Genomic DNA, 287,729 nt, shown 5'->3' on the forward strand with positions numbered 1-287,729 from the left:
AATTGAGCAGTTCCTTCAGGCTTGTTATTTTAAAAGAAAATCATAAACAATTATGAATTAATAAATAATAACATAACCTTAAGAAAAACTGTTTATATATTTTTAGTGCTTATAAACATAACAGATTCCAAGAATGTAAATGCTTGTGGAGGTGCTATTTTCTCAAATAAGGTAATTACTTTAAAATTTCTGATATAGTACATTTATATTTGCCCTCATACTAATTTTTTAAATATTGTAGATATATAAACTGAACAATTAGATACTAAACTCATGGAAAAATTAGAGCTTGAATTTCCAGCATTAGTACAACAATTATTATTTTTTAAAAATGAGAACAATGCTAAGTAGCCTTTTGGAAAATTTGGGTTTTAAGGGCAACTAAAAGACTCATCCTTTATTGGGCTGGGATGCAGAAAGTTCACTTTGACTGTCATGTCTTATGGGGACCAATATTACCACCTACAATTGTCTTGGATTGCCAGTTCACATGGGTGTGTATTTTGAATCCCTGAAAGATGTATCTGGGTCATTGTCTGTATGCATTGTCTGACTCATTGGTGAAATCATTTTCCTGTTTGTCCTGAAAGGGTAACTCCCCTCAGAGATATTGAGATGAGCCCTGTTTCATGTAGTTTTGTGCTAGACACCTTTGCTCCAGGAAGGTGTCGTGTTACCACCTAGCTTCCCTTGAATCCACAGATAACACACACACACACACACACACACACACACACACACACACAATTGTTCATTTTCAACTCAACTTCTTGGCACAATTGCTGAGCACTACTGTCTCCCACCTGGAAAATGTACCCTTAGCATTACTCTTAGCTTCACTCCTCCTACCTGCCCTAACTTAGTTCGTCAGTTGAATCTAGTCCCTGCTAAACCTTCCTATAGGAGCAGCCACAGCCCACTGCTTCTCCAGAGACCTCACATGGTAGCCTGGTTCTCCTCTCTCCAAAACATGGCAAACTCCTTTCTCTCCTTACTTGTGTCTCCCTTTTCCTCCTGGGGACCCAGAAGTCCTGCCTGTACCTTCCACCCAAAAATTGGCCCATGGCTTTCTTTAATGACATCAAGAACCAATTGGAGAACAGGACCACCCTACAGAACACAGTTGGACTTTGCAACTATCTGCTGTACAGCTACAAGATACAATGTTACTAAGCTTCAGTGATTAAGCTGAGATTATATTAGTGAAACACACTCTGGCTGTGTCTGCAAAAGCATTTCAAGCGATAAACATCATGAGGGATGGGATGGTGAAGGATGACCCTGAACATTGTGACATCATCCAATGAGCCTGGGCCAAGATGGGACTTCATCTAAGGGATGAAGAAGCCAACCGGCCATTACCCATGGGCATCAGCCTCTTGCCTTTTCACCTTTTCTATGTGGACTTGCCCAGCAACTCTTCCTGGAGCTTCCAGGCTTTAAGCCTCAAGACTTTAAGTTTGTACCATTGATCCCTCTTGCTCTGAGGCTTCCAATTTCTTAAGCTGAGTACCCATGGATCCTCTGGCTCTCCAACCTGCAGTCAGCCATTGAGGACTCTACGCAGCCTCTAATCATAGAAATCAATCCAATAGACCCTTTATGATTTCGTGTGTGTGTGTGTGTGTGTGTGTGTGTGTGTGTGTGTGTGTGTGTGTGTGCACATGTATATTATTGGCCTTTCCTCTACAGAGCCTTTGACTAATACAGCTATGTTAAGGGCCTTCTCTGGATCTCACCACACAGATTTTATAGTAGGAAAGACATTCCCTATCTTCACTGCTTCTCTTCCTATTCCCAAACTCAGAATATCATCTCTCCATTTATCTGTTATGCCAATTAACTAAATCTTCACAACTGTAAGCAGAGAAGCATCAATGTCTTCAAATGAGTAAAATGGCTTGATGCTTAGTATCTGGGGTAAATACAGAGATTTTTTCATTTATTTTTGTTTACTTTACTTACCTAAAATATTTTCTTACCTCATTAGATGAGCCTTTGTGTCTGTGAATCTCCTGGCTGACTGCAGTGCCTTACCCAGCTAATAAAGCATGGGGTGGCAGCTATCCTGTTCCTTAGTCATACCATTTAGTTATATTTAATTCACATAAATAAGTTTCTAGAGAAAATAAATAAAATGCCCAAACTTTTAAAAATTGTTGTACCGTTGACAGCCATAAGCCAGTAAGAAGTTTAAAAACAAATATATTCCATCTATCTAGCTCATTGGCACTCTTATGTAAATCAAAACACCAGCCAATTGGCTCTTCTGCTACATAGGATGCTGGGGTGCCCCCTTTGTAGACTTAGCTAGATTAGAACATTCAAGATACCTATTTCTATGTCTAGTGTTTAGTGGGGTGCTTGGAAGATGGCATTCAATGTATCCAATTTCCAATGGGTCCAATGGAAATTGGACAAAGTGACTCCCCAATATATTACAGATATAACAAAATGATTACCGATTGTTTTCCTATTCTAGACATTGATTGAAGTATTCATTACACCACAATAACCAAAGTAGAAAAATTTTTCTGTGCTGTGAGTTTGCTATAAGCAGGAGAAACATAAACTATAACTTTAGTTACAAATACTCTGAAGAATGATATATAATATATAACATAAATAACACACATTATCATAAGAAATGCTTCTTGAATTCATGAATGGATGAGTATTTCACATTAACATCTTAATTCAATTAACAACATATTTCAAATGAAGTATCTATGAATATAACAGTTCTTTCTAATTCACTGACTTGAGAATTGAAGTTGACAATAACTGTATTGGAAACAAATTTTATTACAGATGCTGGTTGAGTTTATTGGCATAAAACTACACATAAATCTTAGAAACAAATTGTATACATTATTATTTTTTACAATTTTGACACGACAAAATAATATAGTAGACATAGTTGATCAATTTTCATCAATGTAACATCATCTTAATCATTTTAAAACCTAACTTAACCTAAAAATTATAATAGCACTGAAGACCTCCAGCTCAATGGGAGAGCATTTGTCTAACTAGCCCTGTGTTCAATCAGTCCCTAGTACTGCTAAAGAGAGAGACAGAGACAGAGCGACTTTAGTTCTTTAGATAGCACTCCACTGAATTACTTACAGTGTGCGCTGGCAGAAAATAAATGGGATCTTTAAAAATTACAGAATCACAGTAACCTTAGTTCACCAATGTTCATTTTTCGTGGAGAAAACATATGTGTGAGCAAAAAGGCTGTCATGAACCAATAATAGACATAACCTTGAACCAGGTTCAAGACTCCAAAGCTGTGTTGAATCTTTGCTAACAACACTCATCCTAAACTCACACGATAAAACTTGACTTGCCAGCAGTTTTGTTCTAGTCCCACGCCTACTACTAGCTACTCTTGACAGTAGATAAGTCTCCTGAATGCAAAAGGAACATGGTAGCCTATCTAACTCACAAAATAGCATGAGAATCAGCTTGTTAGAGCAGAGGTCTTTAATATTAGGTAAGTATGTATTGTCATTATTAATAGTTTTTATTTATTTTATGTATATGAGTACACTGTCACTTTCTTCAGACACACCAGAAGAGGGCATTGGATCCCATTACAGATGGTTGTGAGCCACCATGTGGTTGCTGAAAATCCAACTCAGGACCTCTGGAAGAGCAATCAGTGTTCTTAACCACTGAGCCATCTCTCCAGCCCTTCCCTCTTTACTTTTTAAATTGTCATTATTAAGTATTATGTATAGAAGAACTTGAAATGACACTACTAGGAGAGCTGATTTTGGAATCATTTAAATTCAAAGTAATACAAAACCATAGAGACCCAGAAAAAGAAAGCAGATATTAAGAGCTCTACTACCTCTAGGCTAGTTCAAGCATTGTTTTTATAAAAAAACACTATGAAATAAACTTCTATGAAATTAATTAATAAATTCACATGTCCAGGCAATTGATGCGTGACATATCAATTACAAGGGTTCTTAGATGTAAAAAATTCTTGTTATAGGATCAATGGACTATGGTCATTATTTTCAAATTATAGTAATAAAATCTGTCTTGTATGAAAATTAGAAAATACTTGGCACTTGCAGAAATGTGACAGCAAATAAAAAAGTAGATACACTGAAAGGAAGTTTGAAGCTTAGGACGCATGACAGAAGAATTGATGGGAAAAAGACAAGAGATGGCAGATGGGGAAGAGGGCAGTGAAACACCATTCTCTGAATAGAACATGGACAGTGTGCCATGATTCACAGTATCTGTGACTACCTGAATAAGCTCTGAGAGCCTGCCAATAGTCTAGCATGCGTAGTGGAGGGGCTCCTTAGGCAGGACCTTAATGGCTGCTGGAGCAGGAGGTGTAGCCACTGGCAAGGGTTACTTCCTCCACATTTATGCTCGTGTAGGCATCTCGAAATGCAGTGGTTCACGCACAAACAGAGAAAAAATACAGGAAAGTAGGAGGGAGGATAAAGGGGTCCAGGGTCAACGGGAAGGGGCTAAGAGAGGGTAATAGAAGAGATGCCATCTAAATACAATATTCATGAGCAGAATAAAATTTATGTATAAACTTGTCAAGAGGTGGAGAAGAAAAGGGGGTTTGCATAACTGAAAATCTAGATGTTAGAGTTTAGTTGTAGGTGTCTTGCCTGCTCTTACTGCACCTCACTACCACCTAAATGTAACTGGTTACCTCACACCAGTTATATTTCTACTCTGCAGGGGACTTTTCATGTAGTATTCCAAAAAGAAACTCAAAACTTATCTCCCAACCAAGTATGGCAAAGTTGCCTCATGTAAGTGACACAGAGGTCTTTGTGCTCACGGACATGCTCTAGGGGAATCTGCAATGTTAAACACACAGGGTTGGTCCCTCAAGGGAAGGAATGCAAAAGGAGGCTGGAGGATATATGATTCCTAGCCTGGTGACCTTTGCACAACTTGTGTGGCCAAAGGCTTCTGTCACCGAAGCTTCCTCAGACTCATCTCAAAAGATTGTTTCTCTTAGTCAATCTATAGAGCCTATTTTTATGGAAGGACTTGCATAAACTTTACAAAGAATTTCAATGTAGTCACATCTAATCTGAATTTAGCTACTTTGTTCCTCGAAAAGATTTAGGTGTGTTTTGCTGTGCATCTGTGGGCGTATTAATCAACACAGAAATAGGGGGGTTTTTTTGTTTTATTTGCCAGATTGTGGCATGTCTAAATATGTTTAAAATAAACAACTCCGTGTCAAACTCCTAGAAGTTTGACCCTACATTGGCTACTGAGTCGCCAGTAGCACAAACTGCCCTCCTGGCTCCCTCTGCTAGTCACTTTACTGACCATGTACACCACAGAGACTCCTGTGGTCTCCGCTCGCCTGAACTGTAACTGTTAGTAAGAAAATGAACAATACGTACAAAAAGCACATGGACCACTGAGAGAAACTGAGAGTGGTGGCTGAGAGAGACTACTAGCAGAATTAAAACAAAGGGAAACAGGGTGCTTGAAACCTGCAAATTTTAACATTTATTTATTTATGTTTTTATTTTAAAATTCTCATACACTATATTTTGATCACATTGTTTCCCGTCCCTCAGTCCCTCCCAGATCCTTCCCACCTGTCTACCCATCCAACTTTATGTTCTATCGCTCTTTCTCTCTCTCTCTAAAACACAAATAACGAAACAGAAAAAATAACCAAGAAAAGTAAAAATGATCAAAACAGACAAATTATTTTAAAAATGAAAAGCCAAAACAAAACAAGAAAGAAAAAGAGGAAGAAAGAAAGGAAGAAAGAGAGAGAGAGAGAGAGAGAGAGAGAGAGAGAGAGAGGAAAGGAGGGGGAAGGAAAGGAAGGGAGCTAGCTGCAGGCTCTCCCTAGAGCTCCATTATCTGGCCTCTGCTCTGCTAGTCTCCATCAGGCCTGCCAAACAAGGAACATCCAGGCCAGCAGAAGAAGGAACAAGCAGGTTAGATTCCTTTCCCCCAAATGCCCTGCCCATCCCCTGGGACATGACCAGCTGCCCTGAGATAGCTGAGGTCTCTCCCTGCAGCTCCATTATCTGTCCACTGCTCTGTCAGCCTTCATCAGACATGGCAAACAAGAAACCTGCTACACCAAGAATATCCAGTCCAAGACTGCCCGCCAGAGACTTGCTGCACAGGAAACATCCAGGGACAACCAGATGGCTAAAGGCCACGATAACAAAGAACACGATCAACAAGAGCCAGAGCAACATGGCACCTTCAGAGCAAAGCTGTCCCACTACAGCGAGCCTTGGAAACCCTACACAATTGAAGCACAAGAAATGACCTTACATCCAACCTTACAGAGATGATCGATGCCTTTAAATAAGAAATAAATAAATCCCTCAAAGAAAAACAAGAAAACACAGTCAAACAAGTAGATGTCTTTAAAGAGGAAATTAATAAACCCCTTAAATAAAAACAGGAAAATAGAATTAAACAGGTAAAAGAAATGAATAAAACTGTTCAACCTGAAAATGGAAATAGAAGCAATAAAAAAAAAAAAACCACACACACAATCTGAGGGAATCTGGAGATGGAAAACCTAGGAAAGAGAATAGGAACAACACACACAATTATCACCAACAAAATACAAGAGATGAAAGAGAAAAATCTCAGAAGTAGAAGATAAAATAGAAACTAATATATCAGCCAAAGAAAATGTAAATCTAAAAAGTTCCTGACACAAAGCATTCAGGAAATCTGGGATACCATAAAGACACCTAATCTAAGAATAGAAATAGAACAAGGTGAAGAATCCCAGCTCCAAGAACCAGAAAATATTTTCAACAAAATCATAAAAGAAAATTTCTCCCAATCTAAAGAAAGAGATGCCTATAAACATACAAGAAGCTTACAGAACATCAATTAGATTGGACCAGAAAATAAAATTCTTTTGTCACATAATAATCAAAACACAAAATCTACAGAATGAATGTGAAACTTAAGGGTTCTTTGGGAAAGTTGGTTGGATGGTGTTTTGCTGGGGCAAACATGTGAAGAAATGTTTCCTTAAAGTAGACAGGAGTGTGGAAAAACTAAGGCAGACTTGTGAAGGAACATTTCTCTGAAGCAGACACAGGAAAGAGGATGTTCTGGTAAAATGGGCACATGAAAGAACACATGATGAAGGATTCTTTGCTAACAACATGCATGTATTGTTCTGCCTTACACTGCGTAGTTGAGCTGCATTTATTGGGACTCCATAGAGGGAAACACACCAAAAAACTTCTGGTGGTATACTGAAGGTTCTTGCTGCTTCCAAGGCAGATTGGTGAAGCATGTGGAGGACAAGTGATGTTTGGAGGTTATAAATAGGACTCCACTGAGTGATGGACACAGAGCTTGGCTTGCTTGTACAGCTGTGTGCAATGCTTGTGGGTCTCCTGTCTTCACTGATCTTCACTTCCCTGAGAGAGGCACAGTTGAGAACTTCTCCTGTTGTTTCTGTCAGTCCCTCTTGCTGACTTGAGCAAAGACTGAGGCCTGGCTGTCTCTGCCAGGACATGTCACCACGGTTGCTAACCTGATTCTGCTGAACTGGACTGCTGGTATATTCATAAGGTGTTTGTGAGTGGATCAAGCTGCTGCTGCCTGCTAACGTGTATACTGAACTGCTGATTTCCAGACAACACAGAAGGGAGTTGCTACAAAGAACCTTTCTAAACAGGTCCACTCCCTCCATCCCCCTGTATCCTTTCTTTTCCACTACCTCTGGTGGGTGGTGGGTTACAAGGGAGGTTGAAGTGTTTAAGAACCATCATTAAAAGTAAAATTTGAGTCTCTTTTCCTCTGGCGCGCCATCGACGATCCTAGTTGTCATCATGGGCCGCCGCCCCGCCCGGTGTTATCGCTATTGTAAGAACAAGCCATACCCAAAGTCTCGTTTCTGCCGTGGTGTCCCTGATGCTAAGATCCGCATCTTTGACTTGGGACGGAAGAAAGCAAAAGTGGATGAATTCCCACTTTGTGGCCACATGGTGTCAGATGAATATGAACAGCTCTCTTCTGAAGCAATGGAGGCTGCCCGTATTTGTGCCAACAAATACATGGTAAAGAGTTGTGGCAAGGATGGCTTTCATATCCAGGTGAGGCTCCGCCCTTTCCATGTCATGCGTATCAACAAGATGTTGTCCTGTGTTGGGGCTGACAGGCTCCAGACAGGTATGTGTGGTGCCTTTGGGAAGCCCCAGGGCACAGTAGCCAGAGTTCACCTTGGCCAAGTCATCATGTCTATCCGAACCAAACTGCAGAATAAGGAACATGTGATTGAGGCTCTGCGCAGGGCCAAGTTCAAGTTCCCTGGCCGCCAGAAGATCCACATCCCAAAGAAATGGGATTTCACCAAGTTCAATGCAGATGAATTTGAAGACATGGTTGCTGAGAAGCGGCTCATTCCTGATGGCTGTGGTGTCAAATATATCCCCAATCGTGGTCCTCTGGACAAGTGGAGAGCCCTGCTTTCCTGAGGCTTCCACAGTGCTCTCCTATACCCTATCAAATCATGTTCAATAATAAATCTCACATCAAATCTGAAAAAAAAATTTGAAAAAATTGAAGTTACAACAGAACAAAGAAAGAATATAAAAAGCTACAAGGGAAAAGAGCTAGGTAACATAAAAGGCAGACCTATTAGAATGACACCAACTTCTAAACAGAGACTATAAAAGCTAGAAGGGCCTGAACAGCCTCTAAGAAACCACAGGTGCCAACCAAGACTACTATACCCAGCAAAACTTTCAATCACCATAGATGGAGAAAACAAGGCATTCCCAAATGAAACCAAATTTAAACAATATCTATTCACAATCCTACAGAAAATACATGAAGGAAAACTCCAACCCAAGGAGGTTAACTACACACAGGAAAACATAGAAGGTTCTACACTAGTGAACACACACACACACACACACACACACACACACACACACACACAATTACCAGCAGCATTAAAATAAAAGGAATTAATAATCGCTGGTCATTAAGATCTCTCAACATCGATGCACTCAATTCCCCAATAAAAAGACATAAACTAACAGGATCTATCATTCTACTACATACAAGAAACACACCTCAGCAATAAAGGTAAATGCTACCTCACAGCAAAGGGCTAGAAAAAAAGTTTTACAAGCAAACAGACCCAAGAAGAAAGCTAGAGTGGCTATCATAATATTTAATAAATACTTTCAGCCAAAATTAATCAAAAAGGTAGGGAAGGATACTTCATACTTATCAAAGGAAAAATCCACCAAGATGACATCACAATTCTGGACAAATATGCCCTAAAGGCAAGGGCAACTGCATTCATAAAAGAAACATTACTAAACCTTTAACTGCACATCAAACCCCACACAGTAATAGTGAGAGACTTCAATACCCTACTGTCACCAATGAATAGGTCACCTAGACAAACAAAAAAGAGAAATAATGAAACTAACCAAGGTTATGCATCAAATAGACCTAATAAGTATCTACAGAACCTTTCGCCCAAACACAAAAGAATATACCTTCTTCTCAGCCCCTCAAAGAACCTTCTCTAAATTTGACCATATAGTTAGTCACAAAGTAAGCCTCAACAGATACAAGAAAATTGAAATTGAGATAACTCCTTGTATTTTATCAGACTGTATGGATTAAAGTTGGACTTCAGCAACAGAAACAACAGAAAGCCTACAAAGTCATGGAAGCAGAACAACTCTCTACTCAACGATGATGGGTCAGAGAAGAAATAAACTGAAGACTTTCTAGAATTCAATGAAAATGAAGACACAATACACCCAACCATATGGGACACAATGCTAAGAGGAAAAGTTCATAGCATTCAGTGCCTTCATAAAATAAATTACAGAGTTCTCATACTAGCCATTTTAAAGTACACCTGAAAGCTCTAGGGGAAAAAGAAGCAAACAGACCCAAGAGGAGTAGTTGGCAGGAAATAATCAAACTCAATTGAAATCAATCAATTGGAAACGAAGAGAACAATACAAAGAATCAACAAGACCAAGAACTGACCCTTTGAGAAAATCAACAAGACAGGCAAACCCTTAGCCAAACTAACTAAAAGACAGAAAGGTAGTACAAAGAAAAATTAGATCTTACTTCAAAAGCATATATTCTACAAAATCGGAAAATCTAATTGAAATGGACGATTTTCTAGTTAGATACCATATACCAAGGTTAAATCAAGATCAAGTAAGTTATTTAAACAGTTCTATAAACCCTATGGAAATACAATCAACCAGTCATTAAAAGTTTCTCAACCACAAAAAGCCCACGGTCAGATAGTTTTAGCACATAATTCTACCAGACTTTCAAAGAAGAGCTAATACCAATATTCTTCAAACTACTCCACAAAACAGAAACAAAAGAGCATTGCCAAACGCATGAGGCCACAGTCACCCTCATACCTAAACCACACAAAGGCTCAACAAGGAAAGAGAACTGCAAACCAATTTCCTTTGTGAACATTGGTGCAAGAATACACAATAAAATACTAAGCAAATCCAAGAACACATCAAAAACATCACCCATCATGATCAAATAGGCTTTATCTCAGGAATGCAGGAATGGTTCTATACATGAAAATCTATCAATGTAATCCACCATATAAAGAAACTGAAAGAAAAAAAATCACATGATCATCTCACTAGATACTGAAAATACCTTTGACAATAATCCAATACTCCTTCATGTTAAAAGTCTTGGTGTGGTCAGGAATATAAGGCACATGCATAAGTATAATAAAATCAATATAGGGCAAGCCAATAACCAACATTAAACTAAATGAAGAGAAACAAAACAATCCCACCAAATTCAGGAAAAATACAAAGCATCCCACTCTCTCCCTATCCAATATAGTACTTGAAGTTCTAGCCAGAGCAATAAGACAACTAAAGGAGATCAAGGAGATAAAAATGGAAAGGAAGAAGTCAAAGTATCAGGATTTGCAGATGATATGATAGTATACAGAGTGACCCAAAAAATACTACCATAGATAGTGTACAGAGTGACCCAAAATATACTACCATAGAAATCCTACATGTGATAAAACACTTTTAGCAAAGTGACTGCATACAAAATCAACTTAAAAAAATCAGTAGCCCTCCTTTAAATAAATATACAGGCTGAGAAATAAATTATGGAAACAGCACCTTTTACAATAGACACAAATAATATAAAATATCTTAGTGTAACTCTAGCCAAGCAAATAAAAGACCTATATGACAAAAACCTCAATTTCTGAAAAAAGGAAACTGAGAAAGGTATCAGAAGATGGAGAGATTTCCCATGCTGGCTGATTGGTAAGATTAATAGTAAAATTGGCCGTCTTACCAAAAGCAGTACACAGATCCAATGCAATTCCTATAACAATCCAACACGACTCTTTACAGACCTTGACAGGGAAAGCCTCAACTTCATATAGAAAAACAAAAAAACCCAAGAGAGCTGAAAACAATCCTGGACAATAAGAGAAGCTCTGGAGGAATCACCATCCCTGACCTCAAGCTGTACTACAGAGCAATAGTGATAAAAACAGCATAGTATTGGCATAAAGACAGACAAGTTGGTCAACGAAATAGAATGAAAAGACTCTGAAATAAATCTGCATACCTGTGGACACTTGGTATTTGACAAAGAATACAAAACCATACAGTGGAAGACTGAAACCATTGTCAACAAATGGTTCTTGTCTACCCGGATGTCTGCATGTAAAAGAATGCAAATAAACCCCTAGCTATCGGTGTGCACAAAATTCAAGTCCAAGTAGATCAAAGACCTCGAGATAAAACCCGACACACTAAGTCTAAGAGAAAGTAGGGATCTGTCTTGAGTTCGTTGGCACAGAAGACAACTTCCTGAACAAAACATCAATAGCTCAGGCCCTAGGACCAACAATTAAATGGGATCTCAGGAAACTGAAAAGCTTTTCACTGTTATAGACACCATCGGTAGGACAAACTGGCAACCGACAGAATAGCAAAAGATCGTCCCCAACCCTACATCTGACAGAGGATTAATATCCAAATCATATAGGGAACTCAAGAAATTAAGCACCAAGAAGCCAAATAACCCAATTTAAAATTGGGGTACAGAGCTAAACAGGGAAGTCTCAACAATTTGAATTTCAAATTTCAAGAAGCACTTAAAGAAATTTTCAACATCTTTAGGCACCAGGGAATTGCAAATCAGAATGACTCTGAGAGTCTATCCTACACCCCTCAGAACGGCACGTGCTGGTGAGAATTCAGAGCAAGGGGAGTACTCCTCCACGGCTGGGAGTGCAAACTTGGACAACTACCTTGGAAATCAATCTGGCAGCTTCTCTGAAAATTAGAAATAATTCTACCTCAAGACTCAGCTGTACCACTCCTGGGCAGACACACAAGAGATACCCCACTCTGCCACAGGGACACTTGCTCAACTCTGCTCATAGAAGTTTTATTTGTAATAGCCAGAAACTGGAAACAACCTAGATGTTCTTCAACCGAAGACAGGATACAGAAAATGTGGTGTATCCGTACAATGGAATACTATTCAGCTATTTAAAACAAAGACAACATGAAGTTTGCAGACAAATAGATGGAACTTGAGAGTCTCAACCGAGTGAGGCCACACAGTCCCAGAAAGACACACATGGTGTGTACTCATTTATAAGTGGACATTAGCCATAACGTGCAGGACAGCCATTATGCAATCCACAGACCCAAAAAAGACTGGGTAGTAAGGAGGGGCCAAGTGAGGATGTGTGAATCTCACGCAGAGGAGAAAATAAAATAATAATCAGAGGTGGCTGGAGAGAGGGAACTGGGTAGGAGAGGGGGTGAAGAGGGGTACGGGGATGTCAATCAGATGTGGGAGGAGGCCTAAGATGGCGGGCGACGCCAGAGAAAGAGCGTTTTCCAAACACAACATGCATGATGCACACATGAACTCACAGAGACTAACAGCAGTGCCGGACGTGAAGGGAGGGAAAACATTACATCCTTCAGGAAAGTTCATTTAAGCTGAGGAAGTAAACAGCTCAATTCCTCCGGGAAGACCTTCAAACTGACCAGATTCACTATCACTACATTCACTACAGAGTGGACTCCGTGTTCTCTCTCTCTCTCTCTCTCTCTCTCTCTCTCTCTCTCTCTCTCTCTCTCTCTGTGTGTGTGTGTGTGTGAGAGAGAGAGAGAGACAGAGAGAGACAGAGAGACAGAGAGACAGAGACAGAGAGACAGAGAGACAGAGAGACAGAGAGAGGGAGATATCCAAAATCCAACAAAAATGCAAGCTAAAAACTGGAAAGTATGAAAGACAGCATAGAGATCCCAGCAGTCCAAGAACGTTACCATTCTAAAATACTGCCTTCAGTCTCATTCATCTCTTTACTTCTTTCTTTATGCATAGAATATAGAGGAACTTGGGTTACCCAAATTGTATCATGCCAGATATGCAAGGTTCAAAACCCCGGGAGTCTTGTTCATGCCCCTTATACAGGAACGTGACTGTTTTTCTGAGTCTGTAAACTTTAGCATGATTTTTAGGCGCTAACACATACTCCATGATGCCGCCGAACTACAATCTGCCTGACTGTCGGCTTTGTCGGAGAGTTTTGATGGCTTCTCTCTAATTTTTAAATGCACTGCCCTCTCCTGGGGTTTGAGAAGCCAAGTAGGTGCCGTGTCTGCGATCTGAAGTCTCTGGAGGTCAGGGTCCCTCGCGCTGTACTTGGTTGCACCTGTGCAGCCTGCAGCTCGTTATTATTAATCAGCATGTCTCCAGCCTGGCCTGGACCCAGAATAAGTCTGACCTGGCATCAAAACTAACACTGACCCACGAAGACCCGCCCCCAGCAGGACCATCTTGGCGATAGCGATGCCCCTCTCTCTGAGTTGCTGCTGTAAACACGCTTCTCTCTTCAAGTAACCAATCAGTGTTGTGTCGTGACCGAATCTCTATCCTTAGAAGAAAATCAGCATACGCAATAAGGAGTTCTAAATGAGACTTCAGGGAATCTCCATAGGAACATATTCCATGCGTTCTGTAGTCACTTGTTTCCCGTCCTAATTAGGAGACAAAACTGCATGTGCACTCATAAGTAATGAGCAGAATAGATGGCTTGAAGGACAGGAAACACGGGCGGTGAGGCAATCAGGTCGGTATACCTCCAAAGCAGCGAGCTTGGAAATGTCAGGCAAGACTCCCCCCACCACAGGACTTGCCCTCCACCCTCTGTTCTTATTTCAGGGAGCCGAGCCAAATCCCCAGAGTCATACTTAGCAGCTGGATTTCCCAGAAGGCCAGGGGCTATTGTTTCTAATTATGTGACTCAGACTTAGAGGGAGAGAAACATTTTTTAAGTGGTAAAGGCAAGACCTCATCTGAGTGTGAAGCTTAGCGTACTATTTAAGTAGTGCTTTAAGTGGAGCATGTTTCCCTGGGATAGTCATGGTCTCCAGAAGCTTCTTTCAAGGCCGTCAGTTCGGGTATTCACATATGCTACATTTCCTCTCTTATAGCTTATGTTCCAAATTCCAAATAAAACTTATTTTTGCATTCTGGATTATAACTTGGGGATTAATCTTAATCTTTCTACCTCAATGCTGCAAGAGACACACAGAACTGCATCTATGATCTCCAATGTGTTCATTAGCTGAAGCAATAAGGTAAGTTTGTATTTTTTAAAAAATCTATGGTAGAAGTTGGCAAGGTGGTTCTGCTGAGAAAGTGCTTGTCATGTAATCCTGGTAACCCAAGTTCCATTTCTGAAGTCACGTAGGAGGGAAGGAGAGAACCAAGTCCATAAAGTTGGCTTCTAACTCCAACAGGAGCACCACGGCACACACACACACACACACAACATACACATACAACAATGGTAAATTTTTAAAAATTAAAGAAAATTAGCATTTTAAAGACTAATGGGAGAAGACAAAGCTGTATAAAGGGAGAAAGAAGAAACAATAATGAAATACACTACAAAGGCAGACTGGGTGGGGCAGGAACTGTTGGACAAGAGGAAGGGAACCAGAGAGTCTTTTACACCATCAACCCTCTCACACTTCTGGTGGCTAAACTTAGGAGGAGTTTCCATGCATTGAGAAGACTACAACTGTGCGTCCTCCAACTTAAGTCAGCTCTAACACTACTTGAAGGTAGCAGCATCAGGTCCCACAGGGCAAGGGCACAGTCTCAGGAGACTTTCTCCCACTTCAGATCCACTGCAAATAAGAGAAAAGTCTAATGATAAATATAGAAGGAACATCACGGCAAAACCATTTCTCTATATGCTAACCAAAAATTACTTTAAAATATGTGAACAATGATAGCTTGAAAACTTGATGACATACAAATGTCATGTGTGTGTATGTGTGTGTATCTGATATGCATATAGAAAAATTACTCATAACAAACTTATACTAAGGTCATTGTAGTAGGTAAATGCAACTGTTACGTTACTAAGAAATAATAAAATGCATCAAAGAAGATTTGATAGAAAAAGCACTCCCTGGGTTGATGATGTCCGAGTACCAAGTTGTAGTCTGACTACATATGTTCATGGCCTGTGCCATGGTCTGAGTCCATGTTCATGTCTATGGGCCAAGCCGTCCCTTGTGACCAATACTATTGTGAGTGCTCTGCACTGCCACCTGAGAGTGTAATGGTGACCAGATCAGGGCTGCCACCAAGGGCCATGTCTAGGTCCATGGCCTTTAAGTGTCTGGGTCTGTGTTGATGGCTATGGCCTGAGCCACCACCAAAGGCCACACAGATGTCTGTGGTCTGTGCTGCAGCTTCAGTCCATGCTGGAGTCCAAAGGCAATGCTGTTGTTGAGGACCTCATTGATGTCGGTGACCTGCACTTGGTCCTGCCTGTGCTGCCTCTGAGGGCCATGTCTGGGACTGTGGTCTATTCTAGACAGGCCTGTGTTGATGTCTGTGGCTATGTTGCCATCGAATGCCGGTTGGAGATCCGTGGTTCTGTTGCTGCTGGAAGCCACATTGATGTCTGTGATCCCAGCTGCATCGGAGGCCCTTGACCTGGTCCTTGGCTCTACTGCAACCAGGAGCCCTGTTTGTATTCTTCCTAAGACCAGAAACCATGTGGAAGTCCACAATTCATGCTCCTGTGAGGCATAAAGAAAAAATAAGCTACTCCACAGTGATATCAGTAACTGCAGACACACCGTTGAGAAAGAGGAAGACTTCTGCAACAACCCCTACCTCCACCACCACCTCCACCACCAAAACAGTAACAACGTAGACAGGAAGCAGTTGAAGAGAACTCTTAAAAACTGTGATAGGATACTGGGGTGTTGCCCTCCACCATAGATTACTTCTGGGAGGAATATAGGAGGGGAGGGACTCAGCTCTATTGAGGATGCAGACCACTAAGAGTTTGACTACCCCAGTGAGTATGCAGATAAGACAAACTGGATGTTATTTTCTAGGGAGAGTCATTAAGTGTGGAGAGAAGGGCTGGGAATCAAATATGATAGGGGTATAGGATGTGGAATCCCCAAAAGAATCAATAAAAATATTATGTTGAGGGAAAAAGCATAGAAAGGGAAAAATTCCAATCAAGACATTTATGTCCCTTTGTATGGATTCATCTGTTTAATCAGACTTATTTGGCATCTGTCATACCCAGGCAGAGCTCTGCATTCTATGATAGAACAGGGAGCACAATTACAGAAACCCTTGCAGCCTTTCCCTCTAGTGGAGTCACGGTTGAATGAAAAAAACTCCAATAAGGGAACAAACACAGCCGCTCGAGATAGTAAATGATAGCTGGTCCCATACACGACTTAAGAAATACCTTTTTTAAAGATTTACTTTATGGGCATTGGTGTTTTGCTTGCATGTATGTCTGGGGGGGGGGGGGGTAACCAGATTCCCTGGAACTGGAGTTACAGACAACAGTGAGCTGCCATGTGGGTCCTGGGAATTGAACCCAGCTCCTCTGGAAAAGTAACCAGTGCTCTTAACCACTGGGCCATCTCTCCAGCTTGAAATCCCAAATTTTAAATGACACACTTCTCATTATTTAATCACAAAACTGTATAAGTGGTTAAGAAAGGGATGGTATGAAACCCGAAACACTTGCCTGCAAGTCTCCTGCCCGCTGGTACCTAGTTAGCAGGAGATGGTGTGGGAGGACAACCCCTTTTCCTCCCTTACCCAGTCAATGCCCTCACATTTCTACTCCACAAAGTTCAGGATTGAGAGGAATTTCTCACACATTGAAAATCCCGATTTATGGTCATGGCTCAGTCTTTCTGGTCCCTCAAGCCATCCTCCAGAAAGATCAATGCATGTGTACCATCCAAGTCTGTTCTTCCCATTTGGAAATATCATCATCCTAGCTGGCCCCTCCCACTTCAGACCCCAACCTCAAAGCCAGGCCTCCAGATTGTCTGAACAACCATTATAAACTTGGAAAATAAGTTCCCCCCCCCCTTCTCTTTCCTGAGTTTGGCTGTTCTCTAAAATGGCTAAGAGAGTTTAGAAAAACAGTCTCCTTACAGTTATTCGTTCACTGTAAAGTCTACAAGTGAATAGCCAGATAGAAGTTGGGCACAGAACAAAATGCAGAGGAAGAGACTGAGAGGTTCCCCGCTCTCTCTGGATCAGCCACCATTTTAGTATTCCCGTTCACTCAGGTATTTTTATGGAGGCTCCACCACAAAGTCATAAACACAAATCCCTAACCCTTCTCTTGTTCCTGAAGATGGGGCTGTATGTCACTGAAAGTCCCATTTATGTCCATGGCTTGGTCTTTCTGTTTGTCTGTGCCATCCAGAGTCGCCTCACTAGAACAAGAGATGCTCCCGTCTTCCAAGGGATAGAAGCTCTGTGTTGATCACTGTGTGTCAAAGAGTCGATATTAACAAGTGACATTGGTGGCCTCACTCACTCCTCCCTATCACTGGGGAATTAGGAGGGTTTTGGGGGCTCTCTGCTGGGAGCCACGGGCAGAAACCAGGTGGACATTTGTAATCATATGGGATAAGGAATTGGAGAAAGTGTCGTCTTAGGGTTTCCATTGCTATGGAGACACACCATGGCCAAGGCAACTCTTATGAAGGACAATGTTTAATTTAATTTGGGGCCAGCTTACAGTTTCAGAGGTCTAGTCCATTCTCATCATGGTGGGAATCGTGGCAGCTCGCAGGACGACTGCTGCTGGAGGAGAGAGAGTTCTACATCTTGATCCAAAGGCAACCAGGCGGAAACCGGCTTCCACACTGAACATAGCCTGACCTCAATGACATGAGACCTCAAAGCCCACTTCCATAGTGACACACTTCCTCCAACAAGGCCACATCTACCCATCAAGGCCACACAGCCTAATGACACTTCCTATGGGCCAAGCATTCAAATACATGAGTCAATGGGGGCCTTTTCTATTCTAACAACCACACATGACATGGACTCGTAGTCACTCATGAGGACTGTTCTCAGGAACAAGTTCTCATGAGCTAGGGTATTTGGTGACTCCATTGAGATCCCTTTCGTGTGTGTGTGTGTGTGTGTGTGTGTGTGTGTGTGTGTGAAGCTTCTATAGTAGTAGGTTTCCGTATGATTTTTCAAGAGGGCCGTAGTATTAGTTGCCCCTCCCCATCCTCCCTCCTTCACCCTTCTCTTCCACTCCATCCCTACTGAGACCCTTCTGTTCTAGTTGTCCCTTTGTCTCTCCATAACAATGCATTCTACTTCCCCTTCCTTGCTAGATACTTGTGGTTATTCATATATTAGCACACATATGAAAGGCTTGCAAGCTAATAGCCTCATAGAAAAAACATGCAATATTTGTCACTTTTTATCTGAGTGACTTCATTCAAGATGATTTTATTGTCTAGCTTCATCCATTTACCTGTGAATTCACAGGTAACATTGTCATTTTTAATACCAGAACAGTATTCCATTGTGTAAATGAAGTAAAACATCTTCATTATCCATCCAACTATTGGTGGACATCTAGGCTGTTCCCAATCTCCAACTCTTATGAATAGAGCAACAACTTACATAAATGAGCAGGTGTCTCTGTGCTAGGATGTAGAGTTCCTTGGGTATATCCAAGAGTGGTCTAGTTAGACCTTGGGGTAGATCTATTCTCAGCCTCCTAAGGAACCACCACCCTGATGTCCACAGTGGCTGTACAAGTTTGCAAGTTTGAACTCCACCCCACAGCACCAGATTGGCATTCCCTTTCCCCAACATCCTTGCCAGCATGAAGTGTCATTTTGTTTGTTTGTTTATTGTTTGTTTGTTTGTTTGTTTGTTTTAGATCGTAGCCATTCTGACAGGTATAAGGCAAATCTCAAGTAGTTTTTCTTTGCATATCCCTGATTACTAAGGAGGTTGGAGTTTTCTTTAAGTATTTTTCAGCCATTTGTGTTCAGTTATTTGAGACTCTCTGTTTAGGTCTTACCCTATTTTTAATGGAATTATTTGCTTTCTTATGTTTAGGTTTTTTGTTATGTGTGTGTGTGTGTGTGTGTGTGTGTGTGTATCACTATATAGAGCTTATCACTATATAGAGCTTGGGCATTAATCAAAGAACTCCACACCCTACTACAGAGGCTTTTGCTCATATATGTTCATTGCTACTCTATTTATAGTAGTTGGAAATTGAAAATTCCAATTAGAAGTTGGAAATTGGAAATATATAAATATGTATGTACACACACACACACACACACACACACACACTTTCCCATTCTGTGGGCTGCAACTTTGTCTGAATGATGGTGAGTCCTTCACTGTACAGAAACCTTTCGTTAGATCCCATGTAGTAACTGCTGGTTTCAGTGCCTGCTACCAATGTCCTGTTCAGAAACTTGGTTTCTGAGCCAATGATTTGGAGCCTATCAGATTCAGAGTATCTGTTCTTATGTTGAAGTCCATGTTGATAAATCCATGAGCATAGGAGATCACTTCATCTTTTGAAATCTTCAACTTCTTGTTTCAATGTCTTACAGTTTTTACTATGCAAGCCTTTTACTTTCTTGGTTAGAGTTGCCCTAAGATACTTTGAATATTTGAGGCTATTATGAAGGGTATCACTTCCCTGATTTCTCTCTCAGTGCATCTGTCATCTATGTATAGGATTACATTTTGTGAGCTAACCTTGTACCCTACTACTTTGCTGAAAGTTTTTATCAGCTGACGTTTCCTAGTGGAGCTTTTAGGTCTTTTCTGTATAAAATAAACTCATCTACAAATAAAGATACTTTGAGTTCTTCCTTTCCTATTTGTGTCCCCTTGATCTCCTTCAGCTGTCTTATTCCCCTAGCTAAAACTTCAAGTACTGTACTAATCAGGTATGGAGAGAGTGAACATCCTTGTCTTGTTCCTGATTTTAGTGGAAGTTCTTTGAATTTCTCTCCTGTTAGGGTGACATTGACTGCAAAGTTGTTGCAAATTGCCTTTATTGTGTTGAGGTATGTCCCTTGTGTCTCTGGTCTTTCCAGGATTTCTATCACAAAGGGTGTCGGGTTTGTCAAAGGCCTTTTCTGCATCTAATGAAATAATCATGTGGGCAATCTTTCCGCCTGTTTATATGCTGAGTTTTATTTATCAACATGCATATGTCAGATCATCCCTCCATCTCTGGGATGAGGCCTACTTGACTATGCTGAATAATCTTTTTTATTATTATTATTTCCTACATGTACTCCAAACATAGTCTTTCACCACTGTGAGATTCTTCAATGAGTATGCCAGGAACTGTGGCTGTTAAAGGCTTTTCCACATGGTTGCACACGTAAAGCTGCTCTCCAGGGTGAGTTCTTTCATGAACATCCTGGCAACTGGAAGTGGTGAAGGCTTTTGCACAATGCTAACTCTGATAAGATTCCTCACCAGTGTGAGATCTTTTATGCTTGATAAAATGACAAGAACAAACAGTTTTCCAGTGTTTTACAAAGGAGAGGGGTCTCTGCAGTGTAAATGGTTTTCTCCCGATAGACTTTTATTAATTACTTGAGAATTTCACACAATGCACCCCAATCACATTCGATTCCCATTTTTCCCATGTCCACTCTCCCACTCTTGTGCTCCCCCACACCTCACCCCACACCCCACCAGAAGCCTAACTGTGAAGAGCTACCTTTACCACAGTTTCTTTACCACAGTTTTTAAGGATGCTCTTCAATAGCTTCCTGTCCTGATCCTTTTGTGTGTGTGGAGGGGGACTGAGGAGTTGTCACAGAAGCCTTCAATATCTCTCATTCTTGATTGTGAGTCTGGAGCCATCAAGAGCACTGCAAAAAAATGTTTCCTTGCCCGTAGCAACCTGTGGCTGCACAGATCATGGACTTCCACATGGTTTTAGGCCACAGCATGGTTTGCGTGTGGACTACAACATGGTTTCTGATAGCAGTTTGGATCACGGACATCAACACTGCTCCCGGAAGCAGCATGAAGCACAGAAGTCTTTCAAGGAGACCTTTTTGAAGTTGTTCCAGAGATACCGTGCCTCTGCAGGGTCATCCTCTGCAGCCGAGTCTCCCTGAGGAGCCTCATGTGTTTCTAAGACTCCTTGGAGTAGCCCCACTATCCCAAGAGTGCTGGCGGCCGCTGCCATCTTGAATTTCCGAGAATTAATCTTGTGCTAAGTGAAAGCTTTCCCACAGTGCTTAAACGCATTAGGCTACTGACTAGTGTGACACCTGCATCCAGTGGAGTGGCTGAGGCTTTTCCACAACGCTTACATGTATGAGGCTCCCCTTCTGAGTGAACTCTTTGATGCCTGGAAAGATCACTAGAGGGAATGAACAGTTTCCTGCATGTTTTACACACAAATCATTTCTCTCCCATATGAATTTTTTCCTGAAAGCTACGACAAGTGGAACTGGTGAAAGTTTTTCCAAGATGTTTGCATGCGTGAGGCTTCTTCTAGGTTTCCCAGTTTAGTGGAGTACAGATTTTTAAAGGCTGTCTGTATGATTCTCTGGATTTCCATTATGTCTAGGGTAATGTCCTAAGTTTCACCTCTAACCTTATTAGTTTGTCTAAGCATTTGTCAATCTTATTGATTTTCAAAGACCCATTCATTTCATTTATTCTTTCTGCTGTTTTTTATGTGTTTCTATTTCATTACTTCCAGCTGATTTGATTATTTCTTGCCATCTACTCGTTTGGTGGTGTTGTTCTGGTGTCCTAGAGCTTTCAGGAGGGTCACTCGCTCATTAAGATGAGTTCTCTCCAATTTTCTATGTAGCTACTTAGAACTGCCTTAACTGTGCCTCGTATATTAGGGTATGTAGTGCATTTATTTTCATTTAACTCTAAAAGGTTTTAATTTTCTGATTGACCCATTTCGCATTCAGCGGTGAATTGTTCAGTTTCCATGAGTTTGTATGCTTTCTGTGATGGCTGGTAGCCAGTTTTAACCTATGGCGCTCAGATAGGATGTAGGGGATTATTTCCATTGTCTTCTACCTCGTAAGGCTTGCTTTGTGTCCTTACATGTGGTCAATTTGGGGGACATTTCCACCAGCTGCTGAGAAGAAAGTATATTTTCCCTGTGTTTGGGTGAAATATTCTATGGATGTCTACTAGATCTGTTTGATTAATGATGTTATTTAACCCCAACATTCCTCTGTTTAGTTTTTGTCTCAATGACCCAGCTATGGGGAGAGTGGGGTACTGAAGGTACCCGTTATCTCTATGTGAAGGTCAGTCAAAATGCAAGTTTAGCTACAGTAATGTTTCTTTCATGAACATGGGTCCCTTGAGTTTAGTATATACCTTTAGAACTGCGATATCCTCTTAGTGTGATTTTTTTTCTTTAATGAGTATGTAGCGTCTTCCCCTCTCTTCTGATTAATTTTGATTTGAACTATATTTTGATATATATTAAAATAACTACACTCACTTTTTTAATCCATTTGTTTGTAATATGTTTTTCCATTCTCTTTACCCTGAGGTAATGTCTATTCTTGATAGTGACATGTGTTTCATGGATGCAACAGAAAGATGACTCCTGTTTTCTAATCCTGTTAGCCTCTGTCTTTTTATTGGGAAATTGAGACCACTGATAGGGAGTTATCAATAAGCAGTGTTTATTGATAGAGTGTGGATTTTCCCCATCTTGCAATTTACTGGGCTGAAATCATCTATTCCTTTTGTTTTCTGAAGTGTGATTAATCTCTTCAGACTGAAGTTCTCCTTCTAGTGCCTTCTGTGGAGCTGGAATGGTAGATGGAATGGCTTAAATTTGGTTTTCTTATGGAATGCGTTTCTTCCTCTGTCAATTGCAATTGTGCAATAGGTTCACAGACCTTAGCACCAATATCACCACGTTGGAGGCACCATTCTGACTTTAAAACACAGCATATAGACCCCCAACACCTACTAAAATGGAAATAAATACTGTAGTACTTTGAATAAGAATAGCCCACATCGGCTCATAGATCTGAGTGCTTGGTCATCAGGGAGTGGCTCTGTTTGAAGGGATTAGGAAGTGCGGCCTTGTTGGAGGAACTGTGTCACTGGGAGTGGGTTTAGAGGTTTCAAAGGCCCATGCCAAGCCCACAGTCTCTCCCTGCTGCCCGGGGATCCAGATGTAGAACTCTCATCTACTTCTCCAGCACCACATCTGCTTGCGTGCCTTACGCTTCCGCCGTGGACTAAACCTCTGAAACTGTAGCAAACCTCCAACTAAATGCTTTCTGTCATAGGAATTGCCTTGGTCATGGTGTCTGTTCACAGCAGAGAATACTAAGATAACGATCTAGTCCATCAAAGACTTCGCTGTTTTGAGATCCAGGAAAGACCTTAGATGCACAAACATTGCTTTTTGGCTTCTGTATTTTTGCTTCTCAGGAACTGTTCTTGCTGACTGAAGTGTGTCAACCAGGATGCAGTTTTTGTACATAAAAGAGAAAGAATGGTGAAGCTTTGGGTGCATGATTTGGACAAGTTCCCCATGCAGCCACCACCAGCAAGACAGACTTTCTCTTCGGCTTCAAGAGTGTGTGTTCTCTGGTGGATTAGCCCGGCAACGATTGATAGTTTTGACTGATGGAGTAGTCTGGGCTGACCGCTGTGGCTTCTCAATGTTTGCAGAACATCTGGCTAGGCTCTTTTATCTTTCAGAGTCTCCACTAAGAAGTCAGGTGTAGTCCTAATAGGTCTGCCTTCATATGTCACTGGGTCTTTTTCCCTTACAGCTTTTAATAGTCTTTCTTCTGTACATTTAGTGTTCTGATCATTTCGTGCTGAAGGGACTTTCTTTCCTGATCCAGTCTATTTGGCGTCCTGTTTACTTCTCATACCTTAATAGGCACCTCCTTCTTTAAGTTAGAGGCATTTTCTTCTATGATTTTGTCGAAACTATTTTCTGTGCCTTTGATCTGTTTTTTTTTTTCTCCTTCCTCTATTCTATTATTTATAGATTTGGTCTTTTCACAGTGTCACAGATTTCCTGGATGCTTTGTGACTAGATTTCTTTTTTGATTTAACATTTTCTTTGATGAAATTTTCTATTTCTTCTACCTTGGCTTTAAATGCCTGAGATCCTGTCTTCTATGTCTCCTATGTCCATTGGCGAGGCTTGCTGCTCAGGTTTTTCTCGGGGCCTGTTGCAATGGGGTTTCTGCTTCTGCTGAAGGCATCTTGTCTTGGCTGTTCATGTTTTTACAATGGGGGTCTAGTCATTTGGAGTTACGATATTTGAGGCGTTCCTTGGTTTCAATATCTACTTTTTATCTTTGTGAGGTGAGCATCATTCTTTGATGGCACTGCCCTCTCTGGATCTTAGGCACTCTATAGAGTTCCTGGTAGAGAGTGCTTCTATAGGTCAGTCCGTTACAGAAAGAAACAGAGATGAGCTAGTAGGAAAGACTGAGAGGAAAGTGCTAGTGGGCTAGGGTCTGCACTAAGAGGCAGCGTCCTCAGGGAATGGACTTAGGGTGGGAGGAGGGGCTCCTAAGCAGGCCGCAGCTGGACTGGGCATAAATCCATAGAGAGTATAACGGAGGAGAGGAATGGTTATGAAAATCACCTACCTGAGCTCCAGCCCAGTGTGACCAATGGAGGAACCTGGGAGAAAGCACTTTTGTGGATAACCAGGTAGCACAAAGGAATGAACGTGGGCTACAAGAGAAGGCTGAGAGGGTCAACCGGAAAGTCAGAGCTGGTTACCACAAGTGGTTAAGTCCCCAAAGACTCGCCCCCAAAGAGTGGCGGTGGGGTGTGAGGGAGAATCCTGAGGGCACACTGCTATAGTACACAGAAAAATCTGGAGAAACGGAAATAATAGGACTGGGGTGTCCTGGTCTGCACCAAAAGATGGAGTTCCTGGGAGATTTGTATGGAATATTTTTAAGGACAGCTGTTTTTAAAAGGACTATAGATTCAATTACTATAAAATACACACTTTTGGACTCTCCTGATTTTCAGATTTTTATTTATAGCACCTTCTAGATTTCTTCCTGGAATCCCTTAGGCACCTATGACTTAACGTGTCCTAAACTGAATTCCATATCTTGTTTAATGTCCCATTTCATCATATCCAGTTCCACTGTCCATTCAGACCGGCAAGATGCAGACCTGCAAATAACCGCGCGCACGCACGCGCGCACGCATGCGCGCTGCAGACCTCTGCTCTTCACGGTGCCACTGTTTGAAGTCAGGTCATTCTTAGGACTCTGTTCGTCCAGACTTTGCTCCTTACTGTTGAAGCCATCTTTCTGAAAGCAGGCCGGATCTTAGATACCTTTCCTCTAACACTGTCTTCTGTCTTTCAGGGTTTTTCGTTGTTGTTGTTTGTTTGTTTTGGGTTGGTTTTTTTGTTTTTTGTTTTTTGTTTTGCCTACATACTCCTTAGGTAAGACTTTTATCCCACACATATATGTTTTGTTTTGTTTTTTTTTATTAACTTGAGTATTTCTTATTTACATTTCGAGTGTTATTCCCTTTCCCGGTTTCCAGGCCAACATCTCCCAGCCCCTCCCCCTCCCCTTCTTTATGGGTGTTCCCCTCCCCATCCTCCCCCCATTGCCGCCCTACCCCCAACAATCACGTTCACTGGGGGTTCAGTCTTAGCAGGACCCAGGGCTTCCCCCTCCACTGGTGCCCTTACTAGGCTGTTCATTGCTACCTATGAGGTCAGAGTCCAGGGTCAGTCCATGTATAGTCTTTAGGTAGTGGCTTAGTCCCTGGAAGCTCTGGTTGCTTGGCATTGTTGTACATATGGGGTCTCGAGCCCCTTCAAGCTCTTCCAGTTCTTTCTCTGATTCCTTCAACGGGGGTCTTGTTCTCAGTTCAGTGGTTTGCTGCTGGCATTCGCCTCTGTATTTGCTGTATTCTGGCTGTGTCTCTCAGGAGCGATCTACATGCGGTTCCTGTCTGCCTGCACTTCTTTGCTTCATCCATCTTGTCTAATTGGGTGGCTGTATATGTATGGGCCACATGTGGGGCAGGCTCTGAATGGGTGTTCCTTCTGTCTCTGTTTTAATCTTTGCCTCTCTATTCCCTCAAAAGGGTATTCTTGTTCCCCTTTTAAAGAAGGAGTGAAGCATTCACATTTTGATCATCCGTCTTGAGTTTCATGTGTTCTGTGCATCTAGGGTAATTCAAGCATTTGGGCTAATAGCCACTTATCAATGAATGCATACCATGTGTGTTTTTCTGTGATTGGGTTACCTCACTCAGGATGATATTATCCAGTTCCATCCATTTGCCTATGAATTTCATAAAGGCATTGTTTTTGATAGCTGAGTAATATTCCACCACACATATATGTTGATTTGTAAATAATACAAACATGTAGAACAGTATAGTCACATATTATACACATAAAAATATCACAAAATCTAACATTGGATGCCCGAAATGGAAATGAAGTAAGTCCTGTTTTGTATGCTATTTCTTGGTGCAGAGATAAAATCTGCTGCTGTCACCTAAACATAGTTGGAGGAGAATAGTGTGGGTAAATACGTTTCACAGTTTTGTAAGTTCTTATTTCCTTGCTCGAGACAGTGTCTCCCTAAGCAGCTGACATCAAATTCATGACGTTGCCTCCAATTTGAGATTCTCCAGCCTCAGGCTCCTGAGGACTGGGGTGACAGGCGAGCTTCACCATGCATAGCTAATTTGGGAAATTTGTACTGTGATAAGGTCAGTTAACAAATATGAGTGAGTGTGCTTAATCTCAGCGCTTAGCGTGATGGCTCTGAGAACCAATAGGTGTGCTTCCCACGGAGCCAAGTCTGCAAAGGAAGGGAGGATGTGATTGGAAGAAATTATTAATTTTTTTCAGTTTTCAAAGATGCTCCCAGGACTCAAAGGACTTTTGTGAGAATTTTCTAATGTTCATACTGTTCCCAGCACCTTCAGTCAGTTTAAATTATCTATTTATTACAGGTTGAGTTGGTCAAACTAGACGATATAATGCATAGATCTATTTAAATGCATTTACCTAGCTGATGAATGGGAGCTTCTTTTAAGAATTAGCAGAGTATTAGGGACTCTCCCTTGATGCTGTGCGTCCCATCGCTCCCTTCAGAATTCCTTGAGCTTGGTAAGTAAGTTCCTCTGTGGATCTGCACACCAACCAAGTCAGGGCCAATGTCAGTATATGCTACTTACTGGTAACGCTTAAGTCCTCTCAACAAATCAACGGATTAGTCGAACCTCTGCCTTTAATGTGCACCATGATAAGACAGGTCTGGTAACTCATGTCTGGAGTCCCTGCTGCTCTGAAGGCTATGGTAGGAGGATTCTGAGTTCAAGGCCTGCTTGAGCCCCACGGGGGACTTAAAGCCAAATTGAGTGACTTAGCAAGACCTGTCTCAAAACAAGACAACCAAAAGGACAAGGACTGGGGTTGGATGGTAGACCAGTTGTCTGGCATGTGCAAAGTTCCAAATGTGATCCTAGATCTGGAAACAAAGTGGGGGCAGGGAAGGTAAAAGAAAAATCAAACAGAATAAATGGTTGCCTTTGGCTAAGTCTGTTCTACACAGCATTAAAAGTTATGTATCATCTTAATTCTTTGTATGCGAATTATTTCCAGCACATCAAAAATGATAAACACTTCTGTCACAGAATAACTTTGACCCATCGGTATACTATAAACAAAGCCTATGTTTCATAAACACATTATGTAATGAGCATGTTCCTCTTCCACCATGTGTTTATGGAGGCAGCAGGGTTGACTAATGAGTAAAGCTAGAAACTGGGGAGATGTTTAAACTGGACTTCATGACACTCTTTAGGCAACTCACAAATATCGCTCCCAGAGATCCACATGTGCTTTAGAGTTGGTGGATTTTTTATTGTAACTCTCAGGTGCTTCACACGGCACCAGGCAGTGGTCCCTGCATGCCATAACCATCTTGGCACTGATACTGTCCATCTTAATAAGCGCCATCATACCTTGGTAATGAACACTTTCACCTCAGGCTACTAGCCATAAGTAGTTCTTTGTCCAGGGACTAAGCCACTACCCAAAGACTATACATGGACTGACCCTGGACTCTGACCTCATAGGTAGCAATTAATAGCCTAGTAAGAGCACCAGTGGAAGGGGAAGCCTTTGGTTCTGCCAAGACTGAACCCCCAGTGACTGGGATTGTTGGGGGGAGGGTGGTAATGGGGGGAAGGATGGGGAGGGGAACACCCACAGAGAAGGGGAGGGGCAGGGGATAGGGGATGTTGGCCTGGAAACCAGGAAAGGGAATAACATTTGAAATGTAAATAATAAATACCCAATTTAATAAAGATGGGGGAAAAATAAGTAGTTCTCTGGCATTATCTCCTGAGATTACAAATCATATCTAAGGCAACAGTACAACTTAGCATAGACTCAAGGGGTTAGGGATCAGTCAGATGGGCTAGGCAAAAAGTTCACGACTTAATTAATAACTGTGTCTCCTTTTAGTCCCTCGTGTTAGATATTTGTAGAAATGCACATAGAAGCTGTCAATATCAGAATGATCATTTAAAAAAAAACAATTATGGGGAAAGAGTTTTATGGAGTGCAGTCACTGACATATGTGTTTAGAGATATCACAAGATTGAAATAAAAACCATGGCTCGGCAGCCATCACCAAATATTGTCTTCTAACTGCACTGTATTGTAGATTTTATAGCAGACATTAGTGGCTATCTCTTATGATGTATCAAGTCTGGAAAGATATATGGGGCTAATTTAGCTGATTTAATCTTAGCCCTTCAAAGTTTTCTGAAAACCATTCTATTTTTGCCACATTGTTACCATTCCTCATTTGTCAAAGGCTCTGGTAAAAAGCTCCATGAACATAACCAGAAAATCTTGGTCAAAGGCCTAGTTCAAACAATCATGTGGATGACTGGGGATAATTTTATCCTGATTATCCCCTTACCCCTTTTGTTTTAAGACTTCATTCTTTATACACATACACTCATCCATGTTTTAAAAAGAAATCATGAACATCATCAAAATTAGAGAACCATCTTGTGTTGCTGTGGCTTTGCACATTTACATGTTTAAGGTAGATATGCTATCTGGGGAATCACCATGACATTTTGTCACAGATGACCCCATGACCAGTGCCTGAAGTAGATGGATCTGATGGACCTCAATTAGACAAGTGGTTTTTTTTTTTTTTGCGAATATTGTATTGCAATAGCACTTTATTAGCAGCCTCCCCCAACCCCCGCCCCCAAAAAAGCCACACAGTACTACATTCACCCAACTGGGAATTCTTGTTAACTTCTGCCATCATAGCTAAACTGTTGTCAGTTTAATTTTATCCCTAACTTTCTCTAAGTAGACCACCGTGGGTGATATTACCCACAATCACAAACGATCCAGGCTCCTACTCCTTTGCGTACACAGTTCCTTAAAGCTTGAATTTAAGAGAATGTCCTTTAAGCAATGAAACATGAGAAAGACTTGTGTAGTTTGTAAGAGAAAGCACTGAAGTTTGCTGTGCAGTTCCTCCTGCTCCCTTTCCTGGGGTGTGCTCATGGAGATGGCAAAGGAATGAAGCAGGTTAGGAAGACAAGATTTTGTTACAGCAGCATAGCCTGTCCTACCCTGAAGGACACAGTCCCTCACCAGTTCTGTTCACGCTGATCCACCCCTTCGAAACACAGCTGCTCATGGGGCTATTACACCTATAAGTCACATTCACATGTGAGTTGTTGACGTCATTGTTGAAGACAAAATCTAGAGCAAATACCAAGGAACGGCTGGCAGATCGTTGAGATAAATCATGCTGTCTGGTCCACACGGTTGTCAGACCTCTAGACCACTAGTGGAGGGTTGCCCAACACAGGCAACCATCTTGATTTAAAACCTTTAGAAGGCATCCATTTTATGAGAGGAAGGAGATGAATTTAGAGCACACTAACGGCTCCTCAGAAATTCAGTGGAAACGCAGAGCAAGTGTTTGGAAATGCAAACAGAGACTTGGGAAGAGGTTAAGGATGTAACTCTGGATTTAGAAGCAACCTCCACGCATTTGAAAACTGAACTCAAACATGAATTGAACATGTGAAGCCATCAGTAGAGAGGGAAAGAGTTAATCTTAGAAACACCTCCATTCGGTGCACAGAGAGACAAAGACAGGCAAGGAATGGGAAGTCCGATGACATCCCCATTCATCCTGGGAGCCGAGAATATCGGATCTTCATTAATAAAGCCATTTACATTTAAATTTCAAGGTTTTTAATGAGGAGGCAAAATGTACATCTTCTTAACAATCCATTTACGTGCTCCAATATTAAAATAGATGACCCATCCAACAGGCAGCTGGGTATTATCTGTAATGAAAAGCAAAATGATTTTTTAATTCAATGTCTGAGAACCAATATATCATGCTTTAAAGCAGAAAATGAACTTTTGGAACAAGTATGATTTCCACTGCCCTGTGGCCAATTTTTGTTCATTTCACCAACATCTACTCGTCTTTATGTCTGGTGAACTGTGGGAATGGTCATTGTTTGTGGGGTGGCTACCTTGTTCTTACACCCCATTTGATACTACACCCCTCCTGCAAGCATACTGGGCTTCACATACTGAGCTGCACATACTGGCCTTCACATCTGCGAGGATGACCCCAGCAGCTAATTAGGCACTAGGATGGATTCTGGTTCATTCTCACTGGGCCTGCAATGAGCTAGCTGGTATGTCTGTTGTGGCGGTTAATATTGTCACCTTGACAAGATCGAGAATCACCTAGGAGACGTCTGTGAGTCAGAATTAACACAGGTAAGAAGATCCACCCTGAAGGTGGGCAGCACCATTCCCTGGTTGTGGCTCCAGGAGGAATAAAAAGGAGAGGGCACACTGGACAGCATTCTCTGCTCTCTGCCTCCCCACCAGCAACTTTACACTCCTGCAGCCTTTCTTTCCTTGTCGCTATGGGAAACAAACTCCTCCTCCCTTGAGCTGCGTTTGCCGGCATTTTCTCAAAGCAACAAGGAAAATGAGTAATAGCAGTCCCGAGGTGTAGCTTGAGGGCTGGGCAGCAAAGATGCGACAAGGGTTAGCCAGTGTCAAAGAGTGTGCGTAAACCTTGTACTTATATAAAGTGTGACCCTCGGGTTTGGGGATTTAGCTCAATGGTAGAGCACTTGCCTAGCAAAGCCCTGGGTTCGGTCCTCAGCTCCAGGGTTGGGGGGCGGAGGAGGGGGATGACAAAATAAAGTGTGAGCCTTAAACAAGCGTTTATATTACACAGGAGTTCACGCGCCACTCAGAATCTCAGCTCAATGCTGGATCCACTGAAAACAGAATTGGTTCCTAACAAGGTCACCAGCGAATCCTTCTGCGCAAGATGTTGGATGAGTGTTAAGTCAATCCCTACAAAGACTCCATTTGATGAACTCTGGGGGAGATGCATTCTTCCCCTAAGTTACCAGGGAAGGGTGGGGGCTGCAGGATAAGGCTGACCCTGCTCTTTGGGGACTAAAGGAAGGAGTCCCACAGTTTGTTTCCATGTCAGACACTTGCGAGTATTGTGAACAGCAGGGGTCGGGACCACTTCCAAAAGCAACAGATACTGAGCCTGGTATTGAGTCCAGAAAATGTCCTTAGTTCATTTTATTAAAAACAGCTGCTGCTGTTCCAGATGGACAAGGGCCCACACCAATCAGCTTCCGGAATGAGCTTCTCCAGTCCAGAATCTATTTTCCAGCTAGAACCCGAATATCAACAGAATCAAGAAGTAGATTTGGATCCTCAATGTAGTTACTAAGTCATTAATCGCGATAAGAGGCGCTTCTTTAGTTAATATTCGTGAAAAATACTAATAGTCTGCCCCTCATTATCCACCAGGTCCTAGGAATGAGTGCAAATAGTTTCGGGGTGCAGTGCAGACCCCAGGCGTGGGTACTTCAGGGTGAGGCATCACCTTTGAATGCTTTCTGCAAGCCTCGCCCTCCTTCCTGCCCCTGGCTAGATCCAGCCATCAGCTATTTCCATTTCTCCCCAGGCACTTTTCCCTGGTTCACTAGTTTAGTGGGTCTGACCCGGAGTTTCTCAGCGAACCACCTCGTCCCTGTGGGTCCCCTTCCCAGCTGGGGTCTCCACCTGCACCCTGCGCCCCGGGGAAGAGGCGGCGCCAAGGGGGCTCTCCGGAGTGGACTCTGACGGTGGCAGACGACGAGTCACGTGAGTCTGTGGAGGCGGAGCGTGGCCGGCTGAGTGGGTGGAGAAAACAAAGCCCCCAGCTGTCAGCAGAAGAAGGAGGCGACAACGCCGGAGCAGGTGAGTCAAGTACATTCAAAGCTGTACAACCCTGGCGCGCCCAGACACCCTTTGCCCTGGGTCCGTCCCTCCCAGGCCAGGCGTTGGCCGCGCCTCTCCCACCCCCGCCTTGGTCTGCTGTCTGCAGATCGCAGAGCAAGTGGATCCTGGGGTCTTCAAGCCCATCAAGAAGTTATCCAGCCTAGGGTGTGCGCGCAGTCGGGCTCCTACGGGTCGCCCCTCTCTTTGGGTGGGGGGCTAGAGCGGTACACGAGTGGAAGAGGAAGGGAGTGAGGGCTGCCACGCTGGCAGACACAAAGTGCACTGGCCGAAGGGTGAAGGCTGGGGACACCTAGGAGAAGGCGACTTGTAGGTGGGCGCCTGCAGTGCTCGGCCCCTTCTGCTGGAGGACTGGGATTACCACCCGGGATAAGAGCCTCCCGAGCTGCCAGAAACTGCGCACTTTGGGGCCAGATCTAGAAGTGCCGCGCGCGCCCACCATCTGGAGTGTATTCCCGAACCCCCAAACTCTGGGGCCGCCTCTGGTGTGCCCTGTGCAGAGACAGGGGTCTCACGGCTGGGACCGATCACTCCTGGACCCGGGGCTTGGGATCGGGTGTGTGGCGAGGACAGTGGGTTGCTTGTCTGCTCCTGAGTCGTTGGGCAGGCAGCACCCGCAGAAAGATAGAAGCGACCACTACACTGGTTTAGAGCAGCGTTCTTCAGTCTACCCTTCCAAGTGCTGCGCTGAAGCAAGGAGTGATGCTACAAAGGCCTGGAAAGAGGGGTGGACTCAAAAAGACCCTCTGCTCTGAACCTGAGCCTTAGGCAGCGCGGACTTCTGAAAGAGCGAAAGGGTCTGGGTCACCGCTAGAGTTACTTTGCCAAGCCAGTGTCAACGGCGCAGCTGCAGCCTCGGAGGAAAGGGGCAGCAGCCATTGGGCCAGGAGCCTTTGTCTTAACCTCCAGTCCCCTTCTGTTAGTCCTGGTTGGGCCAATGGCGCGCTGAGTAATTAATATTCCGAACATTAGTTGTCCCTTCACCTCGGCACAGACGGTCCTGCTGCCCTTCCTTTGCCCCCTACTCACAGCTGGTATTCACCACCTCCTCACCTCCAAGCCTTCCCTGGGGGAAAAAAAGAAAAGAAAAGAAAGGAAGTGATCTGGACCCACTAAGCAAAAAGATAATGCCAAAAGCACTCCAGAGGGGTCAGGGCAAGTGAATGCCCACACCGCGCATGCCCGCGTGCGAGGAGGGAAGGAGTAGCTGGAACTTTCTTGATTAGCATAAGTATCTGCCCCGGGGCCGCGCGGTGCGAGGCGGAGGCTCTGCCCAAGCTTAGGTGCAAGAGAAGTCCAGTCTTGAGTGAGGTCTGAGGGACCTGCTTCTAATCTGAGGGGACCGCGGGGTGCGACTTGGCGGAACAGGACGCTAGGATGAAACAGATCCGAGATCAACGGGTAATCAGAAAGGTAAAGTGGGGTGCTGCTTTTGGACGCTAGATTTTTAGCAAGCAAGGATAGGGGGTGGGTGCTCGCCCAGGCAGCGTCCCACTTGGAAGCAACTCGCCTCGCTGTCACTTTTGTCTACCAAGCTAAACATCCGTTGCTGTTGGTCTCTGAAACAGGGTGGTCTTTGGGTAAGCGTCACAAGAAAGCTTCCTTTCCCTGGGCAAACGATGCTGCTTCGAAGCTCTAGTTTCCAAACTTGGCTTCCTCCTGGAATCACCTGTGGAGATTTGGGGAATTCCTGGTCTCTACATCCCATACTAAACCATTTAAGTCGGATTGTCCTGGGGGTGGGTAGAGAACCCCGCATCACTGGTATTAAACGAAACTTCCAGGTGATTCCAACTGCATAGCCCGTCGAGAACCACTTTGTTAACAGCAGCATGGTTGTGAGACAAGAAGCTACTTTAACTTCTTGAGTGGGTGAGAGAGAGAGAGAAGACACTGAAACTGGGGTGCCGGTGACTCACACTGCAGGGCAGGTGACTGTCATCTGGAGGCCTGGCAGGTTGTGACATCTCCCTACAACAATATTTTCCCCTTCCCTGGCTCGGGTCTGGTTATTACTGGATATTTGGAAGTTCACTGCCCATGCCTAGTGTGTGCACTGTCGTTAAGGGAGACGGATAGAAACTTTCCTTCTGGCCATGACGCATGTGTAGCAGGCAGCAGGGAAACCCAGCAGAAATAAACCAGGAGCAGCCTGGTGAGTCAGCAGGCTGCGCTCCAACGCCAGCCCAGTGAATAGGAAGTCATTATGGCTTGTCCTTATTGGCTGGCACACACTCCACTCCTTTGGAAGCACATCTTAGTATCTGACCAGGATGTTTGCTTGTGAAAGCCTCTCCCTCTTCCAGCGCTCCATCCAACCTGCTTTGAATAATACTTGCTGCTGTAAGCAGGAATACCGGAGCCAACCAGACGGCCCATCCTTTCCTTTGTGGATGTCACGTTTTTAAAGGCTCTTGGGAAATTGTAAAGTAGTTTGGGTTATCTCAGATATAAGAAATAGAGAGAAGGAGTTTGCAGTGTGTACAATTTTTTTTAAAACAGTATACACTATTTGGTGCATTCGGGGCTAAATTCGATAAGCTGCTTACATAGAAATGGCTATATCCAACATTTCATATGAAATTTTGATTGCCTTTGAACAAACCTCTGTGTGTGTGTGTGTGTGTGTGTGTGTCACTCGAGGGCACCTGTACACATTGGGGGTTGAACCTAGAGTGTACTGAGCCACACACATTCCAAGCTCATAGGTGTTTAACCTATACAATTCAGACTTAGAAAGTCAAAAAAGACAAGTTTCACGTTTCTCTCATATACAGACCCTAAACTTTAACTTTTATATGTTTGTATGTATTTGGGGGGTCACCAAACTAGAAAGGTGATCATGAGAGTGTAAGAAAAGAGTGAAGAGAGGAAGAGAAAGTACAGTAGCCTCTGTGGACCATGAGGACAGGAGGGTCTTCGGGGGGTGTAGAGGATGCTATGGGAAGGAAGGATAGAGGTGAGAGAAGAGGACCAAAAAGAACAAGGTAGGTATGAAAATGCCACGAAGGAAACCCACTACTTTGTAGGCTAACTTTAATTAAAAACAAATCATATGCTAATTTTTTAAAGGATGACAAAAATAATCGTAAGCCAGGCTCACATCTGAAATCCTAGTACTCTGAAGGCTGATCTGGGAGGATTGCTCTGCAGTTTGAGACGAGCCTACACTTTTAGTGAGGGCCTGTCAGGAAATCATAAGCACTAGTTCCCAAAGGATGACTGTCAGATATTGTATTAAATATACTTATTTCCCTTCTTTCTGTTTCTATTCCTTTCCTTACTTCCCCTCTCAGCAGGTCACTCTGTGTCACACTGTCACAGACACTTTCTTCTCCCATTCTCCATTTCCTTCAGGCCAGCACTGCCTGCTATACAGCAGGCACCAGATACTGATAGGCTCTGTGCTTCCCTTGTACCTGTGTACAGCAGCCATATACACAGCTTGGGCTGTGCGTTTTCTGTAGACCTTCATGCCTACAGACCTAGAGTGCAGTCACAGGCTTTGCCTTAGACATACTGCTTGTTGGTTCTCACGACAATCAGAAGGTGACGAGGTCACTGGGAAATGATACCTTCTGGGTGCAGTCAGCTTCGTTAAGTTCCACGTTCTATATTCCAGATATGTAGGAGCCAAAATCCTCTCGCAGCTCTGCAATAGCTATGAAATAACAGCTAATGCCTTCGCTGAGCTGCTTTGAGCATAAACTATAACTGTTGTGGTGTTAGAATCACACTCGTGGATCAAAAGTTCATTTCACAGAAGTTCACTGTCATAGGAGCAGAGCGTGTCCAACTGTAAGTGCCTTCAGGAATTCATTAATCAACGAGTGGCTTCAGAATAGTGGGTTAATAGTTAACCTGCTTCTAGTCTCATTTGCCTACTGATCTTCTTAAAATAGAACATGAATGTAGCTTCCTGGTGAAACACTGCTTAGCATATTCAAGGACCTGGGCTCAATGACCAGTATATACGTATGAGAACAAGTGTGTTTCTGTGTATTTAAAAGTAGGAATTCTGATTTATTTTCACCGGTACTCTCCCCTCCCAAGTAAATAAAGGCTTATGGGATTTTCCAAAGGCCGATATAGTGCAAATAGATCCATTCGTGCTTTCTGAAATTTTGACTGACTTTTGGGGAGCTATAAGAAATTAGGGGGTTGCAGTGCTCAGGGATTAACACAGAAGATGGGGTAGAGAGATTATAAGGAATGGGAGACTGTTTAAGGAAACAGCATCTTCCAGACACAACAGGCTAGACGTACACATGAACTCAGAGAAACTGTGGCAGCGCCCACAAGACCACATAAGGTCAAACCAGACAAAAATCCCAGCATGAAGGAGAGGAGGTGGACACAGTCACAAAGCATTTGGAAATGACAACTGCTGGAAGGGAAAAATTCGATTTTCTTCGAGTGACACTGGATATACTAACCAGAGTCCAGGGCAGGCCTCCTGCTCAGGAGCAGTTGGCCAACACAAACGGACGCCATGTTCTTAGTTGCCTTTTTCTCTTGATTTTTGTTTGTTTGTTTGGTTTTCTTTTGTTTCCTTTCCTTTCCTTTTGGTTTGGTTCGTTTTTCAAAACAGGTTTTCTCTGTGTAGCCCTGACTGTCTGTAGCGCAGACTTGCCTTAAACTCAAGAGATGTGCCTGACTCTGCCTCGGGAGTGGTGGGAATAAAGGAGCGGGGCTCCACCACCAGGCTGATGCTTGTTTGTTTGTTTGTTTTTAAGAGTGAGAGATAACATGAAGTTGGATGGAGGGAATGGGGACCTGGGAGGAGATGGGAAATGGGAAAGAATAGGATAAAAATACATTGTGTGAAATTCTAAAAACACATAATTACTGCTGGCCAACTCTATGCCCTGGCATAAAACTAGAAATAAACTTAAATTCACAGCTTCATATCAGTCAGTGATCCACAGGCTATGGCCCACCATCTGATTTTGTAAGATTATTCTTTACAGCATCTCATAATTGAAAAACGTCTAAAGAAAAGCATCTAGAAAATACCATGAAACTCAAAACTTTGGGTCCAAAATCAAGTTTCATTGGACTGTCCCCTGCCTGTGTGTTTACATGTTCCCAGTGGCTTCTTTTGCACAACTCTACCACAGTGGGAGAGTTGTGTGAAGGATGTGTTGTTTCACAGAGCCTTGAACACTTGCTGAAAGTTGACATCAAAATTTTCAGGTGGACTTCTAGTTTGCTCCAATTCAATTTACTCCAAACTAAATAAGCACTTAACACTTAAACCCTTGGTGTTTAATTTTAAACAAAACCTACTGAACCTAGGTCAGATAATCACTAAAGACAGACGATAGTATTTTTTTCATATTTTCTTGTGTGTTTACTTTGTAAGAATAGTTTATTCCTGAATAATGTAGACTCTGCTAACACAGTTAAACATGGAAGCTCAAATGATATAAGCTCAGTAAGCCCAAATGATACAATATCAGCCTCTCACAAGCCCCCCAGTGACCCCCAGTAACTTGGTCTTCTCTTGCTGTGCAGTCCTGGCTGACCTAAACTCGCTGTGCAGCCAGCTTCTTACAACATGATTCTTTCTGGTCTCTGCCTCCCCGCTCTGAGATTCCAGGCGTGCACCATACCTTGACATATGTGCACTTACTGTTTCATTGTTTGAAGGCCTAATTTTGAGATTTCTGTTCAGTTATAGATATTTTTCATCAGTAATTTATGCACTTACTTAAAGTGTGGTGGGGAAGCTCGGGGGAAATGATTCGACTTTTCCGAAGTCAAAAATAAACAGACAATAATGTCTACACAGCATGATAACTCAGCTGAGGCTGGCATTGCATCATTAGGTCGTGCCATGTACAGTTGCTTTAGACTTTGCAAATTGGGAAGTAGACAATAGAGTGATGGTGTAGTGATCCAGAAGTTCCTGAGTCTCATAATACTGGGTCTCTTCTTTAGGAATCCAGAGGCTTCAGGTCATAAGTCCTACTCCTAGAAGGCCTGAGCCAAGACCATCTCCTCTAGGAAGCTCTTCAGAACCTGCCCACTGCACTCACTCGCCCTTTTCCACCAGATATTTTATGTGTTCACTTCTATAACAAGAAAGTATCTTAACTTTTCTTCCTCTATCTTTTGTCTCTCCATGCACTTTTCTCTGTAAATAGCTTGATCATCCTGAAAAACATTTGTGTGGGTAAACAAATAAGTACTAACTAAATGCCACAAGGGCATGTTAACTGTGATAAACACTGTCCATCCAGCCCTGCACTCAAAGAGCCTCACCTGGGGTTTCCTCTCCCTCTTCCTAGCTTGGCAGAAGTAATTTTACACCTGTGTTTCTAAGTACACATTAAATATGCTAACAGATAAAGCTGGGAGAGATGGCTCGGCAGTTAAGAGCACTCACTGCTCTCGAAGAGGACCCAGGTTTGGTTCCCAGCAACCACATCTGGTCGTTCACAACTGCCTGTAACTCCAGTTCCAGGAGATCCAATACTTTATTCCAGCCTCCAAAGGCACTGGTACATGTGCGATACACAAACTCAAACAGACAATACATGCACATACCCACATGCACAAGCACACATACACATGCATAAACTTTATAAAAATCACTAAGTGACGAAATAGCACTGTATGACTTGGCTTTTTGCTGTAGAATGAGCGTTCTGTGGACTTAGAGACAATTTGATGGGGCCAGGGATGATCAGCCCGTAGCCCCTGTTTTGAGTAGTGAGGGGCCAGTTAGGGCTTTGGAATCCGTGGCCAAACAAGAACCATCTGTTAGACAGAGCTATTGTTTATCTTATTGAAAGGAACTCGGGCCTCCTGGTACTACTTACCAACTTCCCTCACAATCAGCCACACAGACGAAAAGCAGTGTAATATATTCCAGTATCTGTGGCCTTTTCTCCTTCAGAGTCTATCACTATCCATGTCTATCACCATGGACACCAGCTGCTGCCCACTCCTGCACCTGAGTCCGGCTTCACCACCTCTGGAGAAGAGTGCATTAGGTTTTCTTTCTAGCCTCAACTTTATCCTCCCGGTGTGTGGTGACACTCTTCAGGGGAATTTGCTCAGACCCAGGGCCGTGGGTGGAGTTGGGAAGAGTCATCTTGACACCTTTCGAGTGTACCGTGTTAGGCAATCAGAAGCAGGCGAGCCAGCAGGTTGAGTAGAAGGATGATTGTGCGCTGTGTCTAGAAACCTCAAGCCGAGCTCACCTGAGTCATATTTTCCCATGGGGCTAAGAGCCCATCCCAAGGGAAGGAAATTCTTAACTGGCCTCTTCGCGGGGGATGGTTTTGTTGTGGAGTTTGCTGTTAATTTTCTACCTTCATTTCTCTGAAAATTATGTTTGTTGATCCTAAGTGGAGGTGCTAGAGATTTTTAAAATTAAAACAACAACTACTGACAACAAAGAGAATTAGAGAAGTGATCGCCAGCAAGAAAATGGAACATCTATTAGATCTAAGGCGTCCTAAAGAAAGCAGGAGTTAGGATCAGAAAGGATCATCCCTAACTCCCCATCTTTGCTCAAAAGTTAACTCTAAACAATGATCTTGATTCAGAACTTACTCGTCAGATAGAAGACCATTCCATCTCTTTTTCTTAGTCACTGTAAGGCAGTTTGAACTGGTGGTCAGCAAACATGGTTCTTTGTTTTAGCTGTGTATAACCTGCAACTCCAGACATCTCAGTGCAGCATTGTGGACTCCAGTCTTATCAGGAAATGACAGCATCATGCCTTTACTTCTCCTCTGTCCGCAAACTATCGCTGTACTCTAAAAGGTGGTTAGTAATTCATTTTTACAGTAAAATATAATAAGTAATATATTCTTTCCTTTGAAGAGTCCATAAATTAATTTCTAAGCTCAAGGAAAACAGGTACCTTTAATAATCTGCCAGTGTGTTGAATTATTTAGTTATACTGGAATATGAAGCAGTAGCAATAAGTTCAACTATCTAATAATTTAATGTATACAGAGTGCCAGGCCAGCTCCTCAAAAGCCTAAAGCAGTGTGATTTCTGGCAGAGCATATACATTAATCCTAAAATCATCCACTCACAGGCAGACATGGTGGCACACACCTTAACCCCAAATAGGGAGGATAGACGAATATTGTGTGGCCTAGGCTACATAGTACATTCCAGGTCAGCCTGGTTATACAATGAGACTCCATTTCTAAAAGGTAATTAATCAGCAATAAGGCAAAAACATCTTAGAAACTTCCCAGATGCTCACGAATTCCTGCCCAGGCAATTGGATCCCATGAATGGTTACCACTGGGTCCTCCCTCATCAATCAACTTAGAAATAAAGACACCATCTATAATAGCTTGCTGGAGGTGAGAGAAGATGAGGAAAAATCAGAGCTAGCGACCAGATCTAGCACAGTGCTGTGTCCCCTTCATCCCTCATGATACAGGGAAGGCAAGCAGGGTTGTGTCTCTTGGTCTCCTGTTACTGCTGAGTCCCTAGATACTAACATGCCACCTGCCAAAGGCACCAGAGCATGCAAGGACAAGAAGAGACTTTAAACCCAGGAGTAAACCAAGCTTGATAAAGCACTTCCTTTAATCCTTTCTCTTTTGAAGGCTGGAATTGAGTTGTCCTGAGTAGATAGAAGTCCCAAGTCAGCAGTTGTGATGAACAAGTGATTGACTTTTTTATCATCCAGAGACCTGAAAGTTAATGTCCAGTGGAGCTTCTCAGGGACATGGGACAAGCCATCCTTTCCTTCCCAGGGCCATGGTGTCACTGCACTCTATCAGCTTGCCCAGGACACTTCACCACTTCTGCTGGGCTCAATCAGAGCTGGTTGTGTTCATCTGTCTCAGATGAACAGCATCGCCAGTGTTTAGTGAAGGGTCTCAGGGTCAGCGCACAGCTCTGGGAATCATATGCTTTCATTGTTTGTGCTAAGTAGAAGGGTTTGGAAGCTGCAGGTGACTTAGGGGGATCATCTCATGTATCCTCCTTCCAGATAAAAACAGCAGTGGAGAACTTTCTACTATAGTCACCTAGAAGTGTCATGTTTTTGCATGGCACAAACGAATACCTCCAGCAAGCTATTATAGATTGTCTTTGTTTCTAAGTTGTTTAATGAGGGAAGACCCAGTGGCAAACACTCATGGGAACCAATTGCCTGGTCAAGAATGTGTGAAAGCTGGGAGTTTCTAAGAAGATTTTTTGCTTTATTGCTGATTAACTCATCCTAACTCCCCTAGTTCCTATGCACCTTGAGAAAAGCCAGTAAGGGTCCTTCTCCAGGGATTTATTAGGGTCCCTTCTGTCAAGCTGTTTTAGATCCCTTAAGATAGGATAGGGGCTAGCCATATAGCTTAGATCCCCTAGGCTGTGGAAAATTCAGGGCTCAATGTCCCCTGATGGAAAAGTTTTTAAAGGGCTTCCCTTGATCTGTTTCAGTCGTTTGGACTTTCCTACAGTTGCTTGTTATTGTCTGCTTCTGACTCTGCAGTACTCTCTCAGTGTTCAAAGACAGTATTCAAATTCAGGGGTGGGTGGGTGTTTGTGTGCACACATATGTGTACATGTATGCTTGCATGTGTGTGTGTGCGTGTGTGCATGCAGCGTGCCTGTATGCATAGGTGCATTTATGATGTCAGTTCATATTAGAGGCCAGAGGACAACCTGTCCTTCCTCAGGTGACATCCACTTTGTGGCTGTTGACTGGAGGGTTTGTTTGTTTGTTTGTTTGTTTGTTTAAAACAAGGTCAGTCTTAGTGGCCTTGAGGCTAGGCCAGCTGGCCAGCAAGCCTGGAGATGCAACTGTCTCCACCCCTTCAGCACTGGGATTACAGTCATGCAGCGACACAGCCAGCCTCCTATGTGGGTTCTGCAGATGGGTCTCAGCTCTTTAATCTTCCAAAGCAAGTTCTTTACCAACCGAGCTCTTTCCAGCATGTCAGTTGTCTAATAATGACCGTAAAGTTGTCTTCTCCACTTATGTAAATATTTATGGTAGCTAAGGACTTTTTATGTATAGCAGCAGATTTTTATGTAGACACACTTTATAGAAAAGTATAAACACAAAAGCCCAGAACATAAGTGGTATACCTAAAGTCAATAACTGGGGAAGAGTTGAAGCCAGGGCTCTTTACTGTGGTTCCAATGCTTCTGGGAGACGGGATTATCAATCATAGCTGGATTCTCGGGGATGCAGAAGTCCTCTTAATTCATAAACTTACTGAACTGTAATAGTGATCCAACCTCCAATGACCTCATCTTTCTCTCAGAAAGATCCATAGCATTTCACACTGAGGAGATGAGGATGGTTTGACAAAGTTCACCACAGATGGGGCCCTTTGACCTTCTGGAATTCACAGACACTTCTCTGCTTCCAATTCCCAGTGCATCAAAAGAGGGCGTGATTGGCTGTTCAGAATGTGTCTGAAAGTGCCGGCCATCTCAGGAGGTGTTGGAATGAGGTGCTGTGGGACAGACTGGTGGTACTGGCATGTCACCTCAGGGCAGACATGTGGACACCCTCGGTACAACTAGTTTGGAAACAACAGGGGCAAGACTTGGCTTTAGTTTATTGTGTGCTTCTGACAGAGCAGCAAATCACCTGACCATATTCCCATTTCTCAAGCACGGTGGATGTTTGTGTGGTGATCTCCATTGTCCACACAAATAAAAATAATAAGGCTAAAGAAATGACTCATTTGCAAGGGTTTGCCTCGCAAACATTAGGACCAGAGTTTAGATTCCCTCACCCTCAAACAAACAAACAAGCAAACACCTAGGACCCAGGACTACACATGCTGGTAAGCCTAGCACTGGGGTCGAACAGATGGGGGAGGCGAGGGGTGTCCTGGGGCTTATTGGCTAGCCAGTGTAAATAAATTAGTTCAATAATAAACCTTGTCTTAAGAATAAATAAACTAGGGCTGGAGAGATGGCTCAGCGGTTAAGAGCACTGACAGCTCTTCCAGATGTCCTGAGTTCAATTCCCAGCAACCACATGGTGGCTCACAACCATCTGTAATGGGATCTAGTACCGTCTTCTGGAGTGTCTGAAGACAGCTATAGTGTATTCATTAATAAAATAAATAAATCTTTAAAAAAAGAATAAATAAACTAAAGCATGGAGGAAGACACCCATGACAGCCTCTGTCCTCCACATATGTGTGCAATGAGCACACACGTGCATGCACACAGACATGCCCAGGAAAAATAACAATTACTTCACTTAAGGTACTCATATAATGAGATCCAGAGCTATCCATTCTGGTCAGCAGAGGGGAAATAATAAAAGTTTATTATAATCAACCTCGGTGCATTTGCAAAGTAATTAAGTAACTAATTGAGCTAATTAGAGAGAAGAGGACTTTTCCTAAGGACCTGAGAGCTGGACAAATCCATTATCCTGAAGGATTGGAGGTGTGACAGGACAAGGACAGTGACAAAACACTAATGCCCCAGGATGGACTTTCCACCTTAGCTTGACTTTGATCCATTGTAGAATCTGGACTATGAATGGATGAGCTTGAATATGGATCAGCGAGTGAATGGGCCATCTGGCTAAGTGTGTTAGGTTGCCATAGTAGCAGGTTTTCCAAAGAGCCCTGAGAGAAGTCAACTCGAACCTTCTAAGTCTAGGGGTGGTCCTCAGACCAACAGCATCAGAGTCATCTGAAAGCCTTTTAGAGGGGGATAAATACCAGCTTCCCACACCCACCCATTGCTACTGACTCACAATGTGCGTCTTTTAACAAGATTGCCAAGTGAATCATAAAGTCTGAATACCGCCTCAGCCGATATTGAGAGGCAAGACGCTCACAAATGCCTTACACACCCTGCACAGTAGTCAAGACAGGAGCAGTCACACCCTGCACACTAATCAAGACAATAGCAGTGATAAATCTTCCCCGTTAGTGTGCCCACTCTCCCTGTCAGGAGCAGTGCATTCAGAGGCCCTGGATTATAGCTGCATATTTCTGTGTTTGCCACCGAGCCAGCCTGTAAGTCTTCTGTGTAGATGCTCCTCATCTAGCACAGTGCCTGGCATATGACCGGCATGTATGGTGGCAGCAAAACTTGCAGTTGTACAGGCCGAAAAACATTGGCTCGGGCCTCAACCCTGCCACAGGGTTCTCTCAAGTTCATGCATCTGTAAGACGTGGAGAAGCACAGCCCTTCTGGGATTTGGCAAGAAAAGTACTTAACGATGTAATGTGCTAACAGAGCACCTGTGCCCAGCAGCCGTTCTTAAGTGGTGTTGACTCAAGTGTGCTCAGTGACTGCTGGACAAAAGGAAAACTAGGAACCTCCTATGAACAATGTAAAGCTGAGAGGGTGGCGTCCTGGAGCTGCTGCCATACATGAGGCTGAGTTTAAATTATTATGGACAAAGGGAACACAAGGAAAGGGAAAGGTGAGCAGGGCCAGGATGAACTTGCAGGAAGCCTGTGTGGTTGGGAACCTTTGCACAGCAGCATTTGTATCAGCTGTCGCCTCTGTCTGTGCCTTGGTTTCTCCTCCTAAGAATAATATCCACAAAGCCCTCTTTCATAGGGAGAAGCATTCTGCTGCTTGTGGTGTACAAAATCAGACCTTATTCATACCAGTCTCCCGACCAACTTCTTAACACAGTACCAAGCCCATAGGAGATGGCGGCAGTGCAGGACTGCCCGGTGACATTCAAGCCTGTGCTCTCTGTGGGGATGAAAACCTCACCCCTAACACACAAAATCATATTCCTTAGAGCAGTGGTTCTCAGCCTTCCTCATGCTGGACCCTTTAACACAGTTCCTCGTGTCGTGGTGACTTCAACTGTAAAACTATTTCGTTTCTGCTTCGTTACTATAATTGTGTTTCTGCTGTGAATGGTAATGTAAATATCTTATATGCAGGATACTGATATGTAAACCCCCCCCACACACACACACACCCAGGATCGAAACCTACTGGCTTCGCACAGTATCCTGGGGGTGCAAAAGAAATGGCCAGAGGGCTAGTGTCTAAAGGGTCTTCTTGAAGGTGTGGGCAGCGAGGGTGGGAGAGAAAATGATGGCGAAAGGGAGAAGATGCCGGGTCAGAAGTTTGTATCTACAAGTCAGAGTCCAAGGGAGTTCCCACAGGAAAGGAGAGAGAAAAACTCCTGCCAAAAGCCATCCAGGGGGACCTCCAAGGGGGCAGCAGGGAAGTTATGATTTGGAAGCTAATATTTAAAATTTTGCAAATTTTTACAGTAGCCAGATGTAGCACTTGCCTATAATCCCAACACTCAAGAGGCAGAGGCAGAAAGATCACTACAAGTTTGAAGGCAGCCTGGTCTATAAAGCAACTTCCAGGCCGACACAGGCCAAGCCTCCCGAAAGAGTAAACCATGTTTGGTTTCTGGCGCCCACATGGTGGATCACAACACCCACAACTCTAGTTCCAAAGGATCCAGTGCTTGCTTCTCACCTCCATAGGCACTGCTGTGCACATGATATGCACTTATACATGCAGACAACACACTCATACACATAAAAATATGAAGAAAAATATATAAAAACCACCAATAGATATAATGAGAGGAAGTTTCTTTAAAAAAAAAAAAAAAAAAAACTCCAAGTGGGGCTGGTGGACTGCTCAGTCACATATAGACCTGGATTCAGTCCCCCAGAAACTACCTAAGAACCCCAAGAATGGTAATGTTCAGGCTTTTAATCCCAGTATTGTGAGGCAGAGACCAGAGACTTTCTGGGGCTCATGGATACACTAGATTTACCCTACTCGGTGAATTTCAGATGTTGCCATCTCAAAGAAATAAGAGGGCTGGCACCTGAAATATGACAACACTTCAGGTTGGCTTCCATGTTCCAGCTATGCGTGTACACACACGTGCACCCACGTGTGAGCACACACACATGCAGATACTTACACATTTTGGTTGGACCCTCCTCCTTTAAACAGCACCTCCCTGAGTGTGATTGGAGCGTCACCTCTGGCACATCCTGGAGTATTTCCAGTCAGATAGAGCTCAGCGTGCACCTTCCATTCAAGGGTCTGAGATACTGGCGTAACTCAGACAGTTGGAAGTAGATTCCTCTGCAAGGGAAAGCCCACAGCAGAGGCTCTGAGAGCAGTCCTGGGCCCCTCACATGGGCTTGGACAGGGAACTTATGTCCAGACACTCTGCCAACGTTTCCACAGTTCCAGTCACTTACTAACATGTTTCATACTCTGAAAAAAAGATTTTCCCAAAGCACACAGCACAAGGTGAAGTCATCCATGTTTTAAGGAAGACCATGCCCGCTGAACACCAATGTCCTAACGTCTCTGTTAGCCTGTCAAAGCCCTGCAATACTTTTAATATGCTGCTTCCTCGGTGGGCCAGGAGAATAACGGATTACAAAGACGGGACACAAGGAAAACATGCCTTGAGTATCCACCATGTCTCGAACACTGTACCATAAACTGTGACAGAAAACAAGAAACTGAGGCTCTCCAGGCAACTTTCCCACTTTCCTATGTGTTGGTGTCCATCACACAGAGCAAAGGGCTGTTCTCCACTTACTGGTTTTCCAGTGACATGGTGAAAAATGGACAAAGGCTTGGCTTCAGTGATGCAATTATAAAAAGCATTTTGTGGGGTTACAATGCATGGATCCAATATTTCTTATGGGTGTAGCTTGCCTCGGTGTTTTGGGGTTTTTTGTTTGTTTTTGTTTTGGAGGGTGTTTTGTTTTTCAGAGAATTTTACTTTCACGTTACCACTCTTTTATAAAAAAAAAAAATCTAAAATAGAAAGGGCAGTCTTAAAAATTATTTTTGTTCTGGTTCACATGGGAAGCAACAGATGGAGAAGTGGGGGTTCCAAGAAGAGATGGTTACGCTGTGCTTGGAGGAAAAGGAGCCAAATTTGTAGCTATCGCTTGGGATTGTCCTTCCAGTGTATAGAAACCAAAGCCTGTAGCCCTGAGGAGTTTATACCACCATTATCACCTTCAGTATATGCCACCCAAATCCCTTTATCATCAAGCAAGATTTTCAAAGTCCTTAAGTATACAGCATGGATCATTTGCCAATTTGTCTTTCTTAAGGAGAATGAGTCATAGTAGACTTGATATCCAAGCCCCCGTGTAACCTGACCTCCTTTGCCAGCGCATACCCTCCGCCCTTGGGTTTTGGTTTCTCTGGTGCATGCTGAGCCCTGTGTTTCCCGTCAGTGAGCAGCCCTAGGCTGCCCCTGGAGAGGCCACAGTCCCAGCGCAAGACCACTAATTGATGTGCTTGCTGGAAGTTGGTATCAAGCAAGATCAGTCTCAGGATTAACAGCATGTGCCTCTCTGTTAATGTTTATAAGATGCCTGTTCCTAGAAAGTCGTGGACCTCCCACAGGATAGAGTATAATCGGCAGCTGGAGCCGTTCAGAATCTCAGAATGCAGTAGGGAGTTTGGAATCCAGGATACAACCCATTCTGAAGACCTGGGAAGGCTGAGTCAAACCCTGGGAGCAAACCAGGCCCAGGCCCCAGCCCTGACACCTTCTTAGAAAAGCTAGAGGCAACTCGGGAGGCCTGATGCTGTCTCTAAGAACAGAATGATCTGACCTCGTGTAGATCAGAGGATAAACTGGCCAGCTACAAAGCAGAAAGAATAGTAAATTATCCAGTGGCTTGCATGATTAGAGATACTTTTACATCCATGTTTCCTCCTGATGTTTCTCTTATGTTCCTAGCATTTTATGGCCAGGCATAAAGACAACGGTTGTTTGAGTTCAGGGGTAGAGAGATCGTCCTAGGTGAAACAGATATTCTGGTGGCATACCTTGGACATAAGATGCTGGAATTCTGGGTTTGTTGAAAGCAGAAGGATTGGAAACTTCTAGAGAGTAGACTTCTATGAAACAGAAAATGTGCTTTGCTTGATCCTGCCATGATTTGTATCCTAACAAATTTTGATTAAAATAAATCATAGAGAGAGGGGCTGGTTTCTTGATGCCTGTTTCTGAAGAAGAGCTACCTGGTGCTTAAAATGACAGAAGACCGCAGTCTGTAGGAGACGACAGAGTGAGAGACAGACCACCTGCCTTGTCCACAAAGTCCAGGAAAGAATAAAATTCTACTCCTATGCAGAGAGATGTGGAATTCAGAGGGATCCCTGCTCAGTGTGAACTTCAGAGAATAGAGATTCATTAAAATGCATGAGGTACCAAACTGGTGTTTAGAATTCACTTTCAGGGGCTGGGGATTTAGCTCAGTGGTAGAGCACTTACCTAGGAAGCGCAAGACCCTGGGTTCGGTCCCCAGCTCTGAAAAAAAAGAACCAAAAAAAAAAAAAAAAAAGAATTCACTTTCAGCTTTCACTGTATGCATTTGTATCAACGTTAGGAATTTTGATGGAGAATTGGACAGACTGGCGGCTAGAGAGATGACTTGGAGGTTAAGAGCACTTGCTGTTCTTACAGAGGACCTGGATTGGATTCCCAGGATCCTCACAGTGGCTCACTACTCCCTGTAACTCAAGTTCTGAGTCTGTTTTCTGACCCTCATGAGACCAGGCATTCCTATGCTATACAAACATCCATGCAGGCATAGCATTCACACACATAAGGAATGGAGAGTGGAAATGTAGGAGAATCACATCAGGGGATTTGTCTGCTTCACCTGGACAAAAATTTTTAATTTTGATAAACATCAGTTTATTTGCTTTTAACAGACTATAATTCTGATGTCAAAACTAAGAATATTTGCTAGGCTCTGGATCCCAAAGACTTCCTCCTTGCTTGCTTATGTCTTCTTTTTTCTAAGCAGATTCTAAGATGTATCAAAGGACTGGCTTTAAAAAAAAAGATTTATTTATATTTTATGTGCATGTGTGTTTTGCCTGTACGCATGTGCTGAGGCCCTGCAGAGATGTGAGATTTGCGGGAACCAGAGTTACGGTCAGTTGTGAGCTGCCATGTAGGTGCTAGGAACTGAACTGGATGCTCTCCAAAAGCAGGGAGAGCCTTTACCACTGAGCCATCTCTCCAGCCCCAGGGGACTGGTTTTTACAATTCAAAGTGTGAGGAAAGAGAGAACAGATAGATGGTAAGGTCTGTGAGGTACAGCCCTGCCCACTGTACATCTCGCCCCCATTACTCTGAGCCCCATTGCTCTGAGCCTCCGTTTTGTTTGTAAGATTGTTTTATCTAATAAAATTCAATTAAATTAGTGAACTGTCTAGCACATACAGGGCTCCATAGATGAGCTCACGATTCTCCAAGCTGCTCTGTCACAGCTGCCGAGAAATTAGCAACTGGCTGTTTTGAGTAAACAGAGAAAGGTCACTTGTGTGTAGATGAGACAGCATCTTCTAAGGGCTAATTATCTAGTTTGCAGATAAACTTGTGCTCCTGCCTCAGCGCTTGGTAGGCAACCTCTTGTTTGGTAACAAAGCTACTGAGAACTAGCTTAATAAAGAAGGCAAATGAAAATTTTATTCTAAGCTGTTAAGATTTCTGAAAAATTGGGAGACTTTAGGAGTCAAAAATTGTTGAGAACTAGGTTTTTTTAATCTGATTTTAAGTTTATGAAACTAGTATTAAATTATAAAAGCATGTAAAATATCCATGCAGACATAAATTCTGTTATAAAACATATATGGACATTTATTCTACCTGAGATGTGTGTGTGTGTGTGTGTGTGTGTGTGTGTGTGTGTGTGTATGAGTTTATCTAAATCTACTTCTTAAAAGCATTACTATGGATTTTTCTGCCTTTTAAATAAGGCAGAGAATTAAGTTTTTATCTGAACTTGGAACCCTACAGTTAAGTTTCTCTTATCTGAATGCTTGGCACCAGATATGAGATTTCAACAGAATTTCAACAAAATTCATTGTGTTTCATATATGCCTTGGGCATATAGCCTCAAGGTCATTTCATATAATATTTTAAATAGTTATCTACATAGAACAGCTTCAGGCTGTGACATCCTCTACTTGTGGCATCGTGTCACCATTCAACGAGACTCAGTTTTTGGAGACTCTGGGGTTTCAGCCTCCTGGACTAGGTAATGTGTTCCCTGTGTAACAACCTGGCTGTGTGGTCATGGCCCACGCCTTTGATCTCAGCACCCCAGAGACAGAGGTAGGCAAATCTCTGAGTTCAAGACCAGCGTGGGCTACAGGGTGAGTTCTAAGACAGTCAGGAAAAACAAAACCAAACAAAACAACAACAAAAACAAGACGGCAGCCATCTTTACCCATGCTTTTATTGTTCACCTGTTACCAGATTATTCTTTTCTCTTTCACTACCCTTGTACGGAAACTGTAAAAATCCTACCAATTCCCCATTTAAAAATCAGCAGTAGTAACTTCAGAGCTTTGTCCAGGATGAACCTCATTGTGTTAGATGTGTTGCAGATATGTTGATTTTTGTGTGGTTGGTTCTGGATAACGATCAGAAGCATCTCTGAGTTGGTTGTGGAAACACAGCAGATGAGTCTTCTCTCACTTGTTGCTGGGGGTGATGGGAAAGACATGTATAGCAGGTCACTTTTAGCAGTATCCAGTGGGACCATTAGTCTCTCCCCAGTAGCCACAGACGTCCCCATGGTGGGTCTTGAACCCAGGACCTGCCACATCACTCAGCCTCTAGAACTGGGTATACCAGTCATTGACTATAAGGTGCAGCCAAGTAGTGTGTTAGAGGGAGTAGTGAACTGATAGAAAACAAATGAGTGGGGCTGGGGATTTAGCTCAGTGGTAGAGCACTTGTTAGGCAAGCGCAAGGCCCTGGGTTCGGTCCCCAGCTCCGAAAAAAAGAAAAAAGAAAAAAAAGAAAGAAAGAAAACAAATGAGCATCTGTTGTGTGTATCTTTTCAAGTCTGGCTTATCATAAAATAAGTCATAAAATAAATTTTATGCAAGTTTGAGCTCTAACTGATAAGGCTCATAATGCCTCAGGAGGGGCCTGCTTCTGGGTTATCTGATGACACAGGACTTTTAGATTCCTTGAAGTTACAGACAGCGATAAGCTGCCATGTGGGTGCCAGGAATTGAACCCAGGACCTCTGGAAGAGCAACCAGTGCTCATAATCATTAAGCCATCATTCCAGTACAGACGCAGGGCTTTTTCTCTTCACACCATGCTAGGGAGGTTGGGGGATGAAAACAATTCTTTTTCTAGATCTGCCATTATACTAAAATTTCAAAATTTCCAAGCAAAATCAGTCAGTTTTGGGTATTTGTGGAATATGCTTTCTTTAAGTTCTTTTTCCATTGATCTACAGTGTTTTCATGACGTTACTTCACTCAATTCTTTTCCTTGTGTTTTGTCTTCTTCCAGGGTCCCATTTCCCAGAAGAACCACTCGCTTCAACAGCCAGGGAGAGTGCCTGGATGTTCAAAGTAAGGTTTCAATATGACTACCTTGTAGATTCCATTTGTGAATTAAATTGGCCTGGTATGGACTGCCTAAATGGCTGGCTTGTTTTTAAAAAGTCTATTGCATGGTTAAAGCCAGTGTTTGAGTAAATGTACTATGTAAAGAGTACTATGTACTCTTCAAATGATGCCCTCCCTCCCAAGTGTGCTTAGAGCTAGTGACTGCTAACAGAAAGTCCTCTGAAACATGGGCAAGCCAATTAAAGTTTAATTCGCGAGATCGTATTAGTGGTCGTTGGAGGAAGAAATATCAAGATATGGTCAAAATAATCCTGAGACATTTCTAGTTATTTTTAAATAAATGGAGTGTTATTTTTTATTGTTAAGAATACAAGGTGAACCTTAGGGGAGGAAGGAAGCAGAAAGAGAGGGAACAAGAGGAAGAAAGAGAAGGGGAGGGAGAGAAGAAGAGAGGATCATGAGATAAATACACGTATCAGGACAATGGCAAAGCCCCTGAGAGCCCCTCTGTGTTTACAGTTTCTAGTTTGTCTGAGACAGGATCATTTTGATCTTTAGCTGTTTCCCATGGGTACCCTAAATCTCTGCCTGATAATGCCTTCAAAGTGTACCGCCAGGGGCTCCCCTAGAACAAAAGAACAATTAACTAAAATTCCACCAGATGGCAATATTTGGAAAGCCATTCAGAGAGCTTTCAAAGCTCTGCGCTGTAATTGTTCATGTGGGGACGGGTCTCAGGAAGCATCAGGTCCTAGATTTCATCAAAAATGTTTTCCTCTATCAATTTTTTTAAAAATGTATAGAAAGATGTGTGTGCGATTGTATATTTTGTTTTCCCCCTTTTGTCTTAACCTCTGGAATGCTAAAATTAGAAACCTAGTCCTCAAACAGTTCTCTAGAAGGTGTTAAAGTCTCGGTTTTGTTAATAATTCTCCCAGAAGGCGTTGGTGCACTTTCAAGTCTCCAATCTGTGGGTGTGGCACGATGGCTTTCACCTGTTATTGTGAGAAATGCTAGGGGTGACAGATATCGTTAAGAGAAAAGAACCCTGAAGCTCCTCCCCTATGGATACTTGTTAGCAAGTCACCTTGATATGAAAGCAAGAGAAATGTGCACATACGGAATTGTCATTTGTATTGGCTTGGGATGGTTAAGGTTACCAGCGGGTACAAGCCAAGCCTTCCTGTTCACTGTAGTCAAGCAGACCCCTGGACTCTGTCTGTTGTTATCCTAGGGCCCAGAGCAGACTTCAGGGCAGAGAAGAATCAAAGAGTAAAAAGGCAGGTATAGACCAAGAAGAGAAGCCTACTCAACTTCCCCTGTAGCCATAGGACGCCATTGCTGCAAAGATGCAGGGATCCTTGTGGAAATGAATCCTCTGTCATTGGCCCCTCTGGTGGGAGCCCATCTGCTGGTTTGTCTGGGATAATCCTGATAATCTGGGCCCTATGTATGAACCAACTAGCCTATTTGCCTATAGAATGTCTCTATTGATGGTAAGTCTCATCATCAGCCGACATCCCTAACTGGCATGGCAGAAGAGGTAATATAGGAAAAGGGGAACCATTATCTAAGTGGACTACATCTCTTTATAAACCTTCTAACTGGAGCTATGGGACAAACACTTTTTCTTAAATGCACTTTATTTTCGTACAAGTGAGTTATGGAGATAGCTTGTTCAGGAATAGCTTGTGCAAGCATGAGGACTTGAGCTTGACCCCAGACCCAAGTTAAAAAAAAGCAGACGTGGGCAGCGGTGATGACTCAGCAGTTAAGAGTAGTTGTTGATCTTGCAGAGAATCCAGGTTTGGTTCCCAACGTCCACTAATTGGAATTCCAAGAGTTCCAATGCCCCCTTCTGACTGCAGACACCAGGCACACACACATTCAGTGCTCAAACATACAAACAGGCAAAATGCTCATACACAAAATAAAATAAATGGTTTTTTTAATTAAAAAAAAAGCTCATCAACCTCTTTTTAAAAATTAAGTGTGGTGATGCACACCCATCATCCCAGTACTGGGAAGGCAGGGACAGGTGGGTCCCTAGGATTCACAGTCAGCCTAGTCGACTTGGCAAGCTCTAGTCAATGAGAGACCCTGTCTGGAAGATGGACAGACGATGGAGAGCTTCTGAGGAATACTTTCTAAAGTTGACCTATGACCCCCAGTTGCAGACATAGCCCTACACACATGCACGCCCTCCTGCTGCCTGAGGAACATTATCTAAGGTTGCCTATGACCCCCAGTTGCAGGCATAGCCCTACACACATGCACACTCTCCTGCTGCACCCCACCCCACCCCCACCCCACCCCCCGTCTCCCATCTCTCCTGTTGCTCCGTTTTGTTCCCTTAAGTTTCATTTCTGTTTTTATGTCAGGCACACATAAATGATTCAATGTGGCCATATAAAATCTAGGAAGCACCAGTGATAGAAAAACATGGCATTTGGTTTGGGGCAATAGACCTAATTTGCTTAATATGATTACCTCTAGCCTCATTTATTTTCCTGCAAACTCCATAGCCTTGTCTTTCTTTACGGCTAAAAGAACTCCACTGTGTGTATAAACCACATCTCCTTTCTCAGTTCTGCTGTGACTGAACAACTGGTTTGGTCCCCTGTAGTGGACTCTGTTGCAGTAAGCACCGGGGTGCAGCCATCCCTGTGCTCTGTGGCCTTGAATCTCCATGCAGATGTCCAGGAGTAAGAACAACGCCGTCCTATGGTAGGTTTAAGGTTTAAGTTTGAGCAGCCTTCAGCTGGCGTGCACAGTAGCAGCTACACTAGTTTACCATCCAACCAGCACTGTGTAAGGGTTCCCGAGGTCCGCTCCTCAGCAGCAGCGTTTGCTATCGGTGATGTTAGTGACTGGGCATCCTGACTGGGTGAGATGGAACCTCCATGTAGTTGCATTTGCATTTCTCTGATGGCTAGTGATGTTGAAAGTGCTTTTCATATGTTTATCCGCCTATGGACTAAACCTCTGAAGCTGTAGGCCAGCCACAGTTAAATGTTTGAAATACACATGTATGTAGTTCATCTTTTAGTAACTGCTTGTTTTATTAGGTCACTGTTGGCGGTATTGTTTGCTTTCTTGTATTTTAGTTTTTCTGTGTGTGTGTGTGTGTGTGTGTGTGTGTGTGTGTGTGTGTGATTTCTCTTTGTTTTGACGTATTATCTCACTTAATCACCTGCCTAGGCTAAGCTGGCTAGTCAGAACCCAGGGATCCGCCTGTCTCCAAGAACTGAAATCCTAAGCATACACCGCCACAATGCTTTAGGTGGGTTCTAGGGATCACACTCAGGTCCTTACATTTCTGCAACAAGAATCTTACTGACTAAGCTCCCTCCCCGAACACAGAAATAAGCACAGATAGAATGGGGATTTTGAATGTGGATTCAAAATGTGCCAACCAAGGAAGCTCAGTCCAGACTGATGGTCGCACAAGTCTGGCCTGGCTCTACCATGAGCAAGAGACTAGTAGCAAAGGAATTCTGCTGGTATAAAAAGGAGTGTCCGGGATAGAGACAGATCTGAGAACCAGTAGCCACAGTGGGCACGTCTTCATTTCTGCCCAAATACCAGAGTCTTTTATACAAAGGACAGAACATAGAAGAACAAATTTCATTTGATGCCTACTGTGTCCCAGCATCCTGTTATCTATGCTGTCCCGTTGTTTCATTAACCCTTATATATGCTATATGAAACTTTTAAATACCTTTTAAGTATGGAAACTGAGCTTATAGGTTAGTGACTTTGCTGTTGAAGACTGGTCGTTTATGCAGTACATCCTATTCAAACCTCGACCAGAGCCCAAGCGGAGAGGGGTCCACACCTCGTTATCTCTAAATATACAGGCAGGCGGTGCAGTGTCCTCAGTACGACGCTGTCCTCTGATCTGCCTCCTCTCCCCCCATCTCCTCTGCCTCCTGTTCTCCCACCTTTCTCTACCACTCGTCAGCTCTTCTTTGCCGGAATAGTAGATGCACAACTTATCGTTTCATTAAGACTACTCAAGAAACAGACATATTCATCACCTTAATTTATATTTAGCTGCTTATATGTACTTATATATTATAATAAATATATGGTATCATCTGTAATCATTTAATGGAGTGTCAGAAGGGATCTGCTGGTTCCCATGTGCCTTCCCAGTGTCTCTTACATAGGAGTATTTTCTTCTACTTTTATAGCACTTTCAAAATGTTCACTAATAAAGATAATATGGAAATGGAGGGCTAGGGAGATGGCTCAGAGGTTAAAAGCACTGGCTGCTCTTCCGGAGGACCTGGGTTCTGTTCCCACCACCCACATGGCAGCCCATAACTCTGTAACTCCAGTTCCAAGGGGTCTGACACTCTTTCCTCTCTTCCAGGGACACCAGAGATGTTTGGTGTTTGTGATGCTTTGGATATGTGTGTGTGTATGTGTGTGTGTGTGTGTGTGTGTGTGTGTGTGTGTGTACACATATATGCAAAACACACACTAAAATAAAATAATGATGAGTTGGGTTTTTTGGTTTTGGTGGTAGGTTTTTGGTTGGTTGGTTGGTTTGGGGGAGGTTGGTTTTGGTTGGTTGATTGGTTGGTTGGTTGGTTGCTTTTGTTTGATTGGTTGATTGGTTGGTTGGTTGGTTGGTTTTGGTTGATTGGTTGGTTTGTTGGTTGGTTTTGGTTGGTTGGTTGGTTGGTTTTGGGGAGGTTGGTTTTGGTTGGTTGATTGGTTGGTTGGTTGATTGGTTGGTTGGTTGATTGGTTGGTTGGTTGGTTGGTTTTGGGTAGGTTGGTTTTGGTTGGTTAATTGGTTGGTTGATTGGTTGGTTGGTTTTGGTTGGTTGGTTGGTTTTGGGTAGGTTGGTTTTGGTTGGTTGGTTGGTTGGTTGGTTGGTTGGTTGTGAGACAGGATTTTTGTATGTAGCCCTGGGTGTCCTGGAACTCACTCTTAGACCAGACTGGCCTCAAACTCACAGAGATATGGGCTATGCCAGCCTCTGCCTCCCAAATGCTAGGGTTAAAGGCATGTGCCACCACACCCAGTTAATGATAGTTGTTTTGGATTTTTTTCTTGTTTTTTTTTCTAAAAGATACATCTATTATCTTAGAATTGGTTATTTGTTGCTCTTTTGTCAAAATAGCATGAAAGTCTACTTAGCATGACTTCCTACACCATACAATTGTATTCATGACACCTATTATAAATCACATTTCTAGAGCTTCCATCGCACGTGTCTGATATTGTGCATGACCTGTGTTGAGCCACCCATCCCATATGTCTACCTACTCAGCTGTACATCTCTAGAGCCCTCTACCCCTGTGTCTGGTCCTGTCATATACATCACAGCTCTAGAGCTGTCCCTCCTGTGTGTCGGGCACTGTCGTATATCACAGCTTTTGAGCCACTGTCTTCTTTGTCTCCTTCTTCTAGCCTCCATTGTATGTTTGTCTTTTCCTTTCAATCCTTGTTTGACTATTGTCAGACCTTATACACATTTGTTTTCTGTTATATCATGAGCAGTTTTGTGAACTGTGGTGCACATTGACGACTGTAGTTTTAAAGTTTCAAACATAGTTTATAGCATCACACACCGTCATTTATTAACATTTATTTGTATTGTAAGTGTATAGGTGTAAATAGTTATATGATACCCCTGAGCAAGTTCAGACCTGTCTGTCCCCACATCCCCTGTAAATTCCATGTTTATTATTCTATGGACTTCCTGATTGGATATCACCTCTGATTTTAGAAACTCTTCACATGCCTTATTTTTAGTTTTCAGATGTAATATTCTCCAAGGTAACAGATGACACATCCTAATCGTTCTGCAGACACTGGGTACTTGACACATGCTTTCTGTGTGCTGCAGTCTGTACACAGGCTCAGGGTCAGATTGCCTGGCGTGTGTACTGCAGATCACATAGACGGTCAGCGTCCCTTACCTCGTATAACACTCAGCTTCAAATGAGCACATTCATGCATTTGTCTGTGTTCTGACATTAGCTGTGTGTCTTTGTTAAGACTGTACTTCCAAAGACTTACAGACTGTCAGGTTAAGAACCAAGCTCTAGAGGACTTAAACCGTAAATGTTAAAAAAGAGCCTTGTGAGCAAACTGAGAAAGGCTTGATTCTCAGTGGTTGGGACTTGCTGTCAGCCAGCTGGATTCTAAACCCTGCTTTGAATGCTGGCTTAGTATTCTGTTATGACTCTGACTGTCCTTGTTAGCATTGTCTCATGAGATTCTGGTGTCTTTGCTGTTAGTTTTGTTCCAGGGGAGTGATACATCTCAGACCCATGTAGCATTTGGTTTATAAAATAGGCTGGACTATTAGCATGCCCTTTCATACTTGATCTAGAGAAGAGCTTCCCTCGGTTTGCATAAAGTATGAGTTGAGTGCTTACAACAATCTGTAATGACATTAGAACTTCCAGTGCGGAACCACAAATGTTTCTAATGGTATCTTGAAAAGAGACTATCCAATCACTTTGGGTTCCTACTTAAGGCAACATAGTCCACACATTAAAAAAAATAAAACTTACCAGATTTGGCGATATTGATTTATTTAAAAAAAAAAAAAGACCTCAAAAGTTGATGTTTTCATTGTGTATTAAGATAGCCAGATTTAAAGCATTAATTTACACTTTAATCCTATTAAGAAAAATTATGTTGGATTACATTGTCATAAAGGGAGAGAAGAAAATCGTGGTTGGGAAAATTGATGTGACTCGCAGAAAGAATGGAGTCGTTTGCCGAATGGTTGTTTTTAACTCTTAGGGAACCGGGTTACTTTATTATGGTCACAAAAATCTTTGCGGGTAGACTTTGAGTTCAGGCTGCCTTTGTAAAATGGCAGGTAACAAGGAGAAATGACATTCTAGTCATCTTACAAGATTGGAAAACCATGTAAATAATGCAGGACTAAGAGACAGAGAGAAGCTAGGCCAGGTCCAACTCTGTAGAACCCCAAACACCAGACTTCTAAAGTTTTTATTTCAGGGCATGGGGTAAATATCAAACAAAAAGCAAGTGCCCCGGTAAAGCCAACAGATCCCACTGTAGTTAGCCCAGTGCGGTGCCTCCGATGTGTAATACCAACACTCAGGAGGCAGCAGCAAGCCAAGCCCTCTAAGTCTGAAGCCAGCCTCGGCTACAGTATGATCCTGTCTTTAAAAGACCAAAACAAAGCCAATACCACAATGTTCCATTCAAATACAGGTTTCTGCCTTCTGTAGCGCTTCCATAGGTTTGATCTGGTCAAACTACTGGGTGCATGTATAGGAAGGCCACACGGATCCACATTAGTGGGTATAGCTTATGCATGTTAATAAATTTAAGGTAGTTACTGAAAAATAATGGGGCCAGGCATCATGGTGTACACACTATAAAGACAAAGAGACATAAGGAGTATGAACTTGAGACCAGCTACATAGCAAAACCCTGTCTCAAAACAACAAAATCATCCTGTAGAAACAGGAGCAAATCCATCATAGTTTTGAACATGGATGGGGACCAGTGATTGGCAAAGTTCTAGAAGGTGGAAAGCTACTGCATTTACTTCTGGGTAAATAAAAAGAGCACAGATCTGGGGAGAGGTCTCAAGGGATAGGAACACTTGCACTTCACTCGTGCAGAGGACTGGAATTAAGTTCCTACAACCCATATCAAGTAGCTGAGAATTTCCTATAACTTCAGTTCCAGGAAATCTGTTGATCTTTCTAGCCTTCATGAGTGCCATACTCACACAGTACACACATGCACACACAATAAAGCAAGAGCATGTATACACACACGCACATGCACACACACACACACACACACACACACACACACACACACACACATGTATGCATGCACTTGACACGAAAACTACCAAGTGGGGGAAGAGGAGACTAAAGGGAGGAAAGAAGGGGCTTTAAATGTTGCCACAGTACATGATATGTGTGAACTGAAATTGTCTGTTCTAAGTCCAGCGCTAGATACAATGAATACATACTAGCAGTACTTAAACATGAAAAGTAATTCTACCAATAACATTGAAAAGAGAAGCAAAAGTGGTAGATACATATTGAATTTATGTCAGCAGAAATAGAGACTCTGCTTGAGAAAACAGGAAGAGATGGTATGTGAAACTTTAGAGAGGCAGTTTGGTTGTTTGTTTGTTTGTTTGTTTCCAAGACAAGGTTTCTCTGTGTCTCCTGGCCATCTTGGAACTCACTCTAGACCAAGCTGACTTGTCCTCACACTTGGGGATCTGCCTGCCTCTGCCTCCTCTGAGTGCTGGAATTAAAGCCATGTGCCACCACCTGGCAGTTTTAACCACAGAGCAAGTAAGCACAGAAAGAATTAAAAACCTGTGAGTTCTTGAAAATGGGTCCAGGGTAAAAAGCAGTATGAGAGAAGTTTCCGATCACGTTTTAACCTGTGCACGCTACTTTTACAAGTCACGGAGGAAAGGTGCTTACACAGGGGAGCAGGTTGGAAGGAAGGGGAGCGTGCAGGCTTTTCGGATGTTTCATTTGTCTACATTGTGGGGAATGTGAAAGTGGTAGAAACCAAGAGGCCATTGGAAAAGAAATTGATAGAGTTGGCTGGGTAGATCTCTGAACTGGATACTTTTCTAAAGAGGGAACAGACAAAGGTGCATGATATCTTCAGACTTACTCAGGAGGACCTGGAGTCAGAGCTGTGGATAAAAGGATGCCACAGATAATAGACCTATCTTCTAATTCACTGATATCTCGCAGCTTCTTTACCAATAGTATTTCACTGGGATTACTGGGAAATCAAAATACAAACAATAAAGACTTTGTTAGGTAATATTTGTACCATGGGCAAACGTTTGTGACAGGAATGTGATAACCCAAATATGTCTTCCTTAAGTTACATATTACACTACTAGATAACATAGCAGTCATATCATATCAAAGGTCTACTGGAGGCCACAGTAAAGATTATGTTAAAGGGGTTGGGGATTTAGCTCAGTGGTAGAGCGCTTGCCTAGCAAGCACAAGGCCCTGGGTTCAGTCCCCAGCTCCGGAAAAAAAAAAAAAAAAAAAAAAAAAAAAAGAAAAGAAAAAAAAAGATTATGTTAAATAATATATTTGTTTTGGAGACAGTCTCATTATGCAGGCCAGGCTGTCCCTGAATTCACACCTCTCCTGCCTAACTCTTTGGAATGCTATGGTTACAGAGAAGTGCCACGCCCACTGGAGCATCGTTTTTTTTTTTTTTTTTTTAGTGAAAATCTTCCAGTAACAAAGCATTGGAACTTCACTCAGTCACGTAGCTTGCATTGACTTGTGATTTGGAACGGTACCCTATCTCCCTGGAGCACAGGCTGGCCTAGAATTGTGATAGCCCTCCTCGTCCGTCATCCTCCCTGGGATTGCAGAGACATGCTTCCATCCCTGGCTCTGGCTGTTTCTTGGGCTTGGTTCATTGTTACGTCTTCTTCCATGTTTTAAACATGGAAGTGGGACAGAATGAGAAGACAGAAGTAAATGACTCCTTCACTCGGAAGAAGGGAAGGGAAGCAGGGTGGTGCTGGGGGACACGCCCTTAATCCCAGCACTCGGAAGGCAGAGACAGGCAGATCTCTGTGAGTCTGGGGCCAGTCTGGTCTTCAGAAAGAGTTCCAGGACAGCTAGGGCTATGCCGTGAAACCTGTCTCAAAAAAGGAGGAGGAGGACGAGGAGGAGGGAAAAGTAAAAGTGGTGTGTCTTAGGGACACTGCATTTACATTTTTTTAGGTACGCTCCGCTTCTCACCTTGGCATTGTTAGCAAAGCTGTATTTCTTCTCGTAGTCGGAATGTGTTCTCTGTGGAGTATTTGTGCAGGGCATGACATAAGCACGGATCTGCAGCTGTTTCATAACCACTGTGGAGTTGGTTGGCTGCCCTCCACCGCACCCTGTCCAAACCTCAGCAACAGTCTTCAAGTGGAGCGAGTGTGGGCGGGGCCTGCAGTCTTCAAGCGGAGCGAGTGTGGGCGGGGCCTGCTCTGCAGCCGCTGCTCACCCAGAGTTGAGAGCATTGCGTGCAGAATGTGAGGCTGCTGTTCTGTTCGTCCAAAGTGACGGGCCAAGGCAACTTGTCTTGTTTTTTGTTCAACTTGTCATCTAGCCTCGGCACTCACTCTCTGTGGAACTCTTAAGTGTTCTAGCCATCAGCAGGAAATAGCAACGTTTTGAGTCCTCATTTCTCCCGATCGATAGTTCCCTGTGGATTTTAAAGCTGTTTGAAGCTGCTGAAAAACATCGTGATTCTGCCTTTAATAATATAATCTGATTATAGTCAAAGCATTTGTAAAGATGAGGCTGTGGTGGCTGAACAGTCCAGGTTCCCGCTTCCTCACTCAGGAGGAAACTGCTGATGTTCTGTTACTCTACGTCCTTGTAGTTCGTGTGACTAATTTCTTTCCTCTCCCTTGCCTCCTAATGAACCAACTAAAAGTTCTTTGCAAATGGTACTTAACAGACAGGGCTCATCAGAGAAATGAAGAACAATTTCTACCCAAGCACTGATGAGCGATTCAAACAGAGCCTTTGCTAATGCCAATGATACCCAAAAGTAGATCTAACTGTTGCCCTGCATTCAGAGGCCACCAAGTGCAACGCCGCTCTTTATCCTACATAGTTGGGCAGGAATAAACTCTAAGGTAGGGTCCTTGGGGCCAGAAGTACTAAGTTAAGACTTGGAAAGATGATCTTGAAGTGACAGACCGCTGAAGAGGTCTTTAAAAGGAGGGGAGGGATGTAGAGGTGACATGGAGTTTCACTGAGCAGAAAGGAAGCAGTTCTCCAGAAAGACTCAGGGGCTACAGGAGGAGGGGGTACAAAGTATCCTGTGAGGTGTGGGAGAGGGAAGGTGGCACGAAGGAACAGCCACAGTGGTGACTCAGAGAGACACAGGTGAGGGGAGCAGAAAGGGCCCAAGGGATCAAAACAGCACTGGCTGTGAGTCCGGCTCAGGTCTGGAAATAGCATTCTTGTTAATTAGAAACCAGCACTCCTCAGCTAACTCGGGCTTTTCCCTCTGTCTTAGTAAGTAGGAGGTGAGACTGGTTAGGAGTACAGAGGCTGTAGCACCGGGCCATGTTTGGGCAAGGTGCCTCTGGAAAGGCCAGGAGAGCCATGATTTCCCCCTTGACAGCAGAGGCCTGTTTTCTGCTGACTTTTCTCTCCTCACCACCAGAGCTTTTGGCAACATTGCAGGAAACCCAACATTGCCTGCAGCCCTTCACCTGAACCTGGGCCCTCTCATCCCCACGCTGAGATGGCTCAGCAAACCCCCAGGGCTCTGGCATCCAGACAGTAAGCAGAAAATAGTGTCTCTCTGATCTTAAATTCCAGACCTGTGAGGAGCGGCTAGAGAGGAGGAGAGGCAGAGCCAGGTGCCTCCTCACGGACATGACCACAATTAGCAGTCTCTGACCAGTCATGCTGAGGGGGGGTGGGGTGGCTTTCAAAGTATGTTAATGATTTTAAACTCTGGATACTTGAAAGTTAGACTTTTGAGGCTGACGGTGTTTCCTTCCACAGGTTATACTGTCTGGCTTGAACTTATACATCAGTCCCAGAACAAGTCCTCAAGTGCTTGATTTCTTTTCTTCTTTGATATTTCTGCTTTAACAGTCCTTTGTGCTGTGGACATAGAAATTGAGAAACAAGTCAGTGTGTGTAATCTGTCAGAATGCTCTTTCCAAAGATGGCCACCAGAGTCTCCTTCAACCCATGCTTCTCTTACTGTAGGAGAATGGCATCCATCCTACGGAAGGTATCGAAGACTTTCCTCTTAGATCCAAGTGGGCCTTCCTGGCTGCCTGGATCAGGTGTTGTGGAAATGATGTACCATGATTTCTAGACTGCCCTTGTGCCTGTTCCCTATCACTTAGGCCTCAATTGTTATGCTGAGGGGTCTATGCCTTATAGAAAGGCCTAGTCTAGGTGTTCTAACTTAGGTACAACTAAATTTCTAACAAAAAGATGCTGTTGATACCCAGAAATAGATCCGACTAATGCTTCACATCCAAAAGCCACCACGTGGAATGTCACTTTCATTTTACATAGTTGGGCAGGAATAAAATTTAAGGTAGGTTACTTAGGGCCAGAATTACTAAGTTAAGATTTGGAAAGATCATCTTGAAGTAACAGGAGACCGCTGAAAATGTCTTAAAAAGGAGAGAAGGGATATAGAGGTGACAGGGAGTTTCACTGAGAAGAAAGAAACTCTCCAGACTCAGGAGCTGCAGGAGGAGGGGTGCAAAGTAGCCTGTGAGGTGACAGCCAAGATACTGAAGCAAAAGCTACCACCAGGTCTTGGCGTAGGCCAGGCATAGGTTGGAATTATATCTACCAAATTGATTAAAACTGTGTAATGCCCTTCCATATTCAAGGAGATAAGAAATAAATTCAATCTTTTGAAGGGACAAGTGATCAAAAAAAAAGTTATGAACACAGGGGCTAACGTAAAACCTAAGTTTATATGTCAACATGTTTTATTAGAAATCTTATTTTATGAATGAAGATACTAAGGGGAAGTTAAATAATCTGGCCAGAGTTATCTCACTTGTAAGCACCAGCACTTAAATTCAAATGTAAACCCGAAACCCAACCATGAATCCTTTCTACTTTGCTATTCTTTCCATGTGAGAGACATATGATTTACACTGTTTTTAAATTCTGAAGTGCTGTCATTAATAAAGAATAACACACATACACACACGCACACACACACACACACACACACACACACACACACACACACACACACACACACACACTGCAGCTCTATACCTCTTGCCCCATAGGCCTATCACTGAACCAACTCTCACAGCCAAACTCTGCTAAACCACCAGATTAGAAGAACTTTATTTCCCAGAAGAGCGCAGCGATAATATTACTGCCTCTTCACACACAGGTCCATTTCTCATTTGTACTGATTCTGTTGTGTCCTTGAACGCTGATGGGAGGACTCTCGACAGGCTAGAACTTAGCCTGAAGGGTACTGAGAAGATGGCTGGAGAACAGAGTTAATTCTGAGAATCGGTTGTGGATCTGTCAGCTAAGACTGAGTAAGACTGAGATCCTGAGCTAGAGAGATGGCTCAGTGGTTAAGAGCAATGGCTGCTCTTCCAAAGGACATGGGCTCTGTTTCTAGCACATGTATGGTGGCTCATAACCACTGTAACTCCAGTTGCAGTGAATCTGGCGCCCTCTTTTGACCTCTCCGGCACCAGACAAGCAGATGTCGTGTAGTAAATCATACAGGCCAAACACTCAGCTACACAGAATAAAAGAAAACAAAATTTTTAAGTTAAAAGACTGAGATCCCTTCAGATGTCTAGGTCTGACTCCTTTAGATAGAAATTAAGTGGAAGCTGCTTGAAGGTGGCCCACAGTGTGTGCGTGTGCTACCCTCTCTGGGAGGGACCCTCCCATCCAAGTTCACAGTTCATGCCGGTGTTCTGTAGATGCTGAGCCCATACAGATTAAGAACTCGAAGGTACTGGGTTCTCTAAGTTCTAATTAAAGCCATTTCTGATGAAACAAACTGTGAATCCTAATTAAAACATTTCTGGTGGAAATTTAGTCTTAGTTCATAATTTCCAGTTGTATTTTTTTTCTTTTCTTTTTTCTTTTCCATAATGAAGTAAGCTGCTTTAATTTTCTCTTTGCAGATTTCATTTGGATGAGGTCAGAAATTGGGGATTCCTCTCCCATTACTTGTTTTCCAGCTGCTGGCCTCTTGTTCCCTTGACACACTGTAGGGGAGGCATTCCAGAATCACATCTCTGCAGTGGTACACACCAGGCTTGACAGAGGAGCCCCCAGGCTCATAAAGACCCTCTCTCCTGCTCTCGTTCTGTGGCTGGGCTCTGAGTGACTCTGGAAGTCTAGGGCCACCTGGTACTTGGTAGAGCAACTGTTACCCCTCTCTGGCTTTGAGGCTGCAGTAAGGAGTCCCTTTGCATGGTTTCAGCTTTGCAGTGTCAGATTCAGCTACTAAAGCTCAATGGGTTGACTGGCATTTGAGAACCCCTGAGGAAATCTTCTCTTGAAAGCCCTGGAATCTTCTGGAAGGTTACTGACTTGTTAGAGGTACTTAGACTCTCTTCTCTCCCTATCGAACTGAGCCCTGCATGCCTCCTACCCCTTTTAAGATGTCCCATCCACTCATGCCATGAGGACATGTTCCCACTTTAGCATGGAAATAAAGCATGGGAAGGAAATAGAAGGAATTTCATAAATTCAGGCACAGACACATTTCAGTGGAAGCATTCAGACAGCCATGTCTGGGGCTGGATGGGTGAATTACAAAATGTTGAATGAAAACAGATTCTAGCTTTGAATACAAATAGCAAAAAGTGCCCATGGTCTCCTCTCCTTCCAGAAGGCATCGCCTCTGACCTCAATCCTACCTCTCAGCTTGGGGCTCATCCTACATCCCTTGCTTCCTACACTCCTTTGATGCTGAGCTGCCTTCTTTTGCCGCCCCCCCCCCCTTCTGCTGTCTTGCTCCTCCCCGGCCCCTCCCTGACCTGGATTCTGCATTCCTCTCCTCAGGTTAACCAGACCCCAGTGAAAGGTGAGCTGGGCAAACCAAAGATGACATACCTACCTGTCTTTAACACATGACAGGCACATTCATGCCCAGCTCGGCCACATCCTGGCTGCAGATCTCACAAAGTCATCTAGCTACTTACCTCCTTGACAGATGGGACTTAAAATAGCCCCCTTCCTCGACATGTCTTTGAGGATTAAAATACTGACACCTTGTAAAGCATAACATTTGGCCCATAAAAAGCAGTGAAATATTAGGTGCCATTCTTACTACAATTAGGGAGCATTCCACATGTGTGCCCACGCTGCTAACACTACTACATATGAATGGCTTCTAATGCTGGCTTTAAACCAAAGGCTTTTACAACGAATTTTCAAAGCCCTGCACATTCTTGCCTCCCTGTGATCTTTCTGACCTTGTTTCTAACAGCCCTCTCTCCCTGCTTTCTGTACTGCACATGCAGGCGCACTCTGCTGAAAACACACCTGATTCTCCTCCTATTCCTTAGTCCATCATCCCACCTCAAAGCCTTTGTCCTTGCTGGGATCCATGCTCATTGCCTTCCCTTCCAAGATGCAGGGTGAAGGTCCTCCTGACAGCCATGCTTGCACCGGCCGGTCCATTGAAAATTAGACCACCCCTTTTCTGTACCCCTTCCCCCAGCGTTACTCTTCCCTATACAACATCTGGCATGCTGTTCATTATCTGTTCACCCCCACCGAGTGCCCACTTACACTTCCCTGTCAGTTTGTGAGGGCAACGGATCTGTAAATGTGTTTCACCAATGCCCTGACTAGCCCTAGCATATAATTAGTGCTCGGCCAATACTCACCAAAGAGAGGTTAAGCCCTAAGGCAAAGCATTGCCACCACAGTGGGGCTTCCTTGGTCTCTGCAAGCATGGCTGCTCGATTTTCTGTATTCATGTGATAATAAAATTTTCATTATGTTTATTACTCTGTATTTCTCTGGGAAAAAAATGTGTTTAACACTCTGAGATTTAACCAGATGCTATAGTTCAAAAACACATTTTATTTAATGGACTGGAACCTGACATTGCAGATCTGATTGAATGACTGCAAAAATCGTAATGTTCTGTGAGTGTTTTAAAATTCCATCCACACCGTGTTCTGTAAATTATTCCGAAAAACAAAACCTAAGCTCTTAAAAATTTAAGGAAAAGTAAATTAGATAAAGCTCAACATAGAACTCTTACCGTATATGGTGGACTGACTAGTCTATGTTTTAGCATCATGCAAATCTTATTATTTTGCTGGCATACTAAGAGACCTGCCAGCCCCTGCCTTCTGAACACATCTACAATATTCAAAGGCAGATGATCTCAAAAGAGTCAGTATTAGGGGGCTGGAGAGATTACTCTGGTGTTAAGAGTACTTGTTGCGAGACTGAAGGAACACCCATTCAGAGCCTGCCCCACATGTGGCCCATACATATACAGCCACCCAATTAGACAAGATGGATGAAGCAAAGAAGTGCAGACCGACAGGAGCTGGATGTAGATCGCTCCTGAGAGACACAGCCAGAATACAGCAAATACAGAGGCGAATGCCAGCAGCAAACCACTGAACTGAGAATAGGTCCCCCGTTGAAGGAATCAGAGAAAGAACTGGAAGAGCTTGAAGGGGCTCGAGACCCCAAAAGTACAACAATGTCAAGCAACCAGAGCTTCCAGGGACTAAGCCACTACCTAAAGACTATACATGGACTGACCCTGGACTCTGACCCCATAGGTAGCAATGAATATCCTAGTAAGAGCACCAGTGGAAGGGGAAGCCCTGGGTCCTGCTAAGACTGAACCCCCAGTGAACTAGACTATGGGGGGAGGGCGGCAATGAGGGGAGGGTTGGGAGGGGAACACCCATAAGGAAGGGGAGGGTGGAGGGGGATGTTTGCCCGGAAACTGGGAAAGGGAATAACACTTGAAATGTATATAAGAAATACTCAAGTTAATTAAAAAAAAAAAAAAAGAGTACTTGTTGCTCTTCCAGAGGACCCAGAGTTTGGTCCAAGAGAGAAGTAAGCCAGCACTCCAGCACTTGTTAGGCAAAGGCAGGCGGATCTCTGTGAATTCGAATCCAGCCCAGTCTACATAGTGAGTTCCAGGACAGCTAGAGCTACTCAAAGAGATCCTGTGTCCAGCAAAAAAGAAGAAAACAGAACTCCAATACTGGAGGAGCAAACCCTTGTAGGTTAGTTCTGAAGAGACCTTCTGAATCCCAGAGAGAACATTTATCAGTTTGGATTAATAACGTGCATTATCTAAAGCCAGAGGCACACCTGTATCACAAAAGTCCTTATCAGGCCCAGAGGAAGCCCTGATGAAATCCAAATTCATTTCTACATCCCTGGTGTGATGTCAGGGACAGCACCACTGGCTGACAGACTGTGCGTTTTATTCACTGATGCAATGTGGCTGTGCAGCCTATTTTAAGTCACACACAGAATCTCCCATTTCCCATTCAAAAATACAATAGAGCACAAGCGTGTGAGCAGTGGCCTGTCCTGGGGCAACAGAGGTGACTGCCAACTGGAATCCATCTGTATGTGGAGGTGATAATGATAGTGGGAAGCCCCCACGTGAGGTGGTGCGACAGCTGTGAATGCCTTTGACAGTGTTGAAGACGAGCGCCCATAAACACGTTAACCTGTGAGGGCCTGAAGAGGAGAAGGAGCTTCTGGGATGGAGTCAGATTCACACCCAGTCCTGGTCCATGAGCTGCTGTCTGCAGTTCTGCTATTCCATTTTGGCTCTGCTGTGACAGTTTTGTTATTCCTCACATCTAAGGCAATACAGAGAGAGAAGAGGAGAGAGAGAGAGAGAAGAGTTTTAGATAACACGAAATTATTGATGCTCTTTGTCCTACATCCCGAGAGAACCCTTAGCTTGTGTCTCATCCAGTCTTTGCATGGGTCTGGTTGATGAAATCTGTTGGTGTTTTCCCCCCACTTTGGCTATTATTATCCTGCCTCTAACTCTCTGTCCTCTGGGTATGCCCTAGAAACCCTGCTTGCCAAACATAAGATTTAAATACCTCCAGTTTTACTTGTTCGTTGTTTTTGCTCGTGTGTGTGTGTGTGTGTGTGCACTCACTCCATTAGAGTTGAGGAGGGGTGTCAGTCCAGCTGTGTGTGGTATATAAGGCATACTCATCAATTACTGCATTGGTCCAAGATGGCAAGGAGTATTTTAGGGCGAATGCTCATAGGGCCCCACTAGCTATTGACTCTATGTACTACCTTTCCTTTCCTATCCTGGTTTAGTTGGAAAACTCATGTCCTCGGCAAGAACTGCAGATTTCATTCTCCTTGGAAGATGCCTTTCTTTCTTTCAGCAATCACTGGCAGGTCTGATCTGAAATCTACCCCTTCAAAATATCTTGAGAACTTATCAAACTGAGTAAATGCTTCTCTCTTGGTTCTTGAGTAAATGCTTCTCTCTCAGTTCTTATCTGATCCAGCCTTTGATGATATTTGGCCCTAGAGCCCTGTCTCTTCCTGGGAAGACTCTTTCCTGGGGCCTGGAGCCCTAGGCAGACTCCTTGTGCACACTTTGCTTTTCATCACTCAGCCTTTACAGCCTTACCTTGCTTCCTGGGTGAGAGAATGGGGGATGCAGATCCATGAATTGCTCAGGGGACCGTTATCCCACAAATTAGTGTATATCCACATAACACACATCTGCTAAGAAGACCCACCCATATTCAACAAATATTGAAGAACTGTCCATTGTGTATGAAGCCCCTGTAGGTTTTTCTCCATGACTAAAACACATTTCAAAAAACTTTCTTTCAAAAGAACTGTTTGATCTGTATTCCTAAGCTTGCTAAATTATATTATTATCCACTTGGTCACCAAGTAGATCCATCTGAGATGTTTCTGCCTCCTTCACTACCTACCCTTAACTCAAACCCATCACCTGGCCCATATCTACTTTACTTACCAAATGCTGGTTTATATTTTTTAATATTCAAATGAATGCTTTCTTTTCTAGTCCTGTGGTCTGTTGGTTTAAGTCTTCCTTGTTCGGGGTTTGTTTGGCTTAGGTGAGAGGGCTGGTTTCAGTCTTCTTCAGTATAGCATCATATGCTACCCTCATCGCAACGTGGTATGCAGAGTTCATCCTTAGTGGCCCTTTCTATACCTCCTGCGTGTAGGTCAGCTCTACACCAAGCTCTTAGCATGGCCATAAGCCCCTTCTCCTGTTAGCCCTGCCACTGTGCACTCTGCTTTCCTTTTTACAAAACAGTGTGCAGTGTTCTGCAAGAAGTACAGCCTTTCCTGTCTCTGTAAAAGCCTCACTACTCCATCCTGTCTCTCTACTCCATTCCTCTTTATGACAGCACCTCCTACTGGATGAGCATCTCGCCTGATGGGCAAGAAATTCTGATACCAACCACCAACAAATTGTTCCCGCCCTAAGACATTCATTGAATGAATGAATGAATGAATGAATGAGTGTATTCATTAGTGCCTACTGCTTACAAACATCGCAGTGAACACCACAGTGTGGAGGGCCCTTCCCTAAGAGAAGTGCCACATGGGAAGTGACCAAGAGGTTACTGTTACTCATCCTAGACAGATGTCAGATGCCCAGAGAACTCAGACCCTCTTTCCCGATCCCAAACTCAACTGTGAGTTTGGTACGGATCTTAACAGATGTACTGTAAATACGCTGTACCCGTTCATTACCCCCGGCCTTGGAAGTGTCTTGAGGTCAGAGCCTGAGGGTTTTTCTTTTCTTTGCTTTTCTTTTTTTTTCTCTATTGTTTTATCAACTGCTAGGACACAAGAAAGAAAACTGTGTTAAATAAAAATAAAAGCAATAATACTTCTAATAGCACTTGGTTTATGCCTGCCTCAATGGCAGATGTTTTCAGGGTATTGTGTAATTTAACCCCAGTATTATTACAGCTGCTTTATAGATCAGGGATCAAGATCTTAAAGATATGAAACAGGTTATTAAGATTACATAGCAGTGAGTAGTCAAGCCAAGTCTAGCACCCACAGCTGCCTGAGTCCAGAGCTCCAACTTTAATATGATGCTTGGTGAGAGGAATGGTTCATGCCCCCCCTACACACACACACATACACACACCACCCCATAGGCACCTAGAGATGTAGGACTATGGTCTGCATGCAATTTTAGGTATCCCTCTGGGTGCACAGCAAAACTGTCACCTGTAATCAGATGTACATATGTGACACCCAACCCCCTTCTTTCTGTGTGACTTCCCTTAGCCAAATGGGCACTAAGGAACCAGAAAGTTGCCAGCTCAGAGTACTGCAGCATCTTCCAGTTTAGGCACCTTTGAGCTCCGTATCTTGGACAAATGATCAAGTGTTCAGAGCCTCTATCCTTTCCCTGCTGTCTGGGGGACTGGATGGATGAGAAGGGCTTGTAGAAAGCCAAGAGGTGAGGGAGGTGGGGCTCTGGATCCCATGGAAGTCCTTCAGTTTGCAATGTCTAGTCCTCCTGAGGCATTCTGGTCTGATGTGGGGGCATTCTGGTGGATCCTCCCTGAAGCATCCACCACTCAACCTCCTGCTTATTTCCTTGAGGGCAGATGGAAACGTCTAGAACGTCTTCTCTTCTGGCAACTGATCAGACTTCACCATGCCAGGGCTATGATGGGGCATACCTTGTTAAAGAAAGAGTTCTTCACTGGAGTGCAGGACTGGATCTCATCGAGCAAGGAGGTCTTCCCTGGGATAAGCTGCACCTCTGTTTGGGATGGAAAGAATTTGTGAGACATTCTTTCAAGGGTAACCCTTTCCTAGATTTTTCAGTGTGAAATGAAACAAAGAAGGTTCCCTACGTTTAGGCTGCACCTTCAGCCTATTTGATGTCTCTCTTCTGAGACATAGACCTAGAGACCAGTTGGTTAGTTTATTGTTTCTGTTTTGTTTTAACCTTCATTCCTACATTCAACCAGGCCCTGAAAAGATTGCCCCTTTCCACCTCTGCTGGTGGAAATCCTAGGACCAATTTCCCAAGCCTGTATCATCCTCTCCCCAAAGTAGAATTTGCCTTCCTCTTTCCTCCAAGGCCAAATGGGAGAATAGCTGCCAGGTAACCTGATTTATGGGGAGAGGAATGAAAACACATCTGTTTAATGTTTTCAAATTATTACCCCTGTTACCCCTGTATCTTAGAGGGTAGTGGCTGGCCTCGGGAGCTCTCTGGGTCCCTTTATAGTAGCATGGCTCAGAGAAGTCATAGAGGAAGATTTACAAAAGCTTCAGAGTCCCTCCCCTGCTGGGCTCACTATCCCTCTGTTTTTTAGCCTACCAAGTAAATTTGTGGCCACTGTCCCCCTCCTTGAGCAACTGGACAGGGTGGGTGGGTAGGAGCATTTACTCTGCATATTACTGATAGAAAGGAGCTTAAATTAATGGGCTGTGCATTCAAATTTTGACCAAGTTAGTCCTCACCATAGCACCAATCATGTCTAGCATATTTAAATATGAGGTCATGCAAAAGTGAGCTTCATCAAAGAACCCCCCACTGAGAGAGCACAGTGGGAGAACAGAACGTTTGAGCTGCAGATAGTATCTTTCAAGTTTAGACTGACTGCCGGAAAGGGAAAGTGGTTGTGAAAGGAAACGAGTCAGAGAAATGGACAAGTGGGTCAAGTAACGGAAATAGCAGAAGAGAAGTGTGAATGGCCAGGCCCCTTAGCTAGTTGCTGGATGCAAATGAGACTTGGTGTGCTTCTTGTGCTTAAGCATCTCCTCATGGACCTTAGTGAGCCTCGGGTCAGAACTGAATCCTGACTGGATGAGAAACACAGCTGTCATAAGAGGGATTCAGATGAAGGGACCCGTTTCTGCCCTGTGGAAGTAACTGAACAAGCAGAAAAATAAAATTATTAAAATAACTGGCCAAAATGGAGTATGAAATAAAAAGGAAATGGGGAGGGACTTGCTTGAGATTATCATTACCATCTGGGCTGTGAAACATTTGATTCCAATCCCAGAAGCTTGACACAGAAATAACTTATAAGCGGGGACACATGCTGTTGAATTTTCAGGAATGACAGAATTTTTGTTATTAATATCTGTATCACAAAATGGGGAAGCCGACAGGCTGTGTAGTGGCCAATGGTGGAATGCAGCCATAGCTGACCAGTATTTGCAACTTATCATCATTCGTGTGGTACCTTTACACCCCCAATGTTTCTTCCTCTCTCCTATGGGAGAGGCGGATGTTCTCATGAGTAGAGAATCCTTTAGACCCTCTTCTGTCTGGAAGAAAACATACTGGCCCCATGCAGGGGCTGTTTGGAGTCTATTTACTGGATCCTCGGGCTTTGTGTAGTACTTAATTCTGTACACAGCCATCTCATCACAATGTTTTGGACACGTACCTGAAATACCCACTTCTTACCTAGGTTTGTAACACCAGAGATCATAGTGTGTGGTCACACTGGTTAAAAATAACACATCTTTGCAAGCCTGGCTTTACCATTTCCTGTGTGAACTTCTCTGGTTTACTGAGTTTTAAATTGGGGACAATAGTCCCTGACTTACAGGCAAATTATTTGCAAGCAGCAATTGCACTGGAAAGTTGGGCTTCCCAGTGTTAAATGCGGTGGTCACTTGTTTAATTCGCATGGCAATACAAGACAGAATCACTGATATGAGTCAGAGGGCAGGTTAAAGAATTAAATGGGGGTTGGGGATTTAGCTCAGTGGTAGAGCGCTTGCCTAGGAAGCGCAAGGCCCTGGGTTCGGTCCCCAGCTCCAAAAAAAAAAAGAACCAAAAAAAAAAAAAAAAAAAGAATTAAATGGCAGCTGAGCTTTGTGGCAAATATAATGCGAGCACTTGGGAGTTTGAGCAAGGTGATCACATGTTCAAGACCAGCTTAGACCGACCAAGAGCCTGCTTTAAAAAAGACAAAAAAGGGTCTCCTGCAATGGTAATACTGTAAACTGGTGGTTACATAGATAATTTTTAAGCCCTCTTGGGGAATTCTTTTGCACAGAGTCATTTAATTTGCAACGGTCGTCCTCACAGTATGGTCTCAGAAGATGCTGCTTCCTCACGGGTTTCATTTTTCTGCTCCTTTTAGGCAGGAGGCAGCTGCTTTGGAGAGTAGAGGACGCGGGAAAACTTAACCCCTTTTAGTCCCCCACCTTTTCTAGAAGCTAGCCACCAGGTCTTTGTGGGTTTGTCGTGCAACCTGACCACGTTTCCTGTCGGGGCCTTGGAGCTTCCCCAGACCTGGGTATGGGTCCTTTTGTGTGTACAGCTGCAGGGACAGCCTGGTCCAAGAGGAAGCAGCTAGAGGAAGAGCCATTCGCGTACGGGTGCAGGGCGGGTCCATGCCAGATGCCGGCCAGCCCCTTGCTCTGCAGCCTGCAGCCCGGGGCGCTCGTGCTGCGCCGCTCTGCGTGAACCTAGGCAATCTGACGAGTTAGAGGGTTGCTATGGCGACAGGCGGCCACGTGACCAGTCACAGCCGCTGCTGCGGGCGCCCTGACGTGGGAGGGCGTGGCTTTCGAGGGCGGAGCCTTTGGAGGGCGGGGCCGGGCGCGGAGCAGGAGCAGAGCGCGGCTGCAGGGTGAGCAGCAAGCAGCGGGGAGACACAACCCTCCGCCCCAGTCAGCCTCCGCGTGTGTTCCCTCAGTCGGGAGAGCGCCAATGCCGGGGCCGACCCAAACCTTGTCCCCAAATGGCGAGAACAACAACGACATCATCCAGGATAACGGGACTATCATTCCTTTCCGGAAGCACACAGTGCGCGGGGAGCGGTCCTACAGGTACTGGCACAGGAGGCTGCGGACGGTCTGTCCCGTTACGTAACGCGGAGGCCGGGATTGCTTGGTTGCAGGGTCTCGTGTAGGTAGTGTGAGCATGGAGGCTTTAGCGGGTGGATAGGTTTGTTGCCTGCAAGGGGTCCTTCCTCCATCTCTTTCCTGCATGCCATCTTCCTGCATCCCCGAAGGGACGCGAGCTCTGCACTTCCTCTCCCCTTTCCCTTTTAGCATTTAAAGGAACCATTAGGTGGCGGGCACTAAAGAAGCAAACAAACGGGAGAATGGCGAGAAAGGGAGGATGGTGAGGAGCGCGCTTGCGCTTAACCTGGGGAGCATGCAGGAAAAGATGGAATCCTCTAGATGAAGCTGCAGTGTGTGATGTTAAACCGCCAGATTGATGGAGCTTTGTAAGAATTCTGCGCGCTGATTGGTGCAAGGATTGACAGCAGAGGTCACAGTGTCAGACATTCACCAAAATTCTCTCCATAGAAGCCTAGGCTGATTAGAAAGAGACCGGACTGTTTCAGATCTAGGAGAAAAAGGAAAAAAACCACAAAAACCGTGCCGCTGTGCATTTTCTGAAGAGTTTTATGGCCTCTACATGGGTGGGGGAGCCCTTCCTTCTTATTTACAGTAGAAAGGTGATGCCTGATGTTTTGCCGAGGTCTAACGTGAGGATGGGAATGCTATCGTTCATTGTGAGCTTTTTGATTAATGAGTTGTCTGTGCTGTTAGCATCTATTCCGCATTAACATATCTGGCAATATGTTCCCATAGATAAGCTCATTAAAATTGTTTGCATTGTTTGATAAGGATAACAATGTGATGCAGAACGTGGGTCTTAGGCAGCTCAGGGCCAGACTTACTGAGAGATAGATAACTGAGGTTGTGTTTCCTCGGAAGTTCTTTTGTACTAAGGTGGTTATTTTTAAACGTAGCCTTCATAACCACCAACAATGCTTTTACTTTAGAGCAGAACACACATACCTGTAAGATGGACCCCCTCAGCCAGTAAGCAACAGGAAATAACTCTCTTTAAAAAATAAGCCTTCCATCTGAATCCCCAAATTGTATTCTGGGCAGAATATTCTGTGTTCAAAATCTACATGCCTATCGAGAAGTAGAACCCAAAGCGCCCACTTCCTTTTCTTTGAGCAGAGACGCCATTTGTTGACTCAAAAAGGGAGGGGAGTGTTAAAAGCAACCCTTTGCCCTGTCATCTCTGGCAGTTATATAAATACTTTAAGTTAATTTTGGCTGTACCCATTGGGTCACCAAGTGTCATGTCTTACGGTTCCAATGAATGGAGTTTGCAAGAGCATCCTTAACAGATTTCGAGCGATCGTTGTTCCAATGTAAGCCACGGTGGTTCATCCTCAGCTTTTGAGACTCACCTTTTGGGGATCTCGCAGTTTGAAAGCCTGTCTTCTCCTCGCCTTCCTTATCTGGGGACACCCACCTCAAAACCTCAAAGGAGAACTTAGAGATGAACAGAACAGGTCGCTGTGCTGCCTCGCTTACCTGATCTGTTCTTAGGGGCGACACATTTGAAATCCTTGTTCCCCAAGTGACTCAGTCCCTGCTCTGTCAGTAGCCGCTGCTCCTAGGATAGAGTACACACTGTACCACGTGGGTCAGAGGAAGTTGCCTAGTTGGATTTTATTACTCATGTGAACCAGCTCAAAGTGGTAATGGAAAACTGTTTGACAGAAAGGTCAAACGGGCCTGTCTTGTGAAAGAAAAAAAAAAAAAAAAAAAAAAAAAGAGGCGTTGCTTTTAAATGAAACTGAATGTGTGTTCTTAATTCGAGTTATTCCTCCCAGTCATTAAGTGATTTCCGTGCCCTGCTGGAGGCATCCTTGTGTTGAACCTTACAGAGCAGGATTGCCAGGTGCTGTAGGGAGAGATGCCGTGGGCCCGATGAAGAAAGAGTCTTCATGGTTCCGTTTTTGCCGAATGGTGTGCGGGCCACGCTCAGAAACAGACACGCTGGGTGCTCCCCTTGCTCTGCTCTCTTTACAGTGAATGAGCAGTAGAGCGGTCGCTCAACCACCGCATGGTTTCTGGAGAGACCTGAGGGAAGGGAAGAGTGTGGCACATTTCTCTGTGCAGGAAGCATTCCATCATTGCCTTGGCATCCTGGAATAATGTAGCCATCTGATTGCTGAGGAAACTTGGAAGGCAGTTTGAAAGCCACAATAGAGATTTAACCAAGTAACAGTTTGACCTTGGCTGTAGGCTTGAGGTAGCTCTCGACGAGGAGATGTGCCTGCAAGTTTTCTGTGCAGTCCCTGGGGATCCTGAATGTCCTGAGGCCCTGGCAAGAGCAGAAGCAATTCTGTTCCTGGCCGCTTCCCTGACTGCTTCCCTGGTACCTAGGTAGACTCTCGAAGCTCTTATCCCAGTCTCCCTTTCCTGACATTGCTTCTTACAATGAAGGATTTCCATTTTGTGTCTGTTTTGCTGCCTGCCTGTCTCCACACCACATTCATACAACGCCCTCCAAGGCCAGACGAGGTTGTCAGATTCCCTGGGACTGGAGTTATAGACAGTTGTGAGTGTAGGGAATTGAACCCAGGTCGCCTGTAAGAGCAGCCAATGCCTTTAACTGTTAAGCCATCACTCTAGGCCATGTGAGGTTAGCTGCTAAGGCGGTGGGTTTCCTCCTCAGCGGAGAATGCATGCAAGCACATAGGTATGTAACCTGGGAGAATGCATTGTTACCAAAGAGGAGCCACTCTCAAGAGCTTAGACTGGAAGGCACCTGGCCTTTCTGGCATTGCTGGCAAGAGAAGGTGTGAACACGTAGAAGGAATGATGGCATCCCACAAGGGATGAGGCTTTTATTCATTTAGGGTGGGTGGGTGTACATGCCATAGATGCAAACCTTGCCTGAGTGTGCTCTCTCCAGCCACCATGTAGGTTCTAGGAATCAAACTCTGCCTCTGGGCTTGGAGGCACGCACCCTTTACCAACTGGGCCATCCCCTAGGGCCAAGTACCATATTGTTCACCATAAAAATGAGATGTTGTTCTGGTGTAGACCATCATAAACAAGATATCAGTGCCTGGAGTTTAATAGATAAATCATTATCAAAACCCCTGTGCACTTTAATTATAACAGCAAGCTTCCCTCAAAAATCAGCCTTGTGTTGGAAATTCCACTTAAAGCAACAAAGTACCAAAATGGCCCGGTAAAGCCGCCTGCATACATTTCTCCAGCGACTACACAAGAGAGCGTCTACAGCCCCAGCTTCCCTGCTGCAGTTAGGAATCCATATATTTTAAGAGCTGCTTAAAAAATAAATGTGGCGAGGGCCATCCGAGGTGACACTCTTTAATTCAGAGAGCGAATGAGTCGTGGTCTGGATCTCCCTGGAGAGGCTACTCCCTACAGCTCTGCTCCACACAGATGCCGGTCGGAAATGAGATTTATTAACTGGCCTGCTGCCCGACGCATCTTTGTTTGCATAGTCTGGGCTTTTGAGAATGAGCGTGCAGAGAGGGCTATCTCAGAATGGGTGTTCCAGCCTGCAGCCACGGTAGCGCGCGTGTCTGAATGCTTTAAAATGTTTTACTCGGCCCCAGGAAGTGAACTGGAAAGGAAAGCAGAAGTAAAATGTAAGCCCAAAATATTCACTTAGAACATCCGGCGTTTACCACTTTTATTTTTATTTGTTTGTTTGTTTGTTTGTTTGTTTATTAAAGCGAGCTGTTGTTAGGAACATAGAGAAATATCCCCGTGTGCAGATCTAGAAAATGTCCGGTTGTGACGTGTGTTCCAGTCAGTAGGAGCTGTGGTAATAATGCCTCACATTACCAGGGTGTACCTTTCAGATGCTACCCCAAGAACAGCAGTTACACACAGCAAAGGGCTAACCTCACCTGTCTCCGTTATCTGCCTGTGGATTCTCGCCAAAGGAGACTTTTACAAATACTGGGGTTTGTCTTTAATGTTTGACTTAGTGCTTGTAAAGCCCTGGAGGCTACTTAATGCTGTTCTGGGTGCTCAACTTTAAGACTTGGTTTGGGGGCCTTCCTCAGAACCTCTACGAAAGGGGTGTGGATGCTGTGCCTTTGGGGAGAAGCTGGCCCCGCTCCCTGGTATCCATTTGTGGTACAGGATCTTAGTAGAGCGGCAGCGTGAGCTCCCCTTCTGGATTCAGATTTGCTTTCCAAATCCAGCATCTTTTCTGTCCTTAGGGACCATGTGATACTGAAACAAACAATCCCTCAGATTCAAGGAGGGACAACGACTTGGAAAGATACAAATATCCCATTTGGATGGGAAAATTCAATCCATATTTGATTGTCCTCTCTGGTCAGCCTCTGTGCTATATGCCCCTTGAAGAATCTTGAGTGCCAATAAAGCCAGGGATAGAAACAGGTCCTCCTATATCAGATTTACACTGCTGTCAATATTTTGCTTAGTCGGCTTGCAGTAGTGGCTTGCATTTCCTGAGCCCACGGTGACTCAAGTCAGGAAAGATATCCTCATTTTGCAGTGAGAAGACTCATAATCAGCAGTTAGCAGGACGAGAGAAAGGTCCTTCTCTGCCTGGCTCAGGGAATCCCTCCTGGTGGTGAAGCAAGGAAAGCAGCATGCTTCATTAAAGGGACAGCAACTGGGGTCACTTCCTAGCTGGCAGTCTGATTAAGGGGCTGATGTACCTGAGCCCCTGTGTCTTGATCAGAAACTCAGAACAGAGGAAGGACCTGGTCTGTCGGTGTGAAGGATGCAGAAGGGTGGATAGGTGTGGCCCAGGAAGGGTCTCAGGCAATCCCAGCATCATCATTGTGACGGAGGTCACAAAAGTGGCCCAAAAGTTTACCCTGTGTCATACGATCGTGGCTTAAATTTTGTTGATTTCACTTTCAAGGACAAATATATTTGCAACCCTTTTTTTATGAAAAATAACGTTTCCCACAATGAGTTATGGGAACTACCTTCAAAAGCTGGATCTGGCAGCAGGTGCCTGAAATCCCAACACCCAAGACAGGAGGATCAGGAGTTCAAGGCTGGCCTAGGTTATGTGAGCCTCTATCTCAACATAGGAAAAGAAGACAGTGCTGTCAGGCTACCGTGTGACTGTGAAATACTAATACATTCAGCTGGTCTCGGAGGCACTGAGCTCTTCTAACACTGTGTGGACATCTCACTGGTGTTCTGTAAGCCTTACTTCTCAACTTACCTTAAGAGTCTGTCTTCATATCCTGGCCCTTGGTATTTATTACTACGTGGAGAGAATTCTTCTCAAGCGGAAGCCCCCAGTCCGCATATGTAACTAGTAAATAAATGTCCCAGAACCTTTGCTTAATGAAACATAATTTTTGCTAGTTGCATCTCCAAAGATGGACTGTTTATTTTAATGAAAATAACCAGTAAGGTAAGACTGAGAAAGCTTTTATAGACCAGGGCAAAAGTAGTCTTTTGATAAATTACCAAAAAAAAAAAGATACATTTTACATATTTTCCATTCAAGTTGCCCCATGTTATTTAGGATTTTGCTCACTTGAACCAGGACAGATTGTCTTAAAGGTCTTTTCTTTCTTCTAAGGTAGGAGGAGTTGATGACAGATATATAGGGTGATCCAATTGATGCTTTTAGTAGTGGTGCCCCTCAGTGTTCAGCTAGTTAAGAAAAGAGGGTTCAAACTCAGTCTTCCTGATGCGTCTGCACCTAGCATGGTTCCATCAGGTTCAGTAACTGTACCACAGAAATCTGATTTTGGTCATGACTTTGGCATAGAGAAGGATGCCAGCGAGGAGTTTAAGGAGGAGAAGTAATTTGTATGCATGTATGCACATGCATATGGGCACGGAGCACATGCAGAGATGCTCACTGGCAAAACTTGGCGGTTTCAGCACCAACACTTTTGTTCTGCAGTCATTTGGCATCTATGACATTCGACGGGACAGAACTTGTGGAAATCTAAATTTTAATTGTGCACGGGGGTGGGGGGGCAGATGAGGGAGTTTATCTGTAATCTTGGCACACGGATGCAGAGATCTTACATTTGAGGCCAGGCTGAGCAACATAGCAGTATCTGTCTATCTGTCTGTCTGTCTGTCTGTCTGTCTATCATCTTTCCTTCCTTCCTTCCTTCCTTCCCTCCCTTCTTCCTTCCCTCCCTCCTTCCTTCCCTCCTTCCCTCCCTCCCCTCTTCCTTCCTTCCTTCCCTCCCTCCTTCCTTCCTTCCCTCCTTCCTTCCTTCCCTCCTTCCTTCCTTCCCTCCTTCCTTCCTTCCCTCCTTCCTTCCTTCCCTCCCTCCTTCCTTCCTTCCTTCCCTCCCTCCCTCCTTCCCTCCCTCTCTCCTTGCCTCCTTCCTTCCCTAACACAGAATTGACCCTGAGGGTTCCAGTCGATGCCTACCGTCGCCTGAACTCAGTTGGGAGCATCTCCTGAGATTGCCTTGGATGGTCTGTGATGCTTCTTATCTTGTGTTGTTTTACTTTGAAGCCATCAATCGCTTGTTCTTTATTAAGTGCCAGCCTGCCCTGGCAGAGCTCTGAGAGGTAATGTCATTCTTCAGAGATGCCGGAGGCATCGTGAAGACTCTCTCCTGCTCACTGTTCACTCTGCATATGAACGCCGATGTTCCTTACTTACGAGCCCACCTTGGTAACCGCAAGGTTTTTAGTTGGTGCTGCACAAATCACAGGGAAGTGGCATCACTGAAGTTGGCTCCTCCCTGCTGTGGTCCTTGCCACTCTCCTCCCATCGTTCTAGGGTGCCGGGGACATGTTCCCAGCCTAGAAATGTGAAACACCTGAAGTTGTCAGCATTAAACTTTACACAGGTGCCATCGTGTTAATATTTAAGCCCAAATTTTCTTCCCTTTAGCAAACAGACTTCCTTCCACCTGCCAGTCTGCTTATCGGGCCCTTAGAATCCAAGGGTCAATAATGCCAGCACCTCGCTGCCAGAGGGCGGGCAGAAGGCTAGGTAGCAGCAAGAAGAGAGTCTTGGCAGAGAGACCCAAAGAGGAGAGATGCTCACCCATGGCCCCAGAGAAGACCCGTGTGTCTGTTTTATTCTGGGGTACGGCTGACACTGGCTCACCAGATTCAACCAGACTAGCAAGCCCCAGGGAGCTTCCGGCCTCCACCTCCTCAGTACTGCTGACACATGCTACCACACCCTACTCTGTGGGTGCTGGGGATCAAACTCAGGGTTGTATCCTCTCGTGACAAGCACTTTACCAACGGAGCTGCTCCTTTGCCTCCCCCACTCCTACCCTGCATTTTGAAGCAAGGTCTTCAGTAGCCAGACTGGCCTGAAATTTTCTGTATATTCAAGGTTAGCCTTGAATTCCTTGACTCTATTTCCCAAGTGCTGGAGTTACAAGCCCGCGCCATTCTGGTCCAGCCGCAAGTCCTGTTCTACAAAACGTTTGCTTGTTTGCTTGCTTGTTTTGGTTTTGATTATTTTGAGGCAGGGTTTCTCTGTGTAGCCCTGGCTGTCCTGAAATTCTCTGTGTAGACCAGCACAGGCTGGACTGAAACTCAAAGACCTACCTGCCTCTGCCTCCCTAGTGCTGGGGTTAAAGGTATACGCAGCCATTGCCCAGTTAAGATTTAAAATTTGCTATTATGTGTCTAGTGTATGTGCATTTGTGCGTACGTGTGTGTGTGTGTGTGTGTGTGTGTGTGTGTGTGTGTGTGTGTGTTTTCCTTTGTGGAAGTCAAAGGACAATTTTGTATGGCCTGTTCTCTCTTTTCACCTTTCCATGGGTTCCAGGGATGAACTCAGGTTGCTTGGTTTGCACAGCTTGTAATTTCCCCATCACCCCAGCTGTGTAAGTACCTTTCTTATGTTAGAGCTTCCCAAGTCACAGATGAGCAGTACCCCACCCCCATCTGAGGGAGCCACCATCGTCCTAACTTCATTTTGCTTTCTCCAGGGCACACTGCTGCATTTGAGGGTGAGTCCAGCCTGCTTAGTATGCTCAGTAAGTCTCAGCCTAACTGCACGCTAATCCTCTATGAGGATTATTTTTCAATATCCTCTTTGCAGTTTCATTTTCTTCTTGTTTATTGAGCACCTGCTGTTTGTGAGGTGCTGTGTGGGGTCCTGACATTGTTCGAGAACAAGGAACTGCCATTTTTCTGTTACTCTGACTTCTGATCCACCTAATCTCCCACTTTAGGGCAGTTACACACACACACACACACACACACACACACACACACACACACACACAGAATGAGAGAGAGAGAGAGAGAGAGAGAGAGAGAGAGAGAGAGAGAGAGAGAGACTATCAGTATCTGACCTTAGAGTAACCCCTAGAGCCCGTGACAGTGGCCAGGCAGGCAGCCATCCATCCACTCAGAGCCTGCCTTCCTGCACAGGCAGCCTCCCCACCCAGCAGGCTGGATGAAGCCTGAGAGCATCCCCAGGGACACTGCCAGTTAAGAAACAAAGGACAGCTTTGCGTGCAGTAACTTCACTGTGGACCTGCGCACTGTCTGCATTGGAATAAACAGACCTTGGAGGGTGTAACCAGGAGGGCTCTGCTAGAAAAGGAGGAAGCAGATGGATGCAAGGGTCCTGGGAGGGCAGGTTCCCAGAGGCAGTGTGTGAGGTGTGATAAAGGCTGAGGGTTTCTGGGGCGAGTGTGTCTGGCTTCCCTCACCCCTGTCCTCCTCTTTCTTTCTCTTACTCACTCTGGGCGGAGTGAATCTACTCCTCCAGCAGTTCTAGGGTAGCCAATGGTGAAGAGTAAGTGAACTAGGGTAGGCATGGCCCCAGGCAGGGGAGACCAAGTGAGCCTCCCCCAGTTCTCCTACGGGGGCCTGGAACTCATGATCAATCCACAAGTATTTGTATTTGGGGAACTGACTTCCTCTCCCTGGGATTGTTGAAAGGGACATAGCAGGGACTTCAAGATGTCCCATGAGCAGCACTGGTGGCTTCTACTTCCTCAGTTCCTTTGCCTTTTCTGTCCAGGTCTGGTACCTCCTTCCTACCAAATATCGAGGTCTGGTGGGACGCTCAGAATGCCCAGCCAGCGAGCTCCCTGGACGCGAATGGCGACACTTTGCTCTGGCATAAGTCCTATATTCTCTGTCATAGGCTTCCTCAGGACTGCACGACCCAGGACAAATGCCTCTGCCTCTTTAAGCATCCTTTTCCTCCCATACCCAGGGAGCCAGCAGCACCAACCTCACAGGGTTGTCCTGACGACTGAATGCTAGGCGCGTAAAGAACACTGCAGCTGCCTGGGGCAAAGTCAGTCCTGTTCAGAATGCTAGCACCAGTTTGAGTCTGATACGTTTTACCTGGCTTCACAGTCTGTGATCTTTGTGTCCTAAATACCTGGCACAGTACATGACACTCGGCAGATGCTCTTTAAAAAATCCCTCTGTCGGCCTCATTAAGAATTCATGAAGAAACAATCAGCTGTATCTATTTAAAGCATATAGTTCAGTGGCTTTGGATATCGACCTCCGCTCCAAATTCTCTGTGCCCTCTCCAGCCCGTGCTCCCACTGCCCACAGCCCCAGGAGCCACCAGAGCCACTTTCTGTCACTACAGCTTATATGAAATAGAATCAGATGGAGTGCCCCAGCCCATTGTCTGGGTGTTTGAGATCCATCCATGTTGGCTGCATCTACCGTTGTATAGCTCCTTCCTCCTTCCTGCTGAATAGTACTCCATCCACAGTTTACCACAGTTTGTTTATCTACTCACCGGTTGCCAAACATTAGCATTTCCAGTTTGGAGTGGTTCCGGATAAAGCTTCCGTGAATATTCATGTAGAAATCTCAGTGGGGACATGTTTACGTGTCTCTCGTGAAGTGATTGCGTTTAACTATATGGGGTGGGCAAGGGAGAAAGTGCACCAGAGAACAACCTCGAGGGTTTCTGAGGCACCTGCCACTTGGTTTGTTAAAGACAGGGTCTCTCACTCGCCCTGAAACTCACCTAGTAGGCTGTGCTGGCTAACCAGTGAGGGCCAGGGATCACCTGTCCCTGCCTCCCAGCTCTGGCATTAAAAGCCTGTGCCATCCCCCCACGCCCTCTGTGTGGGTTCAATCTTTTTACCAACTGAGCCCTTAGCCTCCAGGGTTTAATCTGAGAGCAGTTACTCAAGAGTGGCTGTGCCATCTCCCTCTCTACCAGAGCCTTCGCTGATGGGTCCTGTCACTCTTTCAGATTTGGGGCATCCTTTATGGGGTGTAGAGGAGTTTGGTGGTGACTGACGGTGAGAATCCTTCTGTGTGCACATTGACTGCGTACATTCTGTCATGGCGGGTGGTGCAACTCTTTAGCCCATTCTCAACAGCTATTATACAAGAGAGTGGATAAAAGTGTTTTCTAAGCCAGGCAGTGGTGGTGCACACCTGCAGTCCCAGCACCGAGGAGGCCAAGACACGTGCATCTCTTAGTTCGAGGCCAGCCTGGACTACAGAGGAGTTTCAGGATACCCAAGACTACACAGAAAAGCCCTGTCTGGAAACAGAACAAAACACAAAGTATATTTTGAATACTTTAATGTAGTCCCAGTTTAGATTTTAATGTGGGCGGGTTTTGTGTTTCACACCTGCATGTAGACCCTTCAAGAAGAAAGGCTGCTTCTACTGGCCTCTGTCTACAGACTGCTGCAGACTACCTGCAGCTTTTTTTTTTAAATATCTTTTAAAGATTAATTTTTTTATTATATATAAGCACACTGTAGCTGTCTTCAGACACACCAGAAGAGGGCATCAGATCCCATTACAGATGGTTGTGAGCCACCATGTGGTTGCTGGGAATTGAACTCAGGACCTCTGGAAGAGCAGTCAGTGCTCTTAACCACTGAGCCATCTCTCCAGCCTGAGAACAATTACAGTAACTTAGAAAAACTCCTAAATCCACTTTTTCAGTGCCACGTGAAGGTGTTAGATTTGGGAGCGGGGTTCTCTTTTCCACCCTGACAGACTGCTCTTTTATTTCTGTGGAGGGCACTGTAATTATGTAGATAATCTCTCCTTTATGTTGTGGGCTCTCTTACAGGAGATCAAAGGTTCTGCTATTAAGTTTAAGAACAAAACGTGTGTAGAGACTGTTTGTATTTCCTTTAAAGCCAACTAGGAACCATTTGCCTGTTTTCGAAATCTTGCCTGAACCGTGGCTGCCCCCTTGTTTGAAATTCTGCAGCGGACACCCACCTCTTACTCCATTCTGACTTGAGGGACTGCTTGTTTGTGTTGTACTGTTAGGGCTTAAGCCTTTTCCACACACATTTACAATCTGCTTGAACACGTTCCCTCCCTCTGTACTCTGCTGTCCTGCCCTTCTCACCCTACCTCACCTGTTAGTCTTCCCTTCGCCCTAGACCAGCGGTTCTCAACCTGTGGGTCGCAACCCCTTCAGCAAACCTCTAATCCAAAAGTATTTACACTAAGATTTGTAACAGTGTCAAAATTACAGTTATGAAGTGGCAACGAAAATAGTTTTATGATTGGGGGGTCACCACCACATGAGGAAATATCTTAAAGGGTCACGGCATTAGGAAGCCACTGAGCTAGACAATTGACTTGTATTTTCCTGTCATCTGGATACAATTGATTTTTGTCTGACTGACTCCATTCACTTACTATGATCCTCCCTAGTTACATCCATTTTCTTTCAAATGATGTAAATGTCATTCTTTATGGCTGAAGATAATTCTGTTGTGTTTATACAGACAGTTTCTTTATCCAGTTTTTTTGTTGTTGTTGAGGGACACCTAGGTTGGGTCCATCAGTTCACCGTTTGAACTGTGCTGTACTGCACACTGATAAGCAAATGTCGCTGTCGTGTGTTGGCTTACAGTCTTTAGGGTAAATACTCAGGCCTGATATTTTTAGCGTTTGAGACTATAGCTTAGTAAGTTACCCAGCCTGGCCTTGAACTTGGGACTCTATTACATCCGGCTCTTGAGTAGCTGGAACTGTATGCCTGTGCCACCAGGTTTGTCTTAATTTGGAAGCTTTGTTTGGCTCTCAGCTTAGTTCTAAGCCTCTAGGGGGTAACTACCTATAGTTGGCGCTGGAGGCCAAGCAGCGAGAGGCGTCTGTGGGTGCTGCTCAGAGAGGGCGAATGAGCGTAGTTCCACACCCAGTTACAGCCCCACAGCTGCTTCGAAGGCCTCAGCACAGAAGTTCACTGTGACTTCACAAATGCCCTAGGCCTACTAAGGAGATTGTGTGATTATTACTTATTTCCTTAGTCAGTTTCTCTTTTACTCCCAAACCTTTAAGGCCAGACGTAGTCAGCCTTCCTGGAGGAGCGTGGTCTCCTGCAGAAGGTGGTTCTCTTTGTTCTAGTTGGGACTGAGCCGGCCACAGCCAGTAAACAATGAGTGCAGAGTGGAGACATCCTTTTGCTGTAATTGGGCCTGTTCTGTGAGAGGAAGCTGTCCTATCAGACAGGACATCCTGTGATCCTCTGGTTTACTATGTTGTGGGCAGGCTTGTTATTTAAATGCTCGGATGGTCTCCTGTTTCCTTCCCTGTTAAGTAGGGAGCCCGCTGTGATGATTACTTTCGCTTTGAATCTCCAACAAACAACATACTCCCAGAAAATCAGAACTCATTTTCTCCTCCTCCCTCATCTGTGTGTTTTCCTTGGGCCATTGTGGAAAACATTCACAGCTTCTTATGTGAGCAGTCATGATTTCACCAACTACCATTTTCGTTGACTTAAAAGAATTATATGAACATGAACAATGAACAGAGACATTTTTATTGTTGCTTTTAAGATTCATTTATGGTTATTTTTTATGTGCATGGGTGTTTTTTCCTGCATGGGTGTATATCTGTGTGAGGATGCTAGATCACCCACAAGTGGGGTTACAGACAGTTGTGAGCTGCCATGTGGGTGCTGGGAATTGAACTGGGGACCTCTGGAAGAGCGGGTAAGTGCTCTTAACCACTGAGTCCTCTCTCCACTCTCGAGAGGTGTTCTTTAAATCAAACATTAATATATGGTTCTAGGATTGGGTCTATTGTGAGATACCTACACCCTTAAATATGAACATGAAACAGGTTCACAAGGTGATAACAGGCACAGGCTGGGTGTTGCCAAAGCTGTTCTTGCGAAGGCTCCCACAACAGACTGCTGTACACTGGGTGGTTTAACCTTTGTCCTCTCCTACTGGTGAGGCTAGATCTGCACTGTGCCCTTGGCGGTGCCATGCTCCCTTCACAGGCTCTAGGAAAGAATCTTTTTTGTCCCTTCCCATCCTGGTGGCCCCATGTGTTCTATGGTCTATAGTTTTAACGATCAGTCCCTGCCTTTGATTATTCTGACCCCTTCTTCATCTGTGTATTTTTCTTGGACTATCATTTAAAAGTCATTATATCTTCCTCATAACGAATTCATTTATAAAGATCCTGTTTGCAAAGTGTCATTCTGAGGTTACCAATACACGGGACTTTAGGAGAAGGGACGGTCTTCAACTCTATGTATTCATTGCCTATGCAGTTCTGTGTGGAAGTCTATGTGTATGCATTGTTTATGTAGTTATATGTGGAAGACTATATGCACACATTGCTTACGAAGTTATGTGTAGAGCAGTATGTGTATGCATTAATTATATAGCTAAGTGTAGAAGACTATGCATTAATTATGTGTGAGAACCCATTTTAAAGTGTGTGTTTATAAAAACGCATAAAATGTTCTATTATACATACAAAACATTGGGTTGATTTTTTGGGGGGGGTTTGTTTTGTTTTTGTTGTTGTTGTTGTTGTTGTTGCTGCTGCTCTTTGAGGTGAGGTCTCCTGTTGCATAGGTCCACTGTGAACTGACAGTGTAGCCAGAGAGGGCTTTGAACCCCTAATCATCCTGACTCTGCTTCCCAAGTACTAGAATTACAGGATTATGCCACCATGCCTGCCTTTAAGTTTAAAAGAAACTTAAAGGATAAGGGTTGTGACAGAGAAAGGAAATAATGGCTCTTTTTATCCATGTTGGGAATTAAACTTTCAGCCTTGTGTGTGGTACGCACTGAGCTAACCTCCAGCCTGAATTATGGATATTTAAAATGCTTAAATCTTAATTTTCTGTATTCTCCACTTCTTCTGTAGTGCAGAAATGTGCAGATTTTTTTAACACAAAGATCTCTTTTAAAAGAAAAAAGCACTTGGACATTTTAAAAAGCCATTTCTTTGCTTTATCAAATTATTACAAACTACTTGACCTTATTTAATAATTTCATCTTAACGTTTATGCACACACACAAACATGCGAGTGGATCTGTTGGTGTTTTAGTGAACTTGGTATTGTTGTGCTTGATGTGATATTAACTTTCACAGCAGCTAATTCGGGGACAGTGAGAAGTAATGTCACATTGTCTCAATATGACCTCCATGTGGCCTCCGTGATGTCATGTTGGCTCCAATTTGACAGTCAGAATGAAGTTATTTATTAGTTAATGGTTGAATTCAAGACTAATTTTTAAAACATGTTTTAAAGTTTCTAAGTCAAATTAATTCTGGGATTCACTAGAACTAGGTGTGGGGACAGGGCATGACTACTTCCAAAGTGTCACTTTTCATCGGTTCATATTGGCTCCAAAGTTGAGCAGCAGTAATCGCACGTGGCCTCTGGACCTGGGTTCTTCCTCACCATGCCATTCTCTAGACAGGTCAGTGAGTAACTAACCAGTTCTTACTCTGTCCTTAAGAGTCCCACATCTTGGGGCGATAGAGACAGTATGGTAGGTGAGTGCACTTGTGTAAGGCCCTGAGTTAGAATCCCCTGTACTCTTCAGAAGACACGGGTGTGTAGTAAATAAAACTCTTAAATTCAGTAGAGCCCACAAACCATCCACATTAACCTACTACCACTCTAAGATTTCTTTGTCCAAGCCACCTCACTTCCTCCATTCCTGAAGCCAAGGGTCTTAACTGCGTGTCAGTTATTTTTGTGCCTGATCTGGTTTATATGTGGCAGAGCTCCTACCCGCTCACGTGTTCAGCTCTTGCTCTTCCTCTGGAAACTTCAGTGCTGAACCCCCTTGCTGGGTATGGTATGATTCTGACCTAGAACTAAAACAAGGGGAGAGCAAAGAAATAGTGCAACACCGTGTGTGTGTGTGTGTGTGTGTGTGTGTGTGTGTGTGTACACTCGTGCATGAGTGTATCTATGTGTGTGCACTTGTACAAGAGCATGTAAATGCTATAACTTTTGACCTGTAACAAGACTAAAAGAATAAAGCAAAGAAATACTGCTGATATCTCTTCCTTCCTTCCTTCCTTCCTTCCTTCCTTCCTTCCTTCCTTCCTTCCTTCTGCTTCCCGCCTCTGGTAAGGGTAAATTGGTGTTTCTATAGATATTTCTGATATTAAAAAGACTGTTAGTGTCTTCATTCTGGTAATGGTAATGAGTTTGTTGACTTAAAAACAAATTTCAAATATACAAGATGGTAGTTGGCGTCATAAACAAGAACACTAAGAAGTTGGCTGAGATGTGTCCTAGTAGCAGTGCGCTTGTCTGCGTGTCTGAGGTCTTTGGTTGGATTCCCAGAACTGCAAAACAAATTGGAGAGTATTCTAATTTACTCGTTATTGTCAGCTTGACTGTGAGAAGAATTACCAATGAGCGACTCCTCTGGGTATATCAGTGGGGTTTCCAGAGGGGTTTCTGTGAAGAGGGAAGACCTACCCTGAATGTGGATAGAACCAACCAGTGGGCCGGAGTCCCCAGATTGAATTAAAAGGGAGGAAAGACGGATCCCTTGAGTTCCTTCGTCTTCAGACTCCACACCTCTGCTGAGAGGATGTTTAGTTTGGGGGAAGCTGCTGTGTGAACTGGCAGAGGAAGAGGGCTCCTGGCTTTCAGTACAGTCGCCTACAGCCACAGCCCTGGGCCCAGATCACTCACTCTGTCTCAGCCACCGTGGTCACCAGCACGTCTGTTTGTTGCCATGTTCAGGAACGATGTCTTTTCTCATGTATGTGATACAGACTGTGGTCTCTGGGGTTGTGTTGTGAGTTTGATAATCACGCAAGGATGTTCATCCTGCTGTCTGTGGTGACATGTGGCCCAGGATAGCTTCAGTGTGGCTGACCCCAAACTTTGTAGATGACAGGGTGACTGAGACGCCAAAGGGAAGCTTTTCCATTCCAGGTAGGAGCTGAAAAGTTCGTAGCGTTCTGTTCCCCGGTCTGAAGTTTTCCCTTTTGACCAAGCCTACTTTGGAAAGAATTTCGAGAGGAAGGACTCAGGGGATGAGAGTCTGTTACTCAATTCAAGTTTACTAGAATATCTTTAAATGTTAGCCTGAAGTTTACTGTCTTATTAACAGTCTGTTTTATGGTACTTCCTTTTCATTTCAAAATGTTCTCACGTGTTTAAAAATCATTTTTACCATAAAGAAGGTGCAAGCCTTTGGATAAGGCTTTGGGAGCGAGATACCAAGATTGTATTTTTAAGGATATGTTATTCTGAACACATAGTCAAGATTCCTTTATTTAGATACCAATCTAAATTCCTTTATTAGCTTTGAAAAAAAAACCAACCTATAAGCAGTCAATTTTTGCTAATCTGCCACAAAAAGAGTAAATTGAGAGCCTTGGCTCTAGAATACATAGTAACTTGAAATGTAAAATGTGACGGATCCTAAAATACTAGCGTGGCTTATGTGTTCCAGCTGCCAGGTGCTCTCGCCAGAAAGCCTTTCCCATCAATAAACGGGGGAAATCTCACCCAGATCTCTACTGTTCAGGGCCTCTCTTCCTGGAAACATTTGTTTAAAAACCATTGTGGTTTAAGTGCAGGGTGAGGAACAGGGTTTAGCGCCTGCCTGGGCTGCAGGAGTTCAAGGCTGTCCTGGAGAATTTAGCCGAACCCCAGTCCTGAGGTAAGATTAGGAGGCTGGGACGGTAGCTCACAGGTACAGAGCACTCGCCTAGCATGCTCCAGGCCTGGGTTTGCTCCCCTGTACAAAATGAAGACTTGATACAGTTACAGAACAGCTCCCTAGAGCCACACTGGGTCTACACAGCAGCTCTTTCTCTTCCGGGTCTGGAGAGGAGGGGGCTCACATTGAGAATCACCCCCGCTCCAGACCCCAGCTCTTCTGCATGATGGTTGTGACCTCACAGAACCTCTAACTTTTCCCACATCGAGGCGTAAAAGAAGCTGTGAGGCATTGTCGGGTGGACAAAAGCTGTGCTCATGGCTTCCTCTTACAGTAGAAATGGGTAGTCGCTAAATACTGTCCCATATCACCTCATCCAGGCCCCATGCTTCCCCATTGAAGGAGTCTCTGGTGGGGTTATACAGATGACTAAGTTTACCCAACCAATTGGGTGTTTGGGTCTAGCTCTGGATCTCGAATCTGATGCCCTTGACTCCTCCCTAGGTCAGAGCCCTGTTGAGTATCCTATGCTACGGAGCCTTTTGTAGCTGCCATCAAGAGTGCACGTTAATTACCCCTCACTTTTTTTTTTTTAATTCAAAAGACAAAGTCCTTTAGTCCGCTCAGCCCTAATTTGTTCCCTGCAAGCTGCCTCATAGCACAGGGATATATCAGAACGTTGCCTGCCTTAGTTATGATGTCCGTCCTGCAGCTTTCTCTTCCCCTCAGAACACTCGTTTATTCAGCGTGGACTTAGTTTTGTGCACACCCTGGAGATACGGCAGTAAATAAGACATACACTATAAAGTTCCTGCCTGCACAGACTTTGCACTGGGGGGATAGGAAGGCTGGCTGAGGAGTTGACATTGAAGCTAATCAGAGATTGTGTAATAGCTAGGAGTCAGGAACAGAATAACGTCAGAGTAACTGGAGAGGCCACTTCAGGGCGGCAGGAAGGGCCTGCTGAGAAGGTGACATGGAGGCCGGACCTGAAGCATGAGGTGTAGGTGGTAGTGCCAGGTTCTGGACACAGCTTCAGTTTTCTTTGCCTGTGCCCCTGTTATCCCTTCATGACGAGCTGGGAGCTTGTCACTTGTTCCTCACTACCGGAAGGTTTAGAGGAGGCAAACTGAAGGTGCTGACAGAGGAGCAGCAGCACCTGAGCCCCGTTCACTGCCACACGCTCTTCTGCACTGACTCTTACACAGCTGAGCATGACCGCACAGTGGCACCCAGTGCGCCCACTTCCTGAAAGGTTAACCAGGGGCCATGCCGGGTGGGGTGACTTGGGCCTTGACTTAAAATTACTTGGGATCCTGGGAGAGAGGAAAGGTCAGAGTGGCAGGGAACAAGGCCAAGCAAGGCTGGGAAAGTAAACAGAAGGCATATGGAGAAGAGGAGGATATAGAGGGAGCCAAGAGGGGTAGGCGGGGCTGCTGGGCAAAAGTTGGTGCCCCGAGGAGGCCAGCCAAATCTTGTGGCATGGGAACAAGCCCCGGGTTATTGGGATTATTTTCAGAACACGGAGAAAGCCACCTACTGCTTGGAACAGATGGATATTTAGGCAAATACAATCAGCTGCATTTCTGACCATATGAAGAGACATGTGTCCACTGTGCCTGCACGAATGTGTGCACAGTGTATGCGTATGAGAGACCTCGGCACTTTCTCAGTCTATGAGATTAGCTTCCATTCATATCCCTGGACAAAAAGACTTTTTAGAATTCTAAAATTTTCATATTTCTTGGATAAGAGTCAAGCTTCTGATTCACTTGAGGGTCCTAGATATCAACTTGATTCTGAGATTAAAAATGAAAATAGCAGAAATGTCTACCTGTATTTGACATCTAAAGGTTTCTTTCTTCTTGGTTAAAAACGGAACAGAGGACATGCTCAGGAGACTCCTGATGAAAGAAAGCACTTGACGGCATCGCAGGCAGCAGCTGCCTACTGAAGGTGGAGGGTTCGTGTCCAAGGCAAGCCATGGGGCCTCATTTTGCAGACAGCTGCAGCAATCTGTGTGTTTTAGCCATATTCTAAAAGTGCCTTTTAAAGGGGGCAAGGCTGGAGAGATGCTTCAGCAGTTAAAAGTGCTTGCTGCACAAGCACGAAGACCTGAGTTCAAATCCCAAGCACCTTTGTAAAAAAAAACCAGACCTTCAGATGAGGCACCTAAAGATCGTCTACCGTAGATTCAGACATGGATTCCATGAAAGAACAACACCTAAACCCAAGAGGGCAGCTGTTGCCACATCCAGTTGATGTTGAAGATTTCAATCAGTTATAAAATAAATGTTCTGGTTTCACAAACAAAAAATTAATTAATTAATTAATTAGTTATGGCGGTAATAAAGATAAGATACCAAAGAATATTTAACAGATCTCCAGTTAAATATTAGGTTTAATTTGTTTATGTCCTTCAGAAGTGTCTTTCCAATATGTGCTTATATTTATATGACATATAAACTATCATGCAGAGCTGGTAGTTATGTTTGAATTATGGTTTTCATCTCTTTGTGGTAATACAGATTGCCCATTGAGCTTGATTGAGAATTTGTGTCCATGTTGTCATCTCTGTTGTTTTTCAAGTCCAGCTCAGCAAATGGTATCATTTCTCAATATTTAGTGAAAAAATTTCCTTTCGTTATAAGGATTGTAGGGAGTTTCTGTATCTGACTATTCAAATGGAAAATGTCATACTATTTTCCAGATGCATTTGCTGCTATTTTAGAAATAGATGCAATTATATTATATTAATAAATACATGTGTTAAATATATATATATTAAAAAAACAGACCTTGTAGGGGACGGAGACAGGAGGATCATTGGGACTCACGGGCTGCTGGGTGGTCCATGTTCAATGGGAGAGCCTGTCTCAAGAGGATAAAGAGGAGAACAAGATGTCTGATGACCTCCTCTGGCTTTCACAGGCGCATACAGTGTACACACACACACACACACACACACACACACACACACACACACACACAGAATAAAAAGTTAAACGTAATGATTAATTATGGAAGGAGCAAGCACCCTTACGTTATTTTTCTGTTCACCCTCTCCAGGAAATGGCAGTTATTAGCAGGAGTTACAAGTTCAGATGGCCAAGCTAATCAGAACCTTATGCTCACATTGATAGCATCCAGCAGAAGCTGATACACAACAGCCTAGAAAGGCCTGGAGTCTTTGCCAGCCGGCAACCCAATTCTGAACCCAGCCCTCTCTTGAAACTCAATTTCCTCTTAACCTTTGTCTTCAAAGTACCTTCCCGTGAAGGCCTTTCCACTGGTTTCTTTGTAGTTTTGAACTACAGGTGCCTAATTTGAGGGGAAATGGTGTTTTAGGGCCTGTGGTCTAGTAACATGCTTGGTGCCAACACTTCCTTTCCATCCTTGTGTGAATTCAGCTCTGGGCTCAGACCTCTGCCACCTTGGAGGCCTCCCCTCCTTCCCAAGGAGTTTGACTTGCCTTGTCTATCTCATCCCTTCACAGGAGATAAGACGTGAGTAAAGTGCATACGTGAATCTGCCCACAGCTGTGTAGTTACGTCACAGAGACCCTGTGAGGGCTTTAATTTCCTTCCTCATAATCTGCAGATACACAGAAACCTCAGTACACCATCTTCGCTGAAGTACCCTTTGGGGGATGATTGAGTCTTGTCAAGGTTTTTCTTTCGATGACATCCTCTGGACCCCTCTGCTTAGACTTGATCTCTGCAAATCTTGGAAAATTGGGCAAATCTTTCCTCACCTGCCCCTATATCTGGGTCATGAATGAATAAAGTGAAAGGGATGGATGGATGGATGGATGGATGGATGGATGGATGGACGGACGGACGGACGGACGGACAGTGATGAATGAATGGGCATGGTCTAGAGATACTCTTTTTTCGATGAAGCAGTGCTTCAGACCTGCCTCTCAGAGCTCTTCATTTGGGGAATGAACTATACACATGGAACTTTCTGGCTCTGTATGGAAAGCCCCAGTTCACCAAGGGGGATTATCTGGGGTTTTCATTCTGGAGGAGCTGGGACCTGTGAGTGTTGTCACAGGGCTTCCCACCCCCTTCAGAGAGGCAGAGTAGACCGAGGAGAGCAGCGTGGGGCTTCCTGCCTTTGGCTTATCCTCTTTCTTTGCTATTGCCTAAGGATTTTTGGTTTTGGTTTTGATAGCGTCTCACTGTGTAACCCTGTCCAGCCTGAAACATGCTATGTGGACCAGACTTTCCTAGAACTTACAGACCCACATACTCTTCGTCCAAGTGCTGAGCTTAGAGCCATATGCCACCACGCCCAGCTGACTAAATATCTTAATCTCTAGACATAGATGTACTTTAAAAAAAGAATATTTATGATTGAAGTTATTCTAGGAACTATAACTGATAAGCTTAAGGCCATTTTTGTATCATCAACTTGATAAATCTCTTTTAAACACATTTGTGCATACTAAGACTATCCATAAAAGATCTACTTTTACTAGAACAGTCATAAAAAGATATTTCTGAGTAAAGAGTCCAGTTATAAGTTTGAAACACAGCCCCTCTTCTTACCTTATTTGTGGAGGGCTCTAACCTTGACAATCCTAAAAACTTTGGCCAGAGAACAGTCTGACTTGGGATCTGACAGTGTAGCCTTTGAGTGAGTGAGGTGTGAGTGCATGGCTGATTGAGAAAAGGGGTGTTTAGGGACCATGGGTGCTTCACTCCCCGAGAGCTGTGGCTGAGCTGTGCTGGTTGTAGACCTTTATAAGGAGATCGCTGTGTACATAAACTCAAATACATAAGTCTTTCACATGAAAGAAAAATGGCATTCGTCCTCTTATGTATCTTTTCCAGTCTGCTCTTCCTTTCATTTGTGCAAAACTGTATTTTCCTGAGACTCTCAGTGGTGGATTACTTCTCCCAATGATGAGAGGATTGCCGAAAATAGAGATCATTTGAGAGAAGAAAGATAGTCATAGGAACTGATACTGTCTGCACAAAATATGTGAATGGAATGTACTGGTGTAGCTGGTCAGACTTTCCTGAACATTTTATAGCAAAACACCAAGATTCCAGTTGAGTATAGTGTCCTTACGGGAGTGAGCCAACAGGGCGAATGGGTCCTTCTTGTCCTTAGGAAAGACGCGTCTATTCCTACATGTATGCGCGTGCTGTGTGAGGTTTTCTGTGCTCTGTGCACGTGGTTATCTTTAGATTCCAGAAGACGGCATCAGAGGCCCTGGGGCTGGAGTTAGAGAGGGTTGTGAGTCATCTGAAGTGGGAGCTGGGAACTGAACCAGGTCCTCTGTAGCAGTGGTAAGCACTCTTAGCTAATGAGCCGCCCAGCAGTACCCATAATGACTTTGAAAGGCTTAGCTTCAACATGGGCTCAGATTGGAGTAAGCTAAATAGGGCCACTGCAACAAGCGGCAGGCAGGGCCACTGCATACAGAGGGCTGATTGCTCCGCAGATGGTCTTCTCTAAACTGGGGAAGATTGTGAACACAGGCGTTAGTTGTTAAGAATCAAAATAGATTTCACATGCCTCAATCCTCAAGTTTATTTCTTTTTTCTTTTTTCACTTTTTATTGATTCTTTGTGAATTTCACATTAATGACCCCAGTCCCCTCATCCCCCTGTCCCCTCACATCTGCCCACGCCCCTTGCTGCCTCCTCCCTAAAATAAAACACACACAAACAACAAAGCAGAGGGGGGGAAAAATCTCACTGTGGAAGCTGTAGTGTGTCAGTGTGTCCCTCAGTGTATCCCTCTGTCCACACACTTGCAAATGTTCATTGCAGTGAGTCACTAGTCTGCTTTGAGGCCTCTGGCCTCTGTGACACCAACAGTATTGTTTCCTCATTGGGAATCCTCCTGTTGTTCTATGTCACGGAGATCCCACAGCTTTGGAACAGGAGGGCTGGCCCTTTTATGTGTCCCAGCTTTTCACAGATGATATAGATTTTGGGGTGAGCCAGTTCAGAGCCATGGACCTGGGACTGGGCAGTAGCTGACCTGGTCAGTATGTCAGTTCTTCTTATCCACACCATCAGGGCAAGCTCTGCTCTGGCTAGATCTCCCAATGCCACCATCGGCAAGGTTGGGGGTGGAGGGGGCACTCTCCCAAGTGCTGAGGACTGTGAGGGGCTGGGCCAGCTCCTCTGCTCTCACACCCTCAAGGCTGGCTCACCCATGCCTTTACAATCAGGGCCAGCTCTACTGTGCTGTCCAGGGCCTGCTCTCCCAAGCTCATGATCCTGTGGGCAGCTCTCCTTACTGCCAGAGGTTGTGAGGGGTGGGGGCATCACCTCTCAGCCCGCACCATCCCATGGTAGATGACTCACACCCTGGGGACTGGCTTACCCCCGTCACCAAGGCCAGGTTCACTGGGCTGCCTGGGTAGGGCACAGGGCCTGCTTTCCAGAGCACAGCATCCAGTGAGAGGTGAGACCGGTTATGCACAACCCTTGGGCATCCATATGGTTCTGGGCAGCTGCCCCAGCCAGGGACATTGACCACCTACCCCTGCCACTACATAGCCCAGGATTCATGCATGGCCCTCAGCAGCAGCTCAGGCCAGGCCCTCACCATGAGTCCATGTAGTTGAGGCTGACTCCTCACAAGAGGCTGCTCCTCTCTACCACCGAGTCCCCAGTTCCGCCTCTCTGCATATGTTCAAGCTGCTTCACTTCTCTTTCTCTCCCATCTGACCACTTATACACTTGCACGTCGTGATGGCGCCTGGGAGCCCCTGGGTGACATTCTCCGTCTGTGCTCCATGGCGTGGCAGCAAACGGGTGTCTGTGGCCCAACTGTGCCACACACTGAAAGTCGGGTCCCTGGTGGCATGGCAGCCTGCAGGTCTCTTGTTTTTCTCCTCCCATGCTGTGCTGCCTGGATTGTATTGGATTGGATTTATATCTGTCCTAGGTATAAGATAGACTGGCCACCAAGCCAGGCATCAAACCAGGATAAAGAAAGGACTACCATCTGCCCTGCTCCTGACTGATTTAAGAACAACAACAACAAGGTGTGATGTCCTCCACAGGAGGAGGAAGACAGACAGACTTGTGAGCTGCCATGCGTAAAGACCCTCCCTTCAGCACGTGACACATTTGGGCTACAGACACCCGTTTGTTGCCACACCATGCAGCACAGACAGAGAATGTCTCTGCCCATTGCCAGGAGGGATCAAATTAATTTCTTAAATTGTTCTTGTATGAACAACCCCAAAGCAAGAGGTAGGATCCTGGAACACCTGACCTATCAGGACCCCATCTTGGGGGGCTGTGCAAGGGTTGACTCTGAGAATGTGGAGGAGAAAATGGTGACTGTGGCTGGGGGGGTCCATTTGGTGGGGTTGGGTAGGGTAACCCTGAGGTACAGATTGACTCCCCCAAGAAATAATTTGGGTTAGCAGCCAATGCTGACAGACACTTTACATATTTGTTTACTTTTGAAGGATGCTTCCCCTGAAATAATTCTTAAACCTTGACAGATTGGTTCTAGGGCAAACCTGCAGATTATGGGTTTCAGGACCCATGACTGGTAAGGCGGTAGAATTCCTGTTTTGGTTTTTCCATGTCTGAGGCTTGCCAGACCTTACTCCAAGCTAACTTGCCTCATTGACTCACAGAAAATTCCATTTGCTTTAGCGAGCAGAAAATCAATGTCTAATTTTGTGTAGCTCAATAATTGCTGTAAAGCATACACTTGCTGTGTGTCTCTGTCCTGCCCACCACCAGTCACCAAATGCAAGAGAAGCAGGACACGTCAGCAGGACACCGGGTCCCCGGCTGGGCTGCTTGCTCTGAAGTTACTGTCCAAAGGAAAGCCAGAATTGCAGCTTTCTGAGGATAGGGACTTCCGGGGTTTTGTTTGTTTGTTTAATTTGGGTTTTGTTTTTTTGAGACAGGGATTCTCTGTGTTGCCCCGGCTATCCTGGAATTCGCTCTGTAGACTGAGGAAGCTGGCCTCAGACTCACAGAGATCCTCCTGCCTCTGCCTCCTGAGTGCTGGGGTTAAAGATCTGTGCCACCATGCCCAACCCCTTTGTTTTGCTTTTTTTTTTTTTTCAACAAGGTGGCTCACTGTGACTCAGGGCTCACCTGTTAGGCTACACTAACTGTCCAGTAGCCCCTGTGATCTACCTGTCCCTACCTCCCCACGGCCCTGGCTGTTTATGTGGGTTTTGGGATCTGATTCAGGTCCTCATGTTTATTCCCCAATCTCCCCTATTTGCTTTTTACAGTAGTGAATTTAACCAGGTCTTGAAGTCACTCTGTGGACCTTCGTTTGTAAGTTTGGCAAAGTGAGCTCACTCTGTCCCAGAGGCCCCATGGTAGGCCACCTGATAACTGACTGCCATTTCCATCCAAAAGACCTGAGGAAGTTCCAGACCTGAGCTTCAGCTCTGTTCCTGTGCTGGTTTTTTGCTCTGTGGCATTCAGGGTGACCTCAGTTCTCATGGTTTGACACTTATCCTGATAAAAACATCAGAAGTTAGTCAGTTAAAAAACTGATATCTTAGGGTTGAAGCGATGACTCAGCAGTTTAGAGCATTCGGGTCTGGATTCAGTTCCCAGCATCCACATAGTGGTTCACAGCCTTTTTTTTTTTTTTTTTTGGCAATATTTTCTTTTCTGTTCAATTAATTAATTAATTAATTAATTCACTTACATCCCAATCACCACAGTCCCTCCCTCCGTTCCCCCTTTCCTTTCTCCTGTGAGAAGGTGGATGCCCCACCCCAGGAGGGTATCTCCCTACCCTGGCACATCCTGTCTCTGCAGGGCTAGGCACATCCTTTCCCTCAGAGGCCAGACGAGGCAGCCCAGAGAGGGGATCCAAGCCATTCCTGACTCCAGTTCCAAGGACTCGAGTGCTCTCTTCTGACCTTCAAGGGCATCAGGCATGCACACGACACACATACATACATCCAGGAAAAACACACACATAAAATAATAAACAATATCGATATTTTAAAATCACTGTTATCTCTGTCTTCATCGGAGTGCTCTGTGTCCTGTGAAGCAGGCACACTGGCCTGGAGTGTGTCTGCTGTGAACTGGTGCAGATCCTTCACTGAGAGGCCTGCCCTGCTTTCCTCCCAGGAGCAGCGGGAAATGACTTTATCTCTGAGGTGATGGCAAACTCCCTGTGCTAAGCACGCAGCACTTCTGCGAGGCAGGAGCTCTCTCGCGCCTTTAAAATTCCATGTCGGTTAAGATGCAAGAAATTGTAATGAAACCTTAGAATCTCAGAACATATCTGTGGAAAGGCTAAGATTATTTGATTCTCATCAGAGGCTAATATTTAGAGAAGCATAAGAAATTTGTGTTGGTAGAAAAAAGTAGAAGGGACTGGGGAGAGAAAAGATGATGTCAGTATGGAAGTAAAATCACATAGACACACACACACACACACACACACACACTGAGATGCACACACAGAGAGAAGAGAGGGAGCGAGAAACACGAATACACACAGAGAGGGGAGGGAGAGAGAGAGAGACATGCATGCATGCATGTACACAGAAAGAGAGGGAGACACACATACACACATACACACAGAGAGAGAAAGAGAGAGAGAGAGAGAGAGAGAGAGAGAGAGAGAGAGATGCGTTCATGCGCGCACACGCACGAGTGCGCACAGAGGGGGAGGGGCGGGCAAGGGGCATGGACACTGTGGCTTGCTGGATGTTTACAAGGACACTTCCACAAAGGGCATGCCAAGCCAAAACTGTCAGGCCTAAGCTCAGAAAGCTGGCATGTATGGGTGGGCAGTTAACAAAAGACACCACAAAGTCAGGCACGCACAGAGCTGTCTCACTGAAAGAGAGAGACCGCCTGGAGATTCCACTTGACTGCCGTCGGAATGCCCGTGAATGCCCGTGACAAGAGGATGGACGGCAGCAAGCCTTAGACATGATTGGAGGGTGGGGCTCACTAGGGGTTGGAGTATAAAGTAGTACAAACATGGAAATCAGTGTGGAGTTTTCTCAAAGAATAAAAATTGAACTTCAAATGACCCAGCTATGCCGGTTCTTGACACATGCCCCAAGGACTCTGCATCTACCACAGAGACACTTGTTCATCCATGTTTATTGCTGCTCCACTCATAGCAGAGAGAAAATGGAACCACCCTAGATGTCCATCATTGGATGAGTGGATAAGAAAAATGTTCACACAGGAATTTTATGTAGCTCCTAAAAAAGATGGAGTGCAGGGAAAAATGAAACGGATGGATTAGGAAAATTGTCCGTTAAGCCAGGTGACACAGACTTGCACAGTCATGTTCTCTCGTGCAGATCCTAGTTTCCAGTCTTTATAATCGTGTGTGTGTGTGTGTGTGTGTATGTTTGTGTGTGTACATATGTACAGTACATACATGTACATATGAAACCAGACAGAGGACTATCGGGAGGGTTGAGGTATTGAAGAAGACAGCGAAAGCAACAGAGCAGGTGACATGAAAACAGGAAGGAGGCCACTGTGGGTGAAATGGCCACAGGAAAGGCAGGGAGTAGGGGTGAAGACGCAGGAGAAGAAGCAACAAAAACTAATCATGTGTGAAAACAGTGTCATGAAATCTAGTACTTTGTATGGCAGCTAATAAATAGCATCTTTCTGAAGTTCGGAAGAGTAGAGAGTACACACACGAGTGCTCCAGTCTGCACAGAGAGACATTTGTGATGAGCCTGTCGCTGTCGGTTCAAAGACCTGTTGAAATGTGTCAATGCAGTGAGCACTAGCACATTCCTGCCTTTCTGTGGGTTTCCCGCCTCACGCCGTCCACTTACCTGGTTTTCCCATAGGGCCCTCCCGTCCAGCATTGCCAGGGCTGCAGGTGCGGTGAGACCTATTACGGTAGCAGTCGGAGGGCGGGGCTGATAACTAGCGAGGTGTCTGAAGCACGACACTGCTGCCATTTTTCGTCGTTAGCCGCTTGTCCTAATGAGCTTTATGAAAATGTAGGGTGCCTTTTGTGAATGAATGAATACAAGGACAGCTGTCCTCAGGAGAATATTATCATCTACAACCGGGAGGGAAGCGGTGCTTTATGGCTGGGCTGGAGAACCACTCATGGTTTTGTTATTTGTTTTGTTTTAAACTTATCTTCCCACCCTATTTGGTATTTCTTTTTAAAAAAATTTTTTTTTAATTTAATTTAATGTGCTTTGGTGTGAGGGTGTCGGATGCCCCGGAGTTGGAATGACAGACAATTGTGAGTTGTCATTTGGGCGCTGGGAACTGAACCCCGGTCCTCTGGAAGAGCAACCAGTGCTCCTAACCACTGAACTACCATCTTCTGTTAACTACAGACCATTTTTCACTCAGCGCGGTGCGTTCGTCAGACACAGATCTGTTAGTATCTTCCCTGCTCTGTTTAGTTTTGTTTTTAAATCACCTGGAGCAAAACTTTCGTCCCCCTGGGTCGGATGCCACCTGGCACTTGAAGGTTCCCCTTCTGCCTATCCATCCACTGCTGGGAAATGTGAAGGCTCTTTATTACCACAAGAAAAAAATCATTAGGAAAGTGCATCAGCTGCAGAAGTTATGTTGGTCTATAGAAATCCTGTCACGCAGCCCAAAATACTTCAAGTTTTGAATTATTTATCCTGACTAAGGCTTTATAGAATTCATAAAGGTGGCAAAAGGTGACTACATTGTAAAAGTAAATGCTTTCACTTAGTAAAACATCCTCTGAATTAAAACAAGGAGAGCTGTTGACTGAAAAGCAATAGAAGCTTTAACAAAAGTGTAGAAAAGTCACATTCATGGTCATATACCTGGAGTTCATGCGGGCAGATTCTCAGGTCTTCAAGGGAAGGAGAATTTAGAGCAGTGGTTCTCAACCTGTGGTGTGTGACCGCCTTGGGGGAGGGGTTGCATACCAGATATCTTGCATATGAGATATTTACATTACAGTTCATAACAATCGCCAAGTTACAGTCATGGTGCAGCAGTGAACCCATGTTATGGCTGTGGGTCAGCACAACATGGGGGACTGTATTAAAGGCTTGCAGCCTTAGGAAGGTGAGAGCCACCGATTGGAGGGTGCGTGGGTGTTGTTCTCACATTTGTAAACTCCTCGTTTACTACGTTGAAGCAGGAAGCAGATCGGTGTCGCCTTAAGCGAAACAAACGACTCTGAGTTTAGTAATTGTCCAGTAAATGCATAGACCTCTCCTATAGAGCCTAAAAGCTTTAGATTTCGGTATTTATCTAGTTATGTTTAAAACATTTGCTTCTTCTGTATCATCAAATACTGTCTGTTATAGAAAGGAGTCAGGGGCCCTTGGAGAAATGACGGGCTTTAGGTCAGACGGTTACTAGTTGAGACTGGAACATCTTGTCACACCAGAAAACAAGACTTTATCAAAAGAACTGAAAGGCCAGACCAAAGAAGCACACAGACACTCAGACATGCCTCTTATCAATCGAGATAAATTGTAATGGACTAAGGCATATCAAGTATGCTAAAGCACTGTACCTCGTGGATCTACCTCACAGAATCGAAACGAAAGTCCTGTTGGCTACAGAACATTCAGGACACACCCATCATGGGGAAAGTGGGAAGAAGCAATCAGGACTTGCTCTGTACTGTGCCCACCATCCGACCTCAGGCTCCCTCAGAAGGATTCTCTCCATAGGATCATCAGAGATGATACGTTAAGAAGGGCCTACAGACAATCGTTTAGAAGTTACTGCATCTAGGCAGTGTTTAACAGTGTGGCGGAAGGAGCCAGACATTCCCTGGTTTCCAGTGAAAGCTTAGTCACTACACGAAAGAGTCTTTCACCTCACTCCCCAGATTAGGGCCTGAACCAGACAAAGCCTGCAGAGTAAGTTGGAGGGAACAGGAAAGCAAAGGCCAAGTCAGCATCAAACCACACCCAGAGTGATGGACTGGACGCATCCAGATTTGTAAACCACCAGAGTCTTCCTTTCAGGAGCAGTTACACAGTCTCCATGATAGACCAGCATAGGAGACAAGCCTGCAGTGACTAGGGAGGGAGCGGGTCCACTCAGGAACCAGAAGTTCCCATGCAGACTAAGACGATGCCCGGCCATCCTGGCACCTGCCGTATGAAGAAATGGTGGTCATTTCAGTGTAGGGGGGCTGTTGGCTTTGTTGCTTAATTAATGTTTTCTGGTGTCTTCATCTATATCCGAAATGACTCAATACTTGGCGTTTACTCTAAAGTAATATGGGCTGTGGGGCCAGAAATGGGATTAGCAGGGGGGAGTTACGGGGCTGTAATTAAAACAAGCTTGAGGGGTTGGGGATTTAGCTCAGTGGTAGAGCGCTTGCCTAGCAATCGCAAGACCCTGAGTTCGGTCCCCAGCTCCGAAAAAAAGAAAAGAAAAAAAAAAACAAAAAAAAACAAGCTTGGTCGAGTTGATTGTTGCTAAAACCGAGAAGTGGACATGAGTAGTTTGTCATTCTGGTTCATCTCTTTTTTGCGTATATTTGACTGTTGCTCCAATAAAACTTAATATATGCCTATCATTCTATATGCATATAATCATTCTGTGAAATTCATAAAATTGCAAAGCTTCTAACCGTGTCTAAATGTTACAAAGGGTCCTTTACTAACACACAGCTGTTAGAAGGGGCAGCCTCTGAGACACTGGCATTTTGAGTACTTGTAGTAAAGGTTCCGTGAGGTAATGAGTAAAATGGAAGCTCTCCCGGGCTGGAGGGATTGCTCAGTGGTTAGGAGCACTAGATGCTCTCGCAGAGTTCCCAGCACCCACACTGAGACACTCACAAGCACCTGTCATTCCTGTTCCACATGATCCAGCATCCTCATCTTCCCTCCATGAGCAGTACACACACACACACACACACACACACACACACACACGCACACACACGCACACGCACGCATGCACGCACGCACTTAAAAATAAATAGATTTGAAAAGAAAGAAGATTGCCGTGGTGCACAGTGCTGTGAGCCTGGTGACTTAACGTCCCACATAGACTCGAGGTCAAACGTGAGACTAAATCCTATTACAAATTAAGACTCTCAGAGCCTGAAGTGCCTGGATAGGGGAGACATGTAGTGCCCCCCCCCCCAGCAGAACTGCATGAAATGTGATCCAAACAGGCAGTTAGAAGGGACTGGGGATCAGGGTCGAGCAGCAAATGGCTTCGACAGAGTCGGGCCTGCTGCACTCTAGAGCTGGTGAAACTTCCCACCCCAAACCACTTTCCACCCACGAATGCTTGCCTGAGCTCAGCCTGGTGGGTAAGCCAAGTAGGTACACAAATCAAACATTTATGGCAGTGAACCATAAAGAACTTTAAAACAGTCCATGAGTACACGTGTGATCTTACCGTGAAGCTAGGCACAGTGACTCCTAGCAGTGACCTTAGCGGTGGGAAATAGAGGTGGTTCACTGAGTCCTGGGCCAGCCAGAGATAGAGAGACCCCGTCTCAGAAAAGACAAGCCAGGTGTGGCAGGCAGAGGTAGGAAGGTGGATTTCTGTGAGTTTGAGCCTGATCTTAAACGGAGTTGCAACGCAGACAGGGCTGTTACACAGAGAACCCTGTAACAAAATAACAAAACAAAAAGGAAATTTACAGGTAATGAGATGGATGTGCCTGTCTGAGTACAATGTAGTCCAAAGATACATTGTTTTAATACTTAGGTGCTAAGGACCAACATCAGGAAAATATTAAAAGCCTTGTTTTCAGCAATCAAGCCAGCTTGTTCCTGTAAGAGCAGAAACCTTCGTATGTACATCGAAAATAACTGCCCTTAACGAAACACAGTAGCCTCAGGACCTGAGCCAGGGCGCTCAGGCAGTGATCTTGGCACTGCCAGGTGTCACGGCACTCGGGGGAAGTGCATTTCGTAGCATTCACAGTAAAGGCTGCAGTGAATGACGTCTCCTAACGCAGTGTGGACGAGCACTGCCGGGAACACTTTGGACTCATTGCACATCTGATTATGAACTAACTGTTGGTTGCTACACAATCAAAAACCGTTTATTGATGCCTGATTTTTCACCACCTCCCTGTGCCATCCCACCGCCCGTAGGGGTCAGGACGCACGTCTAAGTAGCTCTGTCATAATCTCCACCAACGATGCCCTCCTTGATTAAGCGTCTCTGACCGTCCTAAGCTGATTTTTTTCTTGTGAGTAAACTTGTTTTCTTCTGTTTTATCCTAGTTGGGGAATGGCGGTCAATGTGTATTCTACCTCGATAACCCAGGAGACTATGAGCCGGCATGACATCATCGCATGGGTTAATGACATCGTGTCTCTAAACTACACAAAAGTGGAACAACTCTGTTCAGGTAAGACATTATCCTTTTAGTACTTACGTGATGTGTTTGCTGGCGATTGAATGTGATTTTTATGAGCCACACGTGACGTATTTGGGGGTAAGACACAGACATGTATGTAAGTATAGCTACATAATTAAAAGGGGAAACTTGGCTGGGAGTGAAGAGCACAGGGGGGAGGGAGTGTGAGAACATCTAAGAGCACACAGCCATCCAGATGAGTGTGTGCACTGCCTCTGGCTTACTGTCTGCCACACCCCTCTGTAGTGCTGGCTCCTGGCCTCTGCTCCACCATCATCCTGTTGTCACCATACAGATGGCTTGGCCTGCTGGCTCAGGGCCCTATCCCAGCCGCTCAGGAGGCCCGGACCAGTGTATCATAAACACAGGGCCTGCCTGGACCACATGACCAGCTCAAGGCCAGCTGGGTAACCAAGTGGGATTGTTCCAAAATCAAAAGCGCTGAGGACCACCTCCAGGATGGAGCACGTGTCTGGAGCACCAAGCAGTTGACGCCACCCATAATGGACCTTGAACCTTTGGGGCTTCCTCCATATTGCCCTTCTCAGATCCACCCTACCCACTGCTCCACAAGCCGCTCTTGGTTCTCTGTAGACACATTCCCACACAGTTTTAGTCAGTAGTGTCGTCTTCACAGTTTAAACTGCCTCATCTACTGTCCACTCTGAGAAGACTCCCCCAAGCTGTGTGGTTTTCCCCAAACCCTGACCACTCACCATCCAGGATAACTCCCGTCATGTGTATGATCTGAGGAGGTGCCAGGAGTTCTTAAGACCAGGCCTGTAGTTTACTTTTTGTCTAATGCCCAATGTGCCTGATACGGAGAATTTTGTTAGAGAATACATATTGAGTTAAACCTCTTTGAAAAAAAAAGGTACAATTTCAAAAACAAAGTTGCAGTGTGATAATCTGCCTTTAGCACTCTGACTGGAAAACAAATATGAATCCGTGTTGTGGAAAGACAGGCATTGGTTCTCAAAATGGAAACTGCACCAGAACACATCTGACCTCCTGGGAGCTGCCAAAAGAGCATACATATTCTTGCGCTCTCAGTCAGTACCTCAGTCAGTACCCCTGGGCCCGAGGCCTAGGCTCCTGTGCTCTATTGCGATCCTGGATGGGTCTCCCAGCAGTCTGCCACTTGCCTTGCTGCACTTCTGAGAAACCACGGTGCAGTTCAGGCGTCCCAAACCTGTGCGGCACCATTCGCATGCTCTTCGTTTAATTTTGTCTTCAGCAGTAGCATTGGCAGGAGGAAGCGGTTTTAATATTTACTTATTTATGAATTCATTTCTCTGTTCTTGTCCTAGAAGACATTGAAGGCAGGTAGGACCGTGCCACTAGATGAGAACAAATCCAAATACGGTTGACCTAAGCCATCTGTCCTCATGCTTAGGAATGCCCAGAGTCTAATACGTCTCCGGTGTTTGTTTTGGCTCCGTACAGCTTGTCCTGTGGTATCAGCTTTTAGTGGCGTGCTCCGGGAAGGTACACGCAGGTCACCTGCACACTGCAGACTGTTCTTCCCTAACACTCTACCCCGTAAAGACCTACACTCCACACCTGGCGGTTCTCCATCGCCTTTCTCCCACTGTGGCATTTCTCTCTCTTTTCAGTCCCAGCTAGCAGCTCTCCCTCAAAGCCACTGTTAAAACAAACAGCAATTAGAATGTATGGAATTCCAACTGTGCAGGAGTTCATTGAGACACATAGACTTTGGGCCTGCTTACTTTTGTAGAGAGAAAGGAGAGAGAGAGAGAGAGAGAGAGAGACAGACAGACAGACAGACAGACAGACAGACAGACACAGACACAGACAGACACAGAGAGACACAGAGAGATATAGTAATTTAGAAGCTCTTCATAATGAAGTTTTAATAATTTTCTTTTTAAAATATAAGACAAGGTGAAAAAAATGAGCCTCAGCTTTTCTTCAGTTTGTGAGAAATACTGAATACAGCTGTGGTGCTGGACTTGCTTGGAACCTTTTGCCTCTATCTGACATAGCTTCCTTGCACATAAACACTTTCAAATGCTCTTTAAAGTAGAAGTTGTGGGCCGGGTTGGCCGTAGCTCAGTGGTAGAGCACTCGTCTCCTCTATACAGGGCTCTGGATTCAATACCCAGCGTCATAATAAGTAAATAAGTAAATAGGTCCCATGGAAATATCTTGTATTACATTGAGAAATAATGAAAATTACTCACTTCTCGTTATTTTTATCCCAAGAACGTTACTTTATGACCACTTTCTTTGAACGTTAGATCTGGGTCATGGATCTGTATGCATATTTGGGCTGCATTTATTTCTCAGAGGAGCAGTCTGTTTCAAGGAGAGCACAGGGCCGTATCCATTCTGTATTGCGGGTTGCCTAAGTCCACTTTGAAGTCCTGTTGAGTTCCTCGTGTGGAATGGGAGGTTGAGCCATGTGCCCCACCGCACTGGTCCAGCTTAGAAATGCTTCCTGTCGCTTTGTGTTATGTACAGGGGAGTGGGCAGCGGATGGTGTCCTCTGTTTTGTTCAAGCCACTTTAGTACCTGTTTCCTCGGTGGTGGAGATGGAGAAAGGCCAGCGTAGTGCTGAATGTGTCTAAAAGCGACTTCCTTGGCTTGGGGCAACTGTCGAAGGTGTGGGAAGGAACAGGGAAAGGAACAGGAAGGAGTTTGACCTGAGGCAGAAGATATTATCTCCCCCTCACCCTTCAGCCCCCTGCCGTCCCCAGCCTTCTTTCTGCACCCTATTCCCACTCCCCTTGCTATGTGTGGCTCTCCACCCCTAGGCTGAGTGACTGAGAAGCCAGCTTTCTCAGCTGGCTCTTCCTGCAGTCTGTGCATCTTCTCCCTCTGTTTCCCACTCGGTCCGGGACAGGAAGCACTGACAGCAGATACCAGCAGGCCTTCCACACTGACGGGACCTCAGCCAATATCATCACAGCCCATACTGGCACTGTGTGGCTGGTGGAAGGCTCCCTTATTTTCCTCAGCATCTGACTATTTAAATAAAATGTCATTTAAATGAAAGCATTTTTGAAATTTTAAAATATTTTTCTTGATTGACTTTTTTTTTTTTAAGGTAGAAAAAAAAATGATCAGGGTTTGATTCATGTTCAATATGTGTTTCTCCAGATTGGTTCAAGCTTTGTGTTGAATCAAGTTCCTGGCATTTTCTTATTCTGGGTGCTTTTTGAATTTGGCTGATGAAATTGTAGTTACATCTACTACTCTTGAGATATGAACAATGGAAGGGAATACAATTTATAGAATGCATTCGGGGCTCTGTAGAGGTGTGGCCCTCGAGCGTTGAGCCTGAAGGACAGGCCCTCTCCGATTTACCCTGGTGGCAGTGATCCCTGTGAGGGTCGCAAGTTCTTTGTGACCATTTTTGGCTGCAGATCTGTGCTTGTTAAATAGGTTGGTTCCAGGCTAGCACTGTGTCCCCTGTGCCTACTCTCTTGTGTCAGCAGAGAAGACAGGTTAGGGATGAAGTCAGCTCACAGGCTAAATTTAGTAGGGCTGATCTGACTGACTCTCTTACTGAAACCAAGTAAGGCTATCCCTCAGTGTCAGCGGGCCCAGCAGTTCCCTTAGCTTTATAAAATCAGAGGTAAGAAACTGAGCCATTTCATAATGGGACTGCGGTTAGGTCATAGTATACGAATGGAATATTATCTGTGCTTAGCGGCGTTCTGTAGAGATCTTGTCTAGGCTGGGTGTTGTTTTTTTTGTTTTTGTTTTTTTGTTTTTTTGGTTTTTTTTCTTCTTAATTTTATTTGACCAGCTAATTTCAAAATCCATTTACTTGGTTTCAGCATACCAAATAGTTAGAGAAAGACAGATAGCAAGTGACGTGGGCCATGTCAAGGCCTGGTCCAGCTGGAGGGTGGCTTGCTGGAGTGGGTAACACATTGAAGTCCCCACCAATTCACTGGCTCAATACAGCTTATTTTCTTGAGAAGAGAGTATAGAATATAAGGGTTTTTTTTTTCTTCTTCCCTTATAATTTGTATATTTCCATTATCTTGATACTTTTGTTATTGAAGATAAACATGAATCAGTGGGATTGGAAGGGTTTGGTTTGGTGTTTTGTCCTAAAGTTCGTGTGTGTGTGTGTGTGTGTGTGTGTGTGTTCACCTGCCTTTGAAATGCCAAACACCAGTATGCATTCACCTTGACTTACCAGAGTTTTACTAGGAATTTTTTTTTTTTTTTTTTTTTTTTTTTTTGCACATTGGGATGTTTGGTCCTGGACACACATGTCCACCCGGTCTCCCTGCTGTGCACGCTCTTCTGACCATGAACAGAGCTTTACTCTGCAAATACATTTATAGGCCTGAAATAAATAGGGCAAGATTATCGTCCTTGAAGCCCTGTCCATAAAAGAGGAGACCACAGCAGGAAGTGCCTCTGAAGAGAGATGGCCGCGTGCAAAGGAGAATGCTATGCTAACTAAAGGAAGGTGGGAGTAAGCGAAGAGACACTCAGATGCATGGGTGTGGCAGGGTGCTCCTGAGTGACAGAGTGGCAGCTATTCAAGGAACACCCCAGAAAGTCTGTCCTCCTCCTAGAGTTGGGTGGGGCTGCCCAGTGTGTAGGAGCCTGCATAGGGTGCTGCGTTTCTTCAGTGGACAGCCTCCCCAAGCCAGGGTAGCCTGTGCCCCTGCCTTCAGAAGCATGCTTCATCACACTCGGATTCATGAAGTGCACGGCTGTGTGAACATTGGTTCGAGGCCACTGGGCGTGCATGAGATATCCCAGGGAACCTAACTTCTTTGGAGGAGCAAGACTAGCACACCTAGGTTTCAGAGAGCTGGGTAGGTACCGAGGACTGTTGACTCTGCCGTCCATTCCTGCATCCCGTTCTCAGCTTCTCCCCTTCATCCTGGTTATAAGCACCAATGATGAAGATAAATCGAAGCCCAACAGCTGGAGGATGGATGCCCTGAAATATATACCGTATATGTATTTCATTGAAAGCTCCACCTGTGTGTGCGTGTGTGGTGTGTGTATATACATATTAGTGACAAGTCAAAGGATACACATCCATGTTAAACTTGAAAATGTCTCATAACTAACAGGAGTAAACAAAAATTGACGACATTATTAGAAACGTAAACCAATAAGTTGTGAATTCTTAATAGATTGCAAAAATAATTAGAGGAATTTATAAAAAGCAATATCCTTAGTTACACCCTATATTTTGATTTTGATTTTCCGTTACGTGGGGACCATGTGTGGTAGAAATATAAGCTTCACAGCTATGGTTGAAGGTCTTATAGGTTCGCAACGTCCTGTGTCCATGCTGGGCTCTACCTGTCCCTAAGCCACCATCCTGTATGTGTGTGCTTAGAGAGGAGAAACGTGTTCGTGTGGACTCTGGAGCTAATGGGAGCCCTGCCATAAATTCCATTGACTTTTGGGCTTGAGGCTGTGACTGCAGTGTGTAGTTGGCCTCTTAAGGGGTATGGAAGCCTTGAAGTACCTGTGGGTTTAAGACTTGTTGAGGTCATAAGTGTGGTGACCTTAGAGCCCTCCCTTGTGACTTCATCTCTGATTTTACTTGGTTTGTTTTGTTTTTTTTTGTTTTTTGTTTTTTGTTTTTTGTTTTTTTTTTTTTTTTTTGCTTGCTTTTACTTGGTTGGGTTTTGTTTGAGATCGTCTCCCTATTTAGCTTAGGCTGGTCTCCAACTTTCAATCCTCCTGCCTCATCTTCCCAAGTGTGTCCCTGGTAAGCTAGTGGTTAGGAATTGGTAATCTCCCAGATTCTTCTATCATTGGCATAGGAGACCACACATGGCCTAAAATACTAAGTGTATCTTGTTTGTTTTGTCTTTTGGTTTAGGTTTTGGATATTTTGGTTGGTCAGTTGGTTGGATGGTTGGTTGGTCGGTCAGTTGGTTGGTTGGTTGGATGGTTGGTTGGTTGGTCGGTTGGTTGGTTGGTTAGGGCTTGTACTTGTTATTGGTGATGGTGTTTTATTTAGACATAATCTCAGTACACCAGGTTAGTCTTGAACTTTGAATTCTCTCCCTGCCTCCTACATGCTGAAATTATAGGTATGCACCACCAAGCCCGGCCTACAATCCTTGCCACTGAAGCACATAAAGACATTGCCTATTTCGAAATCATTCACTGGGTCTATAAAAACCAGTATCCTTACAAGAGAAAAGTGAGTTCCAATATACCGAATGTTATTTTGGATTTTTTTCTCAAGATGTCATTTATGTGACGTGACAAATTCTTGTTTCCATTTTTTTCTTTTTCCTTTTCTGTCAGTTTAAAACCTCTAAAGACTTACAGGAAGAATGTATATTTGAGGGAGACCTCAGACAGTCATTTCTCTTTACAAATGAGTTTACTGTGTCTTAAGCACCTCTGTATTTTTCTGAGCGAAGACCTAAGAACTGGAGACCCCTCTGATGTTTCCCAGAAGAGGAACCAGAGCGTCTCAGGAGTGCGTGCTTACCCATCCTGTGCATGGCAGAAGTCACAGATCTCATTCTGTGACTAAACTCATTTTCATATTTCATGTCTGAAATAGTCTAGCCTTTCCTCATGTCGGCCTCACTTAAGCAAGTTATTCCCAAGAGGATCTCATGTCCTGGTTTTAACCATTTTATGCCACCGAGGAAAACAGAATATCTAGAATAATTTTGTTGCAAGCGTGGTCCCTGCACGTACACATATACCTATGTATACTCTGGACTCACACAGATACATGTGTGCATACATGCATATTTACATACACATATACATATACACACTGCATGTATACACATGTGCACACATGCACATTCATACACATAAATATACACATCACATACCGCATCCACCACGTAGTGCATACACATATACATGGGCACATCTGCACATACACACTCATACATGTGCATTCATACACAGAATCACACATGTGTGTTTGCACACACACACACGCACACATGAACATTCACACGTACCAAAGGACTTATTCGCTGGCGCATGCCTGTTCCTTTATGTTTGATCTCATCCAGTGCACCCGTTTTGAGGGGCTACCCTAGCACTCCCTCAAACTTCTCGGGCACCTTCTTAAAAAGTTGATGTGTTTCAGTTGTGTATAAAAGAACCTGTTGTTTCAACAACAGAGAATTACTATTTTACCACTCATTTTTACCATTTAATTTCTTTCTTTCTTTCTTTCTTTTTGTACTAATTCCACCCTGGCTGCAGGATCGAAGCCATTTCTATATTCAGAGTCCAGAGATGCCAGCCATTGCTAGCACAGTAGAATAATGACATCATTCCCAGTTATGCTCATCAGCCTCCCACCGCCATAACAGAATACCTGAGATAATCAACCCACTTTTTTTTTAATCTTTATTAACTTGAGTATTTCTTATTTACATTTCGATTGTTATTCCCCTTCCCAGTTTCCAGGCCAACATCCCCCTAACCCCTTCCCTCCCCCTCTATATGGGCTTCCCCTCTCCATCCTCCCCCCATTACCACCCTCCCCCCAACAATCACGTTCACTGGGCGTTCAGTCTTGGCAGGACCAAGGGCTTCCCCTTCCACTGGTGCCCTTACTAGGATATTCATTGCTACCTATGAGATCAACCCATTTTTTAAAGGTTTATTCTAGCTCACGGTTTTGATGGTTCCAGTGTTTATCTGATTGGCTCATCTCCGCGGGCCTGGGAAAAGCTAACATATCATAGATTCAGTAGGTGAAGGAGCGGGTACATCCAGCTCATTGGCCCGGAAGCAAAAGAGAGGAAGAAGAGAGGCCCAGGATCCCCAAATCTCGTCAGAGTTTTGTCCCTGGTGACCAAAGAACTCCCACAAGGACCCACTCCTCAAGTTTCTGCTTCCTTCCACCCTGGAGACTGTGCCTTTAACCTGCGGGTCTTTCAGGGTCAGTCAAGTTCCAAATGATAGCATCGGTCTTAAAGAGGCAGAACAACTAAGCAGACTGCACGTCCGTCTGCCACTGGGCTTCCTTAGGCAGTGCAGTGAGAATCCTACATGAAGAACAGAAAAAGTGTCTGCGAAAGGTGACCATAGACTAAGCTGTGAAGGAAAAGAAGCTGTCTTGTGTCTTACGTGTTACGAAGAGACTTTTAGGATAGAAAGTTGGAGGCAGGGAGCCAGTCTGGTGTCTTGCCTGTGAAGTGTGCACATCAGATGTCTGTGGTGTGTGTTAGGGCTTGAGGCAACACGTACAGTATCGTTTCAGGTAGTGAGCACCGTATTCAAGGAAAAGAAAGGTTGGTCTTCATCCTGTTTAGGTCCTTGGCCAAGTGGCCATGAGGAGTTGGTAAAGGGCTGACGGCTACTATGAAGTGGAGCTCACATGTGGAGAAGGGGCCTCCTAACGTGGACAAGCTGAGGAAAGGTGGACACCAAGGACCATGACTGTCTTCTGAGGCCCTGCCCCGTCCCCTTTACTCCTCGAGTCAGCAGGAGTCGACTCAGTACAAGCTGAGCACGGCGAGCATCTGGGGTCCCAGCAAAAGCAACTCAGATCAACCCCAGCCAGGACCTGACCTTGGCTTGCAGTCTCTCTGACACATTTCTATGCAGAGCTCTCGTCTGTCCTGTCAGCTTATCCACAGACAAAGCAGAGGGAGGGGGAGATCCCTGGCCAGCGTGAGGTACCAGGCCTTTCTTGTGTCAGACAGTTCTCAGCACTGATGAGCAGGGCACACCTGGTGACGTCTGACTCTCCAGTCAGCTTCAGTGTCTGCAGTGATCAAGTCAGGCATGTCCACGACTGGCAGCTCTTCAGATGTTTCCTCGCCATTTCCTATGAGTTACATTTTTAATTTATAAGTTTTCATAAGTGACATAGGAAGAAGAAAAGAGGTACCAGATAGAATTGCATACCAGGGAAGAGGAGAACGGCTTAAGATAACCATCACTCTGCAGGCTGGAGTTTCTTTCCACCCTGAAACTATGATGTAAGTGTGACAGACAGCATGTCACCTCTCTGTCACCTCCTTCCCAGGGGTGTGGTTCTTCCCTGGATTTTAACACAGTATGTTTTTATGGCCACCTGCTGTGACCGTGAGAAGCATAACGCTGATATTAGCTTCAGCATAGTTTCCTGAAGTTTCTCTTCAGTCACGGTCAGGAAGATCGGTCTTTATTCCTATGTCTTCCGAAGGACATTTGTGACAATTCACAGAAGAACTGTAAAAAAATAAAGGAGCCAAGTTTTAGAGAAAGTACATATGTCAACATTAAATACAATGTTAGAATCCACTATTAAAAAAAAAAAAAGAACAATTTCTCTCTCTTCCCTAACCCCTCTCCCTCTTTAACTCTTCTATCCTCTATGCTTTGCCCGTCTGACTAAATCCCTAAAATAAATGCTGGGAGGTTTCCCTGCTGATTTGAGTTCCTTCAATTACTGAAATTGTGCTTACATAACAAAATGTCCTGGGACAAACCTGGGATGTGTCGATAAATCGGCTTATTATACAACAGCTTTCTGTTAGGTGGCACGGAGTGCACCGAGGCTCTGTGGTAACTGCTCTCCGTCCTCTGTGGTGCTGGTGACCTTCTTCCGTGCCAAGCTGGGTCTGCTGAACCCTGAGCCTTTAGGCCCCGTGCAGGGAGCTGTGGGGAAGGTGCATCCTTCTGCAGGAAATGCCTGTTAAGGATGCTGTTGATATGTGTGACAGCTCGTGAGCCTGACTTGGGTGAATGGCAAGAGTGAGGAGCTGTGACCTGAGAGAGGAGGGCAAAAGTTTCCATCTGAAGAGAGATGACAAGGCCCCTAACCCCAGGGACAGGGACAGGAACCTCTGTCAGCAAAAGAATGTTTTGTGGGAGTGAGCCTCAGGCTTGTGCTGGTCCGTTCACATCACTCCCATCTTGCATGTATTCTGAGTTCCACTTTGAGGGCTCCCACGTGCCCCCTTTTCTCCTTGCTTCCTGACCGCCCTCAGCAAAGACCCTTGAAGACCGAAACATGATGCTGAGTTAGACTTGACCCTGTCTGTGGGACGACAGCCAGTTTCTCTGTAGACTTCTCCCCTGACTCTCTTAGCACATCTGCGTCCCTGCATTTATTTTGTATTTGCTGTTGCATTTGCTGTTGTATTTGGGTTTGCAGGGCTGTCTGTTCTGTTTTCTCTGTTTTTCTGAATTCTGTATCTCAGTGTTTTTCTGGCCTTTCAAACCTCAGTTACTTGCCCCTTAAAATGAGATCATTTTCCTAGGGAAGAATGTTTTAGGGGACTCACTATATAACTCTGGCTATCCTGAAACTTCACTGTGTAGACCAGGCTGGCCTCGAACTCACAGAAATCCACATGCCTCTGCCTCCAAGTGCTGGGATTAAAGGTATAAGCCACCATACCCAGACGTTTATTGGTTTTTCATTCACCAATAAGCAGAGGGGCATCCCCATGTGCCACCTACAGATGGGCATTTGTTCAGAGGTGACCACATCACAAAAGTTACACGTGGACACTCTTTCCAGATTCCTGCCTGTAAGGCCAACTTACCTTATGTCAGCCTGTCTTAACAAACCAGCACGGGCAGGTAGACAGAACAAAGCTTTCTCTGTGAAAGCTTAGAGATGACATTAGAAACAAGCTTGTAGAGACCCTTCCAGTGCAGGTGGGAAGACAGAGCCGTGATGGCAGAGCCTTCCAGAACCTTCTTTCTTCCTGACTCCAGCAAAAAACCCAAATCTCTCTCCAGTAGGTTTTGTTTATACCTTCCTAACTTGTTTTTATTTGTGATAGAGACTTGTGTTAAGGTCTCCCCACCCCCTGCCCGGTCTGGAATGATAAATTCTAACTTTAGCTGTGGTCTCAGACTCAGACCTATGCTTCCAGTTTCAACACTGACAACACTGAGCTCTGTGGAAGCCGGTGACATTTTGTACTCACCACACACACACACACACACACACACACACACACACACACTTACTTTCTGGACTCTGCTGTGGAAGCCAAGTGTCACTGCGTGAGGCCGGATAGGTTTAGTAAAACTTGATGAGCGTGTTGCCTGAACAGAAGTCACACGTTGGGAACTGGGCGTGAAACTTAAAGTATCCAGAACTGGCTTAGTCCTTAGGTAGAAACTCAGCTAATGTTTCCAGCCAACAGTCTTACTCTTCAGCTGTGGTGGGTGGGTAAACCACTACAGACCGGTGACCGTAATGCTGGGGTTAGTGTGCCTGACACGGATGCGCTGACTTTCAATCCGCCATCTTAATGGCGAGTTTCTGAGAAAGTTGCTTCTCCAAGTAACATGTAAACAGCAGTCCTTGTTCATATCGTAAGCCTCAGCTGTCGTACATTCTCTGTGTCTCCCCAAAGTTTACCTTTTAATAAAGAGTCCATCCTACGTCTCAGCCAAGGTCTCTTTGGAGTTTGATTTCTACTGCCCCCAAACTTCCATTTGGAAGAGAGAAGAAATGTTCTGTCTCCCGTGACATAGCAGCACTTTTATCTACTCAGAGTGTCCACTGATTGTTCCACATCATCAGAATCCCTACAGTCAGGCTATCCGTGAGTGATGCTCTGCAGGTCTCTGTGTTGGGGAAGAGTGCGTGGGCCTGTATGTATACGTTTGTGTGAAAGCATGCATGTGTGCGTGCATGCATACCCAGGGATGCAAGTTACTGTATTTGTGCGTGCACAGGTCAGAGGTCAGCATTGGATGTCTTTCTCTATTTGTTCCTGATGGTGTTTTTTGATACAGGGTCTCTTACTGAACCTGGAGCTCACTGATTGGCTACACTGGCTGGCCAATGAGCTTCATCCACTTTTCCTTTATGAGGGGGGCGGGGAGTCTCCCACTAGGACTGGAACTCACCAGTTCAGCTGGGCTAGCTGGTCAGTGAGTTCCAGAGATTTGCTCCTACTGCTGCCCCAGCACTGGGAATGCAGTCATCTCGTGTCACCGAAGCCTGGTTTTCACATGGGTCCTAGGGGATAAACTCTGGGCCTTGTGATTGGCACTTACTGACTCAACACTCTCTCCAGCTTCACAATTGAACTCTTAAAACATGCGTGGTGTATGTGGTGTCTGTGTGTCTGTCTGTCTGTCTATCTCTGCCTCTTGTCTGCCTGTCTGTCTGTGTATATGGGTAGAGGTTTCTGCTGACTGCTGGAAACAGAACCTCATGTTTTGAAGTATCACTTTCCTCTTTAGTCAGCCCTGATTTCCCACAGGGACACTTCCTCCACTAGGAGGTTTGGGCTTTGGTGGCAGATGCAGTCCTACAGAAGCATTGGTTCAAAGAGTGACCAGGCCAAATACAGAGAGACAGTAGGCCTCTGTGTCTGTAGTGTACCGAGCCTCCAACCCATTATGCTCTCATGAAAGCTGTTTTAATTGCTAATATGTGGCTGTTGAGATATGGCTGAAAACAGTTACATTGTTAATTTATGAGACCATCAGGAGCTCAGAAAGGAGTGTGTGGAAATAAGTCACCAAGAGAGGAGAGGAGCCCCTACTGCCCCTGGGAGCATGCAGCACACCGGGCCTCTCTGACATAAACCACAACAAAAGACGGGGAGGCCAGAAGCAACCATGCTGGCGAGAGTCTGAGACATGAGTAGGTGAGACGTCCTGTTCTGATTAGCAGAGAACTTCAAGTAGCCTTTGAAGAAGTTGGTGGCAGCCCGAGCGAGAATCAGATCATCATCTAAGTTTAGAGCTGGGCACTCTATCCAGCCCTAACGTTTTGCACATGAGAATATTGTTGGCTTAGAGGGTGTGATGGCATGTCCAACGTATTCAAGATGGGGAAGGCTTCGGAGCCAAGGGCTGGCACTCCGCTCCCCTCCTCCTCCGCCCACCTCCTCCTGGATAGATGCTTAAGAAAGTGTTCTAACAGTTCTTTACCTGTTAAGATTCCTGTAATGAAAGAGAGGACCACATCAGTATGCCCAATTAATTCTTTTAATTAAGGCTGTGATTCTCTGCCCCTCATTGAGTAGGAAGATTAACGGAAAGATTAGCTGTACCCAGTCCCCCAGCAGCTTGGCACCTCTGCCTAGTTCCTTGGCCTATGGGAGTTAGATAGGCAGTTTGGGTAGCTGCTTATGGCAGAGCCCGGGGTTCTGCCTTAATGTCAGGCTTGATGTGGTCACTACAAATCACATTGCATTCTGGGAAATGAACTGCGAGGTAGGTAGGTTTGTGTGTTTTCAACAGTAGAGGTGAGGGGAAGAGGAAAAGAGATACGAGAACAATAGGAACAGAGAGAAAGGAGACATTTATTTAACTTTATGCACACACCGTCTATACTTAAATGGAATGCTTCTGATTCTATACCGTTGAAGTAGATTTACAGTATGTCCAGCCTAATTTTCTGCTGTATAATAAGCAAGTGCTTCAGTTCGCTTTCTGTTTCTGTGATGAAACAAACAAACAAAAGCCATGTTCAAAAGCATCTTGGAGAGGAAAGTTTATTTGACTTACACTAACATGTCACAGTCCAACGCAGAGGGAAGGCAGGGCAGGAACTCGAGCAGGGCCCTGGAGGCAGGCACAGAAGATGGAGGAGCACTGCTTACTGGCTTGCTCCCTTCAGCTTACTCAGTGTGCTTTCCTGTACACCCAGGACCACCAGACGAGGATGGCACCACTCAGACTGGGCTGGGCCCACCCACATCCATCATCAGTTAAGAAAATGTCCCCCCAGTCTTACCTGGAGCAACCATACATGGGCATTTTCTCAGTTGATGTTCCCTCCTCTCACGTGGGTCCACCGAGTGTCAAGTTGGCAGAAAACTGGTGCCCCAGAGTTTAAATTCTGCTTTGCTGTTGATTAGCAGATGGTACCCTGAGCATGTCCTCAAATCTGTAAGGTGGCATTCTCGAGAAAACACCTCATAAGGGTCCTGTGCGGTGTCAGGATGATGGAAACCCATGTGCAGTCACTAACAGATTGTATAGGCATGTATGGGTGTTTTCTATCTTATATTTCTGGTATAATATATCCTCCCATGGCTGTGTTGTTAAATGCCCGCCCCCTTTGACCTGAAATCCTCCATGTGAAAATGCCCATTTACTCTGGTGCTCACTCTGCCCTTGGAGGGGATTGGGGAACAAGAGGTTTTGCCACACGTCTCATCCTCACAGATAAACAGTGTCAATCAGATCCCCACAGCTTCTGCATCTAACTGTTCCTTGTTGACCCTGCCTTCCTCCTTTGATGCCTCCTATGATGTTGGAATTCATGTCCCCAGCTATGTCATGGTCATGGCTGAGACCATCTGAAGGCTTCAGGGCTGGATGTAGCCCAGCACTATGGAGAAGCAGGACTGTTTCCTTTATTTCAAGCCGTCTCTAAACTCTCGTCGCCTTTCCTAACGCGAGCACATTGTGCCGATGGCTTCTGAGGGCAGCACATTACAACCAGCCTCTTGGTGGACATAGCATCCTCCCCTTGGGTTGCACTGATTCATCTTGCATTTAGTCTTTCAATGTTTATCTTTTTACGTTCTCTGAAGACTTGGTATGATACTTGTTTAGTCTTTATAAAAGGAAAACACCAAATCTTAAAAGAACACCTAGCAGCTCTTGTACTGTCTCACTGGGGATTTTGGTAACATTTCCATTTGCCATTTTCCCAGCCTCTGAGCTTCATTCATTATCCAAATAATTACTGGAATCTTCTGGTTTCAAATGCTATATTAAATGCTTAGGTACAAAAGGGACAAGGGCCAGGGGCAAACGTGCTCTAACACTACATCCTGTAGAAGGTGAAGCAAGAACTAACAGAGACATACATAGGACATAAGATATGACCAGTGCGAGGTCACAAGGAGGGAAGTAGGGCTACCTCAGATGGCGCCAGGAAGGAAGACCTCTCTGAGACAGTGCCTTCTGCTCTCTGGTTGAAGGAAACAGAGCATAAGGTTCTAGGTGGCCCCAGGGTGTACAGGTCCTGATGCAGAACCAAAGGGCATGTCCCAGGAAAAGCTGAGAAGCCTGCAGTGAAAGGAGCGTCCTAGGGGAAGCCTCGGAGTGAGGTAGAGCTGTGTCCTCTGGGCATGGTGCCCTGGGGAAGGAATGTGGGTCTTACAGTAGCTTCATAAGAAGCCACCTGGCGCTCCTACAGTGTCATCGAGGTTGAGTTGTAGAAACCGTGGCAAACTAGAATTCAAGGAAAACAGACCGTGTCATATCCGGGCTAAGGAAATAACCCAGATCTATGTACCTGAGAGGGAACCGTCGATGGCTGACTAAGACTTCCCAGCAGAGGAAGTGGTGTTTGACTGTTCTAGTTAGGTGCCATCTATTTGTTTTGGGCTTTTGTTTTGTTTTGTTTTGTTTTGTTTGTTCGGTTTGTTGTTTTTTTTTTTTCCTGTGTAGCCTTGGCTATTCTGGAATTAGCTCTGTAGACTAGGCTGGCCTCAGACCCAGAGACCCGATCTGCCTACCTCTGCCCTCAGGGCACTGTGATTAAAGATGTGTGCCAACTGGCCCCGCTACATAGATGAAACAGTGCTTTTTTTCTAATAAAGGGAGAAAATTCAGGGTCTCAAGAATGGGGGCCAAATGCCGTTATGAGGTTGAGTAGAATGACGGACGAGAGAGCGGTTGATTCTGTAATGGGTGTACTGCGGACAACTCTGACCAGAATGTAAGACTGGAGGACAGTTGCTAGCCGTGGAGTAGAACTGGCACAGGAAGCAGTAGGAGTGGGAACAGGAGGAAGAGGGCCCGCTCTGCTCCACTGGCTCAGTGGTGTGTGTGAGGCTGAGAGAGTTGGTTTTGCTTTATTTTGTCAAACTCCCGTGGTACCAGAGCACACTTCGGAGTTTCATAGAAGATCTTTACGGAGGGGAATTAGCAGAGCAAGCAAGGCCGAGGGCTGTTGCAGGAGCCACTCAGTAGGAAGGCAAGAAGATGAGGTGAGACCCAGAGCACAGTAGGAACCTGGTGTGGGTCCTTCTGTGGTAAAGCTCCTGTCCCTGTGAGTACCTTTAAAGTGCTGCTGGTGGGCTCAACGGACTTCAAGATTTTCTTTTTACGATGTGTAATCAGCATACCCTTAAAAGACACAGGGAAACAAGACCTGAAAGTAATCTACTGCACACACACACACATGGGCCAGCAACATGACTTCTGCACAGCTCCACAAGTCGGCCAGGATCTCCTCTGAGTCTAGAAAAGCTGGCGTGTGTCATGACATCTAAATGTCCACGTAGCATGTCCTTGCTGGAGGAGCTCACAGGCGGTATTCTTTCTATGTGTCCTGCCTACAGGGCAGTTACTCTCCTGCCCCAACGCCCATATGCCTGTGTAATGCATAGGAAGTCGGGGAAAGCTTGGGCCGTACAGGCAGAAAGCTATGCAGTCAGGATTCCAAGCACACCATTTAGTGTAGCCTTGGTGCTTAAGCTTTTCAACAATATGAAGTACATCCCAGCTTATCTTTCCAGTGTAAAGGAACCATGGCAAGAAGGCAGAACACAGCGCCACAGACAGCTCACTTGAAAATACGCACATCAAATCCCGTTTGTGAATATAGCCCTGCACTGAAGGCTTAGCAGTGAGGATTATTCCAGAAGTGCAGAGCTCAGACCTAGACAATCAATGGATGGGTGGGAGAGCACCCTCATAGGAGCAGGGGGAGGGGATGGGATAGGGGGTTTCTGGAGGGGAAACCAGGAAAGGGGATAACATTCGAAGTGTACATTTAAAAATTCCAATAAAAGAAAAGAAAAAAAGGAAAGTCAATGGATATGATTGATCATATTAACAAACTAAAGGAAAAAGATTTTTCCCTGATTGTTGATAAAATTCAGTGAAAGTTAATTGCTAGTAAAATTTAAGAGTATTTCCTTAGTATTAAACATCTGTGGCTAATACACACACACACACACACACACACACACACACACACACACACATATTTTGGTGGTAGTGAGTTTTTGTTTTTTGTTTTTTGCTTTTTGGTCTGAGACAGTATTTCTCTGTATAGCCCTGGCTATCCTAGAACTCCTTCTGCAGACCAGGCTGGACTTACCTCACAGAGCTGCCTACCTTTGCCTCCGGAACACAGAATATTCTGACCAAGTATCAAGCTTATATTCCCACCAGCAGTGTGTAAGAGTTCTCCTCTGGGGGTTGGAGATTTAGCTCAGTGGTAGAGCGCTCAAGGCCCTGGGTTCGGTCCCCAGCTCCGAAAAAAAGAAAAAAGAAAGAAAAAAAAAAAACAAAAGAGTTCTCCTCTGGCCACCTCATCTGCATTTCTAGTATTTGCTTACTTGATGATTACAGTTATTATTCTTAATGTGCTTTAATTTGCATTTCTCTAGTGGCTGTTGAAGTCGAACACTTTTTCATGCGTTTATTGTCCATTTATACTTATTTCTGAGAACTAGCTGTGTGTTTCACTGGCCCACTAACTGGTTGGGTTGCTCATTCAGTGCTACAGAACATTCTCTGCACACTGAAGAGAAAAGTAACACATCCAAGAGGTTAGAGGGAAGGGCAGACCATGCTAGAATAGTTGCTAAGCAAATGAGGACCCATCAGATGGTAGGAGTTTCACAGATTACTGAGCGTTAATGGTTTCGGCTCTCTAGTCAGAATATAGACCAGCAAATGACTAAGAACAGGGTCCTCACCTTCACAGACGAGCAGCCTTAGGTGAGGGACTGCTAAAGGACATGTAACTAGAGAGCCTGTGAGTGTCACTGTCCAATACCTCACAAAATAAACTTCAAACAAAAATTAGCCAGATATCAAAAAAAAAAATCACTTACTATTAAGGAAACTACGTAGAAAAACTGATTTACGCATGCGCACCAAACACAGTGGATAAAACAAACTGCAGATATGAACACATAAATTAACACCAACACCGTAACAGAGGTGTGGGGGGGTGGGGCAGGAGCTAGGGATTCAGCCCACGGCCTTCTGGGTAATCAGCAGAGACTGTACTGCCAAGCTACACCCCTGCCCCAGGGGATTTACTTTTGATTTCAAAACTTGCTACAGAGACACAGTAATCAAGATAATGTATGTTACTGGCATAAGGCTAGATATGTAGGTAGAGTAGTCTTGGAAATCAAGAAGAAAAGGGGTTAAGTAAATATAAGGTAATTATAAGCTAATTAATTTTTCCATGAGAGAACCTGGATAAATGTTGATTAGTTTCACAAAATCAGATGGGAGGGAACCAGAGACGTGGCTCAGTAGTTAAGAGTATTTGATGTTTGCAAAGGACCTGGGTTTGACTCTTCTCACCCATGTGGTGACTCGCAGCTGCCAACTTCTAGGCGGATCCAGTGTCCTCTTCTGGCCTACTTGGAGAGATGGACATTCAAGCAAAACATGTATACCCACCCCCTCCAAATAAATAGGTCAATTTTTAAATTTATGAATGATTCTGGGATGACAGTATCCAAATTCAGAACAATGAAATGTTTAAACTCACCCTATCCACAAGAGTCAACTCAAAAATTGATCATAAACCTGAATGTAAAAACTAAAATCATGAAGCCTTTGGAAGAAAGCATTGGGTACTGGTGTTCCTAACCTTGTGGGCAGGGTGGGTGTGTCTGACCTTGGGTTGGGCAGTGTAGGTGTGTCTGACCTTGTGTTGGGCAGTGTGGGTGTGTCTGACCTTGTGTTGGGCAGTGTGGCTGTGTCTGACCTTGTGCTGGGCAGTGTGGCTGTGTCTGACCTTGTATTGGTCGGTGTGGGTGTGTCTGACCTTGTGTTGGGCAGTATGGGTGTGTCTGACCTTGGGTTGGGCATTGTGGGTGTGTCTGACCTTGTGTTGGGCAGTGTGGGTGTGTCTGACCTTGTATTGGTCGGTGTGGGTGTGTCTGACCTTGTGTTGGGCAGTGTGGGTGTGTCTGACCTTGTATTGGGCGTTGTGGGTGTGTCTGACCTTGGGTTGGGCATTGTGGGTGTGTCTGACCTTGTGCTGGGCGTTGTGGGTGTGTCTGACCTTGTGTTGGGTGGTGTGGGTGTGTCTGACCTTGTGTTGGGTGGTGTGGGTGTGTCTGACCTTGTGTTGGGTGGTGTGGGTGTGTCTGACCTTGTGCTGGGCAGTGTGGGTGTGTCTGACCTTGTGCTGGGCAGTGTGGGTGTGTCTGACCTTGGGTTGGGCAGTGTGGGTGTGAACCTTCGCCCACCTTGGGGCAGGCTGTTCTTTCTTTACCATGGCAACAAAAGCACAAGCGATGAAGGGTTAAATTGGCTTAGTTCAAAACTGAAAGCATGCACTTGAGGTGATACTGTCTGGGAGAATCCACACAAGGCAGGAAGCGTTTGCAAACCTCATGTCCGATAAAGGAGCCCTGTCTGGAACTTAGGATTCCCACCACTCAACCAAAGCGTACCTCAGTGTAAGCACAGGCAAAGAACTTGCAAAGAAGCCTCCAAAGACAGTCTACGGTGGCCCAGAGGTGCTTTAGGAAGGTGTTCAGCGCCATTAGTAATTAGTGAAATCCACCTGAGGCACCAACCACACCCACTAGGACATCGAGGATCCAAGCAGACAGCAGTCAGTGTGGAGTGGAATTTTTCGTACAGAGCTGGTGGGAAAATAAGATGGTGTGCTTGCCTTGGAAAACAGATGGGCAAGTCTTCAGGATGTTTACCACAGACACACCATGTGACTCACCAGAAACTCCTCCTCACAGCCAATGAGAACATACGCCTCGCAAGAACCTACAAATGTTCTCAGCAGCTTTGCCCGACAGTCCCCAAATGGCCCAGATGCCCGGCTGGTGATGGAGCGATAGATGTGATAGGAGTTATATAGTGGAATACCGTCCACAGAAAGGGTTGGAGGTCTGATGCACCTTAAAAGGTTTCTCCGAGGAAAAGAGCCAAGCTCAAGGGTCACAAAGTGAGATTCCCCTTAAGTGAGATCTGGGGAAAGGCAGAACGTGGAAGTTAGAGTAACAGTTGCCAGTGAGCAGGGGAGGGGAACAGAGAGAGTGGTGCCAGTGGCTGTGAGGTCTGCATGTGGTGTTAAAAATCTGGAATTAGAGACCTGGTATTGGATTGACAGTCCTGTGAATGTGAATACATTGACCCACTGGCCAAATCGCACATTTGAAAGGTTGAGTGTATGGGTTATATTGAATGTTTTTAAAGGCTATTTCCTGTATGCCTTTTCAATTCAAAACTACAATGGAAGGAATAAATGGAGATTACTTTTTTAATTTTCAAAAGGAGGGAAGCACTGTTCGTTTTGCTTGTTCTATGGGGGTTTGTTTTGTTTTGTGGTTTTTGAGACAGGGTTTCTCTGTGTAGCCCTGGCTGTCCTAGAACTTGTTCTGTAGTCCAGGCTGGTCTTGAACTCAGAGATCCACCTGCCTCTGCCTCCCAAGATTAAGGTGCTGGGATTAAGGACGAGGACCACCACCACCCAGTGAGAGAAGAGAAGTTGTAAAACACAGGCTCTGTTAATACAGAGCATAGAGTTTACATAACAAAGAAGATAAGACTATCGTGAGGACACGTCTAAGCCACACAATTCATAGTCTACAATTACACCTTTAAAAATATGAGTGAGGCTGAATATAAATATGCAAAAATTATGCTAAAAACATTGACTCTTATTTTTAACTTTTACCACAAAATATTTTAATATTAATAGCAATAAGACTTTCCAGTTGTATGCCCAGATGGCTTGTATGTTACATGTTGTGACAAAGAAAAATGACTTCCCTAGATAAAAAAAAAAAAAAAAAAAAAAAAAAAAGAGCCCCCAGCACTTGCATTAGGAGAGTAACCATAGTAACGACGAGTTCTTTATCCACCGGAATCCAGTGTAGACTGACCCATCACAGGTGGTGTCAGGACCTGGCTGGTATCAGTTGGCAGCTTGGAATGAGCTCTACGGAAAGTGATCTTTGCAAGCTTATGGAGAAAAGAATGTCTAGGGAAGATGTTGGGTAGGTTGGGATCCTTGGAAAGCCAAGGTCAGTGCTGAAGGAACATCCTTGTGCCTGGGGAAGAGGATGGTAGACTAAGATACTACATTCTGCTCTAGACATCCTGCTGCCACAGTGCTAAACCCCTATCTCTGCATTTCTCTCACTCCCTCCATTGGATGGGGATAGAAACGTGCCCAGCAGAGCGTGGGACGCGGGCTCTCAGTGTTAGTGCGAAGGCAGGAAAAGGAGACTCACCTACATTCTCCTTCTGGGGTATGAGGCGGGGCCCTGTAGCATCTCCCCAGGAAGAATGCACCCAAATGCAGAGGAGTCAAAAAAAAAAAATGACAGATTCCCACTAACATTTGGAATGACTAAAATTAGAACCATACTTTCTATCACAAACCAAAATAAATTCCACATGGATCCAGAATCCGAATGTAAAACTGGAGATCATAAAAGCACTTACAGAATCTATGCATGAATATTTATGGGATGTTGGTTGGGGGAAGTTGCTAAGCATGATGTAAATACCAGAATGCCGTTAAAACGTTGGAGAGAGAATATCGAGTGACCCAGAAAATGCCCCTGGGTGTGGTAGAGTGCTTGCATAGCTCGAACAGGCCCTGGGTGTGATTCCCAGCACCGAAGAAACAAAGGTGTATGTAAAGATAGGTACGATTGCATTTTCAAAGCATTTTCATTTATACCTTATAAGTAAATGTATGACCCTACCTCTGAAAAAATCAGAATGGCATTTGTTGGAATACGGGTTGGTTACCATTTGGTGCTGGCTGTTAGAGATGGTGAATGGTTTTTCTAACTTTCCTCACTGTACTGACCCCCACCACCACCCTCTAAAATTACTGCTCATTTTCAATTTGGAAAGTGAAGGATTCAGACGGTCGTCTGAAGCAGGGTCTCCAGAGGCAGTTTTAATGCTAACCTCCAGCAAAATGAGGATAACTTTGCAGAGTGCATCAGAGACCGGTGTGTCCCACGACCACCTGCGGGATTAGACCAAGGGGGGAGAGGAAGTGAACTGCGCTCCATCTGGTGGCGCCTTTAAAGGGAGGATTAGCTAATCGAACCCCTCTCTGCAAGCCTCATGTTTCCTCTTACCTCCCCAGCATGGTGTTTTGGGTTTGGATTTGCTATGCCTTGTCTTGTTTTTAAGAGAAGCCATCTGCTTGAGAAGAAATGCTTAATTCATGGCGTTGGCATCTAAGGGAAAGCCAGATGCCTCTTTCAATTCTTCATTGCCTTACCTACAAAGAACAAACTGCTCCAGCCCAGCGTCTCTGGTTCCACAGCCTTTAGGTTTCTCTTCCCTGGAACTCCATCTCAGCTGAGGATTGGTGGAAGACGCTGTGGTGCCCTAGCCAAAGGGGAGTCTCCCTTGAGGAAGACAAGGCCTCCAGAAGGCTTGATGGCGAATACGAGGGAGGCCCTTCAGGGTCCAGAAAGACTAATCAATAGCACATCATAGAAATAGAGCAAGCTATCTGCAGACGGCAAAGAAAGGAAAACGTCCCACTTGATCCCGCTCTTGGCACACAGTTGTTCTTTCTATGAGATGGGGGGCGGGTGTCGTGACAGTTTCTGGCGTTAAATGTCCTTAGCCTTCGCCATTCAGATAAGAGCCAAGTGAATGCCATCTTTCTGGGGTTTTTTTTTTTTTCCTAGCTGAGATTGGCACGTTTCAATAGTTCTTCCTTCATGTTTAAGAGTAAAAACCTTGGTAAACAGACTCTCCCTGAGGGTCCCATTGACCGTTTCCGTGCACGTCCCTCTTGGTTGTAAACAGCAGGACTCTGAACATCTGCGCTTTTCGGGAGATCGCTGGCTTCCTCCTCTACGCTCCTGAGGGAAGCCTGTTGCTCTTGGGCTAGAGCGAGGTTGGCATGCAGCTGCTTCTGCTATTAGAAGGCTCGGTGATACAGTTTCCAGCCGAGTTACTTTGCAGGATGGCCATGAAGCAGCACGAGCATATGTATTTGGGCCACACATCCTGTAAGACCCTGTGTACCCCCCTCATGGTTACATGTCCTGTGCTTTTTCTTCTTAAGTCCACTTTGATGACAGGGAGCAGGACAGCAACAAGATAAAAGGACAAGGGTGTGTCCCTTTCCCCTGATAGACGCAGCAGGAATTGTTCTTAACACAGCTGCTTTGGCATCTGTGGAGGACTCCACATGCTCGTCATGAGAACCGAAGACATGGTGGCCCTGACAAAGAAGTGACGGGTTCTTCCCTCCGCTACCCAACCCCTGCTGTCCACAGGGTGTAGTGGCAAAATGTGTGCAGGAGGCTGTGCTCTGTAACACATCGCCTGTACTCATGGCTGCCGTCTCATCTTGGGTACAAGCCAGGCTTATCAGTCCCTCTCATTGCCTCTTTCTAGGAGCGGCCTACTGCCAGTTCATGGACATGCTCTTCCCGGGCTGTATTAGTTTGAAGAAAGTAAAATTCCAAGCAAAGTTGGAGCACGAGTATATCCACAACTTTAAACTTCTGCAAGCGTCCTTTAAACGGATGAATGTTGATAAGGTAAGAGGTTTGCTAATGTCCCTGGCATGTACCCTTTAAAATTGCCTTTAATATTTCATTCGTTTTGGATTGTGTGTGTGTGCATTCATATGTGGGTCTGTAGTGTAAGTGCAGTTCCTGCAAAGCCCGTAAGAGGCTGTGGGATTCCCCAGGAGTCACAGTTACAGGAGACTGGGAGCCATCCAACGTGGTGCTGGGAATTGAACTCCAGTCCTCTGAAAGAACACCACAGATACCTTCGTCATCTATCCAGCACCCTTAAATACTTTGTAATAAAAAATGAAGAAGTCTAAGAACACATCCATGTGAGATATACTTAGATAACTCCCCCTCGGGGAGGGGCGGGAGGATGTCTGTACATACATAAACAACAGCTCTGAGTTCCCTATGCATGTGAGGTTTTAGTTTTAAGAAGTCCTTAATCCTGCAGCCATTAGACAAACCTCTTAGCAGGAATCCTAAATGTTATAGCCCGCTGTTAGCTTCTCAGTGTTGCAAATGAGGAGCTTTTATGTTTACCAGATGTCGCTGGAGTTCTTTGAGCATTTTGTTCCTTTGGAAAAACAACTTGTTAACTGGGGGACCCATCCTGGATATGAATCTCCATTTCAAGACTGAAGCAAGTAATTTACATTTTCTAACTGTCTAACGGGACTCCTCTGTAGTAGAGGACTCGGACCCTCCTTCCTTGTGGTTCAGGTACCTGGGGGATGCAGGCAACAGCGGCCAGCATAGCGCATTCCTTAGACTCCAGCCTTTATGAATGTTGCTTTTCTCCTTCAGATTATAATTTTGCCTTAGAGTGACACAGATGGAAATCTTTTGTGTCCGCTTCCTACAGCGCTAAGACCCACTGGTCTCTCCAGGAGTGCTGGCTGCTATCCAGATGTTCACTTACTAATATGTGTCCGTTATTTAGGGTTTCTCGCTCATGAAGAGTACCTCTTAGAATGAACTAGCATAACAAGCCATGAATTGTGAATAAGGGGAAAGAGATAAGCCAGCAGAGAAGAAACGAAACTCTTTGAAAAACATATTAATAAAAGGAATAAATAGGCCACAGGGTAAGAAACAGATACTAGGTTATAAGACATGAAGGCTGGAGGAAAGTTTAATAATTCAATACAGCTCACTGCTTTCCTAAGTAAGAAGCATTCCTCCCAGGATGTCAAGAAAATCTGGCTTCTTCGTTTGTCAGAATTCATCTTCTATATTGTATGCTCTTAGCCACCCAGGGTAGTTCGTTCCAGCTGCTTTGAAGTCTGAGGCTGGAGGATTGCTCAGGCCTAAGAATTTCAGAACATCCTGGACAATACATGCAAGACCACTATTTCAAATCAAAAAGAAAAAATGTTTCTCTGAAAAGTCTTAGCTTTTATTCCTTTCCCCTTTGTCTAATTTCCAAGTAGTCCTTTCCCAGCCCACCCAGCCATGGGAGCTCTCCTTACTTTTAGGAAACACCTATTTTCTTTCCCTTTTAAATCCTTTCTTGTTCATTAGAAAGGAGAAACACCAGTCCATAGGTTTCTGGCTGGAACTTGCTGTAAATCAAGTCAGAGAGCTTTGTGCATCTTCCTATAAGTGGACACACAGAAGAGCTAAGAATGTTGAAAACCAAGTTTGCGGTGGGAGGAGACTGTCCTCCCAGCCTATCAGCTCCCCTAGCCACAAGATGCTAGCGCAGGATTGTCAAATCCCTAGAGAGACACAGTATCATGTACCTATCATGTCTGCTCCAGGGTTTGGTTGAAGCTTATGTCCCCGAAACAAGGAATGCAAAGTGAAGTGGAGAAGCAAGAGCTTCTGCACGCCTCCATCACGTAAAGGTTCCACACGTAGGCAGCAAGTTGCTTCAGTTGTCCACGAAGGACACTTACCCAATCAGGCTCTTCACAAGCAAACCGTAAAATCCCAAAGGCATCAACTGTAATGAAATACACAGGGAAGCCAGGGAAGTGTGAATGGGGCAGGAATCCTTCCATCAAGGGTTCAAGGGAAGCGAGAAGAGGGGACACGGCAGCACCAGAACCAGGTGCAGCTTGATGGAAAAATGTCCCTTCCAGAAACTTCTTTTTTGTTCTGCACCTCTGTTGGTGTGTAACACATCTGCACTTAAACATTTTTGGGAAATTTATTACCGATGACTTAGCTGAGCGTGTACCCTGGGTGCTGCTTCCCTCCTTTTTTTGTTCAAGTTATGATTGATTGATTCTGTTCTCTTTTTTCAATTCTTTCTTTTACCTTTAAGATTATAACATAATTGTATTGTTACCTCCTTCCCTTTTTCCTCTTTCTTCCCGTATGTTAACCCTCCTGGCTCTCTTTCAAATTTATGGCCTCTTTTTTCATTAATTGTTGTTCATGGCGCCAGAAAGTATCGTGCTAGCTTCTAAAAGAGGGGAGAGAGGGACACCAGCATGGCATGAGAACCCTAAGACTGCAGCAGTGGCACTCACAGACGTGAAGGTACCCAAGCAGCTCTCTCCTTGGAGTTAAGACCCTCCCCGAAATAGGAAGCCATGCCTGGGACAGGAAACCGAGTTAAACTTCCCAGAGCTGGTAAAGTTGTGGATCATGGAGGGAGGCACAGACTGTTTTCCTTTGTCTTTAAAGTGGCCCCCTTGGCATTTATGACCATCGATGGCTTATCGTTTCCCAGGTGGCAAGGACTTGTTGCAGAGTTCGTCTCCTCTGTTTCCATTCATGCTATCATCCTACGAAGCTTTGGTTCCCGTGCACCGGGCCTCTGTCTGAATCATGCACACACACATTTGCATCCTGAGTCACAACTTAGTTCCTCGCTCTCTCATGGTTCCCGTCACCCAGTGAGAGGGGAAGTAAAATCCAGCCATTGTGCAATGTGGGACACATGGAACCATTCCATGTCCTTTAATAAAAACGCACAGTGACCCACTGAATTACAGATCAGTAGTCAAGTCCCTCCTATGTCCTTTGTCAAAATCCCAGGGATTCCTGTAAGAGTTAGCAGGGAATCCTGGCTGACTCTGGGCTGGAGTGGAAAGCTCACTCCGAGAAGCCGGGCTTCCTCTCTCCGGAGCTGATGCGTGCTTCCATGACCCTCTTAACGAGCATCTTCCTTTCTGTCTCTAAGCTCCCACGGAGCCCTAGCTGTGCTCCTGGGTGGCTCATTCCTGGGTCCTGCGCTGTGTTAGCTGGGATGCTTGTCTACATTTTAATGAGCTCTGTTCCACATGCCCCATCAGCACAGTGTCTGTTTTTCCTGGCCTGCCCCTGGTTCGTGTGCTGTATCTGGTAGCCATATTCCTTATAAGAGTTTATCTCAATACAACTGGGCCATAGGAATACACTTCAACTTGGAAACAGTACAGCATCTCAGGCCTGACATAACTATACATACCCTATACATGAGGTAAGTCCCTCGACTTGGGATTTGTTGTTTTCTGGTTTTGTTGGTTGGCCTTTTTGAGACGAAACCTTACTATTTAGTTCAGTTTGCTCTCAAACTCATAATCTCGCCATAGTCTCTCAAGTGCTGGGATCACAGGCACGTGCTACAGCAGACCTGGCAGGTCCCCCTCGTCTTGACAACTCGGGTTATTCCTTTTTCAGGGAATATTCAGTTTTACAGGATAATCCACTCTGGGGCTTCTGGGTTGTTGTTGTTGGTTGGTTGGTTGTTTTGTTTTTACCAAGTCTTTAAATAGTTAAAAGTTATATTAATTATAGAATACTGAGAAGACAGGGAACAATTGGTGGTCAATAATTGCAGGCAGTGGGGCCCGGGGAATGCTCAGTGGTTAGGACCACCTGCTACTGGCACAGACGACTCCGGTTCAGTTCCCAGCCCCAGTATCTGATGGCTACAGAGGATCCGGTCAGTGATCTCTCCTGGCCTCAGCAGGCACTGGACACACATGTTTCCCACAGAAGCACCTGAATCAAAGTAAACAAAACACTAAAATTTCTGCTCACAAGAGAATCGCAAGCAAGAGGTTCTTAGGATACAATCCCATAAAACTCCCAGCTAACCTGAGGTTTGTGACTCATGTGGTAAACCTGACATTGCAGGTAATCCCGGTGGAGAAGCTGGTGAAGGGGCGTTTCCAAGACAACCTGGATTTTATTCAGTGGTTTAAGAAATTCTACGATGCTAACTATGACGGGAAGGAGTATGATCCTGTTGAGGCTCGACAAGGGCAGGATGCAATTCCTCCCCCTGACCCTGGGGAGCAGATCTTCAACCTGCCTAAGAAGTCTCACCATGCAAACTCCCCCACAGCAGGTATGTGGCGAGGACAGCTTTCCTTCTCCTCACAGGGAACAGGTCCAACCGTGCCGTGCTTCAGTCTGTGCTGGGGGTAGCAGTACTTTCATGCCTTTGGATGGTTTTCAGTATTGTCTGTGTGAGCATTCTGATTGTTCTATGACCCACTTGTCCTGAGTCTCACGATCTGGATATCGGATATTAAAAAGGCACAGCCGTGCACGCCGTGTCTCATAGCTGCCTGCTAAGATAGTACCCTGAGAATAGATTTCGTTTTCTCTCTTAATTGTCCTGAAAATTTTTTGAGTAGTTTGTTTAGATTCGGACCAAAATATTTTAGTGCTTAATTGCCAGTAAGGCAGATCATAATATGAACTGACACACCGCTAAGTGTGGGTCGTTTTATGGAGATGTTCGAAGGGAATCAGTGAGTGGTTTGTATGTTATTGCAGACATATCATTTATCATGAGTCCTTGTCCTCAAATTTGAAATTATTGAGGATACATACCTAAAACTTTGAGGAGTATTTTAATTTTTATGGATTTAAAAAAACCTCTAAAATATTTTAGAAATATCCTTGCCGTAAACAACCAACTTTACCAGATGACATATGTTCCTGTGAAGTGAGGTCATTGTTATACACACCGATTGTGTGCTAGACCATTAACAGTGAAACACCCAAAACTTTCCACCACAAATGCAGAGCCCACCATCAGACCTATTACGATACAGATTTTTTTATTTCTACCCATTCTACTACAGTCGATATGGATTAGCTATGGGTCATAGTAAGTATTGGTAGCTTTATTATCTATCATACTTTAGCTTCCTACTTAGAAACCTTTTCCCTTTTTTTTTTTCTATTGGAATAAATATCTATATGCCAGGTAATCTGTGTCCCCTGGAAATCTGACATCTCCAAAAGATTTTGACATTGTTTTAAAAAATATTGTTAGAGGTGACAAGATCAGTGTGTATGCTTGCCCAGTCTGTTAGTGTGGGAGGAGAAGAAAGAGAATACATATCTCTGAGAGATATCTGGGAGTGACTGTATTGGGCTTTGATAATGGGTGGGTCCTGGACTGAGCAGTTGAGCTGCCAAGTGTGACTTCCTGGCTTGTCTCCCACACTTGGAAGGATGAGGTTATCATTTAGTGAGTGCTGAAAGAGAGCTAGAGCTGAGAAGACACTGTTTATTTTAACATACTGAGTTTCAGGTTTCTTTGCAGTATCCAAAAGATGATCTAAATGACCAGTGTGTGTGTGTGTGTGTGTGTGTGTGTGTGTGTGTGTGTGTGTGTGTGTGTGCGTGTGCGCGCGCGCGCGTGCGCAGGGACACAAACAAGAGATATACATTTGAGAGTGTTGCATACACTGAAACTGGAAGTGAATACAGAAAGATAAAGGGAGGGCGCCTTCAGGAATTCCTAACAATTACAGAGTGAAGGGGAAGAAATGTCCGTGGAATGCAGAAAAAATGCCAAAAAGATCAGAAGAGTCTAAGGAGTGGCTTTCAGGGAAGCAGAAAGAAGAAGACAGAATGACCCATGGTCTCTAACTCTGCTGAGGAGTCGCTCGGCTTGAGAATCATCTGTGGAGCGATGAGAAGAGGCCTGTGTTGGGGAATGAGTTGGACAAAAGGCTCTGCTTCAGTGTCCAAGTCCAGGTTTGGAATGAATGAGCCACACCACGGAAAAGCACTGAGCCCTGATCTCTGGGAGTCAGACATATGTGAAGGGAAGAAGCTTTTTTGAAAGGAAGAACACAGACAAAGTCAGAAAAATTGAAGTCATTAGTACTATGTGAAGTGGAGAGACCTAGAATCCTCTTCTTCCTCCCACAATCATACTGTGACCTTAATTCTTTTTGCCTCAGCTCCAGCACTTGCCTTCCAAGCAGAACTGCAGTCTGTTGCCTTGTCCCCATTCTCCAAGAATTCTTTCATCTGTGTCTCACAGAACAAACAGTAGGAAGTTTCTAGAAAGAGGGTCATGAATATTAATTGCAGAAATATGATACAGGGAAACTTGAAAATAGTATGTAGAGAGCCGAGTCCTACAGCGTAATTAATAATCTTTCACAGAATGAATGCTCTGAGATACTGTGCCCCAGAGTCTACATGGCGGCCAATGGTATTCTTTCGTGTTTGTTTAAAGGACAGCATTATCAGGTTTGTAAGATCAGAGTAGAATCTCTGGTGAGCCAGGGATGAGAGAAAGAGGAAAGCTTAGAGGACCATGACCCTGAACGTGAAGACAAGGGCTCAGGAGACGCTGAGGTCAAGGGCTCAAGTGGGGAGTTAATGGGAAAGGGAAGATGTATTTTTCTGGAGCAGAAGCGAAGGGAGAGGCTGGATGAAAATAAGCCATAGGGAGATTGGGAGGCAAAATGTCGGAGACAAAATGTCATGCAGGACCAGCTGGACACGGGCTTCAGTCAGCATCCTTCAGAGCTGGAGTAGAGCCGGTGCTGGTGGTCTGACCTCCCAGGGCCAGGATTGGGAGGCCTGTGAAGTGAGCAGAACTCGGGCAAGAACCTAAGGCAGGCTGCTCTCTCTTCCCTAATGTCGGCTTCTGTGGCTGTTACTAGTGGACAGGTTGGCTTTGAAACCTTTAGTCAGTCTTTAATTCCAATACTAAACCTCAGGATATTTTTCTTCCACAATCCTAACTCTTCTTTTTTTTTTTTAAACTTCTAACATTTCCATCTTTCATCTAGAACTCTGGCCAGCCCTCTCAGAAAAGCCACAGAGGAACTTGTCCTCTTCAATGAAATGCCACGAACCTGAGAAAGAACTCTGTGTTTTCCAGAATTCACTTTCTCGGGTGACAAAACATAGGAAACATACTGAAATCGACAGTTAATAAATAGGATTTTTTTTTATGTCCCAGAATTCAGGAACGCAAATTAATCACTCCCCTTTATTCAAATATGTCCTGAATATTAGACATTGTGGGGCAGTAAAACGTTACTGGAGAAAAATTACCACAAGACATACATCACATGCAGGACACCATTTTAAGGACCGTAGTTGGAGAAAGGCCCCTTAGAAGTGCACAGGCCCTGCCTTTTCTCCAAGTCCTGCATTCAGACATTGGGAACAAGGCCAAGGAAATGTAAATCAAAATGTTTCCCAAAAGTCAGGAGCGGTGCTGCAAACCTATAAATAGAAGCCTGTGCTTTAGTCAAGGCTTCCAGGGACTCTCTCAGAATCATTCCCCTTTGATCGAGACATGCATATTATTGGAAATGAGGCTGTGATACTGAGAGCATCATCCTTTTACAGAGACGAGGACATCAGTTCCCGACACGTGACCGACCTATCACAGGATTTGTAGGTGCCAAGCACAGCAGTGAAAGATTTAAGAGTCTCAAGTTCAGAGGTCGATCAGAGAGCCTGCTAGCCTGGCTCCGTGTTTCAGATCCAGCCGTGCACGCGTCCCACATGTGTGCGTTTGAATGTGATGTAGTAGGACTCAGGGTTCTCTTAGAATTCTCTATTCAGAACACTGACCCTAATGTCTTTAATGCGGTCTTGATGTATACGGTCAGAGTTGTCCTTCACCCAAGGCTATAAAGGCTACCCGCCCCCAATCCTGTTTTCAACCATGTAAGCCATTACATATTTCCATGGATACAGACAATCAAAAAGAGATCAGGGTTTCGATATGAAAACAGAATGATACTAGATATTACTGGTCTAGAACCAGGTGTTTGATTATCCGCATCCATGGAAACAGCAACGACTTGTCTAGCTGAAAACAGGAGGTGGGTTAGCATTTTGGAATACTCGATTTTTTTGCACTGGATGAATCTCTCCTCACAGATATGCCTTGAGCTAATTTAACATGCATGCCAGCATGAAAATGTCTTGTGTGTGTGACAAAGGGACCAGATTAGAGTGGGAAAGTGATGGGCAGTATAATGTTCATTTAATAATAGCAGAGGGGATCCTGTCTGTGCTAACAAGGACGGGAAATCCTGTGTCTGCAGTGTGGACTTCTGCGGTGTGCTATGTGGCCCACAGAAGGCTTCCTGTGTAAAATCAGTGCTCTCTGCACATTTGGTGCATTCTTTATGAGAGTGAGCGAGGCTTCTCTGCCATTTCAAGTCAGGTAAAAGCTTTCCTCCTGTGGCCTCAAAGCAGCATAAAGTTGGTTGGTCTCTGTGTGTAGGTGGGCACACCTCCGCTGTAATCAACTTTATATAAACAGGTTTCAGATCAGCGTGAATAGCTGCCGAGTAACATCGATTCTGACTGAATTCTGAGGAATTGTGTTGTCCCAGTTTCTAACCTGCCACCTGCAGCCAGCCGTGCATTTAAATGCACACGTTACGGGGATAGCTGTCTGTTAGGTGTCAGCATCCTTGTGAGTCGTGATATTTACAAGGGTAGTTGCCCTGATCCGACCTGCAATTCCATAGCTGTTCTAGAGAGATTGCCTTTATGTGTGAAGACTCAATACTTAAAAGGAAATTCAGCATTATGGTTCCTATGGCAACAGCAGCTCAGACATGTCGTAGATTCACATACACTAATGTATTTAAATCAGACTCCCAAGTATAAATATAGTTAGACTTAGAGTTGCTATGGGGATTGACTTTTTTCCTTCAAAACCAGTGCATCAGCCTTAAAATCAGGTTAGGAAGAAATGCTAGTAGTTCCAAAACAGATTGTACCCAGTGTCAACTGGGTGTCTAAATAATCCTCATCAAACCCCTAAATGTAGGTTGTAGTAAATCCTAATAGTGTCTTTTAGAAACTGTATAGAACACCGAATATTCCCACTCAGTTGCTCCAAGCTCTTGGTTCAGTTTTTTTTGTTTGTTTGTTTGTTTGTTTTTTGGTTCTTTTTTTTGGAGCTGGGGACCGAACCCAGGGCCATGCGCTTCCCAGGTAAGCGCTCTACCACTGAGCTAAATCCCCAGCCCCCTTGGTTCAGTTTTGAAATGTGACCGTGTCTCCATCTGTTTGCTGAGCAGTGTACAAGCAGTGCTCGAACGTCTGAAATCGAGGTGGGCAGCATCTCTCACCCTCTTTAGGGAAAGGGAAGTTGCTGTGCTTCTCAAAAAACCGTAGTGCCAAGTGTGGTGGTACATGCCTTCAATCCCAGCACACGGGAGGCAGAGGCAGGCAGATCTCTGTGAATTTGAGGCCAGCCTGGTCTACAGAGTGAGTTCCAGGACAACTGGGGATACCCAAGAGATTCAGTAATCACAGTGGGGCTTTTGTTGTTGTTGTTGTTTTGGTTTATTTGTTTGTTTGTTTGTTTTGCCTCATTCTGGTCTTGGTTTTATAGTTCAGAATATGTCCCTTTTAAAATACCAAATGTATTTGAAAAGAATATAACAATCCATTTGAACAGTCCTTGGCAAATTACGTAAAACCAAGGAGTTTGACGGTGTACTTCAGATTCTCCACAGTTTACTGGGAGGGGCTTGTCTATCCCAAATAACTGTTGTAGAAATAATTTTTAGTCTTTCTACATTGGTTGTGAAACTGTGCCTTCCTTTAATTCTGGCTTTGTTTTTAAAGAGTCTTTTACTAGTGCATATATATTTATGATTAAGTTGTCCTATTGAATTGCACTAATGTTTTTGAAACAACTCTTTGTCTTAAGAACGATAAGGACAATATAGCTACTACTGTTTTTTTTTATATTTATGGTTTGAATGGTTTTTAATGAGGTAAATATCCTTATTTATTAAATACCCACCTATCTGCGTCTTTATAGGTAAAATGTGTCTTTAACCATCATATAATTGGGCCCTGCCTTTTAATTCACTTTGGTAATCTCTGCCTTTTAGAGTGATTAGTCCATTTATATTTAGTGTAACTAGTGGTTTTTCTTGATTTAAATCTACCAAATTATTATTAGTTTCCTGTTTGTTTCTCTGTTACTAAAAATTTTAGGTTTTATATTTTACCATATCCAGTTTCCTCATTTCAGAACATTTACATTCCATACATATTCTCTGAACTGAGGAGCCGTTAACATTTCTTACAGTGACAGGCTCAGCAGTAAAACATTGTCAGCTTTCTCTGTAAAGATCTTTATTGTGTATTCATTCCTAGTGTTTGTACTAAATGAATCACTTCAGCATTTCCTCTAGTACTTTAAAGATCCTGTGGCCTGGGGCTGGGGATTTAGCTCAGTGGTAGAGCGCTTACCTAGGAAGCGCAAGGCCCTGGGTTCGATCCCCAGCTCCAAAAAAAAGATCCTGTGGCCTTTAAACGTGTGCACGACATGATTGGCCTTTCCCCAAGCTTTTCTCCTTGACTTTGGTTTTCTGTTTTAACTGTGGTGCCTGACCACGATTAATGTGGAGATCTTTACCTTTCCTGACTCTGTACGTCAGGAAAGCACATCTCTGTCAAGTATCAGTGGAGCACGCAGCCCCTGCCCCTCACCACCATGATATTCCATGGCCAGCACATTAAGACAAGGCTCTGTTGCTGACCTGCATGAGGTCGCTACCCCTTAGCTGTGTCAAGGCCAGGAGAAAAATTTAAGGAAATTCTCTAATGGCCCAGAAGAGATACCACTAGGGATTAGATACTGTCTTATCAAGCACTAATCAAGCCTGTAGTTCTCTACTGATGTTTGAGCTGCTATAGTTACATAAATTCATCCTATAAACAACAGGAGTATGTTTCTTGCAAAGAGGGCCAGCAAGTTCAAAAGTAAGGTGCTAGAAGATTCAGTGTCCGATGAGGACCTGGTTCCCACAGAACTGTTCATAAACGATGCCTTCCACTGTGTCCGGGGATGAGTCAGTGCTTCTCAAGACAAACTCTCTTGAGCCTTTCTTCTAAGAATACTGCTTGCGTTCCTTTTGTCCTCGTGACTTCCTCTCCTCTGGAAGGCTTCACCTCGTAAGACTATTCTATTAAGGGGGATTTTAAATATATCTTGGTGTGGGGGTGGGGAGCAAGGTTTTACAACATGCCACCTACCAGTATTAGTCACAAAACCATAGCATAGCATAGGAGTAGGACTCTACCAGATCGCACTTTCAGGACACCTGAGTTTAGAATATCAAAACACAAGCAAAGAAGCCAGAAGAAGTCAGGAATGTCAAATCGGAGCCTCTGACAGTGTCTGTCTTTATTGTCTGAGTTTGATTGCTGGCATGGCATTTTAGATAGATGATGTGAAATCAGTTCCTGGTTGTTTTCTCTCTCTCTCTCTCTCTCTCTCTCTCTCTCTCTCTCTCTCTCTCTCTCTCTCCTTATTTGCTTTCTTGAATCAACGTCACATGCATAGTTTTCTTTAAAACTAGATTTTTAGAAATTCTGGAGATCAGAAGCTATAAAATGCTGTAATGTTGCTGTCCTGTAACTCATAAAATCTCACTCCCCCGACCCCAGTCAAACTTTTTCATGAACTTTAGGGGTTATTTCAATTAGAGAAGGAATATGTCCTATCCGTGGGTATCTGTGCATTGGGCAGTCAGCACCACCTGCTGTAAGCTTCAGGTTAGCCTCACTCAGACAGATGGCCGTTAATATCAGCCTCGTTTTAGCATCTGGGAATCTGGAACCAGAACTTCAGTAACTTGTCTACATGAGAGACATGGGATCTGGGGTGTGACGCTGATTCCAGAACCCTTGCTCCTTCCTGGACCTCCTCTCGGACTTCACAGACGTATACACATACGTTGTGTATCAGTGAAACATACAAAACCACATTGTGAGGTTCAACAAGGAGGATGAAGGCTGCAGGTATCACTGAGAGATGACTCTGGGAGTGGCATACATGCTTTTGATGTCTACGGCATCCTCATTCTTTGTCTGTTGTCACTTTAAGTGAGAAGACGTGTACTGTATCTTAGTGTGTTCATGAATGCAGAAAATGTGAAGTTACTTGTTCCTGAGTGTTTAGCTCCGGTTTCCAGATTTTCCCCATCCAAATACATCTCCGAACAAATGGTATGAGAGATACTGACATTAAAAAAAAAAAGCCTGACGAACAAAACTGGCAGATATTTCCACCCAAGAGGACTGGTAGTGGCCCCTCCTGCAGCCTTGGGTCCTCTTATAAAACAGCGTGGGTTGTTCCTGCGTGGACACTCGCTGTGTGTGCTGAAGTATGTCTTCCTCTTCATAGGCTGCTCCTTGTCTCTGAATAATACAGTAGTGAGAGTTGGCTTCTCTTCTGGCAGCGAACCTCATCAGTTCTCAAAGGGAAATGGCATCGCAGTCACTCTTGGAGTCCCTCTCGTCATCCCACAAGCAGGCTGTGACAACGTGCCCCTGAACCGGCTTTTGCTATAAGCGTCTTTCTTAATCATTTAGTATGTCGGGCAAAGTAAAGAGCTGTGTGTGTGTGTGTGTGTGTGTGTGTGTGTGTGTGTGTCTGCGTGTGCGCGTGTGCGCGTGCATGAATATATATTGTGTGTATGCAAATGTGCATGTATGCATGTGAGTGAAAAATATAAATTTGTATTAAAAATATAAATGTGTATGTGTGTGTGAATATATATATATTGTGTGTGACTGCAAGTGTGTATTTGTATTGTATATGAATATGTATTGTATATATGTATATATAGTGTCTGTACACATGCATGTGTGCATGTGTATATTTGTGTGTGTGAATATATATATATATATCATGTGTGTGTATGTGTGTGTACGTGTGTACACATGTGTGTCACAGCATTATAAAGAGGCCAGTGGATAATCTTTAGGAGTTCTCACTTTCCACCCCGTTGAAGCAGGGTCTCTCACTGTTTCTGCACTGCCCTCCAGGCCACTGTCAGCAAGCTTCCAGACTCTTCTCTTGGCATCCATCTCACTGCAGGAATGAATGCGAGATTACAGGTGTACGGGCTGAACCTGGCTCTATACATGGCTTGTCATGATTAGGGTCATCAGGCTTGGGCGGCCAAGCGCCTTTCCCCACTGAGCCAGCTTCCCAGCCGGAAAAGGCAATGAATGCATAGCACTTTACATAGTCCCTTTGAAGGAACTTCTGTCTTTTAGTCACTGTCCACAGGCTGACACAGGGAAACCCATCTGTCTGTTGAACTTGAGTCACTGCAGTATTCATTTCTGTCAAGGGAAAATCTGCACATTCAAAGTCTGTCCAGCTGTTTCTGTCGTCTGCAGTGCTGCACCTCACTGTAACTTAGGAAACAACAGTATCTACATAGCAGCTCAGAAAACACCAGAACAGCAGACAGTTCCTATTTTTGTGACAGCTGAGACATTGAAAGGGATTCTGAGGTACATGGTGATCCCAACAAGACCCATATGTTTGGAGGAGTTGTCATGGGAGGAAACTGAGGAGAGTGTGCTCCCTCCACGAGTGTTTGAGGAAACCCACCTGAACTGGCCTTGCAGCTTCTACAAAGGTTTTCCAGGAAAAGAAAACCTCAGCCGAGACTTAAGGATGAGTAGAGGTGAGCCAGATGAGAGGCATGGCCAAGAACATTCCAGACAGAACAGAGTGTTGAGGTCACAAGAGAATGTGTTCAGTTCAGTGAAGCACATGTCGTTTTGCTTGGATGTTTTGAGCCATGAGGCTGTAGAGGTAAACAGGTCCCTTGTTGCCGCTTTCAAAAATGTCAAAGTTTGGCACCTTGAAACAGCAAAGGTGGTGTCTCACAGTGCAGCACAGCTCAGCTGGGTTCTCTGATCTGCAACCCACAGGCAGCAACCCAGCATCCACAGGGCTAGGATCTCATCGGTGGCTCGCCTGGAGAAGGAGTCGCGTGCTGTTGTTTGTGGACCCATGGGGCTGAGTCTCTCTGGGTTCTTTCCGCAGGCCACTCTCGCTTGGTTCCCGGAAGTCACCTGCACAACGCCAATGTGGGCCTTTCCAACAAAATGCTTACTCCTCAGGAACTGCTACTTCGTGAGCAGGAGGGACAGCCCGCCCGGTGTGTGTGCTAGCGAGAGAACATAGTGACAGAACAGCGAGCGTGCCTTCCCATCACCTTTGTCAAAGTCTCTTGGTCCCCACCACCGTGTTCTAGGATTGATGTTCTGTGAATGCGAAAGCAGCAGCAGAGATCTCTGGGATGGGTATCACGTTCAGGACGGTTTGTCACAGAGGATCACAGAGCTCGCACTTTTATAATGGGGTCTGCCGGAAGGCTAAAGCGGTGTTTGCTCTGCTTTACGGGACCAGACACAGAAGGGGCATGCTCACATATCAGCTTACAACCTCAGTACCAGCTCTGACTGCAGAGAAAAGAAGACAGCAGCCTGAGATGGTGGCTGCAGTGTGTGCTGTGAAGGCTTCGGGGAGTATAGTCAACACAGCGCAAGGATTAGCGGTGCACCGGGAGTGAAGGGGAAAGGCAGTGTTGGGAACTGTTAATGCGCATGCGTGGTCGGCTTGGTAGATGGCTGTTAGAAGCCACAAACCCTGGTACAGAAGCCAGACTCGGTATGTAAAGGAGACTGGGTAGCCGAAGTGTGCTCTGTTCACCCTCTCGCATCCTGTCAGAACAGCTCCGACACTTTTCTGGGAAGTCCAGACAAGATTGTGTTATTGGGAACACAACAGGCTTAGCACCATCAGAAGAGGGAGATTGAGTGTCAACAGGCACTCAGGCTGGAATTGAAGGCAGCACAACTAAAGTAATTAAGCACGGAGGTACCCCAGAAATGGCCATGTTACTTCATAAGCTTCCTTCTTAAACGAGCGCTGCATGCCAGAAGTGCAGTGGCGCCCACGATGGTGTCGTCATGGCAACACCCGTGTGTCTTTATTCTCTGTGGGCTGGCTCAGTCTGCTGGCTCCATCAGCCACTCCCTTTCCCGCTACTGCAGAAACAGGCAAGGGGCTGCTGCTGTCAATTAGTGCTGGGATAGGATGTGGGAACCATTCCTCGGGGTGAAAGAATCCTCATTGTTTTTATTTCTCTGAGGGCCAACTGAAAAATACAAATTTAAGCCAAGGTGGTGATTGGTTTTGGCATGTAATATGTTTGAAAGCCGGGTTAATCTTCCACCAAGGTGCGAGAAGCATGGAAAGTCAACAGTTTATTGCAAAACATACATTCCACATTGAAATGGCTATTTAAAAGTTATGATTTCAAAATCCTGAGCCATTTCGAGACACTAAGCGCTTCCTTGAATGTTCCTCCTCTGTGAGAAATTCTCTGAAACCAAAGTGACTCAAGCAGAGTCTGGAAAACACTGGAGAATCACATGATTGCCTAAAAATAAGTAATCATCGCCAGCAGGGACCGTGAGCAGGGCAACAGAGACAGCATGTCAGGGCACCCACTCAGGCATGCTCTGTGAGCTCAGCTTCCACCCAGCCATCCCAGGGGCTGCCTTTGTGTAGGCTGGTCAGCTGGGGGAGGGGGTCCTGAGGGGTCCTCCAGTACTGCTTACTCTTCTGTGACGGCCACACCCTCAGCAGTGTGCACGCCTGCCTTTCAGGGAGCCTCTGTAGTAGGCTGTCCCAGGGCAGAGCCGTTTATCACTCTGTATAATGTCCCCAGAGCAGTGACTGGGCGTGGCCGGCTCCCAGGTCTGTCTCTGCCTGCCTTCCCTTTGGAATCAGTAGCACATGGTACCCATCTGAGAATGTTTCCTTTCTTTTTCTTCTGTTAACACTAGTATTACCCAAAATATAGATTGTGTAAAAATGGGCATCTGGCAGCTGCAGTAAACAGAGTAGAATAAGGTTTTTAAACTACAACATCTCAAACGCTGTCCCAGACAAAACCAAATCTGTGGCGAATGTACCGAGAGGAATGAATGCACTGCTCCTTACCGGCCTTTTGTGGGTCTGCCCTCCCAGTCTGTTCTGAGAGCAGAGACGTGACCTTTGACACCCTCTGCCCAGGGTCCTGGATCCTGATGGAAGCCAGAAGGACCTGGGCATCCGCCCTCCAGTGTGACTCTGTAACTCTGCCCTGTGCATTCTCCGCCAAGCAACCTGAGCTGCTGGTGAGACAGCACCCAAACACAGTAGGCCTGCACACTGGCCCCTACCTGGTGAGACAGCACCCAAACCACACAGTAGGCCTGCACACTGGCCCCTACCTGGTGAGACAGCACCCAAACCACACAGTAGGCCTCCACACTGGCCCCTAGCTGGTGAGACAGAACCCAAACACAGTAGGCCTGCACACAGCCTGTTCCTCTCCCTGCTTGGTCAGGTGGCTGCTTCGTTTGCTTCCATCACATCCTGGTTTAAATCCTCTCTCTTGTTGAGGTCTTAAGGACCAAAGGGTGACTCCTGCCTCTTCTGTATCCTTTGCAGGGATCCTGGAGGACATTCTAAAGGGCATTACCCTCTGTGAGGAGTAAGACTGTTAAAGTGGCCAGCTCCCCGATCCCAACACACATATACACACACATACTCATACATATATGTACACACATATACATACATATATGCACATACACACACTCATCCATACACACATACACACACATATATGTATACACATATGCATACATATATGCACATACACACACTCATACACACATATACACAACATACTCATACATACATGTACACACATATACATACATATATGCACATACATACACTCATACATACACACATACACACACATACTCATACATATATGTACACACATATACATACATATATGCACATACACACACTCATCCATACACACATACACACACATATATGTATACACATATGCATACATATATGCACATACACACACTCATACACACATCATACACACACATAAACACACATACTCATACATATATGTACACATACAACATACACACATACACACACATAAACACACACATACATATATGTAACACATATACATACACACACGCACACACACACATAAACACACACATACATATATGTAACACATATACATACACACACACACACATAAACACACATACTCATATATGTACATACATATACATACATACATACACACACATACACACACGCACATACACACACACATACACCCCTGGCTGATGGCTTTTGCTACCCTGTTGATACACAGAGTTACTGAGCAGACTCAGTTCCAGTGGCCTGTGGAACCCTGCAGGTCTAGGAGAGTAGTTGAAACTGGAAAAAACCGAGAGCTTAGGTAAAAATCACTTAACCGCCCAGCCCAGCCATCCTCACACAGGCAGCTGACTGGGCCTCTTCATCCATCCTGCTCTACTTGATCCCGGAGCAGGGATGCTCTCATTGGCTCTATTAATTACCATCTTATCGTGTTACTGTTTACGGCTATGTTCCCGGATGGATGGAAACTCCACACAGACAGGCATCGTTTGTGTTTCATTCACTACTTGGTGCCAGTATCTATTTAGCCTGCCAACTACATGGTGATTGATTGATTGACTGACTGACTGATTGATGGAGAGAGATAGTTTAAGAACATGCTTGCACTATCTCACTCCGATAGTCACTGTAGTTTCATTGATGTCCTTCCTTCAGTGGAGGAGGGACATCCTGTGCCTTGGAGCTCAGAAGAGGTTGGTGGAGGTTCCAGTAGAAATGAGTCTCTCCTTTGAACCCTGCTGGTTCATTTTCTAGTGTCTGGAATAGGAAGCCAGTACGTTTGAATGCCTTGTTAAGCCAGATCTCATTTGCTGAGGAATGACAGTACTAACAAAGTGGGTGCTATGTACTAGGCTTTGGGGTAAAAGTCGCCCAGATTTTAAGCCAGGAGTAGTGACACACAACTTTAATCCCAGCACTTGGGAGGCAGAGAGCAGTGGGTCTATGAGTTTGAGGCTAGCCTGGTCTATAAAGTGAGTTCCAGGACATCCCATGCAACTCTGCTTGAAACCCTGCTTGAAAACAAACAAACAAACAAAAATTAGGTGGGGGCAGTTCCCGTGTTTAAAGATTGTGTGTTTGTGTAGCGTGATTGTGTTTGCGTGAGTTTAAGGCTACCGGCATGCATGCAGGTGCCCTTGGGGACCAGAACAGGAGGTCATCTCCCCTGGAACTGGAGTTACAGGTGTTTGTGAGCCTGTTGTTGTGGGCGTTGGGAGACTCAAGCGTTTCTAACCGCTGAGCCAGCTCTCTCCATCCCCAGGCATCCTGTGTTTTTACTCCATGGATCCACCAGCTCTGGAAAGCAACATCCTTCTTCCTGTCTTGAGCTTAAAACCCGTAGGGTGGCAGCGAGTCACCCCACTTAGCTAGCAGCAGGTCCAGGGTCCTTTGGACCCATGGGGCAACGGGGATCTGCCGGTAAGTGCCACATCCCACAGTCACCCCAAGACGAGCTGACGGATGCCCAGGGCTATGCCAGGTCTTCGTTCCCACAGGATCAGTGTGGTTCATGCTCTGTGCAGGTCTGGGCTGCTCCAAGAGGCTTCCACTATCAGCTGATACTGAGTACAAAGAGCTGCAGCCTGGCTTTGCTACGGGCTGTCTTGCTGAAGACAGCCAGAAGGGCTCTGAATTGCTTCTTGCAAAATAAACAGCCAGCCTTTCCATGGGCTCATAAAACTAGGGACCCCAGAACCCTGTTAAAATTCCCTTGATAATGAACCTTGAGCCCTGGCCACCTCTGAGACCTTGATATTTTTTCCCCTTGCAGAGTAAAATTAATGGCAGTCTACAAGGTGAGGGAATGGCACCAATTATGAAGCAGAAGACGGAGTCTTTATTCCTCGAATTTGTAGAAGTCAGTATCATATGGGAGTGGTGTGTCTCCTTGCCGTCTGATGGCTCTGGTGTCAACTAATGACAGAGGAAGGCCTTCCTGTGCCCATGGGGCCCCTCTCCTCATCCTCAGTCCAGCCCAGCTGCTTTCACCAGTTCTAGCCTTTTGTTTGATTTTAAAGCAAGTTCATTATCACAATTAAAAGACAAAACATGTGTGCCAAGGTGAAGGGGACCAGGAAGTGATGTCAGATTTCATCCACACATGATTAATCAGTGCATCCGTAAGGAATTGTCCTCCTGCTGTGTTTCAGCTGTCCTAAGGGGTTTTAATGAAGGAGGCTTGTGGGGGTGGAACAGGAGAGGAACGTCTCCCAAAGGAAGGAAGAGGTCAGTGGCTTTGTGTCGGGGCAGGGGATGCGTGTGCCCATACACTTGTGTTTAACACTAACGTCCTTGTCGTGATATTAGTGTCATGTAATTAGCTACTTTTCATTTATGATTTTGGTAAAAGGAGTCCAGCGGACTGTGAGAAGAGTTTCTAAAGTCTTCGAGAACTGTCCGGTAGAAGCAGAGACAACACTGCTCTCATTCGCCTCTTTCTCTCTCTCCCTTCTGAACTGACCCAGCCTCCTTTCTCCAAAATGCAGCATTTTCCATACACATCAAGCAAGCTACTAATTACAGACATTAGACACAGCGATGCTCTGACTTCATGAAGACACTGAATCAAGCCACTCACCCCTTTTTACAACTGTGGTTAAAATATCTTAGAATCATATTTATGCCCCAGATCCTAAAAGCATTCATTAAGATGGGACTGCTCAAAGACAGGCATTGTGAATCATGTCCATCTCCGGCGGGGAAATTTTTGAGAATTACAGGGACTTGGGCAGAGTTTATGTCCATTTTTCTCTGCTTCTGAACCCCCTTTTTATTTTGAAAGGGAAAATTAAGGGGGAGTAGAATAGCTTAAGGGCAGAACAGAGCTACTGCTGATTACAGTCTCAGGACGTCATGAAATGCAGCTCAAAAGGAACAGAAGTGTTTGATAGCTGTGAGGGAAAAAAAAACTGCGTCTAAACTGTAGTCAGAGTGACTGGCTGCACGGCCTTTAAAAGTCATAATGTTTTCCACATGTGCACCCTTGAAGCACAAGACCTGGGAAGACACAGCAGCAGAATCACTGACTGGGATAAGCGTTCGGGTTATGAAGAAGGCAGCCACCATTGAGGACCTGGCCTCTAAATCCAGGACTGGACACTAGACAAGGTGACCAGTCACTCGAGAAGATGGGAAAACAAAAATTAGCTTACATAACTGGATTATACCAACACTAATTTTACAGATACTGATAGCTGCGTTTTCTCGATAATATCCTTAGGGTGGTTGGTCCCAATAAATGAAAAAAAGATACCTGGCCCCAGAAGCTAGATATACTTTAGAGTGTGGATATTTAAAGTAAAAGAGAAGAAGGCACAATAAAGAAGCCAGGTATTCTGAGCTGAGCTGAGCTGAGCTGAGCTGAGCTGAGCTGAGCTGAGCTGAGCTGAGCTGAGCTGAGCTGAGCTGAGCTGAGCTGAGCTTGAAGGTACTACCTACTGTAGTCCTCGGTAAAGAAAGAATGACGTCAGTGAACAAGAAGAAGCCAAAGTTCACAGTTGTCTTCCTTTACATGTGGTGACCCTGGGTGTGTGACTTACATGAGAGTCTTTTATATGTGGTGACCCTGGGTGTGTGACTTACATGAGAGTCTTTTACATGTGGCGACTCTCTGGGTGTGTGACTTACATGAGAGTCTTTTACATGTGGCGTCTCTGGGTGTGTGACTTACATGAGAGCCTTTTACATGTGGTGACCCTGGGTGTGTGACTTACATGAGAGTCTTTTACATGTGGCGACTCTCTGGGTGTGTGACTTACATGAGAGCCTTTTACATGTGGCGACTCTGGGTGTGTGACTTACATGAGAGTCTTTTACATGTGGTGACCCTGGGTGTGTGACTTACATGAGCGTCTTTTACATGTGGCGACTCTCTGGGTGTGTGACTTACATGAGAGTCTTTTATATGTGGCGACTCTCTGGGTGTGTGACTTACGTGAGTGTAAGTCTGTCCCTATCAGTCACAGCGTGTGATGTTTCAGGCACCCACTCCTGGAGGGGAGTATCATACTCCATCGTGTACATGAGGTGACGCTAAGACGTCCTTATTCTGTTCTCCCCCCCTGCTTTTTCATTAGGGGCGACACTTTCATTTCCATTGATTTCTCTCTATCTGCTTCTCTCCAAACAATCTAATCAGAATTGTAAAACCTCCTTCATTTGAAATATCCAATGCAAAGTTCTTTTGATCTGTTACCAGGGTTTTCCAGTGTGTGCTCCACTCCATGTCCTTCACGTGGGAGCTGTGCTTCTGTGCCCTCTGTGTGTGTGTGTGTGTGTGTGTGTGTGTGTGTAAGTATGTGAATGAATGAGTGTGACAGTATGTGAGAAAGAGCTTGTATGTGTTTAAGAGTGTGTGTGAGAGTGAGAAAAACAGTATGTGTGTGAATGTGTGTATGAATAAGAGTGTGACAGAGTATTGAGAAAGAGCTTGTATATGTTTAAGAATGTGTATGTGTGAATAAGTGTATGAATGAGTGTAGCAGAGTATTTGAGAGAGAGAGTGTGTGTGTGTGAGAGAGAGAGTGTGTGTGCATATGTATGTGAGAGAGAGAATATGTGTGTGTGTGAGAGAGAGAGAGTGTGTGAGTGTGGTGAGTGTGTGTGTGTGTGTGTGAGAGAGAGAGAGAGAGAGAGAGAGAGAAAGAGAGTGTGTGTGTGTGTGTGAGAGAGAGAGAGAGAGAAAGAGAGTGTGTGTGTGTGTGAGAGAGAGAGAGAGAGAAAGAGAGTGTGTGTGTGTGTGTGTGAGAGAGAGAGAGAGAGAGTGTGTGTGTGTGTGTGAGAGAGAGAGAGAGAATGTGTGTGTGTGTGTGTGTGTGTGTGTGTGTGTGTGTGTGTGTGTGTGTGTGTGTGTTGTGGAGCAGCTGACAACTCCAAGTCTGATCCTCATGCCTTCCTCTTTCTCATCTTGGGGATCTCTGAGGGAGACTAAGGGAGACTGATGTGGACCAGGGTGAAAACCCCGGTTCCTGGGTCCCAGCTGACCTTTGCAGTATGCAAGAAACCAGTGCTGTGTTAAGGCTGGGCCCATGGACTTGGAAAACCAGACTACTGAAAGGTTCTGCTGAGCTCTGGCCACAGTGAGGATATGTTTCCACAAGTAAAAGGCAGCTTAGCTACAGCCCCACGGCCACCAGCTCTGACCTCGCCCATGAGCCATGTGAAATATGTCACCCAGCGTCCCTTGCGATGGCTCTTCTCCTCTGTAGCCAACAGTTCAGTTTGTTTCAGTTTTTATTTGATGGTACCCTGTGGTCACAGTTAGTGGTAACTTTGCGTAGACGACCTCTAACAACCTTCTCCCTCTTCCTGCTCTTTTCTCTTGGAACTGATGTCAAAATGTGAGGCCATGACTTCCTGGTAACCTGAGCTTAGTCACTGTCACCGGCCACATATTTTGATGACCTACTTAGGGAGAACTGCCTGGAGTGAGTATGTATGCACTCTCCTAGGAAGGACTTTCTGTGAGCAGAGGCCAGTGACAGAGAGATGGACAGCCCAGCACCAACCACCTGGCTCCTAACCCAGACATCAGCTGACTGCACTCACTCCATCAGTGGAGAGGCCAGATTCCACATGGAAAGAACCCCACATCGTAACTTAGGAAAGAGGCCTGGAAAGAAAATACAGGAAGGACCCAGCTGGGAGGCTGACACCCAAATGGTTTCTTTCTTGTTGGCTCTTCCAGTCTGTGACTTAGACATTGGCTTCAATACCTCAGAGCTTCCCGGGTGTCATCACTGATTCAGTGTCTCTGCTAGGTGTTCAGCAACTTGTGGCAGTGCCCAGAAGTCATCCGGGTCGGATGCTGTATTTGCTGTATTTATCAGTGGCAAACAGAACAGACGAGTCCCAGCCTCATGGGGTTACATGCAGTGGTGCAGCTGGTGCAGCCTCTGAGGAAAGAGTTCAAGGCACTGGGCCCTCCAGGGGATGTGACAGCACAAGCTGAGACCTGAAGGAAGGATGGAAGTCCTAGTTCCTCAAAGGAGACAGATCGGACATGAAAGGCAGAGGGGTACTGCATGCAGAGAAGATGTAGCCTATGGGCACGGCATCCCAGAACACTGGCTTGTTCCCAAGAAGGCCGAGAGCACCCCAAGCCCGGGGAATCTTAGGTGACTGTCACTCCACGAGAGGCTGCATCATCATCATTTTAGCAGTCCTTGCGCTTGGCTGCGGCAGACACTTGATACGGGTCTTTAGATAAGAAGCGCTGTTCTCTGTACCTTTCCATTGGACTTCCTAGCTATTAAAATGCCCATCTTGTTAAAATCAAAAAGGGCTGTGTCATTGCAGAAGTGTTCTTCCCTTCTGAAGAAGGGCTCCTGTTCCCTGCCTCCTCCTCCTCCATAGTCTGTTCTACAGCCAAAGGAGCCGTGCGGTAGAAATGAGAAGTCATTCTGAATTCTCTAGAATTCTGTATGGGCCTCTCCAGAGAAAAAGGTTCTCACAGCAGTTTGTCCATCCTAAGCAAGCCAAGTGCCCTGGTCCACTCTGTACGTAGGTGAGGTCTCTGGGCCCCACTGATCGCCCTTTTCAGAATACACACTGATTTAGGCCATTCACATCTAAAATAGGCTAAATACCTTTGGTAAACATTGGTATTTCCCTGTGCTCTTAAAGAAGATCCCTTTCCCCCTGTTGTAACAAAAGGGCATATTTTTTTTAAAGGCTGTGACATTGTTAAGACTTCCCAGAGGTGTGGATGACTCCCATCTGTAACCAGTGACTCCAGGCACCTGAAGACACATCATATAAATTTTACAGCTTTTCTGTTGGCTACATTGTAATTAGGGTGTTGGTTGAAACTTGCAGCTGCTGTTACATGCCTGCCCTTATAATCCCTTGCCTCTGTCAGAAAGGCTGGAAACTGAAGTTGGAAACCACAGACCAAGTTTTTAATTGCCTGTTTATCTGTTTATCTAAAGTTGTTCCTTTACCAAAGGTATTTAGCCTAACATTTTACAAGCCACTGGGGTTGCTGACATAAGTGAGGCATGTTCTTTGCCCTCTAAGAACATTCTAGAAGGGGGAGGATGAGAGACCGTGGTGGAAATTTTAACTGGGCAGAGGGAACATACAGGAGATCCGTGTGGACAGGAGAACCAGAACTGTTGCCTGTCGGACTATGTTATAACAGAGCAAGAGGGCACATCCCAGGAGAGGCCCGGTTCTTTCCCCTAAGCACGGGAGCTTTCTTTCGTATATACCTAACTGCTTCTGTTTTGGCTCCAGAAGTTATTCCGATAGCTGTCCTGTGTTCTAGACAGTAAGTCCACTGCAGGTCAAGTGCCCGGTGGGTAAAGGCTTACCTGGAATAACAGTGCCATGATTAGGAACTTGGTGACCTTGCCACTTGGAAGGCCTCTCTCCTTACATGTCCTATCTCCCTCCCATCTCGTGCCTCGCACCTCGTAAGGAGCAGCTCTTGTGTTTCCTCCTTACTAGGGTACCACATATCTTCCTTCTAGCAGTTCCTCAGCTTTCCCTGGTGATGAGTTTATAAGCCCTTCACACCCCTCTCCTCCCTCCCCTCCTCGTGGCCTTCATGTTCTAAAACACTTCATAACTTACAGCCGTCATTCCTTATGTGAGGCAGACTGTCCCCTCCAAGGTGGTCCTTGTGCCCCTTGCCCTGAGCATCTTCGCATCTTGCCACAAGCTGTCCTGAGTTCACCTTCCTGGCTCTGCACTATCAGCAGATTTGCAAGAAGGTCCTGAGAAACCAAGAGTGGGCCTCAGGGTGCTCATTACCATGTAGATGTCCCCACCGCTGACCTTCCCTTACTGAAGCTATAGAGTGTACTAGAAGAGAAAGCATATACCTGCGTGCCAGTGTTTCTTCTTAAGTATGAGCCTGTCATGGGGCCTTGCTCTTAAAATAATAATTTTGGGATGACTAAAGAATGTTTTCTGTCATTTATTTTTAACCATTCATGTGTATGCGGTATGTGTTTACATGTTCATGTGTGGGAGCAAATGCATACATGCACCATAGAGGACAGAATATAACTTGGGGTGCTGGTCCTTGAATTCCCTCTTGCTTGACAGGGCTCTCAGCGTTTGTCACAGAGTGAGTCTGTCTCTACCTCCTGTCTCACAGTAGAGGCTATCACATCTGGCTTCAGAGAGGTTCTTGGGATTTGAACTTGGCTCCTCAGGCTTGGACAATAAGGATTGACTCACTGGGCCATCTCCACAGCACCCAAAGTCTTTCCTCTTCTCAGGTCCATGGTAGCTGTGCTCTGAGGCCTGGAGGGAAAGGGTTAACCGGCTCACTGGAGCAGCTGCTCTTGCCCAGGGACACTGGCTTTTGCTGAAGGGGAGGCTCTGACTGTATTGAGGAGGGGTTGGCACATTGCTTGTGGTTTTTAGGAAGCTCATTTTATATCATGCGTTTGCAGTGTGTCTGAAAACCTTCTTCAATGCTGGCTGTGTTCACACTGTACTCTGCTTGCTTCTAGGCGCGGCTAAGTCAAGTCCGGCCGCCAAGCCGGGATCTACACCTTCTCGTCCCTCGTCTGCCAAAAGGGCTTCGTCCAGCGGCTCTGCATCCAGATCTGACAAAGATTTAGAAACACAGGTCATACAGCTCAACGAACAGGTACCTCACCTCCTCCACCCTTGTCTCTGGGAATAGTGCAGTGCGTGAGGGGTGAGGAGGTCACACTCGCAGGCCCTGGGGTAAGGGAGAGAAGCAAGACAGCCAGTGAGAAGAGGAGAACCTGCTCAGGAAGCTGGTGACGAGCAGTATTAGTCACAAAGCTTGACGCCAAACCTGAGGATGTGGAAGATGACACAGCCTGATGCAGGCCACCCTCCTGGCTCCCGGTTCCTCAGTGCCCATCCTGAACTGCAGGCCTAGCCTGCCCACTCCTGGCCAGTCTGAAAAGTGTTAGGCTGCCTTATAGTTCAGCTGACTCCCTCTCCATCCCTTCCTTTTTTTCAGCAGCTAGTGGATGAGCCCATCTTACGTAATAGAGACCATGCTTAATTCTGGCGGGGGGCCTAACAATAGCAAGATGGGCGACACCATCCCCTCATTTAAAGCTCTGACAGCAGTTACACACCAGAGCGCCAGACCTTGGTACTAAAGTTAAATAAAACACCAGTCCTCTACAGTGGCAGAAGTGGGGTGCCCAGGAGCCCTGAACGGCAGCTGTGTGTTAAGTATGCATTTCCTCTGACCTAATAGCCCCTTACAATTATGGTAAACCCATTGGCATCTCCAACCAAAACCTTAAGTATGGGAGTGGGATGTAGCTTTGTGGTAGAACACAGATCTGGCAAGCAAGAGGCCCTGGGTTTGATCCAAAAGCATAGGTATGTTTTCTAACTCATAATGCCTAGTTTTCTTAATACAACTTAAGAATACTAAAACACTGGGCAGTGCTGTGCCCACGGTGGAAGCTGCCTGCTTCCCGTACCGGGGGCCCTGTTACTGTGAAGGAGTCTCTGACTTCTTAGGCTAGACCCAGAGGCTAGCTGGGTCTGTCCTAGTGACGAGTTTCCTGCTTGACAAGAGTCTGAAAAGTGTGCGTTTTCAGTCAGGAATTCGTTACAGAGGCGGACGGCTGCCTAACAAGGGCACTGCAAGCTGGTCGCATTAGCACTTGAGGTAAAATCTTAAGCCACCTTTGGGCTCTGATTGGGTAACTGTGGAATGTTCTGTTACCTGCTCATCTCCTGTTGGAGCCGGAGGGTTTTCAGTAATGACTTCTACTCAGATTGAAAAAAAAAAAAAAAAAAAAGGCAGGAATGAGCCTCAGGCCACAAGATTATGACTCCACACAAATCCGCAGGGACCTGGTGAAAATCAAGCCTGAGTTCATCATAGTCTAGATCTGTACCCCTTCCCAGACCAACTTGAGTTTTTCTGCAGTCATTAGAAACTCATGCTCAGGGTTCCTATCACCGTCCCCACCCCCCACCCCCTTCTTCATAGTTTCCAGCCCGGTGGCCCAAATTCTGACCACGTGGAAACCTCCTGTCTGTTAGTCATGCCAGTGCCTTGTAGCCTACACTAGTCAGGCACTTCTCTTGGGGCTGGCTCTAAGCTCCATAAACTCTCAAATCACATGCAGAGGGTCTGTTTCCAAAAGGCCTTGTCCATTTTTAGGGCCACTGGAGAGGACAGAGGGACAGGAGAGGGGAATAGTCTACCTGTTGTCCTTCCCAAAGTACTGTCTGTTCCCCGTCCCAACACCTTGATGTTGAGAAGGTCGTACATGGGCTGGAGACATGGCTCAGGGGTTAAGAGCACTGACTGCTCTTCCAGAGGTCCTGAGTTCAATTCCCAGCAACCACATGGTGGCTCACAACCATCTGTAATGGGATCTGGTGCCCTCTTCTGGCCAGTAGGCATATATGCAGGCAGAAAGCTGTATGATGTATACATAATAAATAATTTAAAGAAAGAAAGAAGGAAGGAAGGAAAAGAGAAGGTCGTACATTCCTTCCTCCACCCCATCCATCAGAGGACAGGCGAGGGTACAGCTAGACCAGGCAGATACTTACTAAGGTCTGAGTCTGGGTGCCTAGCTTTGACGCCTCCAGGAGGAAGGCCCTGAGGCTAATGGGTAGCCACACAAGGGCCCCAGTGTTGGAACTGAGAGAACACAGGGAGAAGGAAAAGCCAAGTGGAAATGCACAGGCGGGGCCATGACTTACGGTGGTAATAGAGAAAGTGACAACTACCATAAACTTAGGGGATTTTCATTTGCTTGGCCCCGTTCCTTTCCTCAGGCAGTCTCCCGTGATATACTGCACACGCACACTGCACTACACAATTCCAGTGATAGCCGTGAATCAGAAGTGGCGGGAGGGAGATTGGGGATTCTTTCTGGTCAGGGGGTCAGCCAGCAGGAAGTGGATTATAGGCACTGCTGCCATGGCGCCCCTGGAAGGACACAGTCTGTGGACACGCTGGGGAGAGTTCAGAAACCTGTGGAAGGAAACCTCCCTTATGGGGCATTCGAATCCGACTTTTCTCAGCCTACGTCACCTACCCATCTGCTGTGACCTGTGAGGAGAGAGCCTGGCATTTGTCTCTTATGACACCTTCAAATGGAATTGAATTTGCCCCCTCATCTCTGGTCATTTAAAGTAACTACTGGCAAGATTTTTTTATTTTTATTTTTCGCTTTGTTGCCCAAACTGGTATTGAACTCACAGCAATTCTCCTGCCTCAGCCTCTTAAGTACCAGAATTACTGGTATGCACCATCATGCCCAGCTGCTGTCAGTGTTTAGGAGGGTGTTGACAGGTCCATACAACTTCCGGGAATGCCAGTCTGGCCTAGCTCAGGCTGGGTACCTCCACAGAAGCCACAGTGTGCTAGGTAAACCACTGGCACCCAGAGGCAAAGCCTGGGTGTTGGCAGTTAGCTGTGTGTCTGCTGTGATGAATGTAGATACCACCCCCATCCCATGTTTCAACACTTGGTTCCCAGCTGGCTGTGCTGTTAGGGGAGGTGCTGAGGCCTGGCTAGAAGAAGCAGGGTGCTGAACATGGTAGGCCTTGAAGGGTTTAGCCCAGCCCCACTTCTGGTCTGGGTCACTAGTGCCTAGCCAGCACCATGCAACAAGCAGCAACTGCTGGCTTCTACTGGCTTCTGATGTCACAAACCACGTCCTCTGCTACACCACTTGTGCCGTGATGCCCTCTGACTCCCGTACTGCAGGCCACAGTAACCCTCCCTTAAGTTGTATCTGTGGAAAGGCGCTAATGTCAGCCTCTGCTTGCTGTGAGGGAGCCACATGCTACAATCCTTCCACCTGACTCAGTGCAGAGCTGAGAGGGACCCTCTAGCTAAGTTCAGACACAGGGTCTAAAATGAAGGGAGTTTTCTTCGCTCTGAAGTGCAAGCTGGTTTACCTTGTACTTTTGCAAATGTGTAGTCTTAAAGGGAATGAAAATCCAGGGTTAACAAACTAACCCACTCACCTTTGCAGGTAGCTATGAGGGCATCCTTGAGGTCTACATAGATCCCTGCATAGATCTCTTTAATAGATGCAGGGTGAAGGAGTGGCTCCATGGACCAAAGGCCCAACATATTAACACAGACACCACACACACACACACACACACACACACACACACACACAAGAATGTCCAGAATTATATATGTGTGTGTGTGTTTGTGTGTGTGTTTGTATGTATGTATGTATATATGTATGTATGTATGTATACACAAACCTCACCTAAAGAAAACCATGAGCTTCATTTCTTCCCCAGTGTCTGGGTGCCAGACCTTCGTCAGCCTTCAGCACCCACAGCTTCTTTTCATCCCAGAAATTTCCTGTGACCCAAGGTTTATAGGACCATAAAAGGGTACACAAGTCAAATTAACTGATAATAAATCATAACAAATTTTTATTTTAAGATAGTCCTTTGGAGTTAGCGTGGTGGCACACACTTTGAATCTCGGGACTCAAAAGGCAGAGGCAGGTGGATCTCAGTGGGTTCCAGGCCAGACAGGACTCTGTCTCAAAAGCAAAGGCAAGCAAATTTGCACACTAAGTACCTGGCGTTTCTTCATCTAACAGTATGACATTTGCTAAGGTGCGACAGTGTTCCTTTTCTGTAATTAGACCACCATGCTTCTGTTGGAACAGTGTTTGCAGTGCAAGTGCCACCATCCGTGACTGAGTTGAGGCATCTCCTTATGTGGCATGACAGCATGCGCAGTGCGAAGCCTCAGCGTTCAGAGCCAAAGCTTCAGTGACGTCGTGTGGTGTGGCACAGGGGCGCTCTGCCCGTAGCACCTCCCCTCCATTGTGCATTTGATTTCTAATAAATTTTAATTGTGAACACCACAGACTTTTACTATTGCCAGATATTTTTGGTAAGCCCCCCCGCCACATGCACATTCAGTTACATAACCCAGTGTAGGGTCATGACCCACCACTTAGAATTTTTGCTCTACACAAATGTAAACAAAAGTATTTCGAAAGAGGAGGTTCTCGGGGATGAGAAACGGCATAGTTTGGACCTGTGTGTGTCTGTCCGAGAATCGCATCCTAAGAGTTGAAAGTCAATAGCTCCTCCCCATCCCCACCCCCATGCCTTCTTCAGGACTGACACCACCCAAATGTGGTCCTGCCTTGGTCGTTGGCCCAGAACTATAAGTTAGAAATTTCATAATTCCAGAAAGTCCCTAAACCCACCCTGCCCTTCCAGCAAGAACACAGAGCCAGAGCTGGACAATTGGACACAGATTGGCACAGCTAGCCTTCCACCCCTGCCCCATCTGTGTGCACCGAGATCTCCCCTCACTATGGACAGCGTGTGTCTGCTCTGTCTCGGCATCTGAGGAGTGGCTTTTAACACCCGTGACTGGAAGAAAGAAGAGGTCATTTAAAAAAACACATGACTCTCTTACCGTCCTTCTCGGTAGACTATGACAGTGCTTAGAGTCCGTTTGGGATGCTGTACCCTAAGCTGGATGTTGTGTGAGCAACAGAATTTTCCTTCTTACCATTGGTGGCAGTGAGATCTAATATCAAGATGTCAGCAGATCAGTTGTGTGGCCAGGCCCCGGTCTTCATGGTCTTCCCATGCTGGGAAGGATCCCTAAAGTGTCTTTCTTACACAGATCTCATTCATGTCTCAAAGGCCCTCCCTGGGACACCATCACATTGTAGGGTTCTACCATAAGACATTGTAGAGAGAGACAGACACCCTGGATCATAGCAACAAGATGTGGTCCAGCACATATAACCAGGAGAGGAAAGGCTTGTGTAAGCCCAGGTACAGCTATGCAGGTTTATATAATAAATACTCTGGTAGCAAGTAATCCACATGCTCCTGAGACTGGCTGCCAGGCCTGTTGCTTGTCTCTTACACTTGTCTGTGTCCAACCCCCCATGTTTCCTGTCATATGCAGACGTAGCTGGTTGCATATTTCTTACTCTACCTGGGGGGTTCCTTCTCTGCCTTTTGCAGGTTCATTCACTGAAACTCGCCCTGGAAGGTGTGGAGAAAGAGAGGGATTTCTACTTCGGGAAGTTGCGAGAGATTGAGCTGCTATGCCAGGAACATGGGCAGGAAAACGATGACCTCGTGCAGCGACTAATGGAAGTGCTGTATGCTTCCGACGAACAGGTGGGTGTGCGAAGCCCCCGGCTCCCGAGTTCTGAAGCCACCCCTGCTCGAAGTGCAGCTCACCCAGCCATCTTTTTTTTTTTTTTAAGGTTTTTATTTTTTTAGGTTTTTTTTTCATCTTTATTAGATTGGATATTTCTTATTTACATTTCAATTGTTATTCCCTTTCCCGGTTTCCAGGCCAACATCCCCTAATCCCTCCCCCTCCCCTTCTCTATGGGTGTTACCCTCCCCATCCTCCCTCCCCTTACTGCCCTCCCCTCAACAATCCCATTCACTGGGGGTTCAGTCTTAGCAGGACCCAGGGCTTCCCCTTCCACTGGTGCTCTTACTAGGATATTCATTGCTACCTATGAGGTCAGAGTCCAGGGTCAGTCCATGTATAGTCTTTGGGTAGTGGCTTAGTCCCTGGAAGCTCTGGTTGCTTGGCATTGTTGTTCATAAGGGGTCTCGAGCCCCTTCGAGCTCTTCCAGTTCTTTCTCTGATTCCTTCAACGGGGGTCCCGTTCTCAGTTCAGTGGTTTGCTGCTAGCTTTCGCCTCTGTATTTGCTGTATTCTGGCTGTGTCTCTCAGGAGAGATCTACATCCGGCTCCTGTCAGCCTGCACTTCTTTGCTTCATCCATCTTATCTAGTTTTCACGAGGCATCTTAAATCCTTCCCTGGGGTCTTGGTGATGTTACAACCTAGCTGGCAGCCTTGGTGGTCCCAGAGAAACAAATGTGCTTGTCATCTGCCGTGCCTGTGAGATATGCATCCACCAGTTAATTCGGGAGGAGTTGGGTAGAGATGGAGACCGGAGCTAAAACACACAGCCAGACCCCAATAGCTCTTCAGCTTGAGCAAATGGGCAGTAAGAGTTGTGTGAGGATCTGTTTTCTGAGAATGGTTGAGCGAGAAGACAATTTTCCTGACCCCATGAGCCACATGGCCGTCTATTTTGTTACATACAGACTTCTTTGTAGGCAGGCCCTGCCACTGAGCACGAGTGTGGGGGAAGAGCCCGGGTATACCTTTGTGAAGGTAATAAATGTGTGCTGGGTATGGTGGAGCAGGCAGGAGTATCAAGAATACAAAGTGAATCCGGGGCTATCCTGGGCTACATGAGACCTTGTTTTGTTTTGTTTTGTTTTGTTTTGTTTTGTTTTAAAAAATGGAAACCAGGCTTAGTGGCATGTGCCTTTAATCCTAGAATCTGGGAGACTGAGGCAGGTAGATCTCTGTGAGTTCAAGGCCAGCCTGGTCTACATAGCAAGTTCCAGGCCAGCCAGGCAACATAATGAGACCCTAATGAGACCCTGTCTCAAAAAAACAAACAAACAAACAAACAAAAACAAACAAACAAAAACAGCACAACAAAAGGAAAAGTAAGGAGAGGGGAAGGAAGAGGAAGAGAAAGGGAAGAGTGGAGGATCGGGAAGAACAAGCTGGGGTCAGGAAGGACACTGTGACTGGCAGTTGACAGGCAGATAGAGAAACACAGCCAAGTCAGTGCAGTCTGTGTGCAGGAGGGCAGAGCCCGGCCTAAGGAGACATGAGAGACCTACTGAAGCTTCTCCTTCTTCAGAGCTGGGCTTGGGAAGGCAAAATCCAGGGCTGGGGGTCAAGCTTCTCCTTAGCCTAGGTCAAAGCTGGTGCCGTGTTTGGCTCTCTGACCCAGAGGCTTGTAGGTGCTCAGAGGGAACTACGGGAGAGTCACGTGTGCTAGTGTTCCCACAGAGCATAGTGAGCCACCAGAAAGTTTATTTTCTTATTCCAGCCAAGGGCAGATGTTTGCTCCACGTGTGCCTAAAAATTCCAACGTTGAACCTTCCATTCGCTACAGGAGCTTCCCGTGCTTGGGAACTTCCGTCGGCCACAGGGAGCTGTGCCATGCTTGGGACCTCCCCACTATTGCTTTTTTTGTCCTCTCAAATTGTTTTTGGTAACTTCTTGGTTACTAGTAGCTCAAAGTGTGGCTTTCAAAACCTTGGAACTCTGTCTAGTTAAATCCCGAAGCCATGATGTCACCAGATGTGGCTGTCAGCATGGAGGCTGGTTTGTAGTGTGCCTGTGACCATTGTGGATGTACTGAGGTACGCCTCAGTTGCAGTGGCTGCCTCTTAAAGCTTGCTTGAAATGACGTCAAATGAGTACGTCACATGATGCTGAGTGTATGTGGCTGCCGTCCGTGCTGGTGGGTACTCCCAGGAGCAAAGCCCACCTGCTTGCTTAGATCTTCCCTGCAGTGCCCTCGTGGCAGAAAGGAAACCTTACTGAAAGCCAGAGCTGATCCCAAGAGGGAGGAGACCTGGTCCTGGAATGTGTGAATCGTGTGACCCAGTTGAATTGCTGGCTGCAGATAGGCAGGTGAGCATGGGCAAGAACTTCACTCTCCTCCAGTGAGTGGTTTGAGGAGACCCTGCCTGGATCTCTTTCCGCTCTTCCAGTTCCCCACACACAGGGTAACTTGCCACCCACTAGACCCACAGAAGGGTTCTTGTACTGTGGGCATGGTTACAGAGCATGTGGTCCAGGAGCCATCGGACATAAAGCTGCATCAGTTAAGGTCCAGTGGGTTCCATAGACCCCGTCTCACGTACTGGAGTCTGAGGCTGACACCTGCATCCCTGGGCTTTATGTTTAACACTTTAGCAGATGCTTTAATTCCCTTGAGAATCTTATCAAGTACATATTGTCCTGTCTTCTAGATAAAGGGAACGAGACAGAAAAGAGCATTGGTACTTTGTAAGCAGCTAGAGTCTGAACCCGAGCTCTTTCTCCCATCTCTGTTTCGGGCGGGGCGGGGGGAGTTTAGTTCTGAAGATCAAACTCAGTCTTGTGCATGCCCGGAACAGGCTTTACCACTGTGAAGCCTTAGCCCTCGGATTATCACCACGTGAAGAGAAATGTGTTAAGGAAGAGAGACGAGGCCATGGACACACCCACTTAACTATCTCACAGCCAGGAAGAGGTTAGAGGAACCGATATTATCCAGAAGGAACATAGACTTCAGCCCTGTGTGTGGCTGAAGCTGTGTCTTCACATGCAGCCCCTGGCTTAGGGTTCCAGTTCAGGATACATTACACTGTAACTCTGTCTGGAAAATTCCCTTGAGATAACAGGCTCCGAAATTCCCAAGGGGAATAAGGCGCAACAAGGCATTTGATCCACAGTGTACAAGGAGTCCTTGCTGCAAGTGTGATGTGGCCTAAGACCAAGGTTTCTAGACCTTGCTTCTACAGTAAGAAAGGGAAGATGTGTGTGCAGACAGCATGCCAGATGGGTGTGTGCCATGCTGTGCACAAGCACACATGTGAGGTGAGCACCGGCCCGCTCTCCATTCTACTTCCCTGCTAAAGGCTCAAGGAGTTATCCAAGAAACCTTGGAGTCTTTAAGCATCACATTCATCCCTGAGGTGCACGGGTCCTGCTTCCATGGGGCTGCCCTGAAGCACAATCAGCGCTAGAAGGAGTGTGTCTACAGAAGAGGCTGCCTACCTGTAGGGCCTCCCTCTGGAAATGCATGATCAGTGGTCTCCGTGTCATCCCATGCTCCCCCACAGCCCTCAGATCCTCCTTTTGTCCCACTGTGTTTGTCCCAATGCTATGTCCTGTGTCCAGTGGGTGGTGGGCAGGTCTGTGCTGCTGTGTGGGTCTGAAGAGTAGGGAGTCCAGAAAAAAAGCCTGTATATTGCTTGAGGCTCTTAGCATGAGGACGTGTGACCACCTGAGATGACAGAGGTTGCTGGCTGGCTGGCTGGCTGGCTTTCCCAGAGGGGAAGATGGGCTGAGAATCAAAGTGGATTACATGTGTGCTCTTCAACTAAACTGTCTGAACATGGCTTGATTTCCTAGGAATGTTTGCTAAGGGATCTTCCTTTTATTTTATTTATTTATTTTTGCTGGTGACTAGTCACTGACTCATAGAGTCAAGCAAATCCCAGAATATGACGTATAGATGTAAACCTCCAGCTTAGAGCGGTGATCAGGTTATTCAGCTTTGAAGTGTAGAAGCCTGGTGGAAGTTTCCAGAACAGATCTCCAGCCAGGCGTACAGTGCCTCTTTACCATCCTTAGTTTATCCCCCACTTCTGTAACTCGGGCCCTAGGTGTCTTGGCTTAAACACTGGCTGCCTGCCTGCTACCTGTGGGTCCTCTTAGCAGAGGTAGACCAGCTAGCCGAGGTAGACCAGCTAGCCGAGATAGACCAGCTAGCCAAGGTAGACCAGCTAGCCGAGGTAGACCAGCTAGCCGAGGTAGACAACCAGCTAGCCGAGGTAAACCAGCTGACAAACGGTTGCTCATTTCCTGAAGTACTGTCATGGACGCCACTGTTACAGTGAACTGAAGACTTTCTCCTCAGAACTTTTTTGAGACAGTCAGCCACTGGGGAATCTGTGCACTGGCCTTAAAATACTACTTATCTAGAGATAGATACAGCTGCTACCTCAGAGGAACTCACAGACCTAAGGAAGGAGACAGCCAGGGACTCAGCTGACTGGAAAATGTGTCAGATCGTGATAAGTGTGACAACAGAGACATAAATAACTTGTGTGGGACACACACCGTGGCCTGGAGACCCCAACAGACGTCACTGTAAAGATGGCATTCGGGTTGGAAGTTGACATGGGACTGGGGACATGAGCAGTGAGAGTCAAGATGGGTGAGAAAAGAGCAGCCAACCGTGGCTGGCACCACACGGGGGGATGAGGCTAAGTGTCTCCCCTTTAGGGATCAGGAACATCAGCTTCTGGTGACCTCTGGCCTCGTTTTTCATCCACCATGGCCAAGATCATCCTTTGACACTCTCTCCAATCTGCCTCTCTTTCTGGTGGGTAGAGTAAAAGTGAAGAATAGTAACAGTGCTCACAGCGAGGCATTTAGAAAAGTACGGGGTTGCCATGGAAACATCAGTACTCATCTGGTGCTGTACCAGCCAGTATGTCAGTCCTGTGCTCAGCACAGGTTTTGCCTCGCTACCACTGGGGGGTGGGGGGGGGAGCTGTACTGCATCCTGAGGGTCCTAAGTCAACTTGTGCCATGCATTAGCAAAGCAGCTCTGGGCATGTTTGCTGTTTACACCAGGGTTGCCTGATCAGCATGTGCTGAGAGGGGCAGTCTCTGTAGGTGTGGCATCACCAAGTTTCCCATGGCTGGCACTTCAGCCTGGTGTGTGGGGGAAACTGCTTTCTTCAGCTGGAGACTGCAGCGCTACCTCCTGTTCAACCTGGACCTGAGGAGAGAGGTCCTGACTAGTGGTGAGGAACAAGGCCACACAAGCAGCTGAGGAGGGCACAGTATGAAAGACAGTATGGCAGCCTGGGAGCTTAGGATGAGTAAGTCAGCATCCCCATCGTGTTGGGGGCTACAGTGTGGGAGAAGCAAGAACGAAAGATGGCAGCTTAACCAGGGGAGCAGGGGCCATTAATACGGAAACGGGGTTAGGGAGAGAGACTTCCAAAAGTATGTTTTCATGTGGGAAATGGACCCTGGACCCTCCCACATTCCCCTGGAGCACAGGACTCCTGTTCTGACTGAAGCCAGCACCTGCTTTCTGATCTGTGACTGTCCACACTGCCAGTTCCCCCTGATAGTGCCACTGTTGGCCAAGGCTGAGAAGGCTACTGCCCCACATATCGAACAGTAGGCAAAGCAGCTGGCAGAAGATGCTGTTAAATGAGCAGCCAGAGCAAAGCCCTGGGCCCTGGCATGAGAGTGGGGATGAGAGAGAGCAGGATATTTACCCAGACCTTCCAAAGATGGGACAGTTGTAGGAGGTGACAATGATACGGTCATAAGCATAGCCAGGGCTCACGTAGACCAAATCATGTGGCCGTTGACCAAGAGCCAATAAAGGGCAATGCTAGAATCAGCCTCAGGTCTTCAGTTTTATGTCACTTTCACCTGCTGTAGAAAGGGCGACTGTCTATTAATTATTTGCACATTTGAAACATATCCCAAAGCGTTCTCACACTAAGAAATTACAGTCACAGCTCATACTTACCATATTGACAAGAAAAACATGCACCTAAGCAAGTTACCAGTTTTAACTTACCTGTTCCTCTGTTAGATGAGATGAGTGCAGTGTTGAATGATCAGTGAAATACACGCTAAACTTGTTACGTGAGTAGAGTGGTTGCACTATAAGCCCAGAGTCTCACAGGTCACAAATTGCAGAGCTGGGCAGAGAACGCTACAGTCACTGCACATAACCTTAACATTGTATGGTCTCTGAGAAAAGGCCATACAGTCTTGGCTGGTAGTTTGTCTTGGGCACCCATTCTGGAATCCAATTTCCTCTTGACGTGGCATGTGTTGAACGTTGTAGGGAATGAGAGGCAATTCAGTTGAACAAGGCTACCTACCTCAAGAACCTCAGGCTTCTTGCAGAAGGCAGAGGGAAGATGCAGGTCTGACACAGGGAGATGGTGAGGCCCTGCCTGAATTGGATCTTTGTTTCCAATCTCTCCCTTTAATACCATAATGAATGCGTACTTGGAAAGCCAGCAGTGAAAGATGTTCAGAAAGCACCATTACGTTACTATTTTCAGGCACACAAAGATGGGGGATGTCTATAATTCCAGGTCAGAATGAGCTTGAAAGAGATAGACTCCAGTTCAGAAAGGCCGGCCCACTATCTATCCAGCATTAAAACCAGGATTAACGCATCATTATTAAGACAGTTATAGGGTGGTTTCATTCTCTTTCCTCCTTGAAGACTGAAATGACAGCAGTAATGGCCAGCATCATGCTGGGAACACCAAGTCCACACCTTGCCCCGAGTCAACTGCAGCCACATGTGTCTTCTTGGTTAAGGCACTTGAGCCCACAGTGACAGAATAGGTCCCTGGATATACTTCTGTGTAGAGGTCCTTAGAGATGTTCCCAGTAGGCCAAGATGACTCTCGAGAATGCTCTGATGCTTAAAAGAGGCTTCCTGGACCAACAGATGTCTCTCCTCCCGTTTCTTTGTTCTGTGCCCTGTGTCTGAGTACATGTGTATCTCCAGAGACTTCCTTCTGTGACAGCGGTAGACATGGGTTGCCCCTCCTTCCTCTGGCATAGACCAGTAGTATTTCCCACACTGGCGTGAAGTAGAGTCCACGAATTCAGCCATTGTTCTGAAGGAAGCACTAAGGGTTGGACGCCTTCTCTCTGAAGCGTAGGCAGGAGTTCAAGGCCAGCCTGGGCTATATGAGACCATGTTAAAAATGAGTCAAGGCAGTTCCCAAACGACCTTTCCACTTTTTGCTGGGATGCATTGCATCTTTGGGACGTGAGAGGCTTTCTCCCGCCCAGTGGAGGCCGAGAATGACTAGATCCTAATTGGATCCTAACTAGCTTGCCGTGGCCTACAGGAAATGACCACATAGGAAGAGGATGGGCTTGGCGGACCCGGAGTCCGTGTGTCACATGTCCGAATGCATGCAGGGCTGCTTCTTGAAGTCCTGAGCCATTCCTGAGGGGCAGTTAGCTACTCTTAGTTTGCCTCACCCTTTCTGCTTGGGCGGTAAAGAACTAATTATTCTTTTTGACAAAAGTTGAGGCTGAGACGATGCCTGTGATCTGCTTCACTGAATAAATAGGACGAGTGGAGCTAAGTGAAGGAAAGCTGATCCTGTCTTCTTCCCAGTCAGGAGCAGAAAGTAAGCAGATAGGCCCTCACACACCCTAAAGATGCATGGCAAGGTCCTGGAGGCAGAGCTTCTAACACAGGGCCGGAAGGGGCCTCTTTGCCTACAGCAGCCTGTGAAATGCGTTCTCTCCCCTTCCTTCCCCTCAGAAATTAACAAGTTGCTTCTCTGGTGTCTTCAGTCTGCCTCATATCGGTGTTAGGTGACAGAAAGCGTCTTCACAAAGACACCACCCAGGCATGATGAATGACAGCATCAGAGGGAACAGGAAATAGGTCAGAAGCAATGCATGATGGGCTGTTGGGGAGGGACAGCCTTCCTACACATCTGCAGAGGCCTGGGGTCCTGTTTGAGGCATCTTTGTAGTTACAGGCTGTGGAGTGGCTGTGTCTGGCTTATCCATCAGCTCTTACTGGGGAGAGCAAAGTGTACAACTTGTCCTGCGAAAGGTTTCCTGGGAAAACAGTCGGCAGAAGAAATGAGTTCTTAACACCTGGTGCTTGTGCTTTGCAGAGGGGTCCTCCTTGGATGGCACTGGGATGTGACGGTGTCCCTGTGTCTGGGGCTGACACCCGGAAGCTGGGAAACATTTGCGTGTTGAGTCGTGCCTGAGACTGGCGAACCCCAGAACTCGGTGTTCAGCTGATTGATGCTGATTAGGCCTGACACCTCACAGGGCCTGAAAGGGAACCAGTTTAGCTAAAAACTTCTCCCCTATCCCTCAGGAGGGCCAAACAGAGGAGCCGGAAGTGGAGGAGCAAACCCATGACCAACAGCCCCAGCAGCAGGAAGAGTACTGAGCCATCTTGTCCGCTCTTGACGATTCCATCCTGCGTGGGGACTTTTCTTCTGGAGAATTGCAACGCGTGTGGCCTGGAGCGCAGTAGAAACCAGCTGTTCCCAACCTGTTCCCATCGACAGTGATCTTGCACCCTCCAGCCATTGCTCTTGGTTCCCACTTCTCTGCCAAGACGCGTTAGCAGATGGCTATTCTGGTCAGCTCCCTGCCAGGTCATAGGCTCACCTTCAACTTCACCACCTGGCTGCTTGAGACTGGTTCTGCTCCTCCCTCATAACTATTTCCCACCCCAACACCACCACCACCACCATCACCACCACCACCACCCCTTTTTATCCTGGTGTGAAACAATGGTAATTTGATATATGGTATTTATATTGGCATTTTTCAACCCAGTGTCAGTAGGTGTCACGCGCATTTGTGGTGCTTTGATGTTTGCGAGTCTAACCTCCTCTCATAAATTTGGTCAGATGATTAATTGGAACAAAGGGAAACAGATATTTGATATGAAAGCCATATGACAGTAGCTTGTGTCATGGGGAAAACAGTTTTCTCCCTCTACTCACAACACTAAAGGGAAAAAATGGATTCAGAACTATGACTTCAGGGCCCAGCAGTGTTGATAGAGCAGCATATTAGACAACCACACAGTCGTTAGTTTTCAGACATTCGCTCCACAGACAATACCATCTCAGCTCTGCCCTTGCTCTGTGTGTCCCTGCCTCCCCCCTCTCCCCCGGTTCTCCTGTTATTTTCTTTCTCAGGGTCCTTTCTTTGGTGGGGGGTCCACTCCCCAAAAGATGTTGTCATTGGCAATCCGCAGTTGCAAAGGGGGTAGGGTGGTCTCAGAAGGCACAAGGCTTCCTGCCTCATCCCTCTTTTCTCCTCGTAAGGGCTTCAACCCAAGTCCTCCAGTTCACATTTAAGGAATCCATACTAGAGGGGAACTTGAGGGAGCGTACCCTACACGCCAGCCTTCACTCGGTGCTGGCTGCCAGGGTTGGAAACGAAGACTTGATCGATAGCAAGGGAGAAGAGTGGCCACACACAAAAATGCCAATGACCCCCATCACCTTCTGGAGTGAGGACTCCACCCTCTCTGCAACAAGGGGCCCTCCTTGTCACTGACATTTGCTAAACCACGGCAATTCATAAACGGGAAACATTAGTGAATTGAAAGCATTCCTTGTTTTTAACTAATATTTGCACATTTTCTTAGTCTCCTTCCTGATGGTCACCTGTCCTCCCCTCTTGACAGATGGCATTCTTTCCCAACTCCCTCCGTTTTATTCGATTTTAGCTTTAGGTTTGCTGTCCCTTGTCATATGGCCAGCAAGTGCAGAAAAAAAACAAGAAACAAATGTGCCCACCCCACCTTCCACTTAAAAAAAAAAAGTCTCAAAATAAATTTCTGAATTATGCATCATAAAGCTTTGAAATTTCTTTATTAATTGATGGGATACTAACCTTAAATCCTAGCGCTGAAGCTTTCCACCAAGAGAAAGCTTTGCAAAATAAACCTTCGCGGCAGCGTTGTATATAACTGAGGCCCATGTGGAAAAGATGGCTTGTATTTTTGAAATGATCACGACACACTGTGCAGAAGCGGACAGTTGTTCCATGGCGTCTGGTTCTCCTTCCTTCTCTCTCCTGCTCACTCAGCCCTGCAGCGCAGCGCATCTCTCTGAGGCTGGAAAGCCTCGCCCCTCGCAGTGACGTCCTCCCACGCCTGGCCGCGGTAGTGGCTGTGCTCCACGCAGCAGCGTCAGGCCTCGTGGTTTGCTGCTCTCCTGAGCCTTCTTTATTCACTCGCTTTGTTTTTGGCTTTTCAATGGCTATTCTAAAGAGGTACAATGAGCAGCTATTCACAGACCCCTGGGTGGTTCCCGAACCTGCCCAGGACGTCTTAGCACCCAGGGCTGGGGGATTCATGGCCACACTCCTGAGTGGGTACCGGGAATCGGGATGCGTCAGGATCTTTCATCTCCCAGTGCCTCTCGCTGGAAGCACTCTTCCTTTCCACCTCCCTGGACTACTAAGCTGGAGACCTACTGGCCACATGTCTGAAAAGACTGCTCCCCAGCTGGTGTACTCCATTCTCCTTCCTAGTGGCTCACGCCAGACCATTCATCCACTCCTGTCCGTGTGCCCATCGTACATATCTGGTGAAGTGCTATGTCCCAGATGGTGCCATGGATGCTTTGGGGAACCCTTCGCAGTTATTTCCACCCCTGCCTCTGGGCACCCACCACTCATGGATGGCGGAACATCCATTGTCTTATCTCGGCATTCAGGGGACACAGTCCTCTAAGCCCCAGCCCAGCCATCGAACATCACACTGGGTCCAGAGGCATCCCAGCATGGGTCCCTGCTCCTCCCTCTCAAGAAGTTGGTTTTTTTTTTTTCCTCAGTTTCCCCGCACCCACTGTTGGCTGGAAGGGCTTCCATTACCACTGTCAGATTGGAAGTGATTGAAGCAGGGGATGAAGAGAGAGCTCACATCCTAAGTATAGAGAAGCAGGACAAAAAAAAAAAAAAAAAAAAAAAAAAAAAAACGTTCAAAAGACAAACACCCTGTTGAACTGAGAGAAGTAAACTCCAAAAGGGAACCAAGATTTCCTCCCTTTCCTGGTGTTTCCATTATTCCGTTAAGGTTTAATATGCATTCAGATTACTTTACTAAATAGTACACCATAAAGCTTTTGTTATATATTAAATGTAAACTGAAAGGAATGTAAACATATGTATTGTTAATTATAAATATCGATAAGTAATGGCATACTAGATGAAGAGGTCTTATTCAGACGCATCACATTCATTTTACATTGCCCACCTATTGTCGCATGATAGGATAGCTTTTTGTCTCTGAATATGTGAATAACTTGACTTGCGTTGACCTTTTTACATATTTAATAAAAAAATATATGTTAAAATCTGCCTAGACTTACAGATTCTTACATTCTTATCAGAACAAGTTGTCTTTCCAGGGAGCACATGTCTGTGTAACAGAATGTCTGTGTGGATTCACAGATCAATCCATACTCTGTTGCTGACTGACACAGGGAAGGGAGGGTGTCTTCATTTGTGTTCACGGATAAGTAAGTATAGATTCTTACCTGAAATCAAATGTAACAGCTGTAATACCTTAGAATTTACGGTTGTTACAATTTCGCCAAGTGTCCTAGTTAAGGTTACTGCTATGGTGAACACCATGACCAAAAGCAACTTGGAGAGGAAAGGCTTTATTTGGCTTACAAATCCTGAATCAGATTCATTGAGAGAAGCCAGGACAGGAACTCACACAGGGCAGGAACCTGGGGGCGGAGCTGATGCAGAGGCCGTAAAGGGGTGCTGCTTACCGGTTAGTTTCACAAGGTTTGCTCGCTTGCTTATAGAACCCAGGACCACCAGCCTACAGACGCATCGCCCACAATGCACCGGGCCCTCCCCCATCAATCACTGGTTAGGACAATGTCCTATAGACTTGCCTACATGAAGCATTTTCTCAGTCGAAGTTCCTTTTTCTCAGATGACTATAGCTTGTGTCAAGTTGGCATAAAACTAGCAAGCACACTGTGTGTGTGTGTGTGTGTGTGTGTGTGTGTGTGTGTGTGTGTGTGTGTGTGATATAAAAAAACATAAAATACTCCCTTGAGAAGCTTTGTACGTGTAAGTAAAGCAGCTTGCCTGGCATCTGCAGGTTCAGTCTGCCCCACCTGGACAAGACATGATGAAGAAGAGCCTCTGGGAGGAGGCAACTGTGTGACAAATTTTGGTTGCCAACTTGACTGCATCTGAGATCAAAACCCGAATGGCTGGACACACCTGTGAGGGTTTCTTAATTAAATCATAGAAAGTGGGAAGACCCACTTTCTGATCTATACACTTTTACTCCAAAGCTTTTAAGGTGGGAAGAGACACCTCTTAATTTGGGTCACGGCTCCCGCTGGCAGCCTATATAAGGACAAGGAAGAAGGCCAGGCGCTTCTGCTCTTTGCCTGCTTGCTCTTGCTGGCAAGTCACTCCTTCACTGGCCTTAGAGACCACTTCTCTGGGATTCCAGTGTCCACTGAAGCTCAGATGAGACATCCAGCCCCATGGACTGAAGAACTTCTGCATCCTTGTAGGCATTGGTAAGTAACCATTGTTAGATTAGCCGGCCATTCTAGTAAGTCCCCTTTAAATGAGAGATAGATAGATAGATAGATAGATAGATAGATAGATAGATAGATAGATAGATAGATACATAGATACATAGATACATAAATAGATACATAGATACATAGATACATAGATAGATACATAGATAGATACATAGATAGATACATAGATACATAGATAGATACATAGATACATAGATACATAGATACAGATAGATACATAGATAGATACATAGATACATACATAGATACATATATACATACATACATACATACATACATACATAGATGGATACATAGATACATATATAGATAGATACATAGATACATACATAGATAGATACATAGGTAGGTAGATGCATATGTACATCAATACATGCATTGATGACAGATATTAGAGAGATTCATTTTACAAGTTTCATTCCTCTAGAGAACACTGACTAATACACTGAACTAACCTGGAAGTCTTTCCACCAGAAGGATCCAGTTGGAATAAATTCCTTGTATGTTGTGGCTCTTTAACTCCCATTGATTGCTGAATCTCGACAGTGATTTATAAATGAAATACGGAACTGGAAACTACTGAAATAAATGGAAAAGAAATGTACTAGAATTGGCCCAGGAGAGAAGGGAGTTCCTGAGGCATAAGGTCAACATACGTAAGAAACCAGTGACGGAAAAAGGTGGGAGCCCCTCTGACCTCAGGTCACCCAAAGCAAAACAGAGCATGTGCGGGAAGGGGATTGGAAGGGATCAAGCTCGCCAAGTGTCAGAGAAAGCAAATGCTGTGTAAATGAGCAATAAGGAACTCTTTGGGCCCAGAGCCTTAGACCTTCCGAAGTTCTCTGGACAACTTCAGTCCTTGGGAGTGCCTTTCCCTTCCTTAAACTATAAAATAAATAAATTAATAATAATAATAATAATAATAATAATAATAATGAGGAGGAGGAGGAGGAGGAGGAGAGGAAGGAGGGGGAGCTGGAGAGACGACTCATTGGTTAAGAGCTGTAGTGTCTTTCAGAAGCCCCAGGTTCTGTTCCTATCACCCACATGGTAATAAATGACCATCTGTAACTACAGGGCCAGAGAGTCCAGTGCCCTCCTCTGGCCTCCACTGGTACTACACACGAATGGCACAGACATGCATGGAAGGAAAACACCTAAGCATATAAAGTGAAGCTTTAGAAAATATAAATATGATAAACACAAATATGTGTGTATGTTTTTTTAAACTGGCCCAGATGACACTTTAGGACAAGTGATAGTCCCTCGCAGACTTGAACTGCAGGCGGCTGAATTGTGCCTCCGCTTCCCTCCCCAGCCTGAAGGAGCTGGCTTTCCACCAGCTGCTCAGGCACCAGCCAGAGGTGCGGCACCTGCACCCCTCTTTGGCAAGGTTCTTCTGTTCTCTTTTTGGGGATTTCTCTGTGAGAAATGGGGACATGACTGCACACTATCATACTTGTCCATCGTTCCTTCCCAGGGCGTATGGGTGGCAGGGATCTTTGAGCCAGGAGTCGTGAGATCTGTGCTTGAAGCACCTGACTGCCTTCTTTAATTCAACAGCTCGGGGCTTTGAACACTGGATCCCATGTTTTGATGCTAGTGTAAATAGTAATACGTGTGATTCAGCTCCCTAAGAAGGCACTTGGTGTACTCTAGAAAGCCTGTCACTTACAGTTCAAGTGTGAGATAGCTTGCTCCCACCATCTTGTTAGATCCAATCATCTAAGAATTTCACAGCATTGCTATTAGGGAGTTCCTGAGCCCATAGACGGAATAAATGAATTAATAGAATCCTACCATTTGCTCTATCTATCCTGTCCGTTCTTATGATAGCTGTTCTTGGTTGCCAACATGACTACATCTGAAATTTACAAGAAGCTAAAAATAGAGGACACCCCTGTGAGGCATTTCTGCTTAATTTGAACCGGGAAGATTTACTTCTGATCTGGATCTTTGAGGCTAATCCAGATCTAATCTGGGCCATGCTTTCTGCTGGAAGCCTATATATAAGACGTGCAAGAAGGAAGCTTTTGCTTTTTGGTCAGCTTGCTCTCATCTTGCTAGCAAGTCCGTTCCTTTACCTGCATTAGAACCCACTTGCTCCGGACTCCAGTGTCTACTGAAGCCCAGCTGAGCCCTGTAGACTGAAGAACTTCTGGATTCTTGGAACTTCTATTCATAAGCAGTTATTGTTAGATTAGCTGGGCCACAGGCTATAAGCCATTCTAATAACTCCACTTTAAACCCTGGATCTCATGATTTGACGCCTGTGCAAATATGCATATATGGTATTTGTTAGAATGCATAAAGGATATATAATCTGTGTGTGTTATATGTGTGTGTGCATCATATATATATGTATATATACATATATGTGCATACAGAGAGAGAGAGAGTGTGAGAGAGAGAGAGAGAGAGAGAGAGAGAGAGAGAGAGATTCCTTCTGTTCCTCTAGAGAGCCCTGACTAATGCAGTTCTCTAAAATTAAATAGGCAGCTTCCTCACACTGAACGTGGAGGCTGTCACCAGAAAACACTGCTAATGCTTTCCGGTGCTAAGGCAGTGCCAGAGGGCATCTCTGGAACTCTCTGTTCCTGTTTTGCTGGACTGGGAACTCTAGAGTTTTACAGTGTATGCCTGAAGGGAAACTGTGCCGAAAGAGAAAAACTACAGATGCCCCAAGGACCTTCAAGTGTCCAGGCTCTCAGAGCAGGCCCAGACTCTGACACACCCTTGTATGTAGCACGGCAGGCCCAGCTGAAGTTAGTAGCTGGACTGGCTTTTATTTCCTCTGAAAGAAAATGTGACATCTGTTCAAATTTTAATCTCATAATCAGGTTTCTTGTAACGTTTTAAACTCCTTTAGCAAGACTGGGTGTAAATTCTGTGTTTCTGAAAAGTAATGACACGTTGATATACCTTTAAGCGTACAAACTATCAGTAGAAACCAGCCCTGTAGTCCTGTGTGTTCTTTCAGACAATTACAAGCTAAGTGTGCACTTCCTCCAGAGCAATAAGTAACCTCACATCCTCACACCGTAGCCTCGCCTCAGGGCTGGAAGATCATCTATACAAAACAACGGGTTTTAAGGTTTCCAGGGCTGAGCGTACATCTCAACTCTGGAAGAATTATGCAGAGGGTTTGAGGAGCGAGGCTCAGTCCCCAAGAGCAGGTTTGTCTTGGTAAAAGGGTTGCAACCACTGAGGAAGCCTATAGGAATTAGGAATTAGGAATTAGGAGGTACCGAAAAATCCACATTGATATGTGAAGAATTTCCCTTGTTCTCTTCCAGTGTGTATGGTTATTAGACAAATGCACTGTGACCCCCTCAAAAAAGTACCAAATCAAGTGAGTTATGTTCTTTTCTGTGTTTTCACAATAATAACATAAAGAATGTTTTTTCATATTTATTCTTATTGTTATTATTATTATTGAGACGGGATCTTACCATGTAGCCTTGGTTGGCCAGAAGCTCACTATGTAGACCAGAATTCACAGAGCCCCGCCTACTTCTGCCTCCTGGGTGCTGGGGTTACAGGCATGTCTGACCTAGTATACCATCATCATCTTCAGGGGTGTGTAGCACAGCACATGTGTGAAGGCCAGAGGACAACTGTCAAGAGTCGGGATCTCTCTGTCCGCCTTGGGTTCTGAGGACCAAGTTCAGGATGGCACAGCAAATATCTTTATCTTCTGAGGAATCTCGCCAGCCCCTTGTTAGTGTCTATAGGTTAAAGTGTGTTGTAAATTTGTTTTCAAATCCTATTTTTAATGATGGTTCTTAAATGCTTTAACCTCCCTTCTAGCCCACCAGAGGTAATGGAAAAGAAAGGGTGGGGATGGGGGAGTGGACCTGTTTAGAAAGGTTCTTTGGAGCAACTCCCGTCTGTGTTGTCTGGAAATCAACAGTTCAGTTCACAGGTTGGCAGCAGCTCGGTCCACTAGCAAATACTTCACAGATTCACCAGCAGTCCCATTCGGTAGAGTCAGGTTAGCAAGCAGTGACATGACCTAGCAGAGACAGCCAGGCCTCACAAGTCAGCAGGAGGAACCCAGAGGGACTTCAGGAGAAGTTCTTAGCTGTGCCTCTCTCAAGGAAATGAGATCAGTGAAGACTGGAGCCCCACAAGTGTTGCACAGCTAGCTGCACCAGCAAGCTCTGTCTCCATCACTCCGTGGAATCCTCTTTATACCCGTCAAACATCATGTGTCTTGCTTCAGCATGAGCATACGAACAGCCCGAGCCCTCAGAGTCCTGACAAATGGAGCTCAACTATGCAATGTAAGGTAGACCAATACATGCATGTTGTCAGCAAAGAATCCTTCATCATGTGTCCTTTCATATGCTTGCTTTAGCAGAACATTGTCTCTCCTGTCTCTGCTTCAGCCCAACATCCCATCATGAATCTACCTTCTTCTTTCACCTGTGTCCACTTCAGGAAAACACTCCTTCACATGTTTGCCCCAGCAAAACCATCCATCACAACTCCAAAGAACCCTTAAGTTTCCACTTCACTATGTCAAGACAAACTCATGGATGTCATAAACATTGCCCAGACACACTCACCTGAAGTGAGAGTGTGAAAGAGAAAGCCAATATGATTTTTACCAGAGAACATTTATTTCATTCAAGTTTCTTGAGAGAATAATTCTGAAGCAAGACAGAATGCTTCTCTGTTCCGGCTTCTACCTGAGATGCCGAAACATCCTTAGTTTGTCTGAGCATCCGAGGGCTGGGAGACTGTGCCTCCAGCCTGTGTAGATCCAAAGGGCTCTGCCTCATTTGACTGCTCAATGGAGGAAATCGAGCAACGTGATTTTGGCAAGCAAAGGCCTCATTACGTTATAGCCAAATTACATTCAGCTTCACAAGTTCGCCTCCAGCCGTAAGCTACAAATTAATTACATTTGCCAGGTGGCCTTATGAAGTGACGTCGTTGACGGCTAAGAAACTGGCAGGGTGGCAATGCCGCAAACCTATTCCCTACCTGGCATGCAGGCTGCCATGAAATCCTCCCTGTCATATTCCAGTGTGGCTGTCCTCTGCCAAATTCCACAAAAGCAGTAAAAAAAAATAGATGTATGGGGGAGGTGAATGGACGCATGGGAACAGCCCCAAGTCGTTGCAGGCTTTATGAAAGCTGTACTAGGTTTCAAAACTGTGTCTTTGAGGTTTGCTGGCCAAACCCCCCTTTACTAGGAGCCACACAACACAACTTCTGTCTGAAAGAGCGAGAGTAGAAAGGAACAGGATGAGAGACAGCCCCCTCTAAGAGATACCGTACTTTTAGGACCCTCCTGTGGCCTTCGGTTGGTTGACCCTATTTTTACTATTAGCCATATTTGGCCCAACCAAAACAGCCCTCGTAAAATGAGGTTAGTCACAGGCTGGACCTGCCTTCATAGGACAGGCAAGGTGAGAAGCCGGGTCCTACATGGGAGCTAAAGGTCCACAGAGCCAGGGTGAGAGTAAAGGCTTTGGAAGCATCACACAAAGACTGCACCATTCACACAAAAGAGGTAATCTTGCCAAGTTCCTTTCCTGTCAGGTGACCACCGCTGGTCAGGTGACTGCTCCGGAGAACCTATGTCCGACAAACCAAAGGAGAGGCTGGAGGCTGCATCACGGACAGTCCCCGTTGGCAGGCACAGTCATTGGAGGAAAAAGACACAGCCTCATGTGATGGGGCACAGCTTGGGAATCCCCTCCAAGAAAGCATGGGAGGCGAAAGTCACCACGTCCAACCTTCGGTTCACTGTGATTTTGCATTGTAGGACAGGCAGCCGTAGTCCACGCACTGCCCTGGAACTCACTGTGTAGACCAGGCTGGACAGGAGCTCAAACAATCCTCCTGCCTCAGCCTCTCGTTGGCTAAGATTACAGCATAAGCAACCACGCCCAGCTTTCCGATTTGTTCTTAAAAACTGAACGCCAGGTATGAAGGCAGACCAACAGAGAGAAGCAATCTTTTCCTCTTAGAACCGTGTCACTGGTTCCTGCGTCCTGGTGCTACCTACGGGAAGAGGAGTTCTGGACCTCCCAAGTTCAGGTTTCCTGCCTCAGGTAGGAGAGAAAACAAGCCCTTTACACTGCTTTGGGGTTTTGTTTTGGTTTTGTTTTTTGTCCTGTTTTGTTTTGTTTTTTTAAGCAGCATATTATACACAATTAAAGCAGAGAGAAGAGAATGGAAGAAAAAATGGTCAGGACAAAAGTGAAGTTTGATGTTCTATGCATGCCCCATCTCCTAGACTCTCCCAGGACAGAAGGGAACGCAGTCATGAGTTTCCAAGTAGCCAACACAGCCCAAATGAAATCATCACTTAATTTAAAGTATCTATCAGAACTGGGGAGTAGCTCAGTTGGTAAAATGCTTGCCTTGCAAGCTGGGCATAGTTGCAGGAGCTTAGTAATCTCAAAGAGATGGAGACAGGCAGCTTTGTGGAGTTCACGAGCTCGCCAGCCTAGTGTATTTAACAAGTGCCAAGTCATGAGAAACCATGTCTCAAAAAAAAAAAAAAAGAAAGAAAGAAAGAGAGAAAGGAAGGAAGGAAGGGAAAGAAAGAGAGAAAGGAAGGAAGGAAGGAAGGAAGAAAGAAAGAAAGAAAGAAAGAAAGAAAGAAAGAAAGAAAGAAAGAAAGAGAGAAAGAAGTGGTTGTTTCCTAAGGAGCACCACCCAAGGTTGTCCTCTGCCCCCTCCCCACCCACATCCTCACTGTCCAGTATATATCAGTAAGGTCTAAAGCCTGAGGGATTTCTGCACAGCTCCTGCTATGCACATATACACATATGCACTCACACGCACATGCATACACACACACACACACACACACACACACACACACACACACACACACACTTCAGGAGATAAACATACATCATTGAGTACACTGATGCTAAGGCCTGAGGGATTTCTGCACAGCTCCTGCTAGATGCCACCCTAAGATGACTTAGGGAGCCTGACTTTAACCACTCTTTCAGCACAGAAAGTGACTATCCCAGCTAATCCTGGTGGCACAATGACAAGATGCACTTCAGTAGGATGCAGTCCTTCAGGGACCAACTGGGCATGTAACAGCTCCTGGGAACTGGCTTGCTTCCCAAAACAAAGAAGAATTCAAGGGTAGGGGAGAGGGCCAGCCCTGCCTACTGCCTGCAGTGTTAATGCAGCTACAGTGTGAATGGCAGGGTGTGACCTTGTGTGGCCCAACTAGTACTAGAGGGAAGACGAAGACGCTGAATGCTGCTGATTAAGGGACCTGGGTTCCCTAGAAGTCAACAGACTCAGGGGTGGAGCAGCCCTGGGGTGGTGATTCTGGGGATCCAGGCAGGGGATGAGGGAGGGACAGTCTCACAGGGACACAAGCTTACCCGAAGCATGGCAAGGGTGAGGCTTCTGGGAAGTTTGTTTCTGTTTGTTCGGTATTTCAGAGTAAAACAGTTGGCTTTTAATCTTCGAAGTCTTAAGATTGTGTTGGAGACGCCCAGGGTAGAACTTAGGTAGAGCATTTGCTTAGCATGAATCCCGAGATTGCCCATCCTCAGCACCAAACAGTTAAGTTAAATCTGAAAGCCAGTCCTGGCGAAAATCCTCTGACAGCTGGTGAGTTTCCCAAGTCTAAATGTGAAAGGAGACAGGGAGACAGCAAATCAGGCTGCATCTTCAAAACCACTCCATGTAAAATGGCTTCACACGTGCTATCTGTGCAGAGGAGGGAGAAGAGGGAGAGGAGGAGGAGGAGGGAGAGGAGGGGGAGGAGGGAGAGGAGAGGAGGGAGAGGAGGGGGAGGAGGGAGAGGAGGGAGAGGAGGGAGGAGGGGGAGGAGGGAGGAGGAAGAGGGGGAGGAGGGGGGAGGAAGAGGGGGAGGAGGGAGAGGAGGGAGAGGAGAGGAGAGGAGAGGAGAGAGAGGAGGGAGAGGAGGGGGAGGAGGGAGAGGAGGGGGAGGAGGGAGAGGAGGGGGAGGAGGGAGAGGAGGGGGAGGAGGGGGAGGAGGGGGAGGAGGAAGTGTGTAAATGGGCTCCTCCCAGCCTCACCACTTCTAACTGTATCGTTTCAGTAAACTGCCATCCATTCTTCCTTTCTTCATTTTTAATTTTTATTACATTTATCTATTCTGGGGGCAGGGCATGCATGCCACATTATGTACATAGAGGTCAGAGAACAACTTTCCAAGAGTCACCTTTTATTTCCATGTTTGATCCTACAGATCAAACGTAGGTCTTTGTGTCTAGTAGCAAGCACCCTCTACCCACTGCTCCTTCTTGTAGGCCCTATTAATTTGACTATGTATAGTACACCCAGCTTACGCAGCTGTTTTGAAAAGCAAATTAAAATGACAGCTATGAATACTTTGCATGGAGTAGATAATAAGGGATAGCTAGCTTCAGCAATCTTTGCTTCAATAGGAGTCCTGTGAGGGAGGTAATATATAACATTGTTATATTACTTTAGTATATAAATATCACAGAATATATTAATAGTGCTATATTACCCTTGTGCCAAGCATTTCAGCACTGTACCAGCCTGCAGCTGGCACAGTCCCAGGTAGGGTGTGCAAGTCACATGATCCTGAAATACTCACTCAAGAGTAGTATTAGGAACCCAGAAACCAAATGGTTTGAGACTCTAGGCGAAGTGATTAGATGCTCTCCTACCTGCCTACCTGCCTCTTTCTGTGTGCTTTCAAGGTGGGAGCATAAGCCTAAAGGCCTGGAGGGTGGTGAGCCTTGTGGTGATCGGGGTTAAATATAAACATGTTGTGAAACAGAAAGACAAAAATGCCCAACACAGAGGAGCTGACCCTCAGGAAAGAACCAAGCTAAGACTTTCTGAAACCTGCTTTGTTTTCTAGAGGCCGTGTGTGTGTGTGTGTGTGTGTGTGTGTGTGTGTGTGTGTGTGTGTGTGTGTGTGTGTAAGCTGAAGGCAGGGTTAACTTCTGAGTTTCTGGACCAAAGGCGACCTTCAGAAAGACCACCTCCATCTCCAGGCAAGCCCCTGGCTAACAGCCAGCACCGTTCCATGCCTAGCTCCCTCAGCCTGCAATTGGGCATCCAGTCATGTGACAGCACTTTAGCAGGGACCCCGAGTGGGCACTACCCAGCGAGGCCATGGGGCCATGGGAAACTGAAACATGCCATAGGCAACCACGGGCAATTATGGAAGCACGATGATTATGAAGGGCAAATTTTACTTTGATGTTTGTACAGGCGTCATACGAAAGGAATGTGGTTGCTGTGATAGATGTCAAATGATTCAAGCGTATCGCTTTAGTAAGCTTCACAGAATATAAAACGTGAAAGGAGAGAATTAGACCACGTGATTCCGGAGTTACCTTCAAGGTCTAGGAAATTCTCATTCCTAAAAGCAATGCGCCGAGAGAACGTCTTTGAGCTACATACCCCTTTCCATCCGTTCCCAGACTACATTAAAAGACCTTGCATTTGGGGCTGGGGATTTAGCTCAGCGGTAGAGCGCTTGCCTAGGAAGCACAAGGCCCTGGGTTCGGTCCCCAGCTCCGAAAAAAAAGAACCAAAATTGCATTTACCATGTAAACTCTGCCTTGGCTGTGACACTAGTCTGGGAGCACTGATACCCTTCCCCATCCTTTCCAACGGTTTCACATGACCGGGACTGAAGGGGCCAGGACAACATTGAACCAGAGATGGAGCTCTGAGGAAAAACTCATCTGGCCAACCTCCTTCTACACAAATGATTGAACTACCATGTGTCAAGGTGGCAGGGGGCATCATAGGCTAAAGAAAGCTCATTAAAAGTTGCCATTATCTATAAAAGCTTCCTCTTCCTGCCCTGTTGCCTCCCCCAAACTTCCTCCTGAAAATGCCTTCCTTGTTTTGAGGGCTGGGAAACCTGGGCTCCATCCAATGACGAGGTTATAGGAAATGTCCTTGGAATAAACGTCTTTCATTTCCTGTAATTTAAAAACCAGCTTTGGCTCATTTAAAGCACATGTTTTACCAGACACACCGTTCACTTTTAACACAGAAATCACACTCCCTAACCTCCTCTGTACTCCCTACTTGTAAACACTGGAGAAGAGAGACTAGCCATTGACTCGGTCATCAGGATAATGGCTCCCAGGAGCCTGGTGAGATCTCACAGCACACTGCTGTAGCCATTTGTGGTGACACAGTGGGAATATGGGGATTGTTACTGGTTCAGTGTGTCCCCCCAAAGTGTGGGTTACCTACTCAATCCCCACACAGCAGTAATGGCAGGTAGGGAGGCGAGGGGCTCCTAAGCACTCCCTTGTCATGAGGGATTTAGTGAAGTGTTTTAATCATGAGACGATATAGCACCCTCATCCTTAGGCTCCACAGCTCCAAAACTATAAGAAATAAATGCCCAGGATCCCCAAGATAGCCCAGAGGGTAGAGGTGCTTACTGCTAAGCCTGATAGCCTGAGTTCAGCACTGGGACCTACGCAGCAGAAACAGAGAACCAACTCCTACAAGCTATCCTCTCACCTCCACATATGCACACACACATTAATTAATTAACTAATTAATTAATCAATTATCATTTTAAAAAGAGAAGAAATATCTGGTTTTTGTTACCTGTCCCATCTCAGTCATTTCTCAGCCAGTCCTGTGTGTTCTCTAAAGACAGGCTCAGAAAAGGATGGTCTCTCCAACACTCCCCATGTATGCTCAGTGGCATAGTAGATAAGGCTCCATCTCTGATGTCTGTCTACTTTTCACGTTATTCCCTGGGACTTATGCATGATCCTCACTGAAACACAGGGATTACAGCCGTGTCTCCAAGATATGCTCATAAGAAGTGCTCCGTAAAAGCTATACACGTGAGTCAGCTGTGGTGGAGCCTTTAATCCCACTACCTAAGAGGCAGAAGTAGGTGGTTCTCTGTGAATTCCAGGCCAGTCAGGGCTACACAATGAGACCTATCTAAAAAACAAACATCATATAGAGGAACACACACAGTATACAGTTATGCATTTTTAGTGAGATTATCCCTTTAATTACTGTACTAAACTTTTGCTTCCAAACACCCATCTAGACTATATATGTTTGGCTGAGAAACTCAACCTTAGAAGCCAGCACAGACTTAACTGACACAATAAAGGCATACAAACCCCTAGTGAATGCACCCTGTCAGGGGGCGGGGTTAATAAAGCAGTGGCTGTGGAGTTTAGCCATTCACGTACACTATAGTGCTTGCTAGTCCATCACCAGCGGCTGTGATTGATTAGTGGCAGCAGTGGGCACGTGGCACTGTTTCTCTCCATCCGTAGCTAACGGAAGTGTGAGTGGGAAGCAGTGTCACCCTACGCCGTGAGTGCCTACACCACTGCCCCCTTTCAGGTCGCTCCCACCACCTTTGCTTCTCTATCCACCACCTCTTCTGATGACCGACCCGCCCTCCACACACCCAGACTCTTCTGGCTTACATTTAACTCCCAGAAGAACAAAGGCACCTCTGGTTCACTGAGACGTGATGAGCTATGACCTCAAGTTGAGCAAAGGAAATCTCTGGATCCACACATCCCACCTAAATGGTTTCTTCTGAGGCAACTGAAGAAACCTTCTGCTGTCTAAGAAGAGGAAAGATGGTAAGATGGCCCATTAGGTAAAAGCACTTGCAGCACAAGCCTGATGGTCTGAGGGTTTGAGTTTAATCCCTACAGTCTACCATAGCATGACTCCCAAAAGCTGTTCTCTGATCATCACAGGTATGGTGCCACGGTACACCCACACCTGCCCTCACACAGATCCTGCATTTCACACACACACAACACATGCACATAAACACACCTGCACTCATATATCACACACAAACAGGTATACATTCACATGCATACAAACACACACATATGCACACGCACATATACACATGCACATACACACACTTGCACTCACATATCACACACACGTGCACACACATGCACAGAAACACACCTGCACTCATATATCACACACAAACAGATATATACATTCACACACATACAAACACGCACATATGCACACGCACATATACACATGCACATACACACACTTGCACTCACATATCACACACACACGTGCACACACATGCACATACACACACCTGCACTCACATATCACACACAAACATATATACACACTCACACACAAAATAACAAATAATGAAAAGTATTAAAAGAGAAGAGCAGCAGCCCACCGTGTCACTCAGGCCGAGACAGCCACCAGCACATTACACGTGAGCTCTGCTGTTGAGCCCTTCCTACTAGAGTATTGTTTTCAGGTGAAACCATTTGATCTGTAAATTTAACATGCCCAGCCTTTGGCAATATAGAGCATTTATCCAAACCCGGTTCTCAAATAAAAATGACAGAAAGGGAAGGCGCCACAGTAGAGTCTCGTGTCAGTGTTATTTGCTGGAAATCCATTTTGCCTTCCATAAACACTGAGAACGAAATTTGAATCACACCAGAGAAAAATGATCATCTAAGAGGTCTGAATGGGAGAGATGAAATCATCACGAAGGAAGAAATGAAATGTGGCTGACTCTGCTCATGGAAGGCAAGCATCATGGTTGTTAAAGGCTACCCCTCTCTCATAGGTTAAAGCTTAGAGGCTGAATCAATTCTATCAACAAATATTACAGGGCAGTGTTTAATTTAGACTCTCCTTATATAAAACCATGACTAACCCCAAAAGGCCATGAACCAGAAACACAAAATGCCAAGTTAGGAAAAGCATAGCCACCTTTTACCCAGCGTTCCTCACAAAGTGATCCCTGAACCTGTGCTGTCCCTAAGCGCCCTCCACTGAGTCCTAAGAATCAAAATTTGTCTGCACAGTGCTACTTCATGTTAAGATATTACTTACCTTCTTCACAACTCTTTCTAGGTACACAGTAGATCTTTCTTATGTGTGTGGAGGGTATGGGGGGGGGGGGTATCCCAACAAACAACACAGAAGCCAACGCCAGTCAGACTAAGACTCCAGGAGAAGCTGTTACATCCTGGGTTGGATGGCAGCAGCTGAAAGCTGAGATGTCCTGCAAACTGCTGTGAAGATGAGGAGTCAGAACCAGTGGCGCTCAAAGGACACTGTCTTTAGGGCAAAACAGCAGCCTACAGACTAGGAAAAGATCTTCACTAACCCTACATCCAATAGCGGGCAAACATCCAAAATATAGAGAGAACTCAAGACGTTAGATTCCAAAACAACATATAACCCGATTAAAAAACAGGGTACAGAGCTTAAACAGAGAAGTCTCAGCAGAGGACTCTTTAATGACTGAGAGGCACCTAAATAAATGTTCAGCATCCTTAGTCATCACAGAAATGCAAATCAAAACAACCCTGAGATTCCACCTCACACCAGTGAGAATGGCTAAGATCAAAAACTCAAGCTACAGTACATGCTGGCGAAGATGTGGGGAAAGAGGAACACTCCTCCATTGCTGGTGGGATTGCAGACTGGTACAACCATTCTGGAAATCAGTCTGATGGTTTGTCAGAAAATTGGAAATAACTCTACCACTAGAAGACCCAGCTACACCACTCCTAGAAATACACAAAAAAGATTCGAAGAGAATAGTGCAAAGAAAACTCCATAGATTCTACACCAGGGAAGACTCCTAGTAATGGGGGACAAGGAGCCTGAGCCAGCTATCTTTTGTACCCTGTCAAGGCCTCAGGTGGAGGGACCGGCACACCAATCAAATCTCTAACCTACAGTTTGTCACACCTGCATGACGTGCTGTGACCAGAGTCTAACATAATCATCGTCAGAGAGACCAGAGAGACTTCACCCATCAACTGATGGAAGCAAACACAGAGAACCACAGCCAAGCATTAGCTGAGCTCAGGGAGTCCTGCAGAGGGGGGGAAGGATCACAGAGCCAAGCATTAGCTGAGCTCAGGGAGTCCTGCAGAGGGGGGGAAGGATCACAGAGCCAAGCATGAGGCTGAGCTCAGGGAGTCCTGCAGAGGGGAGGAAGGATCACAGAGCCAAGCATTAGCTGAGCTCAGGGAGTCCTGCAGAGGGGGGGAAGGATCACAGAGCCAAGCATTAGCTGAGCTCAGGGAGTCCTGCAGAGGGGGGGAAGGATCACAGAGCCAAGCATTAGCTGAGCTCAGGGAGTCCTGCAGAGGGGAGGAAGGATCACACAGCCAAGCATTAGGCTGAGCTCAGGGAGTCCTGCAGAGGGGGGGAAGGATCACAGAGCCAAGCATGAGGCTGAGCTCAGGGAGTCCTGCAGAGGGGGGGAAGGATCACAGAGCCAAGCATGAGGCTGAGCTCAGGGAGTCCTGCAGAGGGGGGAAGGAACACAGAGCCAAGCATGAGGCTGAGCTCAGGGAGTCCTGCAGAGGGGAGGAAGGATCACAGAGCCAAGCATTAGGCTGAGCTCAGGGAGTCCTGCAGAGGGGGGGAAGGATCACAGAGCCAAGCATTAGGCTGAGCTCAGGGAGTCCTGCAGAGGGGGGGAAGGATCACAGAGCCAAGCATTAGGCTGAGCTCAGGGAGTCCTGCAGAGGGGGGGAAGGATCACAGAGCCAAGCGTTAGCTGAGCTCAGGGAGTCCTGCAGAGGGGGGGAAGGATCACAGAGCCAAGCGTTAGCTGAGCTCAGGGAGTCCTGCAGAGGGGGGGAAGGATCACAGAGCCAAGCATTAGCTGAGCTCAGGGAGTCCTGCAGAGGGGAGGAAGGATCACAGAGCCAAGCATTAGCTGAGCTCAGGGAGTCCTGCAGAGGGGAGGAAGGATCACACAGCCAAGCATTAGGCTGAGCTCAGGGAGTCCTGCAGAGGGGGGGAAGGATCACAGAGCCAAGCATTAGCTGAGATCAGGGAGTCCTGCAGAGGGGAGGAAGGATCACACAGCCAAGCATTAGGCTGAGCTCAGGGAGTCCTGCAGAGGGGGGGAAGGATCACAGAGCCAAGCATGAGGCTGAGCTCAGGGAGTCCTGCAGAGGGGGGGAAGGATCACAGAGCCAAGCATGAGGCTGAGCTCAGGGAGTCCTGCAGAGGGGGGAAAGATCACAGAGCCAAGCATGAGGCTGAGCTCAGGGAGTCCTGCAGAGGGGGGGAAGGATCACAGAGCCAAGCATGAGGCTGAGCTCAGGGAGTCCTGCAGAGGGGGGGAAGGATCACAGAGCCAAGCATTAGGCTGAGCTCAGGGAGTCCTGCAGAGGGGGGGAAGGATCACAGAGCCAAGCATTAGCTGAGCTCAGGGAGTCCTGCAGAGGGGGGGAAGGATCACAGAGCCAAGCATTAGCTGAGCTCAGGGACTCCTGCAGAGGGGGGGAAGGATCACAGAGCCAAGCATTAGCTGAGCTCAGGGAGTCCTGCAGAGGGGAGGAAGGATCACACAGCCAAGCATTAGGCTGAGCTCAGGGAGTCCTGCAGAGGGGGGGAAGGATCACAGAGCCAAGCATGAGGCTGAGCTCAGGGAGTCCTGCAGAGGGGGGGAAGGATCACAGAGCCAAGCATTAGCTGAGCTCAGGGAGTCCTGCAGAGGGGGGGAAGGATCACAGAGCCAAGCATTAGGCTGAGCTCAGGGAGTCCTGCAGAGGGGGGGAAGGATCACAGAGCCAAGCATGAGGCTGAGCTCAGGGAGTCCTGCAGAGGGGGGGAAGGATCACAGAGCCAAGCATTAGCTGAGCTCAGGGAGTCCTGCAGAGGGGAGGAAGGATCACAGAGCCAAGCATTAGCTGAGCTCAGGGAGTCCTGCAGAGGGGGGGAAGGATCACAGAGCCAAGCATTAGCTGAGCTCAGGGAGTCCTGCAGAGGGGGGGAAGGATCACAGAGCCAAGCATTAGGCTGAGCTCAGGGAGTCCTGCAGAGGGGGGGAAGGATCACAGAGCCAAGCATTAGCTGAGCTCAGGGAGTCCTGCAGAGGGGAGGAAGGATCACACAGCCAAGCATTAGGCTGAGCTCAGGGAGTCCTGCAGAGGGGGGGAAGGATCACAGAGCCAAGCATTAGCTGAGCTCAGGGAGTCCTGCAGAGGGGAGGAAGGATCACAGAGCCAAGCATTAGGCTGAGCTCAGGGAGTCCTGCAGAGGGGGGGAAGGATCACAGAGCCAAGCATGAGGCTGAGCTCAGGGAGTCCTGCAGAGGGGGGGAAGGATCACAGAGCCTAGCATGAGGCTGAGCTCAGGGAGTCCTGCAGAGGGGGGAAGGATCACAGAGCCAAGCATGAGGCTGAGCTCAGGGAGTCCTGCAGAGGGGAGGAAGGATCACAGAGCCAAGCATTAGGCTGAGCTCAGGGAGTCCTGCAGAGGGGGGGAAGGATCACAGAGCCAAGCATGAGGCTGAGCTCAGGGAGTCCTGCAGAGGGGGGGAAGGATCACAGAGCCAAGCATTAGCTGAGCTCAGGGAGTCCTGCAGAGGGGGGGAAGGATCACAGAGCCAAGCATTAGCTGAGCTCAGGGAGTCCTGCAGAGGGGGGGAAGGATCACAGAGCCAAGCATTAGCTGAGCTCAGGGAGTCCTGCAGAGGGGAGGAAGGATCACACAGCCAAGCATTAGGCTGAGCTCAGGGAGTCCTGCAGAGGGGGGGAAGGATCACAGAGCCAAGCATGAGGCTGAGCTCAGGGAGTCCTGCAGAGGGGGGGAAGGATCACAGAGCCAAGCATGAGGCTGAGCTCAGGGAGTCCTGCAGAGGGGGGAAGGATCACAGAGCCAAGCATGAGGCTGAGCTCAGGGAGTCCTGCAGAGGGGAGGAAGGATCACAGAGCCAAGCATGAGGCTGAGCTCAGGGAGTCCTGCAGAGGGGGGGAAGGATCACAGAGCCAAGCATGAGGCTGAGCTCAGGGAGTCCTGCAGAGGGGGGGAAGGATCACAGAGCCAAGCATGAGGCTGAGCTCAGGGAGTCCTGCAGAGGGGGGGAAGGATCACAGAGCCAAGCATTAGCTGAGCTCAGGGAGTCCTGCAGAGGGGAGGAAGGATCACAGAGCCAAGCATTAGGCTGAGCTCAGGGAGTCCTGCAGAGGGGGGAAGGATCACAGAGCCAAGCATGAGGCTGAGCTCAGGGAGTCCTGCAGAGGGGAGGAAGGATCACAGAGCCAAGCATTAGGCTGAGCTCAGGGAGTCCTGCAGAGGGGGGGAAGGATCACAGAGCCAAGCATTAGGCTGAGCTCAGGGAGTCCTGCAGAGGGGGGGAAGGATCACAGAGCCAAGCATGAGGCTGAGCTCAGGGAGTCCTGCAGAGGGGGGGAAGGATCACAGAGCCAAGCATTAGCTGAGCTCAGGGAGTCCTGCAGAGGGGGGGAAGGATCACATAGCCAAGCATTAGGCTGAGCTCAGGGAGTCCTGCAGAGGGGGGGAAGGATCACAGAGCCAAGCATTAGCTGAGCTCAGGGAGTCCTGCAGAGGGGAGGAAGGATCACAGAGCCAAGCATTAGGCTGAGCTCAGGGAGTCCTGCAGAGGGGGGGAAGGATCACAGAGCCAAGCATGAGGCTGAGCTCAGGGAGTCCTGCAGAGGGGGGGAAGGATCACAGAGCCAAGCATGAGGCTGAGCTCAGGGAGTCCTGCAGAGGGGGGAAGGATCACAGAGCCAAGCATGAGGCTGAGCTCAGGGAGTCCTGCAGAGGGGAGGAAGGATCACAGAGCCAAGCATGAGGCTGAGCTCAGGGAGTCCTGCAGAGGGGGGGAAGGATCACAGAGCCAAGCATGAGGCTGAGCTCAGGGAGTCCTGCAGAGGGGGGGAAGGATCACAGAGCCAAGCATGAGGCTGAGCTCAGGGAGTCCTGCAGAGGGGGGGAAGGATCACAGAGCCAAGCATTAGCTGAGCTCAGGGAGTCCTGCAGAGGGGAGGAAGGATCACAGAGCCAAGCATTAGGCTGAGCTCAGGGAGTCCTGCAGAGGGGGGGAAGGATCACAGAGCCAAGCATGAGGCTGAGCTCAGGGAGTCCTGCAGAGGGGGGGAAGGATCACAGAGCCAAGCATTAGCTGAGCTCAGGGAGTCCTGCAGAGGGGAGGAAGGATCACAGAGCCAAGCATTAGGCTGAGCTCAGGGAGTCCTGCAGAGGGGGGGGAAGGATCACAGAGCCAAGCATTAGCTGAGCTCAGGGAGTCCTGCAGAGGGGAGGAAGGATCACAGAGCCAAGCATTAGGCTGAGCTCAGGGAGTCCTGCAGAGGGGGGGAAGGATCACAGAGCCAAACATGAGGCTGAGCTCAGGGAGTCCTGCAGAGGGGGGGAAGGATCACAGAGCCAAGCATGAGGCTGAGCTCAGGGAGTCCTGCAGAGGGGGGAAGGATCAGAGAGCCAAGCATGAGGCTGAGCTCAGGGAGTCCTGCAGAGGGGAGGAAGGATCACAGAGCCAAGCATTAGGCTGAGCTCAGGGAGTCCTGCAGAGGGGGGGAAGGATCACAGAGCCAAGCATTAGGCTGAGCTCAGGGAGTCCTGCAGAGGGGGGGAAGGATCACAGAGCCAAGCATTAGCTGAGCACAGGGAGTCCTGCAGAGGGGGGGAAGGATCACAGAGCCAAGCATTAGCTGAGCTCAGGGAGTCCTGCAGAGGGGGGGAAGGATCACAGAGCCAAGCATTAGCTGAGCTCAGGGAGTCCTGCAGAGGGGAGGAAGGATCACACAGCCAAGCATTAGGCTGAGCTCAGGGAGTCCTGCAGAGGGGGGGAAGGATCACATAGCCAAGCATGAGGCTGAGCTCAGGGAGTCCTGCAGAGGGGGGGAAGGATCACAGAGCCAAGCATGAGGCTGAGCTCAGGGAGTCCTGCAGAGGGGGGAAGGATCACAGAGCCAAGCATGAGGCTGAGCTCAGGGAGTCCTGCAGAGGGGAGGAAGGATCACAGAGCCAAGCATGAGGCTGAGCTCAGGGAGTCCTGCAGAGGGGGGGAAGGATCACAGAGCCAAGCATGAGGCTGAGCTCAGGGAGTCCTGCAGAGGGGGGGAAGGATCACAGAGCCAAGCATGAGGCTGAGCTCAGGGAGTCCTGCAGAGGGGGGGAAGGATCACAGAGCCAAGCATTAGCTGAGCTCAGGGAGTCCTGCAGAGGGGAGGAAGGATCACAGAGCCCAGCATTAGGCTGAGCTCAGGGAGTCCTGCAGAGGGGGGGAAGGATCACAGAGCCAAGCATGAGGCTGAGCTCAGGGAGTCCTGCAGAGGGGGGGAAGGATCACAGAGCCAAGCATGAGGCTGAGCTCAGGGAGTCCTGCAGAGGGGGGAAGGATCACAGAGCCAAGCATGAGGCTGAGCTCAGGGAGTCCTGCAGAGGGGAGGAAGGATCACAGAGCCAAGCATTAGGCTGAGCTCAGGGAGTCCTGCAGAGGGGGGGAAGGATCACAGAGCCAAGCATTAGGCTGAGCTCAGGGAGTCCTGCAGAGGGGGGGAAGGATCACAGAGCCAAGCATGAGGCTGAGCTCAGGGAGTCCTGCAGAGGGGGGGAAGGATCACAGAGCCAAGCATTAGCTGAGCTCAGGGAGTCCTGCAGAGGGGAGGAAGGATCACAGAGCCAAGCATTAGGCTGAGCTCAGGGAGTCCTGCAGAGGGGGGGAAGGATCACAGAGCCAAGCATGAGGCTGAGCTCAGGGAGTCCTGCAGAGGGGGGGAAGGATCACAGAGCCAAGCATGAGGCTGAGCTCAGGGAGTCCTGCAGAGGGGGGAAGGATCACAGAGCCAAGCATGAGGCTGAGCTCAGGGAGTCCTGCAGAGGGGAGGAAGGATCACAGAGCCAAGCATTAGGCTGAGCTCAGGGAGTCCTGCAGAGGGGGGGAAGGATCACAGAGCCAAGCATTAGGCTGAGCTCAGGGAGTCCTGCAGAGGGGGGGAAGGATCACAGAGCCAAGCATTAGCTGAGCTCAGGGAGTCCTGCAGAGGGGGGGAAGGATCACAGAGCCAAGCATTAGCTGAGCTCAGGGAGTCCTGCAGAGGGGAGGAAGGATCACACAGCCAAGCATTAGGCTGAGCTCAGGGAGTCCTGCAGAGGGGGGGAAGGATCACAGAGCCAAGCATGAGGCTGAGCTCAGGGAGTCCTGCAGAGGGGGGGAAGGATCACAGAGCCAAGCATGAGGCTGAGCTCAGGGAGTCCTGCAGAGGGGGGAAGGATCACAGAGCCAAGCATGAGGCTGAGCTCAGGGAGTCCTGCAGAGGGGAGGAAGGATCACAGAGCAGAGCATGAGGCTGAGCTCAGGGAGTCCTGCAGAGGGGGGGAAGGATCACAGAGCCAAGCATGAGGCTGAGCTCAGGGAGTCCTGCAGAGGGGGGGAAGGATCACAGAGCCAAGCATGAGGCTGAGCTCAGGGAGTCCTGCAGAGGGGGGGAAGGATCACAGAGCCAAGCATGAGGCTGAGCTCAGGGAGTCCTGCAGAGGGGGGGAAGGATCACAGAGCCAAGCATTAGCTGAGCTCAGGGAGTCCTGCAGAGGGGAGGAAGGATCACAGAGCCAAGCATTAGGCTGAGCTCAGGGAGTCCTGCAGAGGGGGGGAAGGATCACAGAGCCAAGCATGAGGCTGAGCTCAGGGAGTCCTGCAGAGGGGGGGAAGGATCACAGAGCCAAGCATTAGCTGAGCTCAGGGAGTCCTGCAGAGGGGGGGAAGGATCACAGAGCCAAGCATTAGCTGAGCTCAGGGAGTCCTGCACAGGGGGGGAAGGATCACAGAGCCAAGCGTTAGGCTGAGCTCAGGGAGTCCTGCAGAGGGGGGGAAGGATCACAGAGCCAAGCATGAGGCTGAGCTCAGGGAGTCCTGCAGAGGGGGGGAAGGATCACAGAGCCAAGCATGAGGCTGAGCTCAGGGAGTCCTGCAGAGGGGGGGAAGGATCACAGAGCCAAGCATTAGGCTGAGATCAGGGAGTCCTGCAGAGGGGGGGAAGGATCACGGAGCCAAGCATGAGGCTGAGCTCAGGGAGTCCTGCAGAGGGGGGGAAGGATCACAGAGCCAAGCATGAGGCTGAGCTCAGGGAGTCCTGCAGAGGGGGGGAAGGATCACAGAGCCAAGCATGAGGCTGAGCTCAGGGAGTCCTGCAGAGGGGGGGAAGGATATCAGAGCCAAGCATGAGGCTGAGCTCAGGGAGTCCTGCAGAGGGGGGGAAGGATCACAGAGCCAAGCATGAGGCTGAGCTCAGGGAGTCCTGCAGAGGGGGGGAAGGATCACAGAGCCAAGCATGAGGCTGAGCTCAGGGAGTCCTGCAGAGGGGGGGAAGGATCACAGAGCCAAGCATGAGGCTGAGCTCAGGGAGTCCTGCAGAGGGGGGGAAGGATCACAGAGCCAAGCATGAGGCTGAGCTCAGGGAGTCCTGCAGAGGGGGGGAAGGATCACAGAGCCAAGCATTAGCTGAGCTCAGGGAGTCCTGCAGAGGGGGGGAAGGATCACAGAGCCAAGCATGAGGCTGAGCTCAGGGAGTCCTGCAGAGGGGGGGAAGGATCACAGAGCCAAGCTGTTAGGCTGAGCTCAGGGAGTCCTGCAGAGGGGGGGAAGGATCACAGAGCCAAGCATGAGGCTGAGCTCAGGGAGTCCTGCAGAGGGGGGGAAGGATCACAGAGCCAAGCATTAGGCTGAGCTCAGGGAGTCCTGCAGAGGGGAGGAAGGATCACAGAGCCAAGCATTAGCTGAGCTCAGGGAGTCCTGCAGAGGGGGGAAGGATCACAGAGCCAAGCATTAGCTGAGCTCAGGGAGTCCTGCAGAGGGGAGGAAGGATCACAGAGCCAAGCATTAGGCTGAGCTCAGGGAGTCCTGCAGAGGGGAGGAAGGATCACAGAGCCAAGCATTAGGCTGAGCTCAGGGAGTCCTGCAGAGGGGGGGACGGATCACAGAGCCAAGCATTAGGCTGAGCTCAGGGAGTCCTGCAGAGGGGGGGAAGGATCACAGAGCCAAGCATGAGGCTGAGCTCAGGGAGTCCTGCAGAGGGGGGGAAGGATCACAGAGCCAAGCATGAGGCTGAGCTCAGGGAGTCCTGCAGAGGGGAGGAAGGATCACAGAGCCAAGCATTAGGCTGAGCTCAGGGAGTCCTGCAGAGGGGGGGGGAAGGATCACAGAGCCAAGCATTAGCTGAGCTCAGGGAGTCCTGCAGAGGGGAGGAAGGATCACAGAGCCAAGCATTAGGCTGAGCTCAGGGAGTCCTGCAGAGGGGGGGAAGGATCACAGAGCCAAACATGAGGCTGAGCTCAGGGAGTCCTGCAGAGGGGGGGAAGGATCACAGAGCCAAGCATGAGGCTGAGCTCAGGGAGTCCTGCAGAGGGGGGAAGGATCAGAGAGCCAAGCATGAGGCTGAGCTCAGGGAGTCCTGCAGAGGGGAGGAAGGATCACAGAGCCAAGCATTAGGCTGAGCTCAGGGAGTCCTGCAGAGGGGGGGAAGGATCACAGAGCCAAGCATTAGGCTGAGCTCAGGGAGTCCTGCAGAGGGGGGGAAGGATCACAGAGCCAAGCATTAGCTGAGCTCAGGGAGTCCTGCAGAGGGGGGGAAGGATCACAGAGCCAAGCATTAGCTGAGCTCAGGGAGTCCTGCAGAGGGGGGGAAGGATCACAGAGCCAAGCATTAGCTGAGCTCAGGGAGTCCTGCAGAGGGGAGGAAGGATCACACAGCCAAGCATTAGGCTGAGCTCAGGGAGTCCTGCAGAGGGGGGGAAGGATCACATAGCCAAGCATGAGGCTGAGCTCAGGGAGTCCTGCAGAGGGGGGGAAGGATCACAGAGCCAAGCATGAGGCTGAGCTCAGGGAGTCCTGCAGAGGGGGGAAGGATCACAGAGCCAAGCATGAGGCTGAGCTCAGGGAGTCCTGCAGAGGGGAGGAAGGATCACAGAGCCAAGCATGAGGCTGAGCTCAGGGAGTCCTGCAGAGGGGGGGAAGGATCACAGAGCCAAGCATGAGGCTGAGCTCAGGGAGTCCTGCAGAGGGGGGGAAGGATCACAGAGCCAAGCATGAGGCTGAGCTCAGGGAGTCCTGCAGAGGGGGGGAAGGATCACAGAGCCAAGCATTAGCTGAGCTCAGGGAGTCCTGCAGAGGGGAGGAAGGATCACAGAGCCCAGCATTAGGCTGAGCTCAGGGAGTCCTGCAGAGGGGGGGAAGGATCACAGAGCCAAGCATGAGGCTGAGCTCAGGGAGTCCTGCAGAGGGGGGGAAGGATCACAGAGCCAAGCATGAGGCTGAGCTCAGGGAGTCCTGCAGAGGGGGGAAGGATCACAGAGCCAAGCATGAGGCTGAGCTCAGGGAGTCCTGCAGAGGGGAGGAAGGATCACAGAGCCAAGCATTAGGCTGAGCTCAGGGAGTCCTGCAGAGGGGGGGAAGGATCACAGAGCCAAGCATTAGGCTGAGCTCAGGGAGTCCTGCAGAGGGGGGGAAGGATCACAGAGCCAAGCATGAGGCTGAGCTCAGGGAGTCCTGCAGAGGGGGGGAAGGATCACAGAGCCAAGCATTAGCTGAGCTCAGGGAGTCCTGCAGAGGGGAGGAAGGATCACAGAGCCAAGCATTAGGCTGAGCTCAGGGAGTCCTGCAGAGGGGGGGAAGGATCACAGAGCCAAGCATGAGGCTGAGCTCAGGGAGTCCTGCAGAGGGGGGGAAGGATCACAGAGCCAAGCATGAGGCTGAGCTCAGGGAGTCCTGCAGAGGGGGGAAGGATCACAGAGCCAAGCATGAGGCTGAGCTCAGGGAGTCCTGCAGAGGGGAGGAAGGATCACAGAGCCAAGCATTAGGCTGAGCTCAGGGAGTCCTGCAGAGGGGGGGAAGGATCACAGAGCCAAGCATTAGGCTGAGCTCAGGGAGTCCTGCAGAGGGGGGGAAGGATCACAGAGCCAAGCATTAGCTGAGCTCAGGGAGTCCTGCAGAGGGGGGGAAGGATCACAGAGCCAAGCATTAGCTGAGCTCAGGGAGTCCTGCAGAGGGGAGGAAGGATCACACAGCCAAGCATTAGGCTGAGCTCAGGGAGTCCTGCAGAGGGGGGGAAGGATCACAGAGCCAAGCATGAGGCTGAGCTCAGGGAGTCCTGCAGAGGGGGGGAAGGATCACAGAGCCAAGCATGAGGCTGAGCTCAGGGAGTCCTGCAGAGGGGGGAAGGATCACAGAGCCAAGCATGAGGCTGAGCTCAGGGAGTCCTGCAGAGGGGAGGAAGGATCACAGAGCAGAGCATGAGGCTGAGCTCAGGGAGTCCTGCAGAGGGGGGGAAGGATCACAGAGCCAAGCATGAGGCTGAGCTCAGGGAGTCCTGCAGAGGGGGGGAAGGATCACAGAGCCAAGCATGAGGCTGAGCTCAGGGAGTCCTGCAGAGGGGGGGAAGGATCACAGAGCCAAGCATGAGGCTGAGCTCAGGGAGTCCTGCAGAGGGGGGGAAGGATCACAGAGCCAAGCATTAGCTGAGCTCAGGGAGTCCTGCAGAGGGGAGGAAGGATCACAGAGCCAAGCATTAGGCTGAGCTCAGGGAGTCCTGCAGAGGGGGGGAAGGATCACAGAGCCAAGCATGAGGCTGAGCTCAGGGAGTCCTGCAGAGGGGGGGAAGGATCACAGAGCCAAGCATTAGCTGAGCTCAGGGAGTCCTGCAGAGGGGGGGAAGGATCACAGAGCCAAGCATTAGCTGAGCTCAGGGAGTCCTGCACAGGGGGGGAAGGATCACAGAGCCAAGCGTTAGGCTGAGCTCAGGGAGTCCTGCAGAGGGGGGGAAGGATCACAGAGCCAAGCATGAGGCTGAGCTCAGGGAGTCCTGCAGAGGGGGGGAAGGATCACAGAGCCAAGCATGAGGCTGAGCTCAGGGAGTCCTGCAGAGGGGGGGAAGGATCACAGAGCCAAGCATTAGGCTGAGATCAGGGAGTCCTGCAGAGGGGGGGAAGGATCACGGAGCCAAGCATGAGGCTGAGCTCAGGGAGTCCTGCAGAGGGGGGGAAGGATCACAGAGCCAAGCATGAGGCTGAGCTCAGGGAGTCCTGCAGAGGGGGGGAAGGATCACAGAGCCAAGCATGAGGCTGAGCTCAGGGAGTCCTGCAGAGGGGGGGAAGGATATCAGAGCCAAGCATGAGGCTGAGCTCAGGGAGTCCTGCAGAGGGGGGGAAGGATCACAGAGCCAAGCATGAGGCTGAGCTCAGGGAGTCCTGCAGAGGGGGGGAAGGATCACAGAGCCAAGCATGAGGCTGAGCTCAGGGAGTCCTGCAGAGGGGGGGAAGGATCACAGAGCCAAGCATGAGGCTGAGCTCAGGGAGTCCTGCAGAGGGGGGGAAGGATCACAGAGCCAAGCATTAGCTGAGCTCAGGGAGTCCTGCAGAGGGGGGGAAGGATCACAGAGCCAAGCATGAGGCTGAGCTCAGGGAGTCCTGCAGAGGGGGGGAAGGATCACAGAGCCAAGCATGAGGCTGAGCTCAGGGAGTCCTGCAGAGGGGGGGAAGGATCACAGAGCCAAGCTGTTAGGCTGAGCTCAGGGAGTCCTGCAGAGGGGGGGAAGGATCACAGAGCCAAGCATGAGGCTGAGCTCAGGGAGTCCTGCAGAGGGGGGGAAGGATCACAGAGCCAAGCATTAGGCTGAGCTCAGGGAGTCCTGCAGAGGGGAGGAAGGATCACAGAGCCAAGCATTAGCTGAGCTCAGGGAGTCCTGCAGAGGGGGGAAGGATCACAGAGCCAAGCATTAGCTGAGCTCAGGGAGTCCTGCAGAGGGGAGGAAGGATCACAGAGCCAAGCATTAGGCTGAGCTCAGGGAGTCCTGCAGAGGGGGGGACGGATCACAGAGCCAAGCATTAGGCTGAGCTCAGGGAGTCCTGCAGAGGGGGGGAAGGATCACAGAGCCAAGCATTAGGCTGAGCTCAGGGAGTCCTGCAGAGGGGGGGAAGGATCACAGAGCCAAGCATGAGGCTGAGCTCAGGGAGTCCTGCAGAGGGGAGGAAGGATCACAGAGCCAAGCATTAGGCTGAGCTCAGGGAGTCCTGCAGAGGGGAGGAAGGATCACAGAGCCAAGCATTAGGCTGAGCTCAGGGAGTCCTGCACAGGGGGGGAAGGATCACAGAGCCAAGCATTAGCTGAGCTCAGGGAGTCCTGCACAGGGGGGGAAGGATCACAGAGCCAAGCATTAGCTGAGCTCAGGGAGTCCTGCAGAGGGGGGGAAGGATCACAGAGCCAAGCATTAGCTGAGCTCAGGGAGTCCTGCAGAGGGGGGGAAGGATCACAGAGCCAAGCATTAGGCTGAGCTCAGGGAGTCCTGCAGAGGGGGGGAAGGATCACAGAGCCAAGCATGAGGCTGAGCTCAGGGAGTCCTGCAGAGGGGGGGAAGGATCACAGAGCCAAGCATTAGCTGAGCTCAGGGAGTCCTGCAGAGGGGGGGAAGGATCACAGAGCCAAGCATTAGCTGAGCTCAGGGAGTCCTGCAGAGGGAGGAAGGATCACAGAGCCAAGCATTAGGCTGAGCTCAGGGAGTCCTGCAGAGGGGAGGAAGGATCACAGAGCCAAGCATTAGCTGAGCTCAGGGAGTCCTGCAGAGGGGGGGAAGGATCACAGAGCCAAGCATTAGCTGAGCTCAGGGAGTCCTGCAGAGGGGGGGAAGGATCACAGAGCCAAGCATTAGCTGAGCTCAGGGAGTCCTGCAGAGGGGGGGAAGGATCACAGAGCCAAACATTAGGCTGAGCTCAGGGAGTCCTGCAGAGGGGGGGAAGGATCACAGAGCCAAGCATTAGCTGAGCTCAGGGAGTCCTGCAAAGGGGGGGAAGGATCACAGAGCCAAGCATTAGCTGAGCTCAGGGAGTCCTGCAGAGGGGAGGAAGGATCACAGAGCCAAGCATTAGGCTGAGCTCAGGGAGTCCTGCAGAGGGGAGGAAGGATCACAGAGCCAAGCATTAGGCTGAGCTCAGGGAGTCCTGCAGAGGGGAGGAAGGATCACAGAGCCAAGCATTAGGCTGAGCTCAGGGAGTCCTGCAGAGGGGAGGAAGGATCACAGAGCCAAGCATTAGGCTGAGCTCAGGGAGTCCTGCAGAGGGGGGGAAGGATCACAGAGCCAAGCATTAGGCTGAGCTCAGGGAGTCCTGCAGAGGGGTGGAAGGATCACAGAGCCAAGCATTAGGCTGAGCTCAGGGAGTCCTGCAGAGGGGGGGAAGGATCACAGAGCCAAGCATTAGGCTGAGCTCAGGGAGTCCTGCAGAGGGGAGGAAGGATCACAGAGCCAAGCATTAGGCTGAGCTCAGGGAGTCCTGCAGAGGGGAGGAAGGATCACAGAGCCAAGCATTAGGCTGAGCTCAGGGAGTCCTGCAGAGGGGGGGAAGGATCACAGAGCCAAGCATTAGGCTGAGCTCAGGGAGTCCTGCAGAGGGGGGGAAGGATCACAGAGCCAAGCATTAGGCTGAGCTCAGGGAGTCCTGCAGAGGGGGGGAAGGATCACAGAGCCAAGCATTAGGCTGAACTCAGGGAGTCCTGCAGAGGGGGGGAAGGATCACAGAGCCAAGCATTAGGCTGAGCTCAGGGAGTCCTGCAGAGGGGGGGAAGGATCACAGAGCCAAGCATTAGGCTGAGCTCAGGGAGTCCTGCAGAGTGGGGGAAGGATCACAGAGCCAAGCATTAGGCTGAGCTCAGGGAGTCCTGCACAGGGGGGGAAGGATCACAGAGCCAAGCATTAGGCTGAGCTCAGGGAGTCCTGCACAGGGGGGGAAGGATCACAGAGCCAAGCATTAGGCTGAGCTCAGGGAGTCCTGCAGAGGGGGGGAATGATCACAGAGCCAAGCATTAGGCTGAGCTCAGGGAGTCCTGCAGAGGGGAGGAAGGATCACAGAGCCAGAGGGATCGAGGCCACCACAAGAACAAGGCCCACAAAATCAACTGACTGGACTCAAGTGTGCTCACAGAGATCATGGAGCCTGTATGGTTCTGGCCTAGATCCTCTCAGAGAGATCATGGAGCCTGTGTGGTTCTGGCCTAGATCCTCTCAGAGAGGTCATGGAGCCTTGTGGTTCTGGTCTAGATCCTCTCAGAGAGATCATGGAGCCTGTGTGGTTCTGGCCTAGATCCTCTCAGAGAGATCATGGAGCCTTGTGGTTCTGGTCTAGATCCTCTCAGAGAGATCATGGAGCCTGTGTGGTTCTGGCCTAGATCCTCTCAGAGAGATCATGGAGCCTGTGTGGTTCTGGCCTAGATCCTCTCAGAGAGATCATAGAGCCTGTGTGGTTCTGGCCTAGATCCTCTCAGAGAGATCATGGAGCCTGTGTGGTTCTGGCCTAGGTCCCCTGCATATACATTATGATTGTGAAGCTAGGTGTTCTGGGATTCCTAACAATGGGAGTCAGGGCTCTCTGACTCTTGTGCCTGCCTTTTGGATACTTTTACCATATTGCCTCTTCCAGCCTTGATGTGAGAATAAATGCCTTATCTTTTTTTTTAAAGATTTATTTATTTATTTTGTATATGAATACACTGTAGCTGTCTTCACACACACCCGAAGAGGGCATCGGATCCCATTACAGATGGTTGTGAGCCACCATGTGGTTGCTGGGATTTGAACTCAGGACCTCTGGAAGAGCAGTCGGTGCTCTTAACCACTGAGTCATCTCTCCAGCCCTAAATGCCTGGTCTTATTGGAGCTTGTTATGCTGTATTTGCTTGATGTCCCTGGAAGGTCTGCTCTTTTCTGAGGGCAGGTGAAAGGGGCTGAATCTGGAGGAAAGGGGGTGGGGTGGGGCGAGGGTGAGAAAAAGAGACTGGAGGGAGGACAGGGAGGGAACTACAGTCAGGATGTAATGTATGAGAGAAGAATAAATAAAAGGGGGGAACTGAGAGTCCATAACTCTGAAGAAGAGCTGGGAGGGATACATGTGAGAGTCTGGGAGGAGGACAGGGAAGAAAGAGATATTGTATATTATAATCTCAGAAATTAAACATGTATGAAGGACAGAGGGAGGGCATAATATAACTCACAGTTTCATGGGATGTTAGACCATCATGGTGGAAAGAACATGTCAAAAGAAGCAGTTCAGTTCATGTGGGCAGAAGTGCAAGGCCAGATCACGGTGACAAACAGGAAGAAGGTGAGACCAAAAGCAGGTCCAGCTAAAAACCTTCAAGGCCTCCCTTACTGACACACTTCTGCCAAAGAGGACCTACATCACAAAGATTCTACAACTCTCAAAACAGCACCACCTGAGGGAGGGGAATGGTTTACAATGAAACCATAAGACTCTTCTGAGGGGTTGGGGATTTAGCTCAGCGGTAGAGCACTTGCCTAGCAAGCGCAAGGCCCTGGGTTCGGTCCCCAGCTCCGAAAAAAAAAAAAAAAAAAGAATCTTCTGAATACCAACAACTTTAAGTTTAAATAAGACCCAGAAACCACAACACATCCTGAGACAACTATAACTACCTCAGCCGTGTGAGGCATGACCTGCTATTGCCAAAGACAGATAGCTATGGAATATGCAGTGTCGAAGATGGCCAAGCTGATCAAAGCAATCTTGGTTGAAGAACTCAGATCATCACTTTGGAAGAGCATTTGTCAGAAATACTGGAGTCTTATGGCCTTTTTCAGACTAGAGAAAACATGTCAGATACAAATACAAACCCACTGAGTTGCCTGACCAACATGCCACAAGGGATAAAGCCACCAAGAGAGGGAACAAGGTGTGAGACACCGAAGGGAGCAAAGCTTCCTACAACCTCTTTAGCGTCCTCTTTCAATCAACCTTACACACACACACACACACACACACTCTCTCTCTCTCTCTCTCTCACACACATTCACACTCACACACACTCATACACTCACGTGCACACAAACATACATACACACACACAAACATACATGCTCTCACACACACTCATACAGTCACACACACAAGGATACACACTCTCACATACACATACACACACTTATACACTCACACAAACATACATACACACACTCACATACACACATACACACATACAAACACACACACTCTCATACACTCACACACACAAGGATACACACTCACATACACTCATACACACACACACACACACACACACACACGATTTCCTACTGTCAGAAGTCTGATAACATTTTCATCTTCGCTACACAAATGTCTCTAAGCTAAATCCACCCTAACAAAACCATCCCAGTCCTTGCTGTTGACAACATCCTGCTCTCCCTGTTTGCTTTTATTTCCTCTCTTACCTCCCACCACCCAGTGGACAAGGGTGAAAGTCCATAACACATATGAGAAGAGAGAATGCAGAGGTCTGATGTTGCCTTTATCCCATGTTCCTGCCCCTTGTTCTACAAGTGCTCTAAGCCCAGCTAGAAGCAGCCATCCTTCTCAGAAGAGATGTTCTTCTCTGGGCAGAGGATCCATGTCAGGCAGAACCTCAGAGATCCACGATGTTACTATCTGCTACTCTAGTTCAGACTGTTCTCAACAGCAGCCATGTCCTTTCCTCATCAGTACATTCTATTTACCTTATTATATCTATCCTGGCATGAATAACATGCAGAGTCTGGCCAAGGGCAAGGCTGCTTAGAGGCTTGGGCATGACAATCAGGAGTCAGGGGAAAATGAATTACAAATTGTACCAAAGTAAGACTTACAGAAATAATAAAGTTCTTTACCAGATACGCTAAGTTGCTGCCCACAGTGATAGGAGCATCACTGACTCAGGAAATGTTGTCATCGGTATAGTTCACATTTGTTATTTTTAAAGGACCAGCTGATAATGGGCTGTTGGAGTTTTTTAAAGTCAGATGCCTACCATCTAAAGAGCACATGATAGAAGCTTTAAATTTCAAAGAAAATCTCGGTATCAAAACAATAAGTGATGTTAAATGTTGTTTCCCATGGATTGTTGATTCTACACACCACGTGTAACATTGGCACATTCGCTGGTACGCAGCAGAGGAGACGTGAACAGAACTCCAAAATGCTTGTTAAATGGTCCAGTTCCACAGATACTGCCAGTCCTGAGGGTACTGAGCTAACTGCTACAAGGGCCTGGGGAAGGTATATGGACCAGCCATACAGACAGTTCCTAATACCTGGTTAAAGCCCTGTTGTGGAATGCAGTCCTCAGGGCAGAACATGGTCATTACCCTATTGATTACTAGTATGAGACCTGAAGAAGACTGGACACATTAACTTCTCACCATAGAATAGAGGAGGAAATCACAAGACCTTGCTCCTCCCAGAAGGTGTCTAGGCAGTTAACAACTGGTAGGGAGAAACTTAGGAGGCCCCTCCCCTTCCTGATATATAGGCAGTTAAGAATTGCTGAGTGTGGTGGTTTGTATATGCTTGGCCCATGGGAAGTGGCACTATTAGGTGTGGCCTTGTTGGAGGACGTGTGTCATTGTGGGAGTGTGGTTGGATATTCTATGCTAAAGCTCCACCCAGTGAGACCTCCCTCCTGGCTGCCTGAGGAAGACCGCCCCCCCCCACTGCCTTTGGATCAAGATGTGGAACTCTCAGCTACTCCCTCACCAAGTAAGCACGCATAATACCATGCTTCCCCCAATGACGAGAATGAACTAAACTTCTGAGACTGTAAGCCAGCCCCAATTAAATATTTTTGTTTAAAAGAGTTGCCTTTTAAACAAGAGTTGGTCATGGTGTCTCTTCACATTAATAAAACCCAACTAAGACACTAAGGAAAAGAGATCATTTTTTTTTCCTTCAATAACATAACTGCCCATAAATTGTCCATGTTACTCTTGTAATGAACCCCAATTAAGCTTATTGGTTCACCAAACAACACTTGGGTAGAATCGTTTATCATTGGTGCCCTATCTAGGATGAGTGAGTATTTGTTTGTCTCCTCAGGAAAAGTTCACAGAACACATGCAGTTGCCTGGACAAATGACAGAATGACGCCAGTCATCTAGCTGCTTTGACCAATGGCTACATCATCCCAGGAGAAGCACTGACCAATGGCTACATCATCCCAGGAAAAGCACTGTTCCATCTCTGGTCATCTAGACCATGTCATGATTAGTCATAGCTATAAGAGCATAAAAATCTGTGGTGCCTGAGGACACATGTATGTGTTTGTTTTCCTTACTAACACAAATAAATAAACGCAAGTGTCTGTAGTCACATAAATCTGAAGGGAGCTTACTTTGTGACAGGTTTTTTTGCTTTTTGGGTTTTCTTTTTTAATATAAAAAGAACATATCACTAGGGCAGTAAAGAATCAATACATAAACCACATACAAAGACTCACAGAATGTGCCCACATTATACAGTGGGTGTTTTTCATCTCTTAAATAAACTTGCTACTAAGCTGAAGTAAAAACTCGGATAGTTGGTTAAGCAACAAGTAGCTATAGTTGGGGTCACTGTATCGGAGTCACTGGTCAGAGCCGGTTATTACACTGCACAGAGCAGAACCTGGACACTGGGACAGTCGCTGAAGACTACCTAGACGATTTGTGGAAATTTAAAGGGAAAAGCACCGGCAGTGTGAACTCAGAATGTGCTAGAACGTTCTATCTCAGCTACACTACAGACCATCCAGGTAACGGACTGACACAGCTCAAAACAAGAACACTCTGGAGGGACACTTTTCCAACAGACACTTCATTTTCCTATCTGTTTATTTTTCTGTGTCTGCACCCTCCCCAGGAGGTGTTTTTCCCTCAAACACTGCTACAGTTTAAGGGTTTGTCATCTGTGTACATAGCCTAAATATATCCCCCTCTCCATGTACATACTCAAGATTACAACTTGTAGTTTCTGAGTTTAATGAACACTGAAGTTAGACTGTTTCCCATTACAAAGAGAAGAGGAGCAGAGCGGAGTCAATGAGTGTTCAAATCAAATAAAGCCATCCCAACATCTGGGTTACATTAGAAGAGACACCAGACAAAACACTGACTCTTGAGATTAAATCTAAATTTCCTGCCAGAGTTCTGAAAGAGCTTGAGAGTCTAGGGCCACAAAGCAACAAAGAAAAGCAATCCAAAAAATGTCCTTAGCCCAAGATTCAAAAGCCACTTAGCTATCTCTCTAAAGCACAGATTTAGTCGGCAGTTACTCAACAGACACAGAGACAAAACTCAGTAAGAATTCTGTTTTATGATCAAGCCTCCCTCCACACTACAGAACACACACCTGGAGTCTGTGTGACACGGGAGATGCCAAGGCTCCTCTCCAACTCTCCTCCTCCAACATGTTCCAAATGGCTACATCTTCCTCTCCAGAAAATACTGGCAACACACTTGGATTTCTGAAGATGCTATTTCAGTCTTCTTCTGGGGTTGGGTAGGCTTTACGTAACATATACTTCTAGAAGAAAGCCCAAACCGCCTACCAATCAAACCAGCAAACAAAACAGCAAAAACGTGCAGCCAGAATTCAGCTTAAGTAACAGCTCTTAAGTCTACACTTGCAAGCCTACAACTGCTTCCTCGGTCAGCCTTAAAGAGAGCAATACTGACCTACTGTGGGACTACACAGATGCTTCTGTAAAATGCTACCATGTACACACTCTCACACAAGCATGCGCATGAACACATACACACAAATGCAGGCTTTTCGAGGGTAGTAATTTTACTGTGTTTGTGTTTACTGATGGCTGGTTGTCTTTAATACTTTTCTATTGCTGTTACGAGACACCATGACCAAAGAAACTTATGAAAGAAAGCATTTAATTTGGGGGTCATGATTCCCAAAAATATTGGTGTTCATCAGCGTCACGGTGAAGAACATGGCAATAGGTAGGCAGGTAGGCACAGTGCTGGAGCAACAGCTAAGAGCTTACATCTGATCCACAAAGCATGAGGCAGACAGAGAGCCCGGGAATGTTGTGGGCTTTTGAAACCTCAAACCATTGTCCCAGTAACACACTTCCACAAGACCACACCTCCTAATCCTTCCCAAAGAGTTCTGCTATCTGGGCAGCAAGCATTTAAACATATGACCCTACAAGGGCCATTCTCATTCTAACCACCAAAATGGTTAACCTTCACTTTCACCTTAAATATATGTAGAGCATACTTAAGTATATAATCATGGGAGTACACATCTGGGTATGTCTATGAGGTTTCCAGAGGGCTTTAACCGAGTTACCCAGATCAACTCTCTACAGTCCCTTACTTTGTGAGTCAATAAACAATTGGGTTTTTGTTTTGTTTTGTTTTTGTTTTTGTTTTTGTTTTTTGGGCTTCAGCTGCATCATTCAAACCATTTTATAAAAGGGGGAAAGTACAAGCTATTGTTTTAAAATGTTTATTTCATTTGTAAACCGAGCCCAGTTCTCTTGGTGGCTAAAGTAGATGAGTTACTATAATTTTTCCTACACATGAGAATGAGAATAAATGTCCACCCAGACATGAAAAACTTTGTTGTTTTTTTTTTTCTCTCTCTCCTACGGAGTCTTCAGTTCCCATGACATCTACCCAGCCTCATTTCTTCCTGGAGGTAAATGTGAAGAACTTGTTTTCCCCATTACTCAATATGCACAGGTCTAAGTGACTAATTAAAGCTTAAATATACCTGTCAGATATTCACTATTTTCCAGTGAATGAAGAACCACAATTAGTATATTCAGATCTGCAAGTAAGTTGCTGGTACTGAAAATTACAATAATTCTAGCATGTGCTAAGCTGTTTTACCAAAGTATGTGAGTACATGCTTTATGTTGTTGCAAAATTATAAAAAATAAAAAGGCTGTCTTTTACCCCAACTAGATCCCGCACCACAGTGCCCCAAGATGTCTGGTAGACATCTTGCCAGAAGCACACATCCCAATTCTGTGGCGGCCCAGTGTCTCCAGCCGCCACATACTTTCTTAAACTTAAATTGCTACAAGAAAGAACACACAACACAATAACCTCTGATCCAACTGATAAGATATAATTGCCCACCTAGACATACAAGGCCCTATACACATCCATCCCTTAAGAATATTCATAACAACCTGTAAATACACAGAGTGGAATCTTAAAGTCAGCCTCCATGTCTTCTCCACGACTTCTTCTGCAGCCTCCTCCAGTCTCCCGTCTCCTTCCGTTCCGGTATCCTCCTCTTCCCTCAAACTTTTCCCTGCCCATCCTTCCTTCTGATCCAATGACAGGCCTCCTTCTATCTTGTACCTGCCTTCCCCTGTATGACAATCCTACAACTTTAAGTCTGTATACATTCTATGTATGTGAGTACACGGTAGCTGTCTTCAGACACACCAGAAGAGGGCGTCAGATCCCATTACAGACGGTTGTGAGCCACCATGTGGTTGCTGAGATTTGAACTTGGGACCTCTGGAAGAGCAGCAGTCGGTGCTCTTAACTGCTGAGCCAGTTCTCCAGTCCCTCTCCACCTATTTCTTGAGACAGGGTCTCTCACTGAGCCTGGAGTTTGACATTTTGGCTAACCTGACAGGCCAGCAAGCCCTCCATCCATCTCTGCTTCCTGGCACCAGTGCTTATACAGAGGAGAGTGGACAGAAGCCGAGCAAAAAGTAAAGTAAACGATGATGGCAAAGTAGAAGTTCATGGAAAGGAGTGAGTGTCCAAACACCACGTGACACCGGGTCGTGGAGAGGAGAGTCTGGAAAATAGGAGGGAAGACATTTCAGGATAAATATGCCAAAGAATAGCCATGATGTGATCAAAAACGCCTATCAGTGAGAACATTTACTTTTAAAATGCATGTGAATTCTTGCTCGCAAGCATGATGGATTAATAAGAACCACATTTTTACCAGCTTACTCAAAAAGTACTGGGGTTGGAGAACTACAAGTATGAAACGATGGTTCTCAAACCACTGGACATCAGGTGATAACAATAATTCCTGATGAATGAGGAACAAATAAAGTGGATCTCGTGATTTTCCCCAACATATTGGTGTGAACGAATTTCCAGGCCATGTGCAGGAAAGGCAAGCTGAACTGCCCCCCAACTGTGAGTGGCCACTAAAGCAGTATTTAGAATGAAACGTGTAGTTTTAACAACCTATAAAAGAAGGAAGAAATGTCTAAAAACTTGAACCTCTAGTTTAAATTAAAGGAAAAAAGAACAAGTTTAGAAGGCATCATGTGTGAACCCTAAAAGAAACTAGAAAGCATGCTACTATGTAGGGAAGAATGAAAGATGGGAGGCCAGAGCCACTACACAGGCTTTTCTGTGTGTCTTGGGCTTTCTCCCAACATGGCGACTCTTTTCAAGAAAGAAACAGCCAAGAGCTTTGTCACATCTTCTAAGTTGGCCCTTTAAGTCACAACAATCCCTAAAATCAAGTACCGGTGGGTGGTCCACACTAAAATGGAAAGATTAGACTCGCCTTTGGCAAGAATGGGAAAGGCTTGGCAGGCCTACAGCTCACACGGACCCCACATATTCCTTCCACGTATATAACTGCACCCGGAGTTCTCAGAAGGGCTCTGCACTGGGAGCTAAACATTGCTGCTTCAAAGTCCAGCATACCTTTAAAGATCTCGGTATTACTTAACACTAATATTCTATGTCCTATACAGACAGGAATCAGTTTAATTCCAGTGAGGTTGAAATGGACAGAAAAGAAAAGAAATGGAAGAAAGATATATTGAAATGTTTAGCAAAATAGCAGTAGCGGTAACTGTTAGGCTTGAACCCCTGAACAAGCTGGGAAACCCTGTTTGCCCTTCTCCCCCCACCCCCGTCCGCCCCACTCCCCATCCCTGCTGGCCAGAAAAACTACCCCGCCTACATAGGGAAAAATCTGGGCTAACACAACATCACTCTTCACCTCCGTGTTTCTGGCAATCCACTCAAGAGTATCCGCCCAGGAGGTCAGTTTTTCGACCACGCCCAGCGCCTAGTGACACGTCATCACTCCTCGCCTAAACTCTATAAAATCCCCTTGCTTTAGAGCCTGGATGCATGACTTCAGTGAACCCGCCAGGGAGCTAACCCCAAATAAACCCGCCTATATCTGCTTTTAATCTGGTCTAATCTGGCCTGCATCTGCATCACCGAAGGGGAGAACAAGCCCATCAGAATTAGACAAAAATACAGTATTTAAACTCAGTAAAGAATATTTAAAGTCACTTCTGGGTAAGTATCCAGAAAGAAGAATGGAAAATGGGAAAGGGCAGGCTAGCAGCCACCAACGTAGAAGTTTGGCAGTGCGTTAGCATGGGAGGCTGTGAGGCCCGGCTGGGTTTTGGCACCCTGTTCCTAGGCAAGCTTGTGTTTCCTTAAGACACAAGGCTCTTCCCTCAACTCACTAGTACACCACCTCACGTCCCTGTAATCAGTTCTACTAAACCCCGCAGAGCAGGACCGGCTTTAGCCTTTTAAATTCCCTGTACCTGACAAGCAAGTGCCCAGGACTGAGCAAGTGAGCGTGCACAAAGTGACCTGAACTATCAAAATGAGAGCCCCCGACACAGATACAGAGGTCAGGAGACAACCTCGGGAAGTCAGTTCTCTCTTCCACCGTGTGTTCCAAAGATTAAATTTAGATGGTCAAGCTTGGATGTACCCACTGTACCGTCTCACTGTCCACAATTCTGAGGGACTGTGACTGGCCACAGGGCTGCTCTGACTAAGCTGAACTTCTCCCCTAAAGCCTTCAAGGCTGGGAATTCCCTCAGGAAGGGGACAAACAGCCAGGATAAGGAGTGCTCCTGGCTCACCGCACTAGTTCTCTTAGACTCCCCAGTAAGCCGCCCCCCTAAGTCCCTCCCTTTCCCACATAGGATACTCTTTGTTCCCTGGGCCGTGCATTAGGGAAGCTGTTACGGTAGCTACCAGAAGCAGCGTTTCTCATCTTAGCATGTGGAAATCTCACTTAGAGAGCACTTCAGACCTTATGTACCAGAAAAGGAAATTTAAATTTAGTGACTAGAATATGCTATTTTTAAAACACATCTACGGAGGAGGAACCCCTTAGTACTTGAAGTTTCTAATGTTTGTCAAAATTTGAGACCTAGAAAATTTAGTTTCAAGAACTGTTACATTTTGGATTATGTTACTAAAACAGAGGTTGTGAAATCAAATTTATTACCTAGACCAACAAACGATAGCATCTTTTAGTTACCAAAATTATGGTCTGTTAGGTTTTTAAATTTCATCAAAGTTCTCAAAGTCCACTAAAATAATTTGTTCATGATGTCACACTTAAGAAGAAAATCAGGGCCAGGGAGATGGTTCAGCATTTTAAGTGCTAGCCTCTCAGCCGTGAGGACCTGTGCTTGGATCCCCAGAAGCAGGGCGCGTACGGCAGTCTGGCTTGTAATTCCAGCCTCAGCAAGCAGATCCCCGGAGCAAGACTTGCCACATCGGTGAGCTCTGGGTTTGACTGATAGGCCCTGACTCAGGGAAAAAGGTGGAAGATCAAAGTGGAGGAAGATTCCAGAAACCCATCCCAAGCTTCCACATACACACGTGGGAAAATGGGAGAAGGGAAATGGGAAGGGAATAAACTGGTTTTCATAAGTACATCCCAGATGGCAGATAGGGTACATTTGTTATAACCCTGACATAGAGGTGTAGCCCCCTCCTCCCCGCAACCGTTTCCGCACCCGTTTCAGAACCAAAGAAATTGCAGACCAAACAAACAAAAAAACTCTGATAGTAACAGGGCGGAAGGGAGAGTCAGACAGTGAGAAACAGTGGGTGAGCAGATGATCCAGCATGGTTCTCTGTGAGCCCGGGGTACTGAAAACTAAAATCAAATCAATAGCTGGTGGTAAGAGGCTCCCCGAAATACAGTGCCAATTACGGACAGAGCCTCAGCCCATGTTCCCATCTGTCTGACCATTCATGTCCCCCACAAAGTTGTGTTGTCTCCCTCAAAGGAATAGTTTGAGGATGCCTTACAAGCCCATAACCAATAAGAAGACCTGCCCGAGGGACTGAAGACACTGAAGGGATTCTGGGCAGTTCTGGTGACACAGATGTGACAAATATTTAGGTTCACGTAACCTTCTCCCCAATGTTTTATTTTCCCAGTTAAAATATAACTACATCATTTCTGCCCCTGTTTCCTCCCACCAAACCCTGCCATAACTGTCCTTGCTCCCTTTCAGATTTACGGCCTCTGTGTCTCTAATTGTTATTAGTACACATGTAGGGGGCCATATGTGCATAAACCTGCTTGGTCCAGTTAGTGTCACGTCTGCACATGATTTCAGGGATGAGCACCTGGATGATCAGTCATCCCTGGGGAAGACTGCTTCTCCTGCTCGCAGCAGTTCTGACCTGCTTGTATTTACTGGGAAAGTTGTCCCTCGTTCTTAAGCATTTTGGGATGTGGTGTATAAGGTTAGAGTAGCCTCTTTTTCTGAATCCAAGGAGGAATTTAAATCAAATAGCGTCCATGCAGCCGGGGAGATGGCACAGTAAGGGTGCCTGCAAGGCAAGCATAAAGGCTGGGTTCAGATCCCAGCACCCACGTAAATAGGTGTAGTGGCTCACGTCACTATGTCACCCACCACGGGGGTGTGGCAGAGACATGAGGATCCTTGGGCTCACTTGCTGGCCAGTCTAGTCAAATTGATAAATTCCAGGTTCAGTGAGAGACCCTGTCTCAAAACACGAGGTGGAGGAAGACATGCGGTCCTGCGAGGGCCATGCAGGAGGAATGACAAACAGCTTTAGGACTCGTGCAGTGCAGACCAGGGGTTGCTACAGACACATGGGTGGGCCTCTGTGTGGCACGGTCCAGAGGACTTTATGCTGTTACAGAATTCTCTCTGCCCACTGCCCTCTCATCCCTCTTAATCTAAGAATTATACGAAAACTTAAGGGGGCTTCAGTCCCCTCACTGGATAGTTTCTCTAGCATTCACAGCATTAATGCTTGATCTCTTTCAGGCATTACTGCCAGAGCAGATTAGTGATTCCATCACCACCCCAGAGGACATAGAGGTGCACACTGTCAGCAGTGACTACCACACTTAGAAAATGTTTGGGAAAATAAAGTTGTTAGTGAAGCTAGGTCGAGATGTGTTTGCTACTGATTCTGAAGTAGAAAATCTTAGGGAACAATTTGAGGTTTAGAAGGGCACACTCTTATTAGTTAAGCTAGGGACCCATATGGTCAGGGGACCAGCACTGGCTGATGTGACTTGTAAGATTCTTACAAGGCCACTTTTAAAGATAAAGAATAAAATAATTACTTCTTTCTTTGTAACCACAAATGGCTGGCTACCAGTAAGAGACTGAGAAAACGACCTCGCTAGCTTTCACTTTTTAAATCTATAACAAGTTGCTTGGTCATGAATGTACATGGATTTTTTTTTAAGAATAATTTGTTTTCTTTACCTGTACTATGTTAGGTTATTGTAAAGGTATCGGAAAACACAGCTTTTTCATAATCATTCACTAGAAGAAAACTAAAACGTAATCACAATGCAATTGTGTACAGCTTAAAAGATTTTGCTGGGTTGTATAGGCTATGGAAGGAAGAATAAAGAATGGGTGCCTGGAACGTTGTTTCTCCATCCATCAACTGTGTGTGTGTGTGTGTGTGTGTGTGTGTGTGTGTGTGTAAGTTTGTGAGGATGGGGGTTGGAACATTGTTCCTTCCATCCACCAATTGTGTGCATTTATTTATGGATATGTGGAATACTTGGAGCCTGCTTGCTGGAGCTTTTCTCTAACTATTCTATGTGTGGATGTGTACATGTCTGTATGTAGGTCTATATGCATGTGTGTATATGTGTATGTATATAGGCATGTAAGTTATTTATGTGTATGAACTCTTCCTTTGTTTCATCCAGTGTGTGTATGTGTGTGTGCGAGTGAATGTGTGTGTGTAAGAGAGAGTGTATGTGTATGTGTGTATGAGTGAGTGTATGGGTGTAAGAGGGGGAGTGAGTGTGTGTGAGTGTGTGTGAGAGAGTGTGTGTGAGTATGTGTGTGTAGGGAGTGAGTGTGTGTGAGTGTGTGTATGTGAGTGTGTGCGTAAGAGAGAGAGTGTGTGTGTAGAGTGTGTGTGAGAGAGAGAGGAAGTGAGTGTGTGTGTGTGAGTGTGTGTGAATGTGTGTGTGAGAGTGTGTGTGAGTGTGTATGTGTGTGTATGAGTGAGTGTGTGTGAGAGAGAGGGAGTGTATTGTGTGAGTGTGTGTGTGAGTGAGTGTGTGTGTGTGTGTGAATTTTCTCTTTCCTTCTCTTTCTTGCCAGCCCCAAGGAGTTAAAGGAATTCATAGTCTTTCTGCTGCCACAGAGAGAGCCAGCCCCAATAAATTAAGCTTCGTTCCCTCAGAAAACTTCCCTGAGTAACTTCTCTAACAGCTGGCTGTCTTTGGCAACAGCTCCTGTAGGTGTTTAGATCCACTCCATCAGCGGCTCTGACTCCCAGTGACTGCCTGCCTCAGTTTACCCACCAAATAGATGCCAAAGCCAGTCATTGGCACAATACTGACCTCTGACACCTACATGCACACACACACATCCATGTGAGCACATACATAACACAGAGAGAAAGAGACAGACAGACAGACAGACAGACAGACAGACAGACAGACAGACAGACACAGGCCAAATGCAGTAAATACTGAGAGGGAGGAAGGAAGAACAGGTGACAAGAAAGACTGAGTGGGAGGCCACTAAGCAAGCTTGCAGGAAGAGCATGAGAGAACTCTAAGCCCGAGGGCTAAAAAGAGAAGACAGGACAAAAATGATCCTATAAAGAGAAGCACAAAAATACACAATATGGGGGTGGGTTTCAGAAACAAAGAAAGAAAAGAGTTACAGAAAATGAAAGCAATATAGAATGAGAAAAAATAAAAATCGCTGAAAAGAGAGAGACAAGGAGGCAAGATAACTGACTGGAAGGCGAGCAAGGCCTCCAGTCATTTCACAAGTTCCATGCCCTGCCCTGCTGTGGGGGTTGGGGGCAGGTTTCCCTCCCTTTCCTGACAGTAACAGGACCAGCAACTTTGAGTGATACATTTTGCAATGGCAGAGTAATAAATTGAAAGCATCAGTGAGCAAACAGACCTTCACAATAAAAATTCAGCTCCAAGGAATGCAAATGAAGCTCGCACATGACATAATGCTTCCATTGTGGCACGTGGCGCTCAGCGCCACGCTCTGAAATCATTTTCATTCCGGAGTGAGCTTCCACACCACAGGCTCTGCTACAGACTTTATCCTGCCATCCTTGTCCGCCAAGCTGTAGCTCGGAATCTACCCCATCTTTACTACTGAGCCAGCAGAGGGCTCCTACAGAAGCATCCTCGAAGCTCGCACACACTCCTACCAGCATCCTTAACCACAGCTGTCCAGACCCTTGCCTCTACTGCAACGAACTCCCAGACATTGTCCCAAAAGGTTTTTATCTCTCTGACTCGGGGAGTTTCTGCTCACCATGTGCAGATCCTTACTCTGCCTGCAGTTGAGATAGGTGCTTCTTCCACACTTACTGGTCTCCTTTCAAAGCGTTCCTTCCTTCAAAGGTGGAATTATGCATGAGGCAGGGGCTTGAGGTGTGGCTCGGAGAGAGGCCCTCACCTAGGGCTCCTAAAGCCCAGGTCCAACTGCAGCACTGCAAAACAAAACTTGTGCTGTGGGCTTGGGGATTTAGCTCAGCGGTAGAGCGCTTGCCTAGCAACCGCAAGGCCCTGGGTTCGGTCCCCAGCTCCGAAAAAAAAAGAACCAAAAAAAAAAACAACAACTTGTGGTGTGTGTGTGTGTGTGTGTGTGTGTGTGTGTGTGTGTGTGTGCGCCTGTGTATGTCTATATGTGTCTCTGTGTGAATATATGTGTCTGTGTGTATGATTGTGTGTGTGAGCGTGTGTCTATGTGTCTGTGTGTGTGTGTGTCTGTGTGAGTGTACATGTCTGTGAGTATGACTGTGTGTGAGTGTATGTGTGTGTCTATGTGTCTCTGTGTGTGTGTATCTGTGCCTGTGTGTGTGTGTGTGTGTGTGTGTGTGTTAGAGGAAAATTTCGTCAATATATTAGTTCTTCAAATGGGAATACATTTTTTTTTTTGGTTCTTTTTTTCGGAGCTGGGGACCGAACCCAGGGCCTTGCGCTTCCTAGGTAAGCGCTCTACCACTGAGCTAAATCCCCAGCCCCGGGAATACATTTTTAAAAAGAAGAAAAAGGTAGGCTTGAGGATATAGCTTAGGGTTGAGTACTTGTCTAGCTTGCTTGGGCTCCAGATTGGGTTCCCAACCTTGGAAAAAGAAGGGAGTCTAGGGATGGGGGAAAGGAAAGGAAAAGGGAGGGAAGCAACCAGGAAAGGTATCCTGTGGTTCTTGTTTTTAAGAGAAGTGCTTTGTTAAACCCAGAAGTATCTTATTAAGGGATTCAAGTTAAATGCTTAACTTGTTCAGCTTCTAACAAGACCAGGATCTGATTTACACAAGATTCAAATGACAGCATGGGCTATGTGCTACACAATCTACTGAAGTAAAACTCAACTTTATGACCAGGCATTGCCATGAACAAAGCACCAGCAAGCGTAACTCGCCCACACGGCCATTCTTGCCATCACTGAGAACTGCAGCTTCCCCATGACAATGGGTGTCCTACCTACAATGCCAGAGCTTTTGGTCCCCTCTACAAGCCCTGTCCCTCCTTGTCTGTCAATGAACACTGCAATCTTCTTTAGAAGATTCCACCAATCTCCACAATGGACCCCACCTTTCTCCTACCTGCCCAGCCATGTGCTTCCTGCATGGATACCCTAATGCAGAGACTACAGACTACACTCTTATTTAAGTCAGTGGAAGAGCAGCCATTGGCCTCCAACTAAGACAGGCTGAGCTCTAACCCCAAGTCCTCCATTCACTGTGCATCACCGAACAGTTAACTGAATCTCCAAGAGCTTTACTGTTCTCTTCATGGGATTGCTATGAAGGGATCATAAGCCCAATACATAGGAAGGCATTTCCCAAGGCCTAAAGTGGTGTTTACTTATTCAGAACTAATCATTTCCAGAGCTATGCCATGGTAAGCAGTGGTCTGATCTTATAAATTACATTATAATGGGAAAGTAGCTGGCCTTAAAAAGTCAGGAGCTGGAGTTGCAGCTCTGCTGGGTAGCACTAACCAAGTCACTTAGCCTGTATGAACCACTCCACAACCGAGCGGTTTTACTAACTTGAAGGCCCCTAAAGAGCCTTTGAGTATTAGTAAACTTGGTTTATAGCAGCTTTGCTTGGTACACGTATGTTTCAAAGGGTTTTAAGAGCAAGCCTGGGAAGGGACTAACAATATAGAATTGTTTACACAGAAGTAAGTTCTGGGTTCTGACAACTTATAAGTAAACTTTTGGAAGAAAATCAATTCTGTTTGGAGACTGCTTGAGCCACTATGATAGATTTCCATAAAACTATAAAAATCAAAGAACTTCAGTGACGTTAGGAAGTCTCTCCCATGCTCCTCTGTGGTGGATCTCCCACATCTGTGTTTTCATGCTGGATGAGATCCAGGTTGTGTTCAAGTTTTTGATTAACTAAACATATCTGATTCTGAGGACAAAATTGATTTCCCTTTGGCACACAGTAGGTACATGCATATGGATGTGTGTTTGTGTGTATGTATGCGTGTGCATATGTGTTTGCATGTATGTATACATGCACGCGTGTGCCAGCCCCCCTCTAACTTCCTAATTTCAGCTCAAATGCAGTATCCATCCTACCAGGGGACTCTGTTAATTCAAGATGCAGCTCAAAGCTCTTTGAGTCCCTCCTCCCAAAATCAAGAATCCAATGAGCAATGACAATGTCACAAAAACAAATGAATGTCACAAAAACAAATGAAGAGGCCTCACTGGAAAATGACTCACTTACACCATGCTGCTACATCAAGGTTCTTCCTGCTCCCCAAATTCATCATTAACAGGAGCCACACTGAGTTAGGGCCCCATACTCATGACTCCTTCTAATGGAATTGCCCCTCTGCAGGTCTTACCTCCAAATACATCTTTAAACACCTTAGTAAGTACGCTAAGGCTGTAGGGGTGTCAGGACGTCAACATGTGGCTTTCAGAGGACACAGCTCAACCCATAATAGATGTATTACAGACTTCGTTGTTCCAGCCTTCTGCTGTTGTAACAATGCCGCCATAAATACTGTCGTATGTGCTTTGCACATGTGTGTGAGTGTGTCCGTAGAATTAACTCCTCAGAGTAGAACTGCCGAGTGGAAAGAATGCATCCATCTGTATGCTGTTACATTGTCCCCCAAATTTCTGTGTGATTGGAACTTCCTCTAGCAGTGAATGAGCGCTGTCATTTCCCATCACGCACAGCACACAGCCTGCATCACATCTGTCCAGCACGCCGGTGTTATCTCATTTTAACCTGCTTATTTTAACTCTAGGTGAAGTTTTTACTGTGCGTATTCTGTAAAATGAAATTGCATATGCTGTGTATCTTATGATGAGATGCCATAGTGATTAAAGTTCATGTTCTAGATATTAAGTTAATGAGTCAAAATATTAAGTATCTAATCTGCAATGGTTGATCTTGCCAGCTTGACAGAATTTAGAATTTCTCAGGAGACAAAGCTCTGAGCATATGTATGAGGATGTTTCCAGAGAGTATTAACTGAAAGGGGAAGTCCTATCCTAAGTGTGGGTGGTATCATCCCATAGGCTGGAGTTCCAGACTGAAGAAAGAAGAGAAATGAAGAGTGTACCAGCATCCATCTCTATTCTGCTTCCAGATTGTGAATGTACTGTAACCAACTAAGGAGCCTGGAGCTCCTGTCACCATGCCCTCCCCTCCATGAGGGACTGTACCCCTGGAGCTCCTGTCACCATGCCCTCCCCTCCATGAGGGACTGTACCCCTGGGCCCCTGTCACCATGCCCTCCCCTCCATGAGGGACTATACCCCTGGAGCCCCTGTCACCATGCCCTCCCCTCCATGAGGGACTGTACCCCTGGGCCCCTGTCACCATGCCCTCCCCTCCATGAGGGACTATACCCCTGGAGCCCCTGTCACCATGCCCTCCCCTCCATGAGGGACTATACCCCTGGAGCCCCTGTCACCATGCCCTCCCCTCCATGAGGGACTATACCCCTGGAGCCCCTGTCACCATGCCCTCCCCTCCATGAGGGACTGTACCCCTGGGCCCCTGTCACCATGCCCTCCCCTCCATGAGGAACTATACCCCTGGAGCCCCTGTCACCATGCCCTCCCCTCCATGAGGGACTGTACCCCTGAAGCCCCTGTCACCATGCCCTCCCCTCCATGAGGGACTGTACCCCTGGAGCCCCTGTCACCATGCCCTCCCCTCCATGAGGGACTATACCCCTGGAGCCCCTGTCACCATGCCCTCCCCTCCATGAGGGACTGTACCCCTGGAGGCCCTGTCACCATGCCCTCCCCTCCATGAGGGACTATACCCCTGGAGCCCCTGTCACCATGCCCTCCCGTCTATGAGGGACTGTACCCCTGGGCCCCTGTCACCATGCCCTCCCCTCCATGAGGGACTGTACCCCTGGAGCCCCTGTCACCATGCCCTCCCCTCCATGAGGGACTATACCCCTGGAGCCCCTGTCACCATGCCCTCCCCTCCATGAGGGACTATACCCCTGGAGCCCCTGTCACCATGCCCTCCCGTCCATGAGGGACTGTACCCCTGGAGGCCCTGTCACCATGCCCTCCCCTCCATGAGGGACTATACCCCTGGAGCCCCTGTCACCATGCCCTCCCCTCCATGAGGGACTATACCCCTGGAGCCCCTGTCACCATGTCCTCCCCTCCATGAGGGACTGTACCCCTGGGCCCCTGTCACCATGCCCTCCCCTCCATGAGGGACTGTACCCCTGGGCCCCTGTCACCATGCCCTCCCGTCCATGAGGGACTGTACCCCTGGAGCCCCTGTCACCATGCCCTCCCCTCCATGAGGGACTGTACCCCTGGGCCCCTGTCACCATGCCCTCCCGTCCATGAGGGACTGTACCCCTGGAGCCCCTGTCACCATGCCCTCCCCTCCATGAGGGACTGTACCCCTGAAGCCCCTGTCACCATGCCCTCCCCTCCATGAGAGACTGTACCCCTGGAGGCCCTGTCACCATGCCCTCCCCTCCATGAGGGACTATACCCCTGGAGCTCCTGTCACCATGACCTCCCCTCCATGAGGGACTGTACCCCTGAAGCCCCTGTCACCATGCCCTCCCCTCCATGAGGGACTGTACCCCTGAAGCCCCTGTCACCATGCCCTCCCCTCCATGAGGGACTGTACCCCTGGAGGCCCTGTCACCATGCCCTCCCCTCCATGAGGGACTGTACCCCTGAAGCCCCTGTCACCATGGCCTCCCCTCCGTGAGGGACTGTACCCTTAAACCTCGAGCCAAAATAAGCCCCTCTTTCCTCAAGGTGTTCTTGCATAGCATTTGATGTAGCGATGAGACAATAGTCAAACCAGCATCCTTACTGAAGTTTACAGGCAGGATAGAACCGTGACTCCAGGACAGCCCAATGAAGCAGGGCCTGCCCTACAGAAAGGCTCTTCTAGGTGGTACTTGCTGAGTGAAACTGGTCACCGAGCAAACCATCAGTCTTCGGAGCTTGTGGTACAAGCCCTTAACTATCTGTGCCTCGCTGAATGGCTGCTCTCATGACTTTAGTAACTTTAAATTAATTAAGGTTTTTCTTTCTATTGATTCCCCCCCACCCCCGGTTAATATGTTCACCATGATTTGACCTGATAGTTATAAACTACGCTGAAAGAAACAGTTGTTTCTCATTTGAAGCTTCTCCGGGAAAGTTTGGCCAATAAGTCAAATTTAATTTTTAGTCTCTGACGACGCTAGACCTCACTGTTTTTGCACACTACCGCATTTTTAGAAACTGCAAAACAGGGCCCCACAAGTAGAAGCTGGTATCGGAAACAGACACAGTTAGTGAACAAAGAAGGTTCCAAGTAAATAGAAAAGAGGCTGGAAGAACGGAGTAGGTTTGCATCGTTGGGATCTGTATTTTTATTTTTAAAGAAAAATGGCCTGCAGGTCTTTGGTATGAGTGTACTTATTCAGATGAGGACCCCCCCCCACCCCTGCAATGGGGAAGAAGGGCCTTCCATATCTGAGAACTGTCTGTGTTTCCTGCGAGCCTTCCAATAGCAGCGACAATCCTGGTGGACGTTAGTGACGTCTGCCAGCCACATGTAAATCTGCACATTAAGGTTTCTGTGCCTCGGGGTTTCACCATGCTTTTGGCAGGGGTCCGTGCACAGAAGGAGACCTTTTGTCAAACCACATAACTCTGGCTTGTTTATGGGCTCTAAAATTAAATTATCTTGCATAAATGCTCTGAAGGTAATCTTCATATTAGTGTCAACAGTCCCCAGTGCCACCACAAAAGACACAGTCGCAATTCATTCTGTGACACTGGGCAGCCCTTCAGCTTCCTTGGCGGTACAATGTGCTGTTTCATGGGAGTTTTGTGACCTACAGACTCTCACGAGTCTGGGGAGGGAAAATTGTAGCTGAAAACACTTCTGCCAGATCTGTAGCTAACACATTCACTATTGGACAATGGAAATACATGAATGTAAAAAGAACAAAAACACTACTTTGGAGCCTTACAGACATTTTTCTATGTGGGACCAAACAGTAAACATTTTACATTTTCCAAGCCGCATAGTCTAGGTTCATGGGCAATGACTAAATTTTGCTGTCGTGTCATAAGAAAAAATCACCACAGATACTACATAAATGAAGAACTACTGGCAGTGTTCTAATAAAACTTTATTTAAATAAAATGGACAGCCATACAGATTTGACCTGTGGACCACACACTCCACATAGCATACAAATCACTCTGGACTGTGTTCCCCTCCCCGTCTCCATGCTCTGCCTTTGTGGATATATACGGTTAGTATGTACCAGCCCCTGCCTGATAGAGTAGCACAAGATTGAAGTCCTAGTGCTCAGGAGGCAAAGGCAGGAAGATGAGGAGTTCAAGATAGCCTTGTCACATAATACACTCAAGGACAGAGGGTTACATGAGACTGTATCAAAATAGTAATTGTTACTGGGGGTAGGAAGTCAGCTCCTGGGGTAAGCTGTGCAGGTGCTAACACCTGCATTAAGGTCCCAACATCCATGTTAGGCCCCAGCATCCAGGCCTAGTTATGCACATCTATGACACCAGTGTTGGTGGCTCGGGACAAGTGGATACCTGGAGTTCTCTGGCCAGACAACCTTACCGATATCTTTTCCTAAGAAGTAATCTTGCTACCAAAATGTGCTGTTTTTAAAAACGAGAGTATACACTAGAAAATTGTCATCTCTTGGGTGAAATTAGTGACTACAGTGATAAAAATATAGAACCTTACATGGCTAACAGGTACCAGGCATACACCACACAGTGACCCCCACCAGACACCCAATCTCCTGACATCTTAATCCTGAACTTTCTTTCCAGGACTGTTAATACAAATTTTATTATGTCCAAACCAAAAAAAAAGAAGGGAAGAAAAAGAAAGAAACACAAATGCTATCCAACAAACAACAAAATTATGAGTCACAAGGATGGGAAGAGGCGATCTCTTTACCGTAAGTGGTGGACACTCTGTGCTGTGGAATTTGTCCAAGACGGTGACAGGAGCCATTCCGACCACTGGTGCTCTGACGGCCCAAGGGCTAGGAGATGAATTGTAAGTTGTCGCTTGCCTAACCTTCTTCATGGTTTCAACTTCTCTTGCTATGCATACCAGCATACCATCTGGAGTTTTCTTTTGATCAAAACTTACCTCCTCTGGCAGGACTGAAGCCACCAATATCCCATGTCATTAAAGAAGAAAGGGAAACATGGACATTTTCCACAGTTGCCGAAAACGATTGGAAATGCTTGAATATTGTGATTATACATTCGGTCAGATCAGCAACTATAAAACACCAGCTTTGTGCAAAGACAAAGCAAAAGCAAAACTACGAAAGAGGTTGTTGGTGGCAGCACATACTTACCAAACCAGGGTCTCCTGGCAGGGTTGGTGGAAGTGAAAACCAGTCTGGGTTGGAGGGGTCCCAGCAAGACAGAAGCTGAGACGCGTCTATTGCAAACGATCAGGCTTTTTGTCAGAAATAGGATACAGTGGCAGTCGCCAGGAAGAATACATTGTAGTTGCCAGGACACAGTGACTTCTGCAAGCTATACAGGGTACATAAGATTAAGGTCTAAGACTAAGTGTCCAGCCAAGCTTCCATGTGCATCACTGACTTCTTGGGAGTGCACAGATACACAGGTGCCCTGAATGATCCACTGCCTCAGGAGTGCCTCAGTTTCCCAAGAGCTGAGAGGTGTCTGGTGGTGGCTGTTCACACCTTTAGTCTCAGCACTTGGGAGGCAGAGATAGGCAGATCTCTGAGCCTGAGGCCAGCCTGGTCCATGAGAGAGTTCGAGGGCAGCTAGGGCAACACAGAGAAACCCTGTCTTGAAAAACCAAGAGAGGAGGAGGGAGGGAGGGAATGAGAGAGAGAGAGAGAGAGAGAGAGAGAGAGAGAGAGCACCAGCCCCAGGAGCCATGAACTCTAACCTGAAAAACCTCTCAAAACCTATCATGGCATCTAAACCATGAGTTTAAATCATGGCTCTCAGTCCAACTCCACTATTTCTTGCAAAGGTTATTCTCTGACAGAGACTCTGGGAAAGGAAAAATGAATGTTTTCATATCCCACTCATAAAATATAAATGTAAATCCATGAGCTATTCTATGGCCTTTACTGCAGGAAGAGAAAAACAATAAACGTCTGTTTCTGTTTTTTAGAATGTGCACGTCTCGTGAGAACAGAAGAGACTTGACCCTAAAGGATTCCACAAATCTTAAACAAATCATGTTTCGTAAGTATAAACATTTTTTTTTTTTGTCAAAGCTGGAAAGACGGCTCAGGAGTTTGAGCAGTCGCTGCCCCTGTAGGAGACCCAGATTAGGTTCCCAACAGCCACATGGTAGCTCACAGTCAACTCCAGTTCCAGGGTGTCCAGCATCCTTTTCTCCTCCATAATCATCAGGCACTCATGCGGTGTGCCTCCACATCCAGGACATAGCATGTAGGCAACACACACGTAAAATAGAAATATTTTTAAATAGACTGTGTCATATAAATATGTTTTGTCATTCACTAGAAAATAAAACACTACTGCGGTATGGTGACCTCAGTTCCTAAGGCACAAGATTGGGGCTGGGCTGCCTCACTAAGAGGCAGAGTCCCCCAGAGGGTGGGAAGAGGAGGTCCTGAAACTGCCTCAGGACTGAAAAAGAATGAGAGCTTTGATGTCCTTGACTACGGCCTCAAATGCGGGTTGTGACATCTTCCTGTGTAGTCTCAAATGACTTCTCTCCCTTCTTCACCTCTTCTGAGTTCCTTAATCTACAAAATGGAGACGATATTACACATTTTTGCATGATGCAAGCTAATGCTTAAATGAGATCAGATGAAAGATTCACAGGTTGACACTAGATAATGCATGATAGCTTTTATAATTTTCAATGTTCTGTCTGTATGGAACAATTATACAGGGAGGATGTCTGTGTCATTAGTACTTAGATCAATTTACCAACGTTAAAAGCACTCTGTAGGGACTGGGGAGATGGCTCAGCAGTTAAGAGCTCTTCTTGTTGCTCCAAAGGACCAGAGCTCACAGCAGCCTGTAACTCCACCTCAGGGATCTGGTGCTTTCCCAAGGATGTCCACATGCATGTGCATATAAACATGTGTGCACGTGTGCGCACACACACACACACACACACACACACACACACTTACATGTAGGATTAAACTATGGAACTTTTGCTTGTTCCCAGAAGGAAACCCAATTGATTGATGAGAGAATTTTATTGTGATTTTGGACTTCTGATTTTTAAGCAGTTCTGAAACTACTTGGCCAGAGAGATGTCACGTAAGCATCACAACCTGGGATCCATTTCTGAAACACAATAAAGGTGGAAGGAGAGGACCAGCTACACACAGTCATTCTCTGATCTCCACATCCAGGACATAGCACTTATGTATCCCCACACATATCAATACTTACACAATAATAACAGTGATAATAATAAAGACATTTAATAATAATGACACTTGTGGATGAAGTCACATAACTTATACTATCTTTAATCATTTGCAAAGACCCTTGTGGTTAGGATATACTAATAAATATCCACCAGTATTACTACAGAGTAGATATGCAGATGTACAGAGTAAGGGAATTTGTCACCATAAAATATCAATTATTCTTTACTGTAGCCAACCATTCTGTGACATATGCTTTTGTTTTTATAATATTTTTATTTATTTTTTTAAAGTTTCACATACAATATTAGGCTTTCTATTGCTTCAGTGAAACACCATGGCCATAAAGCAAGTTGGGAAGGAAAGGGTTTAGTATTGGCTTACATTTCCACATTGTAGGAAACCAGGAAAGGAACTCAAACAGGACAGAACCCTGGAAGCAGGAGCTGATACAGAAGCCATGGAAGGATGCTGCTTACTGGTTTGCTCTTTGTGGCTTGGTCAGCTTGCTTTCTGATGGAACCCAGAACCACCAGGCCAGGGAGCGCACCATAGGGAATGCCCTACATCTGGATCTTATGGAGGCATTTTCTCAACTGAGGTTCCCTCCTTTCAGATGACTCTAGCCTGTAAAACCAGCCAGGACTGGTGGATTCAATGTATATTGATCTTAATAACCACAACTTCCTCATGGACCCTCATGCATTTATTGAGAAGTCACCTGTAGTCAAGTGTGGTGGTTCATGCCTGTAACCCCAGCAGTAAGGAGGTGCAAGCAAGCAAAGTCATCCTCATCTATATAGCAAGTTCGAGGCCAGCCTGAGCTTCATGAGACCTTGAGCCAAACAGCAAGAGAAATGGAAAGAAGTTATCTGTAGAATGTAACTTTGAGTGATGCCGAGACAGCGTTGAGTATTCAGTGTAAAGTCCCACATGAAATTAAAGGCCACAGTGGAAAGCAGCGATGCCAGTTCCTCCCCAAGTCCTTTCACTATTTGCTCTTATTACTTCCCCTGCTCTCCGGTGGGCTAAAGTTCATACCTGTCTTACAGGTGAGCCAACTGCCTGTTAGAAATGCTAACGTCCAGGATACACACCTAGTAAGTCACATAAAGTAACTGCTAATTAATGCATCAACATTCTAAGTCTGGCCCAACTTCAAAACCCAGGTTGTTCATACCCTACTCTGCTTGCCAAACTTTACAGAGAGAGAAAACAATTTCCAAACCAATCAAATGCCCCCCCCCAACACACACCCAGCGCTCGCCCAACTTCAATCTGATAACTCCTGGTGGGGGTTGGCAAAATTCAAGAGACAGATACGCAAAATCTGGTCCTCTAGAGTAAACAGGGAGATTTCAAATTCAAAAAAGCAGAAGGTTAAAACATTCAGTAGCTCTGATCTGAGACAACCGTTTAATTAAAAATTACGACACTACTTTTGGCTTGTAAGGCGGCATCACGTAAATGAGCTACATCCTAAACTAATTAGAACTCCAAGTTATATAAACATAACTTGGCAATTTGATTACTTACTAATTTGAATAAGGCACTGCAGAGGGCACATGAAAACTCTGTGCATAAATCAAGGGATTTCTCCAATGCCAAAAACTTGTATTTTCAGGAGTTAAGTCACAATTAAATGTGAGTTTAGATGACAATTAAGGAAGCTTACAACTTGCCTTAGCCTGGAGTGAAACAAAATAAATCTAGGATTGCTTCTCTTTCATCTATGATAGTAATTTGTTTGCGTGATTATAAGCAAGAAATTGAAAAAAATAAAGTATTAGAATCGTAGTAACAGAAGTCAAGAGGCACACGGATGGGAACTGGCACTCAGCCCTTCAGAAGTGTCACTTCGAGAAATGGGCACCAGCTTTATGACTGTTTGTAATCTTCTCCGGGAGTCTTAGTTTTTTTTAACCCGGTAGGAATATGTTGTATACAAATTTCTCATTTTCACTTAAAGTACTTCTCAAGGGGGATTTCACAGTGATATCATTGCCACCCTTCATTCCTATGAAGTCCATGGTATTTCAACACATGAACACACCATAAATTATTTACCCAGTCACTTCAAAAATCCCAATAGTTGGGCTGGGGATTTAGCTCAGTGGTAGAGCGCTTACCTAGGAAGCGCAAGGCCCTGGGTTCGGTCCCCAGCTCCGAAAAAAAGAACCAAAAAAAAAAAAAAAATCCCAATAGTTTTACTGTTGTAACCAATGCTGCAACAATGTTGCAGAAGTTACACGTGGAGCAGATATGCGGTGCAGATATGCCGGCTCATTAGCAGTGCAGTCCTTGGCACAGCCCTGAAGTTTCTGTTCAGTGTAGCAGCCTGATTACTTCATGGAGGATACAGCACACAGTAAACATTTCCATATCACTCTAGAGCAACATTTCTCAACCTGGAGGTTGAATGACTCTTTCACAGAGATCACCTAAGAAACAGATATTTACAGGATGACTCATAACAGTAGCAAAATCACAGTTGTGACGTAGCAGTGAAAATAATATTAAGGTTGGGGTCACCACAACATGAGGCTCTGTGTTAAAGAGTGGCAGCATTAGGGAGGTGAACCCCTTCTCTAGAGCCTCCAGGATGGACGTGTCACTTTGTTATGACGTATCCAGGGACATGCTCAATTTCTCTTCTGTTGGGTCAAGTTCTATACCGAATGCAGAGGCCGTCCTGGGGGCCCTGTGTCTGTCCTTTCTGTCACAGCATTCCTCTTCACGGTTAGTGACACCTCCATCCTAGAGCATGTTCCAGTCCCAGCGACCTTAGAATTAATTCTCTGTGTGGCCCCAAGCCCAGTTTCTGGACAAGTGGTCTTTCTCCCTGGGCAGAAAAGGTAGCATGGAGGGGCTGCAGGTTGGGTCTGCACAGGTCCACACATGGTCCTTGCCGGGCAGGACTAAACCAGGGTGTGTTCTTGGGTCTCTGTTTATTCTGTCCCCCTCCAGGCTCCTGAATGTTGGAGTGGTTGCCATGATACACAGTGTCCTATTCTCAGGCTTCACAGAGCTCCGTGGGGTGAGCCAATAGCCTAATAGTAGGAGAAACACATAAAATAAAGAATTTACTCTTTTAAATTGTATGTAACGCTCTGTATACACCTCAGCTGCCAAAAAAATTTGATTTGACATATTTAAAGTCTTTAGCTCTGAGGGGCACACTGAAGATGTGTAGGAGTGGGGTGGAAACAGGCTGGCTTTGTTTCTGATTCTATGCCATCCAGACATAGGAAGTCAGGGGTTTTGTCATCTCAAGGAGAGCCCCCTCCCTGTGCCCGTGTTGCATCCCACCACGTTCTAGAAGTATCTTTCAATAGTTGTGTTTCCTTTCAACCTTGAGCCCACTCCACACTAAGTCATGCACAATAGACCGAGAACACTGGAATCTTAATGTCACCTTGTCCTCTAGCTGGATCCATTACAACATACATATGCTTAATAAAGAAAGGAGACTGACAGGCTCTAAAATTAAACGGTGAGTTGTAAGCATTCCCCACCCCCTCTGCCAAGTTAAGACAAGGAAAAACATAAAACAATTCATCTGGGAGTGCACAAAGATCCTCAGCAAAAGTCAAATGTCAATCTGGATTCTAAATAGCCAATCTTTGTCAAATGTAAAATGACACCAAATTTGGTTTATTTCCCCCCAGATTGTTTAACCAAACGGAATAACCCATACATGCTTCCAGATAAAATTAGCTTTTATTTAACCTAAAGTTCAAGCTTCTTATAATTAGTAAAGAGGTGTCTAGACAGTGATAACCAGCCTAAAGGAAAGAGAGACTCGATTAACCAAGCAGATGGCCCCTTTCAGTTTAATGAACAGACGGGTTTTTATTTAGATTGATGATCAACGAAGGAAGGCATTTAGCTTGGGCTGTTCCCTTGAGAACTCTGGATGGCTGGACCCCAGTGATTAGCTCAGATTTGAGCCTTCCTCCTACCAGAAGTGGCTTCCATAATTCATCAAGCCTCAGGTCTACCCCAAGCAAGCTCAGAGCAGATGTGCACTCTGTCAGATGGCATGCTTACTTACTCTATTTCTGCTCTCAGAAAGGCAGAGAAGAGGAAAGACCTTTTCCATTTTCCAAAGGTCACATTGGAAGGAAGGAAGGAAGGAAGGAAGGAAGGAAGGAAGGAAAGAGGAAGGAAAGGGGGACAGAAGAAACTGTTCCTCATTTAAATCATTTTCCATGAGTGACTTAAATCGATGTTTATAAAAATCTGTCGAAGGTAAATGACATAGAAGCGTGACACAGGGCAGGACCCAGCGGTGGACACGGGGCATGGATTGAAGGTTGCTTTTTTACGTACTTCTCAATTTTACACCTTGTGCTCTCATGATCGACTTTTAAAGCCATTCCCTAGAAAACATCACAGGTCAAAAATGTTGCCAAGCCTGACAACTTGAATTAGATCTCTGTGACCTAGATGGCAACTCCTACAAACACACACAATGCCTTGTCTACATTCACAAACACACCAATGCCTTGTCTTCCTTTTTTAAAAAGAAGCCAGGTTGTATCTGGTTTCTTTGCCAGCTTTGGGATGGCTGGAGTCTGACACTTGATTAAATGCTAATGAAGTCTGCTGCAATGCCCAGGCCAATGTGCGTGATACGACTTGAATAAAACTGTGAGTGTGTTTCTCTGAAACTCCATATGTGTAAATTTGGGGGGACCCCAATCCAATGGGCTACAGGGCCCTTTCCTTTCACAAATGGATATTTTTGTTTTTAAGCTCCCAGAAACGAACATACCTAGAGCAGGTGAGTGGCTAAAGTGGCTAAAGTCACTCTATGTAGCTCAGGCTAGCCTTGAACTCCTGATCCTCCTGTTTCAGTTTCCCCTGCCATGGTTGTGGGTGTGAGCCACCCTAAATGGCTGTAGCTGATATTGCTTACAAGCTATGGTTTTGAGCAAATGAGTCACTTTACATTGCCTGGAAGTGCACTTAGATTTTGCATGTGATATCTTAATCTTTGTCCTTGACATTTTCTCAAGACTTCAGAACACACAATAATAATAATAATAATAATAATAATAATAATAATAATAATAATAATACCACCACCAGTGATGATGATAGGATGCTTGAAAGAAAGAAAAACCAAAGTTAGCTCTAGGTTGGCAGCTGTTTGAGTCCCTGTTTACTAAGTCTGAACACAAATACTAAGACATATTTTAAGCTACATCATTAGTTTCTGATCCCAGATCAAAGTGAGGTAAATGAATTCTTTCTGCAAACTAAGCTAAAGTGTATGTGCGTGCACATGTGTGTGTGTGTGTGTGTGTATGTGTGTTTGTACACGCATGTATGTGATATGTATACATAGCAAGAGGCAGACTAGCTATGGACCTTAGGTGTTGAGTTCTTGGTATTTATCAGTGCCAGAATTGACCCAAAAAGAATCAACTCAGAACACAACAAAGAAAGAAATAGGAGAAAAGCCAATATACTGGTAAAGAAGTTTTTGTTGTTTTTGTTTTGTTTTCTTTTGAAGCCCTTGGGGAATTGAGGCAGGAGGATCTCATGTTCAATAGCCAGCCCAAAACACACAGTTGGGGGCTATCTTGGACTACATGAGACAACCATGGCAGGGGAAACAACAAAAAAAGTTGCCTCAAGAAAATACAGTGGCCTATCACAGGGCTGAAGGTAGAAGACAGGTAAGTGCTGTTGTTTTAGGAGCTGAACCTTTCAAAATATCCACGGTTTACCTCTCTAAGTGTGGAAAGCCGAGATAGCATTCACCATTACAAGATGGTGCTGGCTTCCGCTGCGCCAGCCCGACTTCCTTTCAGGAAACTAGCTGTGTGCGCATGTGCAAGAGTGTGTTCGCGCCAAGTCTTTGCCCACCCCGGGGCATGCCAATGAGATCATGGGTAAGCGACCAATCAGGCGTGGACACGCCACATTAGGGTGTATATAAGCAGCACCATTCTGGGGCTCAGTCTCTCCTCTTCAAGATGCAATAAACGCTTTGCTACAGAAGGATCCTGGTGTCCGCGCATGCGTTCTTGCTGGCGAGACGTTGGGCGCGCGACATCTAAGCAATCCCCAGGCTCGTGAAAACCTTCGCTAGACTCCAAGCTCCAAAATAATCACGTTAGACAGGGTCTGACAAAAGGTGCTGGTCTAACTGGGGAGGCTGATTCTCAGCTCCTAACTGGCCCCATTCCCGGAACTCCTGGCCCCATGATAGACACATCACTGACCTTTATATTTTATCTGACTCTTAAGAGCATCTCCCCCCCGTGCTTACATCTATCTGATCGAACCTTCAGGGACATAGGACAAGGATGCATACGCCCTCTCCCTAGCAGTTTTGGAATTTCCTATCTTTCCAGGAAAAAAAACATACATACATAATGGCATAATATATGTATGTATGTATGTATGTATTTTATAGTTATATAAATGTAACTGAAAATTAAATAATTATCTTTCCCCCATTTCCTGTGTGAGCTGAAGTTCATTTAAATTTAATTTACCCCATTTCCACCTTAGTCTTAACATCCATAAAAAATGAACTGGGGTTGGGGATTTAGCTCAGTGGTAGAGCACTTGCCTAGCAAGCGCAAGGCCCTGGGTTTGATCCCCAGCTCCAAAAAAAAGAAAAGAAAAAAAATGAACTAACAGGACACTATCTGCCTCCTTACAGTAAGAATAACTAGAATGATACATTAAAAGAATAGCCACGGGGCTGGGGATTTAGCTCAGTGGTAGAGCGCTTACCTAGGAAGCGCAAGGCCCTGGGTTCGGTCCCCAGCTCCGAAAAAAAGAACCAAAAAAAAAAAAAAAAATAGCCACTCTGTGGATGCTTGGTGATCGTCCCCATGTTGCAAAGATAGGTAAAAATCAAGCCTTCCTTCAGTCTATAGCTGCTTGTATGGTCTAGATCAAACATACATGGCTGATGAAACATTTTAAACACATGTTAAAAAAAGAAAGTCATAATCTCTGGACTGCAGGATGAACACAGAGGACAGGCATGGAGCATATCCTGCAGTGTTAGCCAATTAACCCTACTCAAATCAACCCAGAGGCGGTGCATGTTCCTCGCTACTCACGCAACAGTGCTCTGGGTTCCTGAAAGACACACACACACACACACACACACACACACACACACACACACACAGAGAGAGAGAGAGAGAGAGAGAGAGAGAGAGAGAGAGAGAGAGAGAGAGAGAATCTTATATTTTAATATGTCTTAAACAGCTCAATGGCTGGGCCACTTCTTAACCTCCACATGACTAACACACTGTCCCCTCCAATATTCCTAAGTATTATTTACTAAAGCCTATATCCCATCTTGGCTGCCCCAGACCCAGATCTGCAGCCATCCTCAGCCATGATCCCCGACTCTTACATGATGGCTGTGCTCTCTCTTCTGCACCTCTCAAGCCCGCTCTTTACTCCTTTCACAGCATGGCAGCTCTCTCCTTTCCCGTTCCTTCCTCAGTCCCTGGGAATCTAAAGTCCTGCCTCTGTGTCTCTGCCCAGCCATTAGTCACCAGCAACTTCATTTACCAAACAAAACCAACTGGAGGCAGGGTCCTTCAGCGTCTTACATGCAGACAAGTGGATTCCCGAGTAATTCTGGGGACCAAATTGACATAAGTAGCGTTACACCAAATCCATAACAAATCCAGGAGAGACAGGTAGCTCTGGCACCTGTTCCGATCTTACCTCAAGAAGGTTACTTCCAAAGCACAAGGTGTGTACAACCCCGTGCCGTTCATCAGACAGACAAAAACAAAATCACAAATGCAAAATGCCAGTTAAGAAGCTTTGTACGTGTTTGCATGAGTATAACTAGGCAAAACCAAAGGAACAAAACAGAATAGAAAACCGAGAACTAAAGCACATAGGGCGGGGGACATAGCCTGGTGCCAGAGTGTTTGCCCAGCATGAATGTGGTCCCAGGTTCAATCCTCGGTACTATCAGCAATAAATAAATAAATATAAATAAAAACCACATGGGTAGAAGGATGTGGTATATGGATAGTGTGCCATCTGAAATTGACAGGGGAAAGATGAACTATTTAGTAAGTAATACGGTACAAATGTAGTCTTTGGGGGGGGGAGAATAAATTTTAGACTCACTGGGTAACTTAGCTAGTATCCATCACAGTGACAAAATTCCTGAAGAGGAGAAAAGAGTGTTTGAGTCCACGGTTCTAGAGGCCATGACACACAGTCACTCCTGCATATCGCCTGAGGCATCCAGAGAAGGAGCGCAGACACACAGCTATGCAGGCAGAGGAAGGCTGCTCAGGTCATAGAAGCCACTACACAAGAAGAAAGCTAGCTAGATCTTATATATGACAAAGCTCCTTCCTGCAAACTCATTAAGCTACGAGTCCCTGACTGGATTGACCCACTCGTGATGTAGTGTGGATGGTCATTAAGGATAAGAAGAGACGGGGTTGGGGATTTGGCTCAGTGGTAGAGCGCTTGCCTAGCAAGCGCAAGGCCCTGGGTTCGGTCCCCAGCTCCGGAAAAAAAGAAAAGAAAAAAAAAAAGGATAAGAAGAGACATCAGAGCTACAGATGTGAGGATGAGAAGCAAAGGCTTATGGCAGGTACAAGACTACCAGACAGACTCTGTAAAAGGACACTGGGCAGGGGTTGGGGATTTAGCTCAGTGGTAGAGCGCTTGCCTAGGAAGCGCAAGGCCCTGGGTTCGGTCCCCAGCTCCGAAAAAAAGAAAAGAAAAAAAAAAAAAAAGGACACTGGGCAGACTCCCTGACTCCCCTGGAGCCACCCTTCCTTGAGGATCATGACTGAGGCACTGACGCCCTTCTATTGGTTCTTACTCCAAACACAGCTCATTGTACAAGACGTGATTGCATGGATGCCTTCTAACACATCCATGAAGACATCCCAAAGACAGAGCCCTGGATGTGAGGTAGCCAACACGGATTTTGGTGACGAGTTGGTAGCTGGATCGAATTAGCTCTCTGCCACAGATGTGACAGCTGGTCATGCAGAAGTGGAAACAGAGACTGTTGTCTGCTAAGGAGCCAGCAGGTCCTGCCAGGGTGTAAGAGCAGCAGCTCCTGCAAGGTCAGTGTGAGGGTAGGGCTGGCAGGAGCTGGCGCCTAGCACACAGTCGATGTCAACAGCTAGTAAGGTGACTCGGAGATGGACCAAAAGGTGCTTCAGTAACTCCTAACTGAGTGGGTACGAAGGACCAAAACAGTGGAACTCTGAGGCCTACCAAAGCTACACGATATGAAAGGAACGCATAAGAAAAGAAACGCGGGGTTGGGGATTTAGCTCAGTGGTAGAACAAGCGCAAGGCCCTGGGCTCGGTCCCCAGGTCCGAAAAAAAGAAAAAAGAAAAAAAAACTCATATATTTTTAGTTTATAATTAGAATATATTGGGGAAATCTATTTTTGATACAATTTTTAAGAAAGAGTGTCAGTGTAACATCATAGTGACGTTCTCCAAGGCTAGTTTTGTTTTATCTGTTAGTGGATATGGTGAGAAACTACACACACTGTAGGCTCTACCCGCATCTTCTGAAGAGGCCTGCCGTGTGTGGCCAGAAGGGGGCAGCATGCTCCAGCGAAATGTCACCAGATGGCTGTGCTCAGCCTTCGCGGATGTCAGAAAGGCTCCTTAACTCCGGGCCTCTGAGAGTGTGGTAAACAAAGAACGGGCTCCAGCAGGCTGTTTTCAAAGCAGCGGAGATGAGGATCGGATTCAACCAATCAACAGCTGGATCCGCTGCTACCAATTACCGCTTGTTTGCTCATGCATAATGGTGTGATACAGCAACGTCCTCACTCGGCAGGGAGTGAGGGAGAAAGGGGGGGGGGGTTGCAGGGGAGCGAGGCGGGGACGTGTTCAAGCTCACTTAATGACCTTTCAACCCAATTACACATGATTAACATGGGGTGTATTTAACTAACATAGATAACTACTCATTGAAATGGGACAGCAACAAAAACTAACAGATATTTTTAGTTTGGTTAACTTGCTGATTCTGTGGCTATGTAAATCCTCCATTTTTGGCCAAAGAATTTATCCCTGGAGGGGGTCCCTCTGCTCAGACTTTGATACACCGTGTGAGGCTGGGACAATTCTGTGGCCTCACACCGGGGATCAAGCCTTTAAGATGTCACTAGCACGTAATCTTTCAGCAGAATATGGAAACAGTAATTTTAGGTAAATAGATTATAGGACACATATACTAAATTAGTTGTTTATTTGGTGGGATTTGAGTTGATCAATAGCAAAATACATTAATCTGCATACCTTCCTAATTTGTTTTATTCTACCAAGCTGACATGCTTACCTCTAAACCACTCGTTAACGGCATCCTTGAGTGAAACCTAAGGAGTGCCTGGCCTGCTTTTAAACCATTTTTATTTGAGTTCTTACTTCCTGTGCAGTCTCCCAGGAAACGGAAAGATCGGTTATATTTAAAACACGGAATAAACTGACTTGACTTGTCAGCTTAGTATTTTTTTCAAGAACAAAGAGCAAAAAAGGTTTTTAAAGACAGTCTCAGGTCTGAAGAGTCAGTGCTTAAGCAAGTTTGCTGCTTTCCCAGAAGGCATTAGTTCAGTTCACAGCCCCCACATCAGGCAACTCCCAACCACATGTAACCCCAACTGCAGGGCACCTGATGCCCTCTCCTGGTCTCCTGGGATTTCCTGAACACATGGTGTATATTACACAGACATGCACAGAGACAGCATTTAAATAAAATAAAATCTTGTTTTAAAGATACTCTTCAGAATGAAGGCAAAGGAAAGGGTAGCATGGAATGAGAGAAGTAAGTACAGAACGAGTAAATTAACTGAGCAAAGGGCCTCATTGCTTACCTAATTGCAATGAGTGTTAGTAGCACCCCTGATAATGGATACAGTTGCATATAGAAAGTTAGGGTATTGGGGTTGGGGATTTAGCTCAGTGGTAGAGCACTTGCCTAGCAACCGCAAGGCCCTGGCTTCGGTCCTCAGCTCCGAAAAAAAGAAAAAAAAAAAAAAAAAGAAAGAAAGTTAGGGTATTTTTCTATTTTCTTTCTTCAAGACTATTCTCAACAGAAAGCAATAAATCACCCATAACCCTGTTATCAAACCGCTGGAAGTTTATCTGCTACTTAAGACTAAGGGGTTGGGGATTTAGCTCAGTGGTAGAGTGCTTGCCTAGCAAGCACAAGGCCCTGGGTTCGATCCCCAGCTCCGGATCAAAGTTTACAAATCTAGAATTTAATTTAGAAAAGGACTGTATGGGTTCCTGGGTGTGTCAGGCCATATCTAGAGCTGTAGAGATCCCAAGAGTTCAGAGCTACCTCATGTATATTCTTCTCCCAAAAATGCACTAGAAAAGTACTTTCCTTCTGGTTTGGATGCCAAGGGGAAGATTAACTCAATCACAGGTCACCCTTTCATTTAGGTTTGCCCTTCATGAAAGCTTTTTAAAAGTAATTAATTGCTTCTAAGCACTTTCCTCTAAGTGCTTTAGACTGTCCTGGGGAACCAAATGTAAGTGTTGGCAGAGGTGGAGAAGCCAGCAACTGTGATCGTGACAGTTTCTATCTCCTACGAGAACTTTATAATGAATCTCATTGTTATATACAGTTAATGCGTGATAATAAATTTTAAAAATAAAATTAGAAGATTGGAGAGAGTGGCTAGCAGTTAAGAGCCCTTGCCACTCTGGGACCCCAATTCAGGTCCCAGTACCCACACTGCTACGAACATCTGTAACTCCAGCTCTAAGGGATCCAACACCCTCTTCTGGCTTTCTTGGACACACACACACACACACACACACACACACACACACACACACACACACACAGACACACACAAGCATACTGACATGCACAAACAAAATATTTAAAGGGTCAAAATTTTTTTGGTATCGTAGACGTGTCGAGGACGGAATGTGAATTTTATTTATCAGTAAAAGAGTGAACTCCTCAGAGAAGGAGGGCAAAGAGATAAGAAAGCTTGAAGCCTTCTGGACAGAAGATAAAGAACAGTTCTGATAGCAGGCCGGAGGCAAGGGAGGAGATGGAGAAAATGAGTGCCTTGGGACGTCAAATGGCTGTCACCAGTGGAAAGCGCTAGAGTTTTGGGAAGGATAGATATTGAAATGTCATTGTGTTCAAGAGCACAATTCAGGAAAGAAGAAACAGAATCGCATCAGGCTGACAGTAAAATAAGGGGGTGTTCTGAGCTGCATGCTTTCATCATTCCCAAAAATCATACCTTAGAGTAAAACCAGAGCCTTGAAGGAATCCAGTACACCGATACACTTTTTTTCAAAAGACTTTAAGTGTGCAATATAAGATTCAAACGTAAGCCTGTCTTAGGCAAACACCAGGTGGAATTCAGGATAACACCCTGTTCCAGGAAATGAGCTACCGCCATCAGCAGGGGTCCTTCACCACCCCCTCTGCAAGCCAAAGATATTTCCCCACCAAGGGCCTCCAATGTATTCAAAGGAAAATAGGCGGCCATCAATGAATTAAAAAAGTAATAGGCCCCACCAATGAGAAATAACCAACTCATGCTGTAACCTAAAGCCTATACCTGAAACAGTATAAAGGGTGTGGGCCTTTGTTCTTCGGGATTGCCTCTGTCCCAATTACAGGGCCACCCCAGTGTACTGGATCATTAAACCTCTTGCTTATTACATCGATCTCCGTCTCTCCGTCTCCTTGTTTTTGTGAGTGGGATCTCCTGGACATAGGGCTGATTGGGTCCTACAGCAGCATATTTAAAAGGAGCAAAAATGTGCCCATTTTGGCTTTTGAGGTAATAACCATCGGCTATATAAAATGTCATGTAAAGCATCATGGCCACTATGTGGCTTGCTTGGCAGGGGGCACAAAGCCCTGGGTTCTGTCACCAGCACCTCATGAACAGCCTGGGGAGTGCTCCTGTAACTGCTCCCCACCTACCCCCGTGCTCAGAAGGTGGAGGGGTCAAGGTCATGCTCAAAGCCAACCTGTGTACCTGAATCAAAGACAGTGAGAAGGTACAAAGAAAACTGTGTTTTCGGTTGAGGTCCAAAGAAAACTGAATCTGGTCACCTTTATTTGGTCAATGGGTTCAATTTCCCATTAAAAAAAGTTCAAGACCAGCCTGAACTAAATAGTGAGTGGTGGTGAAAGGTTTTAAGTTTTAAGGTTGCCCCCCCCCCCAGACAAAAAGCTTAAAGCAGAAGAATTATACCAGTCGGTTCGGCAACTCTATCCCAGGAACTGGCTGACCTTAAAGTTAGATTAAAATCTTAAAGAACAATCTTGAGAAACAGGAAGCTCCTCCTTGTGATTTTTCACTGGTATTCTCAACATTTTCCAATGATGCCCTTCCTACCCCCTTGAGTTGTGGTTTCTTCCTTTAAATACTCCTTCTCCCAGCTACTCGCCTTCGAACTCCTCTACCCCCAGGGCACTGGTTCCTATCAATAAACCTCATGTGATTACAGCAAGGACGGTCTCACGTGAGTTCTTGGGGGGTCACGTCATCCCGAGACTTGAGTGAGGGTCTCCCCCGCTCCAGGGATCTTTCAAAATCAATCTATGAAACTTGACAACAGCCAATGAGAGAATAAATACAGAAATTCCAAATTTAAGGAAACAAAAGCTGACTGCTTTTGAGTGGCCAGGACGTCAATTTCTCACTTAAATGTAAAGCCATGTAAACAAGTTCCCTGCCACCATCACGATAGCCACCAAACAAAAGTTGTCATTTTTTCCATGTTGAATTCTTCACTTAGTGGAAACAATAGGTTCTTCCCGACTAGAGTTAATCAATCCCCCCTCCTGCCTCTCTCTCTCTCTCTCTCTCTCTCTCTCTCTCTCTCTCTCTCTCTCTCTCTCTCTCTCTGTGTGTGTGTGTGTGTGTTTGTGGAAAGCCACAATAGCATTCGCCATCACAAGATGGCGCTGGCTTCCGCTGCGTCAGCCCGACTTCCTTTCAGAAAGCTAACTGTGTGAGCATGTGCAAGAGTGTGTTCGCGCCAAGTCTTTGCCCACCCCGGGGCGTGCCTATGAGATCATGGGTAAGCGACCAATCAGATGTGGACGCGCTGCGCTAGGGTGTATATAAGCAGCGCCATTCTGGGGCTCGGCTCTCTCCTCTTCAAGATGCAATAAACGCTTTGCTACAGAAGGATCCTGGTGTCTGCGCGTGCGTTCTTGCTGGCGAGACGATAGCGTGGGACATGTGTGTGTGTGTGTGTGTGTGTGTGTGTGTGTGTGTGTGTGTGAGTTTCTTGCACGATGCACTGGATTAAGCTTCATTGCTCAGAAACCCAGAGTGGGAATTACAACAGATGATAAAGTCTATAAGGATAAAGGGGAGAGAAACTTTTATCAGTTTCAATTTTCTGCCATTATCTCCAACACTTAAACAATCTAGACATTATTGTTTAGTGAATAGATAAAACTTCTGAGCAAATATGCGTGACCCCAAAGTCAATACTCCAGCTACCACATCACAGTTCCTGTGGTGGTCTGAATAGAAATGGCCCCATAGACTCATGTATTTGAATTCATGGCTCATAGGAGTGGTGATATTAGGAGGCGTGGCCTTGTTGGAGGAAGTGTGTCACTGTGAGGGCAGGCTTTGAGGTCTCCTATGCTGAAGCTATGCTGAGTGTGGCACATGGTCTCCTTCTGCCGCCTGTGGATCAAGATGTAGAACTCTTAGCTCCTTCTCTGGTACCATCTGCCTGCACATTGCCATGCTTCCCATCATGATGACAATGGACTAACCCTCTGGAACTGTAAGTCAGCCCCAATGAAATGTTTTCTTTTATAAGATTGCTTTGGGGCTGGAGAGACAGCTCAGAGGTTAAGAGCACTGTCTGCTCTTCCAGAGGTCCTGAGTTCAATTCCCAGCAACCACATGGTGGCTTATAACCATCAATAATAAGATCTGGCGCCCTCTTGTGGTATGCAGGCACAACATCATGTATGTAATAAATAAATAAATCTTTAAAAAAAAAAGAGTTGCTTTGGTTATGGTATCTCATCACAGCAATAAAATCCTAAGACAGTTTCCTGTTGTTGTAAAATTATAAAAAAATAAAATGCTGTCTTTTATCCCCCACTAGGTCCGGCACTGCAGTGCCCCAAGATATCTGATAGGTATCTCAAACTCAGTCAGCAAAGCCTCTCACCCGCTCTGCTCCATCCCATATCACACTGCCGAAGGCCTCTCTCTGAGCCTGGCAGCAATCTCTCTACCTATCTAGTTCCCAAGGCAGGTTTCCATGCCAGAAACACACATCTCTCCCGAATTCAATTCTCCACATGAAAGACCACACAACAGAATAACCTTAGATCCAATTGATAAGATATAATTGCCCACCTAGACATACAAAGCCCTATACACATCCATCCCTTAACACCATGTATAACAACTGTAAATACACAGAGTGGAATCTTAACATCAGCTTCCATGTTCTCTCCACTGCCGCTTCTCTCAGTCTCTCCTGTCTCTTCCTCCTTTCTGTTCCAGTCTCCTCCCCTTCCCTCAAACTTTTCTCCCGCCCACCTTCCTTCTCGTCCAATGACAGGCCTCATTCTATCTTGTACCGAACCTCACCTGTATTTTACAAATTAAATGAGAAGGTTCTGATGAAGTCACCAGAGTCCTGAGTAGTGACTAGCAGTGACTTGGAGCAGTGAAATTAGCATCAAAACACAGATAACCCCAGGGCAAACCACAATAGTTTCCAAACTGACTGATAATAAGAATTATCTTGTGGACGGGTGGGATGGCTCAGTGGTAAAGGCTACTGAGGGTTGTTAACCCAGATCTCAATTCCAGCCGTTCTCTGCTTCCCGATCCACAGTGATGTCAGCAGATGCTGCTTTGCTCTCTCCGTCAGCCACAGATGAGGGCACTCTACCATGCCTTCCCCACTTCTGCCAACTGAAAGTCGTCTGCAACTGTTAGCCAGAATAAATCCTTCCTCCTTTAATGACACAAGAGTAACTGATACAAGGTACCAAAATAATTATGTTTTGCTCCCCTACCCTGTGTTCAATAATTTATGAGATTTCACATTTAAGCAGCCCCCATGTATTTGAGATGAGGAAAGAGCCCTTGACGGCACTAGCATAATTGAGAACAATAAATGCTAAATAAGAGGCTGGAGAGATGGCTCAGCGGTTAAGAGCACTGACTGCTCTTCCTAAGGACCTGAGTTCAATTCCCAGCAATCACATGGTGGCTCATAACCATCTGTAATGGGATCCGATGCCCTCTTCTGGTCTGTCAAAAGACAGTGACAGTGTACTCACATACACAGAATAAATAAATAAATCTAAAAAAAAATGCTAAATAAGGCATATATAAGGGGGAATTTTTGAAAAGGGCTTCAAGTGTCAGTTTGGCTGATATCCCAATCCTGGCTATTAGTTCTGAACATATCTTTTGCGACTAAGTAATTGATGTGTATTTTAAAATAAACATATTCTACCCACTGTCTTTTTTCTCTTATCATACAACTTCATCCACGTTAAATATAGTATCACACAAACAATGCTTGTGACTTACATAAGGGGAGGAAGCAAAAAAACAGAAAATTGAAACTTTTCTTTTGAAGGGATGCTGAATGGTCAAAAATCAAGGAAGTCATTTCCATGTGAAGGAGACAGAGTTTGGCTCTGACTGCTTTTTTCCAGATATTTTTTAAAGCACATCCTATAATTCCAGTCAGGAATCTCCTCAAAAAATGCAGCAGGTTTCAAAGAGTTCAGTCCATCATGGAAGAGCCTACTCCACGGCAGGAAGAACCAGATGGCCTGGGTACCATCTTGGAAGAAATGAGATGAGCCCGGCTTTTTCCTTAGCGTTTCATCTTACACACTCAGGAATCGGATGACCTGTTGAGGTGGATGCTACTGTTGATACGGTTTCCATCCACTTATCCCATTCTTCTACCTCCTACACATAATGCTAGTCTCATGCGCCCGTCGCCTACGCATAAGTTATCACAGCAGTCTTAGCTAATGAGACACAAGGAGAAAAATCTGCTTGACAAGAGGATTTCCTTAGTCTTAGAACAGCGAAGGCAGTGGACCTGAGAGCACCATTCATGTGCCAGAAGAGGAAACCAGACTCGAGAAAATCCAACGGAGAGATGGCAGACCGAAAGCAGGCCGACATCTTTTTTTTTTTTCCCCCCGGAGCTGGGGACCGAACCCAGGGCCTTGAGCTTCCTAGGCAAGCGCTCTACCACTGAGCTAAATCCCCAACCCGCAGGCCGACATCTTAGGTTTAACAACATTGTCAGGATGCTAAAACCTCGGGAACGGCTTCATGCATACATAGCTATCTAGACCAAAGGCAGAGGGGTCTTAAACAGAAGGATACTTGGTAAGGATCCATTACAGCAGCTAAAAGCTTCGTGGCAGATGATATAGCCTTTCCTTTCAGGTGTTCCATTCCTCAACAATGGCGTCTCGATATACAAATATACAACAGGTTGGATGCAAGAGTAACCGCTGGTCCAAGTCAAAGAAGGAGTCTGGGACGCCTTCCCACGGATCTAGTCATCAAACATAATACAGCAGAAGTGATGTAAGGCGGATTCCACATCTAGGTTTTTCTCTTTCACTCTCGTAGAAGCCAGCTACCACGTAAGGATATTCAGGCTGACAATCTACATGATGGACGAGAGGCTAAATACATGATGAGATTCCCGGATGGGGAACAGCAGATTGCTCCAGCAGAAAGGAAGCACCAAGTTCAGTAGCGCAAGGGAAGCCACGTAGACTTTCCTTCCAGTCCCGGTTGACATCGCAAAGCAAGGCCTGTCGATCTCTACCGGACAGTGCTTAAACTCCTCACCCTGGAATGGTGAGCAATAGAGCATTTTCTATAGATCTACGTCCTAGAGTGGTATGCTACCCAACAGTAGAAGACAAATATCAAGTCGTTTTGGTTGGACACAAAGGGGTTTCGAAATAGTTACATTTGGAGACAGCTATGAGTGGTCATGGCCAGGCAGCACGTTTGGGCTTCCCCAAATGAGATGTTACAACATGGAGGCAGTTTTCCATGAAGTTTTTATAGTAACAGAACAAAGAAAGTGATAAAAATCAAGACACTTTTAAAATATAGAGATATCAGAGGTGGGCTGTAGCGAGGAGAAATCTCAGCTACAGGCTTCAGACACTATCTGATAACACTTAGCTTTAGAGTGAGTGAAAGCTAGTGGTCTGCTCAGTTAACACATGCCAGTGGAAAACTAGTGCTCTGTGCACTCCAAGTGATTTACCTAATGGCCACAAAGCTACCACGTCAGATCCACAGGAGAGTAATAAATGGCTAGCAAGAGAGCTAAAGCTGGCTTGAGAGAACTTGGCTCTGGACCTGCAAAATCCCAAACTCTCCAAGTTATTGACGTTCTAATCAGTCAGCCATGCAAAGGTTAATTTGAAGGTGTAGCTCTTTCTTGGAAGATTTGCTCACCCTTATCTATTTGGGATTTTTAAATTGCTACTTTTTCACAATGCCTATGATTATTGATAGTTCTAGAGGCTAATGGACATCGTTCCCAAATATCTGATTTACATGTTAGCTAACAAAAGAGAATTTAGTTGTTTCTATGTTATCACCTTGTTACCCTTTTATTAACTTTTTGAAATAATTATAACTAAATGTAAAACTATTCATAAGGAATAATTTGGTGTCCTTAACAAATACAGAATCTCTCACAAAGTAAAGTGCCTTGCTTTTCGAGGGGGAAAGTTGGGGTTAGAGAAATGGCTCATCAGTTAAGAACATTTTGTTCTTCTAAAGAAGCACAACCATTCCCAGCACTCACATATGTCTGTAACTAGTTTCAAGGGACTCATTTGATCTCGGTAGGCACTGCACACGCATGCCGTATAAACAAAGACACAGATACACATAAACAAAAATAATAAAAGTAAATATTTTAAAATGGAGACAACGGGGGGGCCTAAAAGGATGGTTCAGAGGTGAAGAACATTTGATGCTTTTGCAGAGGACCAAGGTTCGGTTCCTAGTATGTACAAGGTGGTTCACAACCATTGTCACCGGATTCAACGCCCTCTCCTAGCCTCTACCAGCAATGAGTGGTGTACATACAGGTATAGATACACAGAAACAGTAAATATTTTTAATAGAAAAACCCGACTTTAAAGGCGTGTCTGGAATCGGATCTGCGTCAGAGCACCTTGGCTTTGTGCAATGACTAGGGCTTCAAATAGAGGACGCTGCGGCTTGCAGTGAAGAGCATGAAGGGCAGCTATTGGACCGTTACTGGTTTTCTCTTATCAGGGGCCACGAAAAAGAGCTGTTAAGACAGGAAAATCTGATTATGGAATTGGAAAATTGGGTGAGTAAGAAGGGAGCAACACAACAATGGAGCACAGCGGGTAGCAGACCCGCGGGGTGGGGCGGGTGGAACGCAAGGCTTTTGTGTGCGCGCGAGCGGAAGGGGAGGGACAGACGGAAGGTCGGACGCTGGCGAGCGGAAGGGGCGGGGACGTGCCTCAGGTCTTTGTGGCTAATGTCCGCCCCCTGTGCTGCTCTTGCGCTGTACCTGGGGCTCCGGTCGGCGGGAAGGCGTGTGGCAGGTCCTGAAGAGACCCCTCGACCGCCGCTTTCCGCTGGACAACCCCCGTGGTGCCCCTTCTGGCACGCGCCTACTCTGTGCTTTAACCCGGAAGCTAAAAATAAGGTGCGTTGCGGCGAAGGTGTGGGGCGGGTGTCTTGTTAGCCGGTATGGGTAGCAGTGGTGTCAGCTCTTGGGATCCTTTCACTTGGGACTGAGGTAGAGGGAGGGAGCGGACCGAGCGACTGAGAAGCGCAGGGCGAGCGGGTCAGCGTCTGGGTGAGAGCCGCTTGAACGCCGCGCCAGGTAGTACGGGGGTCAGGAGTTCCAGCTTGCAAGGACGCAGGCTTAGTTAATGTGACCCGCGCTGGTTGTCTGTAGGGGAAGCAAGGCATACTGACATTAGACTACTTGACAGGGGTCAGATTTCTCTGGTGTGGGAGTGGGGCTGGGTTAATGTGTAAACGGGGAGACCAGATATTAACACGCACTGGCGGGTGGTGGGGAGGGCTCTCATTCTGCTCAGCCTTGTGAGCTTAGGGCCGGGTTTTAACATAAATGAAGGAGCATATAAGTCTCTGTATACATTAGAGTCGTGTCTGCTCTTTATCTCCAAATCTAGTAAATGATTACTGCCATATTTCATTTGAATTTGGAATACTCAGGCTTTTGAGAGCGAAGTTGACTTTTGGCGTCCATAGTAACATGTTTTTAATCCAAGCTAAGCACTTTACAGTTAAGAGAATTCCTCACTAAATTCATTCATAAGCCAATCCTTTCCTCAATACTGGCTCAGAACAAAGTCCACACAAAGTAAGGGCCTCCACGTTTTTGAAAATTTCAGTATATGAATGGGACCTAATGACAAATATACAATATTTTAAAGAAATTTATGTTCAGTGCGGATTTTAAAATTTTAAAACCTTAAATGCAGACCAACACTACAGTTACTTTAGTATACACAGTTACTATAAACAGTAACTAAAGAAAAAAAATTAAAGCCAAAAGCTGGGTTTGGTTCTGCATGCCTTTAATCGAAGAACTGCAGGGGCAGGAAAGCTCTGAGTTCAAGACCAGCCTAGTCTACATAGCAGGTTCCAGGACTACATAGAGACCCTGTTTTAAAAACAAACAGGAGAAATCTGCAGCCTGTATTTTATTAAAATTGTCTGTGGTTGGGGATGCAGCCCTGTGGTGGAATGTTTGTCTAGCAAGAACCTGAGTTCACTGTCAAGGGTGGGCAAGGATGTAGGAAACTAAAATGTTTGGCCTACTGTTTCTAAGGCCCTGAATTCATTCCCCGCCGGAGGAGAGTCATGAATTCCATCAGGACTGAAAGATAACTGAAAAGGACAGTCATATTAATTTGCATTCTTATACTTCTAAAAGAGTTTTTGTCAGTGGTAGGAGTTCTACACAGTAGATGATTGTTAATGCTTTGTCTATATTTAGTCTTGAACCTGTTTATTTTCAATGTTACAAGTTTTTAGAGTTGTTTTTTTTCCTACGCTGTAAGTTAAAATGCTTTCATGTATTGTAGGAAAGAAGAGGTTACTTGGGAAACTCCTCCCCAAGCACAAAACCCAACTGTACTAAGCTTTTTGTGAGCTATTTCAGCCCAGAATGGCTATGGAATCCAGAGCAATTTCAACTTTAAAACCTCAGGATCATCAAGAAGAATTAATACTCGTGAAAATAGAAGACAGCAGCTTTTCTTGGAGCCAGAAATGTAAACAGAATGGGAGTGCCCAGTCTTGCCAAGAACTGTTTCGCCAGCAATTCAGGAAGTTTTGCTATCATGAAACACCTGGGCCCCGAGAGGCTCTGGGAAGACTCCAGGAACTCTGCCATCAGTGGCTAATGCCAGAGTTGCACACAAAGGAGCAGATCCTGGAACTGCTAGTGCTGGAGCAGTTCCTGAGCATCCTCCCTGAAGAGCTGAAGATATGGGTTCAACAGCACGGCCCAAAGAGCGGTGAGGAAGTTGTGACTCTGCTGGAAGATTTGGAGAAAGAGTTTGATGATCCAGGGCAGCAGGTGGGAACAGAGATGATGTGTTTTGGAGAAAAAGTTGCAGTCCTAGTTGTAGTATCTTCTCTGGTTAGAACATTGTCTCTGAGGAACCATGACCTTGATGTCACATACTTACCGCCTTTACCCTTTTTCTCCCTATCCTTCATCCGTGGCAGTGGTCTTATTAACCATGTAAGAGTCTTACTAATTATATTGTGCTGGTTTTAGGTCCCAGATAATCCACAAGGACCATCAGTGTCATGGAAAGATTTGACATATCTCAGAACATCCCAAGATTCAACAAGCATCCAAGTCCGGCCTCTGAAGACACAGCTGAAATCCTGGAAACCTTGTCTTTCCTCTAAAAATGGTAGGAATAGAAACTTATTTTCAGATTTATGGAAGTTAGGCCTCTGGTTTTGTAGATGCAGACTTGCATTTATAAACTTATTCCACATGAACACTTGTATTAATCAAAACCAGAGGTGCTCACTTGAGTGGCTTTGTATTCAACGACCCTCACAGGAATTGCAGTCATCCTTCCTTGTGTGAGTTTCCCTGTCATTGATTCATTTAACCATTTTATAACTTTGCAAAGTGCTAAATTGTCTAATACTATGGTAGACACCATGTTTTCATCTTCAAGTAATTTTCAGACCTTCATTAGTGGTTCATAGAAAAGCAGAAGCATCCGAGGCGGTCTAATGGGTGCCATGGCAGCACAAAGTGACACCAAGCTCAATATGAGAATCAAGAAGGGTTGGAAAGTTGGCTTAGTGGTTAAGAGCATTTGTAGCCCTTGCAGTGGACCTGGGTTCAATTCTTAGCACTCAAATGGCGGCTTGCAACTATCTGTGACTCCAGATCTGACACCATTTATTGACCACCTCCACTACCACGTATGCACACAACCCATAACATACATGCATGCAAAACACCTGTACACATGAAAGAGTCTAAAAATAAATAAATAAATGAATAAAATTTAAAGAAATACTCAAGGAATACTTCCTGGAGGAAGAAATACCTAAGCTATAATTTGAATTATGAGCAGGAGAAAGTCAGGTAAATAGGTAGTACAGAGCCAGTAAAGTGAGAATACAACCTATTACAGACATTTAGGTACTTCAGTTTGACTTGGAAACTGATAAGGAATAATGAAAGAGAAACTAAAGGAGGAAATGAGGTCCAAGTTGTTAAAGCCTTTCACTCTATTCATTTCATACCTGTGAGGAAGTGGCATTATTGGATTTGTTGCTTAGAACTCAGCTTCAGAGTACAGAAATGATTTGAGACTGGAGGTTTATTAAGAGACTTGGAATCCCAGAGGCCACAGTAAATGAGGAAACCTGTGTTACTCTGGGGCATAAAAAAGACTGAAGCTGAAATCTGTTCCTCAGCATTCAAAGTGCACTGTAGTAGGAGGTCGTCATCAAAAGCAAATCATGAAAGAGAAACAACTTGATTAATAATGGTATTGTTAAGGAAAAGAAAAAAATCTGATGTTTGATTATGGGGCATTTGAGTCCAAATACAAGCAAAAATCCAGTATGACAGTCAAGAGTTTAAAGTAGACTTGGAGATCTAAGAAGACGTGATTGTAGTAATTGACATCTAGGGTAATTTCCACAGTGAGGATACATTAAAACACAGAACAGATGCTGAGGGAACATAGTTTTTGAGTTACACGCTCCAAAATAGAAAGGAAAGTCTGGGAAGTGGGAGGGTACCCAGAGGAGAGTCATGTGTAGTGTCTCACGTTTTTAATTCTACCTTTCGTGACTGCAGGATTGCCCTAAGTTTGAGGACAGTCTGGACTGCAGAGTAAAACCCTGTCTCAAGAAGAAAAATAGAACAGTGGAAGGTGTGGGTCTCCGTGTCATGCTATAGAAAGGCTAAGATCCAAAAAGTACCCATTCAATTACGTACAGTTATAAAATCAGTGACCTTGACAAGATTCCTATCAATAGAAGTAGCAGAGTTCAAGAAGGTAAACTAGAAACCAGGCTGCAGACTTTAGACAAACCCATTAGAGAAATTTAATTGTGAATGTAAATGAGGCTACTTAACAGATACATAAGCAAGGAGCTTGGTTTTTAAGAAAGGAGGGGTGATTTCAGCTTAAGCTGTTAAGTAGGATTATCTTAGATTTGTTTTGGGTTTCTGATAAAATACCAAGGCAAAAGCAATTTAGAGGTGAAACAGTTTAAGTTCATGATTCCAAATTCTATTTCATCATTAAAGGACAGTCAGGACAGTGAGAACTTGAAGCAACTAGTCACATCCACAGTAAAGAGCAGGGAAAGTATGACTACATCATCACAGTAAAGAGCAGGGAAAGTATGACTACATCATGCCTACCGCTAGACTTACTTCTTCCACATCATCACAGTTTAGGACCTATATCCAAAAACTATCTAGTCAACAATGGACTGGGTCCTTTCACATCAGTTAACATAATCAGGACATCTCCAGCCCTTCTTCCCCCAAGACATCCACACAAGCAGACCTGATCTAGTCTGAGACATTCTTCCTAGCTGATGTCAGGTTGATAATTAAACACTAACCATTACAGGAAAGAGATTGAAAATAATAATAGTGATCAGTTGAAGTCTTAAAGGGAAGAAAAGATGAGTCAAAAGGAAGGTGTAGACTTTAGCATTGGGAAAGAGAAAAGATCCCAAGGGACAATGTCATCTTTGTAAATAGACCCTTCTATTTCCTCTTATAGAAAAGGAGACTAAGCTAGCCATAGTGGAGAGGAGTTATAGTCCCAACTACTTGGAAAGCTGGGTAGAAGAATCCCTTGAAACCAGAAGTCTCAGGCTAACCTGTGGAACATAGCAAAATCCTTTCTTATTTTTTTTAAAGACAATGACTTCAGAATAACTGAAGAAATGTAAACTCTAGGATTTTATTAATTTTATTTTGCTTTACCATTTCAGATTCTAAGAATAATGAAACAACAGCAAAAGAGGACATTTCAGAAGAAAAAGCACCAGAATTCTCTTGGGATCCTTCATTTAGAGGTGTCAGCGAGCACAAAAGCAATTTAGAATGGCAGCAAAGAAGTTCCCCTCTCCACAGGGGCAGCTTTAGTCAAGTGATCTTCACACACAAATCCTTAGCAAAGAGAGACCATCATGATGAGTCTCAAAGATGCTTGATTCTAAGTACAAACTCTGTTACATGTCAGAAAGTTTCTACAGATGACAGACCTTATAGATGTGACGTATGTGGGCATAGCTTTAAACAACATTTCTCTCTAACACAACATCAGAGAATACACACTGGAGAAAAGCCCTATAAATGTAATCAGTGTGGGAAGGCCTTTAGTTTGAGGTCATATCTTATTATTCATCAGAAAATCCATAGTGGTGAAAAAGCATATGAGTGCAATGAATGTGGAAAGGCCTTCAATCAGAGCTCAGCTCTCACTAGACATCGGAAAATTCATACAGGTGAGAAAGCTTGTAAATGTAATGAGTGTGGAAAAGCATTCAGTCAAAGTTCTTATTTAATCATACATCAAAGAATCCACACTGGTGAGAAACCCTACAGGTGTAATGAATGTGGGAAAACCTTTAGCCAGAGTTCAAAGCTTATTAGACACCAGCGGATTCATACGGGAGAGAGACCATATGAATGTAATGAATGTGGCAAAGCTTTCAAGCAGAGCTCAGAGCTGATTACCCATCAGAGGATACACAGTGGAGAGAAACCTTACGAATGTAACGAGTGTGGAAAAGCCTTCAGTCTGAACTCAAACCTCATAAGACATCAGAGAATCCACAGTGGAGAGGAGCCTTATCAGTGTAATGACTGTGGCAAAACCTTCAAAAGGAGCTCAGCCCTTGTTCAGCACCAGAGAATCCACTCTGGAGATGAAGCTTATATATGTAATGAGTGTGGGAAGGCTTTTAGGCACAGGTCAGTGTTGATGCGCCATCAGAGAGTCCACGATATTAAGTAACTTAATACAATGATTTGTAAATACATCCGTATATTTTTCTCTATTAGTCATAAGGTTGATTTTGGAGCAAGATTCCATAAAGGTAGTTTAAAAAAAAAAGTTTTTAGTTAGTCTAACTTGCTTTGTGCAGCACTTCCCCAGTGCTAATGAAAAAGATACAAGACCATCACTTTAAGCTTTGTAACATTAGGAATACTCAGGTTAAAAAAAAAAAAGTAATGCAATATTGAGACCTCATTTTCCATGAGAATGACATGGGAAAAGGCTTCATTCTGCCATTCTGTCAGTGTGCCAGGTTTGTGAGACAGTATGGTCTGCATTAAGAGACTGCTTAAGGAACTCAAAGTCAACAAGACAACGGAGAAGACAGTTTCATTGATGATTTGTTGATCTGAAGACAGGCCCAAAATGAAATCAGCTTGAAAAGTAAAAGATACGAGTTAATTTACACAAGTGGAAAGTCCCATCTCTTCCCTACTGCCATGCTGGGAACTGAACTTAGGGCTTAACATGCTAGGCAAGTGGGCAGGCCTATGTAATTTTTTAATACTTGTTTTGTGTCAGGGACTAGGAATATAATGGGGTAGGGGGGAATGATTTCTACAGTTTAATAGCTATTACTAGTCAGATAATAAAATGACACTTAGTGTGGTCAGTCTATTAGACTTTTAAGAGTGCTTCTTAAGCACTTTCCCCAGTTCCTTGTCCAAGAACTTGGATAAAGGAAATTGAAATAAGAAGATTGAGGAGTTAACCAGGAAGGAAAGCCAGGTAACAAGAAAGGAAGAGATCTTTGTGTTTAATGGCAGGAACAAACCATGGAACATTGCCTAGAGTTCAGACTTGGCATCACATCTGTGAGAAGTATGACTGCAGGCAGGCTCTCACGCACTGCAGAGGAGCCTAGGAAGACAATGGTAGGAGTAGACTATATAAGAGAACAGCCTAGATAGAGACCCGTTGAATTCCTTAGAATACTGGAGTTGCTGGAGTTGATGTGTTAGAAGATGCCACAGCAACTGTGCTTAGAGCTGCTTCTCCACCATTTTTCCATCTTGGCATGACTGCCTGCACTTGGGTGCTCAAAAATTGTCAGTTTCTAGGTCTTTGGATTTTTCTCCAGATACTTCACACATGTCTTATGTTAGCAATATTTAGCAGTATCTTGAAAAAATGTAAGGACCTTGCTAGAGAAGGGACAACAAAAGTGTAATTCCTGTTAGTTAGGACTTCCTCTCTTCTGAGGAACCCATCAGAAGAGAACGGTAAGGCTGGTGCATAGTGCAAGGAGGAAGTTAATCAACTCAAGCCTCGTCATCCCTGTACCCTGGACAGTGAGACAAAAGAAGGTTGAAGCATCCCTGGCTAATTTAAGCTACATAATAGGCCCTAGGACCCCATCTCAAAATACTGGGGAAAAAAGCTGTTTGGAGGAGTAACACACCAAACTCAAGTCTATGTAAAAAGAGAAAAACAATTTTTATGAGGACACAAAAGTAATCCTGTCTTGGACATTTATAGGTGAGTATGTACTAACCAGTAAGAATAACAAGCCAAATGCCTAATGTAGTTGTTAAGTAGGATAATGTTTACAAAAGGGAAATATTCTGGAGCTCTTACATAGATCAGAGAGAGATGTAACAGGTGCTTGCCAAGGGCTTTGTGTATGTGTTAGTCATTAGTACAAATCATATTTTGTACATAGGAAATGGAGACTTGTAGTTACAAGGTCAGAATTTGAAATCAGAACCCTTTTCTGGGAGCACATTAACACTATCCATGAAAAAATTGTTAACATTTTAACAGATCCCAGAAGTGCCACTCAACAATCCATTTATGTTCGGTCTTACACCATCATATTGGCGCAAGAATGAAAGTGATACTTGTTTTTCATATAAAATTAATAAGGATTCAGGCAAATTAGGACTCTCTTGCTGATGGATGTGACTGCATATTTCTGCCAATCAATATCAGAAGCCTTAAGCACTCACTGCCTTTGTCTTTGAAATTCTACCCAGAAATATATTTAAACCATGACCATGCAGTCTTAGCTGTTAAAATGTGTTGAAGATTCATAATATATTAAATACATAATCTATACAACAGTGACCCCATGTAAAACACATGCATTAAAATAGAAACATACAATGTCAAGATGTTACAGTAGTTACTTCTGGGTGGTAAAGCTACAGGTAATGTCCTTTTTTATATTTCAGGTTTTACTACAAAATCTAATACTGCGTATAGAGCCAGGGGCTAGAGAATAATTCAGTTGTAAATCATGAGCTCACTGTGTTTAAGGCCCATGCTTGATCCCAGCCCTGTGTGGCTGGTAGGGAACAAAAACAGCCCAAAACAGCAGTAAGAGTAAGTACTCGCTTCCTCTAACCCCTGCCTTAGCTCTAACAGACTTAGCTCTGGTCTGTCACTGTGATGAGTTCAATGCACACTTACCTGCTCCATAATGTACAAGAGTCCCCTTCCAGTCTCCTGTGTGGGTAACTCACATGCTTAAAGATCTACGGCTGAGAAAAGCGAGTCTTGTAGGTGGTTAACAGCTTTGGTCATTAGTGCTTTCCCATGAATTCAGCAGGCATACACAAGTTATCTTGACTATATTCTCATGTTAAAGAGCTGAAGATGATCTTAAGTTTCAGTCTTTATGAAACAGAGTGGACACCAACATGAGCTGAAAGAAAAAGTTGTTTTGTCTTTCAACAGCCTTTTCTTTTTCTTTTTTTTAAAGATTTATTTATTTTATGTACAGCACTCTGCCTGCATATGTGACTGCAGGCCAGAAGAGGGCACCAGATCTCATTACAGATGGTTGTGAGCCACCATGTGGTGGCTGGGAATTGAACTCATGACCTCTGGAAGAGCAGTCAGTGCTCTTAACCGCTGAGCCATCTCTTCAGCCCTCAACAACCTTTTCTGAAAGAAAATAATGCCCTTTTCTCTGCTCCATGCCTTTCTCCCCTTTGCTCCAGAGGCTGTCTAAAAAGTCTAGAAAGCAGCACTTGCCTTACATGACTCTTAAATCAGTCACCCTTTTTCTTCCTCATTTCCACTGCCCGCAACCAAAACTGAGAGACTTGAACTTTAAGACATTTGACAATGGCCTAATAACCTACTTTTGTTTGTGAACTGCCAAGGAGAAAGTCACATCTCTTGGGCCAGCCTAGGCTTTTATGTGAAACCCTGTCTCAAAATTACTCAAAACATAGGACTAGAGAGAGAGCTCAGTGGTTAAGAGCAGGACTACTCTTACAGAGGGTCAGAGTTCCATTCCCAGAACCCACATTGGGTGGTGTACCCCTGTAACTCTACTTCAAGTGTCCTCTTCTGGCTTCTGCAGGCATTTGCATTCACATACACATAATTCTGGAGTAGTGATTCCAAAGGTCTTTCTTAGTATTGAAGAAGGAGGATATCTAGGTGGATTTGTTCTCCTTCTCTTCAACAACTCAACCTTAAAGTCTGAGCTTCCTGATGCTATTTATTTAATCCAAGAAGTAGAAATTAAGTGTGCTACTTCTCTTTTCTACCCTTTCCACCCTCCAGCATAACTCCACTCATGTTCTGTTCTTTACTGGAATGATTTAAAAGCAAAACTTTAAAATTTCAGTTTTATTACAGTACATTACCATTACACGCTGACAGTACTAAGCAGCTGGAGTGCAAACTGAACATATAAATGTTAAAGGTTAGCAAAGTCACACTAGATTCTTACCAAAACTATTAGAATTGGGGAAAAACTTTAATAGGAAGTTCAAAAGTTAATTTTGCTATGGGTAATGGGATTATGGATGACTTGATTTATCAACATTCACAATTAGAAAAAGGATAAATATTTAAAACATTGACTCATTCACTTGTCACCTATAAGAAAAGGCAATTCACTGTCCATTTGAATGATCCCTTTATGGTAGATCTTAAATGATAAATTGCACAACCTTTAGAAGTACCATATCCAATGTCACCTCATTTACTCACAATAGCGATTATTACCAAGTGTTTTGTTTTTTTTTTAAAGTACACTCCTAGGTAGAAATTACCCACAGCAATTGTGGATTAATTAAAACTGCCAAATTAAACTCAAGGAAGAATTCTGTAGAATCCGAAGGACTGGCTCTGTATTTCCCTCAAGTGGCTTATCATCTGCAAACCTAATGCCAAGGACGCTCCAGACTCCAGTGTCCTTCAGCTTCCCATGCCTGCTGTTTCCTTAGTATACAGGCATGACTTTAGAAACACCAGTTTTATTTTCTATCATAATTCTGAATACTTCTAGATCATGTAGGTCACTTATGATGTGAAATACATTATCCAACTCAGGCTATTACCAACAGGAGAAGAAACCAATCTGGCTTCTGAACGAGGGTCAAAATACAGGAATGTCTCCATATCCTCTTCTCATCGTGCCATGTATGCTATGACCTCTGCCTCTGTTCTGCCATTAGCCAAGCTGCTGCTTCTACATTTTTACATCTCAATATCACATCCAAGGAATTTTTAGTTAACTCATAGATCAGAAAACATCTCTGATATGTCTTCCAACAGAACCCTGAATTTATCTGGCAGTTATTGCCACACACTTAAATATGTATATTCTATTAGCCTTTAATTTGGAGAGTGCAATGACCAAGCCTGTTCTCCAGTGGCTAAGCCCAGCAATTTCCAAATAAGGAAATAGACTGCAGCAGAAAGCTAAGGGTTAAAAGCACTAACAAGGGTGCTTTTCCATTCCTCAGATATGAAACTGATCCAGGACATGACATTTCATAGCCTCAATTAAACATTTCAGGGTTCAGTAATTCTTAAAATATCCTGTCAGGCACAAACACTAGACAGATCTTATAGAGATCTTAGGATCTGTGCCTCAGTCATGGACTTACATGAAGGTGCTCAATGGCAGTTCTATCTGCAGTGAAGTGGGATGAAGAACAGATGGGTTAGAGTCCTCATCCAGAAATGAGTCAGTCTTTTCCCCCCTTAGAAAATACCATTCTTTGTAGACAAGTTCTGGATAAAATTCTTCTTTCAATATGCAAGCATTTTGTGTGGATCTCTTTTTTTCAGAAAAGAACTGGGCTGGAAAGACAAAAGTCCTGCCATTAGGAAACTTCTCTATCTTCTGTGGAGTCTCGCCTTCAAAGAGAATTCCTTACATTTCACAGTTGTACAACCACTTACCCTCAGAGTTTAACTCTGGTGTGTGTTCTCTGATGTCGCACAAGGCCTGACCTATGCCTAAATGTTTTCCTACATTCATTACATTCATAAGGTTTCTCCCCAGAGTGAGTTCTTTGGTGAACAGTGAGTGCTGTGCTTCTATTAAAGGACTTTCCACATTCATTACATTGATAAGGTTTCTCACCAGTGTGGATTCTTTGATGTTCCCTAAGAACATAACTTGTCCAAAAAGTTTTCCCACATTCAGTGCATTTAAAGCCTTTATCTCCACTGTGAATCTTCTTATGCTGAATAAGAGCAGAACTCTGGACGAAGGCTCTTCCACATTCTTCACAACTGTAAGGTTTCTCTCCACTGTGAATCTTCTTATGCTGAATAAGAGTAGAACACTGACTGAAGGCTCTCCCACACTCATCACAACCATAAGGTTTCTCTCCAGTATGAATTCTCCTATGCCTAGTAAGCCCTGTGTTGTTCCCAAAAGCTTTTCCACAGTCACAGCATTTATAGGGTTTTTCACCACTGTGAATTCTCTGATGTCTAACAAGGTCTGCTCTGAAACCAAAGGCCTTTCCACATTCTTTACATGCATAAGGTCTCTCTCCAGTATGACTTCTCTGATGTCTAATCAGCTTTGACCTATTGCAAAAAGCTTTCCCACAATCCATGCATGCATAGAGCAGTTTCCCTGTGTCAGTTCTGGGCTGTGTAGTACCATGTAAGTTTTGACTAAGGATCCCTTCACTTTCATTATACTCAAAGATGTTCTGTTCTGTAGGCGTTTTCTTGCTAAAGGGTGCCAAACTGAAACCGCCTTCCTGAGAAGAAAGCGGACTCGTTTTGTTGCTTGTATCATCACTTCCTTGTTGCTTCTCGTTGTCCAGAAATTCCATAGTTTCTTCAACTCTCTGTACTGGAGAAGTTTCCCTAGGAAGTCTTCCTGGAGATTCCATGGCCACTGATGCAACACATTCAATCCCTTCTTGCTTTGCTGTCAATGCTTTCCCAGTTGCCATCTTGCTGTCTAAAAATATGGATAGGATGTGTCATTTCTTTTTCATGTTAAAAAAAGTTGAAGAAGGAACAACAAGTAAACCAAAGGAAAAGGTAAGTGCTGGGTTCGGAGAGGCAGCTCAGTGATTAAGGTGCATATTCGTCTTGCAGGGACGCACTTCAGTTTCTAGCACCCGCATGGTGGCTCACAACTATCCCTAACTTCAGTTCCAGGAACTCCAACACCCCTGCCTCTGTGGGACCAGGCATGCAGGTGATACACGTATGAACATACAGGCAAACATGCACATTTTTTAAAAAAAACAAAACAGGGATGGACATATAGCCAAATGACAGACTGTTTACAAACACAAGGCCCTGGGTTTGATCTTCAGGAATAGGGAAGGGATACGGCTGGGGAAATGACAATTACATTCCCAATATAGAAACATTTAAGAGAATAAAATGGACAAAGAATGTAAGTCAGTATTGAAGATGTTGAGTAGTGAACAAGAAAACAATACTTTGAGGTAACAAACACTTCATATCAGCCATAAGCCAGAAAGAGACTATTCTAAATTAGCTGATGTGAGAGAAGAGGTAATACAAGATAACCAGGAATAAAATGTCTTAAGAGTTGTACATCAGTGCAATGTCTAGCAAAGTAGGAGAGCACGTAATACTATAAAATGTTTGGGGGATAAGAATTAGACAAAGGGAATGGGCAGGACACAGAAAGCAAGAAGGCATTTGCAAATTCTCACAGGTTCCAAATAGGGCAAATATAAGTGTTATATTTATGTATATTTGTATACTTACATATTTATATATAGTATATAATTTTATATAAAAAATTTACTGGGATTGGGGATTTGGCTCAGTGGTAGAGCGCTTGCCTAGCAAGCGCAAGGCCCTGGGTTCGGTCCCCAGCTCAGAAAAAAAAAAAAAATTTACTTAAAAGGTTTATGTGTTCAAATACAATTTTTATATTTCAATATATATAAACATAAGCTATATATAAATATATGCAAATATAAATGTAAGTAGAGAAAGAAAAAGCATTTAAAAAGAAACACTCTGGGTTCCTTACTCATTCTTGCTCAAGTACAAGTATTACCAAATTCATCTCATAAGTCTAGATGGGGCGGGGGGTGGGGGGATGATGCAAACAGTTGCCTAAGGGCCTAATCAAATCCAGCTATCTTATAGCATGTCTTTTTATGTCAAAATTTCCAGTATCTCAAAACAAGAACCACTAGATATAGTTGATATAAATTGAGTTCTTTTAAGGGTAAAATCTGAACTGTTAAATTATTTTTATTCTGTCAAAAATCCTCTAAATATATACATTTTATAAACCAGGGAACAAAAGCTTTCAAGAGTTTTGGGAGATTATTCATCGATAGTCAAGATTAAAGATCGCTAACTTCCATGTAAGGTCTCTCCCAGGTGACTTGCCTGACTTTTTGGAAGCAGAGCTGTAGTTGTACTTAAAAGAAAAATAATTTAAAACTCATTTTAATTCATCTGTGGAGAAGGGATAGTTTTACATGAAAAAAAAAAATAAACACTTCTGATAGTCAAGTTTCACAACACCTTGAAAACAATATAGCATTACAGTGAATTCTAGCAAAGCTGAGAGCAAGCTGGCTTCCTTTTCTGTCATTCCTTATGAAAAATCAGAGAAAACAGATAAAATCTGAAATGAAATTTGCACTGTACTTGGATTTCAGAAATTTATATCATTAGTTATATCGACAACTTCCTCAAGGCTGTGCTTATTTTAAAAGTTATGAGAAAAGGCTAGATGGTGGTACTCAAATTAAATCCTAATACTCATGAGACAAAGACAGGCAAATAGGCCTGTCTTTGAGTATGAGGCCAGCCTCATCTACATCCAGAGTTCCAAGACAGCCAGGGTTGTAACCCATATCTCAAATAAATAAAAAGAATAAAATACTCAACAAACCACTAGTATATAATAAAATCATAAAAACAGGGTATTTGTCAGGTGTAGTGATGCACACCTTTAATCCCAGTATTTGGGACGCAGAGGCAAGTGGATTTCTGTGAGTTCTTGGCCAGCCTGGTCTGCACAGTCTCAAAAACAAAACAACAAAAATACATACAGCAAGTACATGAAGTTAAAGGATGTGATCAGAGAAAGGTTGACCTTGGATGCATAAATCAGAAAAAACTATTTTTTTCCTGTTGCCCAAAAGACAGCAGGTGTGAAGGAGACAGTAATCTCACTTTTAATCTCATGCCCAAAATGTACATTCACAGCCTAAGGCACTAAGAGCTTCAACCTATGATGCACAACCTGAGCTGGAAATTAGAGCTGGATCTGTAAGTTAGAGTCTAAGTTAGTCTAATATAGCAGAGTCTGTAAAGACCTTAATAAAACCGAGCAAGGGCCAGGTGTGTGGCATACGACTTTTAACCCAGGCCCTCGGAAGGCAGAGGAACATGGCTGGTCTATATATTGAGTATCAGGTTCAGGACAAAAAACAAAAACCAGAGAGAAGAGGGGACTAGATATATCTGCCCTAAAAGACTTAAGAGATTGTTATGGTCTGAATGCTATTCTCTAAAGCTTATCTGTTGGGAGCTTAGTCCCTGTATGGTGATGTCAACTGATGTAACCTTTCAGCTGGTGAGCTGTTAGGAGACCCCAAGTTAACTGTGATGCCCTCAAAAAGGATTAAGGCGGGCTGGAGAGATGGCTCAGCGGTTAAGAGCACCCGACTGCTCTTCCAGAGGTCATGAGTTCAATTCCCAGCAACCACATGGTGGCTCACAACCATCTGTAAAGAGATCTGATGCCCTCTTCTGGTGTATCTGAAGACAGCTACAGTGTACTTATATATAATAAATAAATAAATCTTAAAAAAAAAAAAAAAAGGATTAAGGTGCTTCTCATAGGGTTCTGGTTAGTTCCCACAGTTGGTGGTCTCTGCTTCCTGCTTCTGTATGATAACTTGCTTCTGCCTATATTCTCATAACTAACATTAGGTATAATGTAGAAAGATCCCAAACCAGAAATAAGCCAAAGAAGCTAACATAGCCTTAAACCTCTAAATGCATGAGGTAACAAACCACTTTTTTCTTTATAACGTTAGTTGCGTCAGGTATCTCATTGTACTTATAACTAATATGATTCCTTTGGTGAACTGCCAAAGTCTGAGGTGAGGCTCTCAGGCTTCCGTCCTTGTATTCCTAGTTCTACCAACATACAGTGAACAGGTTTACATCTTAGGGTAGAGTCCTACTAACCAAGCACTTGTAACTGCAGTATAACTATAGTAAGAATGAGTGATGTAATATAGGGCTGGAGAGATGGCTCAGCAATTAAGAGGTCCTGAGTTCAATTCCCAGTAACTACATGATGGCTCACAACCATCTGTAATGGGCATCTGAGGCCCTCTTCTGGTGTGTCTGAAGACAGCGACAGTGTACCCACATGCATGAAATAAATAAATCTTTAAAAAAAATGAGTAATGTAAATTGCATAGGCTTGAATGAATTGAGTCAACAAGATTGCTTTGGCACCTGTGATATTTTCTATCCATAATACTGGCATCATGTTAGCCCATGCATTTTATCAGTTGAGAGAATTGGAAGGACAGTGGAGGAGACTTCTGTTCATTTCTCACAGCATGTAGGACACCCAACAACATATGCCCCAATAAATCTTAGAGAAACTGTCCTCCTCGGCAGCTTCCCAGCAAATTTTATGTTACATCACATTTCCTGGCAGGCTTTTGGCGCCCTAAAGGTGGCTCCTACTAAATCTAGCCTGCCGAGGATTTCGGAGAACATCTCTACTGCCATCTGTGACTGTGCCCTCTAACAAGATCGGATCTCAGGCCTAGCAGGAGCAGATGACACATGGCACCCTCTTGCATGTGTGTTCTCCTGAGGACTTTACCTTAGCCTTGTACTTCCTAGAGTTTGGCTTTTAGTTATACTACATAGTGGTCAATGCCTTGCTACTTTTCTTCTTCTTTGAGACCATCTCATGTAGTCCAGGCTAGCCTGTAACATGCAACCCTCCTACCTCTCAGCCTTTCACGTCAGTACTGGTATTATAGGTGTATGCCACCACATCTGGCTTGCAGCTGAGGATTTTTTTAATATTAAGTTTTTCCTTTTCCAAGTTATTATGAGACTTTAGCTTCTGACAGTATTTTCATCCCTCTTAGAAACTGTCTTGTCAGTGTGACAAAAATGTTTTAAAAACAGTTATTAGTCTTGAATATGGCATTAGGAAATCTTACTAAAGACTACTTTTAATCCAAGTTAAAATTATATTAAAATTTCAGATTCTAGGCTGAGTCAATTAATGACTATTTCGAGGCTAGCAGGGCTTTCCAACAATACTTAGTGACAGTCATTAAGAAAGTAAACCTTGGCACATTCAATAATCCTCACCTTCATCCTCAACCCTAAATGGTAGGGTCGCCTTGTCTCTCTCATGGAAAACCTGGGGCTCCTGAAGTTCACTCTTGCAATGGTTTTCCAAGGACTGCAGTGGACTACTCAGAGACTCCGACATTCCCATGAGTGTCGTTTCTTTGCAGATCATTTCTTGACCATGAGCTGTGTTCTAGAGTAACAAGTACCAGTGACTGAGTGCAGATAAGAGAAAAACCCTACAGCAACAGGGCAAGATGAAGAAGCAGAAAACTGTCAGATGACTACAAAACAAAACAATAACAAAAAAAAAAAAAACACCCCAGTGCTACAAACCCCCATGATTTGAACTAATGGGTAAATGAATAATTTACCAAGAGACAGAAACTGATTAAGTTCCCTGAGAGCTGAGTGAGTGCTACTCATCCTGGCTTCTCTATTGAACACAAGAGAACAAAACCAGCAAAAACCTGACATCTTACCTGGTGCTTGGGTTCATCAAATTCTCTCTCCAGCTCCTCCAACAGAGTCACAGCCTCCTCTCCATTTCTGGGCCCGTGTTCTTGCACCCAGGCCTTTAGCTCCATAGGCAAGATGGTCAGAAACTGCTCCAGCACCAGCAGCTCAAGGATCTGCTCCTTGGAGTGCTCCTCTGGCCTCAGCCATTGCTGGCAAAACTTCTGCAGTTGGTTCAGAGCCTGCCGGGGCCCAGTGAAATCAGAGTAGCCAAACTGTCTGAACTGCTGACGGAAAACCTCCTGGCTCTGGAGGTGTCCCTGGAAACCAAAGTCCTGCTTCCAAACACCATCTTTCTCTTCAGTTTTCACAAAGCTGAGCCCACTTTGTCCTTTTGGAGCACGACAGGCCAAGGCCGCTGTTTCTCTGGACATCCTGAACAGAATAATACAAAAGGCTACCTAGCTGAGGCAGAGAGGAGGTAGATCCAAAGAACCCCTGGGGTGGACAGTGTGCGTGTCACACAGGGAAAGCAGGCACCTGCAATGTAATACGTGTCTATGAAGGATACCCACTATATCTATGAAGGACACCCACCATATACCACTGCTAAATGTACTACGTGTCTATGAAGGACACCCACTATATACCACTGCTAAATGTACTACGTGTCTATGAAGGACACCCACTATATACCACTGCTAAATGTACTACGTGTCTATGAAGGACACCCACCATATACCACTGCTAAAACATGCAGAGCCGTGGGATGCAGCTCAGTGATCACAGTGCCTGGTAAGTGAACGGGCATTTCCATACAAATGATGATCTACAGATCATTCAAGACTGTTTTCAGGATGTGAGACAGAAGGTAATGTATTACCTTTAGTAAGAGCATTAGATAATAACATCAAGGATACTAAGCTAGTGCTCCTTATGAACCATCATCTTTCTGTCCATTCTCCAAATGAGGCTTCCGAGGGTGATAAGCTGACCAAAGGCACACAGCTAGTAAACAGAGCTGCAATGTTGCAAGTAAAGTACTTAGCTCTACTATACCATGGAGTCTCCCCAAAGATGGGGACTCAAAACCTAACGCTTGCTGTGGGCAGTTTACATGAGTTACTTATTGGGTCTCAACAATACCACTGTGCAGTAAATAGCCCCATGTTTGCAGATGAAGAAGCCAAGCATCTTGAATTTCCCCAAGTCACCAAACTGGTCAGGATGTTAACCTAGGATTGCCCGACTCTCAATCACTAGCTGTTTTTATTCCAGAATGGATTGTCCAGACCAACCTTGGTAGTTCTTGCAAATTAGAATGATGACAAGAATGTAAGGATGAGGGTCATGGGAAATCCCCATGAGTGCATAAAGAAGGAAAGCCAGAGCACAAGAGTCATGGGTTCCCTTCGTTATTTCACAAATACTTTAAAATTTACTATGTACTATACAGACTGCTAAACAGAAGTCTTGAATTAAGTTCTCTTCCGAGGGACTCTGAGTTCAGTTTGGGAAAGCAACAGGTAAATAATATGATCAATGAAATTACAGGACAATCAAAGAAAGGCAAACACGAGGAAAAGACCAATGCCTAAGAGCAGAGAGAGGCAGCCAGAAGAGCCAGAATGAGCTGCCTGCAAGATAAAAAATAGGAGTTTGACCTGAGTGACACAAATGGGTGTGAGAAAACACTGCCCACTGAAAAAACTGATGGGAGTTTAGGAATAGCCGACTAATGGTTGTCACCTCCAGTTATAGCTCAATTATCGGTCATAGAAGATGGGCCCTAAGACAGATTCAGTCAGAATCCCCAGGAATACGGCTTTAGTAAATGCCCCAGGTATGTCTATGCACCCAGGTTTAAAAGTATATGCCAGACTCTGGAACACTAATGGACAGTAAGAGAAAAATACACCTTTAGTAGAACAGCCAAGCCATCCATGGTGTGAGTAGTGGAACCCCAAGGCCACAAGCATGGCTGGAAGGTCTGACTCCCATGCTGAGCAGTGTGCAGAAGAATGGGCGTGAGACCATAATGGCTTGAAGGATAGAAGACAAAGATGCAGAAACTAAACAGGTCTTAGAGTCCTATTTATCTGATAAGGGTTTAGAAGATAGAGGAGTCAAGACTAGGAATAATGTTTCAAGCCTATACTCCAACATTTACTAGGGTGGAGAAAGACTTTGTGAATTCCAAAGCTACATAGTGAGTTCTTACCTATACTCTGAGACCCTATCTCTAAAGAACAATGAATTCAGGTTTCTGGGCAACTCTACTGACTGGGAGCTGATTGTGCCCTATCTGAACTATTAAATAACAAAGTTAGGTCTGAGATACCTACAAAGTAACATCTCCTCAGTGCTTTGACAGATATTAACAGATGTTTCATAAATAGTCAAACATAAACCCATGGGTAAACAACATGGGCACTATATGGAGTATGTGTCTTAAGACAGGGTCTTACTATGCAGCTAGGACTAGCCCCCAAACTCGACAATCTTCCTCCTAAGCACCATCTGCTATATTTTAGTATAAGAGAAATAATTCCTTTTTTTCTTACTAGGTAAGTTGGTATTTAGGAAACATCAGGGCTACATAGTGATACCTTGTTTGGGGGTTGTGGGAGTAGAAGGACAGGATGGGACAGTACACATTTGTCACCAAACCTGACCTGAGTATGATACCTGGAACACAAAGGGTAAAAAGAGAATCCTGGAATTCTCTGCACACAAGCACACATGCGCTCACACACATCAAATAAATTAAAATATAAACAAAGGGAAACAAATGACGTGTGCCATGCTGTCAGACGTTTATGCCGTATTACAGCACTTGCCAGGGTTGCCCACTGATGTCTGTTCTTTAGTGATCAGCACTGTTATGTCTCTAGCCTTTTGATCCCAGTATTTGTGATACTCCTCATTTCTTTTTAAGATTTATTTTTAATTACATATAGGTATGTGTCAATGTATGGGTTGTGCTCATGAATGCAGTGCACACTGAGGCTAGAAAAGGACACTGGATTCCCTGGAGCTAGAGTTACAGGTGGTTGTGAGCCAGCCAACTTGGACGCTAGAAACCAAACTGAGGTCCTCTGCCAAGAGCAGTCAGTATAAACCCTCACCAGCCCTTACTCAATCTTTATTACAAATACTATGTCTCTATAGCATGTAAGCACGTGGGAGAAGTTAGAAGTTTTTGTTTCTGCTCCTCCAATTCCTTCCCAGTGCCCCCAGAAAGTTAGTCCAAGCATTTCCCCTTACTGTCCCTCTCCATGTCTCCCTCACTTTCAGCTAATATCCATCACCTAGTCTAGAACTCCCTCCAGATCTCCATACCTAGTTACTCACAGTTGCTCAATCTCATCATGCATTCTCTTGAATATCTCCAAAGGATTTCAATAGAATAGCTATCTGCCTGTTAGCAAGTAACCAACACATCTAACAGTCCTCTCCAACCCCTTCCTTCTATTCAAATTAATCCCTATTCGAATTAGGTTTTATTTCCTATCTCTAGAGTCTACAACTCCTCTTCTAGCCATCACCTAAAACTATCCCAGGTACCAAATCATACAGCTTACCACTTGGCTTTCTCTGACCAACTTTTGCTCACAGTGGTGTTTACTGATCAGGTCAGCTGTTGGTTTTGACTTTTGATACCTAATGTCATTGTAATGTGCTATCAGGACTTACTGGGAGGATGGAGGGATGGCTCAGGGGTTAGGAGCACTGGCTGCTCTTCCAGAGAATCTGACAGAGTTCAGCACATACGTGGCAGCTGACAGCAGTCTACAACTTGAGTTCCAGAGGATCTAATGCCCTCTTCTGGCTTCCAAGGGCACTGCAAACATTCAGAACAGAACATGTACATACATTAATCTTAAAAATATGTACATGTGTGTATATATAAATATATTATTAGTAAGAATGCTATATATGTGCCCTTCATATGTGTCTGGCTATTTTTTTAAAACACAAACTTTAATGTACTTATTCACTCAGGCTGTGTTCTAGCTCAGTCAGACGCTCCTAAATCAGATCCCAATCAAGCCACAAATCATTCTGAGATGTCAATGCTGAGAACCCTGACTTAGTCAAGAACCCATAAAAGACAAGGGTAAAGGGAACTGCATTTCTTTCAAAGCCCTTGACTTTTTGTCAAGAAACACACGACTAGAAGGTGAACTAGAGATGGCTCAGTGGTTACACCCACTGCTCTTACAGAGAACCCAGGCTCAGTTCCTAGCACCGACACAGTGGCTCACAACCTTCTATTACTCTAGTTCCAAGGACTCCCATGCACATGGGCCACATAAACTCACACAGACAAATACATAAATTAATTCACACACCTTAATGGGACTTCTGGTCTTGTCCATGACTACACAAACTACAATGTTTCTGTCACTCAACCCAATGAATCACATGACACTGTACATTATATACAGGATTATAACACTGAACATATATGCACATGTATACATATGTATGCATATAATATGCACATATATACATATATATTTACATGTGTCATAATAAAAATATAATTTCCAGGATGCACTGATCAACACTATACAAACTGAGAAACATTCCCACAGCAGTTAGCAGGTTTCAAGTAGTGATGTAACTCACGAAAACCCCTAGTGTTGAAGTCAGACAATCCTAATCAGTCAGTCAGGTAATCATGGCGAGATTCTGGGATTCCACTCTCCTGGAAAGAGCTAATACCGTAAGTACAGTAGCTAGTGCTGCACAGTATGCTAAGCCCCCTTTTATTTCGATGCTTTCACAGTCCCTCTCAGGGCTAGACAGTTCCCATAGCAGTAAGCAATTCAGCAAGGACTTCCTTTCCCTGGAAACCAACAGACCCAGAATCCCCTCCTTCCAAGTTTTCAGTGAGGCTCTCATCCTCAAGACCATCAATTTCCTATACTAATCTCTTCAAGGTCAGCACCAAACAAGCAGGGAAATCCCTATCTCCCAGAGTGCACTGCTGCTTCACCTGATCATCTTATAGAAACCACAGCTAAGATTCTTACCATTTCCCCTTGTACTTTCTGCCCTCTGACTCCAAGGCTTTCCTATTGAGGCACTCCACATCTCTTGAGCACTGAAGGAACAAACTATCTTACCAACACAAACCATCTCCTTTTAAAAAACACAGGTCAAAACTGTCCCAGTAAGATATTCAAGATAAGGGGCTGGAGAAATGGCTCAGTGGTTAAGAACTCTGACTGCTCTTCCAGAGGTCCTGAGTTCAATTCCCAGCAACCACATGGTGGCTCACAACCATCTGTAATGAGACCTGATGCTCTCTTCTGACATGTCTGAAGACAGCTACCGTGTACTTATATGAATAACATAAATAAATCTTTGGGCTGGAGACATGGCTCAGTGGTTAAGAGCACTGACTGCTCTTCCAGAGGTCCTGAGTTCAAATCCCAGCAACCACATGGTGGCTCACAACCATCTGTAATGAGCGCTGAGGCCCTCTTCTTGTGTGTCTGAAGACAGCTACAGTGCACTCATATATAATAAATAAATCTTTAAAAAAAAAAAAAACAGAGATTCAAGATAAGAAGCAAATTCCACTTTACAAGGAATGGGTTAAAGAATAGGCGTCACTGTGAAAAACTTACCAAAAGAACAGTTACTAAAAACAAGCCCAGGCCCAACTTCCATCCTCTCACAGGAGACTGTAGAGAGAGGCATTCCAGGGTTTCAGGGCACTCGCTCCTTAGGATACAAGTCTGAGGAAGCAAACTTGTCTGCAAGGGTATAAGGTAACTGATTCTGATCAGAAAAGCTGGATTTAGGTGTCACCCAGCAAGTGGTGAAAGGGAAGAGAGGGGGAGGCCCTGAACCTGGGAGGGAGCCCACCCCCACTTCTGGAAGATCAATCCCTGGCCCCCCTAGATGGCTAATCCGCCTGACGAGGGCACTTCTGGGTAACCAACCCTCTGCTGGCTGAGGCAGGCGGCTGTTATTAATGTATCTGCACTAAAACGAAATGTGTCAGAATGTTACTGCTTGATCATGCTATGGTGTAAATTCCACTCTTTCAACATATGCAAGTTGTCCCATCTTATGTGGCTTGTGGGGTAATCTGGACTGTTGTTTTTGTTGGGTTTGGTTTGGTTTGGTGTTTTGGGCCAGGGGCTCACCATATTTGAGCCAGCCTTTACTGACTTGATCCTCCTGCCTCCGCCACCTGAGTGCTGGGATTATGGGTCTAACTCCAGGTCCACAGTCTCGGATGAGTCCTCTGCTGGCTCATACACACTTTCCTCACAAAGTCCAAGTGCTCATTAGAAGAGACTTCACATTTTACAAGATCGTTAATATTTATTGTGTACAGGCACTAAGGGCTGAGCAGTTATCAAGACATTGCCCCTGCCATTACAGAACTTAACATCAGGGAGAGATATGTATTAAACAGAAGCACACATCTAATTGTGAATACAAATTACAAAAGGCCAGACCTCGTGGCCCAGGACTGACTGGATCTAGCTACTTGGGAGGCTGAGGTAGAAGTTCTCCAAATTCAAGGTCAGCCTGGGCTAGAGTGAGCTCTGGGCCACCCTGGGTAATTAGTGATATTGTGTCTCAGACTTTAAAACACTACTAAATTTAAAAACCTACATAGGACTTGGTGCTTTGAAAGTGTCTAATAAAGGGGAAAGCTAAGACCGTGATGAGACCTGGCCCTGTAATGAGCTTTGTCCACTAAGGCGCTTGCCAGCACCAACACACAGGAGGCGCTGGTAAGTGGAAGAGTAATCCGGTAAGTGCAATAGAACCCTAGGAGGACACACAGCGAGCAAAGGCACCCGCAGAGGAATAAGCAACCCGCGAATCTGCGAAGTGGCCTAGGCACAGCTCCAGGCTCTCCCCAAGCGGGCTCGGAGCGAGGGATAGAGGGAAGAATGTACAGGAGGATTGCGCCCCATCAGAGGGACCTGGAAGGCATCGAAGCTGCACCCTCGCACTCACCTCGCTCCGCACGTTACCTGCACAGCCCTGGGAAGCCGGAAAGCCACCGTGCTCGAGCGCCGGAAGTGGGAACGAGAGTGCCCCTCTAGGAAACCTGAAGGACTACTCTTCTATGGTTTCATGTACCATTTTGAGGGTGTCACAGTGACTGAATATATGATAAAACTGCAAGCAAAGATTACAGTGAGCCAGACCTTAAGAGTTGAATCAAGTCAGTGCGTGAAAGAGACTATTAGGTTTTCAATGTGTGTTCAAATGACTTAAAATACAAGTGTACTTTCCTCTCACACTGATCGACCCTCTGTTGGTGATTCTCAACTTTATGAAGAGTATTGTTTTAAGAGATAGAGTTTTCCTGAGTGTCAGAAAAGGATTAAATCAAAATACTGGTATTGGGCCTGATATAATACATAACTAAATTAAAATGATTTTGAAATGCCTTTCAGAAACCAACACCCATGTTCTTTCAAGGACTCAGATTGTAAAGTAAATACAGTAAAATTTGGTCATTTTTATGCATTGCTTATTTTGTTAGATAAACCATGACTGCAGACGACAGCAGAAAGGATAATGTTCTTGCTCTTTTCTCTGGCCCTAGTTCTGTTCTCCACTGAGCTTTGAACACTGTAATTGTGTAGTCCTGACACCTGATTTTGTGTGCATCTCCCTACTTCCCCATGGGTCTCCTAACTGAAAGGACTGAGGCTCAGGCTTTTGAAGGCCATTCTAAATGCTGTGCTATGCTGTGGCACAGAGTGTAATATAGAAATACTTGTTGAATGAATAAATTCACATAGTCCTAAAAACATTTCTAATGTTAGCAAGGCACATAATCTCAGAATTTAGGAGGCAGAGGCAGGTGGAGCTCCATGAGTTCCAGGCCAGCCTGGTCTACATAATGTGTTCCAGAAAAGCCAGAACTACATAATAGAGACCCTGTCTCAAAATTAAAACACTAACAATCAATGATACTGTTAACCCGAGGTTTGATTCAATGATTGTGTGGTTCGACCTACACTTGTGACTCCTTGCCTGACTGCTCTCCTCCATTTTATTCCTAACTTCCTTTCTGTCTTGTCAGTATCAAACTCAGCATTACCCTCATTGGCATGAGAGATTTCCCTTTACACACACACACACACACACACACATATTTATATATGCAACTACTATTGTGCTCCTCTGATTGAACAATGATGCTATACCAGTAAAGAACATAGTTTCATGACCAAAATGGGGGTGTAATAGTGCACACCTAAAATTTCATCACTCGGGATCCTAAGGCAGGAAGACTGTCAGGAGTTCAAGGCCAGCCTGGGTTGCATAGTAAGTTCCAGGTCAACCAGAGCTACACACTTAGATCTAGTCACAAAAAAAGAACACAACCAACCCCCACCACAAACAACAACAAAAACTCCACCACACAAAGGCCTGCAAGATGGCTCAAGGATAAAGGACCTGGCTGCCAAGGCTAACAGCCTGAATCTGATTCCTGGGGCTCAACACAACGGAGAAAGACAACGGACTGATGTAGTTTTGTCTGTGATTTCCATGCTATGCTATGACATGTGCAAAGACACGCACATAGTAAATAAATAATGTAAATTATTTTCAAGAAGGGGGCAGAATAAGAACTCAACCAGGTCTAGTAACACATGCCTGTAATAGCAGCAACTCCCGAGACTCGAGCAGAAGGACTGAAAATTCAAGGTCTGAGTAGGGGAGTGATATAGTAGCTGGTCTTATGTCAACTTAACACAAGCTAAAGCTACCTGAATGGAAGGAACCTTAATTGAAAAAAAAAAAAAATGCCTCCATAAGATCTGACTGTAAGGCGTTTTCTTTATTAGTTATTGACAGGGGAGAGCCCAGCCCATTGTGGGTGGAGCTATCCCTGGACTGGTGGTTCGGGATCCTATGAAAAAGCTAACTAAGCAAGCCAGTAAGTGCACACCTCCATATCATCTGCATCAGCTCCTGACTTCAGGTTCCTATCCTGCTTGAGTTCCTGTCCTGACTTCCTCGGATAATGAACAGCAATATGGTAGTGTAAGACAAACCCTTTTCTCCACAACCTGCTGTTTGGTCGTGTTGTTTCGTTTCGACTATAGAAACCGTAACTAAGACAGGTGGGATGAGGGAGGTTGTATGAAAGGATAGTTAGGGTAGAAAGTTTAACTAGTGTGTTCAGTCCCCTAGATGGATGGTGGACGGATGGCAGGAAAGAAGGAAGGGAGAAGGAGGAAAAAAGAGGAATAAGCTTAGGAAGTTCACTTAGGAAAGGAATTAAGTTTTGGGAAGGAGAGAGTGAGAAAAGAAGCCGATAAAGAAGTAGGTCACAGTTAATATCTGGTCAGAAAAAAATAAACGGCCCTAGAGAGTTTTTCCAAAAGATGATGGATTTGACATTCATCTCAAGTACCACAGCAATGTATGAGCTTTGAGCTAAGCGGGCCCCTTAAGCTAAAGCTAGGAGTCACTTTTGGAGAACGTCCAGGTTCCTATATCACCGAGCAAGCGCACGCGAGGTGCACCATAGAGCTGTGATCCTCCCCGGTTCCTAGAGCGGCCAAGCGAGGGTTGTCTCTGTGCCTTGCATCCAAACGGAAGTTGGAGAAATTGTGGGTGGTGGCGTTTGACCGGTAGTTTCTTCAGCGCCGGAGAATTAGGGTGGCTTCCTGGGCAGAGAGAGCAGATCGGTTCCTGGCCTAACATTCTGTGGACAGCAAGTCTGCTCACTGGTCCTTTCATTCAACTGCATGAACGTCCGAAATGTTGGGGCTGATGCCATAACGGAGTGGATGAGCCCACACCAATCAGCCTGCAGAGCTGGAAAAGAGATACCTGACCTGTGAGTGTTAGAATCGAAGGGAAGACAGAGAATAACATAACCTTAATTTCTAAAGCAAATATTAACCCTGCCCGTTATCGTTCCAGTTACACCCCTATTTTAGTATTAATTCATCTCCAATCTTGGTTTGAACATCTCTTCCCTTGTAAGGGGAATTGTGTCACAGAGGGTTAATGTCCACATCCTAGGTGATCGGTAGGGAAGCTATCACTAAGAGGAAGCACGTGGAAGTTAAAAAATACTTCTCTCCTTTACTTTTTTCATATCTAGAAACTCTAGTCTCAGAAATGACATCACTCCTCTGTACAACGATTCTCATCTGAGCTCGGAGCTACCAAGTTGCCTGCTGGCTTCAGACCATTATGTGGACAAGAGGATCCTACAGAAGAAATGGTAATTCTCCAGCTGCTTACTGAGGTGTCCAGTTCTGCCCTATGGAGATCCAATTCAGTTACGAATCTCAAGACCATCACTTTCTCTCAGGTGAGTCAGTGCATTTCGGATTACTTGGGTGACACCAGTATTCTCCACTGTCTACCCTTTCTCTGCTAAGTAATACTGTGTTTTTAGTGCTCCAAGCAAAGTCTTATGGTTTTGTGTTGAGTTTTAGCGATCCGGTACTTAATTCAGTTGCATCTTTCTTTTAAAAACAGATTCTTTTATTCTTTGACAATTTCATACATGTAAACAATGCATTTTGATTGCATTCAACCTCAACGCACCTGAGTTCCCCCAGACGCACTTCCTGCTTCGTGTCATCTCTCTTTTTCCTAAGCTGCCTGTAGGAATGTTGACATACCTTACTGGCTTGCTCTTATATACATAATTGGGGCTTTGATAAGGACAGTGACCACATCATGTCTAAAAGATAGCATTTCACAGCACTCCTCACCATCTTCCAACATATTGAGTCTTTCTGCCCTCTCTTCTGGGATGTTCCAAAGCTGAGGGAATAGGAATGTTATAATAAATATCCCGTTTAGAATTTAGTACTCAATGGTCACTTCTTCTTAGTATTTTGACCAGTTATTAGTCACTGCATTAACTGCTGGCCACTACAGAAATGTGTTCTCTCCGCAGTAGGAGAACCCCCATGACTTTTGGGCCATTATTGTACTAGTAGGCACATCTTGCCTGGCAGTGCAATGTTTTGACTCTCTAATGCTGTGCTAAGATATCATGAACAAGGCAAGATAGAGAAGGGCTTATTGGAAGCCTACTTATAGTTTCAGAGAGTTAATGTCCATAACTATCAAGTCAAAGAGTATGGCAGTAGGCATGGTACTGAAGCAATTATCCTAGAATTCACATCTTAAGACACAACCACAAGGCAGAGAAAGCTAACTGGGAATGAATAGTGTGGGCTTTTAAAAATCTCAAAAAAGCCCACCCCCAGTGACACACCCCCAACAAGGCCACACCTCCTAATCCTTCCCTAACAGTCCTACCAACTGAGGACAAAGCATTCAAATATGAGCCTAGATGATCCATTGTCATTCAGATCACCATAGTAGGTATTATAGCATACAGTGCTTGCAGATGAGTAATACCATGGTTGAGTTTTCTCTCTCAGTGGCTGGCAGAGAACATTCAAGCCCTCTGAATTCTAGCCTTCAGGGAGAACATTTTCAGGTCAGTTTCAGCTTCATTTCTCTGTCTTGCATCCAGAATTCGTTGAATGTTAATAGTCTCACCTCATAGTTGTAGTGGTTAGCCAGGAGCAATGGCATTAGCAAGTGTCGTTTTGGGGGGAGCTTGACATTAACTCACAGGGAGGTAGCTCATGCCTGGCATTAAGGTTTTCATTTTACAATTTTTTTTTTTTTTAATGTATGTGAGTACACTGTCTCTGTCTGTCTCTGTCTTCAGACGCACCGGAAGAGGACATCAGATCTCATTACAGATGGTTGTGAACCACCATGTGGTTGCTGAGAATTGAACTCAGGACCTCTGGAAGAGCAGTCAGTGCTCTTAACCACTGAGCCGTCTCTCCAGCTCATTTTCATTTTATAACCAAGATTTTCATTTTATAACCCATGTCGGGGGGGGGGGTGCATTGTCCCCTCCATGCATAGGGGGTATTGCTATGACAGACCTGACTATGTTTCTGGGAGGATTGTGGAAAGGCTTTGGAACTTTGTGCAGTAAAAGTCAGTGCAAGATAAGAATGTTGAGAGCAAGGCAGAGGATGGAGGCCTGGCTTGTGAAGTGTCAGAAGAAAGTTTAAAGACTCTGTGTTGTCTCTTTGCTCACCTTTTTTTTTTTTTTCCGGAGCTGGGGACCGAACCCAGGGCCTTGCACTTCCTAGGCAAGCACTCTACTGCTGAGCTAAATCCCCAACCCCTGTGTTGTCTCTTTAAGTTAAGATTCTGTCATTCTAATCAGTTGGTGCTAAAGAGTCAGCCATGGTTAATAAATTGGCAGCACTGATGTGAAACCTTTGCATTACTGGGACAATTGGTGCTGGTTAGCAGTGATGAAGAAGAGACAGGCGTCACTCAGGTAAACTCTTCTTGGAAGTGTTTCTTCAGGGTCAGCTCACACAAACTGTTCCTGAAGCAGCCAAAATTATACCTTGTTCTAGCAGGTGAACTTGGTAGTGTAGGAGCCTCCTAGGTGGTACTGGCTTTGAGAGCGTGAAGGGGTCATGGAAAACAGCTGAGACACTTGGAGAGACTTGAAGAGTGTGGCCGTTGAAAGCCCAGGAGGGAAGGGGTTGTGAGGAGAAGTTGAGGCTTGACACCATGAGAGGCTACTGGGAAAAGTACAGCCCTGTTGCAGCAACAAATGCCAGTACCATGGGATGATCGCCAAGAATGGCAGTGCTAGTGTAGTGGAACCTGCCAAGAAGGAGCATGCACGCGCGACACACACACACACACACACACACACACACACACACACACACACACACGCACTGGTGGGGGTGGGGGTGGGGGTGGGGCTCAAGCTCTTTACCTGAAGCACCACCCGCTGGTAGCTGTGAGCTATAAGAAAGCAGGCTGAAGAAGCCAAAAGGCAGCACTCCTCACGGCCCTGCATCAGCTCCAGGTTCCTGCCCTGTTTAAATTACTGCATTAGCCTCCCTCACTGGGCTATGGCAGTGAATCTGTAAGCTAAAAACCATTCCTCCCCAAGTTGCTTTTGGTCCTGCTGTTTCCCTACAGCAACGTAACCTTAAGTAAGACAGCTACTCCACCCTCGACTCCTATGAACTGCATAGATTTTTTGGCCATCAAAATAAATAGAGCTTTTTTCCTTCTCTTTGTCTTTTGTCTTAGGGTACATAGTGTATCGTTTATGACAGCACCCCCAACTCAACCTTTAGGTCATTTCTTTGTAATCCCAGTCTAGGTTCTTCTGGATGATGGGGCATACAGTAAATCGCAGGAGTTACGACTATGAGCTCACTGCTAGACTTCCTTTTCTGGAGGTAGTATCATGTAGGATAGCCTGGTAACAAACAGAATCTCCACAAGTTTGTATCCACACTATCAATTTAATTATTTGAAAACAATTGTCTGCCATTTTTCATGACAAAACTGACCCCATGCACTGAATCTGCCTCCAGTACACAGTGGCTGCTCCCTCTCCAGGAAACGTCACCTCCGTGGTGTGCAGTATTGTCTTTGGTTGTTGCCTGTGGCCATATCGAGTTGGTAATAGGCATTTCTACCTGGGAGAGAGGAGATCCACATTTGGAAGCTGTATATGGCGTTCAACCTGCTGCCAGACCATTCTGTACACAATCAGTTGTGCTAATGTGAGAATAGAAGCTGATTGACCTGTGCTCAGCTCTCCCTGTCTTCCTTCTTGAGAGGCTTCTTCACAACGGATACTCTCTGCTGACAGTTTTCCAAGTACACAAGTAGATTTGCATACTTTGCCCACTCCAGGAGGCTTATCCTTATGTTTCTCCCAGAACCCTTGTTCCTTTCTAGTCTTCCAACCGTGCTCTTGTCATATACTTGATAACTGACGTGTCTCTAGCCATGAGTCAATCCAGCTTATACCCTAGACTGTTTCCTTTCATAAAAGGCAGACAGCCCATTTTGTCTTCTAAAGTTCTGTCTGTGGAAGACTTTGCTTTCAGAAGTGTGTCTGAGGCCATCGCTGGATAGGGATGTCAGTGAAAGGGTGCAGGCCTGCCTTGGCAACCCATTCTGAAACCACTTGTGTGTGCAATTTACTTACCAGGTGAACTTGATTTTTCAGTGGAATGCTGGTTTGTGTGTCCAATTTTGGATTCAGTAGGTCAAAGCCATCTGGTCTATAACAAGCAGTTTAGGGGTTGGGGATTTAGCTCAGTGGTAGAGCGCTTGCCTAGCAACCGCAAGGCCCTGGGTTCGGTCCCCAGCTCCAGAAAAAAAAAAAAAAAAAAAACACAAGCAGTTTAGTGTCCTGCAGTCAGGAAGTCCCATCAGTGCCTAGTAAACAGTAATCCGGGATTTGTTCTTCACTTGGAAGACTAATATTAACAGAAGCATATACAGCAGTAATCCACTGGGTTCTCTTCAGATCCTCCATGTAGTATCTCTAACCATCACCTCTAATGCCAGTAGTTGTCCTTGAGATGAGGTCAGATCTAACTCAGAAGTAGCAACCCTGGCCAGGTAGCATACATCTGTATCCCAGCACGAGTGAACACTAGGCAGGAAGGCTGCCATGAGTTCAGGGTCATTTCGGGCTACACAGTGATTTCAAGGCCAGCCAAGGCTATACTATAGGACCATGTCTCAAACAAAAGTGGGGGGTCGGGGTGGGGTACAGCCAATCCCTGTTTTCTCAACACTCAAGAGTTGAGGTAGGAGAGTTGCCATGAGTTCCAGAACAACATGGACTGTAGAGTAGTATCTCAACAACAGAAGTAGCAAACCAACTATTTAGTCATTCCAGGGGACAGTGGATTGGCTTAGAGCTGCACTTGGCACCAGACTGCCAACCTGAGTTTGAGGCACAAGACCCATATGGTACAAGGAGAGAACCAGGTAACTTCCACAATTGATCCTCGGACTTCCCACAAATGTCTTTCTGTGTGTATTCATCCGGGTATCTCTTTCTTTTGCATATACATCAGTTCTGCTGGATTAGAACTCTACCTTGTGATCTTCTCTGACCTTCTTAAGGGCCTTATCTCTAAATACCCGTCACTTGAGAGTTAAGATTTCAACCTATGGGGCTGGAGAGGTGGCTCAGTGGTTAAGAGCACTGACTGCTCTTCCAGAGGTCCTGAGTTCAAATCCCAGCAACCACATAATGGCTCACAACCATCTGTCATGGGATCTGATGCCCTCTTCTGGTGTGTCTGAAGACACACAGAACTACAGTGTACTTATATATAATAAATAAATAAATCTTAAAAAAAAAAAAGATTTCAACCTATGAATGACAGTAGAGAGGGGCACAGTTCACGTCAGAACATATGGAAAACCAAACAATAGTTTCCTTAAAACCAATGTTTGGTAAATATCTCAACAAAAGCTCAGAAGAAACACAGAGTTCAGCATACACATTACTAGACTAGGTAGAGAAAGAGGTTGGAGGTCACAGGAACAGAAAGCATGCTGGGAACTCTGAGAACATTTCTGGCAATTTTGCTTTTCTTAAACTAAAAGAGTTTAGTTTCTTTTTTTCCCCATTGTTGTTTTTTGCTTTTGTGTTTGTTTGGTTGATTAGTTCAGTTTTTTGGTATTTTGAGACAGGATTTCTCTGTGTAGCCCTGGCTGTCCTGGAACCCGCTTTGTAGATCAGGCTGGCCTTGCATTAGAAGATCCATCTACCTCTGCCTCCCAAGAGCTGGTGTTGAAGACCTGTGCACCACTGCCCCACTAGTTTCATTTCTTTGAATTGTCTATATCTGTAGATATATAAGTAGGTGTATATACTTTTCTGTGTATAAAAAACTAATAACCTTAATTTTAAAACATTAATGTTTTCAAGGAAATTACTTTATGTGGTTCACTTATAACATAATTTAAATATGTATATGCGTATTTTCTTTGTTTTTTTTTTTCATCATTTATGCATAGGTTTCCATTCTAAGGCTTTGGGTTTTTTTTTTTTCATTCTCTATTATCACAGTCTGTCTCAGCTGTGTTTCTATAAATGACTCGAGCCATTGCAAATAATGTTTTATTACTGCTCATATATATCACGCACAAAATAATTTTAAAACCATCATTTATTCATTTTTGTGTATATATATGCTTTATCACAGCATCCTAGCAACAGAAAGCTAATTTCTGCAGAAATTGTACCAGGCATGGGGTGTTGCTGTGATAAATTCTGTGACCTAAAGCAACTTGGAATGGAAGGGGTTTGTTTCAGCTTAGAGTTTACAGTCCATCGTGAAGGGAAATCAGGGCAGGAATCTAGAGGCAGGAATCCTAGAGGAATGCAGCTTACTGACTTGTTCTCCATAGCTTGTTCAGCTTGCTTTCTTATATCACCCAGGATCATCTGCTAACATACACACACGCACACACGCACACACATATATTGGGCCCCACCCACATCAATCATTAATCAAGAAAATACCCCACAGATTTTTTTGCCCACAGGCATTTTTATTATCAATTTAGGTTCCTTTGTCCGACATGACCCTAGCTTGTGTTAAGTTGACATACACACACACACACACACACACACACACACACACACACAATCAGCAAAACTGGCATAGGCGAAATACTGATACAGACATGGCCTTTTAGAAAAAGTTATTAGAGGCTCCAGAGTTCAAGATAGTTAATACCCAAGTATCTGATCAACTGTGCAATACTTCTCTACTTTTTGCCTGTTAATGAATCAGTAGTGGGGAGGTAATTGCAGGCCAAATTTAGGAATCATATTTGTGACAGTCAGTTTTAAGTGTCAAGTCGATACAATCTACATTAACTGAGTATAGAGTCTCAGTTATGGTTATGTGATTGCTTGTGTCACTTGGGTTTGCCTGTGGACATGACTGTTGGGGATTGTCTTAATTAAGTTAGTAGATGTGGGAAAATCGAACCCACTGGGGGCTGCACTGTTCCCTAGTGGAGAAATAAATCAAGCTCAGTATAAGCAAGCAGGCTGGCATGACTCTCTGCTCTCTGCTCTTGACTGTAGATGTGTTGTGACCAGCTGCTTAAAGCCCCTGCCACTGTAACTTCCCCCACAATGATGAGCTATAATGTGGAATTTTAAAGGAAGCTAAACCCTTTCTTTCCTAAGTAGCTTGTTGCCAAGATATTTTAGCAACTGAAATTAAACTAGAACAATATTCAAAGATAGCTGTCCAAATTGCCCATCAGTTGGCTGGAGGTCCCTTGGCACAACCTGGAAAAACTCATAGGTAGAGGAGGAGAAGCTCATCAAGTGCCGATCTCTGGCAGCCATTGTCTCCCTCAGTGTGTGGCGACAGTGAACAGAATAGGCAGAAACGACGCCCTCTTCTACTGCAGTCGTTGTGTGCACCTTGAGTATTGGGACCAGCAGTTCTTCCTGGGCTTACACTGGGACTCTGAATGGTAAGGCCAGGGGTGAGAAAGGAAGGGTTAGAACCTGGGATGAGGAGGGACACCATGGCATCTCACGTCTCAGTATCTGAAACATTGGACCACACTTCACAGTGAAACTGTCGGTAGCCCTGGGGCCAGTCCATTGCCTGTCTTCTCAAGCAGGACCTGGGCAAGGAACAAGGTCCAGCACTCCTTGCTCCATCCACAGGGTTTCAAAGGGCCTTCGATTGTACCTCGTCTCCAACGTGGTGGCTGTCAAACTCTTCCACCAGCTAAAGCCTGCAGTTTCCCTTCTCCTGCTCCTCACAGCTGTTCGTTCTTCCAGCTCAGCTCTCTCTCCTTGGGCTCACTCCCACTGCCCTGCTCCTTGTCCTGACCATGTTTGTTTAGTAGCTGGTGGGAAAGCAGGCTCCCTCGTCTCTACTGTCTCAGTGTCTCTAGGGCTGTCTTGTAGTACCAGCTCAGCCCACACCACTAACGGTAGGCAGGAAAAGGTACTTGTATCCGGTCTAATGTTACCACTGGGAGCGACAGAGAAAACCTCTCTGAGTGTCTTGGTTAATCTAAGAAGAGGTGTTTAAGCCACCGAAACGTTTCATTTGGCCCCGTTGCAGCTGATTGTTTAGACAGTCCCAGCCCTCCTCTCAGCAGCAAAGGCAGTTGTTGGGCCAGGCTCTTTTAACACTAGTCATGGCAGTGTCTCCTAGACACCAGGGCCAGTGCACCCTCCTCTCAGCCTCGGCGAAGGTGGTCACAGAGTCATATAGAATATATTGGGGCTTGTGATAAAAACTCTGGTCAAAACTCCTTCAGACAGCCCTGGAGAGCCTGTGCAAACAGCTGTGATCTTCCTGTTGTGTTCTCAAGGCTCAAGGCGTCTGTGGAGTCTTACAGATAATAGCTAATTATAGCTGGCTGTTTGGTTGTTTAGGTTTTTTTTATTTTTACTTTTCTAATTCAAGTTAGCCAGGGCAGCAAGGCAGATGGGTGTCAGCATCTCGTTCTGTTAACAGGAAACTAAATGTAAAGAATTCACCTCTGACACTAATAGTGATTTTTAGCTCATGTTAATAGTACTAGGACATTTCTGTTGCCCGGAGAGAGCTCAGATGAAGCATCCATGCTGAGACGGCAGGCACTGAACTCTCAAATGGTGTCCCAGCTGTGTTGAAGCTGCCATTACTGTCCTGTAGGAGAGCTTTCTCACCCACTGAATGGTTACCAGACTCATTCTCCTGCAACAGCCAGTCATTGCAGTGTGTCTTGAGTATGTATATGAAAGTTTCCACCTGCCTAGGCGTGTATCTGTACTGCATACGGGGGGACGGGTCTGATTACTAGGGGCAGAAACCAGGTAAATTACTAGCACTTTGGCTGCTTTGCTTAGATGGAAGTTAATTAGCCTAATGTCTAAGGGAAAAGTAAAGAGTCTGGTGATTTATGTGCTGAACAGTACAGAACGTGGGTCACTTCTAGAAAGTTCTTGCTGAAGGTCCAGGTGCTGAAGAGTTCAGAGCTAAGAGCCAGACTCCGAAAAGGAGACCACTGCCAGAGAGTCCCGCTGGGGGTCACGCTGGAGAGTTTGGCCTTATGAGTGGGGTGCACAGTCAGTGGTGCCGAGGCAGTGGCACTGTGAAGGTCAGCACTGAGGTGATCCTGAAGGGTCAGCTGGTGAAGAACAGGCTCTGGAGGTCACTCTTTAGAGGTCAGTGCTGAGGGAACAGGCTCTTGAAAGTTCGGCACTGAGGGGACTGGATCCTGATAAGCTGACTGGGGGTTGGGAGACTTCCTGCTAAAGAGGCTCCCAGAGGAGTTATTGCTAAGGAGTCCAGGGTGGACAAGTTTTCTCTGACAAGTGGAGTCATAGTTCACACAAGGACTCGGAAGCTACAGAGTTCAACAGTAAGCAAGAGGTAGCCAGACGATGGCTGCACTTCCTGTGGCTTGTACACTCAGGTAGACTTTCTGCTTGCCTGTCCAAATGCTGATTTGCTTTAACTTCTAAGGGAAATGATGGCCCTTCTAGACATGTTTGCCTCCAAATGAATCCACAGCTCCCACAGAGGTCACCTGAAGGGTTCCTTAGGGATGTAAGAACGCAACCCATGATGGCCTTGACATTAACCAGTCTATTTGTGCCCCTGATCACTGCCCATGGACAGCCAGCCTTCCCCCTTGTCAGCATAGTGCTGCTGGGTATTTGTGGACAGGTCTTATGCTTTCCGGTGGTGTGGAGTCTGGTGATGCCCTGCCACAGTAGACTGGACATCAGTAGACATCTTCAGTTGGCTCTATGAAGATTTGGAATATAACTTCGGTGTGTGGAAAGGACCTAGACCACTCACCCAAAAACACATTGAAAGTCAGTGCATGGTAAAGGAGAGTGAAGAGGTTCACTAGAGTTCCTGAGTCCAGACTTTTGATAGAACTGCTAAGCTGTGCTCTAGATAAGGAACCAGGTATTTATTCTCCATATCATTCAGAGTCTTGTGGGTTTGGAGGTAAATATGGTCCATGCTTGGTTACCTGCAGGTCTGGGGTGTAACTCAGTGCTAGAGCCCTTGACTGTGAGGTAAAAAGTCCTGAATCAGTCCCTTGCATGTTCAAAACTACCACTAAAACAAAGTATGGCTAGTTAAACATCACAAAGTCCCACTTAATAGGTGCATTTTTAGCAACAAGCCAGGCAGGAATTACCTTTTCAAATCTAGTAGCAACAAATGATCCTGACCCCTGATCCTGCTGCCTCCCCTCCATAAGTGGTAGGGTCATAGGAAAGGGCCCTGAAACCTCACTGGAGTCGGAAGGTTAATTAGTAAGTTGTAGTAGTGTTCACACTGTGGCATATGTGGAGACAGGAGTTCTGTGTGCTGGCACAGAGGACCTGTGTGCTGCTGTGTGGCCGTCTGGGATCCTAGTGTCTGCCAGTGCTGCAGTAGTTCAGTGCCGCCCGCAAGTTCTTGTTTTGTGTACATCATACATTGTTACTCCCATCGCACCCATGTCTTCATGCAACCCGGTTAGGCCCCTTCCTCCCTGTAAGTCCTCTCCCATTGATTCCTGTTTGGTTTGTTTTGATTTCAGCCTGGAGTATCTGTGTCAACAGGTTTGGGATTACCCATTGTATTCTGGTGGGCTCACTGTTTGATACAAACTTAAGGCAGTGATTGCCCCTCCCCCAGACTCCGTCAATCACCAAGAGCTTATCAGGTAGAGTTGAGTCCATTGAGCTTCTCCCTGATTTGTAATTAGGTTTTAACAGATCGTGCAAGCCCAGCACAGCAGCCACAGCTCCCGTGAGATCTTGTCTGCAATGGCTATGTCATACCTAAAAATAGTATTTTATGCCAGGCATTGGTGGTACACACCTTTAATCAGTACTTGGGAAGCAGAGGCAGGTGGATCTCTAAGTTCGAGGCCAACTTGGTGTATAGAGTTCCAGGCCAGCCAGGGCTAGCTACACAGTAAGACCCTGTCTCAAAAAAACTAAAAATTGGAAAAAATTTTATATATATACATATATATATATATATATGTATATATATATATTTCCTGCCTCTTGTCCCTCTCTTCCAGCTCCTGCAGCATTCTTTCCACTCTTTCTTTCACAGTGTCCCCCAAGCTGCAAAGGGAGTAGCACAGATGTCCTGGTTAAGACTAAGACTACACTGTTATTTATTCTAAACATCCTGACAGCTGTAAGTCTGTGCTCTCTGCAAAGAGAAGTCTCTGTGATTAAGGATGATAGTGGTAGCAAGGAAGTAAGTTGAAGATAAGCTGGAAGCTTCCTCACTACTAGCTAGCTTTCATAGCTCCTGAAGGGAAGCTACTTGAGAGATGAGGCCTCAATATTCTTACTTCGCTGTGAACCCCACCAACTACAGTGCTGATTTGCCAAGCAAGATGGGGCTACCAGTATAATGGCAGCACAGCTGTTCTGAAGGCAAACAGTCACTGTTGGGTTACATTGAGGCCTGCTTGTCAGAAGAGAATACATGCTGATACCATTAAACCCAGTTGAAAACCCACAGCCAGCAAACAGACCGTAGTGAGTACTTTACCACTGTGTTTAACTAAATTGATATAGCACCAGGCTTCAGTCTAAATATTTATGTTTGTGCCTTTAATTTCTATGTATGCCAGTACACTGTAGCTGTTTCAGACACATCAGAAGAGGGATTTGAACTCAGGACCTCTGGAAGAGCAATCAGTGCTCTTAACCACTGAGCCATCTCTCCAGCCCGTGCCTTTAATTTCTAAGTTTGCCTTTGGAGGCTGGAGAGATGGCTCAGTGATTAAGAGTACTTGCTGTTCTTCTAGAGGACCCAGGTTCACCAACCAGCAGCCATGTGGAACAGTTCACAACTGCCAGGAGATCCTACACCCTCCTCTGGCTTCTAAGGACAGTGTACACACATGGCATAAGCACATACACACAAATACACGTGAATTTAAGTGTCCTGGCACCCATGTAAAAAAACAAAATGAAACCAGTCTTTGTGTCAAAATTGATTTCTTGTTACTCTCATTAATGCGTGAAGTTTGAGAAAGCGGGAACAACTTGGCCGTCTCATTACTCTGACCCCCTTGCTTGGGACACCAAATTCAGTTCCATCTGGACGAGATAATAAGTAGTGTCAGAGTTCTTTTGCACTGGATAGATATCGTTGCCTGGAAATTCAGTGTTAAACTGATTGCTGTCCTGGAAAGAACACAGTATATGTTCTATGGATATAACAACTGTTACACTGTTTCTTTTCTTTTTTTTTTTTTTTTTTTTTGTTCTTCCCACCCCCCACCCCGGAGCTGGGGACCGAACCCAGGGCCTTGTGCTTCCTAGGCAAGCGCTCTACCACTGAGCTAAATCCCCAACCCCCCCCCCCTTTTTTTTTTTGGTTCTTTTTTTTTTTTTAATTATACTGTTTCTTAAAGGCAGATGCAAAGGAATTATTTTTATTTCCCTTTCGTTATTTTTCTTTAGCACTTTACTTTTAGCCTAAATATCTGAGCACTGCAAGATAAAATCAAACCCACTTTCCTTTCCTACATTTTTGTGCTGTTTAGCTATATTAATAAGTTATCAGCTTTAATTTATACTTTTATTATCGCAGTGACTCAATCTCATTATTCCCAGGCCTCTTGCAAAAATCATACCTTTGTCTCTTATAAGGACCTTCTACAAATGCGCGATCCATATTTATTGAATCTTCCCAGTTTTCCCCAAACTTGAGAAAGCCTCCCCTTTCGTTTGAGTTCACCGCCTGCAGTCTGTCAACCACGTGGGCCCTGTTACCACGTCCTCCCCTCTTATTGTAGCATCTACAGGTAAATACTGCTCTGCTTCACCTGGAACTTCCTTACACATGCGCACATTTTCATTTAGATTTTGTTTATTTTCCAGATGGTGAGGTTCAGATCAAGATCGGAGAGCCAGCCACAGAGGAGGAAATGACAGGAGAGATTGAAACACTGACTGAAGAGTCTGGCAGCTCCCAGGCTGATGATGCCCACAATTCCAAAGGCAGCGGATTCTTTGAGTTTGGGGATGAATTGAATGATCAGATGCTCTTTGGAAGAAGACAGTATAACTGCGACGAATGTGGCCAAAGCTTTGCTTGGAATACAGGTCTTATTAGGCACCAAAGAACTCACTGGAAACCTTACGAATGTGAAGAATGTGGAAAGGCCTTTCGGATGAGCTCAGCCCTGGTTCTACATCAGAGAATTCATACTGGAGAAAAGCCCTATCCTTGTAGTTGGTGTATTAAAAGTTTTAGTCGGAGCTCAGACCTTATTAAACATCAAAGAGTCCACACGGGTGAAAAACCTTACAAGTGTGATGAGTGTGGGAAGGCCTTCAGTCAGAGCTCAGACCTTATGACACACCAGAGAATCCACACAGGAGAAAAACCCTACCAATGTAGTCATTGTAGTAAAAGCTTTAGCCAGCACTCAGGCATGGTTAAACATCTGAGAATCCACACTGGAGAGAAACCTTATATGTGTAACCATTGTTACAAACATTTCAGTCAGAGCTCTGATCTCATAAAACATGAGAGAATCCACACTGGGGAGAAGCCGTATAAGTGTGATGTGTGTGGGAAGGCCTTCAGTCAGAGCTCAGATCGTATTCTCCATCAAAGAATCCACACTGGGGAGAAGCCATATCCATGTGCTCAGTGTAACAAGAGTTTTAGTCAGAATTCAGACCTTATTAAACACAGAAGGATTCACACTGGCGAGAAGCCATATCAGTGCAGTGAATGTGGGAAGGCTTTTAACCAGAGCTCAGTCCTTATTCTGCATCAAAGAATTCATACTGGAGAGAAACCCTATCCATGTAATCAGTGTGCCAAAAGCTTCAGTAGGCTTTCAGATCTTATTAACCATCAACGAATTCACACCGGAGAGAAGCCTTACCCATGTAGTCAGTGCAGTAAAATGTTTAGTAGAAGGTCCGATCTTGTTAAACATTATCGAATCCACACTGGGGAGAAGCCCTATGAGTGTGATAAATGTGGCAAGACTTTCAGTCAGAGTTCCAACCTTATTCTCCACCAGAGAATCCACACTGGAGAAAAACCATACCCTTGCAACAGTTGTTCTAAAAGTTTTAGTCGAGGTTCAGATCTCATAAAGCATCAAAGAGTACACACTGGAGAAAAACCATATACTTGTAATCTGTGCAATAAGAGCTTTAGTCAAAGTTCAGACCTCACTAAACATCAGAGAGTGCATTCTGGCGAGAAGCCCTACCACTGTAGTAGTTGTAACAAAGCCTTTCGTCAGAGCTCTGACCTTATTCTCCACTACAGAGTTCACACAGGAGAAAGACCATATGCGTGTACACAGTGCACCAGAAGTTTCAGTCAAAAGTCAGACCTTATTAAACACCAGAGAGTTCACACTGGAGAGAAGCCATATAAATGTGTGTGTGGGAAGGCCTTCAGTCAGTGCTCAGCCTTTACCCTTCATCAGAGAATCCACACTGGAGAGAGGCCATATCCATGTGCTCAGTGTGGCAAAAGCTTCACCCAGCGCTCTGATCTAGTTAACCATCAAAGAGTCCACACTGGTCAAAAGCCACAAATGTAATACCTGTGTGAAACCTTCAGCGCCATGACCAGTCTTACCGGATAGCAGAGGGTGTGCCCAGAGCCATTAGCAGCTTTTCTGAAATGGGAAAAAGTGAGAAAGTCCTGCTTGACAGGCAGATTTCCCGGCCTGCTTATGGAAAAATAAGAGAAGGTGTGCTTGAGGCTCAAGGTGAGGGGCCGAAGATTTGCCCTTGGTGGAAGAAACAGGGAGGTTATTTGAT

General features: G+C 45.5%; 5 protein-coding genes and 5 long non-coding RNA genes across 23 annotated transcripts in view; 5 read left to right on the forward strand and 5 right to left on the reverse strand.

Moving 5' to 3' along the window:
- Window positions 1-7,774: 7,774 nt before the first annotated feature.
- Rpl10-ps14 (ribosomal protein L10, pseudogene 14) lies at window positions 7,775-8,558 on the forward strand. The gene has a single exon (XM_574109.8). The coding sequence runs from the start codon at window positions 7,839-7,841 to the stop codon at window positions 8,481-8,483; it is 645 nt and encodes a 214-aa protein (XP_574109.1). The 5' UTR covers window positions 7,775-7,838; the 3' UTR covers window positions 8,484-8,558.
- Window positions 8,559-32,653: 24,095 nt separating this feature from the next.
- Window positions 32,654-173,458, forward strand: Mapre2 (microtubule-associated protein, RP/EB family, member 2). Of its 3 annotated transcripts, none has more exons than XM_039097097.2 (8): window positions 32,654-32,713; window positions 52,026-52,087; window positions 107,434-107,561; window positions 130,836-130,981; window positions 135,032-135,245; window positions 156,467-156,606; window positions 161,949-162,107; window positions 170,448-173,458. In XM_039097097.2, exons 3-8 carry the CDS (start codon window positions 107,441-107,443, stop codon window positions 170,520-170,522), a joined length of 855 nt encoding a protein of 284 aa, XP_038953025.1. In that variant the 5' UTR covers window positions 32,654-32,713; window positions 52,026-52,087; window positions 107,434-107,440; the 3' UTR covers window positions 170,523-173,458. The 3 variants fall into 3 exon arrangements, with proteins under 3 accessions (XP_038953025.1, XP_038953023.1, NP_001094470.1); XM_039097095.2 differs by having other exon boundaries at window positions 32,694-34,165; NM_001101000.1 differs by lacking the exons at window positions 32,654-32,713; window positions 52,026-52,087 and adding an exon at window positions 75,280-75,429 and having other exon boundaries at window positions 170,448-171,951.
- On the reverse strand, window positions 65,445-75,025 carry LOC120098207 (uncharacterized). Its single transcript, XR_005496301.2, has 3 exons — window positions 74,803-75,025; window positions 72,306-72,388; window positions 65,445-69,446 (listed from the first exon to the last, which is right to left on the reverse strand). It is a non-coding gene; the product is annotated as an uncharacterized LOC120098207 (long non-coding RNA).
- Window positions 107,568-129,076, forward strand: LOC134482919 (uncharacterized). Its single transcript, XR_010059651.1, has 2 exons — window positions 107,568-120,631; window positions 120,710-129,076. It is a non-coding gene; the product is annotated as an uncharacterized LOC134482919 (long non-coding RNA).
- Window positions 132,071-135,032, reverse strand: LOC134482918 (uncharacterized). Its single transcript, XR_010059650.1, has 2 exons — window positions 132,430-135,032; window positions 132,071-132,308 (listed from the first exon to the last, which is right to left on the reverse strand). It is a non-coding gene; the product is annotated as an uncharacterized LOC134482918 (long non-coding RNA).
- On the reverse strand, window positions 142,296-146,353 carry LOC134482917 (uncharacterized). Its single transcript, XR_010059649.1, has 2 exons — window positions 144,561-146,353; window positions 142,296-144,029 (listed from the first exon to the last, which is right to left on the reverse strand). It is a non-coding gene; the product is annotated as an uncharacterized LOC134482917 (long non-coding RNA).
- A 35,894-nt stretch (window positions 173,459-209,352) lies between the features above and the next one.
- Window positions 209,353-211,914, reverse strand: LOC134482920 (uncharacterized). Its single transcript, XR_010059652.1, has 2 exons — window positions 211,240-211,914; window positions 209,353-210,063 (listed from the first exon to the last, which is right to left on the reverse strand). It is a non-coding gene; the product is annotated as an uncharacterized LOC134482920 (long non-coding RNA).
- Window positions 211,915-245,665: 33,751 nt separating this feature from the next.
- On the forward strand, window positions 245,666-252,208 carry Zfp397 (zinc finger protein 397). Of its 3 annotated transcripts, none has more exons than XM_039096532.2 (4): window positions 245,666-245,799; window positions 247,559-248,055; window positions 248,260-248,401; window positions 250,977-252,032. In XM_039096532.2, exons 2-4 carry the CDS (start codon window positions 247,642-247,644, stop codon window positions 252,002-252,004), a joined length of 1,584 nt encoding a protein of 527 aa, XP_038952460.1. In that variant the 5' UTR covers window positions 245,666-245,799; window positions 247,559-247,641; the 3' UTR covers window positions 252,005-252,032. The 3 variants fall into 3 exon arrangements, with proteins under 3 accessions (XP_038952460.1, NP_001258404.1, XP_006254518.1); NM_001271475.1 differs by lacking the exon at window positions 245,666-245,799 and adding an exon at window positions 245,989-246,144 and having other exon boundaries at window positions 250,977-252,208; XM_006254456.5 differs by lacking the exon at window positions 245,666-245,799 and adding an exon at window positions 246,156-246,324.
- A 1,256-nt stretch (window positions 252,209-253,464) lies between these two features.
- On the reverse strand, window positions 253,465-270,135 carry Zscan30 (zinc finger and SCAN domain containing 30). 10 transcript variants are annotated; one of them, XR_010059591.1, is made up of 5 exons: window positions 270,059-270,098; window positions 263,089-263,497; window positions 262,625-262,799; window positions 256,900-258,221; window positions 253,465-254,693 (listed from the first exon to the last, which is right to left on the reverse strand). XR_010059591.1 is itself a non-coding variant. In XM_063277489.1 (5 exons), the coding sequence occupies exons 3-5, from the start codon at window positions 263,494-263,496 to the stop codon at window positions 257,200-257,202; spliced, it is 1,605 nt and encodes a 534-aa protein (XP_063133559.1). In that variant the 5' UTR covers window positions 263,497-263,602; window positions 266,759-266,906; window positions 270,059-270,131; the 3' UTR covers window positions 255,617-257,199. The 10 variants fall into 10 exon arrangements, 9 of the variants coding, with proteins under 9 accessions (NP_001387689.1, XP_063133559.1, XP_063133558.1 ...); XM_063277489.1 differs by lacking the exon at window positions 253,465-254,693 and adding an exon at window positions 266,759-266,906 and having other exon boundaries at window positions 255,617-258,221; window positions 263,089-263,602; window positions 270,059-270,131; XM_063277488.1 differs by lacking the exon at window positions 253,465-254,693 and adding an exon at window positions 266,759-266,906 and having other exon boundaries at window positions 255,617-258,221; window positions 270,059-270,117.
- Window positions 270,136-272,755: 2,620 nt separating this feature from the next.
- Window positions 272,756-287,729, forward strand: part of Zfp35 (zinc finger protein 35) — a 15,481-nt gene continuing 507 nt past the window's right edge. The window contains exons 1-3 of the mRNA NM_001013141.2: window positions 272,756-272,909; window positions 273,180-273,392; window positions 285,813-287,729. The exon at window positions 285,813-287,729 is cut by the window's right edge and continues 507 nt beyond it. Coding sequence (NP_001013159.1) covers window positions 273,344-273,392; window positions 285,813-287,506 — 1,743 coding nt within the window. The 5' untranslated portion in view covers window positions 272,756-272,909; window positions 273,180-273,343 and the 3' untranslated portion in view covers window positions 287,507-287,729. The remainder of the gene's footprint in view (window positions 272,910-273,179; window positions 273,393-285,812) is intronic.

Source organism: Rattus norvegicus, chromosome 18 (genome assembly GCF_036323735.1).
Source record: "Rattus norvegicus strain BN/NHsdMcwi chromosome 18, GRCr8, whole genome shotgun sequence".
Taxonomy (NCBI): Eukaryota; Metazoa; Chordata; class Mammalia; order Rodentia; family Muridae; genus Rattus; species Rattus norvegicus.

What these genes read in the sequence shown, in the direction of transcription:
- Rpl10-ps14 (XM_574109.8), top strand. Translation starts at nt 7,839, where the DNA reads ATGGGCCGCCGCCCCGCCCGGTGTTATCGCTATTGTAAGAACAAGCCA.
- Mapre2 (NM_001101000.1), top strand. Translation starts at nt 75,311, where the DNA reads ATGCCGGGGCCGACCCAAACCTTGTCCCCAAATGGCGAGAACAACAAC. An exon ending in CGCGGGGAGCGGTCCTACAG is followed by an intron (nt 75,430 to 107,433) that starts GTACTGGCACAG and finishes GTTTTATCCTAG; the next exon opens with TTGGGGAATGGCGGTCAATG. An exon ending in AGTGGAACAACTCTGTTCAG is followed by an intron (nt 107,562 to 130,835) that starts GTAAGACATTAT and finishes GCCTCTTTCTAG; the next exon opens with GAGCGGCCTACTGCCAGTTC.
- Zfp397 (XM_039096532.2), top strand. Translation starts at nt 247,642, where the DNA reads ATGGCTATGGAATCCAGAGCAATTTCAACTTTAAAACCTCAGGATCAT. An exon ending in TTGATGATCCAGGGCAGCAG is followed by an intron (nt 248,056 to 248,259) that starts GTGGGAACAGAG and finishes TGCTGGTTTTAG; the next exon opens with GTCCCAGATAATCCACAAGG. An exon ending in TTGTCTTTCCTCTAAAAATG is followed by an intron (nt 248,402 to 250,976) that starts GTAGGAATAGAA and finishes TTACCATTTCAG; the next exon opens with ATTCTAAGAATAATGAAACA.
- Zscan30 (NM_001400760.1), bottom strand. Translation starts at nt 263,496, where the DNA reads ATGTCCAGAGAAACAGCGGCCTTGGCCTGTCGTGCTCCAAAAGGACAA. An exon ending in TTGATGAACCCAAGCACCAG is followed by an intron (nt 262,800 to 263,088) that starts GTAAGATGTCAG and finishes TTGTTACTCTAG; the next exon opens with AACACAGCTCATGGTCAAGA. An exon ending in ATTTAGGGTTGAGGATGAAG is followed by an intron (nt 258,222 to 262,624) that starts GTGAGGATTATT and finishes CCATATTTTTAG; the next exon opens with ACAGCAAGATGGCAACTGGG.